The following is a 288,358-nucleotide window of genomic DNA, read 5'->3' on the forward strand; positions in this document are numbered from 1 at the left end:
TGGAGTGAAAAACTTGGAAGAGTCTTGGACTGTGTTCACACTATGTGTCAGGCCTAGAAAGGTCTGTTTCATCTCCCCACTGTACCACCTTACAGTAAACTTCTACCTGTGCTGCAACCTTGGGAGCACAGAGTACTCACTCCACCCAGCTGGGGGCGACACACATATTGTTGTTTGTGATGAAAAGAAGAACACAAGATTGTTGATTTGCTGTGCTTGCCGGAACACTTTGTACATCCCAATCGTACAAACACGTTGAATTATTTATTCATTAAATGTGTATATTACACACTTAAAATAATGATACAGCAGATATTATCAAGTAGCACTAGTTTCTTCCCCTAATTTCAACCACACGTGCCGTTTTGACAACTCAACTCGTTGCTGCTCCATGTTTGCACTGTTACATGACTTGTCATTTCCTGCGTCTGGTGGTGAGTTGCCATTGTAAAATATCCCAACACCACTTTTGACACCTGCTGCCAATGAAGCCTGGGACCATCCACTTCTTCAAGACTTCAGTCCAGTGCTGAAATCTGGTTCCTTTGTGGTCACTTTTGAGGATTTCTGAAGACAAGCTATTTGAAGTGGCTACTGATAAACATGCCATTATATGGACTATGCAATGTCACACTTTAAAGCAGTTGTGAAGCAAAAATGCACCGTGTTGAGTACCAAACCATGTTGGATGTAACATCAAAATAAAGTTATCTCTCTCCTGCGAAATGCGATTGGAGGTCAAATTGGCTCAAGAGATGACTGGCCATCATGTGACTCCAGCCATCAGAGAGATTGATGGACAGATGCGCACAATCATAGCTGAACATTAGCAGGCGGAAAACGATGTGCGAAAATGAAGCACGTGTCTGCACTTTGTTTGCCTGCTCTAAACTCATTAGTCTGTTCTTAATGCTTCTCAGTGCAGATACCATTTAGAAACACATGGTAATAATGATTTGTGTTCAGTGGGAGAGGAGCCCACTTATTCCACATGAGTGTCATAATTGGCACCTTATTGCATTAGAGTGAGAATGCACTGTGTGGTTTCCTGGGTGTCATTTTTGACTAATGGATTCTTAAGAATAGTAATCTAATCGTTGGCATTATTTCATCTCCGCTGCTTTCAGATGGATGGAAGAAGTTTTCGCTGGGAATATCGAGGCGTGATGCGAATTAATCTGTACACCTTGTAAACAGAGCTGGAGAGAGGTCTGTCCGTCCAGAAGGTTGTGCATCCAGGCAACAAGAAACTAACTCCATGCTCAAATACAGAGGCACTGAGAAGTTAGGGTGAACAGTTTTTGACTTTTAGTTTAGCCGTCGTAAAGCTAATGCAAGCCACAAACAATGCTTAAAGCCATTTTGTTCATGTAGAAAGCAGTTTTTGTTTCTCCTTTCGTCCTGGAGTATTCAATTTACCTTTCTTCCTGAAAGGAAAATTCCACAGTCTGGGCTGGGCTGAAGCATCCTCTCTGTTTCCATTTCCACATACCTTGATCCTGGTGTTGTGTCATTAATAGAGGTGGTGTACTGTTTATTTTATTGATCATATGTTTTATCCAGGCTTCAATACAGGGTTCATTCACTGGCATCCACATCCCCTTTATCAAAACAGACCTTTGCTTTGAGGTTTTCATCAGGCAAAAGCAGCCATTATGGTCTCTGACTGGTGAGTTTGTTGAGGAAAAAAAATACTGCCGAGGTTCCCATGACATGCACCGTCCCAATTATGCCCATGGAGACAACAGCGTACGGTCACGCAGTTCACAAATACATGCAGTTGGTTTGGTTTATACAGTACATACATACACACACATATATATATATATATATATATATATATATATATATATATATATATATATATATATATATATATATATATTCAGTTTTATCAGACAACTATTCTTACTTGTCGCTGCGAAAGACACCCACATTTATTGTGGTCTGCTGAACGACAAGATGAAGCAAGATGAAGGAATGTTCAGACCACGGCTGATCAGATGGTCAAATGAGAGCCTGACTAAATGCTGCTCCATTATATTACTCAGAAAACACGCTCATGAATTTTACAATACAACGCAGAAATAGAGAATAAAACAGTCCGCCACACCTTCCCGACATGCCCGCTTCTCCCCCTCGCCCCCGTATCCCCTGGCCCTTTTCCACCACAGACCCCCCCACCCCACCCCCCAAACACACTCACCCACCACCCCTCCACCCTCCAGGGAGAGAAGGCTGACTTGCATTCAGCATCTTTCAGGAAAGCAGAATGAATAAAAGAAAGGAGACGTCCCGTTGACAGTCAATGTCTGTGCTGCCAGGAGCCAAAATAACTGTCAGCAATTGCTAGGGACTGTCCAAAATGCCACAAAGACGACAAAAACAGAAAGAAGAGATTGACAAATAAATTAATAAATAAATGAAATTTGACAAAGAGAAAAAAGAGGGGAAAACGACTGCCACCTTGAGATATGAAGAATTAGAAACCTTTGTGGAAGGGGAAACATGAACACGCATTTCTTTAGAACATGTGCTTATTTCAATGCGTGTGACTCTGCTATTGGTTTACCTAATAATGGAGATTTAAATGCTGGATTTGAGAAACAAAACATTCAAACATTCGTGAGTCCATCCCAGTCATTCATCAATTGAGCACACCAACCTGCGCCGATGGCTTCTGCAGCATCTCACTAATGATCATTAACTGCAAGACATGCAAGCAAACCTTGACCTGTCGCTCCCTTTCCTGGGACTGCATCTTCAACCAGTCTAATGGCGCACGTGGCTAATTTATTGGGCTGGGCTTCGGCATTAGGGGCCTGATCCGTGGAATTAAATAACTAGCGGACCTTCTTCAGTCCCGGACGGTGAGTGTAGGAGGTTGGGAGATAGCGTGATGAATTGCCCACCCCTCCTCTGCCTCTTCCTTGACTTTGAAAAATACTGTCTTGCCGTTTTAGGTCAGCTTCTGACAACTATTAGGCACAGTGAAATAGATAGACTGTGACCTTCTTTTTTTTCCCCTCCTCTCTCTTTCCTCAGACTGTTCGCACTGATATGTTCCTCAGTGTCAGAAGTGCACACATTCAAACCTTATCATCCTCCAAAAAAATAACATGAACGGGATTACTTCTGAAGTATATTCTAAAAAATCACTCTTCTTCCAGCTTTTTGTTTGCGGGACGCACTGTACTAGCTTTACATTGCATTGCTCCTGAATTCTGAGCCTTTCTCAGTTCTTAGAATATTTTCAGGAAGTGCTGTGTTAGGCACAACCATCCTTCTCTAGAAGAACCTCATGAATTCACAGGAATAGGTGGGTGTCAATGGATATTGCTGGTATCATTGCAGAGCCAAGACAAGCAATAACTGATTAAAAATTCAAAATTTGTTCAGTTTTTACTCACAGTTTGGCTTGCATGAATGTGGTCTTTTGGATCAGAGAATTACACCTGGGGAACTATACAAAAATCCGGCTGCAGAGTAGAAACCATAAAGATATTTTGAACTAGACTCTAATGACACAAAGACATGGTAAAGCCAACATTGTTTAAACCTACATGGGTGGAGGCATGAGATGGATTCAAAATGTCTGCAGTAATACTGGTTTGCCAAGGGAGACAAGGTCTTCAAGATCATTGCTATGCATGAATCAGTCAGGGAGGGCTGGGAACCAGCCACTCATTGCTCACTGCACATAATCTGAGGTGTCGCTTTTTAAGGATGCTGCCAACACGAGTTGCCTATCTGATTAATCAGCACTTTTTTTTTGTGGAAAGATTATCTCAGCTCCTGCATGATCCCAGTGCCGACCAAACATTTGCAAAATTATTCTTTTAGAGCGATTTTGCAAAGACCATTGCCATGAAAGACAACTCATTTTGAACGCCGAACGTCACTCGGCACAATAGTAAAGACTGGTGTGTACTCGTAAAACTCCATTTTATTGAGAGCCTAAAATGTCCTAATCCATCGTCACTTTCCCCTGAATATTTACATGGCACTTGCTATTGATCTTACAATGTGACGGAGGTCGAGCCAGCTAATTCCCTTTTTCATTACAGCGAAGCCCCCCAAATTCTCTTAGTAGAGCCGCCTCTTAGGGACATCCAATCTCCTGTCTCTTCCAATGACATGAATATCAGGCGGTGCTGACGGGGCCCGGTGTAAATGTATTAGCCGTGCGCCTGTGCCCCTAGCCCAGCCAGCCATAATTATGTTAGGAACCAATGAGACAGCTGGGAAATCAATATGCTAAGACAGATTGAGTGGAGATGTGTGGCCAGTGGAGTGGGAATAGAGAGGCCTTGCAGCTCCCTGCGGTGCGAAGGGGCTGCAGTCGACGATTAAGACATAGACTTAGCATTTACTGCTAGGATTCACTGCCTGAATCTTGTTAGCATTTAGGGAAAGATCCCAGTGAGCTGACAGTCTTGCTGTTAGATCGAGGCTTCATTCGTTCCTGGAGTGACCTGGCGTCCTTTGAGGTTTGGGCAGGGTAGAGTGCAGGTGTTTTGGAGTTACTCACTGACAAAAGTCCCTTAGTTTGCATTCTCACTAGTGTTTCATTGAAACATTGATTTGAAAGTAATCCAGCGCGACTGGATGGTTGGAAACTAAAGATGCCAATGAGGAGGAATCTATTCTTTCCATCCGTTGGCACGACTGAATCGATTGCTGAAGTCCTTTGATAATGAATGTGTTTAGCCCCATTTTTTCTTGAGAAATAAAAGTAGCCTTTTTAAGAAAATGAAATCTTTCCCATCACCAGTCATTTTCTAGAAGTCAAGGGACACAGATGAAGGCGGCCAGAGATGGGACAGGTGGCCTCAGGGGTGAGTGATTATCCAAATTATGGTGGAGTACTTTGTTCTCTGTTTTCTTTTGTGATCAGTTAATGGAGAATCTGCTGCTGAGACACACGCGGCGTGGCGGGGCAGGAGGTAAAAATTTGGGCTACCTTGAGAGATGTCGAGGATTTTGGGAGAAGGGCAGGGTGAAGTTCCATCTCCCTCCAGCCCCAATCACCGGCCTTAAAGGCACCGTCCCCTAACAATGGGCCCCATCAGTGCAGGGAGTGGAGTCACAAGCATAAGTGCACCCACTAAGTGTGCAATTTCTGCACATACGACCATCCTGACACAATTGCTCTAATTTTCCTCCTTTGAAATTACTGATAAAAGAAGGTAATTGCTAGGCCACAGAATTTCTTACATGATCAGGGCGTGGGGGGGAGGGAGACAAGAAGGAGTGGAAGAGACGGCGAGGAGTGTATGTTTGTGTGTGTGTGTGTGTGTGTGTGTGTGACGTGAGAAAGCCCCGGGGCCTGAGAATGTAGACAAGAGTGTCAGTTTGTGAAAAATCCCAAATTAATACTTGTCGCATCCTCTTCTCCTTGCTCTCCTTGCTGTCCTTGCTGTCCGCCGCCTTCACTTGGGATCTTATTAAGTCGAGGTGATTTGTCCTCACAATGTATGGAAATCACTCAATCAGATCAGACCGCGGAACAGACATTCTAAACATGGTGGCGCTGGCTTTATGTCACACAGACCCCATTTAAATTAGGTGCCACAGTTCTTAGTGCGCCATCCTCGAGAAGCTCTGTTCCAATGCATGACGGCCCGAATGTTTTTTTGTTTTCCCTTTCAGTCAGTCACTCCAGACACATAGAGGGTGCTATGACCTGTTTTTACCCCATAGATTAAATTCCTTGTCATTGTCGTGGTATTTCCGTCGATAGTCTTAAAAATGAACATAAAGTATTGTTGATCGAATGTTAAATAAATATGTTGTATTTGTACTTTGGTTTGACACTGCCAGCCCTACATGGTATTTCACCCAAACTATATTGCCTGCTGCTGCTGAAATGCTAAGATGTGAGGGGAAAAAAGACATAAAGAATATTATGCTAATAAATGCAAATTTTATTTAAAAAAAAAATCAATAAAAGGGACTCAGATTTCCCTCATCTGTACAATGCCTGCAGTCTTTTTAAATCAAATAGGAAGAAAGTGGTTACTGTGAAAACTATCAAAATTACAAAAAAAATAGTGACCAACGATGCCATGTAATAGCTGAAGCGGTGTGAGGCGCTAACAGTTGTACTGGCCAGTTCTATGTAATTCTAAATACTTGACTGTGATAGCTGGACTGCAACCTGTGACACTCCCCACTGTGACCTTGTCCTCTGTAATCAAGCCTCTTTTATCTGATCCCTCACTTCTGCCTCATGTCTGTGTGTGTGTGTGTGTGTGTGTGCGCGCAACACTCGCACCCATCTTATTGGGACACCATGTATTCTGGTCCGTGTCCTCACTTGATTGGAGTTGAGCCACCGAGATAGCGCGAGCGAAGATAGGCCGAGCCAGAAGGAGCGGATTGGATCAGAGAATACTACTTTGCTCGACTGGCTAACAAACTTGGCAGCTCACCTCATCAGCTCTGTGTGTTTTGTGTGGAAGTGCGTGCTTTTGTGCTTGAGTGTGTGTGTGACGTGGTGTGACCGAGTCCTGAGGTGGTGATTCTAAACACAGTCTCTGCCAGTGCCTGGGTAATGTTGGCTAATAGCTTGATCAATACTTATTATGGCCCTATTGGTTCACTAAAGTGAGAACAGAACCTCAGCGCCTCAGTGGAGGGAAAAAAGACGGAGAGGAGAAGAGGTGTCTTCTGGTGATCCAGATGGACAGTCTAACCTCCCTCGTGGGATTTCCTTACTCAGACATCCAATTTTCCCAATGTGATTGACGCCAATTGGATCCAATGGAATAAGGCTAACTCTTTTAGCTCCCCTCAATAAAGCAATATCAGTGATGTTCCCCATTTCTTTTTCAACCTTACCCAAACGAAAAGGTTGTTTGTAAGTAACCCTGGCAGGATTTTGGGGGTCGAGAAGGTCGGCTGGCGAGGAAGACCTGGAGCAGGGAGGAAAATGTTGGAGCCAGAGAAAACAGCGTCATGTCAAAGCTCATAAACGGGACATCGATAAATAGGCAGTTGTGAAAAATAGTCTTTATTCAGCCTTTAGTCTTTATATGCCATAAGATGTTGCTCTTCGTCTTTTGCAACTTGAAGCGAATATCTGATGTTGTACCAGGGCGCTACAGGAGTGGGGAAACTGTCACAGCAGCCAATGGCATTAAAGACACTGACACATACCAAAGACATTAAAGATGCACAACATACATCAGAGACATCCACAAGGTATCAGCATACATAAAAAAAGTCAAGTCCCAAGCTATGAAACAACACAAGACAACAATCAAACACCCATAATATCTAATCAAATAGCATGACTAAATAAATAAATAAGTAACATTTAAGCAGTTATAAGTAAATACATAATACTGAGACAATAATAAATTATGTAAATAAAAAAATGTATAAATAGATAGGCAATAAATAAACAGTCAGTCCCATCAGATTTAACAACCTGACAGCACTGTGCATGTGGAAGGCGAGTTGCGGGCGTGTGCTCGCCATATCAGGGGGAGAGCACGCAAGAGTCTGAGTCTGTGGCGTGGGTTTACCTTCTTGAACTGCCTCTTTCTGTATGATCAATATCATCCCAACACTGCCATAGCAGTGCCAATAAGTAAGTTGAAACTCCTTGTAAATTCTCGATCAAGAGTGTGATGTTAAAATATCTACCTCGTCTTGTGAATGGCTCCCAATATATTCTTCCGATATGTACACCCTTCTTAATCCATACGTCTTACCGTGTTATTTGGGGTTAGAATCAACAAAAGGTTGAGCTGTGCTATTAAGTCAGTATCAGCAATGTTAGAATATCCAGTACTGTACATTGATATTGTTATTTGAGGGATTATCAGGAGTATGTGGCGTTATGAAATTTAAAAAAAAGGAAACTTTCTTCTCTTTCATTTTCATTAACTTAACTGCATATACCCTGCTGAGTTCTGTACCAACAGATTATATGACCATGCATTTAAACTCCCAAGTATCCATTCGATTGGTGTCTATTATTGCAATCCTTTATATATGGACTGTATACTATGGGAAAATGGCATTGTTTTTAACACTCTCTGTGTTTATTAAGTCCAACATTCTATTTGCTGGAGACAATTAACTGAAAAATACCTTCTAAATGCAGCCGTTAATGTAATGTATATGCGTGTGCAGCCATCATTAAATTGGAACACTACAAGGATGGCGTTATTGATTTAGCATGTTATTATGCTCCATTAATGACAGAATGTAAATGGGAAAATTGGAACTGTGAGAGTTCATTCTCGTGCTGAGCGTCTTCGGAAAGAAGACCGCATTTGCTAATGCTACGGAAGGTAATAATTAGACATTTTAAATTCAGTGAGCAACATGACAATTATGCTTATTTTATATCCACGTTTAAATTGCCTTTATTTGCTGAAATGCAATATGCATGAAATTAAAAGTACCCCTCCGCCCCGGTATATTTATATATTTATTTATATACCTATCTTGTGTTTTCCTCAACAGTCCGGCCTTGAAAGGCTGAGAATTTCTATTTCTTAAATTTAAATCCGAGGCTATTCACGACAGCGCAGTGGGGCGATGAGTTAAAATAATGGTTTGCCTTTAGCATCACAGCTGAAACTTCAAAATAACAGAAAACAGAATGTACACAAAAATAGACCAATTGTATTCTTTGGAGTGCAGGGCACACATAGATGGAAAACCACTTACACAATCAAAAAAGCACAAATGTTGTCAAACACCAGGAGGCCATATAAAATAACTCCTCTGTTTTGCTTTGGGCTTCCACAAGAAATAAAAAAAAAAAGTTTGATTCCCTGACAACTCAGGATTTACAGTTTTGATGTTAAAAGCGAACAAAGAAATTCAAATATCCCAGTACTTAAGCTGCGCAGGTCGAAGCTCTGCTGTAACCCAGAATGACTCTGTTCCCACCTCATGGCTCCCGAGAGCCTGACCCTGAACTCAGTCACCTCTGACAGCTCCTCAATATCATCTCCAGCCCCCCAGCCACTGATCCCAGAACAGATATTTCCTTATCCTCCTAATGGTTAAGGTTAGGGAGCTGTTCCAGGGTAATCTGACCCTGAATCTGCGGTGGGAGACGAGTTATTCCTCAGGCGTCTTTGCTGCTTTGCAAACAGAGAAAGGCGAGTCGAGCCAGGGGGCAGTATGTGTCCAACAACCCACCCGATAGCAAGGTTGTTTCCTGTTTGTCAGGCTTCTATCCGCTTGATTTGTGGTTATAATACTATGAAAATAATAACAATAACAACCCCCTTTGTCGATTGAGTTATGCAGATGTACAGATTGTCCTCTTTCAGTGTTCATGATTGAAATTCTGGCGTTGCCAGTGTGTTCGTGAGCGTGTGTCCAACTGTCATGTTCAGTTTGTGTTTGGCTAACCCCGTGCTCTCGACCCTAATAGCAACGTCCATTGGGTGTAGACAGATGCCAATATTCATTGGCAGTTGAATCAAGCCACTTAGATACCATCTGTAAACAAGACTCAGAGGGACTTGAATTAAACTGCAGGCTGAAATCAGCTGGGCTCACCGCAGAGATTACTCCAAGTTCAAAACAGGTTAATGGGCTTTGTGGAAGTGGATAGGTTATATAGATATTGACAGGGATAGTGCAATTGTTTCATTTACCTTGTAGAAGTTAAACGTCTATAAAAGGCCATGTTTAGGTCTGATTTGTTAAGATGATCTATTAACCTGTATCGTCTTATTTAAACAAGCATGTCTTTAAGCAAATGTTAAGTGGGTATTTTTATTAAGGGACAAAGCTTAACAAAGTCGCTACAAATCTTGAGCAATTCATTGCTTTGACTTTAGAGAAAATAACCACAAAAACATAAACCCAAGAGAAGGCCACTAGTGAACTCTCTGTTAAAATAGACGATGCCTTTTCTTGATTTTACGTGATCGGTTTGGAAAGTGTAAACATTATTATTATTATTATTATTATTATTAGCTACTATAAATGTTATAGAGAAGGAAAAAAAATCCTAACCTTAACTCTATCAACACAGTATGATGTTACTACAAGTTGCACATCAATATCTTTATAAAGTTCATCATGATTAGTTGTCATATATGATAACAAACATAAAGAACATGTTCTACAAAGCCCGATACATGCTTTTAAATGTCTTATGAATGTACTAATAATGCATTATACTTTAGACATCTGGGTGAAGTGGGGCCAAACTTGTCACAAAGTATTTAAAAACAACCAGTTTTCTTATTTAAAATGTTAATGACCACAGGAGATCACAGAGAGTTTCATAACTAGATGAATTGCAAACATCATGCAAAACCAGGGACTTACCATTTCATATACAGCAGCCCTTGACAATGCCCAGAAACTATATAACAGCTTTGAAATTGATTTCCAGACTGGCAAGAAGGACTTTTATCTGAAGTGTTTGTTTTTTTGAAAACTTATTAGCTGATTGTTTTGTCACTCATGCAGTCTTGACAAATAAAAGTACCCCATGACTGCATCCCCACCATATGATATAATTACTTTAATTATATATACTATACTGTAATTATGCTATAATTGTACTTGTGCGATTATTTGTGAGTATTAATTGAAAAAAGTGAGAGTTAATTACTATTAATTCATCATAAAATCTCTAATTCATGAGGTATTTCTTTTTGTTTTTAATTCATAAAAAACTATATATATATATATATATATATATATATATATATATATATATATATATATATATATATATATATATATAGTTTTTTTTTTTTTTTTTTTTTTTTTTGTCACTAGAATGTCATTGTGCTGTCACCTGTACCCAGTGTGAAGCAATATCAATATTTAGACTTAATAACAGCAGTAAAGCAAACGTGGAAGATGACGTTGTGACAATGTCGGCTCCAGTACATTCCACATTACCTAATTTGTCAATAGAACGTTCATAGCCTGAATACTGAATATGTCCTGAGCTTCTTTTCCTTTCCCTCTCAATTTCTCTCTCTCATGTCCCCTTCTGCCTTTCGCCACCATGGCACTCTGTTCACCAACGCTGATTCATAATCTATAGCAGTGCCTCGGAGACCAGCAGCTATTGATTTAATGCCTACAGTAATCCAGCGCTGTATCCGCTGCTTGTTAGAGATGCTGGGGCTCGCAGAGGAAGCCAGAAAAAGGACCAGGACTGATGGGGAGATATTTTTGGATCTCTTCTCTGCTACAATGGCAGGGTGTTTTTGGAAGTCGCTTTGCAAAGTGGGAATTCTAAATAACAGGCCTGTATTGATTTTAAGACAAGACCGCGTTCTTTGTAAAAGAAGGAAACAAGAGGGACTGTGGTGCTCGATGTATGCAAGCCAGATTTGGATTTGACTTCCACAACCATGTTTGTCTAAAATGCAGTTGATGACATTCTTGTCCAACAGCGATTGCATGTTGTTTTATGAGGTCACGTGACATGAACTCCTTGGTGTGGGCTGGCACATCTACCGTGTGTTGTAACTTCTGATTCCAATTTCCTCTTTTGTCCACACGACTATATAATGCAGTGGCTTTGGAGTATGAACACAAATTTTCATTCCAGATGACTCACTTTCTTTTTTTTAAAGTAGGGAAAAAAGAAATTAGGTAATATTTAGGTACAGAAATGTGTTTTGATAGAGGACAAAGATATCACTACATATACAGTTGATGTGAGATGTGGTCTTGGGGTGCATTGTTTTCAGTTATCATGGATGTCACGGATATTCATCACCAAAGATTGAGCCTTTGGTCTCCACATACTCATTCTTCATATACTTATTAACGTTCTAAATTATGTGTTCGAACAAGTATAATCGTGCATGAGAGAACTGACTACTTCCTATTATTCCGTAAAGGTAAAAAATGCTTTGAACCAAGGAATGTATTTAAAGAGTGAAAAGTCTGTTCCATGGTCATGTCCCAACTGTATGTTCCTAAAATCTTAGGTGACATTATCACGAGGTGCCACTATCTGCTCCATTGGATATGCTGCAGTCCAAAGTAAAGTAACCTCAACTTACCGATAAAAGGCTCCAACTGCTTATCTCCAGTGGATGTAGGGGGAGCCTTGACTCCTACTGAAGGAAGCGAATGTGTGCCAAACTACTGTAAACACAAAGCTCAGAGCAAATGTTGCTGTAGTGTCCGTCAGTGAAATCTTACTAACAAAAGTGGGAAAAAGTAGTCAGAAGCTTGATTTTAGATAATTCTCCACACCCTCATTGAAGTACATTATTTCCAGACAAGCGATCGCTCTTGACGCTATTTTTTTTCAGTTCTTTTCTTTTCGAAATGATGGACATTACATGTAATTACGAATCGCGCCTTTTAAATGATGTCGTCCATCTTTCATTGACTCTGACCAACACGGCGAAGACGTCCTCTGTTTCTATTATATTACCACTGACCTCAAACACACAATAGTGGAGTTGCTGGTTGGAGTCAGAGTGAGTGACAGCTGCGATGGCGTTCCCCATATTCTAATGGAGGACTAATCATGCATGAAACAAGAATAATAGACAAAGTCCCTTTCAGTTCATTAGACTTCCAGGTAAGGAGATATGCAATTTAGGTTGTATTATCAAATCCCCGTAATTGGGTTTGGCTCGTCCATCACGGCCACGTTGATCATGGGGCCATTCAACGCACATATTTTCCGACGTGACTGGCGTGTCTACGGAGGAGTATTTAAAATGTCCTTTGCATTTATTCCTCTGATGGTAATGACATATGTTTTCGCTATAGATAATGTCCTCTCTGTGCCAGATAGATTTGACATTTACTTGAAGATAAACCATCATCCAGCACGGGCACAAATATATAATAAAATTATTCAACCTACATCTATTAATCAAATGTTATATTTGGTGTGGCATGTAGGTGGTACATTAAAGACTAGTTTATAATACTAATACTACAAGCAACCTGCCACGGAGCTCATGTCACATGACTCAAGTTATCAAAGTTATTTCTTTTGATTCGTGAATTATACCGCCTTAAATATTATAAATACCTTACCTGGGACTCCGGGTTGGAGTTAACTGTAACCTACAACCAATCTCACCTAGGATTGAATGGATAGTAGCATTTCATCAGTTGTTTATCGGTGACATGGAATTTTATTATTATGTTATTACAAATAACATTTTTTTTAGTGACTTGATTGTATGCCATATTTTTGTCGAGTTATTTTTACAGTTTCTGAACTAAGCTGTGTGCATGATGCAGTGTGAAAAGACAATTGCTTAAAAAATGGATCCTCAAAACACCACCACCTACCCATTATCGACATTTCCTGAAAATCTCGTTCAAATCCAAAAGTTCAAGAATTTTCAATTTCTTTTACCTTCTGTCTGACACAGAGATAAATGTAGGCCCCTGGATTAGACGAAGGGAGAACTCTGCCATTAGAACATGTGCACATCACTCTCATGCTTTAATTTAGAGTTTCTTTTTAGCCCGATGATGTTAAGAAATGTATTACAAGCTAGTTTTGGTATTTTCGTAGGATTCAGGGGGTTCCAGAATGCCATCATCTACTGCAGGGGTTCTGAACCTTTTTGATCTCGGGGGCCATCTGTCCCAGAACAAATGGACCCGGGGCCCATTCAAGTAATAGAACTGATTAATTAATCTTGATTTCATTTGTGATCAATAACCATATTTAATCTACTTAGACGTAAACAAGCCAAAACCTTGTGAAATGACATGTAACCATGTGATCAGTGTATAGATATTTATTTGTCATTGAAAAGTCCAACCGGCTGCAGAACCAGGTGCAAGATATATTCATAAAATTTACTAAAGAAAAAAATAAAAAGTAAAAAAATAATGCTGAGAAAATTGGAAAAACGGAATAATATTCTCAATAAAATAAATATAATAAAACTATATCTAAGTATTATGAAAATAAAATAATATATTTCATTTAAACTCCAAAGAAGAGTAAATGAAAGTGGCGATACATGTTAGCTGGCTCAGATTTGCAGCTGTCAAGTCAATTTAGCAACACACTACTGCCTCCGTACATGGCTACTGCATAAAAAGTGACTCGCGGCCCAAAGGTGTAACACAAAAAAACTTCTAGTGGCCCTATAGGAAGCGGTTGCGGCCCAACCATGGGCCCCCGGCCCAATGGTTAATAATCACTGATCTACTGTATGTGAATATTATTAAACACTAAGCCTGTGTATTGGCAGGTATCTTGTGATATGATACATTGGAATACTACTAAGTTTTTCCTCATGGCAAGAGTCCAGTTTTATTTTCAGCTAAATTTTGCACAGAGGAAAGAATCCCTCCTAAACCGACAAAATAACTCCAGCGTACGAAAAGGAAACATCACGTCACAAATGCAGCAGCATATTCAAGTATCCACAGTATTTATTAAATATTGATCTATTGATCTTAAAATATCAAGACCATATCACACAATCAAATATTGCGATGGTTCCGCAAAAATAGCGATCCAATATTGTACAGTCAAGTGTCACGATATTTGAGTGTATCCATATTTTATTACAGCCCTATTGAATAGTATGATGTAATGGCTAGAACTTAACTCATGGGGCCATTCAACGCACATATTTTCCGACGTGACTGGCGTGTCTACGAAGGAGTATTTAAAATGTCCTTTGCATTTATTCCTCTGATGGTAATGACTTTTGTTTTCGCTATAGATAATGTCCTCTCTGTGCCAGATAGATTTGACATTTACTTGAAAATAAACCAGCACGTGGCACAAATATATAAATATCTGTGCTATATAATAAAATTATTAACTTATGGGGCCATTCAACGCACATGTTTCCCAACGTGACTAGAACTTAACTTGTACTTATTTATTCAAGTCTACAGAAATGAAGCTCTCAGACAGCTAATACTACTGTTGTTTTGAACAACGGAAAACATCCAACAGAATCTCCAATGGAGTGCGAGGTTAAAGAAAGGTGTTCCTTCTGCATTCTGTAGGCTCTTACAGGGTTGTACTTATCTCCATCAGGTCCAGACCTTCGCCACAGACAGAGACAAACAGCCTGACCTTCGTTAGCCCCGCCAAATAATTAGCTGACCTTGGCTAATAGGAGCTTGCGCAACACACACACACACACACACACACACAATTTTGTCCATGGTTTGTATGGTCCGCTAATGAAAAGAGCACTGACGCACAAAGCTGATTGCTTTGTTCTGATGAGTTCCGAGCTTAAGTAGTGCTCGTGATTGATGGACGTGCACACAGAGGGTCGGACGAATGAAGACAAAAGACAACTCTCCAAGGAAATTAATAAGCGTGGACTCTGTCATGTATGAACTCAAAACTACAGTTCACAAAACACGCTGCTGAAACAAACCGGTCAGACGGACTTTAACGCTGTTTTGTGTTTTTTCCAGCAGTGACCATATTGACTGTTGTTTCATTGTAGGGTCAGGAAAAGAACTGCAAGCAGAGGAATAGTCAGGTAAACACCATCTGTAGTGGAAAGGCTTGACTGTCCAATGGTGTCCTTGTGTCAGCTTGCCAGTATAATACTGTGCTCATGTAACCTAAATATTCCACTCATAATTCAGCATTTTTTTTTCGGAATATAAATTCCTACACAATACCTAAAACATTCAACGTTTGTTACTGCAATGCTGCACATCCACAGCAACTTTTAAGAAGCCTCTTTTTTTTTTCTCTTCGCCAATGCAGTCGGGCCTTGTCATGTGCTTTATGCACAGTCACATCACCATGACCAATACACTAATCTCCACCATTCTCCTCTGGCTACAATGAGCTGTAGAAGGTTAACTTCACCTTCCAGGGTAAATAGAAAAATGAACCGGAGTGGCCGTCTCACATGAGGCTTTAAACTGCCTTTATTAACTTGGTTGGCTGCTTGCACACTGGGACACGTTGAAATGACCATAGCTCTAAGAGTTATAGAGAGATAACGGACCACAAAACAAGTCAATAATCTGCTGTGGCATGATAATGCCCTGCTAATCCTTAAATTCCAATGTAATACTTTCTCAAAAACTCTATTTTTAATGACATCTACTCTCCGATGAGGACTCTTTAAATGTCGAGGGTGTAATCTGCATCAGCCGTTGATGCTGTCCGACTTGACGTGAGAGAGCTCTTCACAAACAAAGCCACATCCCAGTAGATATCCTCGGCAGACGCTGATAAAACATGTCCAAGAATTGCGAAACAAGACTTTGACATTACAGTGCGAGTCTTGCTTATAGCCGTACTCTCATTCTGTGACAGTTCCAGAAGAAAGTATTTTATTCTGGCAGAAGTCTAAAGACTGTGGTGTGAAATTGCTGCTTTTACAGCCAGATTTGCCTGTCTCCACAATTTCCATCTCACTCCAATCCAATCTAGGAGCATTTGAGCAAATAAAATGATAGTTACCTCATCTTCTGTTGCAAGCTCTCAAAATTACAGGCTTTTGAGGGAAAATCAATACAACACACCAGCTCGGCGGCAGGTATGTGCTGTATGAGAATGCAAACTTTTTTTCCCTTCCCCCTTCATTCCCACCTCCCGCCACCCGCCCATAGGTGCGCTGCATGAGGGGCGGTGAATCTATTCCTCTCCAACAACTGGGGGGGTGATGTTTATAAAACTACTTGTGCTTGCAGCCCGAATGCACGATTGTCTTGTCCGAGACGCTAACCTTTAGCATCTCGCCGCGCTTCAGCGCATCTTACAAAGTTCACTGCAAGAAGAGAGTCTTGACCCTGCGGATGATTTGGAGGACTGAAATACCACTTTCATTTATTATTTATCCCGGCTGGCCGGGGGGAAGGCTAGCTGTGGCACTGTCATACCTGGCTGGCTAATGCAAGAAGTGGCCATCTCACGGCAACCCTGGGGAATCAAAGCCCATTACTGCTTTGAGAGATGGTCTAATGTCCACCGTGAGCACACACGCCAGATCAAAACATTGGGATTAGACGGAGATGTACATACACGCAAACACACACAGCTTGCTCGAGCAATAAATGGAGCTGTGTGACTGCAACGTGGCTCCAACAGCCTTTGTGAAAATGTTCTTTGTTGTGTAATTGTGTATATACAGTGTTTTTTCTCACGATAAATGTATCATCTACATGGACAGGTATGTTAACATATAGTAGGCCTCCATGTCACTGCACCCTATAAAGAAGCAGAGGTAGTCAACTTCCCCCTTTTGAAACTGAAAGAAAAGATTGAATGATTAAAATGAGGGAAAATTACATTACTGTCAAAATAGATCTACGGCAGAATCATGTTAGCATTATTACAACCTTGTTCTCCAATTTTACTTTACTCACTGCTTCAAATTCACACTTTGAAATGATGGACTGGTAATAACTGTTTGTCAAAGGTTCCTATATGCTGAACAGAGAAATGTTATCAGAAGACAGGAACCAGGAAAGAAGATTCAGTAAACTGCTTTTGGATACAATATTAGTTCAATATATGTGTGAACGCTAATAATACACTCTAATATATAACAAATAATGAGGAGACACATGATATGATAAGCTACAACATTCCACACACTTGGTTAAGACTATGCAAATGTTTGCTCTCATCTTTAAACCATATTTTTAAACTATAATATTTTTGCGTAGTATATTGTAGTAGTTATTTTTTCCTTGCTACTTGACAAATATGGCTGGAGTAATGCAGCTGAGTGGAAAATCACCTGCTGTAGATAAATTGACTGCACTTTTACATAAACAAAACACAATGAATCTCAGTTCCAGGAGATTATGAGCTGATATAATTATAAACATAATTATAAATGTATTCAATTTGTGTGAATTGATTCCTTGAAACCTTCACATGCGCTCCACAAGTCAATGTAATGTCCTTTGACTTTGCGTGATTGTGTGCGGATGCATCTTCAGTTCCTGGAGACTTAATGATCCTTCAGATGTGCAGCTGAGCTGTAGCTAATGAAGCGTACGTGTATGAAGTGCCGCTCCCTGCCTTTAAATGGGAGATTCCTATCAATACCATGGATTGGATTAATATTTCAAAGTTAATGTTTTTGTTGAAAAATTTGCCAAACAAACATTAGAGTCGGTTTTACCGCCGCTTGTGCAGGAAGATGCAATTTTCTCAGGCTTAGCCGCTCATCTTTTTAATTATGGACTTAATAGCTTTATGGATTTTTGAAAGATGAATTCTTATTGGCATTTTTATAATTACTGGTCTTCATTGCTTTTTATGAAAATAATCGTCAAGCCTCATTTACTCCAACAACCCTCCGGCCAAGCTAATGTGTTTTAGTGAGGAGGGCAAAGTCAACAACATTTTTCACTCTTTCTTTACTATTTTTTTTGTGAATAAAAACTTTAGAGGTTTAGTGGATGAAAAAAAATACTGTGGTTTATGACGGCCTGGATTTGAAGCTGTCATGCCATCATGATCATTATATATTTATTAATGTATAAAAACAATTAACGTGCCTCATTCATTTACATGCAGTCTTTTTATGACGTCTACGTTGTATATAATTCAAGGTTTCCACTACATATAAATGATGGTGGCGCACTGCCATTAAATTTCACACCACATCCCTGACAAATAAAATGTCTTTTATCTTGTCTGAAATCAAATTAAAGTTTGCTTCACATCAATATTTTGAATGTTGATCGCATCGAAATATGGACTCCGCAGATTTTGGTGAGCACACAGAGACGAGGCTGATCGGAGTTCTAGTTAAAAGTTGCTGTCCAGTCAAGAGGAATAGGCATAGACTGACAGTGTTGATGACGGACGACAAGGTTGGTTGCAGGGCTTCAAAGGAGCAGACTAGTTTGCAAACAGAATGGGTGGACGCCTTGTAGGGGGCAAAACAAAACAGGTTGGCAACATGCGGTTTGCTGGAAATGTCTGCGTGTCGGTGAACAACCCATTTTGAGTGTCAGTTTATGGCTGGGTATGTGTGCGAATTAAGATTGCACAGCATTCACGTTTGTCTGCACCTTTATTGATAGCAGAATCCTGATTTATCATTTTAAATATAAATGAAACTAAACGCCTCAATAGAGCTTGTGTGTGTGTTTTTTTTTTTTTAATGCTTAGGTTAAAAATTTATCTTGCAACAGTATGAACATGTTGAACAGAACTGGCAAAGGTTTCCCTCCTGTGGACTCGAGGCTCAGAGTGCAGCCGCCTTAGACAAACAGTGGCACCGAGCCAGAGGCTGCTAATACGGCTGACAATGAATGTGAGCAAAAATGTATTCATAACTATAGGAATTTGTGGGATAAGGAGCCAGGCAAATTATCTTTTGTAAAATCCTTGCCTACCAATGAGACCACCAATTACCGTTTCATTTATGCTGAGATCCTACAGAGAGGTGAAAGTGAATATTTGGCTGCAACGGGAAAAGATAAATATGCGTTTATTTAGTTCTAGACTGGCTGAACTTGGCCGGTGCTCTTTGTGGTTTCCCTGCACATTCCCACTCCACATTAATATCCAGGGCCGAGTTCAGACACAGGCGGTAACAGTGACATATTAAGAATCACTTTTAATGACTGGAGTCTCCATCTCACTCACTTAGTTCCAAACAAATTCTTGGCTTCCAGTATACTTGTGGTTTGCCCTACAGTGGAGGATCTAACAACTGATAATGTACAAACGTGGCACTGTGAAAACAGAAGTGCTCCTACAGTACATTACAACACAGTTGTGATCACAGCTAGATTCGCTACTGACTGGTTTGCGATAACATCAAGCAGTTCCCACCAAAGTGCCCACTTTCAAACTTTAGCATGGTATTACATGGCTGAGAATCCTTGCATTTGCTTGTGCCCACTTGTGCTTCAAAGTCTCCGTGACAGGACAACAGAGTTCTAATCTCTTTGAAGGGTTTCCCTCTGGACTTCAGTGAAGTCAAAGTAGATCTCTCAAAGCTCAGGTTTGGAACGTGCAAATAAATGTTTACTTCATCCTGTTTACGTTACAAAATGCTACAATGACGTCTTGTCTTATTTCTGGAATTCCAGCATAACAGAATGTCAAGGTCTATATACCAGCGACTCTTCTCTTTGGGATTAACATTTTACAAGAGAACTGTTCCTGAATCCAAAGCACAGATTCTGTGTGTGATTTGGGGCTTAAGCACCCACAGAGAATGTTGAAAGCCCCACCCATGTCCACCCTGTTGGACATGTAGTTTTGAGCTCCCACTAGCATAAACTAATGTCCATGCCTGCATCTCAACATGCAGAAGCAGCGTCTCTCTCTCTCATACTGTATGAGTGAAACTTCCTCTTCAGAATTGGAGTCAGTCTAACACACACACTACCTTTACACCAGTGAAGTATTAAGGACTATAAATGACATAACTATAAATAAATAACTGAATCTATAAATACACACCTAAATGTAAAATGATATTCATTGTAAATAAATGTAAACAAAATGTATAAATGAAATTAATAAATTACATTTGATTTCATTTTTACGAAGAATGATGCTATTTCTGTGTGTGTGTATATATATATATGGCAACAGTTCCACGACTGATCCCTCTCACGTTGCATTGTGTCGAACTTTGTTCGAGCCGCATATGGTGAAAATTTCTCTCGAGGTCCCTTTTTCCTAACATTTGCTACGATTGACTTTTAAAATGTTTCAATGCCCTTTGTGTACAAAATAAAACTGCAGTTCTCCTTTTCCCAAAGGTGGACACCAAAATTGCAGGTTCGGCTTTGACATCCAATAATGTGAAGCAGGCAGCTCCTAATGATCCTGATGATGCTTTTCCATCGATGTGGCCTGTAACAGTCGTATGTCAGCCGCAGATGTGGATATGCTCCACAGATGTTTGCTGCTTCCCAGGCAGTCAGGCTGGCCTCCTCCTGGCTCCTTTGGCTTGTAGAGTGACATAGCAACACACAGTAGCATCTGGAGTTCAGGCTGGATCACACACACAAAAAAAAAAAACAAAAAAAACAGAACTAGTCTGAAACATATATTAATAGTTGTGGATTCATATTTATTACAGCTCTATTAACCCTATTGGCACCAGACATTATTCATTGAAGCATTTAAATTGAATATCACTATTTCGAAAGACTGGAGCGTGAAAATGCTTGAAAAGAATTTTCAGTGTGACCCAAAGTACGGGATGGGAGTATTTTCCCTTGTGTATTTGTTATGACGACATCACATGCTTGCAGTCATTGTGCATGACAGAACTTTTGCAGATGTTTATCTGATCCACTGGAGACGTTCTTCCTCATCTCTAAAGCAACGATCATGATGATTGATTGTTGTGCCCACTACATAATACAGCCTCGCTCAGTGGCGGTTTTCAAACTGTGTAACTGTTTACACTCCATCACTGCAAAAGAAACATGGCCACAAATGTTGTTTGCAGGCGTCCACCATCTGCTTGTGTAGAGTAGTCATCCAGCGACATATTTGCAGCTGGACTTGTTTAAAAGCCATGATGTTGCCCATTGCAGTTTTGCGACTTTAGCTGGCAAAGAGTTAAGATGTACCCATTCACAAAGACACCACTGAAGGGTGATAAATGACATAACTATAAATAAATAACTAAATGTACAAGCACATATCTAAATGTCTAAATGAACAAATGTAAACATGTCAAAATTAATAATTTGAAGAGTGGTGCTATTTCTGTGTATATATGCATATTTATTTAGGCATTTTAACTTCCAATTATTTGTTGTGTTATTACAACATTTATTTATTCATGTATGTATTGTATATATATTTTAGCATTTTCAACATTCTGTATCCAAAATAAATAGACTGGACCAAACCCGGAAGAGATGATAACTCAGCTTTGGCTTCCCTTTTAATTTTAAGGAAAGTTCAACATTATCAGATATTTACTACGTTTGCAGGTTTATCTGTACAGGAACTGTAGAAACAATATTTTGGGGATGACAACGAGAATTTAGCAATTCAAGGGTTGCCAGTAGTTTCATTCTCTTTCAAGTGATTGTCAGAGACGAACACATGGAAGACATCAAAAATACTAGCTGTTATTCAAAACTCACCTCCTCGGTTTCTCCCTCTCTGAAGTTGATTTATACTTGACTGTTTGTCTACATTTCAGCTGGTAGCTGACAGGCCGCTCTGTTCCGAGACAATCAAGTGTCAGCTGGCGAAACAAACCGTTAGCGAGTGTACGACAGAGGAGCTGCGAGCTGAAGCGTACCCGCTCAAATCCATCCCGTCATGTAAATAACTTGTTTCGGTTTGCTTTCAATTAAAGCGGGGGACGTTGTGCCATTGCTGCCTTTGATGGATGAGCTTAGATATTGGAGTGTACTGTTGGATGACAAAATGTTCCCCCACTCCACCTCAACTCCTCTTTCCTATTGATTCTGGTGGCTGTTATTCATCAGGGCAGTGGCCACTGTCAGATCAGCTGCTCCTTCTCCTCACAAAACACATTTTCCACAGTTATTGATAAAGCTATTTGACCTTTTATTCAAATGTGTGTCTGAGTTCCGTGCACGCACATCTGTGTTTTCTTTCTCTCCCCGTCCGCCAGAGGCTTGGAGATGACTGCGGCTCCATGAATAAAGTCAGCCTGTTTTGATTAACACCAAATGAGTGGGTCTATTCTTTGCAGATGTCTATTTCAGCAGTGCTCAGCCCAAATTTCTCACTACAAAAATAAACCTCAAAACTGTTTCGGAGTCAGTAAGGTGAAGTTCTGTCCGGACATGGGGATGCTGAATTCCTGTACATTGTATTTTTATGTACGGGATGACATACACACATGCTCTTTGAATATTTTGGAAATGTTATTCTGGCTTGTCAAGGTGATGACAGGCAGACTTGGCACTAAGGCTAAATGAAAATGTTTGGTTCTTCTGTGGCGGATCAAAGCAGAGAATAATGATTTTAAATGACCCCGGTTTTGTCCCGAATGAAAGTTGAAGTATCCCAGTTGCATTTACATGTGCATTATAAAGACAATTCTGTCTGTATATGATGGGACTTACATGAACACGTAGTTACAACAACACATCCTCCTATGACGGAATGGGCAAGCGGACTTTTTTTGTCTTAAACTGACGGTGGTGTAACATGTTGCGGCTTTCAAATCCGTCGCATATACGCGGGCAATGTGTCTCGTAACAGAAAGACACAGGTTGGTGTATGGTCAACAATCATTTGTGTGTTTTATATATAGCACCGTCAATGATCATGTGTTTCACTCACACTGCTAGATGGAGGAATTTATCTTTAAGAACTGCTGTTTTTAATACACACTTTTCCATCTTCAGTGGTGCATGTAGTTGTCTTTACTTGTTCACTATGTAAAATCAGTCATACAATTTGATTTATATTTTTGAGAAGACAGATGTTTCATTTTGAGCTTAATGCTAGGACAAAAGGTAAAAGAAGATCATAGTTGCAAGGTAGTATGTTAAAACTGTTCCTACAGCAAAATAACAAGTTGTTTTGCTGAACACACTGACCGCCAAAACTGTTGTTTGGTGGTGGTAACTCGAAACACAACAGCAACAAAATGCACTAAGGGTTTACTAACTCCAGAGTGAGTGTTATATTTTACTCAGTCTGGTTGCAAACACCATCTGCTTGTCCTTCATGGCCACAACTCGAAAACTGTGTCATAAAATTTCCGAACTGGCTTTTGAATTTGACCAGTAAAAGACTATTGATGTTTTGCTAAGTGGACTCTTCTGTCCAGATGTGCACTGACCAGCTAAACTTCTGGTTATGGTTAACAGTCTCAATTTTTATGAGCTGGTCAGTGAGCAGACAAATACAACCACATAAACTGAACAGGTTAATCGCTAACAAAGAATATTTATATATCGTAACCATCGCTGATCTTCCACCTACAGCCAGACATATCATCTATGTGGTAGACCTTCTATATTTGTGCTCAAATGCATGATGCAGAATTTTTTGGTGTATGTTATAAGTTTCCATCAAAAGCTCAGGATCCATCTCAACAAGCTATCGCACATTCGACTATATGTCATACATTTTTTTTCTGAATGGAAAATTGTTTTGTTCTTATCAAGAAATTGCAACATCTAGTTCTTGAACTGAAACAAACATGGCATTTATCTTGAAGAACCGCTGTTTTTGATACACACCTTTCCATCTTCAGTGGTGCATCTAGTTGTCTTTACTTATTCATGATGTAAAATCAGTCATGCATGCGATTTATGATATTTTTGTGAAGTCAGATATTTCGTTTTCAGCTTAATGCAAGGACAATATTTGGATTTAAGTATGAACATAAAATACAGATCATAGCGGGTGTCACATCTGCAGCTTTCCTATCTGCTGCTACAGTACAGTTGTCTTTATGCTTTGTTGCTCCAGCTGGGACACATACAGGCAGATGAGGTGTGTTTTGTTTATGTCATTAAACACAGTCTTTTTTATCACGCATCATTTCTAAATCCTATTGAGATTTAAAAAAATAGCTTCTGCAGCCTATGAAATCCATGTTTATGTTTTCTCTTGCTCCTCCATCGATAATTAAGGTTAGATCCCGAAAATGAAAAAGTAATTTCCTTCAGAAACGTCGGATGCAGTTGACATGAAGCTGATCCTTAAAATCGCGCCCCAAGAGGTAAGTGAAAGCTCAGCAGATGCCAATAAAAGTGCTGAACAGAAATCATTCTGGTGAAACAACACAACATGAGCGAGAACAACCCATTGAAGTGAAGAAGTGAGAAACTAGAGACTTAAGGTGACTCTCATCTTCCGATCCAAAGCTTGGGCACTCAAAAAAAAAAAAAAAGAAAAAAGTGGGAATGTAATTTCCAAGACTAGGAACATAAGCCAAGAGTAATCTGGCCTGTAATACCTCCTAGTCCTTAAATAAAAGCCCTCCATTTTAAGTCGTGGACCTCCTTTTTCTCCCTGCCTCCCCACCTTTAATAGGATTTGGTGGAAAATGGCTTTGTGAATCGCTCCTCTCCGTCTTGCTCCAGGAAGAGTGGGCTATCCTCATTGAGAAGTGCTTAATTGCTTTACATGACTGATGATACATCTTGGGAGCAGGGCCTTGAGCAAAGCCACCGCCACAACCGTGCAACAAATAGCTCTTTGGATGAGAGGAGGAGGTGTGCCTCACTGGGCGCTCAATGTTTGTGTAAGACAGTGGTCATTTGTGTGTGTGTGTGTGTGTGTGTTTGAAACAGCGATGAGTTGCTTGCCTGGAGACGATTTTTTTTCAGAAGCGTCATAAACGCGTGGGTGTTTGTGCGTGTGTGCAATGAAAGAAGGTCGCAAGGCAGTGTTCGTCCTATCGACACCCCAGTAACGGTCTAAATTAAAGCTGTGATGAATTGTGGCTGTCAGCACGGCGGCTCTGTGCACCATTCCACTTCTGATGAGGTGGGAATGGGAAGATACCCAATATCATCATCAATATGTAGCGCCATAATTTTGTTTTTGCTGTGTTGGAGACTGTGAAAGCACGACTCATATTTGTTAAGAAAAATCTGAGAATACAGTTTTTGGGTACGAATATGCTTGTGCATTTCTTCGCAGTTATTTCATTTAAAGACCACGCATGAGTCAAATTTCCGTCATTCAATTTAGTTTAAAAAACAAACAAACATAACAATGAAAAAAATGAAGTTTTGAAATATCTAATATGATATTTCATTAATATTGATGGTCCTATACCAATGTTGTAAAGTGACAGAAAATACCCAACAGATATTTTTTTAAATCAAAATAAACAATCATTGAATGGATTTGAAAGGTGCTGCTCTCCCCCTTTAAAATGTCTTTCGATGAAGAAGAGACCTGTTGAAGGATATAAGCAACTGAATTACTTTTTTAGACAGTATACTGCAGTAGACTGCATTACACTTCCATGACAGAAAAAGATTCATGGTTCAATACTTCCAGATTACTTGGGTTCTTTTGTTCTGGATTTCTTGATGCTGTCCGTGTGGTTGCTCAAAGATGCATTTATATATGGTTTGTTACATGTTATTGTCAGTGTGATCAGTTTTAAAGAAAATGTATAACTGGAGATAACAAAAAATGTATTTTTTAATTGATTTTATTCATAGTGATTCCTTGAAGAAAAACTTAAAAGATCATTTCTTTTTTATTTTTTAAAAAGGAATTCAAATAGCAAAAATGGTTTCAGGACAAATGTATAAATATATATAAAAAGAAGGTTCTTTCATCGTATTTTTAACCTCCTGGCCCTTTGCTTTTCACTGCTGAGAAGAAAAGGAGTCAAAATAAAAGCCCAGGCTGAGGTGGTTAGCGGTGTCAGAAAACAGTTAATTATAAAGTTGCTTCTGACAGCGACGCCAGCAGTACTTCTCTAATTTTGCCACACTTGCTGCGACCTGCAGACAATTGATGCTCTTTGAGGTTCAAATGATCCAAGAAACTGGTTGTTTGCTTAAAACACGTTTAATAAGAGAATTGTTACAAATAATAACAATGATAATTTACCCTGGTGATTGTCCACATGCCTGCCTTTTGTCATAGCTCATTTTTTTATATATTGTGGGACAAATCTAATATAAGGAGTGACACATACTGGACAGAACCTCCTTTAGCCTTGAGAATTGCTTCAATTCTTGTGGGCCTGCAAACATTCATCAGAGATTTCGGTCCATATCAATATGATAGTGTCATGCAGTTGTTGAAGATATTTGACTTACTGCCTTTCACTCTGTACCAAACTAGTCTGCCTATTCTTCCCTGACCTCTTGTATTCTACAAGGTATGTTTAACCACACAACTGCCTCGCTTTTATCTGACAAATCCCTCGAAACCCCTGGAAGACCAGTCTGTGGCACTGGTTGAAAAGACCAAACATCCGGGCCACCGAACACTGACACACTTCTCTGATCGAGGTATCCTGAATATGACCGTGCACATACCACACATGGGGGTCCTGGTAAAGGCGCAAAAGCCCCATAAATCTACCAAATAAAGGGGCCATAAGGTCTATTTATTATTTGTGAATACCTGAAATGCTAGACGCTACTGGAGCATAAAAGCTCCTCCTAAACAAAGCGTTTTCAATAAGTGGGGCTTATGTACATTGTCTTACCAATGTTACAAAATATGTTTTATGCAAAAACAAAAGAAGGTGACCACTCTCATTTCATAAAACCTTGAATCACCATTCATCATGCCACTACAGAGGCAAATCAACCACATTTTTCTAAAATATATGTTAGTATTATTGACGCTATGCTTCATCAGGGTGTAGAGCAAAATCATAACACACACATCAGCTGTAATTTCTTTCGGAACTGAATGATGAAGCAGATTATCAGATGTCCGTTGCGACAGATATGGAAGCGTAGACCAGTAGTTGTGGAATCAAAAGACTTGTTTAGTGCTCATTCCACTTCAATCTTGTTCTATTGTTCCCATCTCAATTTGCACGATCTACAATGACACATATTGAAATTATCTGGACAATGACATAGAATCGAAAGGTTCAAAATCAGGCTTGTAGCCATCAATACAGCAAATTTTTTTTAGCATTTCTTGCAGATATGAATGCGTGTCTGTGTTCCACAGCTATGTTACCATGGCAATTGTCGTGGTGACATGTAAATAACACACGATGGTACGTGACCTTCTCTGTACTTGTTTTCTTCCTTCTCAAAATGCACCTTATGGGAGATGAGTAGGTCTTTGGATGAAATGTGAATATTTTTCACGAATCAAATTTGTTGTTGTCATTGTTGTCGTTACTAAATTTCTGAATCCCAATATTCAAGCTTCCTCTGTCTTTTCAACTATGTCACTGATTTCTTTGATTCAAATCTAAATGGCTTTGTTCTGGAAAAAGTAACGTGACCAAAGATCTTGAATTAACATGGACAGTAGATCAAGTCTTTGTCTCCTCGTCTCGTCTCCACCAACTTATTTTAACTTGTAAGTCCTCCGTATTAGTCGTGCGTCACCCCACGGGTGTCTGGTGTCCATGGGGTGACACAGCTCGGAAGGTAGAGTGGCCAGACTGTGAGAAGTTGCCGGTCCCATCCTCACTCCGGCCGTGTTTGCGTTGTTGTGCCCCCAAGCAAAACGCTTGACCCCGGATTGCTCAGGCAGGTCAGATGGTGCCCCGCTTTGGTAGGAGCCATTGGCTATCCATAGACCTCAATGGCATTGGCCTTTTGTTTTGAAGAACTCTACCCTGAATGTGCACTCTCATTATCAATATACGACATATATGTGGTAAAAGGAAAGCTGAGGTTGGGAGTGTCAGGCTGACGCATAAAAGATATGTATTGTTTCCTCTGGATCCTCACCGCACATGTCCATGTACTTTTCACAATATTTTCACATTATAAGTGAATGAATTTCATCTATTCATTGTCCACGATTGGGTCATGGATTGAGCCTCACTGCTCTCAGTGTTAAAAAGGTTTCTACGACGAGCAAGTTGTTCTTACATACAGTAAGAATTAAACTTGTTTTTCAACATGACGAACAGACTAATGGTTCTATGTTCTGTAATGAGTTTGGTCTCAGTCTTGGACTTGACCAAGTTTTTAGTTCCCCTCAAGAACTTGGTCCTCTCTTGCTGAGATCCCGGTATAGTTGGTTTTGTATGTCAAAAGCATAAGCAATGGTTAAAAATTGGCACATTTTGAAGAAGACAGCATGTGGTAGTGTTCGGTAATTCCATGTGTTTTCAGAAAGGTTTTGAAGGCTTCCTCATTCACTTGTTGGGCTCATCACTGTTGACGTTCACATGCCCAGCTCCACTCACAACTAGCTAAAGACAAGGAAATGTAACTTGATAAAGGTAAACATTTGAGCTTGCTCACGTGACTCACGTCACAGAGGCAGCATCTACAAAGAGATATTTACTCCCTTTTCCCTTCCATGCGCCTTTTGCAGGATACCACCAATGGTTGGGTGGTCCAAGCTGCCACTTGGTCTGGTTATGTGTTTATGATCGGTGAGATCTGTTCCTCTGAGTGGCAACCTTTGCCTCCACCTGAGAGAACTCTAACACCGAAGGGGTTAGTCAAAGGCTTGGGGAATCCCTACACCTGCCCGTGACCTCACTCCTTGGGCAACCCCAGAGTAGGGCGTAGTCCCGCCTCTGCCTACGAGTGTGTGTAGGGAAGAGCCCTATCCCGCTGAAAAGGCTCATCTGAAGTTCCTTGCCCCTCACAAAGGTGACAGTCTACATCCCCAGAGTCAGCCTTTGTAGCCGTGCTACAGTCCATTGCCACTGCCACTCATCTGACTTTGTGCCTGGCACCTATGGAGCGAGAGACACTTTATGATTTCATCTAAATCATTTTGTGCATGCAGGTTTTCTTTCTGCGCTCTTTTGGTTCATCCATGTGTGTTCGCATGTGTTATGTTCCTTAGCACTCACTTGTGTATCTGTATTTACAGTATTGTTTTATTAGCACTCCGTATCCTGTTTACCTGGAGAGCCAAAAGCCCAGGGTCCCAACTCCTTAAAAGTCCAAACCAATAGGGGAAGAGGGTGGATGAGTACATCCAAACATATACCACATGTTATCTTACACATACGCATTCAGACATACACACATATCCATGCTACACTCTCTCCACCAGCCGCAGGGCGCCATGGTTACCTTGGAAGTTTAACGTGGACCAGCTGGTGTACTTGGGTTGTGAAATTGCATTGCACTCACTCTGACAGACACACGTACACACACATACACACATTTGTGCGGGATCAAAGGGAGCTGAAGCCCTGCACAGCAGCCCGTCTGCTCCTGCCCTTGGCTAAATGGACGACCAAACATTCCAGGCTGTCCAGCCCAGTAATATCTGGCCTGCAGCCTAATGAAGATGGACTGTGTTTATAATTCTCATGTTTGCTCTGATCACCGACCTTATCCGTTCTATACACAAAACACAGGGATAGAAAACACCCTTTGTTGCTTAATTTCAGCTGAGGAACGATGGGAAAAGGAGCCGAAATATGAGCCCTGTTTTTGTAGACTTTATGGCCCTTCGCATTTTCACACGGGGGAATCACATGATCTCAAACAAAGAAGAAGGCACCACGAGATGTTTTTCTGCCTGCTTGAGACTTTGACACCCGCCTCGCTGCAGCAAATTGGAACGGCTCACTCTCAAATGAGATTTCTGCCCGCTGCACAGGGAGAGAAAAAAAGGTCAGCCATTACAACTATTCTACATGATTCCCAGAGTTATCACTTCTCTGCTTCTCTACCTTCCCTTTAATTAGCTCCTGGGACTTGGATGTGTATGTATGTGTTTGTCTGGAGAGGGTCCATTTATTCTCTTCATCTGAGTCTGGTGTGAAATAGTCATCCCAAACAGCCATTGATGAATTTAGTAACCCAAACAGCCTCTGCGACATTCGCGCTGTGAATTAAAGGTGGCTGTTCCGTTGTAAACAACGGAGGGAAGCACACTCTGTGCTGATATGAGGGGCTCATGTTCTATTTTACGTGTCAATGTTTCACGATTAAACTTTATTCTTGACTTTAAAAATCCACGTCAAGTCCCACGATGCATTGCAACCAATGAATAGCGACAAAAGCCGTGAGAGAAAAATAAATCAAGCTGATATTCATGTTGAACTTCTTTGGGCTGTTGCGTATATCGAAAACCATGCTGCTCACAGACTTAATGCAATGCACTAGCAAAGTACCCCATGTGGCAATTTATCGCACTTCCCCCTTTCCCTCTTACATGGCAACAATCCTCCAACACAGACGCTGTTTAATCAACTCTCAGAGGAAGACATCATTGCATTTAAAATCAAACCTATGGAATCAATACCTTTATTACACTTATAATGACAAAGTGCTTAGACTGAGCTCATGCTGGCAAACAGCCCTGGGGGAAGTTTGCTACAAATAGATTGATACGTAGCTCATTTATGGCTTTGGTTGTATAGATCTTTATTCGTTCAAACCCCCTTGGGTAATGACAGACTTGCCTCTTGTGAAATAAAAGAAACACACTCAGAGATATGGATGCTGTGGAGTCATATTCAGTTCTAGCTTAGTTGCATCCATCACGATTGAAAACGGGGTCCTTTTTTGGACTACAAGTGTAAATGTTTTGTCTGATTGTTTTAGCTTTATGAACTGCTGTTGTTGAGATTTACAGCTGGTCTGCGACTGCACAGTTTTACCTCTTCATTGTAGATGAGGCAATAGATCTGATTCACATGGATGTCGTGAAATCCTGAAAACGCAGTTTGGAGGATACTTTTAGCATCTCTGCGGTTGAGTCATGATAAATAAATAGTCCTTAATACGCAAGCATACATCTTTTTTCCCGTCTTTTATCCAATTGCCCTCCACCGGCTTGTTGAAATTTTCAAGATTAATTGTTGACTTCTTCAATGTCCGCTTCATAAACAGCTTCTCAAGCTTGGCAAAGCACCGTAATCTTTGAGGCTAACTGTGTCGACATGCATTACTGGTGTTTTTTTTTTTTTTGCCTCACTTGCAATTGAATGTAATTTCAAGCCCTTTCCTGCTTGTACAGTCCGCGTAAAATTATTTGGCTTTCAAGTCACTTGAGTGAACAAGGACTTCACTACTCAAAGGAAGTTATCGTCGATGAGTGAAATGAAATTGTTATTTAGCTTGTTTTTTTCACCTAAATAACTTTTGGGGCACGTAACTCACTTTAAGTTAGTAACCGTTTCCCGACTATCAAAATGTAGACTTTCTCGCAATCCCTATATTACAAGGTACAGATCAAATGTTGATACGTATTCCGCTCGGGCTCCTCCTGAACTAACTTCCCCTTTCCTATAATTCATTTATTAGTATGCAGTAATGTGCGCACAAATTGTAAAGGTAATTTCCGGGCATGAGAAAAACTTCTGGCTGATAACTTCTGAGCAGTATTTAACTTGCCTTCATCGCATGACGTCAAGAGATCCTCACTTAAAGTCAATGTGTCAATATCAGCTTTAATGAAGGAGTGGCTTGAAAGCTAACTGCGGAATCACGCTAAGTGTGAATTTCCATTTCTCATGCAGGCTTGGTAATTAAGGTTGCGCTCTCTTATCCTCATCCTCTTATGCTCTTCGCCGGCAGTGTGTGTGCATGACGGTCCGAAAATAAAACAGAGGGGGAAAGAGGGCAGGACAGGGACCCTTATATATTATTGCAGTCACGCTGCCCACGTCTGAAAACATTTCACCGGCAGTGCGAGGGAAATGTAAATCTCAGTTTGCTAGATCTACCACACACGAGCCCACACAGAGGAGAAAGAAAAACCTCATCTCCTCACAGCCTTATACACACATAATGCATTAAAATGGAAAACAGCTTGCACTGGCCTCGGCATTGGAGGGGGCCCTAATATTTGTTTTTCGCTTTCCTGTAGTGTCCTCAATGCAATGACCAAATTTATAATAATCTCTGCCTCAGAGTCCGGCACTGCTTTCTGAATCAGGAATCAGCTCAGCAGTTCCTCCAACCTGGACATGGATGACCGTGGTCTTTGCGCCCGAGTCGTCCGCTGGTTTGCTGTTCTTTAATGTGCTCAATAAGAACCAAGTCAGGGTGGAAAGTTTAAGCTGTGAAATCTGTACAACAAGTATTGTTTTGGTCCTTCTCTAACTGGTTTGGGGAAAGAGTGGTATGTTTCACACTGCTGTTCAGATCAGTTAGCACCAACAGGTCTTTCCAAAAACTTGCTACTTTAAGAATAAGAAATCTGTCTACTAAGACATACATTTCACTTTATTTTAGAGTCATGGAAAGGGACTTCTGAAATGCAATACCAATATATAACACTGTTAAAGCTTGAAAACCTTGTCAGAACCAAATTTCCTGGCATGAAAATGTCCTCATCTGTGTATTGTTTTTTTCAACTGTGTCCCTCAGTGACCCATATGAATCAGCAGAGCAGTTGAGTTTTGCCCATCTTTTTTTTTTTCAGACACTGTATTCTTTTAAAATATTATTTTTCAACCAATTTACATTTCTTTAATCTCCAACCTTTTTATCTTCACTGTTAGCCCAACTGGACATTGAATCCAGTCCTTTGTATTCAAATGAGTTTCTTTCAATTCACCCCTCGCATTTGCTCACTGTCACGACCGCCCTCAATTTCCTAGACAGGGTCGTGTCACCACAGCAGTGATGATAAACATTTCCCTTTGCAATCCCAGCATACATCCATATTCAACATCCACAAACGTGACTCGTCTTGATTAATCAATCGGCTAAAACATTTTTTTTTTTACAACCAAGCCAACCAGGGCTTGGTACCACAGGCTGTGTGCTCTGCATAAATCTGATGAGATAACCCCTCGCGTCTGCTCCTCCTCTTCCTATAGCCTTCCCCCAAAATGCCTAATAGTATTAATGATAATAATAACATGCACGTCCATCCTCCAGCTCATGAATGTCAGGATTGATATTGCCTCAAAGTACCACCTACAATATAAGCCACCATAAAGGGCAAGTGTGCTTCACCCTCTGTCTATATGAATGAAAAAAGAAAAATATGATAAAGTTCTTTCTTTTTTTTACCGCACAGGTTGACTTGCATATTTGGTTGTGATTATAACCCTTCATCTTTTTGTGTGTCTTCCCAGGCAGCATGAATGATGACTTGAAGGAACCGTGACCCTTCACCTCTCCTTTGAATATGAAAGTAGCAGCCCTCTGCTTTAATATCCACATCTAATGACTCGGCCCAGTGAAAGACCATTATCGTAATGACACCACACACACACACACTCACACACACACACTCACAAACACTCTCAACTGTTAGTGGTGACTTTTGGCAATGACTTGAATGTAAAGGTGAAATGGTGGTCTTGGCTTTCTTATTTGAAAACATGCATGTGTTTCCGTTCTGAATAATCTGGTGTGTTTTATCATTTGATATGTGTGTGTGTGCTCACATGTGTTCAGAGTAGGAGGTTGTGGTTTCATTTTACTAATTCAAGGGCAGTTCCTAATCATGCAGAGTGAATACATGTGCACACATTACAGGAACATATGCATTTAGTAGTATGTATCTCGCTCTCACACACACACACAAACGGACGCTAGCATGCTACACCGAAGCAATTTGTAATATTGAATAGGTGACACATTTAGATTTCATAATCTTGATGGTGTCGGCGCAGTCTTTCAGGGTGGTGCTGCTATTGATAAGCTCAATATTGGGCTGTCATCCTGCGCTGCTTAATCTGAGCAGCTGAGACAGAGTGCAAACATCAGTTCCAAGGCCACTGCTGATGACATCACAGCACACAAAGGGAGCTTCGTGGCAAGGCTTTTCCTTGAGTGCGTTCAATATGCCGAAGTAGAAAACATTAGTGAAACCAATAAACGACAGAGAGTGTAGGTTTGAGACAAATCTTGAGATGCATTTATTAGAGGAAGCCGTCTGTGGATTATTTTGCAAAATATGAACACAACACACAGCAGTGTTAAATAACAATAATGCAAGAAATTACTATAACAACAATATAAGATAATAAATCCTAGTCTTTTGAAACCTGAAAAGAATGAGGAGATGATGGATATTGTTATGATCGGTGTTTCCATCCTAACAACAACAACAGAATGAATCAGGCCAGCGACAGATGTTCACACTTACAAAGTGCTGATCAAATGTGACCATAATATCTTCTATTTGCTGAACCGCAAGTTAACAGTTTGCATTTTAGCTTTAAGCTGCACACTTTTACATTTTTCAATTGTGTTCTGTTTTCTATTGGTTTAGTTAAAGTCCACTCGCAATAAGTAGTAGCCATGTACCATGAACACAAAAAATAGAATCATATTTGCTGTTCCAAAAACATTTTAAATCAATATGCCTGTTTGCTCCATGAACAATTTCACATTCTAGCTACACTAGCTTGAATGAAGGACGTCTGCTTGATGTTTAATCTGTTGAACTCTTTCTGTGAAATAGTTTGAATAACTTTACATGAACTTTGTTGGAGCCTTGACAACTTTGCTAGACAACAGTGCAGCAGAAACAGAGCACCACACACAACTACAGAGACATATGCAAAGGCTATTAGCAGATAATGTATTTGTTATGGTACAGTTTTATCATTAATAATACTGCAACAGAAAATAGCACTTATTGCATGTAGCATATTACATCAACATTTACGACAGAAGTGCTATGAGAACTAATTTTCTGACAAATGAATAAAGTATATGCCATACATTGGTAAAAAAAACAAAAAAAAAACAAAACTTAACGACTTAGCAATGGTGTTGAACAGTGGATAGTTCCTCTCAGGCAGCGAAAACACCTCTTTCAACAGCTCTCCAGACACAATTACCCCATGGCGACAATTATGGCAGCACGCCATACCATCATCCCGCGGCACCCTCTCGTAAACATGCGTACGCAGGCCAGCCACTTTATTTCTCTCCCTCCAATTAGAATTTTTAATATCCCGGTCCGCATTAATGGAGATTAATGGTCAATTGCGTTGCGGAGTTCCAACGTCATCTATTATCATCCCAGCCTTGGTCCCAGTCCTCTGTAATTACATCCTCAAAATGCCCTGCGCACCACAAACCCAATACCCAAAGATCAATCAATAATTTTAATTTTTGGATGCCCCCCCCCCCACCGAAGAAGGCTATAATCCGTAGTCCTTGTCATCTGTTTTCGCTCCTTTCTTATCCGTCTCCGTGCGTGTCGATTTCTTTCCAAAGAAAATCAAATTGGCTCAGAAAAAAAATTAGCTGTCCTGGTCCATCGCGGCGTTTGATTCCGTCGTCGTTTCTCCGTTTGTTCGTCTAGTTGTCCCCTTGTTTCTCTGCTGTCTGCTATGTCTTCCCTCCCTCGCCCTGTTTCTGTCTGGCGCTTGGGGGGCGCTTTTCCACTCTTTCCCTTTTCTTTTCATGCAATTAGTATGCAGATATGCATGGGCTGATCCGCAAGTCAAATTGCCTCCCTGTTTCCCCCTCTCTGCAGCGCCATTTGTGGCGGTGATTGCTATTATTCAAATGCGTGTTTGATTTTGGGTCACCCCTGCCCCTCTTCACTATGACTATCAATTTGCGCTCATATGAATGCAGACAGCTTGATAACATGTTTCGTCTTTATCTTCACGTAGCAGAGCGTCGCATAATCTACATGGAGCGTTTGTTTGGCAAAATGAGTCATTTAAAACAAACTTTGTGGACGACGCCCTCCTCGTATGCTACTTTTCTGTGACGTCTGACTGAAATTGGCACTGAAATTTGCTTTTCTGTGCATCCTCCAACATATTTTTGCCCTGCTCTCTCTCTCTTCCGCTCTCTCTCACTCTCTCTCTTCGTGCAAAGCAGGTGCAAGGTGCAAGTTGTCTGCTCAGCACATTTCAATTTGGTCACAACATCCTATATAGCAGCAGTGTGTTTTGTTGTCATAGACAAATGTGAGCAAGCTGTTTTTATCTCTGACCAGAAATCACATTATTACCACAAAACTAGGAACGATGTTTAAGTTAGCTCCTATGTCCTGTTATTGTTTTCCTTTACAAGATCTAAGGTGAGTCAGTATCTGACCTCCACCAGTTTGCTTTAAACAGAGGTCACATTGGTGGCAAGACCTCTATTTGACACTCTGATTTTGCCGTAGGTCTTCACCTGTGAAGCTGTGAATGTCTCATCCAGTCGCCCTGAACATTGGGAATTCCCACCGTCACGTTCCATCGTGCGCTCGCTGCACATGAGCTCATGCTGCAACAAGTGTCAGACAGAAGGTAGGGGGAGGTTTCCCTGCATCGTCATGTCTTGGTATGGTTGGCACCAAGCCAGTTCTGCCATCTGTCTCCTCTCCCCCTTCCCCTCTCTCTCCTCCTCCTCCTCCTCCTCCAAGCCAATCTGCTCTACATTTGCTATCATTACGTGCTTGCCATCCTTATGGCATATCAGAGACAGGCGCCAGGCACCCTTTACCCTTCTCACTCTCTCTCCTCCTCCACACGCCCCTCTTCACGCCCCTATTTCCGCGCCCACTTCGCCACAGAGTCTCTAAAGGGTCCAGGTGGCATCTTGCCGGGTTCTCATCTCGTACGGATGGAAAGCAAAGAAGCACAGTGAAAAAGAAACTAAAGAGCTCTCAAAAAAAACGAGGATATACTCCATTCTGTGTCCTGGTTGGGGGCTGCTCAACTTCCTGTGCCCACATGCTTGTTGTTGTTGATGCTTTCCATGTTTCCGCCTCTTCCTGGATAGCTGCTGCTTTCAGATCTTGAAGTAAGCCTTCTCCAGAGCATGGGATTTTCTTCTCCGCTGTACTTTTGCCAGAAACAAAATGTCCACAAACTGGTGCAGATGCTGCAGTGTTTCTCTCTGCCACCTCATCTGCTGACTGCCTTGAAAGAACTGGGAATGCCATGGGATCTACCAGAGACTCTCTCTCACAGACACCGGCTGGATTTAAAACGCACGTGCTACGTCGGTCATCTGAGGCTCCGGGAAAGTGAATAATCAATTAAGTATTGATTTCATGTAAGATTTTGTAAATTTCAAAGGCAAAGACAAAGAGGGTAGCTTAAGGAGAGCCGCGAGCGAGAGGAGCCGCAAATTAGCCGATACACAGACGGGGAATAAACGAAGGTGAATGAACAAACGAAGCGCCTGTCATTGCTCTATGCCCGCTTTTTTTTCTTCTTTTTTTTACTGTGTTGTTTTTTTTTCTTTATGCAGATCCCGATGAATAAATGAAGACCGTGACAATAGAGATAAAGACATGGCGAATGGGCGGGCAAGGGTTAATGCAAAAGCAGAAGGAGGACAGAGAGAGTTAAAGAGAGAGAGCGAAAGAGAGAGAGAGAGAGAGAGAGAGAGAGAGAGGAGTTGGTAATTAGACGGGCTGCAACACACACCTCATCAGTATGCGGGATATGCAAATTGCCTGGCTGCCTTTTTTTTCTTTTTGTGGTGGAACAGAAGGCACGAGCTGCAGCAAAGAATTAGGAGATATTATTCTGGCCATGGAGAGGCTGATGTATGCAAACAAGGGGGAGATGGGAGGAGGCGAATCAAGAACAGTCTGTAACCACATAGATATACACTGGACTGCAATGCACTCACTCAAATTCGCGCTCACGCCATGGGAGTATCTTCTACACTTGTACAGGAGGTAGCGAAACAGAAAACGACAATCAGACGTTCGCCTTCATTCCCCATTATGCCTATTACGCATATTGATAGGCAGCTTCTTGGATGATAATTACCTTTTGGAATATCGAATCGCGAAACGATCCCCGGAATGAAGGAAGAAGAAGAAAGGAAAAGGGAAAAAAAATAGCAGAGGTATGCAAAGGCGCTAATGATATCTAGGGCGCTGGCTGTGTGTCGTCTGCATGATGACAACAGCCAATTATAATGAACCATTGGCTCACCACCACAGATAAGTAGCAAGGAGAAAGATATGGACGGGGGGGGGGACCGAAAAGAACCTTCCTGTCCCCTTTCTTCTTAATTTGCCGCTGATACTTGCAGAATCTGCGTTGCGCGGATGTACAATAACGATGTGTATTGGATGGAAAAAAAAAAAAAGACAACCCTTTCTTGTATCATCTCTTCAATGAATAGATGGCTGAAGAAAATGAACAAATTCCTCCTTGGATTAACGGCTGCTCAAGCTGGTATTCCATCGCTACGCTGCTCAACTTGGTTCTGGTGGCATGCACTCCCCGTACCAGCCATCGCTCTCAAGAACCAAACACTGTTCGAATACCCACACGTTCAACAAGCACTGATACAAATCATTCTGAGTGCCGCCCTCTCCCCGTCTCATCAGTACAAAATGCCTCCTATCACGGTTTTGCATATTCGCATGCCGCCCCGCCTGTCACAAAGAACTAAACAGCGGTATGCAAAACAGCTTGGTTTTCCCACTTACATGGCAATGAGAGACGGTATGAGAAAGAATGGAAGGCGGGTAAAAAGCTGGCGGGGGGTAGGACATGACAGGGGTGAAAGCACTGGAAGATAGGGACGGCCACAGGGGAGCTTGTTGGCACTAAAAAGGGCACGTGCGGCTATGCCACTCCTACTGCGTGAATACAAAAAGAGGTTGGCGTGGGAAAAACGACGGAGCGGGTCGATAGGGAGGGGGGAACTTGGCGAGATGAGGGCATGTTGGCACTAAGAAGGGGCACGTGTTGCCGAAGACGGATGGGAGGCAATATGGGTGGGCCAATCCCAGTGGGAGGTTTGAGATAAACGGGGGGTTAGAAAGGTCTGCACTGGAGGGTGGTACTGCTAACTGATGAGTGTCTGAGGGAATGGCTTCAGATTGAGGGGTGACCGCATGTAAAGAGGAATGTTGCACTTTTAAAACATTGCACGTGGGCCAAACCTTCTACAACAGACACCTTTCATTGGCTCTCATAGGAATATGCCAGGGGATGTGTCTGCTGGGCAAACCTTGGCAAGAATTACCAGAGATCTGCAGGTGTTGATACGAACTAACGTTATTTTTCCTGTGTCCAAGGTTTTCATTATTATAAGTAGCAAATAATGATAAATAAAGTGAATAAAATTCCATTCTTTCTAGCCATTTGGAAAGTCACTTTGTTTGTTTTCTGGAAAAAAAAAAAGATGCCATTGAACATTTCATCAATTACATTTCAAAACCTGCCCAGAACAATGGATTCCATCATCACATCATGACTCTCCAATTAAAACACAGCTTTTATTTGATCATGCTATTTACTTTGCGTACAACAGCGCCAACAGCATCTGACTCTGAATCTCATGACTCTGTGGATAAACGCAAGAATTTGCAAATTTTGATCAAATTCAACAAAATTATCTGGGAGAAACAGCCTTGTCATGGAAACCAGCAGGATGGCACTCCGCTTAGGTCACTGTACAGGCACTAGTGAGTAGGCATCCAATTTCTCGTGTTCGGCTTAGTGCATCCCCAGGACTCCCTCAGACCTCTGACACACGTCACGTTCTACAAGATAATAAAGACACGTATCGGTACACAAATTCCTGATCAGTAGACCGTACAACTTACCTTTGGTTTTGGCTTAGACAACTACAGCATTTAATTTATTTGTTATTTCTCTGATACGAGGACTCTAGTTCTCATGGTGCCACTACTTTCAGTGCATCAATCACAGTTGGAGGGAACTGATTGTTATCGTAACTAATACCAATACTACCAGCTAAAACACCCACTATGATCAATAATCATTCTGAACTACAAACTCTGACCAAAGCTCTGAACACTGGCCCGTCTTCTAGAGCAGTTCAAAGTCATGGCTGCTCACCTATGCAAAAGAAGTGAGTTCTAATATGGGCATCAGGAAATCCTTTCTTGACCAATATCGGGGAGATTTGTGTGTACAGTAAGGAAAAATCTTACTGTACTTCGCTCAGCTAAATTGATCACCTCTTGACAGGAGTTCTCCGATTCAAAGTTACATTTGATTATTGTCATATTCCAGCCCAGTTAAAGAGACAATGCAAGTTTCACATGTCATCAAATCAAGCACTGTAGCTTTTAGCCGTGGTAAGTGAATCATCAGTGGCAGTATCAAATTACCCTGAAGAGAGACCAAAGGTTACTTAAAGGCCTTTTAGTCATCCGTACTGGCACACCATCTAATTTACAGCAGACTCATTAGAGCAGCATTAAACGCAATTTCCTGCTGACAAATTAAATTTGGCGAAAAAAAATCATTACCGCGGCAATAATAAACAAGTTTAAACAGTAGTTGCTAATAGCAGGAGGAGAAACCTAGAATAGGTCGAAAATAGTATGAGGCAATAGTGAGTCTTCTCTGGCTAGTTGATGACGATGAGTGACTCTCTGTCGAGTCAAAGCTTCTAAAGGGGGCGTCAAGTATGACAGACTAGTACTACTGTAGATAGAGTAAAGAACAAGTGTCAAATGGGAAACTATGGTAGTGTACTAGACACAAAAGAAGCAAAACTCTTCACGCAATAGGAAAAAAAAAACTAATATTTTAAAGCGATTAAAAAAATATATTAATCATATAAACTATGAACGAGGACTGTCTAATGGTAGGAAGTACAACTACATTTGTTTACCACTGCCTTTATTTTAACGGAAAAAGATGGCAAATTGTGTGAGCTAGTCCCATTTGTTCCACATTAGCTGTAATGCTACATCGGTGCAGTAGGGCTATAGGTTTATTGTGAGGATATTTGACTGCAGAATGGTGCATCTTTAAACCTGCATGGCTCAGACTCCACCGCCATGTTGGTTGGCTGTAGATCAAACTCTTGCGTGATCTTGTTGTCTATTACAAGGTGCAGAAGGGGGCAGTCAAACTACAACAAAATACTCCAATAAACTCAAAAATACAACAATGTCCAAGCATTTATTTAATGAATATTGCTGTAGTGGACTATGGTATCTTTAAATATCCCGATATTTGAGTTTATCGACCTGTTTAACATCCGTTTTACCGTGAACTCCAGGGAAGTCTTTTTCTGCAAACTTCATCCATGTTGTCTTCTGTTGTTTAAGCGTAACTGTGTTTGTTTGCCACTGTCAGACTCTCATTAGCCGGATCATTTCTGTTGTAGCCTTTTTGTAAGCAACGCGTTACTGTATTTTCCTTGCGTAAGTGGACAAAAACGTGAATTATTGCTGATCACACTGTACCCAGCATACAGTGTTTCTTTGTGATGCCCTCTGAAGTTCTTATTTCTGTTTCTCTTTAAAGCTTTCCTGTCTGAGGCCTGGACTATGACAGTGGAAATGCAATGTTTCATAACTGTCAGTGTGCAGGGTTGTGTGTAGCCTGGGGTTGCTGTGCTGAACAATAAACTATAATTTGATAGATGAGAAATTACTGCGGTCCATCCACTGCGCAAAGCCCCTCACCTCAGGCAACGCAATACTGTGCCGGATGATGTGTCACATTTCTCTGACAATGAGAGAGATGTGAAATAATTCTTGGAGACTTTGTTAATCATTTCTGCCTTTTTGGATGTGTCATCCCTGTTTGTTTCAAGACGGTATGTGAGCATATGCCATGTCTTGGGCCGTGGATACTAGAGAGGGCTCATGGCTCCTGTGTTGAGTACATTGTAAAGCACGTGCTGATTTATTTTTAAATCACACAGACACTAATACCACCATTCCCCGTGTGAAGTGCCAGTGTATGTACATCAGAGGTGGCTTGTCCACCACCGCTCCCCATAGCGTTTACCATTACCGCATGCATAGCTCTTTCACTGTGGCATAGATTTGCTTGGAGCAGGTCAGAAATTATGTGTTTCCTGTGACACCGTCGCTGAGAACTACTCAGCCCGGCCATTAGTCCCCTTGGAGCATGCTCCTGCGCTGTATCATTTGTGTCAAGCGTGCAGCGCTTATTTGACTGTGCACCACAGCTGAGTGAGTGACAGCAATGTGAATAAACATAATTCTTCCCACAGTAATGTGATGGTTAAGAGTAAATTAGTTTGAGCCACTAATAGTGAACGTGACAGTGACATGCAGAGAGCAGTCCAACAGCTTGCCGAGTCTCCTGGTTTACATGGCGTGGAGAGAAAACGGAATTATTGAGGAATGTCACCACGGTCATGAGGGGTTGCGGCGTGAACTTTTTTGGTCTTCCAGTTCAATTGACAGTTGAGGATGAACACAGGCAGGCAGAGAGGTAGCAAGGGGGTGTTTCACACTGGAGAACTGTACGCAGCCATCGTGCTGACTGTTTAGCAGGTTAAACTTCAGAGATCCTTTGTACTTCAGATCACCAGCGTGTGTGTGTGTGTGGCCCAACTTACTTATCAACCATGCTAACGGATGATAACATAGCAATGCATCTCAGGAGTGCTTTGTTTTTCTGTTTTAAAGCTGAAGCTTTGTTCTGTTATTTAATACACTGTCCAGGTAGTGAAGTCTGATGAAGAGAAGTTCGAATTTCTCTCCCATAGTTGGACTAATCTGTTTACATTTTAACTGTGGTTGTAAGCCGAACTGTCGCAATAACTAAAAAGCAAACAAACAAACAAAAAGTTTTCTGAGCTGCTATGTATGCTATGAGGACTGTAGTGCCGATTTTTTATTTTATTTTATTTTTTTTTTGCTGTCTGATCGGCGTTCATTCTGTCCAATCGGTTAAAAAGACAGTGTTTCACATGTGTTCTAATTCCCTACCAGCACCTTAATTTCCATTTTTGCCAAGCTGTCAAGTGCATCTTTTCATTGCACGGTGTACAAGAAGATATTTTCCAGTTGTATAAAATCTATGGGATTTAGTCTGAATTAAATATGTATTTATACAGCTCATACCAGGCCAATTCTTTTGACCACCGCACACAGCAAGTGTAACTACAGGGGACCGATAGAGAACATGTCTGCACTTAACAAATCCTCATTAAGGTGTGTAGGTCACGATCTACGTCTTATGAATGTGATGACATTCTTGTGACTGTTTGTATGAATGCTTGAATGATGCATGTAAATATACCTATAGACAGATAAGTAGACAAGCGCTCTGCACTTGAGGCAGGATTCAAGCTTCAGCTTCTACTTCACCACCAGCTTCTCTGGACGTCTGGTGACCCTCACATCTCCAGTAGAGTTGGGCTGAGAGCTGTGGTGGAGATCTTACAGACATAAAAGTTGAGATCTGGTCTGCTGCATTGACCATCACCAACCACTGTGCCTTTGAGTCCAGAGGGAAGTTCCTCTCCTTCTCAGACAAATACACAGCTCTTCCTCTTTAAAGACGATAGTTCAATTTAAAAAGTCTGGAGCAAAGCCGTGTTTTTTGCAGCACTTCAGTACTGTGTATGTAAGTGACGTTTCATCTGGTTAACACTGTAGATATGGCAGGTGCCGTGTTATTTACAGCAACAAAACAGGGGCCGGCGTTGACCACAACACACAGCAAGACAACTAACAGGTCAATAATCCGTCCTCTCATCTCTCCTGAACACACCCACTGGTGCACTGTCTTGAATTTACAGTTTAAACATAGATGTGCTCAACTTTGGCACCAGTGCAGTGGTCCCACTGCATTTATTCCCCCACGTTGTGGCAGACGTGTTACTGCTCTGTTTTGTGTCATTGTCCAGCCTGGCTGTAGAAAGTCTGTCATTCTTTGGTTGCGGACAAAAGATGAATTTCTTTCCACTGCACGTTGACCAACAAAACAATCTGGCTTTTTTTTTTAAGTTGTAAGTTGTGTTTTTTATTATTTGCAAGTTCCACACTTCCTTTGTTTCACTTTTGTTGAATGTACTTAATGGAGGTCACTTTAGCTCAAAGCATGAACTACAAAACCTAACAAAAGACTACCTTTATTTGCAGTCTTCTGAAACACACTTGGAATATGGTGCCTGCTGGATTCATGCTTTATTATCCATAATTATTTGCCCTTGTAGAAGCATACAATTTGACCAGGTACGGACAAAAGCAATGTGTTTTTCTTTTCACATTACAGTAAGTGGGTGTCTTGTTGGACAGTGTCGAGGTTGATGGAGGAAACATTTGTTCTTTTGCCTTGTTTTTTTCCCCCCCAAGTTCATTGAAGCTCACATCCTCAGAAGGTGGTGATGTCATGTGAAATGAATGGCTTTTATTCCTCAGTAATTTTTACGATCTTGGCTTGAAACCTTATATGCTAGCCCCTCTCCTATTAAGGATCAGTCCCCCTACCCCCTCTTTTCTTTTAACAAGAGGGATCTGATAGATGTTCACAAAGATGCTTTTTTCTTCCCCCTTTGTTCTGGTCAGTGGGCTCATGCAATGTTTATTAGATTAAAAGTCAGTCTCTGCGACGGGAGAAAAAGGTGGCTGGGAAAAAAAAAGATGCAAAACATAAAGGGAAAGCATATCACGGGCACTGGCATTGCTTTCACTGCTGGTCTTTTTATTACAAATTGAGACCAAATCACTTCATAAGGCGGCGAGGAGGGGAGGGGTAGATTTGTCTGTGATTTAAAGCAGCAGCATGTAGCACCGCATTTATGATCAGAGCTCGCGTCTGTGTCCGACAATTAATGTGACTCCAGTTGGTTTTATGGTCAAATTCAAACAGGGACAGCGTTTGATGATGGAAGACTGCGTGGACATAAATAAGATTATACATATGTGAAATCCATAAAGGGTGACTGAAGGGTTAATACGGAGATGGAAAGAGAAGTTGGTGGTGGAGGGGAGTTGATCTGAATTGTCACAGAGGGTTTTATGTGGGGGTTTGGCCCTGGTGCTTTGAATTTGCTCACATTAATCCAACAACTGATTGTGCTCCAAATGACTCACCCGCGCTTTCTTTGGCACAAAAACAACTCGCTCTCACTAGTTAGGAAAAAAAAACAAACAAGCATTTAATTACATTCAATGAAATGAACCGTTTATCGAACGATGACATCATTCAGCCATCAGCACTTTTCTAAACTTCAACTCGATTGTCCAGTTTCAGGTCTTGCACCAACACCCTGATTCTCCCTTTCAATATTCTTCCACAGCATATACATGTAGTTTACGTTTCCAGTCACAAAACATCTCAGGAGTGTAGTTTAGCCACTGGATTTATACTGAACAAACCAGTACTCACCTCTCAACATCTAATATGAAACCTGTTTTCATGTCCTCACTTTTGTATTGTGACATCGGTGTATCCCTCACACGCCACCCGCTATTTTACCTGAGAAAAAAAAGACAGAGTGATAAAATCCATCCAGTCTCATCCGAAATCTTCTTAATGAACAATGTGACCGGCCAAGTATCTAGTGGGCTTGGAAGGACCTTGTTATGATGGCAGAGAAATTGTATATTTAATGAGCATTTTTTATTACCATGTATTGTACTTATTGGTTGCAGTTCACAAAGGCCTTGTGTGTTGCCTGCAGTAAATGTTCATCTAGTCCAGTCATAATGTATTTCATGTTTTGTGTGTAAGCAATATGGTCAGCACTAGCTCTACTTTTCATCTATATTTTGAGTTGGAGTTATTTATTGTTGCAACTAAATTGAAATAATTTGCTTTTGGTTACGTTCCTTTCCGTGTAAAATTCAGTTCAATATTTTATTTGCTGTATTTCACTAAAAAGCCTGGTGGGTGATAGAAAACAAGTCAAAGAAACTCAAGAGAATGAAGCTAAAGTTTTAAAAAATAGTGATCGTGATTTATCAGGCTCTAAATAAATGAATATTATACAATTTCTAGCAAAAAGAATCACAAAAAATGGGCCAATAACACCTTCACAAAATCACAAGAATACAGGAGTAAGAAGACCAACCTTAATGGGAACTCGATAAAAAGCTCTAAGTAGAAGGTAACAAAAGTTCTCGACACATTCGAGAAGTAAATGTCCATATATAAGGTCCAAAATAAAACGGGCAAAAATGTGCAACATTGCAGGTAAGTGGAGAAAAATCCAGCCCCACAGACCCACAGCTACTGACCTGTCTGTAAGTAGGTGTCGCTATTGAGTGAAATACCTGGCGTTGGTGAAGACAAGCATGGAGGTGAACCTGAACTTTTTTATATTTTATTTTTAATAAAAAGGGTCTATGAAATTGTGCGAAAAGCATATAATATCATATATTTTATCATATCTGATGTTCACCAGATGAATACCACTTTTGGATCGGTAGCTGTGGGGATGAAAACGCGGTGACTATTGTTTAGGAAACCAAAGGAATTGATCTTGTGCATGTCAGCTGATGTCCTTGCGAAGAAGCCATGCCATTTCCCTGCCATTGTAAAGCCAAAACAACAGCAAGTAGACCTTCAAAATCGAGGTCCAGAGGCCAAACATGACACTTTTTTTCTGAAAGTGGCACACCTGGATTGAAGTGTTGCTAACTCAGGACTTGCAGTCAGTGCACAAACATCTGGTTGCTTGAGGCGAATCAAATATACTACTTGCTGTAAATATAGCGCAATTATGCAGAAGTACTGCATGATAACAATGTGAACCTGCATGTCTTACACTGAAAAAAAAAGTATGCATTTGTTGAAGTATTATGGCACTAGAGCTTACAGTCGTATTGAGGTGCATCTTCAAGACTGGACTAAAAGGCCAATAATATAATGTGCATAATAGCATGTCAGTCATGAGTCATCGATCATGTTCATAGTCTTAGCAGAACAAGCAGTACTAGTACTTCAGTGTTATTTATAAACGTGTTCCTCCTGTGTGAGCCACACAATTGGACACAGGAGATGATGTTGTAAAATCAACACCACCCCGCTTCCCTTCCAAAACAACCCTCTCTCTCTCTGTCTGTCTCTAAACATCAGCCATCATCCACCTTTCATCAGGCCAGGCCATTGATCCTCCACCTGGTAGGGGGTCCTTCTCTGTATGCAGCCTAATGTCCTCATTATGTGTCATGCGTGGTCCCACCGCTGATGACTGGCTGATTACCATCTCATTAAAAGAGACATGGCCAGGCAGGGGAGAGAAGGAGCTGTCACACTTTAAGCAGCTCATCAGGCAACAGAAGAAGAAAAAACAACTGCGTCTCGTCTGCTGAAACCTGTAGGCAGAGACGTCTTCCTTATGCCTGATGCCATTGTTTTTAAATGCTAGATTTCACATTTGCAATCGGAGTACAAGTCACATCCGACTTACGACCTGATAGACTTACGGCCAGCAGATGCTTTTTTTTTATTTTTATTCAACGTCTGGCACCGCAGCACGTAGCATCACGTACGACAGTTACGGCAGCACAGTATCCCAGCATCTCACTCTCACACAGCCATCTACCACTAGAGTAGTACTTATAACCCTCGCCTCGGCTATTTTGAATGGCATTCAACTTACATCCAATCCGACTTATGACCGGGTTGGTCGGAACCGATCCCGGTCGTAAGTCGGATGCTACTTGTATAGTATTGTTTTCCCACTTCATATGGCACTCACTTTGTTCCATTCTGTAGCAGACTTGGACTTTGCCCTCCAGTCCATTTTGACAGCTTCAAAAAGGTTTTCTGCTGAACGAAAGCCGGTCCAGCCAGACCCACGAGACCACGTCCCGCCCCATTTGCACCAGCAGCCCCTTCAGTTCCGCCACGTCCACATACGATTTGGACATCATTTGATCTGGAAGGCTGATGAGACATCTTGACTTGTTTGTGGGGGACATAAAACCTGTTGGATATGACCGACTAATAACTGGATTCATTGTCTTAATAAGTGATGTCTCATTGCGATTCCATGGGTCATGAGTCATTGCCATCTTTCTGTTTTCTGTGACAGTGTTTGTGGCCTGCTGGTGTGATCTTTATTCCTGCTCCTCGTGTGTTTGGGGGCCAAGGGGGTGCGCTGGGTGGAAAGAAGACAGAAAGATCCCAAGGTAATCTGAAGCACAAAGGCAATGTCATTATAGACATGGCGGGACATTATTCTAAAATGGCAAGTGATGCAGTGCTCAGACAGTAGATAAGGTGAAGAAAAAATGTGCAGGAAAGAGAAGAGAGTGAACGCTTGAATTTGTCACGGACAGATAAAAACAGACTCGAGCCAGGCTGGAGGACACTGCGATATGGGCTGTTTTTTTTTTTTTTCCTCCTCCTATTTTCTTCTCCCTCCCTTTCACTATACCCTCCTCACTTTCTTTTTTGAGGTTTATCTGACATACGATGAATACAGCAATTTTATCTGAATAGACAAAGGAGCGGTGACATGCAGCTTCACTCTGACGATTGACCTTGAAGGAGATGAAAGAAAGGAAGGGAAAAAAAGAGGAGGAGAAGAGAAAGAGGGGAACGGCCATGGTCTTTGATGCTTCTGTCTGTTTGTTGCAAATCCTGCTTTAATCTCGTTCTCCTTTTTTGTGTAGATTGCAGAGTTGTTTGAAAGAGTAATTTTCACTTAAAATGAATATCAGATTATTTTAGAGGCTGCGGTGGACACATGTCTTTGATAATCTATTGTTGGACTCGACACCATTGTAAGTGACAGGACAAAGAGAGGCTCAAAATCGACACCTTTGTTTATTCATACGAATTTTTGATGAAGTTAGGTTTTGAGAAAGAGTGCAGTTGGTGGATGTATTGATGGACGATAGTTTAGTGGTGGAGCTACATGGTCTTTTTAGCAGATATAGGAGAGAGATTAAAAAATCTGTGTTGATTTTCCTCTGCATGACCCAATGTTGATCCATGAAATCCCAGACTCAATTATTCAATGTCCTTTCTATGCCATGTAGTGCGGCCTGTACTTGGAACCAGAATGTAAAGATTGCTATATTAAAATTAGGCGACTCTATTTGTCTTCTGAGAATCTTTTATCATATTCAAGCAAAACTGGTTTGTCACTGAAATATCCTACGCCACACTGTGATTCCAATTGGGCCCTGAATAATGAAATCTGTTGGAGAAAATATGAATCGATACCCAGCATTAATAGGGTGTGTTGCTGCCACAATTGTTTCATCCGAAAATCATTTTCATTATTTAGTATAAAACCCATGTTCAGGTTCAGTTTATGAGCACAATTCTCCTTCACAAAGCTCCTCATGCAGCTCCAAAAGAGGTTCAACTGTATGCAGCATAAACTTTGGTGTCTTCTGGATGAGGTGAAGTACAACATCGACTTGATGTGACTTTCCAACATGGCCCGCCCTGCTCGCCACCGTGGCCCTTTCATTCCTGGCATGTGATTTGTGCATACTTGTTTTGATCGTATTGTTAAGGGGTCTTGAATTGTTGGTAGATGACATTAAACCTGCTGGATTTGACTACTGACTTAATACATGATGTCTGGTTGCTATTCTGACGATCCTGAGTCATAGCCATCTTTCTGTTTGACACCATTTGTGGCCTGCTGGGGTACAAAACCTTCACTACAGTAAGAATACGACTCATACTAAGTAGAAATAATATAAGGTACTTTGGAAGGGACAGCTTAAAGTGATTTGAAGCACAAAAGACAGCTGAATTGACTTACTGTTACGATTACTATTTTACAAGTTTGTTTTGAGCAATTTTTTTTTTTTTCATTTTTTGGTTCATTTGTTTTCCAGTTCCCAGTCAGTGCTGTTTTCTGCTGAGCCATCTGATCTTGTGCCACTGCTGAGTTCCTTTCACAGACTCCTAAACCGTGCGTCAGATAAGAAGAGTTACAGTACCTAATGTGGACTTTCCATGTGGCCCATGCATTTCTTTACTTTCTCCCCCCCCCCCGATTTTTAATTTCATGCTGTGCAAATCTTCTGGGATTCATATGTACGTTTGCAAATGTACCAGTCACATGATTGCTTCAGCATCAAGGCCTACAACTCTGGAGAACCTTTGATCCCAGGTAGCAGCTGCTGATGTCACCCAGAGTGCATGTGCTGAGGTTAACACTTTTTGGCACACCTAAACTTTGTAGTCTGCAGCTGCACACTGGGCTGGAACAGATTTATATGTGGTCCACAGCTGGCAACCAGCGCTGTGATGGGATGTCACCCGCAGCACAGAGTTGACTTCTGACCAGACCAATTAATGAAATGTTTTCTGACGTTGCCTCGTATGAACATGATTCTGCAGCAGATGTGATGGCCAGAAATGTGTGCGTGAGTGAGCCACATGAAATTTGTGTAAGAAAAAAAAAAAGGAAAAAGCAATTCCTCTGAGCTTGTGTCAGGAAGTGGGTTATTTCTGTAGTTTTGAAAGATAGGGTTTTAAAATTTGACAGCACCATTTAGGTATGTGTAACTCTGCAAGTCATGAGCTGGAGACCTTCCACTTTCCATTCAATTTGTGTTATAAAAGATATAAATGAAACAGGTGGGGAAATGTCTTTTTTTTTGCCTCCTGCTCAACTCAGGGTGGTGCTGTCTGTCTCACCACAACAGGAAGATGCAAAACTTCTATTCTAGATATCTACAGCCTTCAGTAATAATTGCCATTTCTGGAAAAACAGATCGCAGAAGTTTTTTGTTGAGACGCAAATTGCGAAAATTGAAAAGGTAGCACATACAACACCTACTGAGCAAGATCCTGCTGAGGAAGTGGGAAGGTCATTTTGAGTCCAGTTACCTCCTGTTTTTGGTGCAGAACTGCCAAAAATGTGAATGTGTGCTAATCTAGCTAGCCACACTACGGCTAACTACAGGATCACATCAAAACAGTAACCATTTATCACTACAAACATGATCTACGATGTAATAAACACAATAACTAAACAAGAAAATGACTGGCTGTTTCACAAATCGAAAATGTATCAAATGAAATGATTTTTGTAGTTGATGCATTTCAAAGAAAACACACAAATATATATATATATATATATGTGTGTGTGTGTGTGTGTGTGTGTGTGTGTGTGTGTGCGTGTGTGTGCGCATGTATGTATGTGAGTGTGTGTGCTTCTTCCCAAAAAAATCCATATGTGGAGGGAACAATTACTAAACTACAAAAAAAAAAAACCCTGGTATAGAAGCGTATATAAAGAGTGCAGTGTTAAACGTGTCAGTGGTTTGCCTTTGTAACAAGTGAATGCCTCTGCAGACAGTGATCTTTTAATCTGTTAATGTGAAGCCATGAATAATCCCACATCTGGAAGTTTTACTAGTCTGTAATTGCAGAGCTCCTCACAGGGAGCCCCCTGAGCCCCAGCAGAACAAGAATGACCTGCATTCAGCTGCGATAACATTTACTGGGGATGAAATTTGTGTTAATTTCAGATGACTTGCCTTTTCCAAACCAATTTGGTTTTCACTCTGTTTGTTGATGTTATTCCTAATATGACCGTGACGTGCATTTCCACAACAGATGGATTCTTGTTATTCTTTCGTTCATCCGTCTCCTTGTCCACTTCGCTCTCCCTCTCTGTTTCTTGCCGGCGTGCAGGATTTCATCTGGACAGGTGCTTCCTGTCCGGACCTTGACGTAGAATTAACCGCAAGTCCAGATGTGAATGTATGGCCTCAGTGTATGTAGACAGAGAGGAACGAGGCTTCTGCTCAGGTTGGTCAATTTACTGCTCCTCTTTGTTGCTTGAAGATTTGAACAGGAGCAATAAAAACCTGGAAAAAGCATGAATTAAGCAAGTTCATGTCTTCGGGACTTATTCTTATGAATTGTTGGCCACTTGTGGATTGTCTTCAGGTCAGATTTATTCACCCTTTTAACAGCTTATGTGCATATTAAATTCCAATGTGTCATCTTATTCGCTGTTTTTTTTTTTTTTTAACTGAAAAAGACCCAGCAAGACCAGGCCTCTTTTGCTTCCACTACACTGATAATACAAATAGGCAGAAGCCCAGACAAACCAGTCGCACGGTTGATTTATGAAAGAGAGAACTTGAACCAGAGGAAAAAAAAATGTGTTGCTTGTTCAAAACACAGCAGGGCGGGTGAGCAACAAGCATTATAAGCCATACAAGTGAATGCTGACACCTTCAAAACCTTCCCATGTCCTCATGGAATTGCAGGACTCCACTAGAGTATATTCATCTGTTTCTGGTTCCACAGTGATTTTTTTTCCCCCAGAAAATTTCAATGAATTATGTTCAGAACGTTTCAGATTAATCTGCTAACAGATGCAGTCTCTCTCTAGCAAAGGTATCTGCAAAATTGAGAGAGGTAACTTTGCAACTCAAACGCTATGTTCATAGGACCACTGTCATCAGCATAAATGCACGTTCTGAAAACGGTTGATGAAAACACATCTTTCCGAATGAAATGCCCTAATTTTCTTCATTCCGAATTTCATGTTGTTTGGATCGAGAGCGATGGTTTACCATGTACCTACCCGATCTGATCATCTATCTCAGTCTGGACTGAGTTTTGTATCACTGTGTGTGTTTGCTCCATGTGACCAGTAAGTTTACAGTCAAGTCTATTTACAGTCCTCAGGAAGCAACACAGCAGCAAAGCCGAAAAGCTCCACATACAAAACCACTTGCAGCATGTGAGCATTAACTTCCAAATAGCGCTGCAAAATGTGTCACACAAAATACACATCATGAGGGACTATATAATATTGCTAGGTATTGGATGCCGGATTGTTTACGAATCTATATAAGAAGTAGTGTGTCAGAATAGCTCGATTTAAGCTCAGTGACAACTGTTTCCGAAGCAGAAAAAAAAAGATTCTGCCACACTTATGCCGGATCAGTCTATAAGCCGCCGGAGCAGCGGTGCACTCTACATTGGAGAAAGGGGCAACAGCTTGCACAAGCATCACATCTGACCTCATTTGTAAAACTTGAAACTCGGCGATGTTCTGCATGTTCTTCATGACAGAAATATATTTGGACTTCTTGCATCAGACTAATGAACGAGGCACTTTATTGACATTAAAGTGCTCACAGCTCAAGGCTGTGGTGGCGGAGCTCTGGACACGCGAGTAAAAACAACGCATTAAGTGATCTAATGTAATGAAGTCGCCTGTAATTTCATTGGTCTGAAGTGCTTATTTGCCTCATGTCAAATGTTTTAACAGATTTGTGCGTGCAGGATTGTAAGACACACTCGATGTTTGAGAAAATTGAAGGATCTCAAGAGCGGTTTATTTTAATGGAATCTCCTGCTGTGTGTGGAGTTGGCATTAGGGTTACCTTTCTTTTACGTGACATGACGCCCACTGTGTCAGGGAACTCAGCAGAGTCCACTTTAAAATAGTTTAGATTTGGCACCTTATGTGAGAGAATACTTCGCACTTCAAGCCAGTATTGCTGGGTATTTCAGCTCTTGCCTGAAATCAACAGCCGCACAAGTTTGTTTCACGCTAAGCAGCTCTGTATCTCATTTGGCTGCAGTGGATGACTGCAAGATACTGCATGTATGTGCTCCAGAAAAGTGAGGAACATATTAAAAAAAAAAAAAAAATCCAGCTACCTCTGGAGAATCACTCCACAACCTCTTTTTGTGAAATTATCGTTGGAGTATTTAAGGATTTGTCAAGTCAGAGCTAAATGGCGACAGGAAACTGAAAGATAAAGCTGCTAGTCTCTTGACCTAGCTAGGCATAAGTGGCGTAATATAAACGAATGAAAGGCTTTTTCGCGACGCTGAAGTGATTTCTTTCACTAATTGCAGGATTCAATGAAGAGTTCAGCTGTTCAGCTTGTTGTGCATATGAAGCAGGTGAGTGGATCACATCTCCTTGATTGCCATTTCTCTCCTCTCATTCAGTAAGTTGGTCCACTTATCATTCTGAAGCATCGCTTGGAATGTCATGTCGACTTTGTGATTGTGTGGCCTGTTGAAGCACGTGCTGTGTGTTTAACACCAAATGCTAATGTTATATTCTATAAGAGCCAAACTCTTTCCAGGTTAATGGCATTACAACGTGGCCTTCAAGCACACATTAAATGCATGTAAAAAGAGCTTTTGTAGGTTTTCCTTCCGTTGCTGTCTTTGTCCTTGTCTTGAATGGGAACGGATAGAGAGAAAGATAGGGAGAAATGGAAAGGTCATGAGTGATGGATGCTTCGTGTGGGTCTGTCATTCCCAATTACTGAACTTTGCCTTTTAATACGTCGCTTAGATGCATTTCTCATTTCTGCTTCTCTGACTGATGAAGAGCAGGCTTTGACTGGGGGGCACTGTGTGTTTTAAACACCGCTTCACTAGTCATTCGCTATTTACTTCGGATACAATACACTGCTGGCATCCACCGCTGGCAGCGTGCTTCCTCCACCTCAACTTTTGTGTGATTTGTATTCATTCTTGTGTTTGCTTTTCAAACGCACGACTCCCCGGGAAGAAAAACGACGCAAAGACAATTGGATTACACATCAGGAATAACTCTGCTCAGAATGTATTGGTTGAAATGAAACATTGATACTGAAGTGTGCAGAAATGCGCAGTAACAATAAATACGGCTGACAGCATATAGGGACGCACAGTCAATATTATTATGTCAGTGTGGCTATCACTTTTGGATAACACATAATAAGTTTATATTTTGTAAGTAGGTGATGTTCGGCAGGAGCACAAATCATGTCTCTGACTCAGTTTATGTCATTTGTTTTAATATGCGGAGACAGTGCTATGTTTTTTTAATCTGCTGTTGATGCTTGTCTTTTATGTTTTGTTGTCTTTAGTGTCTTTGTGTGTATGATAATCTAACACATATGTTGGTTGTAAATTCTAACCAGAAGGTCTGTGTCAGTTTAAAGTCGTATGTCAATGGATCAGTGTCATTTTATGATGACATCATCGCCGTCAGCCGATCAAAATTGTGAAGTGAGCTCAATTGTTGTTGATTCAATCTGTTTATATTTTCACCAGTGCGTTGAAAAATATGTTCAGTTCTTATTTTATGAATAAAACTTCTTTGTGTGTTCGTACTTGTATTTGCCTTTCATTTTATCTGGTTCTTTTTGAGAAGTTACATTTGTTTATGTTAAGTGATGTTCTTATTCACACAATGTTGAGAATTTAACAGTGTCATGACAGATCAGTTCAAAGTAAAACTGACAAACAAACAAACAAAAAAGTGCTAGCCTGGTCGAGTCTCAAAAAAAAAACAACTAGAAATATGTTTCACCCAAGAGAAAGGCAATCAGTGCACCCCTAGAAATCGATCTTTATTTAGAAGAGCGTTATGAATCTGTAACTTTGTACCTTCTTTCATACTCAATGTGTCACATTAATTCCCAGCTGAAGTGTGAGAATAAAAGGTTGCGGATCTGCGCTGCATGGGAGACTGCTGGTAAAAGCAAGTCGAACTAACTCAATTTTCCTCTTGTCCTTGTGCTCTCATTTTGATCCCTCCGCCCACTGGCTTTATTAAAATCACGTACTATTAATACATCTATTTTCTGCTCGTGAAATCCTCCCTAAGTGTCACGGTAAAGGTGGAGGTGGTTTGTGAGGTCGGTCTGAGAAGAGTTTTACGAGACAAGCTCAGCTGATATATGACTCACTGAGACTCCATTAAAACACTGGGCCTGCGCCATTTGGTAAAATGGAGGTCACTCGCGCTGGGGTCATGGGACATCTATAAAATCAAACTTTTCCTTAATATCTGGTCGTATATCACACCATTTTTACCATTAATCACTGAATCTTCAGGGGAAAAAAAGGAGTTTGCGATAATGTTTTTCTGTTTTTTGTTTTTTTTTTGTGGATGCAAGTATGCAGGTGTTCATCTGAGCAATGGGAGTGAAGAAAGGCTGAGCACTGCAGGAAGCTCCTTATTGATACATGCCCCCAACACTTTTGAGTTTCAACTTCCAATTATTTCTTATTTAATACTTACAACTGGAAAAGCAAAGTATCTCATGCAGACAGTTAGTGCTGGGTACCTGACAAAGAATCACCCATGCTTTTAGTTTGCAGTTTGCAGTTTAAGAAGACAGAAGAAAACACAAACTTTATATTCATCTTTTTAATAATAATTCTATTTATCTATCTATCTGTCTGTCTGTCTGTCTGTCTGTCTGTCTGTCTGTCTGTCTGTCTGTCTGTCCGTCCGTCCGTCCGTCCGTCCGTCCGTCCGTCCGTCCGTCCGTCTATCTATCTATCTATCTATCCATCTATCTATCTATCTATCTATCTATCTATCTATCTATCTATCTATCTATCTATCTATCCATCCATCCATCCATCTTTCTATCTATCTTTCTATCTATCTATGTATCTGTCTGTCTCTGGACAATCAACAGGTGAGGTCAGTTTTATTTCTTCTTCATATGTTCCTTCAGTCTCACCGCCTCTCTACGTGTGGTGTCCACCACTCTCACTTCATTCCTCTCAGCTGGTCACCTAATTAAAGTGGCTCCATGCTGCCTCTTCCTCTCACTAAACTCTTTCACTTTAATTGTCTGTCTCTCACACGTGTTCTCTCTTATCATAAACTTCACTTCAGCTTCTGTTTACCAGCAGTCTCTGCTCTGACTGTTCGCCCACAGGACGATGCCATTTCACGTGCACCCGTCCTTCTTCATCTCTCGCGCTCCGGATTTTACCTTCATGTCTCTTTAAGCCAAAGCGCGTGTCCTGTCTGTCTCCTTGTGGCTCTCTGCTCCCCAGGGCAGCATTTCCAGGCTTCATTTGTTTGAGGGCTTTCTAATCTGGGGACTGGGACAACCTCAGTCCGTCGTGCCCTCGTCAATCATTCACAGAGGAGCATAAAGGGGTGAAGACGAAATAGAGTCAGAAGACTTCAGGTGATGGCGTGATTAGTTAGCTGTCCTCACTTTCGCCACACACCGTCGACATCAGCTTCTTCTCCCACCATATTTCTGTCCTCACCTTCCTCTGCCCTTCCCTCATTGTCTCTATATCGTTTTGTCTCCAGCAGGTTTAGTTTGTTTAACTCAGCAACTGAGTGCTGTGTTCTGAGCAACACTCCTTAGGTCAGACCTGGGCAACGTGCGGCCCGGCGGCCAAATGCGGCCCTTTCACTGTATTTATGTGGCCCTCCTGGAGTCAGAGCAAAACTGACATGTTGTTGTCTCTGACATTTTTGTCTCGTGGAGTATTTCTTGTCCTTTGAAATACATCAGAATTGAAAGTCAATTTTGAAATGTATGAGACATATTGAGAATCTTTAAATCTTTAAAAATGTGCATTCTGTGCATTTGTACAGTGTGAATTCATAATCACACATGGTGTCAACACTAGATTTATATTTTCAATTTTCTCTTGCCCTCCTTTCTTTGGGATAGGTTTTAATTGTCCACCCCTGCCTTATGTTGTTTGTTTTTTTTATTTCAAAATGAGAATTTTTCTCCAAATAGCCAATTTTATGTTCCACTAATTGAAATAAGTGGTTGTTTTTGGTATAATAGTTTACATTTCACTGACCATTTTCACCTCACTTTCATGGTCCTGTCGGCTTAATCGGCCCGTGGTCTTGAGCCCCTGAGATGAGGACCAGGATCATCTGCTCCTTTAATTCCAGAGAGGAAACCAGTTCAAGCAGCAAAAAGTTCAACATTTGGTTTCCAGAGTGACTTTACAAAATGTACAGTTCTGCTTGAAGCCGTCAGAGTGAGACAGGTTGAGCTCTGTCATAGAGTAGAATAGAATAGAATAGCCTTTATTGTCCTTGTACAGTATACAACAAGATTGGTGCAAACAATGTAAAAAGAATATATCAAAACAAGCAAGCAAGCATAAAACAACAAGTAGGTACTAATACATAATATATACACAAGTAGCAGCAGTAAAAAGAGCCTAATAACAGAAAAAAACATCTGACTGAGACTAGAAGTCGACCTGCTCCTTCTCTGAGTACAAAGTAAAAAAAAAACATTTCTTTATAAAGTATATTGATGAGGACACGTTGGTGAAAAGGCTATTGAATCTAATTGTCGTGCATGTTTCGATCCTGTCAAATCATCTTCAGAGGGCTTGTCTTGTAGTCTTCTTCTCTTTTTTTATCGAGATATGTGACCGTTTTCATCAATGTTTTAGGGAGGTCACAATTTTGACTTTTGAATTTTGAACACGCTTGGCAAGCTATTTTCCAAAAAAAAAACCCAACATTTTTTTCTTTATCCTTTATCTTCCCTCAGCCATCCGACTGTCTCCCATCCGTCCATTTGATTGTCTGACCTCAGCCCTGATGGTGGTCCCCTTTGTGGCTGGGGACAAATGAGGATGACCTTTTATTGTAAAAACAGACTCACGCGAGGAGGGATGAAACGGCCAATGTTTAGATTAACAAAAAAGCCAAAGTAAAGGGAGGCCATATCAAACAGAGCGATAGAGAGTGGGGTGTTTTTTGAAGGTCTAATTATTATAGTGGAGCGCTGGCTTCAAACTACCTTGGCTCTGGTCAATAATACAGTCCCCCACCTGGCCGGCAACTATTGATGAACAGTAAGGAGCGCACCTCTTGAACGCACCCGGACCCATCAGTGTGGGTGCATGAATTATAAATGCCATTGCCAGTGGAGACCATAAGAGAGGACCCAGTGTTAGTCCACGTGACGGTCATTGTGGATTTTGATTATTTTTATTCTGGGGGCCCACTAAAGGCCAGAGGAGCGTTGGTGAATATTCTAAAAGGGCACATGGCAGCGATAGGCTTGATAGCCCGGCTTTGATTTCTGACTAATAGATACTTCAAACAGGTTCGGATACCCAAAGATGGGGCCGGGTGGCACCTGTGCTGGAGGACAGGGAGACACTGGAGGGCAGTGGCCGTAGTGCACGCCTTCTCTTTAACTGTCCACATAGCATTCACCACAGGGTTAGGGTTTATATATATATATACATATATATATATATATATGTTACTGAATCAAATGATGGACCCATATATACATTTAAACAACAAAATATTGTTTATTTTGCATCAGTTTGACAATAGCACAATAAATCACGATGGTGGCTATATTCAAGTTTTTATATCACCTTATTTAAACCAAAGCTCTTTTAATGTCTTGAAAATATTTGTAAGACTTTCAATTTTACAAGAATTTCAAGTACATTCAGAGCAGTGGAAAACCTGTCCATTGGGTAATGAAAAACATCCCTGAACAAAAGCAAACAGATGTTTTTGTTTGCTTTTGTTCAGGGATTCCTCCATGTTTGTTGTTGTTGTTATCATCCTAGCTGCCACGTGTCTTGTGCATCAGTGTGATCAGTATATATATATATTCTCTAAAGCCTCTTGTGTGTTCTCTTGTTTCTCCCTGTTCTCACTCATCTGCCAAGTATATTACGGCCTCTCTTTATAAGTTTCGAATTCATGAAGATGACTGGTCGACTTGGGTTTTCACAAACCAATGGAATGAAATGACTCAATGTATTTATGATCAAATGCATCTTATAATGAATGATTGCGTTGTTTCGAGCTCTAATTGTGGTCAGCCTGGCGACGTCCCACTCCATTTTAATATGAAAGATTGGCCCTGGTCGGGTCACACAAAACAGATCAATAGCTCTCAAATAATATATTCAAATTTGACCTGGAAGATGGAGCTTGGACCCTCATTTTGGGATTGATTTTTGTCGCTGGAGGTTTATTTTATTTTATTTTTTTCTTGATAATTTCTGCTAAACAACGCAAATATTTACTGCAGACACAAGTGAAAGAGAATGACTATTGAATTTGGAGGTAAGCATGTGTGTATGATCCAATATCCACTGTGAGAGAGAGGCGGCACACTCAGTAAGGCAATATAAATATGAGCATATTTGTTAGAGGCAGGGTCAATATCATAAGATGGTTATGGTTTGCGCCTGTAAGGCTGCTCAGAGAGATTTAGAAATCGATAATGTGTCTCGTACCGAGCTCATTGTCTGATTACTTTTATGGTTCCTACAGCAACCTGATTAATTCATACTTCAGATCCAATCGGAGAACAACGTTCAGTCTTTCTCTATGGCTTTCACTCTCTCCTGGTGGCTTGGAAATGAGAAGCGTTGGTCACGTAGGATTCAGCTGCTTTACAGTCATATTGTCACGCTGGCTCACCTGGGAGCCGGCAGGTGCTAATACGGTCCCGGAGTGATGACGACTGTGCGGTTTTAGCCAGGAGTTAAGTGTTCAGCTGGGGATTTGGGCTGCCAGCTTTTCACTCTGATGCCTGGCTTCTTCACCTTCGGGCTGCTTCTGAATTCTAACACTTGACTGGTTTTCATGTTCTAATTGGATTTCTCTCCTAATGATTATTTCTGATTGAATAGTTGTCATGGTTTTCTTGGCTTTAAAAGAAAAGAAAAGCTAATAGCTTTTTTTTTTTATTAAGAGTGAAGACATTCAAATTAAGAATAAATTAACTGAGAAATAATGCAATAACTGGTAATAATTCACAGCTGGGAAATTATTCATTTTGGAATTATATCAGAGGGCAGTTGAATGCACAATATTTGTGTACTTTTTTTAAACATACACAAGCTGCTAATGCTAACTAGTGCTGACTATATTCTTATCTTTAATTGAGCTTTTAATGACATTTCAAAACTATAAAATTGACTTTTTATTAGGTTAAATCATGACCCTTAATTCTCTAAAATTGGGTATTATACTAAAACAAACTTGAAAACCTAACATGGAAAAAGATTTTCTTAATTCCTGTAATTTGTCAACTATAAGCTGCTACTTTTTCTCCTTCATCTTATACAAGGATGGGCTGATATATGTATTTTTACGGGCTAAAGAGGATCATGCTGCCAAAGTGTTGAGCATCGTCGCATTAAACCGATGAAATCACAGACCATAAAGTGCTCAAAATGTGCTGTTTTCACTGGCTGAAGACTGGCTGTAGTGTTGGAACGTCACGCGAAAACAGCACATTTTGAGCACTTTAATGTAAATAAAATATGTAAGGAGTTCATGATTTAAGTTCAGACCTTTGCTGAGTTTGTTTCATGAGTCAGTCTCGATGTTGGACACCGTTTCCTTAACTACTTTAGAAGTGATTCTCATGCGTTTTTAAGCCTGGTGCACCACTGACTATTCTACGGAGCAGACAGCACCACTGCACCCACAGTTTATACACCAGTGCGGCTTATGTACTAACAACATATATTTTCCGTCTTAAATTTAGTGGGTGCTGCCAATATACCAGTGCGCTCTATAGCCCGGAAATCACTTTTTTTTTTTCTTTTTCAACTGTTTGTCACTGTAAAGGGTGAGGGACTATGAATTAATCTGAAAGTATGACCTGGAAAGCATGCTGAACTAGACCTCTTGAACTAGAGTACTGTACTTGCTCGCCATAATAATCTGATTTTCCTCTTCTGAAGTGTATTATTTTGATATATAGTCAATGTGATCTAGTTTTAACCAGCACCGTACGCAAAAATATGCATCGCAGTTTCACAATGTCATTTTGACAAAATAATATTTGCAGTTACTGAACGAGGCACGTATCCACCTGAAAATGTATGTTTCTGTCACAGCTGGTGCTGCAAGAGCGTTCTTGCAAAATTGCCATGAAAACTGAAGGGTCTGATGCCCTTGTCCAGGCACTTGATCCCAAAGCTTCACCTTGTACTCACTGTACTTCAGTCATGACGGAAGTGAATGGAACCACCGTCCATGACTACTGTCGTAAAGGAGTTTGGTGGCATTTCTTTTTTTTTTTCATGTAGCAGCATTTGCAGTTACACAAAGATATTTTATCAAGCACATCATACAACGACACACAATCCTCTGTAAGTTCAGACATCTTATTGACTCAACCGACATTGACTTTTCCTTCAGCTTTTAGATCAGACGCGTAGATGGGTCTTCCTCCAGAACACGTTCAGAAGTGCCATGACGGGAGAAGAACATTTGTATTTTGAAGTATGCTCGGCTACTCAGAGGTGTGATGATGATCTCAGAGTCCAGCAGTGGAGTTAAGGGAACAGCAGCTTCCAGCACTGCAGGAGCGTTTCAAAGTCATGTAGAGGACACTCATTAGGCTGCACTCCCAGCAACTTGCTGCTGCCAATTTGAATTCAAATGAGTCTGGGCTTCACCTCACCCTTCTGCACTTTGATCGCTTTACCTTTCTTGAACCACTTCCGATGGTACTGATTAGCCGAAGTACTCCTGCAGTTTTGGTGATGCAATACTCACTGTGACGTCTCACCAGCTCGATAACCCTCACCTAGTTGTTGACCAATGTGAAGTGCCCACTGGAAACCCACTCATTTAAACTTGGCCTGGACTTGGATTCAAACTAGCAACTTTCTTGCTGGAGTCCATTGGATCTTTTGTCCAACGGCAAAACCACTCAACCATCCTCGCAACAAGCTGAAGACGTAGCAGGCAATGTTGTAGGTGATTTTGCTATGGGTCCATCATAACTGTAAGTAGATGTTCCTTTCAAAGTCCTTAAAATGAAATGTTTATTTATTTCTTAAATCAGTCTGCACTAGGACGATGATTTTTCATGTATTATTTTCTATTTGCACACAGAACTTTGATGATTCTCCTGGTGAAAAACACCAGCTTGCCCTTCTCCAGTCAGGCAATCATTTATTTAATGTGTCCTTCTTACAGTATGAAGGACTTTGAGGGTGTTGCGCTCATCGCATCCTGTAGGTTTGCGTTTAAAGTTTTTCTTTGTTGATATTCTTCTACTCAGGTATCGAGGAGCCACGTGTGTGTGTGTGTGTGTGTGTGTGTGTTGGGTTTTGTTATCTTGTGTGTTTTTTGAGTTGGAAGGAAGAAGGAGATATAAGCCTGGATTAGGTTCAGAGGATGTTTTTATCCTTGTAGGGGGTCTATTAAAGGTAAGCGATGGATGCAAGGTGACCCTAGCTAGATCTACACACATATACGCACTCACCCACACACAAACAAACCAACAAATATGCAGCAGTCCTCTGTCAAAAACACACATATGCACTATAGAGTGTACACTCACCTTTATAAGGCCATGATAAAAAAAGAAATACCAAAGATTAAACAAGCAATCAGCACACACTGACACACACCGATACAGGTGTGTTGTGGGATTAAATATTGCTGATGTTGTGAGGAAAAGACACACAGCTCTGCCAAAGCTGCTTCTTCATTGTCACGGAGATAACACTAACAGTATTGACAGTAAAAATCAGACCTTCAATAACTGCTACTTCAGTTTTAATCCAGCTTTTCCTTCGTTTTCCGTTTCCACCTGAGATATGTTTTTTTTTTGTTGTTGTTGTTGGTGTATAGTGTGTGTCTGGGTCCTGTGTGTGTCTTCCTGTCAGTGTCCACTTAATATATCACCAGAAAATGGCCACATGTGCTTCTAATTAATAATGACTGAAGTGGCTTGGTCCTGAAGTCGGGGCGGAGTCCTGAAGGGGGCCTGTTTGCTTGTCTGACAAATGAAAGAAAGATGCCTTTGTCCTGCTAGAATTTGATTCCCCAAACGCCATTGTTAAACCGGGATGTTTTTCTTTTTAAACATTTGCGCTTCACATCAACACGCTTTTTTTTTTTTTTTTTTCCATTGGTGCCTTGTTTTCTCGTCTTGCTTTGTCTCTTCATTCTCATATCTCCAGCTTTGTGTCTGCATCTGTGGTGTTGATTGGATTTGGTCCAAGGAAATGAGATCTGAAGGGTGTCCGTCTGTCTCCTGGTCCTCCACATGACCTCTGGAGTACTCCCACCCCTCTGTCTGCTTGCATGGAGAGAATTAAATGTATTGTGAACTTAGATATGATACAATATTTTAAGAAAGCCTGGCTCTTTTGAAGCAACATGTTGCTTCAAAACATGAAATTTTCTTTTCTTTTTCTAAATATTGGTTTCTGCAGTGAAGAACCGCCGCCGGTGTCCCACCTCAACCGCGGTGAGGAACGGTCTCGCGTCCCAGGGGATCATTCTAAACAACTATTTCTTTCAGGACTGGCAATCAGACAATCTCTGCCTCACACACATTCACGGCATAATGGCAGTAAGTGATTAGCTGCACAGATGAGGGATCATTTTTGTTCATTTTCCGGGAAATGGTGATTGCTCCCAGCATTCATTAGGAAATCGCAGAGGTCAAATGATTCCGAGGCGGCGCCCACTCCTTTAAAAAAGCCACCTTGTATCAGCCAAGAGGAATTAAATGGGGCCACAAATTAGAAGCTCAAAGTCCGACGGACGACTTTGAATCCTTGTCCTTGAGCAGAGACTTTGCGCCACGAATGTCCGGTGCTTGGATGAAATTTGTGGTGCAGGTGTTGTCATGACGATGGACCAAAGACCTTAGCACGATTGTCACTGTGTGTGAATGTATCATTGAAATGTGTAATCCCTGAGCAGCCGGGGAGTTGTGTGTGTGATGGAGAGAGTCAGGCCTCATCACAGCCTCCGCAGGAGACTCCAGTCCAAAATGAGAGAGGCAGACAGAGATGGAGAGACCGAGGGAGTGGAGGGAGGAGGAGAGACACCATACTGACAGCATGAATGATACATCATATGATTGTCTTGGACACAGCTTTTCTCTCCGACTATCTATGCCGCACTCTCCAACCGTCCTCCATTTCACGAGCCCCGGTGAGCTGATTTATTACACCCAACGAAACTGCTGCGGACTAGACTCGCTAAGTTTCCAAACTTCACCTCAAGGGAATATTACAAGAATAGTAACTCCACTTCTCTGGTTTGTTTCTCCATCTTGCCAGCAAATAATTACATCCAAAAAAGAACAAAACAGTGCAACAGATTTCAGAACAGATTGTTCATTTATTTAGCAGTTGAATCACAGTTCATGGCTGCTGAGATAAACTTGTCGCCATCAACCCACACTAGACAACGTGCAAGGCCATTGTTCTCATTGACTAAATGAACAAACAATTTTAGTAGTTAAAAAAAAACACATTAAATTGAGCTCTAGAAAATGTGAAACAACCGTTTAAAAACCTGTGCTGTACTAAAGGCCACCGAATCTCAGACCAAGTCCAGACCATGGGCAGAGCACACAGAGACCAAGTTCAAGATCAAGACTTAGTGGGCACGAGACCTGATTGAGGCCTAGACCATTGAGGGCAGCTAGATCAAGAGCCTGAAACAGAGAACAAAACAAGCTGCTGCTTTATATCAATGGAAGTATTTCAGTTTTTGCTTTATTTTGGAAAAAGATGCTGTACTTTCTTTTGCAGTATACGTAAATACGTAAGCTTCTCTACTGTATATCCCCCCGCGTTGGTCTTGGTCTTGACTCAGTCGCAGACTCTTGGTGTTGGACTTGGTCTTTGTAAATGGACGCTTTGTTCTTGGGCTCGGATTTGTCTCGGGTTAGGTGGTCTCAACTAAAACACTGTTGAAAAGTGATGCTTACCAACTACAAGCTGTCTGCTGAGCACAACTCTGTGTCAAATATGAGATTTGAAAACTTGAGATTTAGCTTCTATGCTTTCAAAAGATGAAACAATAAACATATTAGGTGCTTTTACTGTTCAGCTAAAACAATAAAAGTGAGAAGATTTTTTTTGTTAAAAGAAGTTCATTTGCATCACTGAAATTAAAAGTAAAATGCACTGCACCAATCAAATAATTTCCACATGTGATTTTCACCCAATATTATTAGCCAACATTTATTTTCTCTATAGAATTACATACCATTTTCTAGTAGTTGAAATATCATCACAGCTAAATGGGCTGAGGTCAGAGTAGTGTTACCGATTTCGGTCGCACAATGCCGAAGAAGCCTTGCCTTTATGAGTTATTTTGCCACCATTATTATCTTAGTATTATATAATTTTGTTATTGTCTCTCCTCCTTGGTGGAGGCAGTAAACAATTGCAGCTGTCTATGCATTCAAATCCAAACTCACACACGCACATTTCAAATGAGCTATTTGCATATACGAGCAAGTTAGTGAGTGTGAAATCCTCATGTAAATGCCCATGAAGTCAACTACTAAATCTCAAATTACAAAAATATATCAGGTAAAACACTGAATTAAATGACTATTTCCCCATGATGAAAATATACTGTGTACATCTGCTGAACATGATGACTGTGGAGGTCTGTTTTCTTTGGTGTTCTTCGGATACTAGCACACGCACCAGCAGCTTCAAGGTGCACCAAGTTCACTACTTCTCTTCTTTTCTCTTTCTGCTTTTGAGGTTGTGCGTGTCTGTCAGCTGCTGTGAAAATCAATAGCGAAATCAAATCAATGTGGCATATCAAGACATACTGTATTTAAGGGGATATATATCTGAAATGCACTTTTGTTTTATCCGCTATCAACTTGTCAATATCGATCAATAATCTCTGAAGTGTGAAGGCTTCCCCTTCCTTTTCATTGCCGTCGCTGGACAAGCGAAGGGGCCAGAATAAACACATGTCATCAGTGGGATAACAAGAGAGGTGTGTTTGTGGGATGTAGGTTACTTTTCAAAGGTTTAAAGAGCCAGAGAAAGCTGCCATCTGTGAATTATTGAGGAGGCGAGGGATCGGACGGAGAATATGATTGAGTAGCATTTAGAGTTCAGAAAAGAGAAATGGCTGGTTCACCATGCAGTTGGGTGTGTGTGAATGCGATGGGAAATCTATATACGCTAACCTTTCTTTGTCTGTAGTTTTATTGAAATTGACTGGTCAGAGAGAAGAGAGGTTTCGGGACGTGGAGCGAGCTGTAGCCAGTGAGTCCTGTCTCATGTCTACAGCCATCATTTTGTTGGAGTCATGTAACAGTAGAATCTCAGGTTGCTTAGACGTCCAAGCTTTGCCAAGATGTATTGTATTTTGCATACTGGAATGATATAGGGGAGGGATGGAGACAAGTAGGGGTGGACAACATGGCAAAAATGTCATATCACGATACAATTTCAATTTTTATCATTATTTTACAGGTGTTTATTTTTCTGCTTCAAGTGGCAAAAAAGTATCTTTTTTGATCAAATGAAGATGCGAACTTAACAATTTTGAAAAAAAAAAGTAAAGGTCTAGCAGCGATATTACAGTTTCAGATTTTCACCTATTACAAATTATTAGCCAGGAAATCAATTTTGTCAACTTTATCTGACTTGCCCTGTGTCAAGGTTGGCGTACCGTTCTTACATACAACAATGAGACACACCTGGACGCGCCACAAGTGTAAATGGTTTCTAGTGAGACGACGTGTTAGCTCTGTTAGCGCTGCAATATTTGATGTCGGTCAGACAAGTTGCCCACTTGCTGAGAGTGGGCAACTTGAGAGTGCAGTGTTTTCTTTGAGAGTTTGCGGCGGTGTGTCACCATAGATCTATAGTGTATAGTATATGGCAGAGATGATCTAGCCATTGGATTGAGTTCTATTTGGTTCATTCAGGCATGAAATCGGCCGATTAAAGTAAAATGCACGGCCGATATCGATCCGATATCTTCTACTTGTCACTCAAAAAGTTGTTGAATCATGACACCTGAAAACACCCCACTGAAGTTGTGCACAGCTGCTTTGGCTTAGCGAAAACTAAAGCCTTTGACGGAAAAAATAAAAGTGCAGCATGGCAAAAATAACATATATACACCTTGCTTTATGCACCATCATAAAATCAAAAAGACTTATACATGTCACACAAAGTGAAAATTCAGGATATTTGACTTTATGGATTTGATTGGATGGGTTCTTGACAAAAAAAACATCTTGATACCCGATACAGATGCAGAGCCCTACTTGACACGTGGCGCCAGTTATTGTTGATGTTGTCTATGTGATACCCATGTATCCACTGTGCATGATCCAGGAACGGTCCGAGATGAGCAAGACAACAACGGCTGTCCAGTTTACCATCAAAACTGACTCATCCGTTCCCGCTCCCATTATAAGTGCTTAAACAGCCTTCTCTCAGAATTCAAATGAATGTCACAGCAAACAAACACTATAACACCTAAACCTCTGATCAGTGTGTGAACGGAAATCAAACTTAGGGATCGGAAACACCCTCTGCAGAACCTAAGATAAATAGACTCCCTCACCGGGGGTTTTATAATCGGACAACAACAGTTTCTCTAAATCTGTATGATATTCACTTCGCTTTCAAATAACAAGGTACCAACGACCAACAGCGGTTTTGCGTCCATTTCCTAAATTCGACAATTTGCAGCGTAAATACAATCATCGAAAATGGCAACGTATGGAATCGCAAAGAGGATTAGGCATAAACATCGCCAGTATCTCCGCCCGCCACCCTGTAGAGGGAAGGCAGGTCAGCAAATAGGCTTTTCACATTTCAGACTACACAATGTCACTCCATCTCATTGCGGCATCCATTACGCGCTACCTTGGGAATGAAGAGAGGTCCATGCTGAGAATCAGGGCAGAAAATGGCCGCACACACTCGGAGGGGTAAAATGGCCAGCGTTATTATTCTGCTTGCCCCCCAGGGGGAATTGGCCTGAATATAGATATGCAACATTATAAAACCAGGTTATTATCTGGGTGCAGGGTAACGGCCTCTTGCCTCGACACAAGCACACACATGGCTCAGCACACACACACACACACACACACACATACACAGTGAGCGTATCTTATATCTACTGAGTTGTGGCGCTCACTGCAGTGATAGTCGTGCTTCTGGTGATTGAGGGGCATTAAATTATTGGTGATATTGTTGCCGTTTTCATCATCTGTCTCTCTTTTATTTTTTTGTCGCTGCAGAAAATTAACATCAGGCGTCCACTCTCTGCAGCTCTCTGTCGATGCACATAAAGTCATATTACAGTGCAATGATATTTCCGTTTTCAGTAATGTACAGAGCAGCCTCATATCAGTGCGCTTTATTGGATTACGGGTTTCTTGCTTTAAAACACTCTGTTCCTTTCTGCTTTTTAATGACTTTATGGAATCAATTTCTGCAGATTTTAGAGATATTGGCAAATGAAAGTAGATTACTATCTGATTCCATGGCCATAGCTTTTCCTTATATGTTTTAGCAGTGTCCGCTGTAACATTTGCTTACATGTGGACTTCTTTTATTCAGATTTATTTCAAAGCATTGGACTTGTTTGTCGTGAGTTTTTTTTTTTGAGGCTGCTGATACACTTTTTTGCCTTAAAAATGGCTTCTTCACTTGCTTCTATTTCTGAAATGTCTCCACCACAGAACAGGTGTTTGGTTGGGATCAACCTCAGAAACGTTAGCTGTTGAACACAAGGGTGATGGTTTAGAAAGGAGTGTGGGAGGAAACCAACGTTTAAAAGGAAGACAGCTCGGTGAGATTTGAACATGTACATTGTTTGTCGACAGCTTCGCCTTCTCTCATTCCAACCCCAGTTAGATCGCAGTGGGATGGACACACTCCCACTTGGTATTTTTATCTTTACTCCTAAATTGCTACTGCTCCATCACATATGTTGCAGTTTTCTCTTCCAGTGAAGCCTCTATTTACTACCAAAGGATCTGCGCTTTGGTGGTGTTTCCCATGCTGACATGAAACACTTCCTGTCTGTGTTCAGTCCGAATGTTCCTGTAAACTATCCCAGCTTCTTGCCTTTCAGTGTTCACTTCCCTAAGAGCATCTTACACCGTGTTATGAAGTGCTGGACCGTCTCAGGGGCATCTTTGAATCGTCTGGGCTGTGTCTGGACTGTGTGGCAGACTCAGATCTGATCCTCGGCACCAGTTGCGGCACCGCTTTGATCAGAACACGCGAGCTGTTCTTCACCCGGCATCTCAATTCACTTCCAGAGTTTCTTGATAGTCATATTTCCCATGGAGATCTCATGCTTATCGTCCTCTCCTCGTCCTTCTCTTGGGCTCTTACCTTTCTTCCTGGATCTCCATTGATTATGCCAGCCTTTTTTCGTGGATTTAGCCTCCTTCCTTCAGATACCTTTCATACAATTTAATAGCTCCCTCTCCCTCCACCTCGTGCTATCTGTCTATCTGCCTTCTCCAGGTCTACTCTAATTCCCTCCTTTATTCATGAACCTCACCCTGCTGGGCTTGTTGGCTTGGTGTGTACGTGTGTGTCCGCGCACCACTGTAGAGGCAGACAGTAAATAGGAATATGAATCTTTAAGGGCCTGCTGCTACTGTGGGTGAAATGACATTTCGGGGCAGCAGTGATTTTCCAAGAAGGATGTTGATGAGGCCTGAATTGCTGGAGATCTGTAAGCGTTTGTGTGTTTGTCTTTGTGTGCAACATTGTGTGTACTACAGCATGATGTGGGGCTGCAGGTGCTGAGGGTCGGATAAATATTTAATAATCAATCAATGTATTCGTCTTTAACCTGATATGGAGTCACAAAAAAAGGATCATTATAATGAGCGCTAGAAAATGTGAAACTTGACACTGACGCAGAATTTGAAAAGCCATGCTGGAGTGAAGACCACCCAACCTGAGATCAAGACTGTGGCAAGAGCAGACAGAGATCAAGTTCAAGACCAAGACTTTGTGGGCTCGAGATCAAGGTCATTGAGCGCAGTTCGATGAAGAGCCCGAGACTGAGAACAAAACAAACTGCAAGTTTATATCAATGGAAGCATTTCAGTTTTTGCTTTATTTTGGAAAAAAATACTGTACTTTCTTTTGCAATATGAAATAAATGTGTGTGTCCGTATTAGACCTCAGCTTCTCTATTGTATATCCCCCCCGCGTTGGTCTTGGTCTTGACTCAGTCTCGGTGTTGGACTTGGTCTTTGTAAATGGACGCTTTGTTCTTGGTCTCGAATTTGTCTCGAGTGAGGTGGTCTCAACTAAAACGCTATTAAAAAGTGATGGTTACCAACTACAGGCCGTCTCCTGAGCAAAACTCAGAGTCAAATATCATGAGTTACAGTTTAAAAGACTTCTATGCTTTCGAAAGATGAAACAAAAAACATATTAACTGCTTTAACTGGGTGAGGTCGGAGTAGTGTTACCAAATTCAGTCGCACAATATCAAAGAAGCCTTGCCTTTTTGAGTTTCACTCTGCTCCTCAAAACACGTTCTTCAGGCGGTGCATGTTGTTGTCAGCGCGGTGGTACAGTGATTAGCGCAAAGATGCTACCCTCCCTCCCCCAAGACTGGCCACTGGTCAGGGTGCAGGGCCCGTATGACTTTTTGATGACCAGTACCATGTGTCTCCTGCCCCAAATGTCAGGTTGATTATTCAGCATTGATCATGATGAGTCTGCAATAATTCATTAGTGGTTCTTGGTTGGGATAGCAGCTGCGGGTCAGGGTGGAGGTCAGGGGTCACGTGGGAGGCTCCGCTCAATGAATTAGGAATAAGTGGCCAACCTTGAAACATGTGCATTCAGAAATATGTGACATTTTGAAGCAATTTAAGGCGGAGAGCAGCTGCCAGATGTCATGAAGGGCGAGATGTTTTTAATTGAAATCATGCAGGTTTTATTACTGAAGAGCTTTGATCGTACACATGCATTTCATTTGTCCAACCAGGAGATCAGATTTCTATTTGAAGGAGCTTTACTGTGTATTTTTTTCATCGCTAATATGCAACCAAGACTTTTAATGTTTGTATTTATTGCGCTTGTCTTTAGTGAAAGTGGAAAATGGTCGTCTCATTCACTTTTTTTTTTGTTTCAGAGCAGAAAGGACAGAAGTGGCCGATGAACCATGTCTGTGTTCCGTTTTCATCTGATCAAATGTCAATCACTGAAGCATTTAAAGCGGCGTAATAACAAACCTGTTTGTAATAAGCTGTAAATAAAAACACGCAGTAAGATTTTCCTTTTTCAACACACTCAGTCCTGCTTCTGCTGTGATGTTCTCTTTCAGTTCATATGTTCAGTCTTGTTGTGGACAACATTAAGAGATTTACTCCATCAAAAGGTTTTTATTGGTGTTTTAGTACATTTTTGTAAAATTGAAACAAGGTTATGTCCCAAACAAATCCTGTTGAACATCACGTCTATTCTCTTGATTCTGCTGTCCCTCTTTGCCTCCCTCTTTTTCCTTTTGATCCAAAAGTTGCTTTGAGTTGGATCCTCTGATCTTTTCATTGTGAGGTTGAAATACCGACCACTATCCACTGTGCTGCTTCTATATTTCAGAAAGGATTTTTTTTCATTACTTTGAAGTTTATTTATCAAATGCTTATCATTTAGGAATGTTTTACCCTGAATGCTGTATTTTCATTGACTTTGTAATTGAGCCTCTGAACCCTGTTTGTTCATGTTTTACAAACATGTATTAATTCAAAGTAAAACACGTTTTGTTATGTCAGTAGGAGATGCTTGGAGATTAGACTATCAAAGTCTAAATTTGAACTGAATCACAATCTTTGGTTCAAGCAGTTGGTAGCGGTTATTAAATTTACAGGAGAGAAATGACAACAGAGAATTGTCAGTAAATGAAGACAGAAAATGGCAACGCATCTCGAAATGGAAACCCGGATGTGCAGTACACTGATATTACATTAACAGTCATGAAGAGAAACACTGAAACCAGAAAAATAAAATCCCCAAAAATTCAAAAACATGAAATTGTTCTGAAAAATAAATTGTAGCACATATGTAGATTTACTTTATACAGGTACATCCAAGACTATCTCATATAAACTCATCCACCCTGTGGTTTACGTGACCGGTGATAAACAAGGCTCCGTTACATGAATTTAGCCTGTAAATGATGGAACCACTCAAGGTGTCCCCTCACACATCAAGTGTTTCACCAGTTTACTTTCCATTTTGCTCAGGTATTGTGGTGCTTAACATGACAGTACTGCATGGAGCATGGGAGGTTATTTTGGGTTGTTGATGCTCTCTTTCTCATATCATTTGCTGTATTTGCATCTCAAAGTTAAAGAGTTAATCTTGCATTCTTTGTGTTTATTTTTAAACAGCCCATCCTCATCCTGCCAATCAAGGCTCTGGGACCCAAAGACTTACTTCATAGTCCTGAACTATTTTTACATTATATTCGATTGTGATCTAGATTGAAAGCCTGGAAGGGTCGGAGGGTCACATATTCCTGTTTCATAAACTAATCAAAACTGACAACCCCATCATAAAGGTCCTAGCTATTGCTGACAGATTCAAAAAAAAAAAAAAAAAAAAAAAAAAAAAAGGCGTGCGAAGGTGTTTGTGCAATTTGTGTGCGTTTACTTCATGTGTTTCTCCGGTGTGTGTAGCTAAACGGCGGTACCTGCATCGCTGGGCCGTCTGTCAGCGGCCTCCATCACATTACCATGCAGCCATGACATCCCTCGCTGCCTTTTGAAGCCTCAAATCTGATAGAAACAGAGATAAATCTGATCTCTGATCTTCCTGATGAATATGATAAGACCTGCGGCTGGTTAATAGACCTCGACACATATCGGGGCCTCGGGAGCCGCTGATCCCGGATCAGAGGTGAGAAAGACTGTGGAGGTGTAATAAGAGGCAGTGAGACCTATAGGTGGATGCTGTCCTGGTGAGGAGCATGCAGCTGTGGATGGGTGATAGTCCAAAGCCCTGTGCAAAGCTCCCCTACACCCGCCTGGTGAAGAGGTGGAGGAGAATAGAGACTCGCCTCCGTCTTGGCTCTCTTTCTCATTCTACAAACACATCTCCTTTTGAGTTTCTGGCTCACGTATTCTTGTAAATCTACTTCCTCCGACACACACATACACACTCGCGCGCACATAAAGATCTGGAGGGATATATAGGGGTGTGGTAGAGCTCGTGATGGGGCTCTCCTTTGATGCCCAGTGGGAGATTACTGGGCCAAGACACAGAGATAAAAGTACAACTGAAACACAGGTATCTGCCTTTTTTTTCTGCCTTACAAATGCACCCACATGCACGCACACACACACACACACACATGCATCCATAACACATATTCCGAGCTGCACATGACAGACACCTGTATAAACACCGGAGGATTGAACCGAAAATATCAAAGAAGCTATGTTTCCTCATAATTCCAGCTGAGGACTCTTAAGTTTCAGGAAGGGGGCGAAGGGACTGGGGTTTAATCATTGGTTAGTGTTTTATTTTGCTGAGGGGCTTCTTATTTTTGGTCCGGGTTTATCTGGTTGCAAAACAACTTTTCAGGAAATGCTGATAATGGGACAAGGAACAGATGACTGTGTCTTGTGGGAGTTGCTGAAGTTCCAGATGTTTTGGGAGGATTTGTCATTGTGTCATTGCCTTGTGTGGCTCATAAAATTCTCTTTGCTTATTTCAAATTATGACTATTTTTGTAACTGACTTGACCAAATGGTGCATGCAATGGGTCACTAAAATGATCCCACTATCATGTAACTCTAGGGCCTAAATGTTTTATGTGCTACAGTATTGTTCATTCGGATAAGCCAACTTGGGAAGGGACTGTCATGACTCTGCTCTTATTTTGTCACGTGAGTCCTGTTTTTGTTTTCTCCCTCCATTTCTTCCTGTTCCTGTGGCACACAGCTGGAGCCTTCGGGAGGCGGCGGCTTGGAAGCCACGCTGGAGTCTTCGGGAGGCGGCGGCTTGGAAGCCACGCTGGAGTCTTTGGGAGGCTCCAGCCGTGTGCCACAGGAACAGGAAGAAACGGAGGGAGAAAACAAAAACAGGACTCACGTGACAAAATAAGAGCAGAGTCATGACAGGGACGCCGATATCCAGCCATTAACATCTGGTCACTATTGATACAACCTAGGTCGGCAGTGTTTAGTCAGCGATGATGGCACACCACGGGTAAACAGCCTGTCTGGCCCTCTCACCAGCTCTGCTGTAGGTTTCACAGTAGCATACTTGTGAATGGTCGTCCCCAGTGTCGCTCCATCTCCATGTAGAAGCTACTCACAACCTGCACATGATTCTGCGACCACGAGTGGGAGGGCGACCAGTGATTTATTTCCCCATATCAGGATGAATATGAATTATTTATTTTTGTTTTTGGGGCTGTTTGGCGATTACGATTTGAATGAAAAGAGAAGAAGCTACTTGTTTCGGAGTTGAGCTACTTACTTTAAGGATATATAACTGCATCGATTCAACAAAACAGACATTGAATAAAAGTGTATAAATATTGAAAGAGATACACTTTTTGACATTATTTTACATATTATTTTTTCATCTGCTTTTTTTAGAATGTGGGGGGAATTTAATAAAACTTCAGATTCTAACTTGTATATCCATGCATATTTTTGGGGAATTAATTATGCAATAATTGAAAGTAAAAGCATTTTTTGATAACAAGCTCTTTGAAAAGTGAATCCTTCATCTGTTCAAATGTCACACATCAACGTATTTTTGTCAGGCGACACCAATATCAATTTCAAAGCTACTCCTTTGGGATTGATGTATATATATACTTGCTTTTGTTAAATGATGTGAAATGGCTTTAACTTCTCTACTTAATCCTGCCTTACAACACATATCTGGATTAGAAGTATGATTTTTATTTTTATTTTTATTTTAATGAATGAGCTTTTTGGTAACATGGCTGGGGAACATCCCAGAATTCTTTATTCAAAACTGCTGTGTTGCAGTGTTAGGTCCTTTATCGTGGTGCTGGAGACCTAATATAAACACAAAGTTTCACATATCGACTCCTGCCTGGGCCTCACCCTTATTAACACTTGATCCACACATCAACCCTCACCTGCATACGCACCCACATCTAACAGCCAGTCACTGACACCGGGGTCCCCGCCCCCTGTCTGCCAGTCCTCATTTGTTTCCTGGCCCGCACTTTGTGTGCGCAGCACCAGCACTTGCTACCGGGTGTCTTGTTACTCCTCAGAAGGTCTATTGATTTAACTCTTGCCACAATCTATAACACTATTGTCTTGCCTTAAGTGTCTCATCTGTACAATTCACTGGCAGGAGTCTATACATCAAAACCCCGCCTGCTTAAGGATATCGGTATTCTGCAACATGCTCAGAAATGTTGAATTCATTCTTTTTTTTTATCCCGACTTTAAAACCCTGCACACCCTGAGCCTCCCTTTTAAAAGGACAGCTTCTCACAGCTCTAGCCGAGGAACGCGCTGAGCTATCTTTACTGGAATCAGAATAAAAATGGTTAAATGCCAAGCGAGTATATACATGAATCTGAGGAGATGCGTACATAAAAATCAAAATGTCAAAGCGAAAAAATAGATGCAAAATGACCTCATTGGAAGAAAATAAAGTGACAGCAAGGACTTTTGGCGTTTGAATATGCAAGCCGTGCATGTTTCTGTTGAAGGTTAAAAAGCTCATCACCTGCCAGAGACACAAAGCAGGGCACTTTGTCTCAAAACTGAACGTAGTCTTCTGCTTTGTTGCCTTCTTGCCAGCCTCAGAAATCATGTCTGAGATTACTTTGTCACTCTGGCTTTAGTTACACATGCTTTCGAGTGTGAGAGGGTGCGTTTTGGTGTTCACTTATTACCCGTTGCCATGATAGTGAGGAAGTGATATGCCATGTATGAACATGTATGCTGACGGTCGCTCGGCTCTAAAACCCGTGGAACCCACTCCCACTGACCATCAGAAACATAAACCCTTGCCCAGACTCAAATCCCCAACTAGAAACGTATCTATTCCATCTCACTTGTGTGAACAAAGGTCTAAAAAGTGCTACATAAATAAGGCTATATGATTATTATTATTATCATTATTGAATCGTTCCTCTCCGATTGTAACTCTCCACTTGTTTGTTGTTTTTCTAGTCTGCTTTTCAATTGTTTTCCTGCTCAGTACAGTGTGATTATTTTTATTTATTTATTTATTTTTTATTATTTTATCATTGTTATCATTAAACATTTTGCTGCATAAAGTGCACTGAACATTTTTCTGTTTCTGTCTCATTATTTTATTTATTTATTTTTGTCCATCATACTCATTTCACTTATTGTCCTCCATCATGGATGTTTTGGTCATGACATCACCTTGAATAATGTGGTGCACCTGTAATTGGTGACTGAAAAATGTTTCTTGTGAAATAAAGTTTTTACATGATATACTTGTTATTTACGTGTATTATACGTGTTATTTGAAGCCATTAACTGTTTTTGTCTGCAACTGATTTATCAAAATAAATGTGTCACAGTTGCAGCACCACTAAAATATGAATATAAATGAATACAAAGAGGACCTAATGTGAGCTTTGTGACTCTTCTGTGGTTCTCTTCTTGTTAGTTGGTTCAATTGTGTGTAATTCAGAACCACCATTGAGGAGACGGAAGCGATTCTGCTTTGCTGTCACACTGTCAGAAGCTTCCATCTTCACTGGATCCTTCACTGCAGCAGAATCCTCTTCATCCATCCAAGCAGAAGGTGAGTGAAATACATCAAGTGCGAGTGTGTTGATGATCACCTCGATTCAAGCATCGCCATTTACACTCTTCGTCTTTTCATTGCACTCAAGTTCCCATCTTTTTTCTTTTTTTATTAATTGAAAAGCGCTTTTCTTTGACGCGTCAAGCTCTGTCATCTTCTTTAATTGAGCAGCTTTAATTGATCTGGCAGCGACGTAAAAAGGGAAAAAGGCAAGTGGGAGCTGTAGTGATTTCTCTACCTTTATGAAATGATGAAAACACTCCGCATTCAACTGTCATGTTGCGGTATTCAGAGAAGTATCCTGAAGTGTCTGAGTGCCAAGTGCTTTATTTTATTTCCAATTATGAATCATTCAACGAAACCAATGCCTTTTTTCCAACTGTAATGTTAAACAGAACGATATACTTGGAAGTCTAGCTAGTCAATAGCAGCGCTAGCTGACTGGGGGACGATGGAAAGGATAATATTAATAATAGGATTAATATTTTCATTTTATTTTTGTTTTTTTAAATCACAATGTGGGCTGCCCCTGAACACATCTCTTCTTGAACAACACCATGACAAATCAGTGGCTCAAATGGATTCATTTTTAAACTTCATTGACTGACTTCCACCATAAAAAAAAAAAAAAAATCAATAAATAAATAAAATACACTTAAAACCGTAATATCGGGTGTCTCACTTTGCTCAGCTCCCGGATGCAAAACTGTAAGCCACCGCATGCTTTTATTTGACTTGTTTGTTCATTTTACACCCCTCCACGCATATTTACTCATACAGCGCTGGTGTGTTTGATGTTTTCCCGGAATGAGACGTCAGGTTTATTTTCTTCATCTTGCTGTTGCCTTCATCTTCTTGTCCATCTATTTCAACATCACATTAAGGACCTACAGTCACAGAGGGATCAGGTTGTCACGTCGAGGCCCTCTGTCACTGCGGAGACATCAGCGGCACAATCCACAGGAGGTACATGCACCTCAGCCTAGTTACTGTCGTCGGTCTCGGCAGGACGTGACACGGGCCCAGCAGGAAGGGACGGTGATTAGAGCAGGACTGTGGTATGGAGATGCCATTACACAGTGAACGATCAAACATGTTTCGTTTGAAGCCACAATTATCTGAGCAATGACATTACGGCAATTCCGAGCGTCATTTTACAAGATTCAGAAATGATGTATGATAAAATTATGCCCTTCTACCTTCTGGAAAAACTCTAATGCACATATCATCACAAGTAATGCTTTACATCTCCCGTATCGATCTGGAATATTTTTGCTGGAAATCAAATGTTGTTGTTTGTGGCGCAGACATGAATAAAAACATGAGGGTGATTTTTTTTCTTCTTCCCTCCGAAGCAGAATAATGTACCATCCGCACCCTTTTTCGCCAGAGTTCCATTGCCCTAAAATGAGGCTGGTCAGACTGGGAGTGATGGCGTTCCATGTCAGTAATATGCAATGGCTCCTGATGTGCATGTTTTCCTCATATCTCTTCTGCTCCCGTGTCCCTCCTGCCTCAATTTGGGCTCGACTCTAATGCCCAAATAGTAAAACCAGCCATTCTGGCCAGGCATCATTGTCAGCCCATTACAACGGGAGACGGCCAGCAATGTGAACCTTTATTTAAACAGTAAAATGCACACAGAGGCTTTGTTTTGCAATGCATGTGTTCATCCACGACCGTCTTGTTGTGTAGATATCTGGTCCAGTCTCAGTAGAGTCTGTCACTTTGCTGTGTTCCTATAAAAACTGAGGTGTTTTTCACACCTGTGTTGTAAGGATATTTTTAATTATTTCACGAACATCATTTAATCTTCATAGCTTTGCAGAAAAGAGATAGATAGATAAAGAATGTTGTCCAGAGGAGGCCCAGCCAAAGTATGGGCTGGGTGCCACACATGGCCCTCAGCCAGTATTTATGCGGCCCTCTAGTAGTGTACAATGTTTTTTTTTCTTGATTTTTTTTTATAAATTAATTTAAATGCCAATCTTTAAGCTTTACATTTAATATGAATTAATAAGAATTTATTTTTCTATACTATGCTTCCATTTTAACATCATTTAAATGTATTTTAAGCATGACTCAACAACTAATAATTGTCTTTATAACAGTGTCAGGATTTAATGTGATTCCCCAACTATAGACAAGACACACAAAAGCATCGACACACAATTTATGCAACATTGTTCTGAAAATTCCTCCCTACTCCCTACATCTAAGCTTTCATAGATTCAATTCATATCATGCCTGTTTTTTTTTTTGTTTTTTTTTACACATATATGCTTTGTTCTTTACCAACATGATGGTGACTCATTGACTGTCGTGGCAGTGATGGAGGGAGGAAAACTGATTGTAAAAGTCGCGATTAAGTAATTCCTGTAGATGTTGTCCTTTGAAACCTTGTTAAAAAAGTGGATTTTACTGATGCAGGCATGATGTTACACACACAGCCTCTCCTCACTCCAACCATCTTTTTTATGCCTCATTATTACATCTGTGCATAGTTTCCAGACACATTCTCTCCTATAAGTATGATATTTATTCTTACAGTGAAGTTAAACTGGAAGCTCATCACAGCTGCTCTCTTTCATCCCCGTTTCCTTTGAAAGTAACAATGAGCCCACGCAAAGTAACATTGGTAGCCGGGACTTGATCCTTGCATGATGGCTGTGTTAAGATGGCAGATAAGCAAGCAAATCCCTCCCCAGCGGTGCCTTCAGCTTTGATATGTCGGCCCTCCTCCGTACGGCTGGAGTCATGAATATTTCACACCTTTGTTTGTATTTACTCACACTTTTTATTAGAGGGAATTATGTCTCGGAAATGTCAAGGTTAATTTCCCCGTCTGGGGAAAGAGTGTGGTGAGTGGGTGTGTCCAGCAAGCGGAGGAGAGCTGTCGAAGATTTGTGCCAAATCTGTCTGTGTTTTAATAACCACATCAGACTGGAGAGGTTCCCTTCCTGCAGCTGTGGTCGCTGAAATCATTATCATCCGCAATGAACACACGAACTTTAAGCCGCAGTTCATACTGACTGTATCCTTTGGTGGCAATGTGTCTTCGATGCAGCATAATGAGCAGCATCACAAGAGAAAGAAGAGCTACTGTTTGGGAACTTGTTTACTGCCACAATACAGTTTGCTGGTTTATATAAAAGCTCCCACTGCAAGTCCATGTTTAGATTCTGAATTACGTGTTTAATGTGTTCGTTTTTGTGTTTCATTTTGGTCAGTGTACTTCTTTTATTATTTTCCTTCATTTTTATTCTTCACGTCTCACCATGATGGGGCTGAATTATGCAAGTATCTCATCAGAGGAATGTGAGAAATGAGTATGAAAATAACACGTCTCACCTGAGATTTGTAATTGTGTCGTCTATTCCATCATATATTGTCAATGATTTATGGAATATAGCAAGTTCTTTGAGCTTGACCCCGTCCACTGATGCATTTTAAGTTACTTGTATTATGAATAAAGACTCAATATCCTTGTTGAATCCAGAGTTGCAGAGAGATCCTCACCTCATGGTTGGCTGCTGCAGAATTTTAATTCTCACATAACAAGGTTGGTACATTAAAACTGACATAATTTATACGCCCAACCTTATGGTTGCTGGTTTGAAGGGTGATCTCAAACACTTAAGCCACGATGCCAAATTCAGCTCCAACCTTCTGCCGCATTTTCAGTTTAAACCGGAATGAAGAACTTTTGCAGCGGGTGAGTTTGTGAAGAATTCAGTTCAAACTGTATGAATAAATGAACAGACATGACTTTACCTTGATGTGCACAAACAAACAGTAAAGTGCAGGCTGCTGTTTTATTCCTTGCCCCTGCTTTCACTCCTCTTTCCATCCAAATTATCCTCTTTGCCTGTGTCTGGTGAGACATTTTCCCATCCGCTACAAAGCGGACGTCATGTTCAGAGCTTTTCTACATAAGTGTTTCATGTCGCTGCTTTTTTTTTTTTTTTTTGCTAAAACACACTTGTCTATTCTGTGTGTTCTTGGTCTCATATTTGGGTTTGAGAGAGGAGAGGTAACATTAAAGTGCTATCACTTTCTCTCTCTGTCATTCTCCTCCTTCATACACCATTTGATCTGAAACCTGATATGGCTTTTAGATGTGAATGTGGACACACACTGACACACATGTTATACCTGCATGCAAACACAGGCGCAAACAAGGTGCACACACTCGCCGTCTGACTGACAGATGAACACTGTGTGAGAACACTTGTTCCTGCACACTCAAATGTGTAAAAACACAACCTTAATCTCACTGAGCTTTTATTTTGTGGATTTCCTTCTGCCGAAACATCAAAAGACATCACAGACAAACAACAATATTTCGGCACTCTGTAGTCTACAACGCCATTTTCAAACGCTGCCCCACCCCTGATAACTTGTGGAATCGCTTCAAGGAACAGACGAATCAAACAAACAGATGTAAATTTACAACAAATACCACCTATGGCCAATAAAATATGCATGTAGAAGGATCAGCGCCTTTAAACTGACTACTGTCAGAATTAATAACACGCCGGCGCTCTGTGGAAAAGCCTCCACAGGTGTTTGACTGTCTTCATATTCTATTCTTCTGTTCTGGAGTCGAAGCAGACGTGTTTTGGGGGCATATGTTATTTGGAAAACTTTATAAATGGCCTTGGTTTGTGAATATTGTTGCTATGGTCCTTTCACGTTACTGTATACATGGTGCTTATAAGTTTTAGAAATCCAGGGGTAAAGCAAATACATTAAAAAAAATAAAAAAAATAAATATATATATATATTTCTTTTTTTTTTTTTTCAATCTGTAATTGAAAAAGCAACCTGTGTTTTGTTCTATCCAACTGCTATTTAAAAGACACCAGCCTGGAGGTTAGAATGGTCAACTGGCACCCACAGCCTCTCTCTCTCTCTTCTTATTCTCTAAAACAAACACACGCAGGTGCACACACACACACACACATTCACCTTGGCGCTTTGCTTCAACAAACTGTAAATTCCTCCTCTGTGCCCGAGCTAACCCCTTGCTAAAATCGCCGCCTCTATCTGGTAATGCATGAAAAAACACACATACATAGTTACTAAAGTCACACACCCGAACACACATGCAGTCAAGCTCAAACACACACCAAAAACAATGTGGCTTAGTGGATGGTATCAAATTTAGTGGCCACAGGGATCTGGCGGAGGTCATAAATCTATATCTAACATGTGAGAAAATTCCGACATGAATATCTGGAAGCATGGGGAGACAAAGACAAAGGGAAACAAAGCAGAGCGAGTGGAGAAGCTAAAAGTCAAGGCAAGCTGTGATGTTGCGCAGACAAATAAAACAAACAGAAGGAACAGAATCGCAGTCACAACAACAAAATAAGATAAACAGGCAAGGACTGTGTGAGATACGTCGACACAAAGATAGACAGAGAGATACATGACCCGTCTCCTTCTCTAACAATGGGCGTTCATGTGGTGGCCAGCTTAGCCGGCGAGCCGCTGGAATCAGGAATGTGGAATGTGGGATTTCAGGCTTGGAAGTGATAGCTACTGTCTGTGTGTAATATTTAGGGCCAACGCAGGGAGCCTCTGGCACGCCATGAAACACACATGTTTTTATACGGCTAGTCCATTTGCGTCTCTCACATGCGAGGACGTCCTTTTTTTTTTTTTTGGCGGGGGGTAAGTATCCGGAATGGTTTTCATTTCCCATTGTTGAAGCTAGATTTAGGCCGTGCTTTGTTATTTATTTAGACATGTGCCGCAAATGTTCGAACAAACTTTTAATGCAAAGATTTCACCAGGAAAAGGGCACAACATATAAATAACGGCAGGCAAGTATGTTACTTATTTATTTATTTTTGTTTTATTGAGTTCACATTGTCAGAAAAGTGAATCTGCGGAACATCTTTTAATTACGTTGATCTGCAAAACATTCCTCATTTCGTTTGGTCATATTTTCCATATGATAAAATCAGCATTCAAGGACATCACATTATTGCGCTTACTTTTGTTGTTCTTGTTGCACTGAGTTGTGTAAACATTCTTCTGCTTTGTCTGTGAACACATAAATAACAATAAAACCAGGGATCACGACAAATGCTCGATGGATACAGTGTTGTTTTGCTTGTATTGTATCTTGTGAATAACTTATGCACAATGTGTGTAAAGAAATAAATGTTTTTAAAAATGTATTGTTTTTGTTGTTTTTCTTTATGTGTTGTGCTAGGCAATATCAGGGAAATAAAGGGAAATTGAACAACTATATTTTGGTCTGGCTGTTTCTTTATGTATTTTTTTTAAACTTATTTATTGACTATGTTCATGGATGCTTGACAGCACATTCAGGAAGACTTTCGAAAGCTGACTTCCCCTGACTTCACTACTCAACCTGCAGAAGCCCCACTATGAATAAAATGCTTTAAGAAATGTGCTACAAAATAAAGTGGTAACAATCATTACAAAAATGTCTTCTTCTTGTTATTATATTCCAATAAAAAGAGCACATGGCTGAATGACAAAGGAGTTCCTCGTGGCAAGGCCCAACAGGTTCTCTGGGGTGTCAGCTGAGTGTATCTGTGTTGGCGCTACACAATAGGCGGTCATAATTTTCTGCAAGAATATATTGAAGATGACTTTTTAAAAAGATCTTAAAACATCATTTCATCGTACCTGAATGCATCATCAGACGTCCGTGTTGCGTTGCTGTGTCCAAACTTAGTTGCACAAAGTTTTGCAAACCAGCAGGTCTAATATTCATGAGTTTCCTGCATACTTAAAAAGTTGCGTGTACTCACACATATTGTGCTTATTGTTTTTTTTTTTGGTCTTCGCTCGCCTTCTTCCTTTTCCAGTGCTAACACAGGAGACAGTTGTTGCTGGCTGCCCCAATGCCTGTCATGGCTGTCAGGCCAAATCCCGTGAATTATGGCTCTTCCAGATGTAAGAGATTTCTAAGCTGCCTCCAACGGCCTGCGGTCTGTGGTGAGAGAGAGGGAGAGACAAAAAAGACACAGAGAGATTTGGGTTTATGCAGTGTCATCCGAAAATCCATTTTCCTTTCCTCCGCTGTTCCTCGGCTTTATTATATTTCTGTAATTCATCACAAAGAAACTGCCATTAATTTCAATTACTCTCAGATCAAAATATCGTCTGACATATTACACATTTAAAATTCATTATCCTGCTTACATCTGCAGACGTGTTCATATTTTTTTCAAACAGAGCTTGATATCTGATAGAGGAAGTGAAAGCTAAGTGAAGTGAAATCTGGAGCTTTACTTGTGAACTGTGAGGACACAGAGCTGCTTTATTCTTGTGCTGAAATGAACTGCGATATGCTGATGGTCACCTCTTATATTTCACATTACTGTGACAAAGGAACCAAGCTTTTATGAGTCACAAACAGTTCTTAGTTGTATTGTCATGGTTGATCTTGGCTTTTCAAATGGCCAGAACCAACATGGCAGCCCTGTCATTTTACAGGTAAGATGCATCCATTCCATTCACTCATTGTTTTCTTCCAAATGTCCATTTTGTTTCTTGACATTGACCAATCTGGAACCAACAGTGTGACACTGGAACCAACAGTGTCACACTGTCGACTCAGCATCAATTGTCAATGTAGAAGAATTTTTTTAAAACCTTTATTCATGAGATCATGTTTGATTTCTTGGAACCGTTGGGAACTGCAGTGTTTAAAAATATATGATTTAGACAGCACTGTGCGACATCAATCATTTTGTAGTTTGACATGTTTGGATACTACATAATATTATATGCTCCTCCCTGAAGTTGCTGTACCATCAAAGATGGCAAAATTGCAACTGCAAATTCTGGAAACATAATTCATTATAACTCATGCCATTACTAAGAATCACAAAACTCTAAGTTTAAATATTGTGTATGTACCAGAACGTGTGCCAAATGGCAAAAATGTTTACCCACCATCCCTACTGAAAAATGCCGCTCTTGTTTGGCTAAAATGCTTTGTCAAGTCTGTGACATGCCTCATGGAGCTCTCAGTCTCTACTCCACCCAATTTACCATCTCAGTATGTCTGTGAGGAGGATAGGAAGGGATATAGGCCTATTGTGGTCAGGACCAGACCAACCGAGAGCAGGACATCATTGAGAATGAGGATTATTGATACCAAGACCAAGACATTTAGAGCTCAAGACCAACGAGATCAAGATGTTTGGAGATGGAAACAAGACCAAGACAGCTTGTAAAAGGAGTCTCAGTGGATGCAGGCCCACATTTGATAACCAATCATGTGTCAGCTGAGACAAGCAGCACCCGCTTGTCAGTTAACTGACTCCTTATTGGTCGGGGTATCCTCCTGCCAAGTGGAACTGATAAAAAGAAAAAACATGACAAAACCGAACAAAAAGCCAGAATCCTTCTTATAATGATTCTGCTTACCAATTGTGATAGTTTTCAGTCTTGAGTAGAAATCCTGAGTTGTGGCTGACATTGCAATCGACAGTGGTCTCTTCGAGTGTAGTACTTGGAATGACGGGACTTTGCCTGTTTACTTTATATTTTGCCTCTCGATGTTTACAGTGCAATGCAGCTAAACAGCTGGGATTTTTCAGGTGCATGCTGGGATTTTTAATGCCAAGAATCTTTGTAAGTTGTTTTCATGTCACGAAATCCGCAGTTTGTGTTCCTGCCCTATATTTCTTCTCGACTTTTTGGGACGTTTCAGAAGCACATCTTCAGTAGCAGCCTCAACAGCAAGAAAAGCACCATTATGGTCATTGCATCACAACATAGCTATGATCGAACTTCACCACAACACAAGTTGTGTTGCGAGTCAAATGGTTCCATTATCTTTTTTGTCCCAACGTTGTGGCCTTTAATGCCCTGGTGGCCACCTCCACACTTAGAATTCACCCCAATAATTCCGTTACTTGGTTGGCTCTCACTCTTTGGCTCATTAGTACTTCGTAACTGGACAGTTTATTTTAAATAATGAAAGCATTACACCCTGTGATGTAGCAGTTTAAAAATCAATAGCTGAAACCCTAGCTGGCTCACTTAAGCCCTCTCCCATGGCAAAGGGGATGTCTCGTTCTCCCTCTCTCTTAAATGGTAATTTCATTTGCAGTCACTAAGACCTCACCGATAATTACCGATGCCCTGTGAGAGAAAGGTGAGCGAGCGAGGGGGGGAGGCAGGAGAGGGGTAAGAGGAGCGATGGATTAAGAAAGAGGAGCGAATGCCAGTCATTAGAAAAGCTTTCCTCTCTCCCTCCTTTGATCAGAGTTAAGAACACATTGCCTTCACTCCATCGCTCCCTGACACCAACCCCTGAAAGAGAAAGAGAGGTAAAAGAGAAAGAAAAAAAAAAGGTGAGCGAGGAAGAGACCGAAAATCCCTGAAGTCTTAAATACCAGGCCTTAATTTTGACATTGAACCTTCTCTGTTCTCGGGTTACATTTCCACCCAGTTCCATTTTTTCCCTTCATCTTCATCTCTCAAATGAACTAATCAGAAAGAGCAATATGAAGTGTCCTGCAGGATCCATTTCTCAGGAAGCATATGGCAATGATTGATGGGGAACAACTCCGGCTTCCCCGGGTCATCCTCCTCGCGCACATGTGGGAGCAGCCAATAATTCTCTTAATTTCTCCATCCCTTTCATCCTTCGGAATCCTTCTCTCACAGAACTTGAGAGGTCGCTTCTTAGACTTTCTTTCACTATATTTTACACAGTCCGTCACTTTGGCTGAAATAATGAAGCAATGCAGTTTTCCACTTTTCTTTGACTTAGAAGACAAAAAAAAGATTTTCTCACTTTTTTGCTAACAAAATTTGACATTTGCATAATGCAAACTATTTCAATATGAAAAAAAAAACATTGAAAGAGCCATGATGAAATCACTGTACCATTGTTTGTTGTTTGAATGGAAGCTAAGCTATTTCCGTCAAAAGCAGCCAACCTAATATTTGGGCATCTTATCGTCTCCTCTTGTGGCTTGTAGCTAACAGTCATTTTATGTTGCACAGAAATTCAACCTTCAGTTAAGGATTCAAAACACGTCACAGTTTGACTGACACTCTGGCGACATTAGAGCTCAATGTCTGTTATACAGAGTCATGTGTTACACCCACATCAGGAAAAGAAAACCTTTGGCACTCAAGGTGGTCGCCATTGCTGTGCAGACCTTTATGTGTATTGCGAACCACTGCTTGGCTGAGGCTGGTCAAGTCTTCTCTGGGGTTGCCAGACATGCTTTTTCAATTTCTTCATTGTAGAGGATTTCCTGTGACATGCAACATACTTTGAGTCGCCTCATTTTGACGTACCGTTTTAAAACTTTCTTATAGCGACAATCGACGACTGTACCGTATCCATGTTGTAGACATCTCTTCCTGTTGCTACATTTAGCAAGGTAAACAACATACAAAGTGTAACTCGTACAAGACGTGTGTAGAAGTAATCATGCAAAGTAAAAATGTACTGTATACAAGTGCATGCATTATTTTGACCATGTGTTGTGTAGCAGGGCAGCCTTAGCTACATAGGCCAGGGGTCAGGTGGCACCGTGGTTGAGTCCACTCATGTAGGCTGAATACCAAAACAAGAACACTCAACATTCTCTTGAGTCTTATTTAAATCAGACACCTTTTTAACACCTTATACACCTCAATGTGAAGAAAAAACAGTCAGTAAATGTAGCTAACGGGACACGTCTGCATACAGAGGCTGCGATATACACAATAACAAAGTGCGTTGTGGGTCAGCTGATCGGTCCGCGCACGTTATGTTTTTTCCGGCTTATTTCAGGGGCGTTCGAGTTCTGGATTTTCGTTTGAAATCTGAAGCAAAAAAATCTTGGAATTTTTGTTCGAACTCCGATTTGTTTGAAGTCCGGGACGTTCAAAAACCGAGGTACCACTGTATCAATGACTCCACAGTACATACAAATGATTTCATATATAGAGAGCCCAAGTTTGTGCCCCTTCCTGTCATGCGATGGGACCTAAGATTGACATTGTTAAACACTTACTGCGACCCTGTAGAGCTTGTCCCACACACTGGCTCTGGCTTCACCGACTATCTGCGATGAGAAGTACTACATATCTCACAAAACCTAAAGTAACTTTTGATGCCGGCGGAAAACCAGTGCTCACAGCATTAGAATGTATCTTTCATATTCACAGACATCACATGTCGAATCGTATTTCAAGCCAGATCAGTTAATAAGTTTTATCTCTCCGTTGACTCATATTTCTGACATTCTGACTTATTTTTTGTTAACTTTAGGTCCCATGAGGCAGAAGTAGATGAGCATGGCTTAGGCTCCCCATAACAAAAGTGATTTTTGCTTTTTAATTTACTATTGCAGCGAAAAAAGAGACAAAGATGGACTTTGTCTGGGAGCCTGAAAGCAGGGGAGGGGGAGAGAGTGAAAGAGAGAGGATGGAACATCTGAACCTTTCTGGTAGAAAATGGGCCTTGTTAGCATGTGGAGCGGAATCATCCTTGACTCCACAATAACACGCAGGAACGTGAACTGCTAAATTCATTGGCTCAACGCAACTGTCCTCCTCCTGCATGTGATGATCCCACCGCTGAAATATTCACCACCATTAACATTCCGATGGGTATCATCCCCTTTCAAACGCGATTCTCTCTGCTCTCCAGACCTGTGGGCCGAGGCCGGGAAAGGAGGCCAGGAACTGATACTTATCTGTTCCCATTCGTCACTCCTCCTCCACTCGCTCACGCTGAGGGATCTGAAATGCCATATTGTACATTATGGGATATAATTTTCTTTTAATTAGATGGTTTCATGATACAAAGAGCCGCTGGTTTTACTCACCGCTCGATTCTGTGCTGACATTTCAGTGCAGTTATAACTTTGGTGTACAATATATGACTTTTGAATTCTGCAAAGTTCATTTTAGGTGGTTTACAGCCGCACAAAACAGCTCCTGTTAACAAATGGAATCTTTATCAAGTCTTTAGTTTCCATTTTATTCAGCTTCAGTCCCTCCTGCTAATGAATGCATTTAGCTCATTATGAACTATATATATCCTAATCTATTAGCAACAACCTTCCCTGCTTCTGGGCAATGGAGATGAAATGTTCTGGAATGTAGCCATTAATGATGTGACCGTGCGGCTAAATTGTTTTGCCAATCAAAGCGTGTGTTCTCTTTTACAAGTACAAGCTCTTTCATGTTGTCAAGCCTTGTGTTTCAACTGCTTACAATTAGCCAGGTGTGTGTGTGAGTGTGTGTGAGCGCGGCGTGTCTCATCGTGTGTGATCATGTGAGAGACAGAGCGCTGCACTCTGAGCACAATTAGCCAGGCATTTAGGCCTCTTAATTGGTGACATTCGATCCCCGGCGCTGGCTGATGAACCACTTAGCAGCAGACTTATGGATTAGGACGCAGCAAAGCTTTTCTCTACTCAGATGTAACTAACAGGTGAGGAATTAATGCTCTTAACACCACCTTACAAATGAAGACAGTGGTATCGACTCGCTCAAGGAAACGACTTTCTGTTCCAGCTTGGATTCGCTTGCTTCCCCTTCTACTTTGATGACGCCCTCCATCAGATGTATCGCCATCATGCTACTGTTCATAACCAATAATACGCAATGTCCTGTGATAAATGCCGAACATCAAGTGCTTAAGATAAACTTTATTTTGTCGTGTGTTACGAGTTAGCAGGTCGGTGAAAATGTAAGAATTAAAGATCTTATAAATACAAGTAACATCTGACTTATGACCGGGATCGGTTCCGACTAGCCGGTCGTAAGTCAGATCGGACATTCAAAATAGCCGAGGCGAGGGTTATAGGTGCTACTGTAGTGGTAGATCAATGTGTGAGAGTGAGATGCTGGGATACTGTGCTGCCGTAACTGTCGTAACGACGTGCTGCGGTGTCAGACATTGAATTAAAAAAAAAAAATAGCATCTGCTGGCCGAGGTTGGATGCACAGGTGGACGTAAGTCGAACGGGTCGTAAGTCGGATGTGACTTGTACGCACAATTTTAACTGCATTACAGAACTTTTGATGACTTGAATTGACTCTTTGGGATCTTCTTTTCCATGCTTATATTCTAAAGTAGTTTGGTCTTTAACTACAAAAATGCTGCTTTGTACACGTATAAAAAGATATGTAGCTGGCTGGTATGAAGTCCCCTTTTTCACGTTCAGTCACAGATGATTTCTACATGAACATATCAGCTTTCAAGAAGAGAACTACAGGACACCAGGGGCGCTTCCTAAATCCCTGCTTGTGCATCCTAAATAGCAGGTGCTATTGAGACGTTTACCAAGATTGATTGTCCAATCTAAAACAGGTGTTAGAGACACACCTATTAAAATCAAAGATGGCGGGGTTTGCAGCATGAAGAGACACCAGAGGAGGAAGCCACTCGACACACGGTTTCCTAACCGTTGAAATGTCCTGACAGCTGAAGGGGGATTCTTGGGCAGTGCTGGAGTCGGTAAAAATAAAAAAAACTAAATACCGAATGCATAAATAATGCTGCGCGCGATCTGGACGGTCCAGCGCTCAACACTGTTACACAAACACGTCTTAAAGATAGCAGGTAGACACCATATTAATTGCCATTTCCTCCATGAATTTTCTGCATGTACACACCCCAAATTTCAAGAAAACTACAAATCATTTCACACTGTTCTGGTAACTCACTTTGCACCTGTTTGGGCAAGTGTTTTAGTATATAGAAGCAGTAAATCAGAAGCATAAAGTAGATTCAGCACAAGTATGTAAAAACAATGTGATGAGGCAAAAAAGTGTTTTATGTGTTGTATTGTTATTGCTCGGGATCTGGATCACTTATTAGCATTTATAGCATGACTAGCATATTTGAGGTGCGAAACAGGACATATCCAAACATCCATCCAGCCATCCAATGATAGCTTGAAGCACTGTTCATAAATAAAAATAGCCATTTTTGTGTTGCTTTAGAGAAAGATGGAAATCTGATTTTAACGTCAGATAATATTGATGCAAGTGGCAAGTAAATTGATCATTTTTATGCCTTGATCTTAGGTAGCTCAAACTCCTTCAAGTACAATGAATAATAAGTGCGTATTAAAATATGTATTGCACCTGAAGCAGACTGCACGGTCTGGGCATGTTGTCATACTGAAGCTGCTCCACACAGCCTTGAATTACGTCAGCACCAACAACAGCGTTTCGTAAACAGATCAAAAGAATTTAGAAATCCACACATAAACAAATCCTCTTTCCCTTTCCTCACCACTTGTAAAACACTGCATGTTTGGGGATCTGGTCTGCCTGCCCCCGCTCCCCTCCTCTCTGTAGGTGTGTCACATTTTCGCCACACTTTCCCATCCCCGGGTCACTGTCATGTGTTCAGACCTCGTGAGCGGAGAGATTTTAAACAGGAGAAGACAGCACTTGTCCGTTGGATTAGCGCTCCTACGACGTCACATGCCTTCGTCTACACGCGTCACCTCTTGTCTGGAGGTGCCTGTCGAGGTTTATTAGGAAATGCAAAGAACAGAAGGGGACGAAAAAAAACGGGAAATAGGTGGACAGAAATATGACTCACTCACTTTGATAATGGCAACATGTATTGGATCAGGCATCTGATTCATTTGAAAGCATCCCATCTCTTCCCTTTTTTTGTTAATAACAGTACCATTTGAATTCATTTCTAAGATCAAAAATAAATATTCCTGACCACTCGTCATTATTATTCAACGCACACACACACACAAAAAAAGAAAAACATTCCATCCAACAAAGCAAGTCCAGACGGAGGCGAGGACTGGCCGGCATTTCAAACGCCCCTGAGATTACAGATATTCTAATACCGTGGGACGCCCTGCCGTATTTATTATGGGAATCAGAATTTATGATGAGTAAATTGGACTTCTTCATCTGAGTACCAGGGGGGTTGCAACATGCGGCCGAGATGGCCTGACTTATTGATTACTGGGAGCAGTATGCCCCATTTCAAAGGGAAGGAGAGCCCCTGCCATACAACTTCTGAGAATTAATTTGCCCGGCATGGGCCTTCATGAGAAACACATGTCTGCTGAGACACACACACAAATCACTACATAGACACAAACAGGCACAGAAATACCAAAGCCTGCAGGTAAAAGAATCACACATGAAAAAAAAAGAAAAAAAAGCTACAAATTCATGCTGCTGCCTTTGGACCCCCTCCCTTTTTCCCCTTCACCCTCACACACGCCCCTTTTTTCAAAGATGGAGAACCATATATGCAGCGGTGCAGTGGATTTACCAGCATATTTCATGATGATAAGACTGCGTCACACTTCTGCTTCATTCATTCACTCTGCTACGCGTAAGCCTCTTCAGGTGATTCCAAAGATGGACCACAGGTGAACTCTGAGAACAGCTTTCGCGAACAAGATCCAGATCCACTGTTTACATATTTAATTTGCAACGGTGCACTTTAAATCAGCATTGAATTCAATGTTAAGTAAACAGGACATTTTCATCTGTTTTATATCTGCAGATGATGAAAAGGACGACTTCTCCCGCTGCTCACATGAAGATCGGATTTGTCATCTGAAAAGCACATCCGTTTGTTATCTTTATTTTAACATGGATTTAAAGCATTTCCAGGCCACACCGTTACATTCTTTGTTGGTCCTAGTTTTGGGTCCACTTCATTTTTCAAAATGATTTCAACTACATGTATTTCTGACTTTTACAGGCCGCAGAAATGGACTTGGTGGCCCAAATGTGGCCCCAAGGCCTTCAGTTTGACACGTAAAATTTATGCTAAAAACGCTCTTATGCGACATAAAATTTATTTATTTATTTATTCAAGGTTTTATGTCGTCCTCAAAATGTTCATTTACTCTTTGGGTGTGAATGTTTCCCCCCAACGACCTGATCTAGTGTAACTGCTCTGGACACGGACGCGACTCGGACGTGGTCTTATCAGAAGCTTTCCTTTCAGATGGAGGCACAGCTGAACCATCAGTGGCTCATCCCTGGCATTGTCCACCAGATCGCCCTCTGCACTCAGACACCAGCTCTGATTTCACCGGCAGCACCCGCGCTAATTTATCATAGAGGCCGTGACAGACAACACATCTGTGTGTGTGAATAGATCGTGAGTGAGGAGCAACAAGGGGAGTGGACTGGGGGAAGAGGAAATACGGTCGTGGGGAGGAATCAGATCACACAAACGGGAAGGGTTTTTAAGGGTCATATTTTGTTTGAAGGGCCTCATGCTACTCTTTGCTCGCCCTCTATCCGTGTCCCTCCCACCTCCTTCCTCATAACACGCTGTCAGCAAAGCCCCTGGGCAACTGGACCACTCATTGTCTTCGCCCGTCTCATATTACGGCCGTGTACTGCAGGTGTGATATGGAGACACATTAAGGAGAAAATGGAGAATGTGGACTCGCACATGTGTATGTTGCCAGGTAAAGATTGTGAGTGCTGCAAGTGAGGCTCATGTTCACCTCTTTGGGGGGGAAAAAGCAGGAGAGATTAAACAAACAACAAAAAAAGGTTGTGTCAGGTCTTTTACTAGACGTTTTTTAAATGTTTTTGACAGAATATGGTTTGAACAACTGATCAAGCTTTTTAGCTCCATCCGCACTACAGCTATGTTGGACTGTAACTATCCCTTTGGGCCCCAACAGTGATCCTGAAAATCATTTGCAGCCAGTTGGAGTGAAGGTGACAGAGCATTCAGTATTATTTTAAGAAGCGCAGAGTAACAAAGGTGTGATTTCAAAGTGTGACCTCTGAAGAATTAGTTTCATTTTGGCTCACTGTTGAGCTCGAGATGATTGGTCTGCAGGAGCAGTGCTGGTGTTGCAACCAAAAATCTTCAACTCCGTCTTTTGGTTATTCAAATGCTTCATACATAATAAGTAAATATATATCACATTTAAATATAGAATGTTCTCCGCTGTGATGAAGGCAAAATGCTGTTTTATAAAATCTAAATAAATAATTTGGTGAGTGTGTGATTGTTATTGAAAAAACATACATTGTATTACAGATTGTCAACGTTAAGGATAGAAAGATACGTACTTGAATATATCTATGTACAGACCGGACCAAGACAGACAGGTGATGGACTTGGACTTGAGTTCACATGTACCTTGCTCATAATAAAACCGTGTGTTGTGTGCAGATGTGCGTACATGCTTACACACGTGTGGAGACAGCAGTTTTAACACAGACGCGCAGCTCATGTGTGTGTTCAAGCAAGCATATCTGTTTACTTTTGCTTCCAAAAACCCACTCACATTTGAATGCAGGAGACAGGACACATCTTCCTGCTCTGTGAGCCGCTCGACAGTTCAGTCAGAATATTTTAGTGTACACACACAAACACCCACACACACACACATAAGCCTCCCTGGGGTACCCCCCATATGTGGTGTCTGGGGAGTGCAAAATGGAACTTTTTTAAAAGCCAAAAACACTTCTGCCGAACAAACTAGTCTTGCTTAATAATACCACACCCGTGTTTCTTTCTCCTCTCTCGTGACAGGCCGTCATTTTCTACAAAGTGTGAGAGATTGTCTGCTTTTTAGGGAAAGGTTGAGCTTGTTGTTTCGGTGGCTTGAACACTTGCTCGCTGGCAGACGGTAAAAAGATTATAACAGTTTCAAATCGAAGCGTTGAGGGTGATTTTCAATGTTATTTTGAATAAAATCCGCTTCCGCCAGATGCAAGAGTGACACGCACCTGATTGAATGGATTTTGTGAATCTGTGGAACAAAACAATGCAAATATATACTGTTATTTTTTTTGTTTTAAACATACATGAATATACGTCAACATATTTCTGCCTCTTCAAGCGATGTAAATAATTTTACGGTGGCACACAATGACACACCTACTCCAGGCACACAAGCCATGTGTATACAGACAAACACACGTGCACCTTCTGCTCTTATGAAGATAAATATGGCAGGGGGGTAGATTTTCACCCGCACCCGCTGAACTGGACACACACATTTATCTTTGTTGTATTTGGTGTTTTGGGGTGTGTGTTGTGTGCAACCGCATATTGGGGATCCACTGAGAAGGGTGTGCGCACCTCACTGCCTTTCCAATGTATGGAAATGTATGTGCATTTTTAAAGTAGGGGGGCTAAATTTATTTCTCCCCCCCTGCATGCACCCTTCGCCCCTTACTCTCTCTCCACACCTCATTCCCGAAGCTGATAGACCTATGGAAGCATGATAGATGGAGAAGTGAACGGAAGGGGGGGGGGTCTCTGCATGGATGCATACATGCATGCATGAATGTATATACACCCTGACCCCCCCCCAATCCTCTCGAACGCACGCCATAAACTCACACACACACACAATAGCATGAGTCTGAATGGAGGATTGGGGAGCATACCAAACGTAATCCATAGTTTTACATAATGGGGAGGAGAAAGAGGGGAGAGGAGTGTACTCCTGTAGCCGGGTGATAAAGATAATATGAATCATCTTTCTCGTCCTCTCGGTGTGTACACACACTCACCTAGGGAGATGCTGATATGCTATAGGGGAATATAATGAGATATGAAGAAGGTCTCCCCTGATCAGGAAGAACACATGTGGGTCATGGGTGTGCTTTATGCAATTTTCACAACATATAAGGATTATGGTTTGGCGTATACTGAGGAAATTGCTCCGAGTGCAAGTCGCGTGTGCAAAATGGCAACGCTGTTCGTTTCGACGTATTGCATAAAGGCCACGAGTTAGTCTGCGACATACTGCTCCGCGTGTTTGAGTGGAACGAAGAATATTCTGTGTCATACATGAGTGGTTTATCAGGGATATTTAGTTTCTGTTGTATGGGACTTAGTTGACGCTGCTGGTGATGCTAGTTAATGATCAATGAAGTCATGTTTGGAACAACATGCTATTGCAAGTCACTGAACGAAAAGGATTATAACAGGGGCGCCCCTTCAGATCTACTGTTTTAGACACCTAAAACCTGAACCACTACATGTGTATTTCCATTTTTCCCATTGATCTACTTGTTCTCGCTCATCCTTCACTTCCTACCAACCAACCGTGATACCTGCAGCTAGTGAAGTCCGGAGACAGCCGGGGCCAGACCTGGTCAGGGCGCGGCCAGGGGCCACATGCGTCCTGTTGTGTTCATGTGGCCCTTGTGTGGTGAGAGTGAACGCACAAAACTGGTCAAGTAAAAACGTTCACAGTTCAACTCTGCAACTTTGCTTCAGGACGAAAACATCATTCCCGCCTTTTTTGACCATATTGTTGGTGTGTTAAAAAAAAAAAAAGATTGATGATTCATTTTCTTCTCTTTCAAAATTACATAATATGAAGCTTTAGAGTTTAGAAGTCTCTTTGTCCCATCTCTCTTTTGCCTTGACAGTCCCCCAACCGTCAAAATGGAATCGCCCACACTAGCCCTAGAACTGCTCACTCTTCCTGCAACTGAAACTCAAAGCACCTAGGTTCACTCAAAAATGATGAAGGCTCCTATGGCTGTTGAATGGCATCAGCAGTAAAGCCTTTTGAATTTTGCATTCTGTTAGAAAACTCATCTTAACCGATGACCAAAGTGTTTCTATATAACCACACACACACTCCTATTGACTAAGAAGAGTCTTTTGTAAACTTTGGTGCTTCATCTTTTCCAATATAAAGCATTAAAAACCAAAGGATTATTTAGGATGGTATCTTCACTATACTTACAATTGCTCAGCAGCCTAACATTTATCGTCACATTATCATATATGCCATGTTTTTCTGCCCCAAATGAATATTAATGCGCTCTCTGATTAAAGTTTGTTTGTCGCTGCAGTTAATTAAGCGAGCTAAAGTGCAGCAGAAACTCTGCATACAAACAAAAAAAAAAGTCACTCTTAATTATGCAAGGAAAGTTAATTTCTCGGAATATAATTAAAGCCATTTAAATCATCAGGGACAGAATGAGATCAAAGATGTATATTTGATATCATGCAGATAGCGATTTCAAATGAGCAATGCCTCTTAACTTTATAATGATCTTTTGCTGCGGGAGTCGAGGCACTGACTTCTTTTGTGTTCATTCTGAAATAGTCTCCGAAGAATTAGAGGGAAATTAATTAGAAATAAGTGCAGATCAACATGCAGATTGCATTTCCAATGCAAATACATCTTCCCCCGGTTTTATTTTTGTTGAATTGATTAAATTAACATGAGTATTTTTGACATAAATTGGGGCCATTGGAACAAAGAAAAGTATTTCTTCACTTGAGTTCTGCCACTTTATGAGCATTTTTTTTTTTTTTTTTTTTTTTTTTTTTGAGTGATGGACTCGGTGACTCTGCATGCACCGTCTTCCATCTCTGATCACAGCACACACACACACACACACACACACACACACACACACACACACACACACACACACACACACACACGACAATGTGAACATATAGCAAGAGGCAAATCCTGAGTCTGTCTCAGCACCGATCTTCCTCCCTGTGCGTGTGCGTACTTGAGACAGGGGCCGAGTGGAGGGATCTTTCCTCACCCCGCAAAAAAAAAAAGTGATATATAAAAATGGAATTGTTTCCTCCATATTAGGAATCAAAGCCAGGCTTTATTGTGTCCACCATTTTGATTGCAGCCAGCAGACCTTGAGGAGGCAGGTGCAGCGCGATGAGTGTGTAGGTGTCACTGCATTCCATTCATTATTTTTGCCCTTTTTCCATTCTAGGTCGCATGCTTTTGTTAAAATCCATCGGCAGCTGATAAATGCTTAAAATTCATATGCATGGATGTGTGTGCATCTGCAGGTTGGTGTGCGCTTTTATAGCGCGAGAGAACTGTTGACCTCAGCTGCCGCCTCCCCCCCCACACACACACACACTGCCACCTCCTGTGTTTCTCGACGACCCTTGAACTTGACCGTGGAGGAGAAAGAGGAAGGGAGGTGCGGGGACTGGAGGTGAGAAACAAGCCACACTGATAGATAAAACATACAAGGGGTTTGAGGTTTTGGGGGTGCCAGACGAAGGCTATGTGTGATGCTAGCACACAGCCAGGTGCGCCTCAATTTTTTTTAGTTTATAGGTGTATTATGACAGGTATCACTTGATGCAAATATGCTTTGTTTTTATATTTGTAACTCGCAATCAAACATGTCATATATTTCATTGTTCCTTTTGCATTGAATTAAAGTAGGGCTCGCAAACAAGGTCTGACCTGACAGTGATCTGAAGGCAAAAGAAGAGCAAGAAGTTAAAGAAGAGGGGAAAGTTTGACGTGAGTGAAAGGAGAGAAGAAAAAAAAAGAGTTATAGCAGCAAGACAAGAGTGAGGAGGAGTCCGACGGAGAGGATGGAGAACAGGTGTGGGTGGCGTAGAGGGGAGTTGCAGGGGTGGGGGGTTAGGGTTCATGCTTATCTCGAGGAAAGTTATTGTGTGTGCATGTGCTTGTGTGTGCGTGTGTGTGATTCCATCTAATTGTGAGAAGGTGAGAGGTGAGGTCTAGGCACGCTTCACAAAAATGGGGCAGATCGTCAGACAGTTATAGGCAGCGCTGTAGCGCGTGTGTGTGTGTCTGCATCCTTGCTCTTCCTCTGCGTGCATGTGTGTGTGTGTGTGCACCTATGAGCGTGTGTTTTAATAGCCACAGTCAGAGAGCCTCTGTCAGATGGTCAGCTAATTGGCCATCTTACAAGTACAGCGGAGGCTGCTCGCAAATTGGCAAAAAGGGCAACTGGCTTCAATCTGATTCCAAACTCCTTTCTGTCACGATGCTGTCCATTAAACAACAGCTTAAGTCAGGGGAATGGAACAAAAATAAAGAAACACAAAACACAAAAAAGGAGGGGAAAGCGGCATAATTGTCCTTCAGAGAACCATGTTGCTCGGCTCGACCCAAGCGTGGAGAGAAAATGCAGATCATATTCAGTGTAAATACAAATTTGTGGGGAAAGTTGCTATTAAACCCCAGAGTTTTTTTTTTTCTCTCGCTCTCTACGCTGCTGTGTGTTTCCCAGTTACAGATGCCTCATGTATTTTAATCCAAGTAATGTCCCAACTGGGTTCCAATTAGGAACAGGTTTCCCAACACCCTGAGGGGAAACTGATAATTATGCTGTTGACTATGGCTGGGGCTCTGAGTGTTGTGTGTGTTTGGCTCTCTGGTTTCCAGGGGACACAACACAACTCATGTTAGTCTTTATTTATCGTCCAGCACTATTAACAATGCTGACGTTGTGCGCAGCACTCAACCAATCCTTCTAACTAGACACGAAATACCAAGTCAAACGTCATTTTGATTAAGCCGATCAAATGTCACCTTTGCAAGTCAATGTGAACTCTACAAGACAGTTGTTGTCCAGAGACTGTCCTTAACTAATGCTATTAGCTAGGTCAGTGTTTAGTTTTGCACAAAGGTCTAGTTTTTTTCTAGACAAAACCATGCTTTTGTCTTTGAACTTGAAGCATGTGTGAGGCTCTGGTGTGCTATTTTGAGGGTGACAGGTAACCGTGCCCTAATGTTCATAAAATCCCTGCTCACCGTCTAACCTTGAAAATAGAGAGTGACGCTGATGTAGTGGACAGCGCCGCTCTCACATCTAAACTCAAATGTTGAAAAATGTCCCCTCGGATAAAATGGATGACCCGGCTTCAGAATCAGTCGCTATAAATGCATTGTTTTGCAAGGCTGAGCTGACAAGAAAAAAGGAGAAAATGTTGAATTTGAAAAATCCTGCCAGAGCGGCAGATTAACAGCCAAGTGTGTTTATTTGTTCTTTTTCAAAATGTTTCAGGGGACGTTTGCGCCTCACTGCACTGTATTCTCAGACACTCTGGCTGTTTTCATGTTTCCTCACATATTTCATTTTGATGATATTCACCGTGTTTTTGCTCTATAGTGAAGGTACCCGCTGCGCTAGAAGAGCCAAACTGTTCAGTGACTTTTAATTCTATAGGTGATCATTTCACCTACCTGTCATGAGGACAGCATTTTCATTCATTCACAGAAATAAACAGCCGAGAGAGCTCATGCAACTCAGCTGTAAATGTTTTTAAAACCAAGCTGACACCATGTAAAATTTGAATCCCTTATGTTTTTTAAAATATCTTTCAAACGTCTCCGCAGTCAGGGAGAAGCGGTACTTTATTTTGGTTTGGAGGACGCTTTACCCGTCCTGCTCTGCGTATTCATGAACTGCTATTGTGCTGCCACTATTTCCATATCATGTTCCCTCACAGAAGGGAATTGAATATTGAAGATATTTACAGCGTCTTTCGTAATCTGTGCAGAAGGCCATGCTGAGACACACTGAGTGTGAAGTTATTCTTATCAGACAAGATTTTGGATGGGGGGTGCGGGAGGTTAAAATCCAAGTCCAATTTACAAATCTCAGATAATTTAACACTCCCCTCAGACAAGTTTTACATAGAAATGAAGGGGCCGAGAGCGGCTCATGGAATCTTTTGAGACTGCAAAACGACATAATTGTTTTGCGACCCAATCGGGTGTTATACTACAGATAATATATGGTTATTTCATACAGCCTCCAGACCGTCAAGATGTTTTCAATTTGGCACGGCCTGCGATCATGATATCACAGAGCAAAAAAAAAAAGACGGAGCTCCTAGTCTGGGATGGCCGGAGCAGCAAGAGGGCGATCATTTCGCCAAACTCAAAGCCTTTTTTCCCCCGCTCCCTCACTCTCTCTCCGGGACGAATAATTCCACAGTTGCTGAGGCACTGAAAAAGCAATCTGCGGAATACCCCAGGGTCATGTCTGTGGCCGGATGATTTGTGTGAAATGTCATACATTAAATATAAGTTTAACATTCAGCCCGGTACACTGTAAAACTGCCCTGTCGTTGCCACAGTCCACCATTTCCCTCAGTGCAGGGAGGGTTTGGGTTCACAAAGGAGATGAACACACAAAAAAACACACCCATACGCACACGCACACACACACACACACGCAACACCCCCTGTGTCGGCCCAATCTTAGAAGGAGAACGAAGGAGGGAGTTGCGGACAGCGGGGAGGCCATTCGATCCGCAGCTGCATTTCATTTATGAAAACCAGAACGTAAAATATATATATACATTTTTTTTTTCAATTTCATCTTGTATTTTTGACCCTTTTTTTCTTTTACTTCTGTCAGGCAAAAGTGGGCTGAGGGTTGTGGAGATGGAGACAGGTGGTGGGCTTCATGGAAGGAATACCGACCAACAGTGAGACCTTGTGAAGAGCACTGTCTTCTGATCCACTGATGTTGGAAATCACAGATACAGATTTGCCTACTGAAGTTCTGTTTTTCTTTTTTTTTCCATCTTCGTAGAGTACTGATCATTAAAACTCTTGTCTTTTTTTGCTCATGCTCATCATTTCTCTTTTTTTAATGATGTACTGTTACATTTTAATACTCATATGGATGTTGCTAACACATATTTGTTTCACAATTTGTAACTTTTTTGTATGTATTTTAGTATTAAATTGTATTTTTTCCAACAAGATTTCGTCTCACTTTTTTCTTGACAAAAAAAGATTATTTTTTTATCCTTTCTTTGTAATATTGTTTTTACACAGTATCAAAATTATAAAAAAAATCTCTCAAATTGATTCTCATGTTTCTAAATTATTTCACCAAAAAAAAATAGAAATAGATATTTCTAATTTTCTTATCAGTGAGGATAACACCATTTTTAAATATTCATTCTGTAAATGAACCAAGTTTATGCTTCATATATCAGGCTTTCCCCCCGTGCATGTTCATCTTGACGTATTAAGGTGCTGTGTCTGTATTGGCCTGTTCTCTCTCATTAGATCTTGGATCATTTACGACAAAGAAACATGCTTCACAAATTTCATAGCGATCAGACAAACTGGCTCGCCAATCACAGCAGCCTTCCTTGATAAAATGAATCGCCCCGCTCTGTTCTTGAGGCAAGTGTTGAAATGCAGCCTGAGATTAGACGGCAAAGAAGAAGGTGAGGAAGACGGGGAAAAGGGGTTGTAACTAATTCATAAAGTTTGAGGAAAATAGCAGCTACAGAGAGACGGGAGGCGAGCAAGACAGAGGGGAGAAAAAAGGTGTCTCCAGGGACGTCAGTGAAGCCGTCATGCTGGAGAGAGTGAGGATACTCTGTCCATTCTAGCAGATGAGAAAGAAATGACAGAGCGGGGTGCAAAGAATGTCATCTGGCAGATGGACAACTGATGAGTTTTCTCCCATTTCTCTTTGTCTTTCAGGCTCTTTCTTCCCCTCTCATGCCTTGTTTGTTTGCTCTCGGTAGGAGCTTCTGAAAACTTTCTGGTTGAATCACTGGAATAAGAGACATGTTTGATATGTAAAGGGAGGAACTATAGGCTGGAAAAAGTGGAATTCCTTCGTATTGAAGGAAATCAGCTTCAGCGAGGATTATGAAAATACCCAAAGAGAACCGTCTTTGAAAAAAGTATTTTGACCATTTTCCCTTTTATTGGTCCTTTTCAAGTATCACCGATAACTTACGAAATTATTTTAATGCAAACTTCAGAGTGTGTCTACCTCTTTTGGGGAAACATTTTCTCACAAGAGACTTGCACATGCAACTGCATATGCTAATGTGAACATTTTAGTTTAAATATTTGTCAGATTCAAAACGTAATCAAAACACAAATTTATTTCTTTATTTTTTGCTCTATCCAAATAGTCTTCTTGGGCGCCTATCCATGGTTCTTTTAACAGGTGTCTGGGAAGCACCCTTGTTCGATGACAACATATGCCAACCACATCTGCAACTACTGTGTTGGCCGTCTGCCACAAAACAAGCACAACTCCTCTCTATGTAACTCGTAACCTTGCTGCCATTTTCATCTTGTGATATGACCACTTCAGACTGAGAAATCCCTGCTATAGCATCCACAGCAGAGCTCTAGTGGGTTAGTAGTGGTCGTGGCTGATCCGGTGATAAAGAGAGATAGAGGCTTTTAAAGTCAAAGAAATCTAAACAATGCAACGTGTCCCCACATGTGGATGCAGTGTCAGCCCTGGTGACACAGTTCTTGTCTGTAGATATTCACCTGCCCTCCCGAAACACTCTTATCTACTCGCCACAGTTCAATTTCGTTTTTCGCCCGCTGGTGTTTGGCAAAATTTGCATCAAAAAAAAAAAAAAAGAAATGCATCGCACCCTTTCAACAAATTCCCTTTATTATATCCATGAATTGGCTCTGCATGAGATTTATCAATTTCACCTAGAAGGTGTTGCACTCGCCAGTGCATTTGTAAGCAAGTCGGGACTCTTTGAAGACAAACACAGCATCTTTTAATCTGAACCCCCCCTACCTTTCCTACCCTCCGTCTCCCTTTGCACTCCCCACTTCAAAGCCCAAACTCCAAGATGAAGGTTTGGAAAGTAATGGAAAACAAATTGTTCATTTGTATCTGGGAGGAGACCAGACACTTGAGCAAATTCTCTCTCCTGCATTCTCTATCTGTATCCATGACTCCTTAGTTGTCAGATGGCAGGTTACGGGCGGAACCAGGAACGCGCTGGCAGTTGCAAGACTCAGCTGTCTGCCTCTTCATATGTGCATTTCTTCCCATATTAAGTGAATGCATAAATATTTATTGTGGATCTGTCTCTATGCTGAGGCATGGTGTGACTTTAGAAAAAAAATAACAAAGCTTTGTCAATTCATTAAAATGTTTCTTTAACTGACAAATAATATGAGATTTGATTTTAGTGTGGGATATTTATTTATTTTATGTCTTTTAGTTAGCCATTGAAAATGTACAACAGTTAAACAGTAAAACACTTGCTGTAAATGCTCACTTTATGTGATCAGATCAGAACCGTTGTGAAAGCAGTGTAGTCAAGACTTTCAAGACTGTCAAGTCCAGAGCATACAGAGACCAAGTCCAAGACCAAAGAGGTGGGCGAGACCAACACCGAGAACAAGCAGAATACAGAGGCATAAGATCTATCGGCTCCTGCAACGAGGTTAAGTTTCTGGCATGTGTTTATCTGTCTGCATTCAAAATAACTTGAACAGTTATGGACGAATTTGGATGACATTTTCAGGAAATATGTGAATAGGGATAAGGAGCAAATGATTTTGGGAGTGATCCGATCACAATCTGGATCTATTACTTTTTAAAGCATTCTTTATCATTGCATATTGAGGGATGCTTTTTGTCATGGGGAGATTGTGTTGGGACTGAACTGAAGCTGCCTGTCGAAGATTTGCTTTTCTAGTTTCTCACTGCAAAAGAAACGGTTATCGGGGTTTTTTTTTCAAAATAAATCAATAACTGCAACGCTTCCATTGTTTCTGTTCACTGTTCACAGTTGCTTTCATGTTCTGTGAGGACAAGGTGGCTGGTCCTGATTGTGACGACAGCTTCCCTGCTTTCCCTCGTCTTCACTTGAGCTCTGGATCACATCTGAAACCCATATTTTTGAGTTGTTAGTTCGACCCAGCGTTGCATTCAAGCGTGACACCGCAGGTGGAGACCTGGACACAATCGCTAACGTACAGTACGGCCAGTGAAGAGTGTCAGTGCTGTATATGTTTATCACAGTCATTTGTGTATGTTTGGCTCCTCAGACCCGTGATAATGAAAACGGTTTGACAGGTGAAGGCCAGGCTGCGTCTTCTGAGCCATTTATCCACAGGCAGGCAAATCAAGCCAGCAAATCAGGAACAATGGAGCCCTCAAAGAGGCGAGTTGGGATCAAAGAAGCGCTAACTGGCCATTGCAATCCAATTGAAATGTTCACTTTGCATCTCTCCAAAGGTAATGGATGTGAAGGGTGGGAGGTGAAAAGAAAGGGCTGCCTGCGCACATTTGATGAAAATTATGGAAAGAAAAAAAAAAAAAAGTGGGACAAAAGTGCATGCGACAGTCTCGGCCTTCTCGAGTCATCTCCTGCAGAAGCTTGATAATGTCTCCATGTTATTTTGACTTTGAATCGGCAAAGAGCCATTTCCCCACTCCCTTTTCCTCTCCCTTTGAACCTTCCAATAGTGCCATTATGATGATATATAAGCTGGTGTACGGCGGCCCTCGCGCATGTGGAGGAGGATTGAGGCAGGCTATCTTAAAGTGTCCTCTCTCCCTCATTCCCACACTGTCGCTATCTTCCTCGCTCGATTTTACTCCCTTTGTCTACCCATTACTTCCTCCTTCCATCTCTCCATTTGAATGTGTTGATCACCTGGGGAGATGCCGCATTAATGCTGACGTCCGGTGAAAAGCAGAATCTCCTCTTTATTTATCTGCACTAAAATTCCTCCCAATCTTTCCAGCACATTTCACTCAATCACGCAACTCAGGCCATTCCATTAGCCACACAGGGGCGTTTTACCCCATTGAACACAACACGCCCTGCACTTCTATGAATATAGATTCTCCTAAATTATGTATAATGGGAGTGCTCAGATTTTAGCATTTTTACTAAGAGGTTTTGAGGGTGTATGAGTTGTTTCTGCCGCTTTTTAAGTGCATCTTGAATTCCCAGTGTTTGCGGCAGATTGGTGTTGCTGTATCTCCGGGTTTGTGGATTGTAAATGGAGCATTATGGACGTGAGTGATCATCTGAAGTTTGAAGCAAGTTGGTGCAAAGTTCACTCGGAGCGTGCTGGGATATGATGGGGAAAATGACTGCGCCTCGTCTCCCTGTGAACCCAGTCGCTGTCGCGCCACTGCTGACGTAATGGTGAGGACTAATGAAGTCAACGTGGGATTTGTCGCAGCGCTTCCATCTTTGCTGTTGTGGCTCAGAGCGGTTTGTTTAATTGGACTGTGAGTAATTCTAATTCACGTTTTGGCAGTTGGTGTCCATGTTGCCCAGCATGGGGGCAGCACTGGGCTCAACAAATAGGCGAGCTGTTCTGTAATCTAAACCCAATCAACATCCTCATTACTGACTTTAGGCGGCTGCCACATCAAAAAGAAGGTTCTGTTGCCTTTTTTTTCATCGATTATTTACAGTGACAGGCCGACGAGTCCGATGTTTTAATGCTCTGCAGTTCATCCAAGCAGTGCTTTCAGCAAACATATACACATTTAAGCAAGGTCCTAGCATCACAGTTTCAATGCTCAATACATACATCTATGTATTTTATTATCTTTGAAAGGCTGTTATGTATTATTTGGTTGCACCATGATGTGACTGTTTGATGTATTATGAACACATTTAAATTGGTTTTCATTGGTTGCTGATAATGAATCTTTGAAAGATTCCTTGCTAGAAGAACAGAAAACACCTTTGTGATACAGTGTTTTCTTTTGAACAGCAAAACACAAACAGTGGCAAATGGATTTTTGCCGTTTTTTTTCCAGAAACTGGCATAGATATTGATTTAGAAGTGATTTGATTTGGATGGATTTCAGAAGGCTTTGAATTGTTTCCTATCTCATTTCTATAGTTCCTCAGTTCCTGCGGCTGCTCATGCTCGGTTGCATCCCAAACCCGCTGAAAATAGGAAAATTTCACTTCATTACAGACAAGGTCAAAATGAGTCGCTAAAATGGAGCAGCTTACATGTGAACCAGGTGACAAAAATCAACTACTAGCATTTCTGAACAAAGGTATCGACCCATCCTGTACAACTCTGGGCCATTGTTCCGCATGTCTTCCTAGCTCAAATTTTAAAGACTCCTTCCTGAGCTGAGGCGAGCGGAGACAGGTAACAGCACTATTTTTAACGAAAACTGTAGAAGCTATTGGCTTGCTGTTCTGAGTGAAAAGTCCACTATTTATCAGCTTCAAATATGTACCATGCAACCGTCGGAAGCGTGATTCATGACTCAAACTGAGGACCTTTTTTCTGAGTGTCTGAGTAACAGCAAAATTAACGCTATTACATGAAGACGAAGACTCTTATTTTGCCTGCTATATAATGTGGATGCAATCTCCCTCCCGATGTAGATGCCATCTCCCTTTTGTGTTTGAAGACGGAGCTAAGGAAGAACTAGATTAACAAAGACGCGCATTTTTGAAATAACCTCTCCATCGTTGTCACCTCCAGGTCAGTCGATCCCTTTCATCAGCAACAACATCATCTAGTTTATGACTTTGCTTATCTAACAAACTATGTTTACAGAACGGAATAGAACGCTCACGGTGACCTTTGACCTCTCATTGCCAGCGTTCTGGAGACCGACACCGTGTGTGGAACCTTTGTGTGCCTGACCTGCCGTCTGCGCTGCAGCAGAGTGTCCTTAACAGCTGCCGCAGCTCTGTCAGCAATAAAAGCCATCAAGATAGGGATTCTTGAAAGCGCAACTAAAATGCAATTGCCGCGTCGACTACGGCATGCACATCTGGCCAGCAAATCCTGTAAGGTTGAGAAAAACCTGAGGGAAGTCTGTCTCTCTGTCTGACGGCGAAGTAGCAAATAGCAATATAAAGAGTATCAATAGTATATGATCGAACAAAAGAAGGGCAGTGCTCGATAAACATTGTGTTTTACACAAATGTTTTGTTGTGTTTATGTTTATGTTTATGTTTTTACAAATTGTTTGGCCAAAAGCAGATGATGTATCACTGACACACTCCAGGACTGACAGGTTCGAGTTTCTAAATTGAATAAAATGCTTTGCAAACGTATGCCATGGAAAATTACATCGCAGCTCAGCACAACCTCAAAGAGACACACTGGCTTTTTCTGTCACTTTGTACTCAATACTTGTTCCTAAAAGTAATGGTATTTCGGATGATGAAGTTGAAGTAACTGAGGTGGTGGTGCGATGCTGGTTGTTTATTTGCCCGTCAGTTCATGACATGCGTCAACTGGCCGAGAGCAACATGCAATGATGTACTGTAACCATGGCAATCCACTCTTGGAGTGTGTGTCTATGTGCGAGTGTGTATCGGTGTGTGCACACGTGTGTATATCCATTTGTCTGGTTATCAGTATTGATCTGATCTGTTGTCCTAAAGTATGTTATTGACCAAAAATGGTGTTCGCATCACGTCTAATCTGTTCTCCCTCAGATATAATTCAGCAAACAATTTCGAAACACTTGTTAGTTTTGCTCTAAAATGTGTCTGTGTGCCTCTGCTGGATTCTGATAGATTTCTGACAACCTGATGTTGCGATGAGAGGAGCCAAATATAGTCACTCTTCCAGTAAGAGTAGGATGCTTTTTTTCAGGCAGAAATACACACTTGCTCGCAAATAAACATATACCACTTACTCTTATAGAAACAAACGCGCTCACCAGCACTTGCTATTGATCTGCAGCTCAGTTCGTGCCAGCAGGAAGTACAATCCTGTGTTGATTCGGAGGATTGGCTTTCTACAGATTCACACACCTTAGATGATTGTTTCCAGAATAAATCTACACAATTTGCTCTCAGCCGACTGTTAAAACACATTCTCCCCTTTTTCACGGCCGGCTACAAAGCTGTCGATCTCATATAAGCTCACACATGCTGGAGGATCCCTATGCAACACGCCATGGGTGTCTGGAGCGTCTTTTTGTCAAAATCTTCACAGATTCATTCTTTTTCTCACTCATTCACTAAAATGTAGTGTCAGTAGGATTTTGTACTAAAACCGTGCATTGTATTGATCATTTAGTGAAGAGTGTACTCTGATAACCTGTTGAGTCTATTTCATTTCCGTCTTTGTTTCATCTTGTTTTCATCTTATATGAGGCTAAAGGTAATCTCATATGAGTACAGTGGTACCTCGGTTTTCGAATGTCCCAGACTTCGAACAAATCAAAGTTCGAACAAAAATTTCAAGATTTTTTTGCTTCAGATTTCGAACGAAAATCCAGAACTCGAACGCCCCTGAAAAAAGCCAGAAAAAAACATAGTGTGCGTGGACCAATCAGCTGACCCACGATGCGCTTTGTTATTGTGTATAACGCAGCCTCTGTATGCAGACGTGTCACGTTAGTTACATTTACTGACTGTTTTTCTTCATATTGAGGTGTAAAACCTTTCCTGTCTCCGCACTGGACCGTGGTAGAGTGTCACAGGGGAGGTGCTCGCTCTCCACACCTCCGAGGCTGGAGCGCTCACTCCAGGGTTTGATGTCCTGTTGTGGGCTGGAGCTGGGACAGGGATGAGGCGAGTCTGGGACAGAGCGTTACTTGGTTTATGACTTTGTCACAGCCAAACTGCACAGAAGCGCACATTCAGAGCTGGACACGCACCGGGCACCTCTTCACTTCTGGAGAGACGTCACTCACTCGGCAACCCCTCCCACATGCAGCGGCCACACACATAGAGGAACAGCGCACCTGCAGCAGACACTCTACATTCACTCCTACAAAAGTCTATTTTAAGGCTTGGAACCCATCATTTCTTTTTCCATTCATTGTAATGGGAAAAATCGATTCAGATTTCGAACAACTTGCTTCTCAAACGACCTTCTGGAAGGGACTGTGGTCGAGAACCGAGGTACCACTGTAGTTTGTTTGTAGTTTCTTTACATCTCTGGAATTGTTAAATTGTTCATCATGTTCATGCCCATCCATCCTCTATCCTCACCCGCTTATCTGTCATTGGGTTGCAGAGACAGCAGCTTCAAAAGGTCGAGCCGAACGTCCTTCTGCAACTGCTAAAAGGGAGGCGCCCAGGGGAGGCCCATGAGATGCCCATGAGATGCCCAAACCACCTCAGCAGGCTCCTTTCAATGTGGAGCTGCAGCAGCTCTACTCTGAGTCTCTCATGAGTGACAGAACTCAACCTATCTGTCGGAGGAAACTCTTTTCAGGCGGTTGTATCCAAGTCTCGTTCTTTCTGTTATGGCCCAAAGCTCATGACCATAGATAAGGGCCAGGATGAACTTTAGGCCTTTTGGCTCAGCTCTTCTTAAATGGCTTGTACTGTTTGTTTTCTAAAGCATCATGCTGCATTTGTGATGCAACAAATATTGGACGACGGTTAATGCTAATCACAGTGTTTCTTCTGTACACTGCACATGGGGCCCGTTTTCTTTTTTACAGTGTGGATAGTATCACAATACTTACTACGACGCATCATTTGGTCACTGCTGTATTGTGATACATATTACATGGCCAGATTCATTTGGAGTCACATGTGTCTGAGGCACCAAGTTCAGAAATGTCTCTAGTTGTAATTCAATTGTAAATGTTGGACGTTTACATCAGACTAACCCTCATAATAATTTTACTTTGTTACTCAGAACTAACTGAGCTAGGATCAGACACTTCTATCGGAGGTCTGTGGTGTGTGTCATGTTCGTTCTCATCCCAAATGACTGGGTTCCGCCTTGACCACAATACTCCATCTCAAATCTATTTGTGAAAAGAGAAACTATATTTCATTGTGCGTTTGTATCAAAGGCCACCTAAAGTAAAAAAAAATCTCAAGCAAGCACAAAACTACCAACGGCAGCCTTTTGCATCCTGATACGTCATCCAAGCTCTTTACTTTCCTAAATCAGGCCTGTGTCGTTCAAAAAGAATCAAATTAAGCTGGCCGGAGATGTTTTTTTTTTAGCCCCTTCCTGGCCTTCTGAGAGGTCATAAGTCTAATGTAATTATGGTGCATAACTGTGGTGAAAGAAACCAATGCCAGGAAATTATATGAACATACAAGCTGTAAACTGTAGCTTTCTCTTCGCATAGCGGATTGTTTTTTATGACTAAATCAATATATTTAGAAAAGGCTTGTAAAGCAGCCCAGTTGGTGGCTTTATTTAGGATTGCCTTCAGCTGACCTCTTAGTTCTCAGCCTCTGCCTTCCGTGCACTGGAGCGCTCTGCACAAGACGCAAGTGACATCAAATTCTGTTTTGAGGGGACTGTTTATTCGTTGCTTCTTTTTTATACACAAAGTGTAATCCAAGGAACAATTAATCCAATAGTTTTGAGGTGGGCAAAGTGCGGGCCGGGGACCACACGCGGTCCTTTGTCTTTATTCCTGCGGCCCTCATGGGATACTCTTTTCCGTTGCTTTTTATTTTTGAATTAGATTCTTTTAATGAATTAATGCTCATTCTTACAATATATTCATCCTTTTTAGTAAAACACCTTGTAATAACATCTTCAGTGAACCAGCGCTTCGTCCTGTTCAGGGTTGCGGGGAGTGCTGGAGCCTATCCCAGCGGTCATGGGGCGAGAGGCACAGATACACCCTGGACAGGTCGCCAGTCAGTCACAGCTTGTAATAAACTGCCTTTTAAAAATATTTCTGTTTTCAAGATTCACCCTTAAAGTCATCCATTATTGATGATGTACATTGAGATTCTTGAAATAAAATGAATCAATGAAAAAACAAATAACATGATGTCATGGTGAAACTAGTCTTTTCTATATATCCATAAAAATCAAGTCACAAAACTTGTGGTTTAATTAAGTTCCTATTTTTTTCTGTCCCACTGTCGTTTGGATTGACATCATCAACATTAGTCTCAGGGAAGAATGTGGGCGCTGACGAAATTGAAGTAGCCACCCTGCTATAGTGGATATGCAGGATCCCAACACTGTTGTTACGAGCACAATAGCTGTTTCAGGGTTAATGGGTTGTTTTTAATGCTAGAGTACTTCGAGAGTAAAGATATGCAACTTCTACTTCCTCTTCGTTTTTTTCCCAATTTCTTTTTTTATGAGTGAAAATGCCAATTTCACGGCCAAAAAACAGTCTACACAATGTGATACGATGCAGAGCAGTGCATTAAGCACAGTTAAATGAATGCATGAGTCATTTCTGCTGGCTTTGGTTTTTCAATAATAGGTGGAGTATGTTTACATTGCAAAGAGAAGGCTTAAAAATGAAAGTCCATTGGAGCTTCTCTCCACTTGAAATATTGATGTGTGGCGAATCCAAGCCAATGAACAAACATTTTAAAGCATCCCACTATTTTTTTTTTAAACGGGAAAACATGAAGTCTCTCATTCTCTATCTTAACCCAAGTTTACTTGTGGTAAACATTTCCAGTGTCGCTACTGAAATAAAAGCTTCAGATGTCATAATGTCCATGAACGTAGATGCTGTGCGGTCGTTTTTGGACAGGCTTTTTTTCCAAGACTTTTTTCAAGGGCTAGATTTTGGTTTACAAATATTTCAATCTGTATCATCAAGAAATAAGTCAAAAGCAATATTTCTGTAATGTGTATTCATACTGTTTAACTGGATATTATTTTTTTTTTACTAATTCCAGGTGTTATGTTGTGTTGCATCCATGTAGTGCAATGTTACACAAATGTTTTACACACTGACCATTCACTGAAAAATAATTTCCATTAATGCACATATTCACGTGTTTTCTGAATTTGGATGCCAACGAGGCTATTTGATAGTTCTGAAACAATCTGACTTGAAATGCTAAATAAAAGTGATAAATACTGACTATGTGACCCCAGGCAATGATATCGAATTGCAGTGAATATTTTATTCAAAAATAAATAAATTCAGATCTCAACTAAAACAATGTGTTCATAAAACTTCCCTGAGGACCTGACATCATAAACTCCATATTTGTTTGATGATGACGTTGCTCCATATTCACGCTAAACTGTTGCTGTACTTGCTCAAAGCCACATATAGGGATTGTGTTTTAATCCAGTTCATCCGACATCGTATACAGTCAACGTCCAGATTGTTTGGGTTGAACGGAGCCATTTTCTACCCTCCTGCCATGATTTACTTCCTGCTGTGCATCTAGTTTTCATGTCTTTGACTGAACCAGCATGTCACATCAATATCTGCATTTCCAGTACCTTTTATAAAACTACTCTGCTCTATTAGAAATATGTACATACATTCGCAGTGAGGTTGTTCTGTTATTTCTGGATTTATATTTGCTTCCATTTCCATTCAGCTGCTGAGGGGGCACCGAGACTGAGGTTTATAGCATGTGCATGTGTGTCTCTGCGTGTGTGTGCAGTCCAACATGCTTGCAAATGTGTGTGTCTGGCGGATAGGAATACAACTTCTCGGACATTTAATCTTGCGGGAATTTCACGCTAGTTACCGCTTGTCATCAAACGCTTCTAGCGTAGAACACTGCGGCAATCTTTTATTGGCGGATGTTCGGAACAAATTCACTGTCAGGCCCCCTGGGTGCCCCTCGTACCCTTTAGATAAGCCTGAACTATGTGTGCGTGAAGATGTGTTGGCCTGCGTCCATGCTGGGACGCATAAAACACTTGGGCCGTCCCCTCACTGTTAAAGAAGATCATTTTAATACAAGCGTAATAATACATTAGTGCATGTTGCACGTGTGTGTCCACATTGCTGAATAAATGGCTTTGAAGCGTGAGAAAGTTTTTGCAAAGTTGATGTGAAGACGCCTGAGGTATGTATTTAGCATCATTTTGTATTAGTTACCTTTAAAACCATCATGTGTCACCTCTCAGGTGACCTGGGTTTCTGCTAAGAAAAGAAGAATGGGTTTGTTTGTAAAAAAAATTCAGTGAAGTTAGTCACAGTCACTGAGCATGTTCCTGTCATTGTAAAATGGGATCTACTCTCTAGTGGCTTTGTCATTCAAACCGGAATAGATGGCCGGCAAAGATAAATATAAATGAAACTGGCACGTTCGTTGACTGAGGTGAGTAGTAGCTACACAAAACATTTATCTATCAGGACTGCAACTTTAAGAGATCCATTCAATATAGACAAAAATACTTCATCAAGCCTGTCAAATATGAAATCAAACTCGATCCTCGACTCCACAAACTACGAGGATTGTGATCAAATAAAGAGCAAACATGTGAGACAGGTGTCGAACAGTCCAGATAATCTTTGACAGGTGTAGAACTGCTTCTGCTTGGTCATCGCCACACCGTGCAGTGACCTGGGGAGACGGTGAAGTAGTTGAGCGGGTTGCCAGGTTTTCTATTGCGGTCTCGTGTAGCTTGTTACAACTCCCCGGCACATTTTTTCGACATTTTGAGCAAATATATTCAATAAACGCACATCAGTGCATCCTTACTGCCCAGTCCAGTAGTCTTTCTCTCAAGTACAAACCCAGGCAGTAACTATAAAATAGTTGTTTGCTAGTAGATTACATATCAGTACTTTAAAGTTTATTTTCAAGACATACACCAGGTTTACCCTTCTGCACTTCTTCTACCCGTGAAACATGTTTGTGCATCACCATGCCAAGAATTAGTCTGGAAAATTCCTAATCATGCAGGTAAAATTTCAATGAAAGATGGGATGGTTTCAAGAGGAAAAGCAGAATGTCCCCAGTGCTGTGGATCACTGATGAAGCAGGACAATTTATGTTTTTTCTAGCTAATGTATACTAAAATTAGCCGTCACTCATTAACATTACACTAATAAAGGACATCAAAGGCTGTTCAACAAATAGTCATTTTTGTTCAGCCTGCCACTTGGTCTGTGTTTGGATTTTAGCCCTTGGCAGAGTTGAGTTTGACACACCTGAGCTAAAGCCCATCTGCTACTGTGCCGTGTAACTCGAATACAGTCTTCAGTCTTAGTCAAAAATAACTAAACATTTATGTTGCGCCGTCTGAACGTCTCTGAAAGTCTTATGCGTTTGCTTAGGAACCACCAGCTGCTAGATCCATTACTACGATTTCCAGTGGGTGAGTCCCTCCATCAGCCTTTCACACACACTCATAGACACACACATCTGAGAGCCATACCCAAATAGCTTTTAGCAGGACACATATTTTACACCTGTCCGGGTGACTTTGAAGTTCAGGTGCTTTACTGTTAAACGTGATGCCAGGTTGTCCTTTAATGCGTATCGCAGCCTTAACAACCTCGACACATTTCCCCCTTCCACCTTAAAAAACGGGAAGTTGCGATCTTGATCTCGTATGTTTTTCTCCTTTGTGCCTGACGTTGAAAGCTTCTTGCAATTAAACTTGCAACCAACAACAAAGAGCACGTTTGTCTAATAAAATAATCTGTCTAGCAGCCACGGCGATTTTGACTCTCACCATTGCGACATGCTGTTCAATCAGCTGTTTTTTGAGGACATCATAAATGGCAGGCTGTCTCGGAAATATGTTTGCTTGTTTTACCTGACCCACTTTTACTTACTGCGCGCGTGTGTGTGTGTGTGTTTGTGCGATGTCCCCCTTTGCTCAGAAGGTTGTAAATGTAATCTTAGACACATGTTACTTGGGCTGATGTTTTTCAGATTGATGTCAGTTGCGATTAGCATATCTCCTGCCAAGACACAGGAGTGCTCTTTAGAGCTTGGCCTCCGTTGGGTAAACACAACTGGGCTGCCATTTTGAATGATTGCACAATGATTATTTGATGCAGTGATTTATTTTGAACACAGTAAGTAAACCGAGGCAAGAAATGGATGAGAAATTTGACTGACAAGCTCCAAAACAAAATTCTACCCCAAGACACTCTCTTGACACCCTTTTCAAGCGATGTATCATTACGCCCTGCCCTCTTAAAAACACCAGGTTTTCAATTCTCTCCTGCTTTCACAAGAATATTGGTGCAGTTTAATGTACATTTTCGTGTTTGAAACTGAATTGTGATTTTTGTTTGAATTTGTTATCTAGTTTTAAGAGCTGATGTGGAGTCTTGCCTTTTTTTTTGACTACATAAAGATCACATAGGTATCCCAGCTGTGTTCAAGGTCCTTGTTTTGTGAAAAAAAGGTGGACTACTCTGGCGGTCTGTGGTTCTGCAGCGTCATACGTAACTTGCTATCCTTATAGGCTCTGAGGCTCTTGGGCACTGCATCCTTCATTTATATCCAAATGTGTTTATTTTTCCTGATATCCTGCTGTGATTTATGTACAACAGTGACTGTAACATACTCTGTGGTTATATATATTTATTATATTTTTCCATATTGGTCACAATTTATTTTACTGTACTGTATATATCGATATATGCTTTGTCTTCCCTGTTATTGTTGCCCATTTTACACCTGCCTTGGTTAAATATGATATGTGAAAAGATAGATTTGATTCAAATTTCCTATGTTCATGCTCCCAAAATTAAGAGACAAAACACCCTGAATACACAGTTATCTTCTCTTGAAAGGCAAGTCAGCCATGTTAATGCAGCTATAGTCTTCAATGCCAGACACTGCAATGGTTTCATTTACATTAATCTTGAGCTCTGGAATTCTTTCTCTGATGTAAGACAGCGGGGTGCTCTGCAAGACGAATTTCTTGCCATCTCTGGAGAGCAGACATAGGGATTCTCAACACACCCCTCAGACAATGATGGTGGCGGGAAGGGGGGGCCATATTTTTCCTACTCTCTCCTTCCCGTCTCGCTCCACACCTCCCTGACCCCGCTTCCCCTCCACCTGCCCGGCAGAGTGGGAGAATAAGTGTCGCACCAACAGGGGGTGGCCGTGTCTGAGACCAGTCGAAAGTCTGATAAAAGTAGTTAAAAGAAAGCCAGCCGGGGTGCAGAAGCGGGAGGAGGAGCGAGGGACAACAAGAGTGACTGACCAAATACCTGCTGACAGAACACGGGAGGAAGACAGATGCAGAGAGGCCCAGAGAGAAGATGAGAATATATATGCGGTGGCCAGTGTTGTGAGACAAGGCAGGTTGCTGTCACTTTAAAAATTACTGTAATAAAAGTGACCGTCGGAAGATGGATCTGGTGATTTTGGCTTGCTAATCAGTCATCTGTGAAGAGGACCACAGCCTAGATTCAGCAGCTGCCTGACACCACTTGATTGATGCCTGCACCTGATACAAAAAGGCCCATTAACTGTCCACTATCCAACTGGGAGGAATGACACCAAAATGCTAGGGAATTCAACAACGCACCATACATCGTCTTGAATTTTCATTTCAAGTTAAAACTAAATGTTCACATTCATTATGTTCCTCATAACCAGAACCAAAATTTGGTTCTGCTTTTTATCACCGTGGACCACCGTAGAAAAAATGGGGGGCATCTTACATCCTATTTGGAGGAGACCACTGGTCAGACCGAGGAGCAGGTGGGCACATTACACCTCCATTTGAATCGCAGCTAAATGGTTTGAGGAAAGGAAAGTTTAATGCCCTAATAAAAGAGTGAGCACAGAGACACGATGATGGCGTAAAGCTTGAAAATGAAAAGATGGACGAATAAATAATGCATGGTATAAACGTAATATTCTCTTTTTTAAAACATTTTTGAAGAGGGTTACAAACTTGTTTTTATTGTTCCAAGACTGTGAAAGCTCCTGAAGGCTCTTGTAAAAGGCCATCATCTTGATTTAGATGGTGCATTCGCTTGTATTTTTCTACAGGGCAGAATTGTTGAAAACAGCTTCTTATTGCTTCAGTATATCTTCAGCACAAATATTCTCCATGTTAATGACACATCAGACTTCCTCAATCATGCGTCCTTCCTCGCGACTGTTTTGGCAAACTTGTCTTCAGGAAAGAGGCGCAGTGGATTCCATGTTTGTTATGGCGCAGGAGTGAGAAATGTTTATTATTACGTCTGCGACGATCCCAAATCTCAAATAATCCCTTAATATTTGCCAACTTTGGGTGCACTACAGAAAACATACACTTCAATTAATGTTGTTGAGCATGGCTCTGAAAATCAACGTATATCATAGTCATAGTTTTTGTCGTCACCTGCGGAAATGAGTGGCAGCAGTTCAAATATTTTGGCCCTTAATTATTCACACGCTTCTGTAGTTGATGTGGTTTGGCCCCAAACTCAGACAAAAATGCAAATGCATGTGTTCCAGAAGTGAATGACTTTTTCTTTTTTTTTTTTTGTTTTGCCTCATGACATGTGAGAAATAATGACCCGGCAGCTGAAACTCATATCTCCTCATCTCTCCTTCACACATATATATATCCCCCCCCACTCTCTCTCTCTCTCTCACTCTCTCTCTCCTACACACACACACACACATACACAGAGATTGCCTGCAATAATAATAACCCCTCAGACAACAGCTTCACCCCCACTCTCCCCTCATCCTCACCTAACCCCCCCCCTTACATACAATCAAACAAAGCCTCTTTCTTACCTTGCGCATGACCAATCCTTCCATCTCTCCCCCTTTTTTTTTCCACCACCATCCTATCTCTGCACGCTCTTCCCTTTCAGGAGACCCATCCACACCAAGCAGCCAAACCTTACACTCTACTGAGCGTCCCACAGCCTACAGCGCGCCACTCACACCCCCAATAAATATAGCTCTGGTCTGTCGTTTTTCTCCCATCTATCCCTCTTCTCTTTGCCCCTCTCTCTCTCTTTCCCTCTGTCCTTCCCTCTCCCCTTGCTCCTGGCTGGTGCTGGTGAAATATCAGGGCAAACGGATTCCAGCTTTTTTCTCTGGCTCAGAGGGGTTGTTCTGTGCGATTTGGCCCTGGGGTGCGTTTCAGCACTTCTGATGTGAGAGAGGAGGCGAGAGGAACGGAGAGAGAGAGAAAGGAAGCTTGTGAGGAGCAGAGGAGGATAAAGGAGACACTGGACCTGTTTATGTTGGAGACTTGACCAGTGTTGAACCAGCAACTTCAGGAGTACGTCCATTTTTCGCGTGGTCCAGAACCTTTAGGTCTCGTCGAGCAATCGTGGCGCGTCGCCTTCGTGGCAGGTGGATGGCCTTCTTTGGCTGATGCCGCAGCAGGGAGAAGGCAGCGACCATTTTTAGTAGCCCAAATGTTGTCTGATCGATTCAATGCGTTCTCACATGCTGTTTTTAATATCGCTGTGTAAGATAAGATGTCACTTTATTTCCCCCACCTGTGAGAATCACATGTAAATAGAAGAAATAGAAGGTGAACTTTATTATTTAAATTCAACACTGAGTGAGAGGGTTTGATGAGTGAACTGCAACCAAACACTTTTAACACTACTGTAATTTGAATGAAATATATGAATATTTCTTTTACAGATGATTTCAATAATAAATTTCACAATGCTTTATTTCAGCAATTGCAATCAGTTGTGTTTAATTCAAGTAAAACTTTTTTTGTTAAATGGTTGACAGAAACATGAATTTTAATTAAAATGCCACTGGCTTTTGCCACATAAAATGCTATTCCTGTATAAAATATCATAAAATGATACTTGAGCACACCTGGCTGCACCTCACTCTCATCCAGTCTGGGCTCTGAAAAGACATCACTGCATCTGATTTGAGAATTAGATCATCAACGTCAACGTCCAGTGTGCAGAAAAGATCAATGAAATCTCAGCAAAATAATAACATTGCTATGTTTTGACTTTCACAAGTCACCTTAGAATACACATGAAATGCATTTTAAAAGCGGAAGTGTGTTTCTCCGCTCCACACATGCGGCTTGCATGGCTTCCTGCGGGCACAAGTGTTTATGTTTTCAGAAATCTCATCCCACCATGGACCGTTGAAGGTGCATTTGTGGATTTGTCATTCTCAGCTCAGCTGGACTGATTGTGAATTAAATGTATTTTTAGGCACCTTTTTCCCTCCATCCCTTTGTGAACCCAGTTAGAATTGAGGTCAGGACACACAAACACACACGCACACATGCACACCGACTCACACACACGGAGACCATTTCAGAGAAAGACACATAGCTTTCAGAACAAATCACAGTTGAACCGGCCTGTGCGGAATGATTCTGACATTTTGTTTGGGAGAAATAGCATTTAATTGAAGGGAGGGACGATACGCATGGCAGTTATGCAACCGAGGGAAAATGTCTGCATTTCAACCTAAATTGAAAACACAACAGTGTTTGTGTTTGTGTGCCTGCGTGTGCGCTCATTCTATTTGAGGTTTTTTCATCCCGAGTTCATCCGCAGAGAACAGGTCCCTGTGATTTCGCCTGTTTGCCAACAGTTTGTCGAATAATAGCAGGTGATCTATTGGTGCAAAAATACAATAGGTGTTGACACATCACGCATCATGCGGTTCGCGGACATGACGTACATGAGGCCTGTAACTGTGTTGAAAAAAAAAATTATTGTGAAAGGGGGTGAAAAAAGAGCAAGTCAAATTCACGGTAATTAGTAAGAATTTGTTTCTTTTTAATTTAGATATTGTCATAATTTAACGGCAGATGAACAAAATATTATCTACAAATCAAGCAAAATTCAAATTTAATACACAAAAAAGAGAACTGTTTAATAGGATGCTCACAAGTTCAAAATTTGAACAGAGAAGATGAGACAATAACATTAAAAACAAAATAAACCCACATTTTAATTTGAATAAAGGCGCTAATATTCTGTCATGAGAGGCAGCAATTGCTAACACATTCCAATAGCCACGCCGAAATAATGCTTTATCCTGATTAACTTGAATCTATATTCTCGTCCATGGTGGTTCCCTACGCAAAGGTCAGCTGTAGCGCTTTGTTCGGGTGCCAAAATGACAGCTTACACTCTGCTTTGATGGTCACTCCAAAATGAGGCTTCATAAAGACGCCGTGATAAAGCCAACAAGCATATTTCAGGGTCACTGCACCCCTCTAAAAATGACGCCTCTCGCCGTCTCTCTCGCACACTGACCCCCACCGATCCACTACCGACCCCCCCCTCACTCTCCTATTTCTTTATTCTCTCTTTCGCTCCAAGCGTTGCCAATTTGTCTGAGCCGCATCCACTAATCCGTGCGCATTTACGCATTGGTCAGTGTGCCTCTGGATGACTTGATGGCGTCCACTCAGGACACTGACTGCATGTACAAACTCCCAGCTGACACGCAGGGATGTAAACAATCCCATTTGTAATGTCCTGCAGGTCTGCGTCCAGCTGGACAATGGTTAGTGAGTTCATTTAAACAATGATGCATTAAAGGAATATCTACTGCCTTGATATGACAATATCCTAATCTCAATAGTATCGAGGAAGAACTTGACCTCGGCACTGACTGGACTTCTCTGATGTCCTTCCGCAGGATGTCAAGATGTCAATCTGTTGCCATAGAACTGACTTACTGGGTTATTTGGTGCGTGGAGATGGCCCACTGAGTGTCAGTGGAGAGGAGAGGGGGCATGGATGAATGGATGATGGGCTTGGAAGGTGGAGGGGTGACTGTCCCCTGGAGAGTCGGACAGAGAGGGGGGGCTCCGGCTGATCTAAAAGGACCTCTCGGACCACTAAATTGACATGTTCCAGCTCCTGGGTTGTCATGAAGAAAGCACTCTAATAAGCCATGTGACATCGTGTAGTGGTCTGACTTTCATGAGTCCATTAAACAACAGACTTACAAGTTTATTTCCGCTCCACTTTTGTTGCATGTATAACGAGCGTATTCACCGTAGCAATGATTACAATTGATCCGTTTTTATGTTAATGTGTACGATAATTTTGGACCTTTTTTCTTTCTTTTGGATCCTTCAGAAAAGCAGAGGAAAATAGTACTAAAAATGCGGTTCATTCATTTCCATATTGACACCATACTTGAAATATTATTTTACATAGGTCAGGAAAATCATAAATAAATTATATTAATAAAATTTTATCTAATTAATTAATTAATATACATTTATTTTTTTTATATCTAAATGATGATAATTTTGAATCACCATTTCAGGCTAATTTAGGGGCACACTTAAAACAAACCCAACATGGTTATAAGAATAAGAATAAGAATAAGAATAAGAATTATTAGACTAAAATTGTGTTTTAATGAACAGATGCAAATGAGGCCTTGATGAAAGTGATCGTGTCTCTTTCTTCGATAGATCGCCTCTTTTATTGAGCACGGGTCAGGCAGGTGCTGTTACTGCTCTTTTACAGAAGCTCTGTGGATCTATAAGTGCATATTCCTGAGTGATAATCAATAGAATTTGGCGTTGAACAGCTCTGGAAGTGGATCTGATCGCTGTCTGTTGAAGGGGGCTTGTTCTCAACGACGCCATTTGTGGTCTCTCTCTCTCTTTTTTTTTTTTTTTTTTTTTAATTCTCTGACAGTCCATATATGGAGGACCCTCACTCACTGGACGCGTGTCTATTAAAAGGAGATCAACAATGGGAAAGATCGGAGGAGCAAAGGGCCAAGTGGGAGGAGGGCAGGAGGTGAGGATGGAAGGATGCTGTGGGATGTGCGTGGACACTTATGGCGTCCAGAGACAAAGTATCCTTCCTTCTCCCTCCGTCCTCACCGCGACACTTGCGATGGACGCTTGGACTGCTCTTATGAAATAAACAGGAGGCTGCACCCCGTCACCCCCACCTCGCCTGTGTTTCCTAATCCCCCTCCCCGAAAAAAAAAAAAAAAACCTCATTCACTCCAACAGCTGTGGTCCCATGTAAATTTGACAAGATTGGCACCTGCTTATTCTCCTGCCCACTCTGACTCCATATCACCTTGCATATTTATGCCTTGAAAAATCTGCATAGCTGATGATGATTGTTGGCACTTTACATGACACTGAAATGTGATATTTGAAAGAGACAAGGGGGGCGGGGGTCCGTTCCCCTTGACCCCAGAAATGCAGCCTAATCCCGTGTGGCCCGTTTGATTGGAGCCCCTTGCTGTCTAATTGTTGTCATCAGTACCTGCGCATCTGGAAGCACTTTGGCGGCCCGGTTCCGAAACGTGGCGAATCATCAAAGGGTTCGTCAACGCCATGTAGAATGAATCGCTTTCATTCATCCTAAATGAAGCGAGGATTCTCACTTGGAATCCAACGCATTAATTGATTGTGGATCTGCAGTTGTAAGTGTCCACGTATGGATGGATCCCTGGACTGGAACGTGCCCTGATCTGCTGCCTTTGTTTTCAGTCTTTGCGCTGCAAAATCCCTTTTTCTCTCTCGCCCCCCTCCTCTCCCTGTCTCTTTAAAAGGGGAGCGGAAGAGTGGGCTGATACCGGTCTCATGTTGCGTATGGATTTTCGTTTATATAATCGATCGAAATGTCCCAATACATCGATTTTGGGTTCAGTGTTTTACAAACAAGCGTTTATGGGTCTCGATTTTATGTTAGGGATGATTCTGGGGTGACACGCAACACTACGGTTCCTCATCGCGTGAAATAAATGACACGATCGGTTAATTGCTGCGTGTATAAATATAAGTGTATGGAAAAAGGTGATTTTATAGAACCGCACAATATTGTGTGCTGCCTCTTCTTCTTAATCAAATAAAGTGGTGTAAAACACACGCACCCACACAAACACAGTCTCACACACACACACGAAAGCATTTCCTTCCCTCTGAATTTCTCCTTGAATTATATGCCATCACTGTGTGTGATTGCGGAATATTAAATTAAAGTGGGATAAGTCCGCACCGAGGCGGGCTGCGTCCAATCCGCAACTCATTTCCCCTGTCGGAGCACCGCATCACTGCGCTCCTCTCTTTTCAATGACAATGTGCCAAATCTGGGCATTTTGAAAACACTTTCCATATGCTATTATCGGATCGCTACTGAGCAAGAGAAAGGCAGAAAAAAGAAGACAAACGGAATGCTTTATACCAAAGGTACCAATATTTTTATTTACCTTTTTCTCTGTTTGATGCATGTTGGAGAGGCTTTTTCCATTTTATTCCACATTTAGCTGGCGACGTTTGAATCGGCACAAACTTCTTTTGAACGCTTTTAAAGAACATATGGCTGTTGTTGGGATATTTTGCATTGTTTTGGGACTGAATCGACTTTTGTGTTATTTTCACGCTTTATTTCAGCGATCTTATGTGCGGCTGTTTTCAGAGTTGTGTTGTTATTATGTGGTTTATTTATTTATTTTGGGCTCTTTACAAAGCTGGAGTTGGACAGTGGGTCACTGTGGCAGTGTGTGGGTCAGAGCTGTATGCGTTTTTCCCTCTTTCGTTTTTTACTTTTTGGCACGTGTGTGTTTTCTGAAGTGGCACAGGGGTCAGCCAGGCAACCCCATGAGGGCGCCGACGCACAGGGGTCGAGGAAACAGAGCAGGTGGCTTTAATACAAGAAAGGCGTGTTTATGAAAGAAAAAAATGTATTTATATCATTTTCAAAAATCAAATTGGTGTTCGATTTTCTCACCTGGTGCGTCCATTCGTATGCTCGGGTTATTGATCATTGCTGTCCGTTTAAAAAAAAGAACACTGGCAGCGCTGAATTTCCTGCGGAATTGGATGTTTCAATAACTACCACTGTGGACCTTTTCGCTCCGGGAGCACACAAACACTCGCAAAAAGTGGCGGCCACGCATTTCTGAGAGTTGACAGATAAGGATCTATAATTAATAGCGGATGCTGCTGATATGGAATTGGGGCGAAATATTAGTCGTTTCCTCGGAAAACGAGCCCCGTCCACGAGTGAGATTTTATACAAATAATGCGAGGAGGAAAGGGAGAAAATGGAAACAACCGCGATGGTCCGGGGAATGTCATCCTTCTAAAAGCGTCTGTCTTTTTTATCATAACTTCAATAAATCTAAAGAATCCAATCGCAAAAATAGCTGATGAATCGCGACCGAAATAGCACTATTTGAGCTGTTTCGTATATGTAACAGTCCGGTAAGAGAAAAGGAAAAAATCCGTTGTGGAATCAGAAGGATAAAAAGCAGCAGCGGGTGGACTTGCCTCTCCAAGCCGAGTGTGAAGCGCCTCCCGCGGCTTACAGGCTGCTGAACCCCCCCTGGAGGACACGGAGGAAGCTGCAGCCGCAGTAGGAGACTTGAGTCCGGATGAAAAAAAATGACGTGTCTGGTTCCCTTTGACCCACCCACCCCACGTCTTTGTCATGAGTCTAAACCCAAACAGCCTCGGGTCGGGTTCGGATCTTTTTGGCTTCTTTAAGGATCCACTCGGTGCAAGTCCAAGTCAATGTGGCTGCAAGTAGTTGACTCGCCAGCAAGCAGCAGCAGCAGCAGCAGCAGTCTTATCATCACATCCCAATCCCCGGCTCATGCAGTTCAATTCACCCCCAGCTTCGATTTTTTTTTCTTCTTCCACTCTTGATTTTCTCCCCCGATTGTGACTCTAAAGTCTCCACTTGCCCGAAAAAAAGCCACTGTGCGTGGAAAAAAAAAACACGGTTTGTATTGTATAGGTGCCAAACAGGGCGATGCACTTTGTAAAGAGTAAACGCCTGTGAATGAAGCTTTGAATAGAGAGGGGGATTTTTCTGTGACCCTGTATTGGATTTTGACAGTGTTGAACCCACACAAGGGCCTCAGCTGTCCCCAAAAGGGCACTGATGACTGTGTAGGGTTATTTTGTTTCTCATTTGGTGTCCTTGCAGCAGACCACAAGTGTAATAAACTGCTTTAAAATTGAACGAAACGTGTTCAAATATGCAGTTTGGTAACAAACATACCACACTACTGAAAGTTGTACTCAAATAATTATATTATGTTAAATTACTCACACCTTTTTTTAAATCTCAAATTCAATTGTATTTCAAACCGGAGGTTTCCAAATGCTTAACTGATTTAATGTTATAGAACATGTATAGCCATTTTCTCAAAAATCCAACTCTTATTTTCACTCGAAGAATAACGCATTACAGTTACTGTATAACAAAACCACCTTCACGTGTTGCTCCTCGAGATCATATATGCAACTCTTCAACAACATCACCCCATTTGAAAGCATTTGGTCCAGTATTAACACCTGGAACTTGGACATGTTTAGGACACACACTTCATCATGAGTGTCTGCTATGCTACATGACTAACTTAACCGTTGCTACAGTGTATTTACGGATGCCACTTTTGCAGACACGCTTTCACTTCAATAAGTCATCAATGCCTGATCATTAACAGCTCATAATAGTCACCTTGGTGAGGCACAGCGGAAATATTAAGGGTAAATTAAGTAAGCACTCACTTTGACTTTTAATGTTACATGTCTATAATGCACATAACTCAGCATTTACAAAAACATTGAATCCAAATGAATTCATCTCACAGTGAGAACCGTCAACAATATTTATTTACTTGCTAATTCTAAACACCAATGAAGCTATTCCTGATAATAAGGTGCTATTTTGATATATATAGACAGCAAGGAATGAAATACATTTATATACACCCTGCTTGAATAATGAAATTGCATCACTGATATTATTTGTGGGAGATTGATTTGATAACTTAAAGCTTTTTGTGTACATTTTAATCCTTATCTTTTAACAAACCTGCATACACTGTTCATTTCTCTCAGTTTACTGTATTATCTCACTGAGATATCCAGCCTTCTCTCTGTGTCTTATATTAACACCAGAGATGAGAAATCCAAATAATCAACATGAGACAGCCACCCTCTTAAAATAAATAAATAAATAAATGAATAAATAAAAAAAAGAAAGTTTCTCCTTATGTATACAGTATATCTTTCCACCAGCACCCTGGATGCTTCATATTCACCACTGTTTTGTATCAAACACCCTATGTAAACAGAAGCATATACCTGCACATGTGTATATTTTGGGGACATCAATAAGCCAAAAAGTTTGTATATGGGTCGATAGCGGCCGCCAGGGCTCGGTGTCCGCGTCATTTGCAATGTGGAGACTGTTGATCAACTGACTAATTACACTTTTCTCCTCTTCTCCCTCCCTCTACGTCTCTGCTTTGCTCCCTCCCCTCTCTCCCTCTCTCTCCCTCTCTCTCTCGCTCTCTCTCTCTCTCTCTCTCTCTCTCGCCGGGTGTCTCTCTACCCATTCCCAGAGTGCATATCGGGAAATAGACACACAAAGACATGCGCACTCAACTTAATCAGCCATTTTTTTAAACAGGGCTAAAACGATAATAATTAGCAGAATAAAGACATATCGGATTTTCATTTCCTTTCCTCCGTTTCGCGACCCGCGTCCACGAGAGAAGGCAGCCCAGTCGACACGCCGTGTGGCCGCCACCGGAACCATGAGAAGGGATAGCTGCTCTCAGACCGCTTGACATCTGTGATTTTTTGCTCTATACCCCCCTTTTTTCCCAATATAAAGTTGGAGGATTATTATCATTTTTTTTTATCGTCCAAAATCACGACCCGCTGGATGTGACTGTTTAAAAAACAAACAGAGAGACGGAGTGGAGCTCCGGAGGGGAAGAAAGTAAGTTTTTTTTTTTTCTCCTTTTCACCACCTTTTGCTTTAACTTTTATTGAGTAGTTTGGTGTGTGGAATGTAGTGGTCGGGTATCGATTATCGCTCTGGCCAGCGGATCTTTGACACCGGGACTGTTGAGAGAGCAGGTGCTGGTGGTTTTTTGGAGCAGAGTGGAAAGGCGGATAACATCGGGATGTTGGTGCATCTCCGGCTGCTGTGGAACAAGTCCGTGTCAGGGTCGGGGGCGTCCTCCGCCGGAGAGATCTCGCCGAGATAACTTTTGTTTGGAGACAGCCCTCCGTCAATGCTCCTTCGGATAGCACCGGGTTTTGGGTCTTCGCTGCGCGGATATGGAGCTTCCCCCTCCTTCGAGTCCGCTTCCTCGGTCCGCTTCCACCCTGCGAGTCGAAAGATCCTGTTTGATCTCTCCACTTGTTTCGTCCCCCCCGACACGCTTTCTCGAACTAGAATGGTTTTCGAGCCGTTTTTGTGCTTCACGCGGATCTTTCCGAACACGTTCCGGGCTCCTTCCAAGTGACGAGTCCTCGGACCCTCCATCTGTACAAGTGCAGATCATACACTTATAACATAAGATCTGTGTTTTTTTACTCTTGTGGAGAGGTTTACCTTATACATATGGCGAGTTTACGTTTGTTGTGTCCTGTCGCGCTTTTGGAGAACAAGTCGCACTTTGCCGGGGCGTCCATGCATCGGTAGCCCGGGAGAGTGAACGCTCGCTCGGCGACCGACTGCTCGGCGAGTCGCTCCCGAGGCGGACCACTCTCGGTTCTTTTTTACTTTACAATTCACCCCGTTTGAACATTCTTCTAACACCTAATCCATAGCCTGACCAAAAACGATTGAATTCTAAACGACACTTTTCTTCGATTTTCCATAAAAACGCACTTTTCATCCCGCACCCATTTACTCTTAAAATATGATACTTTCCATTGAAAACGAATTGACATGAAGTCAAAAAGTCGCGATTCATTGTTGAATAGTGAATGAACAGACGCACAGGTATTTTGGCGAGGATGATTTTTACATGTGGACTTGGCACGGATTTGAGACTCGACAGTGACCTGGGGACATCGATCGCATTGGAGGAAAAACAACAACAACAACAAAAAAAAAACCACCTTAAACATCAGGGCCAAGGGGCCAAGTCTATTTTCGACTCGGATAGGGCAAGTGTGTGCTGTAGAGCAAAGACAGTCACCTCTCGAAATAAAATAATGTACATCTCTGCTTTGTAATCAGGATTGCAGTGTATCAATCTCACATTTCCAAATATTAACTTAACATTTAAATAAGATTATAAAAAAAGTAATATTCCACAGCATGCAGATGCTTCATGTCCTGAAGTAGCTTTCATATTTGTTATTTTTAATTATGCTAATTATGTCTAATTGTGCTTGAATGAGCATGTGTCGAAATATCAAAGCAAAAGTGAGCTTCCATGCTTTTATTTTGTTATTCACTGGTCGTTTGGATTGGATCAATTTTATGGATTGATAATTAGATTTGTTCACGCTTGGATCATCCGTCGACACTAAGATGATTTCCCTGCTTTATTATTTGGATTCTGACATTTTATTACAAACATTACAGTCCAGGCTTAAAGATGGATGAGACAGAAACAAAATTGAAAAAAAAAATAGTTGGGTTAATTGCGGTGAGTTTCATCAGTTAATGACAGTATTGTCTCACGCCACAATAACACGTCTGGCAAATGAGATTCATTTTTTTTTTTAATGTTTATGTTTGCAGAAGCACCAGTCCTCCTTGTTTTTGTTTTTCTTCTGAGTCTTATCAAAGAGCGTGTGCGTATACGTCTGCGTGCTGCTTAAGCAGCTTGCAACATTCGCCAGTCGGGGGGGAAAGATGAAGAAAAATAAAACATATAAAGTGTGAGCGATGGGCAGACAGCCCTCGGAGGACAATAGCTGTTGGCTTGAAAATGCTTCTTGATTATTAAAAGCTAATGCATTTGCAGCATTTCAGCCTTCATTAAGGGTGTTCAGGATGGGGGGGCTAGAGGGATGAGAGGGTACAGGGGCGGAGGAGAAGATTGGAGATGGAGAGAGAGCGAGACAGGGGCTGAGTCTGTCCTATAACTCCTGGGCCCGAGACACATGCAGCTAGAAGATTGGCTCGGGCCTCTCCTAGGGGTCGACAATGTGTCATTTCCACCCGGCTAGATTGCCCTCTGCCTATCTGATATTAATGTGCAAATCAATATTTCAGGGATTAAATTTCCCTTCTTCATTTTTTATGGTTTCTACCTCAATAAGTCTCCCGTCTAATAGAGGAGGCTGGATGATTTAGAAGCCTTTGCTACACACACAGAGAAAGAGAGAGAAGCGCTGCATTTTAATGTTCTTCTTCACCGATCCCCATGGGCCTTTAGTAAGGAGGGCTATATTGCTGCTTTACACAGTAAAGACTCCCAATTTAGCTGAAAAAAGCGAGCAGGGGTACATCTGAAACCGGTTGAATACTTAAGACGCTGTGGTAATCCGAGTCGCAGGTATTACTGAAGAGACCCCCATTCTGTTCTGCTAAGACGCGACACGTATCCGAGACGTGCACGGCCAGCCGTCATAGTTCAGCGAACAGTGTCACAATTACTCTTCTGCTCTATTTTTATGCATATACAAGGTTGTCAAGAGCCATCGGGGGATGCACTCTCTTGCTTAATAACATCTGGTGTATGATAGAAACGAATGTGTGTGACACACTGACCTGTGTGCGATTATTGAGGAGAGGAGCAGCGTATTACCATAGTTATAAAGCTCCATCTCATTGAGAGTCAACCAAATGAGCTTGGACCCTTTGACTCCCTATGGACATTCATTAAGGTACACACTGAGGCGTCTGTCAGCTCGTAGGTTTGAGTGTGTGCGCGTGTGTATTTATTTATCCGCTGTCCTGTACCATCTGGTGTGTATACGCGTGTCCAGCAGCAGCAGCAGCAGCAGCAGCAGAGGGTCGATCCCCCTTCAGTCGTTCTCTGATTTGAACCCCCTCAGTCAAGGTTTTGCGCCCGATCCAAGTGGAGAATTTTTAAAATACTCTGGGTTGGGAGTGTCACCGGCAGAAAGAGAAAAAGCAAAAAGAAACAGTGGAAGAGGCACAAAAGCTCTTTAATTGTAGCACGACCGCTTGGCTTCCTCCCCGATTCATGGCCCGTAACAATGTGAAAAGCACAACCGCCTGTCCTCTATTATCAAAACGACAGGCCTACACACACTCTCACTTTCAGCCACTGGGGGGAATCAGGGAGATTTTTTTTTTTTTGTCTTTTGTATCTGTGGCTGGAATAACTGCGATCATTCCGGTCACACATACAATATTTAACACTCCCCTTACATAAATAAAGACGGGCTGAATTAGCAAAGAAAAAAAAAGAAAAAAACTTCTTGTTATCAGCCAAGTTGTCACTTTCGGGCTCTTTCCTTTTCACACTTAAGATTTCATGAGTGGTGTTTTATGCAACCTCTATTATGCAGCCTATTTGAAGCTTGTGTTTTTTGATGCAAAGAGCTTTCTAACAACTGAATATTTTAGGGAAATCAAGGTGTGATGTGCTTTTGCTTTTGTAACAAGTGCGTGAAGGGGCGAAGGTCTGCAGGAGAAGGTCTCCCTTCTCAGGGAAGCCTGTAGGGGGAGAAGCTAAGAAGTGTGCGGCAGCTCAGCATTATCGTCTCAAAGAGAGAGAGAGACAGGGTGGGGGGCTTCCTGTGTCAGCCCTGGGGCACCACTGCTAACACACGCATATACACTTTCTCTCCATCACACACTCGGAGCAAAAGGCGGCGCAGGGTTAAAGACTTGGAACGAGATCAAGCCCCTCCGTAGCTCCCGGGGAGCGTGCTTGTGAATATGCGAGTTTTAGTGTAATTAGCACTTAATTATATTAACATATGCAAATTGTCAAGCGGAGACCTTGTACCGCCAATGGGTATCGGCCGAGATACAAGTGACTCAATTGTACCACCCCGCTTGAAAACAAAAAAAAAGAAGGAGAAGAAGAAGAATGGGTATGTGTAAGGCAGCCAGCCAGCAGCCAGCCCTCAATGCTAGCTGACAACCACCTTGCTCATTTGAATCCCTGGCTGGCCGCTTTGCCAAATTTCATTAGTCGCCATGACGACCTGGTTAATTGTGCTGACTAATGTCCCATGATCTCTTGTCAGTCAGGGAGGGTGTCATCCATCTCTCTCTGAAGGGAGGCCCAACTTTGCAGATAAAAAAAAAAAACCCACCTCACAATGACTTCTGTTTACACGCATCACTGTTTTGTGAGAATTTACATATTCAAAAATCCTCCTCGACTCGACATCTCTGCTTTGTGTGGGTGTGTTTGCATGTGCGCTCGCGCGTCGACAAGATATCGCGCATGTGGCTGCAACGTGTTGGAGGCACCCGCAGTGGTTCAGTTGTGTGTCAGTCTGCTGTGTCACATGTGGGACGCAGAGACGTCTGTGAGCAGGGATTCTCTCTGTGGCGGCATAGCCAAATTTGTTTTTCATTATGGGACAAGACTTTGGCAAAGAGGAAAACAAGCTTGAGAAGCGCTTCTCAGGAAAGTTTTCACTACACGCAATTACAACCCAACATCACTACAGGTTCTCCCCTGTAAACTTTTACTGCCCTTAGCTTCCTGCTAGCAAAGGTGGATTCCGTTTGGGGCTAGTCGGTGCAACTTCTACGTCCCCGCTAATCCTGTTTTTTGACAGGAACGTAAACTGATATAATTGCTTTTCAGAGGTAGGAACGGCAGTTTATACAAGTGTAAAAGCACGGGAAAAGGGATTAGCATTATTTTGCATAATGCCGAGCGGGCGCTGAATGGGGCATTGAACGCTTGACTGGGTGACAGAGATGAAAGGGAGATGAAATGCGCGACTCCTCTACTCGCTACCTCCCCTTCGCTCTTTCTGTCCCTGTCCACTATTGCTGGATTGTGGTGGACCCTCGCACAGCTTGCATGCCAGCAGGTAAATGCAACCATCTGTATGATAATAAATTGTGTGGACTGGCAAAGCTTCCGTGTCCGTCCTGAACTAGATCCCTGCAGCAGTGATGTGTGCAATTACGTTGTGGATGGATCTGGCTCAGGTAGCATTTAGATGGAAGGAAGGGAGCGGCTTTCATGGATCAAATCAAACTACACACGTCTTTAGTTGTCCCTTATTGAGATGTTTGCGGAGGATTTTGTCGGATATCGTCTGAGTGGAGGGAACTTTGGAATTATGAGGCAGGTGTGTTTTATGCGAGTGGCGTGTGAGTGTGTGCGCACATGCTGGCAGCAGGGGGTGGCATACGGGTAGTGACGCAGCTTGAAATTGCCACCGTGACTTCCATATGACCCGGCTCGAGTTTGCTGGTAATTTATGATCAACCGTCATCATTGCTATTGCATCTGGTGTATGGAAATGATCCAGGGTCGAGGGAGGGGCATGAGGCAGGGTGGTGGAGAACATGAACGCCACAAAGGCCAATGTGGCCTGTTTTTGTTGTTTCTCATTGGACAGGATCCTCTCTCTTTGACCTTTTGCACGCCTTCTACTGCCTTTCATATGCTAATGCTGACCAGACTCGAGGAGGAAACATGCAGGAGCCTGAGTGCAGAAGGACAAAGACTCCCTCTCACTTTAGCTGCCTCTTTCTCCATGCTATATCTCCTCTTTTCTTGTATCTTCCCCTCCGCAGCAACTTGACAGACTTGGGCATGAATGAGAGTGAGTGCTCAGAAAAGGTGGGGATCGCCGTCTTCCTGTGACGTAAACCACCTGTGAGGATCAAGTGTGCTGTGGTGACCCTCAGTTGTGTTTTTTGAGTGGCCCTTTTAGGGCTTTCTGGAGAGCTGCGCCACAAGTAGCGTTAAGACAGCACTGCGCGACTTTTCCGCATCTCTTTGTTTGATTTGCCAACTCTGTCCTCATAACAGTGAAGAGACATCTCTAGTGGGGTAAAAGGATACTAATAAAGTTACTGCAAATGTCCCATCCCATAATACTTCAGAGGTCCGCTGTAGTTTGGAGTCTTTGTTATGGGAAGGGGCATGTTATCTGTAGGAAATGTAATTTTTGTCCTCATTAAAATCATTCATTATTGAGCTCGGTTATCTAAATGTTTTTGTTGCTGTTGGTCTTGCGCCAGTCAGGATTGTGTTACCCTTTTTCTCTCTCCCTCTCATGTGTCAATGTCTCTCTTTCTCTCGCTCTCTCATCCCGCCAGACCTTCATCAGTCTCTTTAGGGAAAATTAAAAAAGGGGATTTTTCTCCTCTCTCTCCCTTTTGCTCTGGTCTTTTTCTCAGGCCCTCCTATTTAGCATCAGCCATCTCATGCAGGATATTAGCCCAGGGAAAAAACAACACAGGTCATGGTATTTCATTTGAAATAATATGTTTATTCTTTTCATTTCAAAGTGTGAGAGCGTTCCTAGGGTGGGGAAAGAACCGTTGAGGACGCTATCCGTTTGATCATAGGACCTCGAGGGGAAGCTGAGATCCACCCGTTTAGATACAATAAACTACTGATAAAATAAAGGTTATAGATATTTTCTTCACGCCGCCAGTAACCTGTGTTTTGGTCACACGATACAACCCTAGATTTTGAAAAGCTTTGTAAGTTTACCACTCTAATGTACTTATTATCCTTAAATCTCATACCACGACCCTGGAATTGTCATTTTAATCTTTTTACTAGTCGACTACAGGCAAATGGTTAGGTTATCGCACAATATTACTTCAAAAGGTTTCCTGTACTGACTGTTGCTGGTTCCCAAATGCAAATAAAAATCCTGATAAAGACAGTCTGGAGCTGAAAAGAGCAGCTTTAACATTGAAGTGAGATGTTCATAAATGACTCAGCTTCCCCAGGTTTAAGAATAGACGGACTCAATAGAACTCAAGGTCTCATGATAAATGATGCATTTTCTTCCTCGCTGACCAAAAACAAAGGCAGGGATTGAAGATGCCGTCCTCCAGTGACAGCACCCGCGCAGATTAAACATTAGCCATCAGTGGAAAGAGGAAGTTAGTCTGAAGCGTCACATCGAGCAGATTGAGAGATGAAGAGCCTTTTTTTTGTACGTTGCAATTATTGCGCAGAGTATATTTGGATGTCAGTCATCCATCGTTGATCATGTGCGCTTTTTCTTTGTGCGTATTGTGATTGGCGTCGGGTATTCCTAAAGGAAATTACATGAGGATATCAAGGCCATTGGCAGTGCTCCGTCAGGGAATAAGTGGCTAATTAATAATTCATTACTTGTGGGCTTAAACAAACAGTGTAATGAGAGATGAGACAAATTTACTTGAAGAATTTATCTCTAGCTGGATGAAAACCTCAATTGTTCTGAACATTTCCATCACTACTGCTGCATATAGCCAAAAAAATGCTCCGTGGGAAGCAGAAATTTTGAGAGGTTGGATTATCGCTGCACACAATAAGGTGGTCATGCTAAGTATAAATACATTCACGTCTCAGTTTGCGATGAAGAACAAAGCTTTTCCTTTTCCAGGGTGTTTAAGTCTGATCTAATACAGGCGAGCATGTGTCTCCACAAATCCCTGGAGGAGCTTCTAGCCAACACTATTTCTCTTGAGCTCGACCCCTTTTTTTTGGTACTGGCACCAGCTGTGGAATAATCTTTAATTATTTGCTTTTAAGAGAAGAAAAGAGCTTTTTTTTGATGACAGTTAAGAGGAAGAGCAGAGCAGGCGTAGGAATGTTCTTGTATATGAAAATGTAGGTATTAAGAGGTCCAGCTTTGTCAGTGGTTTCTCAGATGAATCAGCTCCCAGCCACTAGACTAAATAAAGGGGGGATGTATTCGCTGTGGTTCATCCCAGTTTAGATGAGCAGATCGGGAAAGGGGATTGGCTAGAGACCAGAAATTGTCCTGTACAATTACATTGTTCATCATGGGAGTATTCAAGTTGAAAACGTTCATGTCGGCTGCCTCTTCATTAAAATGTGTACTATTAATTAATCGGTTCTGGCTACATATAAGTCGCAAATTATAATGAATATCGGCGTTTACCTTTCAAAATACTATGCTGACTGTCCAAGTGCAGTATTGCAGCAGCTACCAGTTGTGCTTGCACGTGTTTGAACGACGACAAAAAAAAAATATTGCTGACTTTGGAGGTTTTTCTTTCCCCCGTTGACCTCTGTGATCTTACAGTTGTCACGCTGAGGGCAACGCTCACACACGTGTGTAAAGAAACGGAACGGGATTTATCCGGTGTTGATTATTTAACAGTGAGTTTACAGTGGGGTGTTATTTTATGTTTGATTTTAATGTGTTATTGTGTCACTATTCCCTAATAGCTTCATTTCCTAAAGCGAACAGCAGAAGTAATAGGTCCATTTCATCTTGGTTCCCTCTCAGCAGGCTGGCCCCGGATTTGCGTGACATGGTGTTTATTTGATAAAGGAATATTGCGGTGCTAATCTAAAACCACACTAATTACATCTGACAGTTGTTTGTTTGTAGTGAAATCCAATTAAAATGTTCACTTTTCAACTCTATTGCTCATTTCTCCCCCTCCCGTTCTCCTCCTCCACACTATTCTCTTTTCTTTACTCCCACGATAACCAGAAAGAGAGCCCATGATGACATAAATAACAACTGTGCTTTGCTTGTGGTTTTTGTGAGAAGAGGGCAAACTCGCAACAGCTGTCAGAAAATGGGGGTTTGTTTAAAAAGCAAATGGCTTTGGTCTAAAGTTCATTTGGAGACCTCTCTAATTAAATAGAGAACCAAAAGCTTAAGTTAATTTGTAATTCCCTGGGTTCAGAAATTAGACTTGTCACGAGTATTCCACCTTTTTTGCGAAGCCGAAAAAGGTATGTGGGCATTATGTGCTTGCTCTTGTCCCAGTATGCTAGTGTGCATAAATTCTGCCTTCATCGCTTTTTTTTGTTGTTTTCTTTTGCAATTCCCTTGACATTAATGGCCTTTTTGTGGCGTGTCGGAGAAGTGCTCAGGAGATGTTTAAGCAAAGGGGCACATAGCTTGTGGCGTCAGTCGGGATACCTGCCCTATTATTATGTTCATAAAGATAATGACAGGGCTCGGGTCCCGCCAAGTACTGTCTTTCAAAAGCAGCAGGGGATTGAACTTTAAACTTTATTGTTACCCCTGGAAAATAACTGCACTGTTTGGTAACCAGGCCAGAAATCGAGTTGGACGATTAGCAAGGTGTTAGTGTTCTCTTACTAGTCTGCGGCACAATCTAATCACTTGGCTGTAGTACCAGTCTGCGTGGCACAGATCATTTTTTCCAAATAGGGTAATATTTGTGACATTTCCTTGTACTAAAAAAAGGACTAAATTTTCTGGCAACAACTTGCTTGTGCAATCCCTTGCAGTTGGCTCCAGAATCCCATGAAAACTCACTGCTCTTGCCGAAGCTACAACTTTTTTCAGTTGTGAATGCAAAAAAAAAACGATTGTATTTATATGGTTTACATAGTATAACCAGCCTTTTATATTTGCCAGGTGGATGTGAAATGCCTGCGTCAGAGACTGCTCTCTCTGTCTGTCTGAGTGTGTGCTATCCTTGACTGACGTGGACGCTGTTTGCTTAACCTCTTCTGCGCTGAACTACCACAGCCGTGTCAGTTTATGTGTGTGCATGTGTTTGTGCGGGCGAAAGGAGATGAGTGGCAGCAGTTTTTAGATTTCACATCTGAGTTTTTTTTTTGCTCTTCAGAACATAGACTGGCTATTATGATAAGCCTATAATATTCTTCCCTTATTCCTGATCATCTATATCTTTCATTGTTTTGTATTTTAAGGCTGTTGATCTAATAAAAAAATATCATCATTTTGTTCTTAACTAACTTTAACTATGTTTGAAGGTGTGATTTTGATATAATGTTCCTTCAAAATCACGCATTCTCACCAGCGATTTTAAAGTCTGTCTATCCAGACCTAAGAAGGGTCCATGCAGACTGTAGCTCTGCTTAGCTGGGCGGGTGTTAATGTGTGAAGACTGTACCACCGAAAATTATTTTCTTTAGGACGATGAGCCACAGGCTGCGAGACGTGTGATATTTTTGGATTAAAGAGTGATGCACCCCAGTCTCAATGTTGCCATGCAGGTATTGCTCATAGGCATAAAGAAATGCATTGGCAGTGTAAGACTGTCTTGAGAACACATTTAATATTGATTTCTTTTTTAAGGTTGTTTTTACTGATTTAAGTAAAAAATAAATGACAAGGGAGAGTGTCCACCTACTGCTGCCTAACAAAGATGGCATCCACTGTGAGATCTGGTGTAGTTCAGGAAAATGACATTGCTATTCATCTTCAATTTTTGAGAATATTTATGTACCTCTAAACGCCTAGTATTTTAAAAACACTTTTTATCTGGATTATTAATTTCACTTGACAAATAATCCGACCATACCGACCCTCGTCTACGTGCCATATTATTGGCGCGTGAGCTTTGAGCGCGTGTGTGTGTGCGGTTTCATGCTTTAGCCACATCCAAAAGATAAGACCGTGATTTATGTAACAGCTAAGCTCTTTCATATTGTGTATGTGTACCTTGCAAGAGCATGACGAGCAGGCTAGATTAATATTTATTTAGTACAGGCAAATCAAGGATTAAGCAGTCATCATTTTAGCACTAATCCACATCTCTGGTGAGATGCAGAGACAAAGAGAGGCAGATTACTAAACACATAACGCTGCAGAAACACAATTAGTTGGCGACTTGATTTCCCCAGCTGAGTATTAAGCGAGATGGACACCAGTTTGTGCAAACACATGGTCTCAATGTCACTCTCTTGCGAACACACAACTCAATATGATGCTTTTTGCTTGGTCTCAGATACCACAGACTCTCGCCCTCTTTTTCCTTCCAAGGAATCCCTCATTAAAATTAGCAGTGGTTTGTCTGATTCACTCATCTGACGTAAATGTGTCTCATGATCCCGCCACTGTCTGAACGCACATACGCCAACAACGGCACACTGTTTTTACTCTGACACACACACTCCCGCTGATACACATGCATGAGCGATGAATACTTCTTTTTTAGCTACGGCCACGTGGGAGGGGACAGTTCGCTTTTAGTGAGTCCGAGAGTTCTGTGTGTGATTCTGCAAATAACATTTGCTAATTGAGTTAAGCTGCTTTTCTGGAGAGGCAACAAGAAAGATGAAAGACTCAAATGTATGTTTTTCGTTACTTTATTAACAGTCCATGCTGAAACTTACTTAACCTTTAGCACTCTCAGGTGATAACCATGATGTGCAGCGCATGTTTTTCACTGCCCTCATAGTGTTTTTGCTCACTCTTGCCTGGGACCCGTGAAGACATTAGTGACGTGGTGAGAAAAATATTTTTTTCAGACCGGGTCTGGCATCAAAAAGATGATTCCCACCACATATCATTTTTGTGTATTAGGGCTGAAACCTATAACGTTATCATATTGATATTGAGATGTGAGAACGTTCAAGATGTTCATATCAACTATCTCAGTTTTCTGTGCTCGACCCACATTTGAAGCTATGATAGTGGCAAATTTGGTGTTTGCGTTTCTATGTGCAGCTAAGAGCAACTGGCAAAGGTAATTTTCTGCTTGCCATTGATCAACAACATTGACCAGCCACTGGCAATCATCCAACTATCTCCATCATTTTGTATAATGGTAAAAAAACACATGGCTACATAGATAACCTATAGCCATCTAGAATCGTATTGATATCGGGATATGTGGCATGATGTAGAGATATGAAATTTTGTCCCTATTGTTGACCCCTAGTGTATGTTGCTTACATTTCAAACATCACTTGCATCTATGTGTGTTTGGCAAACGATACACAGGACTCAACCTCCAGCCATTGCACTGTTTTTTCTCTCCTGATTCTACACCATTGCTATAGCAACTCTAGCCATATGCTAGAAATATTGTTAATGAAATGGACACGCTAAATATTGGGAACAGCCAGATGTGCTTCCTTGTGTCTGCCAGCTCCATTCGTAAAATTAGCCCGAGAGGAAGAAACATAAACAAGAATAATGTTGCTTTTATGAAGGGATGGATTAGAAATGAGCCAAAAAGATGGGCTTTTAACCATGAGAAGGGGGCAATTATAAGAAGTCATGGGTCTGAAAACCCTGTGTGAAAGCAGCTGAGACAAAAATGAAAAGAAATGAGACAAATATAAAGAATGAACAGACAAGTCGTGCTGCGATGGAGGACAGGGAGAGCACACAGGGAGAATTCCATCCTCAGTTCCCCTTTGCCCTCCCTCCTTACTCTCACCCGACCATTGAATGTTAATGGCTTTTCTGCTTCACCCCCGACACATAGACATGCACACATATATACACGTTTAACACAGCCCCCCCTCCGATCCCCCACCCATGGACACTAGCGCATTGTTTGTGCCACTGACTCTATTCTTTCAAACTTAATTACCTTCTTGCCTTTTGTGGCATCAGGGGCTGAAAGTTTTGTGCCGTGGCAGCGGAGGTCGTCACACATTCTTTGCTGATGCATTCTCTTAATCTGCTGGGTTTTGGGAGGAGGAGGAGTGCTGTCCTATGGTGGATATAGTACCCTCATGTGCAAGCATGCGTGCACGTGCACGGCCATAACAGTCCGGGCATAGACTGCCCTTTGTTTGTGTGGTTCATTTCCAATCAAGTCTAATTAACTTGAGAGTGTTTCCAGATTGCCAGCAAAGAAAAAACTCATGTTTTTGTTGTCTTTGCTGCTCTGAGTGCTCGGTAAGGCAAGAAAACCTGGGTATTAGTTGCCTACATTGCCTTTGATGCCATGGTCAGGGAAGTAGGACGATGTGTCCCAGCAGATAAATCTTGATAGATGCTTGATAAATCTCATGTTTCAATTGATATGTGGTGTCGTGATTTGTCAACACAACGGAAGACCAGCATCGATCCTGACTAGCAATATTGACAAATGTCTTCACAGTAGTAAATTGTTCAAACTAAATAGGAAACCCGACCGTCTGTTTAGCAGTCGCCCTGGAGCACTGCTGAAAGAAGTATTTTCGCTCCTCTGTCTGGAGCTGTAATCTGACCCTCGATCAGATTTTGGGACCCATCTGTAGCTTGAGTGGTGTGACGCTCGTGTTGCAAAGAAAAACAAAAAAGGCAACATGGCCTTCAAGTTTCACGTTCTCTCAGCCTCCAGTCAACTGGGTTTAGCGCATTTGGCCGTTTTTGTTTTCTGTTCACCTGCTGCTGGATATTTCCTGTGCTACTCAGATATTTTCTTTCAGGAACAATTACTTATCAGGTATGAACCTGAAGCGCAGCCAGGTGTAATGTTTCCTGAGTGAGCAATGAGACCAATTTACTTGTCATCAACCTGAGGGATAGGACCTGCATACCTGCTTAAAAACACAAAAAAAAACCTACTTCCATCCTTGTGTTCCTCACATTGTTTTTGACTCCCCTGTCATAAATAAATACATGTGTAATTTGGGTTTTGTCTTCAGCATTTTTGTGGAGCGAGTAATTTGTTGGAACAAGGTTCCTCTGCTAAATGAAGAGGCACCTGATGTAGGTGTCTGAGCCGCACCTTTCAATAATAACATGGTGTCTTTTGTTAATAAAGGCCTTTGCTCTTAAGGGAAACACAGAGGACAGGGCTGTGTGTGTCGGGTGCACCAGGGAGATCTACTATATCTAATGTCTACTATTACACCTCCAGGCAACAAACAAGACTTGCTTTAAACCCTTTAGAAGTAAGAACAACGGAAAAACCTTGGTCACACAAAAGCCATCCCCCTCTCAAGTTTGGCCATTTTCTCCCGCTGTCTTTTTCTCTTAAGACCTAAGACACAAAGTAGCCTGTGATTGTGTGCATGTGTGCTTGCAGCTTTTTGAAGACAGCAGAAAGCGATAATTCCGTTCGTATGTTGCTGTTTTTGTGCGCCATTGGGCCGTTTATGCATGGAAACAAACAAACAGGTCTAATTATACCGGAGTAGGCCTATTCATTGCACTGACAGTGGGAGATAGATGTACAGGCTTTCACAGCACCCTTCGCCTTTGTCTTTGGTTAACGTTTGGTGACATTTTGAAAGGAGATTTGGTGTTGGGCTCCGGGGCCACATGCGGAGAGAAGAGTGACCTTCAAAGGGACCTCAAGGAACAGACATATAACTATAATCTCATGCTGACCAGTCTTTATTGTTTAAAGTTACCAAGCTTTCACAGGTTACCATATGGATTTAAGTCTGGTATTTCTTTAAATGGCTTAAGTCAGTGTAATTCCAGAGGTAAAATATTCACCTACTGATTCTCCTACTTGTAAGGAGCTTGACAATTTGCAGAGGAATCTGAAACAAACAGATACACATGTAAACAAAGGCGACTTTGTGGCGGCGCTGCAATTACAGGTTTGGCAGACTCCTGAGAAAGCACGAAAGTCTGACAGTAGGACAAAGGCGAGGGGAGAGTCTGACATCACCAGGAGCTCTGTGTGTCAGGTCTACCGCTCCCTGGACATGTTTTCATTTGTCGAACACCTCGAACAATGGAATATGCTTATTGTTATGTTTTCTCAGGATTCAGGCTTCCAATACTGTTTATACCTGGTCAACAATTTTAGTCTGAGGAAGAGCCACGCAGATTAAAAAGAAAGGGAAAAGGTCAGACCATAGACCAAAGTTTTGTGTCACAGGGACGGACCGAAAGCAAACGGAGGGAAAGAAAGATGGCGGTGGGGGGAGAAAAACAATAGGCCTCTGAGCTCCACTCTCCCATCAGAACTAACAGTGTCCAAAGCAGACATTCCAAGGCTATTATTTGCCCCTCAGTGGATCTGATCTGCCACTTTAATTACCTGTGCATGTGTGTGTGTGAAAGCAAGGGGATATGCTTAATTAAAAAAACAAAGGTAGGTGCTGCTTAGACCATCACTTTTGTTCTTCTAAAGCAGGGCGTCTGTTTCCCGAGTGCAGAGAAACAACTGCCGCTTTTGTCAGTTTCTATCAGGATGTATCTGTCCATCTAACTTTCTCAATTGCACTGTCTCACAGCGTGGTTGGCTAGCAGAGCGCAGGAAGTAGGAGGGAGGGGACACTGGGGTTGTATGGGTTTAGGTCCAGCAGTAACATGATCTGCTTTAAAAGAAGCAGCAGTGGTCGCTACTGCTGGGAAGGGGGCAAAGCCATTGGAATGGAATGGAACAGTATGAACCAAGACAGTTATCTGCACTACCTCTCGATGCCCAAGGCAAGACGCAAGGTATTTTGTTTTTTGGAGCTGAAAATAAATTGTGGCGGCAATATTGTATTTGATGTATTAGATGGGCTCTTTCTGTAGGTTGTGAGTGAAATGCTTGCACTCGACCTCGTGGCGCCACACCAGTGTTTGGTATGGTGCCATGTGATGTTTGGTTTTTGTTAAAGGCACTTCAAATAATAACATGACAGAGGCAATGGATGTGTACTCTTCAGTAGACATGTCTTGTCAGTGCTGTAGAACCATCGGTCGTTTGGTTTGGTGGTTGACGGACTACGTGTCTTTGATTGGGTAATGTGGTTATGACTGTTTAGTAGACAGAATAATGTGTGTTGTTCCTATATTTGTAGAAAGACCACAAGTCAAAAGCAACATAAACAAGCATTTATCGATGGAGGGTTGGCAGCAAGCCATGACTCCATGACTGTACATGTAAAATATTTAATTTACATTGTTCTTCGCATGTCTGCGAGATGACAGTTAAAATTGTCAATTCATTCTTAAGCAAGGAACCTTGAAGCAAGCTACTATTCTGCATGTGAAAATCTGCCCAGGTCCTATCCCCAAGTTGTTATTGCATACTTAAAGTGATCAGTGATGCATCATTTATGAACTTCAGTGTTTAATATCCAGACAAGGATTCAGTTTGGAGTCATTCCCCAATCAAAATGGCACCTCTGACAAGAAGACGTTCATGTTGCTACTGTGGTGTTTGTGCTCAGACTTTCTGGTTTTGATCAACTTCACCCTCCGGTGTGAAGAAGAAATCCAGTTCACATTATGTACCTTTATTCTTTCCTAATCCAAAATCAGATATTTTATTTTTAAATTCATCATTATTCATCAATTTTAAGCTTATAAATGGATGACTGGATCCATGTCTTACCGTCGACATCTGATTAATGCAGGTGCCTGGTGTTTATCACCCAAAGTGGTTCGTTGTGACTGGAACGTTGCTGGTTCAATCCCAGCCCCAGACTTGCTGGACTCATGTCCCCGGATAAGACGACTAACCTCTGTTTGCTCTCAGTGTCGCCTGAGTGGCTGCTTGTCAGAGGACAAACTGAATTTCCTCACAAAGAGGATCAATAGAGTTCTGCTTTTTCATGTAGGCGACACAGGCATGACAAAAATATGCTTCAAAATTCAAACCGCAGCTTCAAAACAGCCTTTTCTTATTTCACTTATCCCTTTCTGACAATTTTTTGCCAAATGTCACCAGCAGGAACCAAATATTAATTTCCTCCTCATGAATGCTTCTTTAATCTCACATTGAAACACCGAACATTGTTGCGGCACACTGAGAGAAAACATAATTTCTCTCTTTTAATCTATCACTAGTCCCCATGGAATCATCTCTTGGAAATGTCAGATTAGACCTGATTACAGCGTGCGCGCACAAACGCACGCACCCGCAAACATACTCACACATGTTTAATTTCATTCCTCACGCTTTCACAGTCCCTCCCACTGGCTTTGTTTAGCCCTGGATTGTTTCAGATTAATCCTCTAATTGCTTTGTAGCTTTGTTGTTAGGGAGAGAGTGTGTGCAGAAAAGGAGGCAGAATTAAGCAGCAGGTGGAATGGGTTGAAGGTTTACATGGCTCTTTAAAGCTTTCTTTTAATGCCAGCTCATTTACAAGCACGCATCTATTAAGGCTTCGGTACTGTATCAAGACAGCCAAACACAATTATCTTCACTTGGATGATACAGTGTGGAAACATTTCTGATAAAAAGAACTGCCTTTAAGCGTTGTTTATTTACAGCTTTTCATGTTCATTGCGTTGTTGTCGTAATTCTCTCTCAAGTTTCTCAGAGTTCAGCATAGACAGGAGCACAAAACCTGCTTCAGGAATCATGGTGAACTCAAATACAAGACTGAGTCCAGCATTAGTCAATGGGGATTATATAGTGCATTCCTAATCTTGCTTGCCTCATCCACACAGTCTCAACCGTGTCTTCAGGGCATTAATAGGTTAATAGGTGCTGCTTAATTAACAACTCCTGACTGGCGAGAGCATGCCAAGACTGATTTGGCCGACAAGACTCTTCTTAATCTAATCCACTTCTTCTTCCTAAAAAACAGAACTTTGATGTGACTTTTTCCACTGTAATTAGGTATTTTTTCTGAAGTCCAAAATAGTTTGCCGCTACATAACGTTTTCTTTCACTCTTGTTGACATATGTCACATTTTGCTGGTGAAGAATTCTTGTCAATCCTCTTATGTTTTTGCGTGACCTAATGAAGTAAGTACAACTTGGGTCAAATATCCCTGTCTGAACCAAGATGGTCCGTGTTTCAGTTTCAGAATTTCATTTTTTAAAATGTATTCATTTTTGATGAATCACGTTTTGCGGATTGTAGTTTTGACAAAAGATTTAAACTAAGGATTGCATTTTTTTGGTTTGGTCACATTACTGAGTAAGGCTTATTATCCATATCCTCGTAGAATATTGTAGAATTTTTATTATTATTTATTGTAGAATGTTTTGTTTGGTCTTAAACACGTGTAATAACCATTTTATTTGTTTCTGTCTTCCATTTCAGGTCCCTGTTAGGCTGGATGAGATGAGATCCCTATGTAGTGGTCGAAATGGCAACTTGTGACTCTCCCCCTATGGTGTCGTCACGGCAGCAAGAACATGGTGGCCAGAGACTGGACGCTGCTGCTGAGGACAACCCTGTCGTGGCCATGGAGACCACTGTCACCAACAGCAGCAACACCAATAACAACCAATTATCGCCTGTAGCCATTGGAGAGTCGGAAAATGGCATTGGAGAGCCCGTTGTTAGCCTGCTGAGGTTGTCAGCTACCCCCACTACTGTCAGTGTAACCACTGACCCTGTGATTGAACAGAGTCGGAGAGAAAGCTTTACTACCAGTAGCAAAGGGAGTGTTACTGGGACTTTACCAGGAGTAGGTGGAGGAGCTGCTTTGGGTTCGGACTGTTCTGCCCCTGCCACGTCACCTGTGGCACCGGCAAAAGAGATCCCCTGCAACGAATGTTCTAGCTCATTTTCCAGTTTACAAAAATACATGGAGCATCACTGCCCCAATGCCCGCTTGCCTACAACCGGAGGTCATGAAGAGGGTGAGGAGAGGGATACGATGGTGGGTGAGGAGAGTGATGAGGAGGTAGAGCATGACAGAGGTGCTGCAGATGTGGGTGAACTGAACAGCGAAATGGAAGATGAGAGTGATGTGGAGAACCTGTGTGGTGAGATCATCTACCAGCCAGATGGCTCCGCCTTTATCGTGGAGGACACCAAAGAGCAGTGTGGCGACCAGGGAGGGCTCCCTGGGTCTCTCCATTTCAGGGGGCTCCTTTCCTCCCAGCCCTTCAACAATTCCCAGGCTAACAGTGGCCAAGGTGGCCTCAGCCCTGGGGAGGAGCCTCTCGACCAGCCCACTGCACCCATGTCCTTCTACCCCCAGATCATCAACTCCTTCCACATCGCCTCGTCTTTTGGGAATAAATCTCTAGCGGCCGACCACCCCTCCTTCCCAAATACCTCACCTGGGGGGCTGGCGGGCGCTGGTCCCGTGTTGCACAGTTTCCGTGTTTATGACCTCCGCCACAAGAATGACAAAGACTATCTTACGGGGGATGGTGGAGCCAAAAACTCATGTGTGTCCAAAGATGTCCCCAACAATGTGGACTTGTCCAAGTTCGAGGGCTGCGTGTCTGATGGGCGACGAAAGCCTGTTTTGATGTGTTTCCTGTGCAAACTGTCATTTGGCTTCAGCCGTTCCTTTGTGACTCACGCTGTTCACGACCACCGAATGACCCTGAATGAGCAGGAGCAGAAGCTGCTAAGCAATAAGCACGTCTCTGCCATCATCCAGGGCATCGGCAAGGACAAAGAACCTCTTATAAGCTTTCTGGAACCAAAAAAAACCCCCAATTCTGTGCTACCCCATTTTCCCACACCTGCCAACTTTTTCGGGCCAGACACTGGGCTCCGTGGCTTGTGGAATGCCTTCCACACAAGTGGGGAGAATGCAGATTCTCTTCAGGCAGGATTTGCTTTTTTGAAGGGCAGTGCCAGCAGCTCCTCCAATGACCAAACCCCAAGAAACCAAACCATGCCAAAGGCCGAGACCAACCCAAACCTCGGGGGAGGGGCTGGTGCCCACAAAACCTCCAGTGGGATTTCTACTGCTGCCTCTGGTGGCAACCTGGAGGGTCGGAACTCTGAGAGTGACTGTAAGGGCCACAGTAGGGACACATGCACTTTGCAACCCAATGGGCTGGACCTGAGCCAGTACCCGCCCATTAAGCGGGAGCCTGGTGCAGTGAGAGGAGAGAGTCCAGTGCAGGATGAGGACGAATTCTCGAACAGTGGGGGAGTAGAAATGGAGGCTGACGCAGAGGAAGAGCAGACGATGGACGGCAAACAGGCTGACAGCAACAGTAGCAAAGATTTCCCTCTCTTAAACCAAAGTATTTCCCCCCTTTCCAACAGTGTGCTAATGTTTAACAGTAACAGCAAAGGCCCTACGTCCACCTCCTCTTCCTCCTTGCCTGGTTGTGAGAAACTGGATATGGAAAGAAGCCGGCTGTCTGCCACCCTGGCAGCCACCAGGGAGCGGGAAAGCAGCAATGACTCGACAAATGAAACCCAAACAGGTCGTGATGGGTCATCACCGCCCTCCCACCCGCTTGACATGATTTTGTTGCGTCGGGATGATGAGAGTCCAGGACCTCTTCTATCACATACAGGGAATATCAGTACGCCTGGAACGCCAGGTACGCCAGGGACCCCGGGCCCGGGTGAAGGATCACCAGGCAGTGGAGTTGAGTGTCCAAAGTGTGACACTGTCTTGGGGTCCTCGCGGTCTCTTGGGGGGCATATGACGATGATGCATTCCCGTAATTCCTGCAAGACACTGAAGTGCCCCAAGTGTAACTGGCACTACAAGTATCAGCAGACACTGGATGCCCATATGAAGGAAAAGCATCCAGAATCAGGAGGATCATGTGTTTACTGCCGTACAGGACAGCCTCACCCTCGCTTAGCAAGAGGTGAAAGCTACACCTGTGGATACAAGCCTTTCCGCTGTGAGGTCGGTCTGCTCATTCTTTCATCTATATGTATGTCATTCTCCCTTGGAAGCTGCACCCACTCTAACTTCACGCCTAGTTGTGCGCCATTTCCATTGATTTTTCTTCTTTGGTATTACACATATTGCATCTGTTGGAGCGCTCTGGATGACTTAATGGCATGAAAGATATTGGCATGAGAATTGCATTAGTTGTTTGAAATTGTGATTTAGATTTGGGAGGTTCTTCAAAAGGACAAAAAAGGTAATATATTTCCAAATATTTCCCCTACTTAAACTGTGTCTGATTCTTTAGGTATGCAATTACTCAACTACCACCAAAGGCAACCTTAGCATTCATATGCAGTCTGACAAGCATCTAAACAACGTACAAACGCTGCAGAATGGAGGAAGTGAGGCACAATACAACCACAACCATGCCAGCGCGGTGCCCAGTGCGAGCCTTGGAGGAGGCTGCGGTGCGCCCTCGCCATCCAAGCCCAAACAGAAACCCACTTGGCGCTGCGAGGTAATAAAGCAAACAGACCATCATTGTAGCAGTGCAGTAGCAACATAGCAATTGGCTTGCTACACTATGTGCACAATGATGTTATTATTTCACTCTGCGTCACTGGGCCCATTATTTTTGGTGCCTGCGTCATGTGACTCTAATAATTGGGAATCTGGGTGTCTCATGTATTTCAATTTCTTGCTGTTTTCAAAGCAAATTGAAAGCACTTACTGAATATATCGTTGAACTGTGGTCTAACAGGTATGTGACTACGAGACCAATGTGGCACGGAACCTGCGAATCCACATGACCAGTGAGAAGCACATGCACAACATGATGCTGCTACAACAGAACATGAAGCAGATCCAACACAGCCTCCATCTCGGGCTGGCCCCAGCTGAGGCAGAGCTGTACCAGTACTACCTGGCCCAAAACATGGGACTCGCTGGTGTCAAACTGGAGAACCCAGCTGGCGGCAGTGGCCCAGATGCTCAGATGATGATTAACCCATTCCAGCTAGATCCTGCAACAGCCAGTGCTCTTGGATCTGGTCTAGGTGAGTTGAAAGGACTTTTCTGACATATTTTGTCCCACGAAGTCTGCAATGCATGTCTGTCAGTTTGTGATGGTAATCTCGCATATCTGATGTCATCGGGGTATTGTTTTTATCTCTGCGCCTTTTGTTGTTGCCCTCTGTTTTTCCCCTTCCCCTCTCACCTTCCTTTTTCTCTTATGTTCCCTTTTTACCTCACCCCCTCGCTCATCCTCGTCTTTTTTCTCTCCTTCTCTTATCTCGGCTCTCATGTGGTGCCTCTGCCATTGTCTCATTTCTTTGACCCTTCTTTCTGATTAAAAAGTGATTATGAGATGCCACATGAGAATTATTCTTAATCTTTCATTTGTAATTTTCTTAAGTCAGCTTAATCCCCCCCCCCCCAACCACCTCTGCTACCAAACACACCGCCCCACCTTCTCCCATCCTAAAGCGCACACACATGCACAGCAGGAAGTGGATTCCCATAGGAGGGAAAGAGATTTAACAATGACCCTGCCGTGTTACACACACTCACACCCGCACATGAATGCCACACACAACACACATCCATACACCCTCCTATAGTGAGGAGCTCAGATAGCAGATGTACTCTCTGTGAATTACACTTGCATATCACAGGTCTCCATCGCGAGCTCAGCTGTTAATGCGGTGCAAACATGCCTTTCTGGTAAGCATGCACAGAAATGACCATAAAGTTTAGCGTTCATGTATTCAGTTACCACAATCCGGATTGTGCTTTTTTGTTTTCACTACAAGTAACACAGCAGTGTGCGGTGATAAAATGATTTGGACTGCAACACTTCACTCTTAAGCTCCCTGCTATAATACTGTGGCATTGTGGTAAAGACTCTCAGGTTATTTAAATCTCAGATTAATTGGGTGCAAAATAAAATAAATTAAAAATAACCGTCTTGTGTGTTCCAAACATGAAGTCGCTGTAAGCGAGGCACAAGCTTTGAAAGACAATGAAGAGATCAAACAACACAGTTAATTGCATTTCTGTGAATGGCAGATCTGTTTTCCCACTCGGTGCCGGGTGGACCGAAGAAAGCCGTACTGTGTAATACATTCTTTTCAGATCTGTGCGTAACAAAAAGCTCAGTGCCTTAAAACCATTGTGGCACCACTGCTGTGAGCAGTAATTAAAGTTACCTGATGAGCGAGTTAGCAAGTTGAAAAGGATGATTGTAATTGATCCTGATTCAATCCTATTAGGGTTTTTTATAGACAAGACTTTGTAAGGAGCCAAAGTCCTCTGCGAGGCTTTATTTTATCAAATCCCTTTTTGAGAAAGAAGCCTGTGAGAGGAATCACTTCGCCTTGAACACCATTTTTCATTTCATAAAAAGGGGTTTCCTCTCCTTTTAAACGCTCTATTCATTTTAGATAGAAGGATAGCTCTTTGTTTCATTTTTTTTTAAATGTCGGGGTCAATACCAGCTTTTAAAGCCTTTACAATTTAAATTGATGAAACTGATGGGAGGGCCATTGGAAGCACCACTGACGGCTGAAAGTATCTTTCCTTTGCTGTGGTAGTTTTAAGAAGAAAAAACTAAAATGACATGACACTGTCTTCTGTTTATTTTTTTCACAGTGAACAGTGACCTCTCAGCGGAGTTGCGTCTCGCCACTGGTCAACTTATGGCCGATGACCTATCGCTGGTGTCCTCAGGTGCAATGGGTGGCGTCCCTTCGTCGGACCCTTCCCTTGGCTCCTTGTCGCCCCCCATTAGTGACCCCTTGCTGCGTCTGTACCAGTGTGCTGTGTGCAACTGCTACTCCACCGACAGCCTGGAGGCTCTCAACACTCATGTGAACGCAGAGCGCTCTTTGCCCGAAGAGGAGTGGCGCTGTGTGGTCGGCGACGTCTACCAGTGCAAGCTGTGCAGCTACAACACGCAGCTTAAGGCCAACTTTCAGCTGCACTGCAAGACGGACAAGCACATGCAGAAGCACCAGCTGGTGGCCCACATCAAGGAGGGAGGCAAAGCCAACCAGTGGAGATTAAAGTGTGTGGCCATTGGCAACCCTGTGCACCTCAAGTGCAATGCCTGTGACTATTACAGCAATAGTGTGGATAAACTGAGGCTACATGCCACCAACCAGCGGCATGAAGCTTCCATCCGCCTCTACAAGGTAAAAGCATATTTCTGTCATGTTTAAAATGCTGAAATATACCACTATCATCACATACATCAACAAAAGCAAACACCACGTTATTTGTATACAAATTCATTAAAAAGATATTGTGCCCCTTTTTCTTAACTGCAGCCATCAAAAGGCCTTCAATTTCCCATGAGAGCAGAATGACAGCGATAGAAAAGGTCACTGTGTATGTGGGACGATTGCCATCAGATATGCGTGCAGTTCTTGCTATCGCTACTGTTACTCTTAATTATACATAAGTCACATACTGTGGATCGCAGATATTCCAACTTTCCAATTATTTTCAGATGCTTTTGCTACTAATTCATTTAGCTGTAAATAATCTTGGAATGATTCGGGAATTCCTTTTTATGACAACGTTACAGTGGACTGAAATGACTCAACACAAAATGGCAAGATATGAATTGCCATGTATAGTATGACTCTACTGTGGACAACAATTTCTTCTTGTGCTGTTATTTTATCAGACAAACATGTCAAATGTACATAGTTAGCCAGTGACAAAGGGTAGTATATTCAGCTATTTGTCATCGTGACAGCAATATGAATTTCAGATTGAGTTGACATCATTTAAAAATATATCGAAATATTGGCGATCTACCCATCAGGCACTACCACGGACTGTATATATTTTTTGTCACCATATAACCATTGAACATGGGAAGCACAGTTTTTCATCTCAGTAAAGGGCTGCTTGACACTATTCCTTCTCTATGTTCTAATAATTCTGAAATATTTAGAACCTTTCTAATCTGTGACAGAGCAAAGGTGAATTAATTCATCAGACGTTCGCTCAGGAGAAGCTGTTTCATTTCCAAGGCCTTGACCTCTAGAACAGGATCAAGTGCATTACATTAATGAGGATCGTGTTCCGTCTTTACCAAACCCGTGTGTGCATGTGTGTGTGTATTGTATTGGTTTCAGCCAAACAAGTGTGACTTTGCCCTTTTAAGTCTAAAATTAAACCAAAACAAGGCAAACCATGTGATTTAAATTTTATATCGTCATATGACATGTCTTGATTTTTTCCCCTGATTCATGCTTGAAGTGTTTTTGCAAATGCAAAGCAAAGTCATAAATTCTTTGTAAATCTGTGACTAATTCATGTGAAGCTATTTCTGCCATAATTCAAAACAGTGGAAATTGGTAGCAGATTTTTTTTTGGACTCGAACTTGTGAGGTGGCTTAAAGGCAACTCTTTTTTTTTTTTTTACTTTGCACCTTGACACACCTTATGTAATGGCATCTTTCAAAGATACTGGCTAGCTTTGACCTACTTACCTCTGGCAAAAAAGCAGTTTATCCAAGGCTAGTGAAGGTTAAACTCGCACCCACTGTACTCCTATACACCCCTTTACATCATCTGCCCACCCACCTACTGTGCAAGCCTTAACAAATCTGTTTCACAGATGATGCATTTAATGCCTCTGGCAGAAGTCCCACTATTTTACCCTCCGACATGTGGTCAAAAGCATTGGGCGGTAGAGGAGGTAAAAGAAGAAAAAACATTATTTGACCAGAAAAACACCTCTTCTTTCATGTACTGGCAGAGGTGAAAAGCATATGGGGATGAAGGCAGCTTGGCCGAGGCGTACCAAAGATTTCAGAATTGACGACTCTACCATCTGGACTTTTTGGAAACATGATGTATCCTTATGACTTGGGGAACCCGTATGAAGATATAAACAAAAAGCATATTCTGGAGTTTTTATGACTGCTTTGTAGCCCTGATAAAGTACGCCTAAAGGGGAATTTTAAGGGTTTTTTCCCAGACTTTGCAAAAGGCAAATGACATTTGCAGCACAGGGACATCAAGTGCGCTGGGCACAGCAGGTGGGGAAGGAAGTTGAAGACCTTATAAGGAAACGTATGCCTCTGTAGCTTTTGAAAAGATTTCCGTCTGTCCCAAGAGGATAAAATGTCGTCGGTTCGTAAAGTCTTCCATTGTGGAAAATAATTTCCAAACGCTTGCATTAACAATATGCGGTGCTAACGCAGGGGTGGTTATGGTTATGATTCTTATGAACAAATACTGGCCTTAATACACATTCAGACTGAAGTAAATCTGTCAGTGTGTCTCACAAGTGTTGCTGAGGTTTAGTTTATGGAGACTGTGTATACTTTAGTGCATGTGTCCACTGAGCTTTGAGGTTGTGATCCGGCCAGTACCCTTGGGTCATTAGTAGCTGAGAATGTTCATGGTCAATATGCCATAGACCACACACATACTGGTACAACCACTGTCTCATAGGCCGTGGCACCTGTTTTTCAGATGACTGCTGGAATAAATCTCAGAACGTCTTCAGTCATCGTTGCCCCTCCCTTGTCTGTGTGTCTCCCCAGCATTCATAGTAATTTCCATATCTCTGTTTTTCCCCATTTCTCTTTTATCTGTTAGCTGTGCTAACATCCATTGGATACAGGCTCAGAAATTCTGTCCGTCCCTAATTGCAAAATTACATTGATCTCTGTCACAATAATGCCAGTTGACCTTTGTGTCATTGTAGTCTTTAAAAAAAAATCCCTTAATGTTGTCCTTTAAACAAAACAGGATTTGAAAATATGCTTCTCGCACTTCACTCTTTGTTTCCCTCCAACTCTGGTTATGATTTTACACGATGATATTAAACCTACCACTCAGTCTGAGCTATTAACAAGGGTCTACGAATGCCTGTTGTAATTTGAAAATCAAATGGCCCCATATATATGCAGCCCAAATTATCGGATGGTCATTTGGACTTGTGTCATGGGGAAATGGACAGGAGATTGACTGTTATAGATTTACATAAAAGCCATTGTGCCATGCTCCTAGAACAGAAAGGAGAATCTACTTCACATGCATGGCACCATTCAAGAGTCGCTCACTCAGGCAAAAATGTACATTAAGTGCCTCGACATTACTAAGAGGCACGCTTGTTTGTACAGTGACTCCATACAGTAGAGTATACACTCAATTGTAGTCTCCATTATTGAATTTTCCTCTTGAGCCTGTGTCAGCTTGTTCTCCAAACACGCTCTTGATCGTCGGGGACATGTGGCGCGGTCGCACACAGTTTCAAAAAGTTCCCACTCTCCTTGAAAGAAATGTTAACACTTCCTACTAGATGCTGCTTGAGAGTTTTTTTTTTTAATGTAATGGCGAGGGATCTGCTAAGAGTTATGGTCCTCAAACAAACTAATGTGTTTGCTTGCGTTCTGACAGTTTTCTTCTTTAACCAATTCTCTTTCACCCTTCATGTGTGAGTTGCAAAGAGAAGCCAGTCTGTAGATTATTCAAATGGTGTCCTCTTTCACCTGCGTGGAGATTACAATAAGAATCTTTCAGAGATCTAGGGGTGGTGAAGAGTCTAGAGTGAAGGGTGGGAGGAGGCTAATTAAAGAATAAAAGCAGGTGTGTGCCTGCGTGTGTATGTATGTGCTCGCTTGCTTTGTGCGCTTTGAATGGACAGGCTTCGCCCCCTCCCCTCGAGTAATCCTCATAGATATTAATAAGAGTTTCACCCGTGCTCCTGACAGCGGCTAAACCAGATGGTCAGTGCAGTGTAAATGTGTGTGTGTTGGGCCAGAGTGTTTTCCACCTTCAGTGGTTTCTGCTTCCTGCTTTTATGATAATTCGGCTAATGTCGATCAGCATGATTTGAAGGAAATAAATATGACTTCTCTTGGCGTGTGGAGCTGGCCGTAATCTTTCTCTCTTTGTCTTTAAACTTTCCCCACCCTCCTGTGGGCTGTGGGTCACTCGGGTTGGGGCAGTGCAAGGCAGAGCCATTTGTCCATGTGCAGGCGACTGTGAAGCAGCAAGGGCTGACAGGTATGGGAACGATAGCCAGAGGGGGGGAGGGAGGTGAGGATATGAAGTGTGTGCACGAAGGGGGTCATTGTCCATGCCAAAAAAAGGAACATCCTGGGAAGTCAGAACAAAAGGATGTGGAGATCCTGGCCAATAATACGTTTTTACACAATGGAAAGATATAATCAATAATCATTTTTCAACGTTGACATTTTTGACCCGAGATTTCTCGGGATTCTCTTCGACTTTGGGAAGTTGTTTGTCAACTTGTAATGACCCTTGATTGAGTGTCCTCCCCGTCGTTGATATAAAGAGTTTGCAAGCTGCAGCTGAACATTAGGGCCGGCTAGGATTGGACAGCATTCTCATGAATTCGTCAGGAAACTGATATGGACAAAGTTGAACTGAAATACTCTTCAACACCCTACCAAATCAATATCCAATCGATTGGTGTTAATTGTCCCTCCCTTGGAAGGCTCCCAAGTCCCAGTCTTGTGCTCCTTCTCTCTATCTTGCTCCCTCTCACACGCTCTGTCATTATCAGCATGTGGCCTAGTATTCGGCATTTCAGCATTCCAGCTGTAATTGATTTTAACCATTAGGTGCTCAGTGAATAGATAAGTAGTGGGAGATATTCGATTATACGGTGAAAGCCAGAGATGGGGATGAAAAGAGGGTAAGGCGGTTTGAGGGATGTTGCCAGGAAAGCTGGAGAAAGAGGAACTGACCTGTCCTGCTGTCAGTGTCCCTCTGCCACTGGCCTGCTATCCTTGAAGCAGCACAATACTGCTGACCTCCTGCGAGTTCAAGCAGCTTAGTTTCTACGAGGTAATCCCTAATGCTTTGAAATAGACCTGATAGAAAGCCCACTTACTTGTTTGGGATTAATCTGGTTTGGCATGGTTGTGAGTTTTCAGCACATTTAGTTAAATTAACCAAATGTAATTATTATGTGTGCGACTGAAAATGACAAGTGGGCTGCTTTAAAAGTAAATGGTCTTTTAAATTCACTCGGTATCCCTCTGTGATTTGGCCTGCTGTGTGTAATGCGCCACTTTTCCTTTTGTTTTCATTTGGACATGCACAATTCTGCTGGCAACCTTCCTGTTGTATCTGTGCCCTTTAGCGAGAAATGGCATTTTTATCATGTGCAGATGTTGGCGATATTGCTTTTCTGCTGCTCTGAAAATATGATTTTTTTTCTCCCCCCCAGTCTTCTCTCCTGTGCTCCTCATTCGGCCAGGAGTGTAGGTTAGGACAAGGGGAATGGGCGGATAGGGGGGCTGTGAGGGAACAAAGGCAAACATTTGAGTAATCTTCAAAGAGTCCATTGGTATGTTGAGTGGACACTGGTATGCGGACTGTGGCTGAGGCTTTTTCAGGGGAAAACAATATCCTTCCTTTCGATGACTGGGGTCTGGACAAACACTACCAGGCAAGGCATCTTTACCCAACACTGCCAGTGCTATCAGTTTACCCCTGTTCTATTGACCTGATGTAGAAAACAGTGCTCGGTGTTGGCAAAGTGTTTGACAGTGATACAGAATCAATAGTGTTACTCCAATATTACCGAAAAAGTATTGAAAAATACATTTGATTTACATTAATTCAGGCATTAGTATAGTGCTTTAACTGTATCCGTATACAGTACCTTCTCAATTCGCCTGTACGGTAGTACGGTTTGCTTGCCATTGTTCTTCCCTCACTTGTCAGATTTAAAATATTCATATATCAAAGTTAGCATTGTGCATATCTTCAATGTTTAAAGCTGAAGAGGAGTGTTTTTCACGCAACATACTAACTGCTAGCCCAAAGTGTGGCTGCTCTAGCATTCGTGCTTGTGAACAACCTGTATACTGCAAACGCCTAACCCCATCATGACTAGTATTTTCATGTCACAAAGTGGGTTTTGTATCACGAATAGCTCTCACAAATAACAGCGAGGCACATTTTACTGAACATTAAATGTCATATTTAGCGGATCATGTGTGGTGATTTATCTAACAGCTGCCATTTTGTGACAGTTTCAAAATGAACTCCCTTTTGTCCAGAAATCACCAGCCATTTTCTCACGAGGATCCACCCCGGAGATAATTTCTCCCATTTCGCTGTCATTAGCAGGGCCTGCTAGAAAGCTCGCGTTTTGTTCCCTGTACCTTTTGTTTTGTGCTAAGTGAAACCATGCGACAGGGTAGGGGCTAACTGGAAAACAATACTCGCCTTCACAGGCTCAGGAATGTGTAATTAGTGATTTGAACCCGACCACGCTTGTTGAGATTCTACCCTATCATTCTCTCTCTCCATTTCTATCTCTTTTGTTCGTTCTGTTTCTCTCTCTGTCACTGTACACTTCTCTTATTCCTTTTGTCTAACTGTCTCTGATAGACGTTTTAAGCCGAGTCTCCATTATGAACGAAAAGACAAACTTGGCACAAATATCTGCGCTTCCTGAAATCATTTTTCTTCCTTTTTTTTTCTTTTTCCCCACTGACTTGAAGTTTAATGCAAGTGCAAACCACTTTGTTGGCACCTGTCAATCAAAGCAGTCCGGATTCCATCCCGTTTTTCTTCATTATATGTGAAAGATCATCCCCAAAAGCTCATTTCCGTGTCAGAGAAACTGGCCACTGTTGCTGAAGTATTTTACAGTGTCAGTCTTCTCTGGCATGGCTTCGAGGAGAGATGTTCCCATAAACATTTATATGATCCCGATCATATAATCACTGTCCCATTGGAAATAGATAGAGAGGATAATCCTGAGGTCTGGTCAGTCTCACCTGGCAGCACGGGAGACAGGCGGGGGGCTTTTAGGCCCTAATGGGCCAAGGTCAGGCTGGCTAATAGGGAGTAAGTGGCCAAGCCATGCTGTCTGAATCTAATGCTAATGTAAATACTGATCCATTTCCATGTGGGAGGGTGCAGTTGAGCCGGCTTTTAAGACACCTCACATACACACACACAGTTTTGCCATCTCTCAGGAGTTATTTTCAACTGCTGCCTCAACACAGTCGCTGATAAAGTGTGACTAATCTTCATTTCCAAAAGCAGAAAAAAAGCATCATGTAAATGCTTAATGTGTTTTCTTCCCCTTTTTTTGAGCAAGTGTGCATAACTCATGATTGTGTGCGTGTGTGGGGTGGTATTTGTGCTCAAGCTGAGAAAAGGAATAAGAGATAGGGACACCGAAGTGATTTTTCCAAGAGAGGGCCCAGAGGTCAGGAAGCTGTGAACTTCAGATTGACATTTGCCCCTTTACGTCAGACACACTCACATCAGTCCCACAAGTGTGTGCATGTGTGTGTGTGTGTTTGCTGGGCATGCTGGAATGCGCATGTGTGAGAGACATGAAGAAGTGATAGACTGGTGATTAGCAGATTTTTCAGTGGAATTGCATGAAATGTTAGATTTTAAAATAAAAATATTTGCAATATAGCAAGCACTTTTTGCTCTCTGCCTCATGTCGTCACCTCGGAGGATTTGAGGAGTGCCACTACACTGAATGAAAATAAAATAAACTCACCTCACATTGCAGCGTTGAACAACTACAAATATTCTCTACTCATATTCAGAGTGGAAAAACCATGCTGCAATAATATAATGATTTTAAAATGTTAGATTTGTTTTTTTAATTTGATTTATTAACAAACAAAAAGCAATGCTGATCCCTGCTGTTCCATTATTTTGTTGTTAGTTGAAGATGGAGAAGAAGTTTAAGCAATCCTTGACTAAGATGAATAAAAGCCTCAATGATAGTTTCAGCGGTTGCGTTATCTCCTCAGATCACTGTAGGAGCCCTGTGCAAAAGCAACCAATTTGAATTTCGTGTATATCCGTGCAGTCGATTTTATACGTGGCTTTTATTTGCATGTTTGTTTTCGCTCACTCGCAACACTGAAAGGGCGGCTCTCATTATCTGTGGAAGGGTAATGGCACAAACCTGCGCCCAAAACACCTTCTTTTAGCTGCACACTCTGCTGGCAAACTCACTGGCAGTGATCTTGCGTTACATCTATGTCTTTGTGGGGTGGGGGGGTTGGGGGTTTGAGTGGCGGTTAGCGCTAACATGTGTCAGGGAGGTGGTAGCGCTGATGGAATTCTACACTTGGCAGCCTTCCAGGCAGTGCTGGTATGTGTTTAAAATGCTTTCAAGGAACAAAACACGCTTTTGTTGTTTGCTGGGCCAAGTGGGGTTGTTTTTGTCTGCGATGGGCCCCGGGGGCCAAGGGGATCGCACCGGAAGCTTGTGACGATCCAAAAAAGATACCCAACTTTAAAAGCAATGATGAAAGAATATAAACACAGTTTCACTTCCACAATCCGAAGGACGCACATATCTTTGTGTGAGCGTTCTGGCAGCGGACGTGCAGACCTGGAATGTATGTACCAATTCTTTACATATAAAGCATGTACACACACGCTCTGACACTCATGCTTGTTATTAAGACGTTGCTGTAGTGGCTTCTTATTTCCACGATGTGCCCATTAGCTGCCTGTTTTTTTCATTTAATGACAGGAAACAGTCATGTTTTTGCTGAAAACCCTAATTTGTCATTCGGTTTATAGAGGAAGTGGCTACCCGCTGCTTTCGAAATATTTTTTTGTCACGTTTTGACTCCACACATGGTCAGACGGAATAGGCGTGCACCTGATATTCTAAACAGAAAAATACACTTGTGAAGTAAATGATATGCACTGATGCGTAAACAGGCGTACAGAAAGAGCAGCAGCGTACAAATAATTGAAATAGTTATACATGCACGCAGGGAAACCCACACGTTCAAGCACAAAGAGATAAAAGGAGTTTTCAGAAGATGTATTTTGCACTGGCTTATCAAGAATTCAGTTAATGAGACAGCTTTGTCAGCGCACGTAGAACAAATGAATATGAGACAGTTTCGCCGCCGTCCTCGCAAGCGCACACGTTGCAGGAGGAGGTGAGTTGTGTGTGTGGAAATGGTGTTTTGTAAACATCTCATTCTGCATAATGAATGCACACACTCTCAGTCATACTCCCACCACAAGGGAGCTTCCCTTACCTGTCAAGTCGCTCTCCTCCTCTCTTCTCATCTGAGTTAGTTGGTGTGACCTGTGTGACAACGCTGTGGCTGTGAGAAGTGAACAAGCAGTTCCAGTTGTGATCATTTGCATTCTGTTTATGTGGTGCACCTCCTCTACAAATCCTGAGGAGGTGTCTGTGCCATGTTGGGATCCACCCACCCTGCAACACATTAGGTTGAACTGTTGAAAACCACTGAAAGCCAAGATTGTTGGTATTTAAAAAAATAGTCAGATATTCAGGTAACAGTGATTCAATTTGACAGTTTGGTGAATTTATGTTGTTTACTCAGTCATCATTACTGATGTTTTAAACTCCAAACATCCTGGTCCCCCGTGATAAGTGCCCCCCAAACTATCATTAGTAGCCCTGCCATGTTCTGAAAAGACTGGCTCTTACATTCATGCAACACAATGCGACCGCAGGAGAAGTGCAATTGTTTGAATATGCATCGCACAGCCGAGGCCTGGCAGGAGTCAAAGTGTTCCTTTAAAAGTTCATAAATCATGGATGTTCTGGCCTGTGATCACCAGACCGCCAGCATGTCAGGCCAGGGAACGACAGACAAGCCTCTAGTTTGGGTCTTAAACAAACCCTCTGGAATGTGCTGATGGGGGGGAGAATTAATATTAGGCTTAAACATATCTGGCGGACGAGGTTCTCAACCCCCTCAAGTGTTGGTCCAGCTCAGATCCTACAATTGAAAAACATGAACCGTTGAAAGATGTGGTTAATCTTTGGCCTTTAAACTTTCATTTTCTGGATTAAATCTGGAAGTTTTAGCAAACTTTCAGTCTGTGACTGAAACCGATTACTGAATCTGACACCAACCTAACCTATGTATTGTAAGATAACTGACTAAGAAAAGCAAAATTGTAACCACTACTGCACCCTTTTTTGATTGTTATATTGGACAGCGACAGCTTGTGTTAGCATATAACTTAACTTCCCTCAATGTTTTTTGACGCGGCACGTTTCCGTGAGGTCACAGTGGCATGCTCATAAGATGATGCTCAATTACATGAAGTGATTTATATTCAACTCAACTCATAAGAGTTTGTGCGTGTGGTTTCTGGGTTTAGCAGTCCATGTCTCCTGCGAGGGAGGGAGGAAAGAAAAGGAGCAAATAAAGAGCGGCAGAGGGAGAAAGAGCGAGGGAGGCCTCTTTTCACAGAGAAACAAAGATAGCTGTAATTAATGGCCCTGAGCTCTGGACTAGGGGAGCTTTCTTCTGACAACTCCGACTTAATTAAAACTTAAGACTTCTGAAAGGGCCTCTGACTGCGAGGGGACGTCCCACCGTCTCGTGAGAAAAACCTCATAAGATTTCCTACAAAAGAACGAAAGGAGGAAAGATAGGGAGAAAAGATGTGTTAGCAGCTGTAGCTATGTTGCTAATCCCTGTTTGTGTCAAAGAGGGAATAGGGGAAAAGTGTGTGTGGAGGGGCTTAGAAACGCACACCTGCAGCCCACCCACCCCTCTGTCCTCTGCCTAATGGCCCCACCTCACTGCATTTTTGTAACTTTTAATGTGCTGAAACCATGAGACATAGTTGGAAGGGGAGAGAATAATTGTGTTCAACTTGTTATTGTTCCTTAAACTCTTGCGTCAGCTGTCAGAAGCTGATGTTTTAAGAGCATAATATTTGGCCCGCTGCAAACATTGTTGGTTTGTAAGCGTTACCAGGAATTGGTTGCCACTTCATGTCTCTCGGTTTCCTCCTGCAGCTTTCCTCCCCCCAGCTCACCACCTCCTCCTCCCCTCGCAGAGGATCAGATAATAAAAGCTTGGCCTGCTCTTTTGTTTTTGTGCATTGTTCATTAGCCCGGCAGCAACAACACAGGCACACTTGATATGCTCGGCTTGACTGGGTGTATGATTGCAGGGCAAGGTGGGATGGGGATGTATGTAAGGGGAGGGTCTTCGGCGTGTTTGGATGGAGAGGGAGGGGGCGGCTTTGCGCGGCTGCAGAGCCATTAGACGGGCAACTGGAAAATGAAGGCTTGCAGCCGACAGCACACGTTGAATGAAAGACCCCAGCAGTTGCAGACAATGAGGACAGGCAGACAATGTACTCCTTAAAAAGACTCAAATTACATTCTAAACTTGTAGTTGTTGTCTCTCTCTGTGGTTTCATCAGAAACTCATTTATTTAGCTCTTGCATTACCCTCATGTTCGACTGGTTAGTTTAAAAAATGGATTGACAGACGTTCTTGATCTTCCTGAATTGACTTTTTGTTTGCAAACAGAAAATAAAAATGACTCTCTTTTTTCCTCTGCAGCACTTGCACAAGCAGGACAGCGCCTTCAGTCCGGAGTCGTGCGTCTATTACTGCACGCTGTGTGACTACTCCACCAAGGCCCGACTCAACTTGGTGCAGCACGCTCGCTCAGCTCGCCACCAGCAGAACGAAGGACTGAGGAAGCTTCAGCTGCACCAGCAAGGCCTGAGGGACGAGGATGGACTGAGCTTCCATGACCTGTTCCAAGTCAAAGAGTGTCCTTCCAACCAAGGTATGTAGGCTTCTTCCTTCAATGTCTCGTGTCTCGCTCAAATTGGTAATCACATCACACACATTTCAAAGAAGTGTCCTGACTGCCGATGTCAGAATCAGGCGCCAGTGGGCAACCACATTTGCTAAGCAGCCTCGTTGTATCCTCACTCTCATGATCTAATATTTTGATGTTTGCAAGTGGACTTTTGTGTCCGAAAAAGAAGATAAAACTGACATTTGATCATAAATTATTTCACTTACATTTTATTTCTAGTTTTATTTCTTTGTATATAAACCATTAAGGAGCTTTGGACAAACCCCCTAAATATGATTTAGGTATGGTTTACTTTTTTGTTTCTGTGGCCCCTGAGGCACCCTTTACCTAGGTCTGGGGAAGGATGCTAATGCTAAATGCTAAATTTCTCTTTGGTTGAATGAAATTCAATTGTTTCCTAAATGGGACTTGAGTGTATTGATATTAGCAACAATAGAAACATTTCCGTAGATGTTGTGTTGGCACAATGAGACCACACTTTTAAGTAATGACTACAGCGTGATGTCCTTGGAGCGATGAGTGTAGACAAACTTTGTGTCAAAGCCGTCGTGTTTTCCACATTGATCACGTAACTCCTGCTGCGGCAGTTTACTCAGCTTAAGTCAAGTGCAAAGAGTCAAGGTTGGCGGTCAGTTGGGTGATAATATGCAGTTCTGATATGACTTCAATGTGTCCGTGCTGATAGCCACTTGGCGTATCTGTAGTTGGTCGTTTTTCCATGTGCATTTGAAAATGTGCTTTAATTCACAGTGGTCACTTTTCCTTTTTTGCCGTAATTAAAGCCATTCTTCTCTCCTCGTCACACTCCTTCCATCTCTCTTTTTTTTTTTTTTACACCCTCCCTCCCTTCACTTTCTGTCAAACCTTTCTTCCCCACTCTCCACCTCTGCCTCCTGCCTTTGGCCTTCATATCCAGATCACGTCTCCCGATACAGACCCGTCCCTTCCTCCTAATCTCTCCAAAATGAGCATACTGTTCCTATTAGGCTGCCGCACTTATATCTTCAACAAACACACGCACACACACATGCTGTCCCGTGCACGGGGACATCCCAGGCAGGCAGTCAGCTTATGAAATTTCACCTTGGGAGGATCTCGTACAGAAAAGGCTTGTGCACATGTACACACACCAACACGCGTGTATGTACACACATAGGTCCCTCACACACACGTACGCTACGGCTACACAGTCTCTCCCTGGAGTGAGCTTTCATTTCCTTTCTCATGACCAAAGCAATTTGGCTTTCATTTAAGAGTCTCCGTCCTGCCAGCAGCTAATAAGTGTAACAGAACTGTAAAACATTCAGAGACAAAAAAAAAAAAAAAAAAAAGATTAATCGTTTTTCTTTGAGTGGGGGTTGGATGGTTGGTGAGGGGTTGCAGGGTGTAAGGGGAGGGGGCTGCGCTGTAATTTAAACCAGAAGAGCCAGAGTCAGGGTCCATTATTTAGTCATCCTTATGTTAATGCTGCTGGAAGAAAATGAGTGCTTAACTTGTTTTTGCTTTGCTTGACCTGAAGTAGTAAGGGGGGTGTTGAGAGAGAGAGGAGAGAGCCAGGGGCGGGAAGGGGGGGTTATGAATAGCATTCCAGCATTGTATGAGCTTGTACATCCATCTGTGTTTAGAAGTGTTTTGCAAAAAGTACTGTTTATACTGTAGATGTACTTCTAAAACAGATGGACGAGCGGCACTTCTGTGAATCCCACTAGAGAAGGAGAGACCATCTCCCATTCCTGAAACGGTGACCGTTACCAGCACTGGTTTTAATTATGCACGGATCAAAGTTTCAGTGAGATTGGGGTGTATGGCGCTGAGATAAATCATTACTTTCAATATGAACAGCTGACCCCATCTCCACCTCTGCTGCTCCTTTCTTTGCTTTCAGCCGCCTTTCTTCTTATTTTTTTTTTTTTTTCACATCCTCCCACCGCCAGGTTTTAAACCTGTCAAATGCAATATTCACCCTCTGCACCTATTTCAAATGTTCCGCTCTTAAAACACACCGCATTCGTAGCCTGACCGCTGGTTTTATACCACAGCTTTGATGCTACATGGTGAATTTCCATGAGGAAGCCGGTGCAAAGCTTTACCGGACGTTGGCAGCGTCCAACATCTTAAGCCACTTTTCTTGGATGCCCTCCTTTTGCCCACGCCATATAACTTTTAACTGAACAACAGTATTCTTTCACAAGGTACATGGTGAATGTTTCAGAGCCATTTGCTTGTAGAGCTTTACGCTCTTGGCAGGTGTAGGCCGGGAGGACATGATGTAAAAGTCAATGTAGTGAAAAGGAAACTGAAGTGTTGAGCTTTAGGACTACTGCGCACTTTTGCGCAAAGGGATCCTAATAGGTTATTTTTTTGTGTATGTTGACATTCTATTACTGCATGTTGAGTTGGGGTTAGGGTGCCTCTTCAATTTAGTCCGAGCTACATTGATCACACGCCCATGCATATATTTAATTTGACTGAATAAAATCCAGTGGCTGATATAATTAAGTTGGACGGGAATCAAAGAAAATATCCGTAAACGTCTCTCTGTGGTGGGAATGTTCTGGCACCACAGATTTGAGCGCCAGTAGTTATAAATGATGTCAATGTTTGCCCCGACAGAAAAGTCTGTGTAGTCGGCAACATTCTGGGCGATTGTTCACTATACGATGGTGTGTACATGCGTGTGTATGCATGCTATTAGTTTTCTGGGGCTGCAACTCCTGACTCGAGCACTTTCTGTTCATTAGAGACTGGTATGAAAAAGATTAATTTAAGTGCTGACCGGTATCTTTCTCTTAAAGCCCGGGACCTGGCAGTGAGCCAGATAATTATAGGCCCATTTGGGAATAAGAGTTCTAATGCGCTGGACTTTATGTACATGTGAATGGCTTTCATTAAACAATTTTGATGCCGATTTTATGGCCTAATTAAGGATATAGCACGGCAGAGACGCACCACAAGAGTATAGGTGTTTTGACAGCGCTGCTTTATGTGCATGTCAATTGTTGTGTTTGCTGCTGTTGGCTGTGTTCATTACGCACCCCTCTCATTCTCAGGTTTTAAGTCTGTAATTCTTGCGACGCTATACACAATGATCTCGTAATTTACCTGACGTAAACATAACTGCGAGATGAAGAGCGCAGTTGTCTGTATGTAAGTACTCCATCATTTCACGTAGCCGGTCCGACTGACTGTCACAGCTAAACATTTCCGCGGTCCTTCACAGACAAAAAGCCCTGTGTGCCCACGCTGCAGAGATTCTGCGCACAATTACAAGTGTTAAAGACAATTGAGTTTATAAAAATGCCAGTTTCCATCATATGAATTCCCTCTCATACATGAGACTCCTCTGCGGACTTCTCTTTTCTTTGAGGGCTGTCCAGAAGTTGTTAAGAGGAATTTGATTTCTTTTTCTTCCGTCTTTTATGTGCCCTTCTACACTGCTTAATGAAATTATGCTCTCAATAGACCTGTTTAGGAAACTCTCAAGCAGGAGAAGAGAAATAATCATCAGTCATGGGTATTTAATCACAGGATCTTTTGGAGATCAACAGTCTCCCAAGTTTTGCTGCAGTCTTGCGAGTGTTCTGTTTAATCCGCCTCGCTTCAAAAACGTTTAAGTTACAGCAAGTTATGTTGCACACCTACCTATTAATTTGTCTGCGGACTGATTTGTTATAAGCTTAAATATTGCCTCAGATTCTTCAAAATGTAATGTGTATATTCAAATTTTCCATGCAAGTATATCTATCTATCTATCTATCTATCTATCTATATATATATATATATATATATATATATATATATATATATATATATATATATATATATATATATATGTTATATGTAAAACCTTTTACATTTCTGCTAATCCTGCACGGTGTGCATCTATCTATCTATCTATCTATCTATATATATATATATATATATATATATATATATATATATATATATATATATATATATATATATATATGTTATATGTAAAACCTTTTACATTTCTGCTAATCCTGCACGGTGTTTAATGATAAAGAACTCTCTGTCGAGGTGTGTGCATGAATAGCTGTGTTCTTCTATCTCTGCCTCGTCGCCCATTAGTCCTCGTGCTCCATCATGTGTAAAACCCTTCATAAGTCAGTCCATGCAGAAACACTGGCTCCTTTTCTGCATACTTCTTTTCTTCTGCTCGCCCCTCTTTCAAAAAGAGAGATCTTATGGAGGTAATTATTCCTGCGAGGAAGGGCTGTCATCTATCCCTCCACCAGCCTTCACCCACATGTCTCCATCCCATCACCACCACCACACAACATGCATTAAAGAGGCAGGGAGAGGACTATCTTTGTCTGAGTCGCCCTTTTAAACAAAAGACCTTTTCTTACTTGCAGAGGCCGATGATACTTTTATGGCATATATGCCCAGAGCCTTTTGTTTTCTCTGAGTGACAAGGCTCTGGGATACGTTCGGGCCAAATTACTTTAGCCGTGCTAACCACTTTCCTAGCGGCTGTAGGCTAAATTGAAACTAATGGACACTTATTAGGTGTACCCTTGCAAGAGAGAGATGCCTCGTGTGTCTGCGTTTTAAAGGGTTTTGAATAAAATCAGCACATCATTTCAAAAAAGAAACAGTCAAGTGATAAAATTAGTTGCCTTTTTTGTTGTTTTCAATTTAGCACCATTTCAGTTCAGCACCATTAAGGCCTTTTTTTAAAAATGGATCAACTTGAACACATGTATATACAAGAGATGTTTCTATATATATACATTTCCTATTGTTACTGTAAATAAGTGCTGACCTTAAGTTTTTTTTTTTTTCACATCTTCATCAGTCTTTTTTTTTTTTTTCCTCTGCGGGTGGCGGCGATGGTTTCTGCCATTCCAGCGGTTCCTTTTTTTTTTTCCGAAAAAAAGGTCTCTGCTCAGACAGAAGTCTATTTCCAGGATTTGTCTCAGTAATTTGCGGCCATTACATAAACATTCATGGATGGTCGGAGGAGTGAGAGAAAGGATGCTACACACACCCAGAAACCGCAGGAGAGCTCACATCGGTACATCTTTGCTTCTCGAGTCAAAACGCAGGAGGTTGAAGCAACTGATTTGCTCATCAAAGGGCACGTCTTAATTTACTGATTGCAGCTCGGTATCATATGTCAGCCCCCCTGATGTATTTAGACATTACATACCTGGATAGACTTTAATAAGGGGAGCCAGACAATCGTATTCTGTATTGATTTGCCTACATACCTACAGTTCATAAATTACCCGTGACCTTTTCCCAGGTCGTTACTTACATACGCTCAGGTTAATAAACTGATTTAAGCAAAGCAGATCTCTTCTACGCATGGTGAAGAACCTGGAATGGGACTTTATGAGCTGAACTTGGAGTCGACCCGAGATGATACCCCGGAGTATCTTTAAGAAAGGTTATCGTTTTTATTGCTCCGCCATTAGCTGGAGACAATGCACATCATTTTAAATCATCCCTCCAATCCAAACAAGACACGTTTTTATGCGTATATTATTATATTTTTGGAAAGTAGCAATTTAGCCCAAATTTCCCCAAACCATATTCTCTATGGCTCAGGGAGCGAAAGATGTGGTCATTTTTTGAATAATTCCATCCAGGCGAATTATAATTACTCTGTGGTCTGTGTGTGCACGTAAAAAAAAAAGCGAGGCAGCAGGCTGACTTGTGCTTCTGAATAGAAAAAGATCCTCCTTCACCATAAACTATTTTTGAAATGTTGGGGCGGACTGCTGATTGTTTTTCTTTGAATTGAGCTGTTCTTTGGTGGAGGGGTATTACCCGGGCTAAATTGCTCCCTGATGTTTTCCGCCAAGGTTCTGTGCCCACCGCACTGACAGTTATAATTTGCAAAAATTGCGCTGATTATCTGAATTAGCATACTTGACCAATGCCACATTAGTCTTATTTACAATACAAAGCCGTGGGGCTCTGAGGACGCATACTAAATATGACTTAACCCTTTGAAGAGAGGACTGGCGTCACAGTGCCAGGACGTATTCCACGTCGGTGATATCACAAAAGGCTTAGGGCTCTGCTCCATATGGAACTGGAAGCCGCTGGAAACACCACGCTTGTGAAAAAGGAAGTGGCAAAGTCAGCTTCAATGTCCCACAGAACATTGACAGTATTATACCGCGCGGGATTGTTGCGTATCCTGTACTTCTCACCGTCATGCGTTCATTTCACATTTTTTTTCTGTTTTCCCCTGCTGCCTTCAACCTTTCCTCCCCCCTTCTTTACGTTTCACCCCTTTTATTTTAGTCCCCCTCACCTCTATTCTTCTGTATCCCTGATCCCCTCATACACCCTCTGCCCATTGACTCTTAACCACAGATGGACAAAACAATAGGCTGTGTCACACAGCATTAAGACAAACAATCCGATGATGGGGCCTCGGGTTGTGTGGAGCCGGAGCTGCGGTAACCAGGCAATGCACTTGCAGGGTCCAAGCAGCCGCTAATCTGAAAACGCGATCATACAATTCACAGATGGACATTTGTGCTGGCCTATATGCACGGACACACACGCCTACACACAAACCTTGCTGTCTATTGTTAATGAGTTCTGGCCAGGACTTTCTGAATTGTGTGCTATTCCCCACTCGATATTAATGCGGTAAAAAAAGTTATCCCGTGTTGTCGCGCCAAACTTTCTTTTTCTTGAAGTTACGAGACTGGACTCCAAAGGTCTTCTGTCACGACTCTGCGATTGATAATAAGTTCACTCCCAGTACTAATACTAACCATTTGTAGCTTCAAAACCAGCTCCAAAAATCTGATCCTACAACATAAGAGATCCAGTTGTCGTCTCCCCGCTTCATTAATATTGTCAAGAACAAGCACTTGCAGCAACAGTTTCATTCCATCCTTCCTCTCTCTCGTCTCTGTTGCCTTTACCTCATCCATCAGTGGGAGGTATGGAATTGATAGCAGCTATTGATTACCTATAGCCAAGGCTAATCGTCGCTAACTGGAGGAAGCTTTGCAGCTATAGCAGCTGTCACTGGCTTGTCGGCGTTTGTGTGTGTGAGTGGGTTGAGACCCTCCAGGAGTTCAGTGGCAGTAAATGTTGGCTTTGTTTTCCCTCTCAAACGAGTGACTTAGAAAGACAATTGTAATGTCCAGATTATGTATTGCGTCTCCTGTGTGTCAAACCTGTGCGAGACAAGCCAGGTTTCACCTCCCACCTACGTGAATATGACCCGTCTGCCTTCCTTTCCTGCCTTCATCTCCCTAATAGGAAATTTGAGCACAGTGTGCCAGATTAAAGCTGAGAATCAATGCCTTGTGAGCAATCATTTCCAGACAAATCTCTTTCATCTTTTCTCTCCTTTTTTTCCTGAGCTTGTGCACTCTTTCTCTGCCATCTCCCTGCACTAACAGGGGGTCCTATGTCATGACATCCCCTTTTTGCTTTTTATCCCTTCCTAATAACGCTCTGGAAATAGAGAGTGGAAAAGGAATGTGACAGAAGGAGAGGAACGGGTGATGGGAAGAAAGAGAACAGACTCGCGCACAAGAAATGGATAGACTGATAAAAATCCAATGAATGATCCCGGGGTCTTGATTTGTGCTTTGATGTAGATGTCTTTGTGCAAATTAGACAAATATGCCGGCTGCTTTCGTCGTCGCCGAGCTTTTCTGATGACGCCTTCTCCTCCTTTTGCAATTTTCTCACAGGAAGGATGTAGCAAGGAAGGCAAAATGAGTGACAAGGTAATTTAGTTGAATAGTAAACAGCAAAAGATGCAGGTAATGCAGTAAACTGGTTTTCAAATGGGTTTAAGCGTGTTGTGATGATATTAAATGTTGCAGTACACAACACCAGGTAACACATATGCTTTACTGATTTATTTATTTCATTATCATTTATTGAAACAAGCTCCTTTTTTCAAATGGTTGTTATGACACGAAAGCCATTCCAAAACTCTACTAAAAAATAACACATTAACTCAGAGAGATAAAAGTGTAAAAGGTGTGTGCTTTCCCACCAGTATGCTTCAAGTAGTCTCTAATATTGAGGACTGGCAGCTTCCCAATTACATTCTCCTTAGAAAATGTGTTGAAATAAAAAGATGGAAAAAATAGTATTCCAACAAAGTCTTGTATAAGTCGAACCTAAAAAAATATTGGATGGAAGCCAAAATTCTCATTTAAGAAAGAAGAACCAACATTATTTTGTGTGTATCGGGGGCCCTTTTCATTATTATCAGACTGCACTGTACTCTTCTATCATTCTGAATAAGTCATAAGATTTAACCAACCCTTTTTCATATAATAAATTGTGGAATCTTGGTCTTCCATGTAGTGATCCTCTACCATTTAAATAAAAAATGAAAGGCGTGTTCCTTGTGTTATAGTTAGATTATGTCCGAAGCATCATTAATATCGGGTGCATGCATCTCTTAAATGCAGCATCACTGAATTTATTTTAGACTTAAAGCAGAAGCTCTGATGGTATGACATGTTGGGGGATGACACCAACACACACACAAACTCACACCGCACACACACACGTACTCGTACCTTGGCTGGGCTTTTGTTTCAAAAGCAGGTTAATGGGGACTGAGGAAGAGGAGCATTGCAATTTTCTGCTCTTTAGGCGCCAGAGAATTCTCCGCAGTGGTAAGAGAGACCAGACTCTTAGTGTAATAGGCATTTTACACCCTCATCACCTCTTCCACACACTTGCACACACACACACACAAACACGAACACACACTCGCCAGAAAGGTGTGGGAGTGTAATAGTCATTCTATGGTGTGTATTGCCAGTCCCCAGAGTGCCACTAAGTGTTAGACATGCATGGAGTCGGCAATGAGACAATCAGCATGCTGAAATTGAAACCTTGTCTAGAGTCACACAGGAGTGGAGGAAGAGCAGCGCGAAAGGAGGACTGACGAAGAGTAAGTAGGGAAATTTAATAAAAGTGTGTCTAAAAACGGCTGATAATATGGGCGCACGAGTACATGAAGAGAGGAAGATGGAGTTTTGAGGAAATGGGAGCTGATGTTTGTTTAATTGCCTCATAAGTGATGACAAAGATAATTATGTCAAAATGAGGGTTAGTGAGCGGCTGTGTCTGTTTTTTTTTTTTTTTTTTTTAATGTGTCTGTGTGTGTGTGCGTCTCCCTGTTGTACCATGGACTGCAGTCCCCTCCGGCCACATCAACTATAGGACACCATTAAAGCCTTACGGTTTGCGTCATATCGGATCATTCAGCTTAATTAAAAGAAGCACACACACAACAGATCCTCGTCTGAAATCATTTTAATTACTCCGCAACTTCCTGTTTATTAATATCTCCGCTTCATATACCTGAGGACATGAAGATGTTTTTCCCTGTGCTGTGTGTGTTCGCTCCCTTGTCTTCTCATTTAATTGTCTTTTTAATGACAATATTCCACTGTGTGCCAGCTGTATGTAATGAGTCAGGGTGTGTCAAAGTGCAGGCCGGAGCTGTCTGCTTGAGTTAAGCTCTTCCTGTCGATTGCAGGAGCCTCCAGCCTATACACACACACACACACACACACACACACACACACATTCAGATGGCACACACTCATTCATATGTGGTGCACACTGTCAGTGAGACAATATCAATGTGGGAGTTCCTGTATCTGACATGAGATTAAGAGGGCCAAGTGGAGGAATGTCGAAGAACTGCCCTGTTGCATTTGCAAGGAGGAGAAAGGACCATCCTGTCACACGCACGCACACACACACACGCAGACGTCCTGTGCTGTAAGTGAGCAGTAGACTCCCTTGCATTATTCACAGTGGCCGAGTGATCGAAGCCTGGTTCAATAGCACTAAACCGGCACACGCTGGAGAGATTTGTCTTACAAAACCTTGACACACACACTCCAGCACATATGCTCTCACACACATTGATTTTTGGTGGTGGGAATCTCCCAGGCTTTGGACGAAAGGCAGGGGCTTTCCCCACCAGAGCCAGCGCACGCACAACAACGTGCACGCACATGACACCAGCAAAATACTGGGAGTCATCTGCCTTTCAATATACAGTTGAGGATCGTTGGAAATGAGCTCAATAAAACAAAGAACAGGTCTGAATTGGACAATGAATTGGACACCAAACCAATATTTAATTTCGGCTGCCAGAAGCAGCTTATCGACTTCTCGTATTGGTGCAAGAAGTAAGTGCTGAGTTTTAAGAGTTGGAACGTGTGGTGATCTCTGTTTATGTTTGTGTACATAAATCGTAAAATAATTGTAACTGCATAAAAAAAATGCTCCTTCATGAGACTCATTAATACAACGTTGTATTTTTCAAGTCAATACATGACATAGTTTTAGATAATAAAATGTGATGATGCCATCAAGCGACTCTAACAGACCATCAGCTCATGTTTCATATTTTTGCCCCACTTTTTGCATTCACAAGCATAATTTTTCCTTGTGAGGAAGTGAAAAAGTGCTGCCTCTCATACACAGTCTCGTGTGTGTGTGTGAGTGTGTTACTCAAGTCCATTTGATTTGTGGCTTTTCAAACACCCACTTCTTCAGTTCTCCTTGTACCTTTAGAGCAGTGGGGCTGCGCACCGCCCCCAGCTGGTGTTTTTGACACATTAACATCTATTGACAAGTCCACACTAGCATGCCTGTAAACACAGACACACAAACACACGCGCACAACACTGTCCCCTGAAGATGTGTGATCAACCAGGCCCAATCCCTTGTAATCATCTGGAACTCCCCTCTCCCTCTTTCTCTCTCTCGCACACGCATGCACCTTCAATCCTGGGTAATGGTTTGGGGCAGAAGGCTGAAGCAGTCGGCTCCTTTCCCTTTTGCCCCAGTGTCTTAAGCTGCCATTGATTAAATGTTAACTGATATACTCGGCCCTGGCAATCTTGTTAGAGCCGGAGCAGGCAGTGCACGAGACAGACGGTTTAGGACCCGCGCCCTCCTGATCAATAGCACAGATAAAGATTTCATCCATCAATGAGCTCCCAAAACAAAAGGTATCTGATACTTGATGAGGCCCGCGGGGACATGATTTGAACTGGAACACGCTGCTGTGATTGGCTGGAGAGCGCAAAAATGACACCTCTAACACCAACACTAAAAGAGAAAAGTGAACCCATTGAGCTTCTAAGTCAATATTTGATGTTAGCAGTTGATTTAGTAAGTTATCAAACCCCCTTTTCAGTGTTACACATGTGCACAGGTGACAGTTTGGTCTTTTTAGTTCTATTAAATTGGTGTCCACAGTTCTCCTTTTATTCATTATCAGGTAAGAAATTTTGTGTGTTCCTCCATGTGTCGTGAATGACCATAAATATCCAAATATATGTCAGGAAAATAGAATCAAAATATGAAAGATAAAGGAGTCATTTTCACACATTGTCATTGGTGCGCCGGTGAATGAAATGTAATCGCCATAAATTCACACATTCACAGTTACATTGACAGTTAAGTCATGACTTTTCCCAGGCGAAGGTTAATCACTCTGAGTCGGTTCGCTGAGGTGTGCGTGTGGACAGGAATACGCCCTATAGTGTGTGAGTGTGCGGGGCTTTATCTCTCTGTTTATGTGTGTGTTTCCTGAAGTGCATACTGATTTAAATCCTCAGAGTGCGCCAAAGGCACCGCAAAATGTCTGAATCGATGTCTGGGCGACCACCACTGTTAAAGCGTATCAATAATGTCCAACTATCTTCTTTCCTTGTTATTGTCATCGGGCAGTTAGGGAGTCCAAGCTCGGCCACAATTAGGACTTAATTAGAAATCGATGCGAGTCATTTGAATATAGATTTTCTGGCTTTTTTTCTCTTCCAAATTGTTCCCATGCTCCTCCTCACACTGTCGACACTGTTGCAACTTTAGGACGAATCAATGCCGGCCATCCCAGTTCATAAAGAGGTGCTGGTGAAAACATGAAGCCAAAGATTTCCTCGGTAACCTTAAGCACAACCTGTTTCACATCCATTTACACGGAACCAGATTATAAATTATAGTTTTACGTTTTCTCAGGTGCATATTTTACCAGCTGATAACCACTTCAGTTATGACAAATGAGAGGAAAACTTGCTTTAGTATTTCTGCATTGAAGAATGTTTTTTCTTTAAGGAAACGTGATCAACATGTATTTGTTATTTGAGGATAGAATGTAAACTCACTTTCACCATCAGGTGAATCAACTTCTGGAAGTACTTTGATTTGTGTAGATCAATGAAAAGAGCTTTACTTCTGGGGCTTTTGGCCTTTAATTTAGTGGTCACATTTCACCAGCTGTCCTTGTTGTTAAGATGACCTCAGATAAAATGTATATTTTACTTATATATTGTGCAACAGGTTTTTGCCCGCACCAAGTTTTGTCATGTGATGCCGGAGTATTATGGCAGTGACATAGATGTCCCCTGTTGCTTCTTCAAAACAAAGACAAGAGCCGCATGAATACATATTTTCGTCCGATTCTATATATCCGTCCTCCAACGCCGTGTCTAATTTGTTCAGAGGACACTGCTTTGTTTTTCTGCTCGGCCATTTTAAGAGACTGCTAGCTTTTTAAGTGGCTCATCAGGGGCTACAAGTCTAATGCATGGAAACATGGAGCTTTCTGTTTTCTGACGGCTAGCAGAGATAAGGTAGAGATATGGCTGTTGCACTGGCTCAAATCTAAAACAGATCCTGCTCTGGGGGGAAGAGGGGGGTTAAGAAAGAGGAGAGGAAAAGGGAGGGGTAGAGGTAGCAAGAATAAGGGAATATTGTCAATCCTCTAAGTGTCTGGCGGTGCCTCTCTTTCTTTCCCTCTTTCTCTCATTCGTTCTCTTCCCCTCTCTCCCCTTGGTAATCTGATTTATTTGAAGCATATGTGTGCAGCTCCGTCTTTGTCTGCTTCTATTAGAGCCAGTGGGGGCCCATATGACATTGTTTAGCTGGTAATGAAATGGACATTTTTTGCATGTTTTTTAGAAAGTCAGAGGAAAGGCAACACTCCTCGTTTTACCCGTCTTCAAATGCCATCTCCGGGGCAGTGGCCCCCAGGTCTAGGTGTCAGTGTACGAGACGGTCTACTGGTTACATGTAGTCATTTTTTGGAGATGATTCTGAGCAACCTAATGAATATTTGGGTGTGGAGATATTTCTGTTATTATTCCTGGCTCCTATTGAAGAGGTCCTGCTATAGTCCTCAACACATAATAAGGCCCACATGATGTGCACATTTCTGTTTGGCACTAGCTTTTTAAGCAGTCCACTCATTGTCAGTGTGTAAAGTTATGTGGTAATGGCATGTGTGCGCGGACAGGGCTGAGGCCTGCATAAATGACGGAATGTAGTCATAGCGATAGGCATTATTTAACCACATGATACATGGCTAACAAAGATGAGAATTTTTCAATCGTTGTTTATGCCTCTTGACTACTTGTAAATCAAACTAATCTGTCATTTTCAATGTTTCGAGAGAAAGATATTTGCCTCTTTAGTGAGACAGTCAACTCCCATTCCCAAAGTTTACATTTATTTTAACCCAACCTGCAAAGTTACACACCTTTGTGATGGGCATCATCTGGTTTCCGTCATGCTACCATGCTACCGTATTCTAAATCCCGAGTTGAAGTTCAAATCCTTTTGTCCTGCTGACACTACGCCTGTTACTGTCTGTACAATCTCACTCACAAAAACCTATATATCTGTGATGCCCTCATAAACTTCTATTCATGATGAGAATACACAACCAAAACAACTTACTGCCTGCTAAAATATTATTATTTTTGTTCTCTTTAATTCTTTAAGGATTACAGTTTTGTTTTTGCTGCTTATGAAAACAGATGGTTTCTGTGCAGCTAAAATCAGGACAGTAGCAAAATGGGATAAAAATCGGTTTAAAGTGTTATCTTTTCGGTCGCTGCCCGACATAGCACTATTTTAAGCACACGCGCGCGCGCACACACACACACACAGGCTGCCATTTTATTAGATTCTCTGTTTTCTGGCCTCAAATTAGTTCTCGGAAAATAAATAAACCTTTACTACATGACAAGAAACTCCATCTATCCTGCTGGTATCTTTGTTTACCATTCCAGTGATGGACGAAGCGATTGAAGGATAAATGGGAGCACCGAACAACAGATATGGATGGATAGCTGTGTGAAAAGATATCAAGCTAGATGGACAGATGGATAGATAAATGGATGGATAGTTAGACACATGACTGCGGCAGGGAGATGTTGGGCTGATAGACTTGGGCAGGTATGCCGAGAAACAGCTGCTTTCTTCATTAAGTTCATCTATCGATCTCGGACCCTTGCTGTGCGCGAGAGTGCTCGTCTGTGTGTGTGTGTTTGCGGGAGAGAAAAGGAAAGACAGCAACCTCTGTAGATAAGTGCTGGTAATAGAAGAGAATGAATTCTTATCACAGAGATGGGAAGGCCATTAACCCTGAGCTCCTAGTTCCCTCTGTTTCTGTCTCCGCACCGTCGTCCAACAGTCTGAACCTGACAGGGTCATGTTGGAGAGGTTGTGTGATATTTCCACTGTGTTTGCCACTTTCCCCAACGTGTGTGTACGCGCACGCGCGCGCGTGCCTTCAGCAGCAGCCTATCGGCCAGCTGTTTATAATCATGGGCTAGATAAATATTGGACTGAGGAATCATAAAAGACCAAAGAAAACAGAAAATAGGGGAAGGGACGGGGAGAGATGAAACAGACGAGAGGAATCTTCTTTTCAAATTATTCCTAAATCTCTCGGTAAGCTTGTCGTGCCGCCTACTCTATTCACCCACTCAGCCTAAGGTGATTCAAACTGCAGAAATGCAATATGGCTGTTGTGTAAGATGCAGGTGTTTGTGTGCGCGCACACGTGTGGAGGTGTACAGTAGGTGTGCTTGTCTATTGTATAAAGCCAGGTGTTGTTTCACCGCGGAACCTTTTGAAGCTGTACAGTCGCTGCCAAAAAAAGGTTTTGTAGTCGCTAATAAGGAGCATATAAAGTGCATTTTATTGAATTAAACTGCAGAAACTTATCATTACAAACTTATTAAATAAAAATAAAAAAATACTACCCTCATAAAACACAGCAAGACTAGTTGAAACAGTGTTATTTTGTGTGCTTGAAGTAAAAGTGATTACTAAGGTGGGTATCCAAACGGTATCTATCTCATCAATCACATTCATGTGTTCATATGTTATTCGAATGATTTCCTCATTTTTCAACAGTGAAATAGGCGTGTAGCTCGATGCCTGCCAGACAGTGGTGCAGGCGATTCTGTGTAGAAAATAAAATACAATGAGGAGACTCTGGGAAGTTGTAATTGACAACAACAAAGCTCATTTGAAGCCGCTGACACAAGCGTTTTTCTTTCGTACCAAAGTCTTTTTTTCAGCTTATTCTGTCAGTTCAACTTATTGACATTCGCACCAGGAGCATATTAAATGTGACAACGCCATTGTCTGCCTTGTGGAGACAACCTGAAACAATGGATGTATATTTTTTTGCTGGGGTATTAAGTTCTGGTGTGTTTTTAGGCGAATAAATGGTGACTGTGGGTGGATATGAGTGCATAAATGTGTGTGTTAGTGCATTTGCATGTGGGCTGTGATTGTGAAAGAGAAAATGTGTGTTGTGCAGAGTGTGTGCGTGTGCATGTGTGTAAGTTATTCCCAGGCTCAGTGCAGGAGCTGCAGCCCCTCTCTTCTGGCCTGATGTTTAGTATTTTAGACATGCTACATTAACAACATCTGGTTAAGATCTGAATGCTTGTTAAACGCGCTGAAATTTTGGGGGGAAAGGTACGGATTGAACTAAGGGGGGGCGATGGTGGGATGAGGAGGGAGGGCAGGGTAAATAAAGATTTGAGGGTGAGAGAACAGGAGGGAGGGAGATCAGTAAGTCTGTAAGGTTATTACTCTGGCAGTATTACCACTGGCCCTTGACTGTGTGTGCGAGTGTGTGCGCGCTCCCAACTGTGTATATGTGTGTGTGTAGGTCGGTGTTCTGTTTCAAAGCTTTCCCCTCTAAAACCTAGAGGCCAAAGTAGAGCCGCGCGTGCGGCGCAGTAGTGTGACATCACAGGGCCCCGGTTGCAAACTGGTGCACACACTCGCGCAGAAACTCACAGGGGACATGACCGGAATTGTAGGAAGAAATCAACGTCAACATCACTGTTAAGTAAAGGAGACGCAGCAGTCATGGGTGTTACACCAAACATTAGGGCTGGATTACTACAACACGCACCATATCTATTATTAGTGCCTGAACACGATGATGACATGAATTCATAAAGGCCTTATTATTAATTGCATGAACATGGAGATACACCGCTCGTTGAAATGACAGACATACTTGAACGCTGATAGCCTAAGGTTAAGTTAAAGTAGGAAGAGGATTAGAATTTGACCAGTTTAACATTGTGTTATTATTTTGTGGAGATTGCAAGAGATGGACATAACAGGTAGACAAAGAAGACCATCAATGAGGTTCAATAACATGGACAGGAAGATAGGTGTGATGACCAGGGAGGTTGATGAAGGTTGGTTGAGGCAGAGGAGGATGACTTGATGTCCACAGTTCTACATGACAACTCCTGATGGCTAATGCAGAAAAATTAATTCCATACATCAAAGGTGTTTAAGCAAACCAGTTGCCCTGCAACCACAACCCTGAGCTGCACGTTGGGCTGGTACTTCAATGTTGAAGCCAACATACTACCAGCATCATCATTTGTTTTAAAACTTGGCACACTATTTGTCGTAATTTTTATCAGTGATTTTCGAATGTGTCGTCAATATTGATGCTGTGGGGTGTGTCACGATCATGATATTTCAATATATTGATCAAGGTTCTCATTGTGGAGTGTAACAGCACCAATTTTAGTCGTTCAAACCTATGAGTAGTGTAGTTAGACTCAAGTATTTAGTTGGCAGCAATTACAGCGCCAGCGGATGCCCCCCAATCAGGATACACAATAATATGGAAACAACATTCTGCCCTCTCTTCCGTAATGAACAGCATCACAGTTTTAGAAAAAGCAAATTAGCGGGAACCCAGCTCGATAATGAATGCAGGCATTTTGGATACGATCTGTTCGGTCTTTTTTTTTTTTGTTTTCGACGCCCCGCCATGGCGTTGCTCTATGGTTGTGTGCTATATGACTGGGCAGATAATGACCCGGCCTGGTGGTTATGGGCCCTGAGGGGGAGACAGAATGGGGAGCGACTAGTCTCAGAGCAGGTCATTATACAGCAAGAGGGCACACACACACACAGACACACACACCAATGCAACACTGACGCTACCAACACATCCTCCACTGCCTTCATCTTCCATATGCCACCCCGTATTTCAGACATCTCTTTCCCTCTTTCTCCTGTAAGGGTCCTCACTTGCAGAAAAAGTGTGCATGTTTAAAAAAATAAATAAATAAAGTGGACACTTTTTCAAAGGTCAGAATTAAAAGGCGGTCTTATTTGGCTGATCAGCAGTCACCTAATTACTCTCCTTCACCAACGGTTAAATATAGGCCCGTGTTGGTTTCTGGGTAATCAGACCCCAGGTCTGCGGTTGTACCCCAAGCTCACCGAGTGGCTTTAATGTTCCGCCTGATCCACATCAAAGGGAATTTTGCCAGGCTGCCAAACTCGCACACCCTCCGCTGCTGGACCAACTGTGTTCAAGTGTGTTTGTGTGTGCGCTCGCGCAGAAGTAGGGAGGAAGGTGGCTGTGAAAAGTTCTCCATCCTCTGGTAGCGATTAAGTTGATGTTTGAGAGTCGCTGCGTCTCTCTGACACTCGTACACACACTTGCACATGACAGCTCACATGCAAACATATGCAGTCACTGTCTCACTCACTTGATCAATGGCGCACATCCACTCGAACGCGCACAAACACACACACACTTGTGGTGTGTAACTGTCAGGGTCAGGCAGAGGGCAGACACTGTGCTGATGTATTGAGAGTGCTTGTCTGGGAATGTCCTCAGTGTGGAAACACACACCCATGTACACACGCACACGCACATATTCACCACTGATCTAACCGAAAAAAAGGAGTTAAAAAAACACGCTGATGAGGCCCAGATGATCACCCCTCCTTTCATCTTTTGTTTCGCCCTCATTGCTGTCTCTCATTCGCTCTTCATTGTCTCTTCTTCCTTCCTATCTAGTTACAGGTGGGGTGCCCCCTAGAGGTTGGCAAAGTCATATGTTTTGCATCCCAAAGAGGGATTTATTTTTCTGTTTTTTGTTTTTTTTTCTCGAATTGGAATCTTATTATTATTATATAATTTACTTTGATTCATTAAAACTGTTTTTACATATTCCCAAATGTAGTTCCCAGTTTTACCGTTCCTCATGAAATGCTTTAAAATTCACCCAAAGATACACTAATGTTTATTTTCTTGCAGTGCACAAATGCACGTTTTTAACCTTCCATCGATGTGTTTCCATCTGAACATTTCCTCCCTCTTCATTTTCATCTCTATATGTAATTCCATTTGCACCTTTTGCTTTCCCACAGCCACAAATATAGAGAAAAGATAAGCACGTGATGTGATGCTGATAAACCGGCCTTCATCACACACACAAACACACACACACACACACACACGCATAAACACACACATACGCACAAAAGCCCGTTTTTTTCTCAGCTTGAAGGTAGAGTGAATTAAAATACAAGGATGGAAGCTGCAGCTCCAGCAGTGAAAATTGCAATTTCTGCTGCCTGGGCTCTCGTGCCTGACAGGAGATATTTCATCCCCGTTGTCACCAATGTATTAATAAAACATCAGGAGCAGGGTGCAGTGCTCGTCTCCCCCTCTTCGGCACAAACACACACAGACATACACGAGCACAGTGAGTGTTTCTACATGTTCAAAATATATAACATGTATATAAAAAAACAGTAGTAACTGCTTGTTGTATTAAGTGTTAAGTTTAAGTCACTAGTTTTTCATTTCGGTATATGTGTGTATATCTGTGTGTGTGTGTGTGTGTGTGTGTGTGAGCACCTCCTTGTATATACAGGGTTAATCATATCATGCTTCCATGGGGGGTTTGCAGACCCCTGGTGCTCATGATACAATGGCCAAAGTGATTGTATGCAAATGCAAACTGACCTCACTGCACCCTGTGACTGATTTCTTTGAATATGAACGTGTGTGCGCGTGTGTGTGTGTGTTGTAAAATATGGTTATTAAGGCAGTGCAGGATTGATGAGCACAGCCTTTTTTACACACAAGTCTCATTCTCTGGCAGAGTAAGGGGTTTGTGGTGTAAGAGACACCCCTTCACCCCCCCATTTAGACTACATGAAATTTTTAACGTTTTTTTTTTTTCTTCTCTCTGTGTGAATATGATACTGTGTGTATATGATGTGACGCCTGTGTGCAAGTGTTTCTGCTTGACTTTACATTTGTGTGTGCTATTTCTGTTACAGGGGGTTTGTGTGTGCGTGCATGTGTGTGTGTGTTTGTTCCTGGTTATCTGGCCTCTCTCAGACTGCTCAAAATTCATTACAAAGTGACATCAGCCCAGCCGGAGACAAATGATGGCTGGATGAAAGGGAGCGCTGGGGCTCGGCTAGGATTAGTGTTAGCTTGTGCTGGCGACACATATACACACACATACAGACTTGGCAGTGTGCACAGACACACACACACTTTAATCCACTGGCAGAACACTGCAGATACACAGAATTATCAAACAAGGGGCTGAACTCTTCGAGATGGAAGGCTAATCTGCTAATAGTACCAAACCACACGTGTGTATCTATTTCCAGGTTTGGGTGATTTCTAGCTTGGTGAGTGTTGTCACCATCACTGTTTTAACTTGTTAAGAAATCGCAACTATTTTTTGTTACCTTTTAATGCCGTTTAAATCCACCAAAAGTTACAATAGCCACAGATGGGTCAAAAATATTTCGTTTTTAAAGTCATTTCATGACACCGAATTCTGATGAAGCCGATGGCTTCCCTTATCTTTACACCAGAAGCAAAGGCTGATGGTTGGCATTTTTCTCTCTGTGTTGCCACAGAAGACACTGCTGAGGATGGCGAGAGACCCCCTTGCTCCTCCTCCAGATCTTCCTCTCTCAACCACAGTGACCGAGAGTTGATTGACGGCCGAAGACCTGACAGTAAGTCCGCACCAGCACTGGCAAACACGCACGCCACATCTGAGCTGTGACTTTCCCGTCATCGTCCCTCTCCCAGAAAAGCTTGAGATGTGTTTGTGTAACGTGTGAACGCTGGTGACTCGCCTCCATGTGACCTGCTTTAATCGTTCCCATCTGATAGCAGAAAGAGAGAGTGAGCAAGAAAGAAAGGAAAAAAAGAATGAGCGATAGGGACAAAAAAAGAGAGCGGGATAAGTTGAGTGTTGTGGATATTACCAGGCAATGTCCGGGCCCTAGATTATTTTTTAATCAAATCAGTTTGCGTGCTTGTAATTTATAAGCGCCTTGCATTAATCTTTTCTGGTTCTTGTGCCCTCTCCGATGACATATTAATTTTTCATAAGCTGTGGATTAGATGGCGGGGCTGTGTATATGTTTTTCTAATATTGCATCCCTGCAACCCTTAAATTAGTTTTCCCCCAGCACCCTCCTTTAATGTTTTATTCTATCCTATGTTTTTTTGCCGATTCACTCCTGTCCTCCTTTCCTCCTTGTTGTCAAATATGTGACCCTTTCAAATTTCACAACGTTGAGGAGAGTTTACTGTATGAAAATAGTATAACAGAAATACTATAGTTAGCCGTCGTCGGATCTGTTTGGTGTTTTTGTCATGTTCTTTCTTCAGGTGCACAAGTACATAAACACAAACATTGAGCGTTTTCTCCATGATATTGTGAATGTTTGAATCGACTTCATAGAAAATCCCGAAACTCATTTCCTCTCTCCTTGTATCCAACCAGTGATGTTGAAGGTAAAACCTCGAGCACTCTTTTTGAGGTCAAGCTATGCACCTCTCTCTAATAGCACCTCAGCTACATTGGTAAATACAACTCACTTCAAATCAGAGCTGTCATTAAGTGCAGCGCTCAGCACTGCCATCATCGGGCATTACTCCAAATAGGAAACACGGGCAACATGCGACAATGATTTTTGGTGTTTTCATTTTGGAGGGTGAGGTAATCTATCTGCTGGGACGCTGCGGCTCGTGGTGGCCCGGCTTTGTTGGATTTGATTTACCCAAATAAGAATTCATATGGCCTTTTTATGTATGAGATGGAAATCCATAGCTGGGGATGAATATTACATGGGGTCTTGGTGCTGTTTTTTCTTTCCTTTGTCATTGCATGGGGTCCACTGCTGTACCCCACCTCCGCCCTCATCTACGTAGACGCCTTCCCATATCTCCTCCCTACCTCCACCTCCTCCAACTGTACCTAGCTTCATAATGTGAGGCTCAATGAGGCAGAAGGAGAGCTGAGTGTGGCGGGGGCCTATTAGTCTTGCTAGTCATCTATCTTTCAGCTCTATCTCTCTGACAGGACCGTCTGACGGACTGGCGGGGAACCACCGTCCATGCATTTACTGTCGCATATTACCGCCAGCGCCATTTAACACCGTCACACACACATGCAAAAAGGCATTCCACTGCCGCGTGTCTCGGTTCCGCTACTGTTGATCTGGATAGTTCGTGTTCTATTTCGAAAAATCCTTTTGGTACCCGGTATGTGTCCTTCAGGAGTTTTACTACAAGATCAGTCAGGCCATTGTAGGACACCAGCTGCTCATTATGACCAGCAAAAAATACAAAGGAATACCAAATGTTTAAAAAACAATCCGTCATAATTCAATTTCCCCTTGTTTTTCAAACACAGCTCATAAACTATGTAAAATAGTTTGCTCATCAATCATGACCTAACTCAACAAATGAATCATCTGAGTTATTCATCTGTCATATATTGTGTGTTATAAAACAAGAACGGAAAATATCTTAAAATATGATTAAAAATCCAAGTGTCCAAAATAACTGCCGACTTTTTGTAACTGGTTTTCAGGGAAAATCGGGGCGGCAGCTGCTAGTTTGGCCTGGAAATCAGTGGGTTTGCATTTTTCTTTCTGTCTGCCTGCGATACAAAGAGGTTTTTAACAAAGTGAAAACGGCAGAAAAAAAACAGTCTGTTGTTTCAGTTTGTTGTTATGCTAGCGCCTTGTTTTCCCTCTTTGCTCCAGCTTAGTAAGATTTAGCATCATCTTCCGCAGCCCCAAATCTCTGGCAGGCTTGGAAATGTTCAGATCTGCTGCACGCGTGTGTGTCCATATGGAGATCTCCAGGGATGGGATTACAGTGTGACCAAGTGAGCAGTGTGTTTGCGCACTTCATCTCCAAGACGAAGATCCTTTAAACAAAGAGGGGCAGATAGATAGAAGAGGGGAAGAAAGACTAACAGAAAATGGGGTAACCGCGAGGGGGAGGGGTGACATACGACAGAAAAGGGGCTTTTTCGCTCGCTTCATTTATATTGTCTTTTCAAATCCCATGTCACTTTAGATTAATTATAATCCATGTTACATTTTCCATGCAAATGTCCCCAATGTGGATTACTTCCAGATAGCTTTGTGCTGTGCATGTCGATGGCACATTTCGCCACCATGGCTCAGGGGCCCGCTTCTTATAAATAACCCACTAAACAAAGGGCCACGCATGGAAATGAGCCAGGCGGCCTTCGGAAATTACATACATTTACCTGCTTCAAATTAACAGAGAAATAACTCATTGTTTCTCCAGCCAAATGGCATGTCTTATGTTCTGTGAACAGACGAAGGAGGAAACAACAAAAAAATGATCAGATATGATTGTTGCGATTTAGTACTGGAAAGCAAGTGTCCTTAAAGAAGCACTCAGCTTCTATATCTGCTGTGCTCAGTGTCCTGGTTTGGATTGGCCTGATCAAATGTGATTATCCATTTGTGTTCTGTGCAATGTATTATGAATATTTTATATTTTTTCTTTGACTAAATCAACCCATCTTGTAGCTTCTCTTAGATTTCAGTTGTCATCAGATGGATTGAAATTTGTGCTGGCTCCTCTTCTTCTATCTTTTTTGAATGTGTTATTGTGAGAATATATTCAAACAGACATCACTGCCAAGTTCAGCCAACTTGAGACGGCGGCTTGTTTTCTGTCTCAGAAGAAATTAAAATGTATTAATGATATTAGCATGTTTAATTAGAGGCCTGGAGCCCTTTTTTTTGCATTTCTATGTGTTTTCCGAGGTGTCGAGGAAGATTTGTCAAGTGTGACACTGCGTCACTCTTATCAGATGAAGTTGGTAAAGCAAGGGAGGTCATTAAAAACACAAACTAGCAGACAGCTGCTGCTTAACCGTCTCTCCCTTCCTCTTTCTTTCCCCTCTAGCAAGCTCTGGGCTTGTTGAGTGCTTCAGCGGGAGTTTGGGGTTCAGAGTGTGTGGCTGTAATGTTATCAGGTGACCGGGGGTCAGCCTAATGCGTAACCTCAGAGCAGTAGGCCAGTAAATCATGCCGGCCAGCCCTCCCTGGCCCATTTTGGCCGGCTCTCCCTCCAAGATTTACTGCTCCGTAACCTTAGCCAGTCTGCCAGAGTTCAGGACGGCTAAATTGAATACTAAATCCAAGCTGCCGCCACCCAGCCTGCTCCCGCTCAATTGACAGCCCCCCAAGCCCCACACTGCCTCATGTTTGTGGGCTTTTCTCATTTATCATGAAATGAAACGTCAAGAACGGAAAATAATTGTTCGAGTCGGTGAAGTAAAAATGAAAAAAAGAGAGAAAAAAAAACCCTGTTTGATTGCTTTGAAAGTCCAGACATTCTGCTGATGATGTCACTGATATGATACAAATCTGTTTTAGAGACAGAAGAGATGATTGTTTGTGTAAAAATGCAATTTGTTTTCTGCTCTGACTGCCCTCACGCTCTGACCTGGAAGAGCAGATTTTAAAATAGATTGATGTTTTTTAAAAAAAATAGTTGGGATTAGACAATCAGATAAACCTTTACATGTCCTGCTGAGTTTTCCAAAATGACTCTAGCATCGTTGTGGCAATGGTGCTGAGAATAAATGAATTCATTTCATGCTATACTTGTCATGAATACTAGCAATACATGCTAAAGAGGGGCTTGTTTCTGCTGATCCTTAAAACTGTCAGCCAACACAAAACATCAACATCATGAGTACTGTATCTGGTATTTTTTTCCTCCTCATTTTAATAGTTCATTTCAAGAAACTTAATAAAATAGCTCAACAGTCACCTGCTTCGTAAGCATGGGGTGATGTGGAGTAACACTGATTTATTTTAAAATATTTTTACATTTATTGGGCACATAAATCAGCTCCTGTTGACTCCACTGATAATCCTCATCCCTTGTTCAAGCTAGTACATGCAACCGTATTATTTCCTGCCATAAACATGTTTCTTCTTTTTTACCATTTTATAGCAGATTCGAGCACTTTCTTTTCCCTAGTAACAGCACAAGCAGCCGTACGCACCCGTGTCCAGCGCTTCTCCACCTACAATTGTGGATATACGAGGAAACTTAAACACCATTGACAGTCACAAATAAAGATGGGTGGAGTGTGTGCTGCATTCTCCCCCTACGATGCAAAGAAAAGGGTTGAGTGTCATAAATCACCTTTTGATTTATCTAATCAAGCAGGGTCCTGCTGCATGCAGACATTTGTCATCAGAGGAAGGGGGGGTGTAGCGCAAGGTTTATTCGGGCCCCCCGCTTCACTGGTCTGCAGCTGGTGGAGCCCACATTAGGATGGAGGGATGGTGGAAAGGGAGGAAAAAGTCATCATGTGCATGTGATGCAGACCTGCACTGAGCAAGGAGTGTTTAGCTCGAGCACATTTCTATTCTCTTTAAGACGCATTTTGGAGTGAATTATTGCCCTTTTTTCTCCCCTTAAAGTTAGAAGCTATGTGTTTGTCAACCAATTGTATATATGTGTTGCAGGTCAGTACATTTTTGTAGGACACTGGCCAGTTTTAAAATGCAATTCAAAGCCTCAAAACAGCTTTATTATTCAGTCACTGCCGTTTCAAATTCCTAAGTGGCCAAACAGGGAACTGCTGCTCCCTCAACATTCAAGGTTAACCGACTTTTTTTTTTTTCCAATGCCTGAGTGTCATAAGTGTTGATGAAAGCGCTGGGTCGAAGACAGAAGGACAGACGTTGCACGTGCAAGTGCATCTTCATAAACACACAACACAAACAAAACGTTGACGGTAATCAATGCTGATGCCTGAGCTCTTTCCCAGCCGCGTTCGGAATGTGTCTGCAGCTCCTCGTCTGACAATCGCCTCATCTCTTTTTGCGGGGATGTAATTTAGTTGCAAATTGGGGGAAAGATGGAGGCCAAAATTGAAAGTTGAAATTAGAAATGGCCATAATAAATGCAGGGGGAGGGGCGGGCGCTTGAGAAAGGTCAGCGGCGTGTCGGGAGCTTCCATTTTGACCAAGGAGTGTCAGAGGCCTGTCACAGACAGCACGAGACTCATAAACAGTGAAGCTGTGCCGGGGCCATGACTGGCAGTGGAATACAGGATTACCTCGCTATTCTGAGCTCCAGACCAATTCTGGGATGTTCTTGGAAATTCACATAGTGCCCCTGTTTTTCCCCGCTTCCTCCCCCTCTCTTGTCACTTTCTTTGACAGGCCAATATTTCAGGCTCCAGATATAGGGGATTACAAATAAAATAAGTGGAACGCCTACTTAATGCAACAGAATTAAAATGCATGAACAGGCCAGAGGAATTGATATGCGCCCAATACAAACATGAGCCAGGGAATAATATGAAATACAAAATGTTTTTTTCTGCCTCTCCATGTATCAGTGCTTTGATTTCTTTTTTTTTTTTTTTTTTCATTTGTGCATCCAGCGTGAAGTGTTGATTCGCAAGAGTGAGGCTCACATATTGCCTTGAGTGACCAGGCGAGGGAGGGGGGGATGATTGCTTAGGGAGAGCGGGAGGAAGAGAGCAGGACTGAGGGAAAGATGGAGGGAGGAAGAGTTGCTGTGGCTGTGTCTTTGTTTTGCATTGAGTGGGTAAATTGCAGTAGCACGGTCTGTATCTAAGGATGAGGCTAATGAAAGATTTATCACTAGCCGCCGCATTTGCTAAATACAACCAGCGGCTGATCTCCTCGCTCTGAGCTCTGTTGTCAACGTCACACATGCTTACACAAACGCATAGACGCAGATGCGCACAAAAAAAGGGCTCCCACCGTACCACCAGCCGTGACCGCGCTCAGAAAATTTAGCATCTCTTACAGACAGTGAAGTTGTTGAGGCAGCTGGGGAAATGTATATGAACTAATGAAGTGTATAATATTACCATAACATTTAATGTATGTCGTGCTGTGATAATGAGCCTGCCCGAGTTTTCTCCATTTCACATGTCCTCAGGGCAGGAAAAAAAAAAAATGTCAGTGTGTATGAATGTAAATGATGCAGCTCAACTTATCCATGCGTAAGTTGTCTCGCTCTGAAATCATGTAAATGATCACCTATGTTACGTCGAATACTAATGTTGCAGTACTGATTTATGCTATTCGGCGAATTATAGTGGCTCAGCCACTTTGTGTGATAGAGGGATTCGAAAGCGTGAAAACGTGATTTATCAGTTGACTAAAGCAGCTAAGTTATGTGCTAAAACAGATCTATTGTTGGATATTTTCTTATTTTCCTTTTCATTCCTTCTGCAGGAGTGAATGCCACATCCAAAGACGCCTCTGGACCCAATGTGATGGGCAAACACTCTCTTTCACATGATCGCCAGATGGAAAGTCCACCCAAGAGGCCCAAGTCTGCGGAAGGGAAGACCTCCTCCAACGATCTGGTAAATCATCTCCGTGTTTAGTATGTTGATGATTCAACCTTAAAATACAAACTGGAGTCAATTTGCAAAGTCAAATCCAAGGAGTCACTTTGTATTTGTTTTTGATGGAACACTAATAACTCATGAGGCAGGTTCGTCTCACTGAACATTAACCTTCACTGTCACTGTGTGATGAGATAATAGGAAGCAATTCATGAACTGTAAGCAGAAAAACTGCAAAGCTAAGCGTTCGACGATTGCTGGCACCAGCTTCCTATCAAAGGGTTAAACTCAGCCCACCGTTCCCCTCTGACAGACCTTTTTAGTATCAAGCACAGAAGTCAAGCCTTTATGTTCTTAAGTGGAATACCTGCACCAGGGCTCCCCTCCCTCCCCCCACCCCCCCACCCCCCTTTTGCATCTCTTTAAATTATATGTGTTTTTAAATTAGATTATAAAGTATTAGCTCGTCTGGTTGCGGACCCTGTAAGGAGAGAAGACTTTGTCATTTCAGAAATGGATTCTATTAAGACAGGTGGTGCGGAGGCAGCTATGTTAAGAGTACTCCCTGTAATGAGGGCAAGGCATTGCTGGGCAGAGTACACACCTTTGTCATTTGTAATCTTCTGATTAAAAATTCCGCTCCACCGTTCTTTTTTTTTTCGGCTAATAAAATTGCATGAGTTGGAAGACTCAAGTTAATTACCTGAAATGTGGTTTATGAAAAATGGATCGTTATGGCAGGTGAGCATGACGTGAGACAAGTGGGTTGTAAAGAAATTATGTTTGAATTACGCACTTTATTGGGAATGGCAAGGAAGGAAGGATGGAGTTTGGTGATTGATGAAAGAAGGAAGGCTGCTTTCTAGCTTTAACCTTTTGCATTCTGCTCTCTGTTTCCTTCAGGTTCAACAGTGTCCTTATTGCAACTACAGCAGTAAAGATGCTAACCGCATGCAGCTCCATGTGATGTCTCAACATTCCATGCAGCCAGTGATCCGCTGCCCACTGTGCCAGGATGTTCTGAGCAACAAGATTCACCTGCAGCTGCACCTCACTCACCTTCACAGCGTGGCACCAGACTGTGTGGAGAAGCTGATTATGACGGTATGTAACAGTTATCACAACCTATGAAGTATATACGACATAATGTCATGATTTGGCCACATTCATTTTATCCCTGTATCCAAATGGAGTAACACATTTTTCGCTTTAGGTTGTTGGACCTGACGCACCAACACCAAATAACGTAATGCATTCCCAAACTGGACATGACAAAGGACTTTCCACTGCGGATTCGTCCGCTTCCCCCGTTGATGGCTCCGGGAAATCCCAAGGTAAGCCCCGTAGTTTGCTTTGACCAACGCTTTAATGAAACGGTTCTTATTGATGTGACATTAAGTTGTTAAACTACACTCTCTTTGACAGGAAACGCCTTAAAAGATGAGCAAGACAAGAACGAAATGGACCTCCAGAGTGAAGAGCTCAAGCCCCCTAAGGAGGCATCAGAAGCCCCAGACTGGAAAAGAGCCAGTGGATTAGGACAAGACTGCAAGTCACCAGATACTTTGCAGGAGCATATCAGCGAGCTTCAAAAGCTCCAGCAGCAGCAGCAGCAGCTGTCTGTATCTGATCGTCACGTCTACAAGTATCGCTGCAACCACTGCAGTCTCGCCTTCAAGACCATGCAGAAGCTTCAGATACATTCCCAGTATCACGCCATCCGCGCGGCTACGATGTGCAGCCTCTGTCAGCGCAGCTTCAGGACATTCCTGGCCCTCAGGAAACACTTAGAAAATGGACATCCAGAACTAAGTGAAGCTGAGGTGCAGCAACTCATTGGAAATCTCCCAATTAATGGAGACATCACTGAGAGTGAAGCCAGGGCTTTGGAGGAAGCGCAGGCCTTTGAGAATGACTTGGACAAAGATGACGAAATGGATCAGGAAGAGAAGCCCAGCCCAACAGGAAGTGACAGCAGCTCTCTGATGGATGACATGGGGGCAGAACCAAAACGTACTCTGCCATTTAGGAAAGGACCCAACTTTACAATGGAGAAGTTTTTGGACCCATCTCGACCCTACAAGTGCACAGTGTGCAAGGAGTCTTTTACTCAGAAAAATATACTCCTGGTCCACTATAATTCAGTGTCTCATCTTCATAAGTTGAAAAAAGTGCTGCAAGAGGCCTCAAGTCCAGTCCCACAAGAGACAGGAAACAATATCGACAACAAGCCATTTAAATGCAACATTTGCAATGTTGCTTACAGCCAAAGCTCTACACTTGAAATTCACATGAGGTCAGTGCTCCACCAGACCAAAGCCAGAACAGCCAAAACTGAGACGAGTAGCAGCACCAGTATCTCCAGCAGTAGTGGTCCAGCGAAAAGTCCTGCTCCAAGCACACAGGGGAACAGCTCAGACACTGCGAGAAGTGGAACGCCCTCTGCTAACAAAGAAAACAGTACAGACCAAAAAGAAGCCAACAACTCAAAACAAGCGTTAGCTTCTGATCATGTTACAGCACAAACAAATACTCATCAGTCAGCACAGTCCTCAGCCCAATTGCAAATGCAGCTTCAGCATGAGCTCCAGCAGCAAGCGGCTTTCTTTCAGCCACAGTTTCTCAATCCAGCATTCTTTCCCCATTTCCCAATGACTCCAGAGGCATTGCTACAATTTCAGCAGCCACAGTTCCTCTTCCCCTTCTACATCCCAGGCGCAGAGTTTAATCTCAGCCCGGAACTTGCGCTGCATTCAGCAGCAGCCTTTGGAATGCCCGGTCTGACTGGTTCATTTCTAGAAGACTTGAAGCAGCAGATGCAGCAGCAGCATCAGCTGCAGGCCCAGCAGCAGGCTCAACATCAGCAACTGTCTCAGACTCAATCCCAGATCCAGCAGCAGAAGAACCAACAGCTTCTTAACCAAAAAGCCAAGCTGGAATCAACCTCTGTCCCAGTATCTGACATCCAGATGTCAAGAGAGGCTGAAGAGCATTTTGAAAAACATGAAAGCAAGTCCAAGATGGAAAACGGCTGTGATGTCATCATTGATGGGACGAAAGACAACAAAGACATAAAGAAGTCTAAGTTCTCTGAGCCACTAATTCCCCCACCACGCATAGTGTCAGGTGCAAGGGGCAATGCAGCCAAAGCGCTGTTGGAGAATTTTGGATTTGAACTGGTTATCCAGTATAACGAAAATCGACAGAAAAACCAGAAGAAACACAAAGATGGAGGTGAACAAGTGGAAATGAGCACAGACAAACTTGAGTGCGGAATGTGCGGGAAGCTGTTCTCAAATATGCTCATCCTCAAAAGCCACCAGGAGCATGTGCACAGTCAGTTTTTCCCGTATGGTGAGCTTGAGAAATTTGCCCAACAATACAGAGAGGCATACGACAAACTTTATCCAATAAACCCTGCTTCTCCTGAGACCCCACCTCCACCACCACCGCCGCCACCACCTCCTCCGCCACCTGCTCCTACCCAGGTGACAGTATCACAGCCATCTACTCCTACAACAACCAAGTCCCAAACTCCAACGCCTTCTCCTGTTCCTGTGAGTCATCAGACTACACACCAGACAAGTCATCAGGCTGTGCCACCATCAACACCGCAGCCGCAGCCACCTCCCCAACAACCCACTGCCCCTCCAGCGCCCCCTCAAGTGCCACTCCAAGTTCCTTTGGATCTACCGCTATTCCCGCCCTTAATGATGCAGTCTGTTCAGCACCCGGGGTTGCCTCCTCAGCTTGCCCTTCAGTTGCCTACGATGGACTCTCTTTCAACTGACCTTACGCAGCTTTGTCAACAACAACTAGGTCTTGACCCCAATTTTCTTCGGCAGTCCCAGTTCAAGCGTCCGCGCACACGCATCACTGATGACCAGCTGAAAATCCTGCGGGCCAATTTTGACATCAACAATTCCCCGAACGAAGAGCAAATTCAAGAGATGTCCGAAAAGTCTGGCTTGCCCCAAAAAGTCATAAAGCACTGGTTCCGCAACACGCTCTTCAAGGAGAGGCAGCGGAGCAAAGATTCTCCTTACAATTTTAATATCCCGCCCATTACAACCCTCGAGGATATTAGATTGGAGTCTCAGCTTGGTACGCATGAGTACTACAGGTCTGACTCTGCTATCAACAAGAGATCTTCCCGGACGAGATTCACTGATTATCAGTTGAGGGTACTACAAGATTTCTTTGACACGAATGCCTACCCAAAAGATGATGAAATTGAGCAACTTTCAACTGTGCTCAACCTACCGACACGCGTCATCGTTGTGTGGTTTCAAAACGCAAGGCAAAAAGCTCGTAAAAGCTACGAGAATCAGGCTGATGCTAAGGACAGTGAGAAAAAGGAGCTGACCAATGAGCGCTACATAAGAACGAGCAACATGCAGTACCAGTGTAAAAAATGCAACATTGTGTTCCCTCGAATCTTTGATCTGATCACTCACCAGAAGAAACAATGTTACAAAGATGAAGATGAAGAGGGTAATGAAGAAAACTCATGCGAAGACTACATGGATTCTGTGGACCAATGCCAAGCTAAGAGCAGCCATCTGACCTTTGACCCATCCAAGCATCCCCAGGGGACTGCAACAAGCTCTGGCTCAAGCTCCCCAGTCTCCTCCTCTCCTCTTCCCAGCCTGGGCAAAATCTCCCCCAAACCTGAAGCTGAAACCGAACCCAAACAAACCGAGACTGCTCCCTCACCAGTTGTGAAGTCATTGCCAGAACCGAGACCATCAAAAGCTTGTACGCCTCAGCCACCACCTCAGAAAACCCCTCAGCCACAAATGTCACGACCTCATTCCCAACCCCAGGCAGCTGCAGTGCCGTCAAGCCCCCTCTCGCTCGCACTTTCCTCACTGACAAACAGCCTGCCCCACCAAATGCTACAGTATCAATGTGACCAATGTAAGATTGCATTCCCGACCGTGGAACTGTGGCAGGAGCACCAGCACATGCATTTCTTGGCCGCCCAAAACCAGTTTCTTCATTCTCAGTTCCTTGAAAGGCCCATAGATATGCCCTACATGATTTTCGACCCCAACAACCCGCTAATGGCCAGTCAGCTACTGTCTGGAGGTCTCTCCCAAATCCACTCTCAGGGAAGCTCTGGTCTGACATCTGCTGTTGGGTCAGGGTCAATGAAGAGAAAAATGGATGACAAGGACGAAGGTGGAAATGACAAAGATGGAGGAAATAGTGCAGAAGAACAACACAGAGATAAACGCTTAAGAACCACCATCACACCAGAACAGCTTGAGATTCTATACGACAAGTACCTCCTTGATTCCAACCCAACAAGGAAGATGTTGGATCACATCGCGAGAGAGGTTGGTTTGAAAAAAAGAGTCGTACAAGTCTGGTTTCAAAACACTCGAGCTCGAGAGAGAAAGGGACAGTTTAGGGCAATAGGGCCCACCCAGTCCCACAAGAAATGTCCCTTTTGCCGTGCACTGTTCAAGGCGAAATCAGCTCTAGATAGTCACATCAGATCTAGACACTGGCATGAAGCAAAGCAAGCAGGCTTCAGCTTACCACCAAGCCCGATGATGACTCAAGACAATGAAAGAGGTGAAAGCCCAAAGTTCAATTTCTTTGACTTCACCCAGCTGCCTACCAAGACTGAGCCGAACGAGTATGAGCTGCCCACAGCATCTTCAACTCCAGTAAAAACATCTGAGGCGCAGATAAAAAACTTCTTAAGCCCTTCATCCTTAAAAGCTGAAAATTGTGATGAAACTGAAGGGCCTAATGTAAATTCAGCAGAAGCATCTTACGAACTGAGCAAAGTGGACTTCGATGAGACGTCGTCCATTAACACTGCGATCAGCGATGCTACAACTGGAGACGAGGGGAACAACAACGAAGTTGAGAGCTTCACAGCAAATGCGATGGATAAACTCTCTGACTCCAAGCCTAATATGGGGACAAACTCTGATGGTGGAAATGAGAGGTTCCAATTCAGCATGGTCAGTCCGGCTCTGAGCTTCTCTGGGAAAGACTGTGACTCGTACTACAGCTCCAGAGATGATGACATGGACGAGAACAATGACCGGAGTGAGTCATCAAGCCTGGCGGATCCCAGCTCCCCAAGTCCATTTGGTGCAGGTAACCCTTTCAACAAGTCTGCCAAAGGAAGCAGTTCTGGGGACAGGCCGGGCCACAAGCGGTTCAGGACCCAGATGAGTAACTTGCAACTTAAAGTCCTAAAGGCTTGTTTCAGCGACTATCGCACTCCCACAATGCAAGAGTGTGAGATGCTGGGCAATGAAATTGGGCTGCCAAAGCGTGTTGTCCAAGTGTGGTTCCAGAACGCCAGGGCGAAAGAAAAGAAATTCAAGATCAACATTGGAAAGCCATTCATGATCAGTCAAGGCTCACCGGAAGGGCCTCGGCCTGAGTGTACTTTGTGTGGTGTAAAGTACACTGCACGCATGTCCATCCGAGACCATATCTTTTCCAAACAGCACATCACCAAAGTGCAAGAAACCCTGGGGAACCAGGTAGACAGAGAAAAGGACTACCTAGCACCAACCACTGTTCGACAGCTAATGGCACAGCAAGAGCTGGACCGCATGAAGAAAGCTGGTGAGGGACTGGGCCTGCCTGGCCAGCAGCAGCAGAATGCAGTGGACAACAATAATGCACTTCATGGCCTTAGCCTGCCCTCAGGCTACCCAGGGATATCTGGCCTCCCGCCAGTGCTTCTTCCTGGGGTCAATGGGCCATCATCACTTCCTGTTTTTCCACCCAACACACCTGGTGAGTTAGTATGACAAAAAGAAGTTTAATAGACTAGAAGTTTTATGAACTGATCCTTTAATTTTACGGTACCTCTGTTTATTCTAAACCGCTGTGTTGTAAACCACAGTTTTTTTTATTTTGAAATTCTATTTTAAATGGGAAAATGTGGGATTATAGTGCATGCAAAAGGCAGATAATTCCGACAAGATTCTTTTATATGGTGTGTATCTTAATCATGAATTTTGTTTTATGTTTTCTTTTTTGTGTATGTTTTGTATATTTATAATTTAATATATTGGCAAACGGAAGATATTATTGAGCACATGTGACAGTTTTGCTCCATAACAAAATCTGACAACAGAACAAAAAAAAAAAAAAGATGTATGTTTATCTTGTCATGCAAACAAATTTCCATAGTGATTTGGATTTGAGTATAAAATATTGAATATTTCCATATTTATATACCACTGTATTTCAGCTTTAGCGTCTCCCGGTGCTGGCATGCTTGGGTTCCCTACACCAGCCACCCCATCTCCTGCCATGTCTCTCAGCACTACCCCAACCAAGACTCTTCTGCAGACTCCTCCTCCTCCTCCACCTCCTCCTCCTCCTCCTGTCCCCTCCACACCTATGGCAGCAGTAAACCATACAGAGCAGCAAGCTAAAGACCCAGAGAGGGACACCAGTAAGAAACCAGGAGACAAGCCAACTCAGATGAAGGCAAAGTGCAGCGAGAATGAGAGCAGCCAATGTTCAGACACCATCAGCATGGCCAAGAAAAGGGAGAAACAGGCTGCAGGCAAGCCAGGAATTGAAGCTGCTCTGGATAATAACCAACTGCAGGCTCTTCAGAATGCTCTTGCTGCTGGGGATCCCAGTTCGTTCTTAGGAGGGCAGTTCTTGCCCTATTTCCTCCCTGGGTTTCCCAATTGCTTCTCTCCTCAGCTTCCCAGAGGGGTCCAAGCAGGAGGATACTTCCCACCACTTTGTGGAATGGAGAACATGTTTCCATATGGTCCAGCATCTGTCCCGCAAGCTGCCATGGCTGCTGGTCTCTCTCCAACCGCTCTCCTGCAGCAGTATCAACAGTACCAGCAATCGCTGCAAGATTCACTGCAGAAGCAGCAGCAGAAGCAGCTTGAGCAACAGCAGAAGCAGCAGCAGCCACAACAGCAGAAAGCAGCCCCTGTGAAGACAACCACCCCCAGCGCTACCACCAACACCTTTAAACCAAAAGAGGCGATTGACGCTAACGACAAAACCAACACAGGCTCTTCAACCGAAAGCACAAAGGAAGAACCGAAAACAGATACCAAAAGTACCATGGATTTTCCAGATGCTTTTATTGTGCCGTCAGTCAAGCATGAGTTTATATGCAGGAAGTGCCAGATGATTTTTGCTGACGAAGATTCAGTGGTGCGTCATCAAAAGTCCCTCTGTTACTTTGGACATCCTTTTACTGACCTGCAAGAGACGGTGCTTCGGAAGGCAGTCAGTAACTACACTTGTGTTGCCTGCAATGTGGTTGTTATTGGGAATGAAGCACTTGGCCAACATCTTCAGTCGAGCTTGCACAAAGAGAAAACAATCAAACAAGCAATGAGAAATGCCAAAGAGCATACTAGATTATTACCTCACTCTGTCTGCTCCCCTAGTCCTAACACCACATCTACCTCGCAGTCTGCAGCTTCTTCTAATAACACCTTTCCTCATCTCTCTCGCTTGTCCATGAAGTCCTGGCCAAACGTCCTGTTCCAGGCCACCACAGCCCGGAAAGCTGCTTCCTCCTCCCCGTCTGCCTCTCCTCCTCCCCCCCTTTCCTCACCTTCAACGGTTACCTCAACTTCCTGCAGCACCTCAGGGGTTCCAACTTCACTACCCACCGAGAGTTGTTCAGATGAGTCTGACAATGAGCTAAGCCAGAAGCTGGAGGACTTAGATAACGCGTTGGAAGTCAAGGCGAAGCCGGCCTCTGGCCTAGACGCAAACTTCAGTAGTATCAGAATGGATATGTTCAGTGTGTAGGAGTGACAAAAGGATCCCTTGCTTAAAGAAAAAAATAAGACTTTTTAAACTGCAGTTCCAAAGTTTCTCTTAACCCAAAAAATTACAGTACCAAATGATTGACTCAGGATTGTTTTTCCCATATTGATATGCTGGCAAGATATTGATTGATTTTTGTTATGGACAGAACTGTTGCAGATGCTTGACTGAGCTTATATTGTATACAAAAATGGAGTAGGAAAAATCCCACAGGCTCCCTCTGCGGGGCTTGTTTCAAGCCAAAAACTCTCACGATAGCAAATTGCACCTCAGCTGGATTGTTTTCCAAATGCTAGCATGTACTGTATGGGATGACGATCCAGAACCCTCAAAGAGAATCTCTCTTAGTTTAGATAGGTGTAATTCAGTAGCTTTAAATTCTCAGGTCAGAACATACATTTCTCATTTGTTAAAGCAGCAACAAGCCTGGGTACACTTGGCTTATAACCAAAACATGTCAAGCTTTATTGAACGCATTTCCTTGGTGTGTATAGATTACCAAGAGACAATATAACTGTTACAATGGACAATGTGCATATCCTTTCAGTTTTGCCCTAAAAAAGAAAGACCGTACGGTTTTGCCATTTAGGGAATTTAGAATGCAGAAGTAAATGTGTAAGATGCCCCTGTGTTTGCCAGTTTGTATTACAGCAAACTATCTATTTCTCAGCCCCCTTTTTTTCATGTAGTGTATACTAATCTGTGCCAACTCTTACCTTCTCACTTTTACCTCTGCTCACACCCTTTTCTGAAGAGGTAATAACTCTAGTTTTGATAGACTCGGATTATGTGAATATAACATTTTTCATTTGTGAAATGCTGTACTGTTACGGTACCTGCTTGTGTCTGGACTATAGTGCACTTATTTTGTTTTAATTTTGTCTTTACATCATTTGAGTAGGCCATTTGTTAATTTAATAGATATTGTTTTCTGTTTGTTTGTATGTATGTTTGTATTTTAATTATATTATTATTTTTTTTTTTTGTCGACAGCAGCATATTGGTCCATATATGTTACAGGAGTGATGCCTAATAAACTAGAGATCTATTTAACAATTGGTGCATCCAAGAAAGCAGTACTGTATACTTGAAACTGTTCACGTACAAGTTGGTCGCAGAGTTGGAAAAAAAAAAAAAAAGAAAGAAAGAAAGAAATCGGAATGACCATTCACTATTTGTTTTGCTAATATGCTGCTTTAAAGGGGGGCAACAACATTTTTGTTGTATATTAGACCATTTTATGTGCTTAAATCAGTGTTACCAATATGCTGCCATTAAGTGCAGGTTAGATCTGGTCCTCCCATCGATTCTCTGGGCACTTCTGATGATCTACCATTCAAGTTACCATTTTTCCACCACGTGATTTCAACATTGCAAAGTATTACCTTACAAAGTTTGCTGCTACTGTGTTCAATTGTTTTTGCCTGCCATCAATTCTTGCAAACCAGAAAAGAAAAAAACCTGATACATCAATCGCTTTGTTTTGCTTTGCTATTTTGTTTGTTATTTTGCTGTGCAACTGAGAATGTGAAAGCTGTCAAAGGGTGTTCAATTTCTTCTTTTTCTTCTTCACGAATCACTTTCTAATTTGGTAATCGAAACCAACGTGATTCATTCCAAAGTAACAGGCTATTTGTATGAAAGAATAGGCTCTTGTGAACAAAGAAAGCAAAGCTGTTGTACATATTCATAGTTGGCTGTGCATGGTACAAATTTATTAATATGAAGAAATGCAAAAATGTATTGCTTTTGGTATTTCCTATTCTGAGATGAGCAAGTAGCATGTAATGCAACTGTTTGACAGGTTAAATCAGACCATGCTTTGTTATTGTTTCAAACAATGAAACCAAGTTACATTTCCAATTTTTGTTTTATTATTGTAAAGTGTTTTCTTTTCAAAGATTTAAAGCAAACTGTCAGTTTTAATTTTCTGTGTGAGCGTTTTTTTTTGTTTTTTTTTAATGTCATTATTTGGATTTTCAGTGTTTTTTTCTTTTATCCTGAAGACACTTTTCGATTGTGTTTCATAAGAGACATCCTGGCCTCCCAAGGTGCAATTCTGCCATTGTACAAACATGAGCGACTGTCCTGATTCCAAAGGCTTTCACAACTCTGGCTTTTTGCCTTTCCCTACTCTGTGGCTCAGCATTACAAGACTGAACTTCTCTGCTGGCATCACCTGCTAAGATGTTAGCATCAGACAGAACGCTTTCCACACTATGGACTGGTAAATGCTAACAAAACCAACAAAAAGGATGGTCCAACAATATAACTGTACATATATATTGCAACTGCACAGCAGCCAAAAACAAAACAAAAAAAACAAAAAAAAACAAAACAAAAAAAAAAACACAAAAAAAAACAAAAAACATTTTTTTTAAAAATGGATGGATTGTGTCATGTTCATGGGGACAGCCTTCAAAAGGTTGAAATTGGAATTGCTCTTCTTGGATGTCAAAGGGATTTTCATGGCGCAATCATATCCTCCACAGTATGTACTCTTCAACATCTGGGTTACATAGGAAATGCACCCTGAGGTTTTAATAAGAAGAAGCCCCTATGGCTAAAACTTTAAATAAACTAAACCAAAAATGTTATTGATGTTTTATATATAGAGAGTAGTCGCATTAGTTTTTGTTACTGTACTGTTCGAGGTATCAACTGTACCGTACCACGGTAATAACATGGTTTTGAAACCTTTTTTTTTTTTTTTATTTTGTCACAGACCTGTTGTCATAGTTGAAATGACGTTTATTGTAGATGGTATTTGAACAACTTCTGGAAATAGTTCATCAAGTATGTTTGTTGCTCATTGTTGTGATACATTAAAAACTGTATCTGCAAACCACGTTTGTGTCCTCTCATGTCCCTTCACGCACCAGCACAGATTATGTCGACGAAAAAAACAAACCGCAAAAATGCGTCAGCTTGGTCCTCATATAAGAGTATTATCATAGCACACATCTATTGGAAATTTGGAGCAATTTCTCCCAAATATTAGATGGTGTTCACTATACTAAGGCTGAAGTTTATCTGCTATGGAGGAAGTGTAAAAACTTTTTGAAAACTTAATACATAAAATGAGACATCAAACTCTAGTAATGATAATGATGATTATTATTACTAGTAGTAGTACTAGTACTGGTAGTTTTTATTGAGGTAGGTCTATATTATCTGTCATTTAATCAGTTATTAAGCCACTATGCATAGAAAACCCAACAGAATTATTTCAAATGTGTTTCAAACTAGTGAAGAACCAAACTATTTTGCATGCACAGATTTGGTTAAATAATATTGACAATGTCATTTAAAAATATAATCTTAACTTTTTAACTTCTGCTGGAAGTTGGAGCCTATTCCAGGAGTCACCCTGAGCAGGTCACCAGCCTGTCGCAAGGCACATTTTAATAACTCAAATATACAGCCAGATACTCACAGCTGGTTTTGTCTCCAATTCACTTTGCAAAGTTTTTGGTCTGTAGGAGGAAACCAGAGTGTCTGAGCGAATATACAAACAACGCACAGAGGTGATGCTCATTCAATTCAAGTGCTGCTTCGAGTTGGAATGGAACAGTGCGGCCTCTGAGTCCACGAAAAAAAAAATGTTGCTTCAATTCTGAATGACTCTGAAAGTGGTTGTGTCAACATCTACGTGGTCTTGAATTACGCCAAAATCTAGCCTCCCAGTGTACGATCCGTAAATTCCAGAAGCATTTGTGTCAGAACAAAAGAAGCATTTTTTCTTCGCAAATGAACTTTTCTTCCATTAAGAGTATAAATAAGTGGGCGGTAATGGCTGAAAGGGTCTTGAATCTGAATTTATTATTGCGTTGCATATCGGATATATTGAGTATCCAAGCTGTGAGACCCTCAGAAGTCAGCCTTATAAAAGCCATTAATAAGTAGTCATTTGTCTCTTCTATTGCAAAGCGACAATATTAAACGTAATAATACTGATTTGTTTCTAGCCTGTAAAAAACCTTGTGTAAGCACTTTCAATCCTAATTTAACTTACACATGAAGCAAGTCCGTGTAGCTTTGTTGGCATCCAGCCTTTGCTCTACTGTGAAGCATGTTTAACTGCAACACATTACCTCATAAAAATGGAAATTCAAGGTTTCTGCTTCAGCATCTAATGGCTCTTCAGATGGATATGTTGGATGAATGTTCGCAGCTACTGGCTGAGTTAAGCAGCAAAATGGATGCTTGCTGAAGACATGCCACTGTTTTTTTTTTTTTAGATCTTAGGGCAGATGCTATCGCATTAAAAATTGCACCTGAGGAACAGCGCAACACAATACATCACACCCTGCCAGAAAGACGTGTCCGCCACCAGCGTCGGGGTCACGGAGAAAGCCGACATTCACAAGTCGTTAAATCCACCTAATGAAATTTCACAAGGGCAGCAAAAATGAAGGGTGAAGATGAGAATCTTTTCACTCCTGCACAATCTGTTGTGGCCTTTATTGTCTTGCCCAGAACACTTCAGTGTGTCGGCGAAACGGCCCCAACATGTAAACCCCTCAAAAACACCTTTTTTTTTCCCCTCTTCTTCTCCTTCGTCTTACCGCACCCTTCGCCCTTGACGGATGTGTTTGGCTCTCAGCGTGCTGCAGTTGTGCTGAATGGCCCTTTCCTGTTGCTCACCCTTAAAGTGGAGGCGATTGCTGGGGTAGAGCTCCCCCCTGCTATATTATGGGATTGAATTGTGTTTGACCTTTGTGGAGAACAATGGCTGAAGGCCTTTCATTTTTCTGGCCTTCTCTGTGCTTGGAAGACCGGAGCACTTTATCGTTTTCACTGTGGTCTGCCGGCAATTCACACCTGGCATTACAGTGTATTCCGAGGGCAGTTAATGTCCGTTTATATGTCACGTTGACTGAAATTACTGGGAGGGTTGGAGAGAAATATAAAATCCTTTTTGTGATCCAACTGTTGGATGTTTTGTACGTTGATGGTGTGAAAAGGGGGACAGAACTATATAACTGCAAAAACGTGTACCATCAAACACATGAGCACAGATAAAGTGAATCTCACATGACAAGTCACATGTACAAAAGTCTTCATATTTTACTATCTAGTCTTATAATGCATTTTCATCATTACAGTTTTGAAATAAAAAAAACAGTATTTTAAAAGCACAAAACCTGAAATTAGTCGTCGAGTTGCATTTGTCTGAGCAACTGTTGTAATACCATATACACTTCTTAAAAGAAATCTGCTGCAGGATGAGTGAAAACCAAACAGAATGTTCAGAATATAATATACCAAAATGTTTGTTTAAGGCAAATCTTGTTCAATGTCGCTGCTTATTTGAATATTTACAGAGTGCACTTGAGCGACCCATTTTTGAAACCCTCACAAAAAAATCAATTTGGATTCCTAACTGCCACCATGAATGCACATCATCTCAAAAGAACCTGAAAGACAACCTCCGTCTTGCCTAAAAATTTAGTCTTGACTCCCAGGGTCAGAGTAGAAGCAAAAAAGAAATCAAAAACGTCCATCTTCCAAGTCTCCCAAGAAAACAAATCATTTCATTACTATTTATCGACGCCAACATTCATAACTTATATGTATTTTTTTTCCACTTATACAAGAGTTACACGCAGCAAAAGGCACCAAATTCAAGTGTGCATGCAAACATTATGAGGATAAGCCCCAGCATCTCGGCAAAAGGGGCAGCAGCCGCACACGGTCTTGCCCTGAATACGCGGTAAAAGGTTTACTGTATATTCTAAAAGGCGACTTCTGCAACCCATACATCACTCATGACCATTAGGTTCCACCCTCGCTGCGCCGCGCTCCCTCCGAGCCACGGCTTTCCAGATGATACAGTACAGAGGCTGTGGTGGAGGCAGATCTGGCTTTGAATAGCCCGCAGCCAATGGATTTTCTCTGGATAATACAATGTTTGGGACAGAGAGGCAGGGATTAGTCCAGACGGATACATCCACCACCCCCCACATGCCCAATCTAATTAGACTGGAATCAGTTTAAGATGAAAGCAAGCCCTAGCATCACCGCACTAAATACTGGAATTAGTATTCCCCGCATGGGAATTTAATGATGGAGACTGAAAATCCAATCACATTCACTCCCAGTTTAGCCCCTCATGCATTGGGCCTGGACAATGACGAAATGGAAGAACAACAACAATGATTTGTCTGTCAATAGATATTGACCAACATCACATCTGAGGCCACTTGCGTATTGGCATTGCTATGTTGTCACGCTTTAAAGAGGATAAACAGCTTATAATCAGATATTTCGGCTCTTTAGAAGGTTTCTGATGCAAACCTTGGTCTCACCATGACTCCTGCAGGGAAATTAATGGAGACAGAAGCGACAGGCAGAAGACGAAGGCGGCAGTTTCATTTGTCGGAGAGGTTTGTGCCGTCGCCCCCATAACAAGATCCTGGGTCCAGATCTCTTGTGAGACCATGAGTTGACCCTTTTGCCAAAAGAATCGATTCATGATTTTAATACTGCCATTTGCGAGTCTGGTCTTATGAAAGTTTGTGAGTTTCTAATGTTGATTTCCTCTAGTGTCTTTAGCTCAAGTTTAGGGGACTTGACTGAGGTGTGTTGGACTGACCCTGAGAGCTCAACTATTTTTTAAAGATGCTGTAAGCTTCAACTCCCTCGACCAATCACTTTCAAGTGTAATTGAATGAGATGTCCAAGAGCATTATTCTTATCAAACCCAGGTAAAGAACACATTTTCAGACAGACGTTTGCATTGACAGCAAGATCTACCTTCAGTGTTGCTTGTTGATGCGTTCATCATTCAATGGAGGCAAATGTTTGCCCTTAGACATGGCGTTCACTTGGAGGGGCTGGGATGCACTTTTCCACGAGTGTGAGCTCTCAACTGTAGATGTGACTTGGTATTTAATCTGTATTTTAAAATCTGATATGGCCATGCGTTCACACGAGTAGATAGTTTGAGTGACACACATGATACTTTGAGGTGCTCTATACGGTGACCCCAATGAATTTTCAAAGAGAAAGGAGCACCCCTCCATGGCTTTACTCTAACCTTAATCTCTGTCCTTTTTTCTCATGACTTGCAGCCCACAGAAACTGAACTAAACCCTTTAAGTGTCCACCAACCACTGCCTTCTGAGAATGGAAGGACACGCACCTGGGATGCGGAGAAAGATGTCCAGCATCTTAAACAATCATGTCCTGGTTTGGTTCCTTTCCCTTCACTTAAGTCAGCATTTTGGGGAAGGAATTGAAAGAACCAGTGACAAGGTGCAAAAACCACACGCTGGTTTTGTTCGTATGGTGTCAGCTGAGGTGGTCAGGACACAATGAAAATGAAAATTCAAAACAATAATGAGCATATTTCATGGAAATAACTGAGTTCTGTAACTCTTAAATAAGACTTATTAAACATCATCATCATCAACAGTATACAGTAAAACTATGAGTTCAGTCAAGAGGAATTACACAGCTCGCTTCTGGAATTGTTTGGTTCAAAAACTTGGCTAAATGAAATGACATTCATTTGACAAAAAAAACATGTTTCATTGTTCGAATAACCATCTCAAAGCCTCGAGGGTGATGTTGCCCTTGCGATTACCTTTCAAGGCTGGTACACCTACTGATCTGACTCAGTTGCTGAGGGATGGAACGGAATGCTGTGGCTTTATAAGACCAAATAAATGAATTTTGTTGCACATCAAATCACGTTCAAGATACACTGGATAAAGAAAACGATAAAACACACAATAAATTCATTGTTTAGACATAAAAAAAAGGCATCAGTGTAGATATTAAAAGCATCTACGACAGATTGCGGGAGTCACTTCATAATCAGCTTCGATCATCTGAACTCTGATTGCTGCAGAGGAATTGAAGCTGTCAAATTACTGTTATCAGCTAGATGGCATCAGATCCTTTTTACCTCCCATTATCGCTGGGATTTGAGCACGTTCGCACATCTCACAATCGCAAGGAAGATTATCTTGCTTTCTCTTACTGTGATTAATGTGATTTATCCCACAGCTCAAAAGAAACAAAAAGTTGCAGTTTGCAAAAAACAAAAAAAAGTCACAATTCACTACGAATGTAGCATGACAAGGACTTTCAGTGTCACGGTTCTGCTCTCCCAGCTAATTTTCTGTGATAAATAAATAAATAAAACTCATTCAATGTGGCCGTGTTGCCAACAGTAGTTATTCATTTGGTTTGTTTTGAGGTTAATATAGAAGCCAACACCAGACCTGCTATGTTCTTACACCACTTGAATACAGCATTGTTCCCGGCAGTACAAGAGCATATCCAAAATGAGCTTCAACTACAAGTAACATCTGACTTACAACGGCGATCGGGTCCGACCAAACAGTCTTAAGTCAGATTGGGAAAAAGTCAAATGCCATTCAAAATAGCCGAGGCGAGGGTTATAGGTGCTACTGTAGTGGTAGATCACTGTGTGAGAGTGAGACTGTGCTGCCGTAACTGTCGTACGTGATGCCCAGCTGCTATGTGCTGCGGTGCCACACATTGAATAAAAAATGAAAAGTAAGCATCTGCTGGCCGTGGTCGTAAGTACGGGTGGACGTAAGTCGAGCAGGTCGTAAGTCGGATTTTACTTGTGCATTGTTCCGTAACAAAGTCCACTACGTAACAGGGAAGCCTATTTTAAAAACCCTGCTAAACTGAGCCATGTGTGAGCCATATCTCAGTGTCAGCGCAGTGATAAACAGCACACACCCAAAATAACACTTGCACCTGGTCCATCCTCCACCTGCAAGTCATCCACCACAGACTTTGTCCGTCCCTGGTGCACAAATACTCAACGTGAGATCCTATTATGTATTACCCTTTACATTCGAGAGCGGCGGGGAAGGGGCACCTGTTGTGTAAAATTGCATTTCTATTGATAAAAACATAAAGGAAATTCAGGGATAGAATGAGGAAGACAAAAGGTTTGCTACACAAAAGCGTTGCTGTGAGGCCTCAGTCGTCAGGTACATCTGAGAAGCAAGTTGAGGAAATTGAAGGTTGCACAAGTTCACCCGCTGCTGTTATTGCCGGCTGGAGGAGAGTTGCAATCACTGATGCCATCTCTACAAGACAAACATGTATTTAAAGTGAAGAGAAAAAGGGAGGAGGTGTGAGGGAGAACAGGAGGAGGAAAGCCCAGGAGGGACGAGGGAGGAGAGAGACAGACGGGCCAAACGGATCGCAAAAGCCCCGCGTGTCAGCGGTGGAGAAAAAGAAAGAAAGTAGGTGATATCGACAGTAAAACAAGCAAGTGATGGAATTGAAGTGAGAGACGGAAAAAGAAGAAGGGGCGACCTGAGAGAAATCAAACATGGGCTCCGTGCAACAACGGTGTGTCGACAAACGAGCATGTTATGGCAGCCTGCTGGGACTTCCCCAGCAGATCGTTTGTGCTGCTTCCCGATCTGTTCTGAGGAGTGCCGCCGCCCCACATGGGGACGCGTGAAGCCGTCGAGATGGGATTGCTTAAGACAGATGAAACACCATGTTTTTTGATGCCATCTCGAGCGGACAAAAGCCTGATTTCCTGTTTTGCCTGCGACACAAAGGGTGCTGTGTAGTTTGGTGAACGGTTCAAGGCTTTTTTGTTGTCGTGGCTGTAAATAACTAAACATGTGAGATGTGAGGGGACGTTATGAGAGGGGCTGCATCTGCGCGTCTGAAAAATAGGTGGCACATTTTTCTGTTTACCGCATTATTAATGTTCATGCAGTGCGACAAACAAACAGGTCACTCATCAGTTCCGTGCATATGAACATCTGTGATCAAATCCACTGGCAGCTCCCTGTTCTCAAGATACAGTCATTTGGAAATGATACAGTTATCCAAGCTGTATTCAGATGATGGGACGGGGAGAGTTTTAGGGCTATTGAACCACCAATAACTTCTAACAATCCAGAATAGAATCAATTAAGATTAACTGTTTGCTTCGACTGTCAACTCTTCAGTCACATAAAGCATTTACTGACAAGTTTGCTGAACTTAAAGGTCCACTGTTTAAGAATTTCTTCCACCTAGTGTTCTTGCATCATGCAGTTGAAAATACCTGTAACAGCTACAGTGGCCTTCACGTTCCAAAAAGGCCAAGACGCCATTCACACGTAAATCGACCCAGATAGCAACGGGGCTCGGAAGAGTGAGATCACAGAGTTGCAAAGGCATTGTCGGATAATAGATAAACTGTGACTGTGTGTTTACTACTCCGCCGCCAGATCTCTGGACTGTTCATTTGTTGAAGTTCGTCACTGTAACTTTGGTCATGGTGCGAACATGTCACACTTCATTAAAAACCTTGGTTTGGCATTTTGAAAGTGGAGGAAGAGTCAAGGTCTCAGAAGTAGTCCTATATTTTTTGACAAAATGATTTTGACTTTGAAGAGAAAGTCTTGCATGGTGAAGGCTGCGATAGGTTTTTACTTGGTGGCTTGTGACTTTGGGGAAATAAGGGAGCAATTTGAACAGGTTGAGGGGAATATACAGGTGTCTCTCTCTCATTTGTGTATGCTCACACACACACACTTATATACAAAAGCTCATGTGCGCTCGAAAGCTGAAATCATACCATGTGCAACAGAAGAGCGGCTGTGAGAAAACAGAAGCTAAATATAAAGTGACATGATGCATTCCCCAGGTCATTCACAGGCCTTACACCAAATCACAGCACACACTTTGCCATTTATCGCACACACACACACAAGCTTGCTCATGCACACAGATCCGTAGTCTCAAAAAAAGAAAATTATAATAAAGACAAATGCCTTGTCATTTATAGCATCACCAATAAAAAAAAAACAAGGACAGACTCAGACATCAATTTAGCTCAAATTCGGGGCAATCTATATGTATCAACTCGCCGTCCTGTCAGGGACATTTCTAACTGAAAGCCTTTTTAATGTCTAAATGAACATTTTAATGAGCCAGTGTTGCCTCTCCTTCAGACTCTTAAAGAGCTCTCTAAATCATTAAAACTTGCTCCGTCTTTGATTTCGAGGTCATTTGAAGATATAAGGCCTTCTTAAGTGGCCCTCGGACCAGAAGTGGCCTATATGCCAAAGACCGCAAATGAATCTAGCCTAATGCTTTTTAATTTGCATTCATCTTTAAAAACACAGAAGCGCGGTTCCTAAGTTATAATAGGCTGAGATGGCTGTTGCAAGCCCTCTAGTCATTAGCAGTGATGTCGCTCTTTCCAAATCAAGGCCTTCTGATCTTCTTTTAACTCCAGTCCATTAATAGAAATGTGCCGCAGCCTTTTGTCCGTTTGCTGTGTGCCTTGCGTTGTCTGGAATTGTGTGTTTGTGACGGCTCAGATATACCTAAAATGAGCTTCAGTTCCATGATTTGCATTTCATATGGGAGACAGTGGCAGAAGACAGCCCTGCCAATGAGCTCATGTGACATGCCTTTATTTGAACGCAGCATACACTCAGTCAGACAAAAAAAAAAATGAAGTGTCTTGACTGGGAATTGAACCTGGGTGGCCAAAGTGCCCATTTTTAACCATTCTGCTGATACAATTGTATGCTGAGCTTTACTAAGTCTAGATTTCTGTGGGTTTTTTTTCCCCTAGTATTAAAGGGCGAGTGAACAGCAAGCAGTTAATACAAGTGAATGACGAAAACTTGTGTTGGGACTCGATTAAAAAATAATTTTGAAAACTTTATTTATTTATTATTGGTAGATGTTTGATCAGTCATTAATTGTGTTTCAATACAACTAACATCCGATTTACAACCTGCCCAACTTACGTCCACCCATACTTACGACTTCAGCCAGCAGATGCTTTTTTTTTTTTTATTCAATGTCTGGCACCGCAGCACGTAGCAGCCTGGCATCGCGTACGTACTGTTACGGCAGCACAGTATCCCAACATCTCACTCTCACACAGCCATCTACCACTACAGTAGTAGCTATAACCCTCACGTCGGCCATTTTGAATGGCATTCGATTTAGGTCCAATCCGACTTATGACCGATTGGTCGGAACCGATCCCGGTCGTAAGTCGGATGTTACTTGCATTTGATTCCACAATGATCAAATTTAACGTTGAACCTGTACTGAACTGCGTGTGCGTGAAGTGCTCATTTTTTTCTACTTCTCTTATGATATATTATATATATATATATATATTCTCTTATATATATATATAATTTGATGACATCACATTGTATAATGTGGTGGCCCAGAAATCGGTGCATTGAAAAATTTGTCCTGCAAAAGAAAGTTTGTACACGACTGATCTGATATTTGGATTGAGTAATTATTTTTTGTCCAAAATAAATGAATCCAAGCCCAATCCGACAACAAAACATCACCAAAATGTCATCATCTTTATATTATCCCATCATAAACATTTCCCGATCATCAAATTTTCACTTGTTCAGAACTTGCTCCGAGCAAAAAAAAAACATATTCCATGATTTGCTGTGTGTAACCAGTGTGAATGCTACGTCTCTGTCGCCGCTCTTAACTGTTCGTACTTGTTATCTAAGGCATTTTAGACACAGGAAATGTTGTGCTGGGTCAAAGCACAAACGCGTTCAGTATCAATATTTTGGTAGTTGGTCACGGTCAACCAATGCCAAGATACTCAAACTCCACTCTCCACAGAAACCTCCTCTCACTCTCCAGGGGTAACGTAGGCCAACCGAGTAATGTAATCTCTCTCTTTAGTCTGCTCCGAAGCCTCTACCCAGTTGGCCATGGCCGCAACATCTCAGCAGGGATGTGTCTGGGAGGCAGCATGGAAAGGTGTTGGAGCACAAGTCAGTCGGCTCCTCCTGGTGAGTGGAAGCAAGAGCTCTGCGCCAGTCTGGATGACCTCGTGTTGAGGACACGTACTGTGTCCTGGCAACAAACCATGTATAAATCAATTCTAAAGGAGTATTTTCTTTTTACAGATATAAGGTTTGGTGATCTGTTTTGGATGACTCTCATGATTCCTTAAAATTAGCAGACCATTTGGGCCATATATTGTATCTGCATGGAGTAACTAAGATAAGATGGGCAGCAAGAAGTGACCCTCACACCAGTGAAAACAGTGGCTTCTGCATCAAAAAGCAGAGCAGCAATATGCTCCTTCATTCATCCCCATTTCACTCTTTATCAATACCAATACTAAAGACGCTCAAAGCAGCTTTGGTTATCGTCGATCTGTCAGCTCCCTATGTCTACGCCTGTGCGACAACAGATTAACATTTATTTTTCAATTGAAAAGAATGAGACAACGCGTGTTTTTAAATAAATAAAAGCAAGATGGCTTTCTTTTATTTCTCTTCTCATTCCCTGACATACTTTCCTTTTTAATTTAACTTCATGGGGACTTTTCTGTTCCATTTCCTTTCTCCTTCCCAACGTGTGTGTTTGTCTGTGTGCGTGTGTGTGTGTGTGTGTGTTTGAAAAACTGAACATCTCCAGTGAAATTGGTTTTCTGTGGAGAAACTGATGGATCACTCTGCGCTGCTGACGGGAGTAGTGGATTGTTTATGCCATACGGACAAATACATGTATACACACACGTACGCAGACACACACTTCCCACACATATATACACGGGTGAGAGGACAAGGGGAGTGTTTATGCTGAAGCAGAATGAATTTTTATGAGCTGTAGATTGCTGTTTATGGGAAACTACACTTTTAAGATGCAAGAGATGCCGTCTCTATTGTAGCTTCCCTGCAATGAATTACGGTTTTAGAGGCGAAAGCTCCCGCGGAAACTCCTCATTCCCATTATTTCTTCGGCACACACCGATTGCTATTGGCAAAAATGTTATTACTTTTAACATAAAAAGAGATTTAATGTATTGTCTAAGCCATAAGGAACTCAGTATACTTTTGATAAACACATGGCCACTGCTGATTGTGGATCATATATTTGTTTTTAATCAATCCTGCCACAGAGAAACTACCTCTACCTTTTGTCATGGGCTATTCATTCACTTTACTCCCTCATGCTATCATCTCATGGCTTGAATGTATATTGTCAGAAAAATAAGCCTAAGCAATTTTGTCGAACTGCAACAGACATTTTTCAGAGGAATATGTCAGATCAGATTTGTTTTGGTAAAATGCAAGTGACGAGGGAGTCTTGACAACATGACTAAAAAGACGGGTGTCACTTGCAAACATGAAAGTTTAAGGGCTTACCTTTGTTTTTAGATAAATAACACATTCATCTGAGGATGAAAGAACAACTGAGTGAAGCAGGTTTTCATGCCCGCTAAAAGTACATGTATCTATCTGTCTGTCTGTCTGTCTGTCTGTCTGTCTGTCTGTCTGTCTGTCTGTCTGTCCGTCCGTCCGTCCGTCCATCCGTCCGTCCATTTATCTATCTATCTATCTATCTATCTATCTATCTATCTATCTATCTATCTATCTATCTATCTATCTATCTATCTATCTATCTATCTATCTATCTATCTATCATCTATCTATCTATCTATCTATCTATCTATCTTATCTATCTATCTATCTATCTATCTATCTGTCTGTCTGTCTGTCTGTCTGTCTATCTGTCTATCTATCTATCTATCTATCTATCTATCTATCTATCTATCTATCTGTCTGTCTATCTGTCTATATATCTATCTATCTATCTATCTGTCCGTCCATCCATCTGTCTGTCTATCTATCTATCCAGTGCGGATGTGTTCCTTCCCTCACCAGTGAACAAGATCCCAGAATGAAGCGTATGAAATAGCTAAAGACAGAAAATGGACAATTGGCTAAATGATAGACCGAAACTACGGCTAAAAAACGGTCTTTGAAACAGCAAGTTCATCTGCTAATTGATTTACACACAACTATATTTCGTTTATAAGCAACATATCAGGAAATGTTACCGCTCCGTTCTCATTGTTTAATTAGCCGTAATGGATTTCCCTCTCAAGTGGTCAATACGCACGTTTGAGTTTCATACTCTTTAAAGAGCTTTTTCACATTTTGAATCAAAGCCAATTATTGATTTCATAGAAATGGCACATTAGTGAGTTCATTACCGTCATGTTTAACAATGTCTGCCATTAAACAGCTGTTTGACAATATGAGGCCCAAAGGAACCTCAATGGGAGACAAAACTCCAGTCTTTCATTGAATACTGTTACTGTAAACCAAAAATACGGTATGGAGAGAGATGTAAAAAAGATGTGAAAAACTGGAAATGACTAAAAAATGGCACGTACCATGGCAGGTTCAAATAAAATCCTCTAAATAAATTCCTTAAATACCTCACCTGACAATGACAGGACCAGTATTTAACATTTATGCATTCAAATATGCATATGCTTGCTTTCAACATATTCATTTGTGGAAGCAACTTCTATGTATTTCACTGATGTTACACATAAAATTCACGTTTTTGTGTTTTACTTGAGCATGGAAATTAATTCATTTCAATATATGGTTGAAATGAACCGATTCATGCAAACAAAACGTGATTTTATGATAAATATATGGAAGCATAATTCAGCAATGCACAGATGCCAAACATTTAGCATCCTGGCATTTCCATTCATGAGCCATCAGCGCATGTTGGAGGGCTGGATATTCTATTCTGGCATTAAGCTCAGTCCCTCACGTCTTTCTTTCCCTTTCTATCAAGACCATAACTCAAGAGAAGATAGAATAAATGGATTTCACCCGCACGTATGAATGAATGAATATGATTAACGAGTCTTGACTCGGACCTTCTCAAGGACAAAGCGTTACACGTGGGGTTGGTGGTTTTCGGAGCGTGGGGCTCTGTGGCGGGTGAAGCTTTAGAATCGCGGTAAATTGGTGTGTGATTCTCCAGGTGTCACACAAACAGCCCCCCACCCTGCCCCGAGCCTGTTTCCCTCACCTACACAACATTTGAATGCTTGTGACGCGGCGAGGAAATGTGTCTTGTAATTGTGTCGCTATGTCTCGTGCTGATGTCTCGCCGCCTGCTCGCCGGCGAATCGCCAAAAATTACCAAGCGTAGGGCTTCGGGGGCTACCATTAAAATGCAAAATCACCACCGCGGTGTCGTGCGGCGCTCCGCTCTCCGACTCTTTCTCCAAGGCGGCCATCTTAAGACGGAGCGACTATATGTTTGATGGTGTGTATCTGTTTGATTCTTTGTGCGAGCGCGAACGCCCGCACGCACACACCAGCGCTCCTATGTGTTTGATAGAGTGCGGAGTGGAGCTGCGGCGAGAAATGGTGAGATGGCGTGAGGATGGCGGCTGTGTGTGTGTGTGTGAGGGAGAGAGAGCTGGGGGTGATAAATCAGAGCTAGGTAAAGGCTTTTTAATGCAGCGGACCCCTCCACCAGCCTCCATCTTCTGTCAGAGCTCAGTAAAAGATGAGAGCCCCCTGGGGAACGGCACTAGCCCGCAGCGCAGCACGGTTACACCGCAGGTCACTCACACACACATATAAATGCACACGTGGGGGCCAGCGCATGGCCACTGACTAGGCCTTGTGAATGAGTGAATACATGAATAACTGAATCTACTGAATGCATGAATATATAAATACTAAGGCTCCACAGCAGCAGTCCTGTTTATTGATGAACACCCCTCCAAAACCACACGGCAAATAAATGTGTTTTTCAAATGATTTCCAAATGAATTCCTCAATGATTTATGGCCTGTGATATTGCGTTTATAAGGCTGAATTTTTTTTTTATAAGAAAACTGAATGGATATTTGCTTCATTTCTGTCGGTGCTTGGGAGGGTCAGATGGAGTCTTTGTTGATGATGTGCCTTGAGTCTTGAAGCGGCCCCAACGTTCAGGGGCCGGATATGAAAAATATGTGGAATTTGCCAACATCTGACAATACTTAGTCAGCAATATATCTCCTGTCTGATAGAAAATGTGTTCTGAATTGCAGATATACTTACTTCTCTGGCATACCTTTTTAATTTGACTTGGAGGGGAAGCATGCTGAGAGCGGAGATATGAGGCCTGAATGCTGAGAATCAAGCAGCAGTTTTGTGCGCAGACTAAAATACTGTAAGTCCATTTCTCAAGGGACAAAAGCCTGTGAGGGGATGGAATCGACTCAGGAGAGAGTCAAGAAAGTTACAATATTTCAATTAAAAACTGAAAACAATTGTATTATCGATGAAGAATATGTAAGAATCATATTTTTTTTAAAAACAACGAAATATGAGAAGTTGACAAATATGTCGATGGAGCTTTGATACCTTAGAGCACAGTGTCAAACTCAAGGCACAAATCATAAGCTTTTGCTTCCTATTGTTGACGAAAAATGCAGTTATATAAGTGAAAAAGCCAAGTCTGTACTACGACTCGCACAGACCACATACATCAGGGTTTGTGGTTCGACAGGTCTCGAAGGTTCCAAAAATCAGATGGCAGGGAAAATGAAGATCTGAAGATCTAAGCAAGGATTTATGTCTGTCCACTACGGAGACAGACCAGTCTGTGCAATGAGGTGGTGTCGGAGGAGAACCACAGAGGTGCGTCGTACAAAAAAAATATCCCCCCATCATCTAAACAAAGACGCTTATCGCACTCTGTTTTGTTCTACTTGCTCATGAACCACATAATAAAGCTATAACATTGGTCCGTAACTCAAAATTCATAACAATTGAGTCTGATCCCGTGATTCGAATTGTACACCAACAAGCTGTGTGCCATCGTGTTACTGAGTACGTATATTTTAAGACTGTTGTCTCTCAATATATATTTAAATAAATAAATAAACAACGGCTGAAGTCTGAATATCAAGACGCAAATAGGGGTCTTATCTAAGGGCCTGCTTCAGCGTATCGTCGTGTACTGTAGCAGTTGCGTTCAACTCTGTCGACTGAGAAACACTCATACCTACAAGGAAGAACTCACAAGCTTAAAAGCACCAGTTTGCTCCTTCTGTACTCAATTCCAAGAAGGTTAATGTGTGTGCTTGTGTGTGTTTATCGTGCTTTGGTGTGCATCTGTGTCTCGGCGCATCTGTTGGACTGAGCAGGTTAATGCCGGTTGACACATGCGGTTCACTAATCTCCTGGAGGGATCGAGACTTGCAGTAAAACCTTCGCACACAGGTTTCCATGGCAACCACAAAAATTATATATATTTTTTTCCCTTCCCCGGCAAACCTGAAAGATGCTGAAATGCACAAATACATTGTCATTATGCCTGTCAGCTTCATACTTGGCAGGGTTTGCTCCATCTTTTCCTGCTGCTCCCATTGTGCAGCCTGCTGGTTACACATGTCATTTAGAAATTCTTTCTCGTTCCTGCACCTCAAATTATCCTAAACATGCATGACTCTCCTGGGCTTCCTTATTGGAACATCTGTGTCCACTGGTATGTTTTTCATGGATATATTGTCTGTTTTTTTTTTGTTTATCATTCTGTTTAATGGATTTGGACAGGTTTTGTCAGTGCATAAGGACTGAAATGAAATGAAACATGGAGGGGACAAAACAGCAGATGCAAGTGAGAAAACTTCTGGAATTATTATTATTATTATTATACAGAAAAGAAAAATAATTCTGAAAAAGCTAACGGATACCAGCATCTTGACTAAGATTACCGATATAAACCGATATTTCTCCGACAATGAATTGAGGCCACGTCACGTCTCCTGTTATGGAATCAACTCTTACCTAATCTTATTGTGACGCCCCGCTAGATGAGTTCTTCTCATGAACATGTTCGTACAAAAGAACTTAACACATTCAACTCATGCTATGGAAAAGTGCATTTATTTGTAGCATTTTGTCTCAAACCACACATCACTTGACAACACTCTGACAAATATGACAAATTTGAAAACAAAAAAGAACCTGTTCAACTTTCATGGAAAAGTGATCCTTCGCATGAGGCACAAAGAACATCTGAGGAGAGTGACACATACACAAAAAACAGCCTCAGTCTTGAGCCCAGTACAGAATATGTTCAGAAATTATATGTTATGAATATCACAGCAGTAACTGTGCTTGTGCCTAAAACTGCACTCAAGTAAGTAGAGAAACTGTTTTTATGAAGAAATACTGTAGTTCCACTGAGCACTTGAGTCATTTGTCTTTACTTTGAAGTGTTTTTCTTCTCTTTTCATTTTAATATGTATTTTAATATGTATTATCCTTGTGTATGGTACGATCCAGACTATTGTGCAGAGAAGACATTCTGATCTGCCAATTTCACTGCTGCTAAAATGTCCTGAACTTTGACTAGACATATTTAGTGACACAAACACACCAGCAGGTTTCGAACTATGGTCTGGAGGGTCTGAGGTTCAAAACCAATCAGTCTTTTCTTTGTGTAGGTTTGACATGACTGTGTTTTTGAGATATTTGATGCAACACCAGTCGCATTGAGGAGTCATTTACGCCCTAGATTTGGTACAATATTAATGATCTATAAAGGAGGTGTTTTAGGGTTCTGGACTGACGAAAAAAAAAAAAATATGTATATATATATATATTTGTCATGTGCGCTATGAGCTCAGAAAACAATAGAGTGTATGAAAAAGTTTCAAATATGAAAAATTGTAAAGGAGCACAGCACAAATTAATTCATTTAAGCGTCCATCATTTTCAATTTCAATTGAACAGAAACAAAAAAAAACTAATGATGATGAAAGTTGACACGTATTTTACGATTGATGTAGTTAACCTGTAACTGTATATAAAAGTTCCATCCATCCATTGCTTACTGCAGGAGAGGGGCAGCAGCTGGAGCAAAGAAGCCCATGTGGGCACAATGTTCAGGTTTGCTTCCATGACTTGTGCCACTCATTCCTTCCACAGCCTGTGAAACCAGTCGTTCTTCACATATATAATGGGTACGAAGTGTCAATGTGAAGTGTCACCAGCGGTGGAACTCTGGAGTCTGGTGGCAGGACCTTCCTCTACCGTGACCGGAAACTAGTTTTCACGACTGCTATGTCCGCCCCAGCGAAAACGGCAGGCTAAACAGACATGCCATTTGTTCATCGATGATATAAAAGTCTATTTGGAAGGAGTAATGTTGAACAAAAACCTATTTAGCAGCAGAAACAGAACATTGAGGATCACGTCCCACATTGTTCATATCTTCTTGAAGAAAATCAAATAAGCACGTCGTGTCCCGCACGGCATTCCAGAACAAGCAGAAGTTCACATTTGCAGAAGTTATCAGAACTTTCAAAGAGCTCAGCTGGTGCCTTAAGTCACAGGAAATTCCCCGGGACATCTGGTGGGATGTGAGCAGATTATTGCTCATTTAGTCTGTTCTAGACATCAGTGGGACTAAAAAGGAGAGGGCTAAACACAAACAGGCCTGATGTCGGCGGAGCTGACCCCGAGCAGACCGTGATGCACCTGTGTGTAATTCCTCAGTATGCCCTCTGGTCGTTTGTCCAATCCCCTCGCTCCTCCCGCAGCGCAACATCCAATCAGAGTTCAGGCAAGGTGGAGAACGCTTGCTCCTCCGTGAGCCCCTCGAAGCTTTTAGGATCCCAGGAACTGTATGGATGTCTAAGAAAAGCTAATGCGGTTGATATTTGATAATGGTAGCAATTCCAAATATGTCTTCCATTTATCTTTTTAATAAAAACACACCCATCGTGGCTTAGAGCGAAACCTACCGACATCTAGTGTTGCACTGAGAGATTGCATTCAACTGAGCTGCCCATCCAGCTCAGCGCCTGCCGCCACACCCACAGCACTCACCGCGGCTCAAAGGCTTCATGGACACCGCCCTTCTTTATTTGTTATCGTAGCTGTAGGCCACTTTAAAAATATAATTCGAGCAGCTTTTTAGCTACTTCAGGCAACCTTTTCTACGCCGCCCACTTCTTAGTTGTGATGCGCGAGTTTGGACAAACAAAAGGTTCTGTCTTCAGTGAGCAAAGATCCCTTCATGGTCATAAGTTTATCTTGTTAGCAAAAAAACCAAGCAGGATTGCAAACTCAATGGTTTGGCTCTTATCAGCATATGGAGTTGTTGCAGTGCATTATGGGTTTGTGCTTGTCTGAGCGGTTTTTGCTGATCGTAAATTAGTTATAGGCATTTTAAACCATGTCACCATGAGACATGTTTCACTCGAATATTGAAATAACTACTGCATTAAAGTGAACATCTGAAATCCCAAGTTGGAAAGCTTTTATTTCCGCCTTCATCTTCCAGGGTACAAGTCGAAGTAATCAAGACGCCGTACATTATTTTTTCAGTCTTTTCTAACAATCACACATCGGACAAGGAGGGAGCGGCCAGTGAGGACCACACCTTTGTGGGACACCAAGTTGTGGGCCACTCAACTGCATTGTACCGGCTGCAAATGGCTCATGTTTCTATAGCCACCAAAAAACTTTATTCAATGCTCAGCAAAACAATGTTTACCACGATCGTTTTTTTTCTTTCTTTCTAACTTTATTCATTTATCGTCCTTGGACCTATCACTACACTGCACCTATCTGACAGAGAGAGTCGAACCCTTCAAAACATTCCTGGATCCAGATAGAAGCCCGGAACACCATTGTCACTTGGAAGTCGATTGATCTTAGTGATTTGACTGTGTTTTAAAACGTTTTCCATCATCTTTTTTTCTTTTTTGTTCAAATTTTCTACTTTGTGTTTCTACTTGTTGAATAAATGTATGTGTATGTCTTAAGAAACAAAGACATCAGAATCAGAATCAACTTTATTGCCATGGTCAGTGGGGATCCCACCAACTAGGAAAGTGCTTTGGGATAAAATAAAATAAAATAAAATAAAATAAAATAAACCCTTGTGACACATACAATCGATTGGTTATTTAACCAATAAAATCGATTGGTTATTTTAACTGGAATTATTTTATAAGCGATACACAGCAACGGAGCACTACAGCACAGTGTTAAACATTTCTTTATGACAAATGACTTTTTCTTTTTTTTGTTACTGCTCAAGACAGTAGAGCAAAACGATTGGACTCCAGACTGCACCTGATGTAATGCTGCTCCAGCTGAACTTGAACGACGTGAAAAACTTTTTTGTAGTTGAAATGTCATGTGTGTTTGCTCTGTGATCCCTCATATTCCGGAGATCCAGGGAGTAGCTTCTAAATCAGCTGCCAGTTGAACGCGGAACCACAAAAGGCCAAACTCCACATTCTCCAAAAACATTTTTTTTTCGAAGGCATGATATAGATAAAGCCTCAACTCAGTGATAAAAGCTGCAAAAATGACTTCCTTATTTTTGGTGTGATTGATTGTCCCCCTGACCCGACAGACTGTATAGGTGTTTAAGAAGTAGAAGAAGACAAAGATAATTGGACCCGGTGGTATCCAAAGCCCGGCAGGTGTTAAAAGAATTCGAGCAACTGAGGTACTTGCAGCGGCTTCAGTCTTGAACTCAAACACACCTAGGATTTTATTACCTCAGAGGAATTTTGGACCGTTAGGTCTACTGTGTCTGTTATTGAATAGATGAAATACGAGAGATACTTTTATTGACATCTAACAGGGAGCAGTGACCCGGCCAATGGTGGTGTTTTGTAGCACGCAAAACAAATAATGTTAGTTGGACTTCATTTTTAAAAGATTTTCTCAAGGCAAACTGGAGACCGAATTGAAGACTTCCGCGGTCAACAAGGAATTTGTTGAATTTCAAAAGTTAATCTTTTTTTTTTTCTTCTTTTTTTTATAACCAACTTTGCAATAAGTATTTCATAATAGTATCAGCGGGACGCTGGAAATATATCCATAGCTTCTTATATGTCTGTGTACAATATAGAATGTGTGCGATTGTAAAGCAGGTGTACATATTATTTAACTGCCTTTCTGTTTGTATGAAGCAGTTTATATTTTTCAAGGTGAACATTATTGGGGTGCGCAGTTATGTTTCCACATTATTTTTAAATATTATTTTTAGCAGTCATTGTACTGTATATAAATACAATGACTGCTAAAAATAATACTTGAACAGTGAAATAGACATCTGTTTTAACTTAACATTTCAATATGATTATCACAAGATATGAGGGGAAACAGAAACAAGCAGAGGTCAGGAAAGAAATTCAAAAACTTAAAAATGAGTTCAAACTAGAATTAAAATCGTGTGATGATGAACAAAAGTGAAACATCATTTTGAGGTTTTGCTTCATGAGGGCTGCATAAGTGCAGGAAAAGGGCTGCATGTGTCCCTTTTGAACAGGTTGCATTCACACTATTGAATACTTCAAGTTGATTTTAAATGTTATTATTAAGCAAGTGCATTAGTGTTTTAAATACATCGTGTTGTAGTTGAGAATGAGAGTAAACAGAGTAACAGAGTAACAGAGTAAACTGGCTTCATTCTCACCAAAGCAGTAAAGAGACTTGTCAGAGAGGCTTGATATCCTTTTAGCATTTGAAATATCATAGAACGGCTTGTGGCAGTACCTTTTACGGGACTTGCTCGCACCACGTGTTATTTAAGAACAAAATTTCATTGAGATGTGTTGATCTGTTTTTGCAAAGAGGTAGACAGATACGCGCTGACGTTCACATGACCCACTTGTTGGAGTTAGAAAAGGCTTGGTTTGTTGCTTTTTTTAGTTCTTAAAACAATGTTGCAATTTTTCACAACACGTACAAATCACTGCAAAGTTATTGCAAGTCATTTAAAATAATATCCTTGTGATGTTACTTTACATCACAGCAAATTAGTTGTGTTTAAATATGACCTTGACCTTGTTTCCAGAGCTCAACATTCAGGAGAGGAGTGGAACTATGAAGTTGTACAAGTTAGAAGACTTGATCTTGCACAGTGAGTTGGTTTAGTTGAGGTTATAGTTAGAGGCCATTTGTGATATTGTCCTTACACAAAATCAAGACAACAAACCCAGTAAAGGACGAACGGTGCAGTCTCGACAAGTCAGTTACGCCTGATACCCAATCATTCATTCATCCGCCTCTGTTTCATGTGAGAGGCATCAAGGAAATGAAAAGACAGCTACACAAGGGTTAAAAACAGGTTGGCTTTAAACCCCCAACAATCCTCTCCCTTGTTACACGTGAATACGACTATAACACACTCAGCCAGCTGACATCAGCTCACAGCTATTGCGAGGCAAACGTAGTGACAAACCTGTATTTCTCAACTTTACTTTCAAAACACTGCTCAGTTAGAAACACGAACGGACTGAATTTTTACCAGGCTGTTTTAAACCAAAGTCCTTGTTGCAGCTCTGGAAGAATAGGAAGAAGCACAGCGAAAGCTTAAATGATAACATTTTGTCTTCAGAAAAAAAAGTGCATTGTACAATTACTATTATGGTCCGCAAGCCGAGGGCTCTCTTCCAATTAGAGAATACCACAAATGGGCCGTTGAGCAGACAGAAACACAAACAGATCTCCGAAAGGTACAGTTAAGTACGTGGAATTATACACCCCTGTGAAGACGCTCTTACTTTTAAAAACTATTTAATCAGGAAAATCAATGTCTGACATCAAAGCGATGGAGATAAGGGGACGGATGGATAAAGAGGCTCATCAAAGAAGGGGATCTAGTTAGGGATTCAACGCCCTAATTCCCTTTCTCTTAAAGCCTTCGTCAGAGGGGGCACAGGGCCAATTTGCTCCCTAAATGGCTGCGTGTGAATGTGCAGATTGCTTTGCATAGCCGCTGGGAACGCAGGCTTCTTCCACTTCTCCTTCTCCACACGGAGCCTCTGAATTAGACAAGATCCGAAGACAGATAGGCTTAACGCAGCCCCGGCTACCTTCCTTAAATCCACAGCCTTGTTCCAACCTCCAGTTCATTCAATCCCGGGCCTAACTCAATTAATAGACATTAATATACTGTTTCTTCTTTATCTTCCCCGCAGTCGGCGCGGCTCGGGGACTTCAATTAGAGATGCAGCGGAACATCTGCAGAAAAGGACGGGCTTGTAAGTCCGTCGGAATGTTAAGACAATGACACGTCCCGGTGGCATTAGGGTTGATCATATATGCATCCTTAATCCCAAACATCTCCTTAATCTCCCTTCCCGGGACTTGCTGTACACTAATGGAACTGGCTGCATGAAATATTGACAAGTCTCTTTCCCGTCTCCGACTTTATATGCAATGCCATATGATTCATTAGTCAAAACGTCCTTGGTGTGAGAGGAGACCTCAGAGTGTCCGTGAGGTTTTTGCATAACGTGAAACCGACGGTGGTTGGTATTTTGAAGACCACCTAAAGGTGTCGGTAATCCACCGGCCAGCCGCTGCAACGTTAATGAATTAATTCATTCATCCATGCGTTGGAGCCAAGGACGTTTGAGATGAGGCGACTCGGTGGATCCATATCGAAGTCATATTTTTTTGTCAACGTGGAGGGTCCAGAGGTCGATCCCTGTTGACGCGGACACGATTGTCACTTAAACTTAAAGTCTTAAAAGGGCGTCAGGATGCATTTTTAACATCCTCAGAAGCCTCACAAGGACGAACTGTGACGCTTGCACCCTCTTTGCTCCAAAAAAAAAAAAAAAAAAATTAAAAAAAAAATAATTTAATCATCAATGGGTTTCTTTGAGACGGTGGATCCGAGTCGTGCGCTCTGCGCTGGGCCTTCCATCACGCCGGCGGTTCCGATTGATGGGCTTGGCGATCGGCAATTAAGCCATAGTGATCAGGGTGGGGGGGGGGGAAGCCGCCCTCCTCCTCCCTCCCTCCTGCCTCTGCACAGCGCTCCGTCTTCTCTTGTCAGCCTGGAAAGGCGTCACTCAGCTGGGGTGCGTTTGGCCCGGGGCTGGGCTCACTGGTGGAGGTTAACTCCAGCATAAATAAGCATCTTTGGACTCATTACAGGGATTAGAGAGTAATTCGCCTGCGAGGAAGGAGACGACTGCCAGGGTTTTGGTATAGTTTACTACAGTCTTATGGGAGCATGGGCCCTAGAGATTACAGAGAGAGCGAGCGAGAGAGAGAGAGAGAGAGGGATGGAAAGGCAGCAAAAGAGAAAAAGGCCAAGGGAGATGGGAGGCTGGCTGTCAAGTGTGTGTGAGTCAATCCAAGCCCCCGGCTGCCCCCTTGATCTCCAGCATGTTGGGGTGCTGTGAAAATGGATAATGGGAGCTCGACCAGGCCCAATGAGAGAGAAGTGTGCAGATTGTTATAAGTTTCCCTCATCTCTCCCTCTCTCTCTCTCCCCTCCACTTAACTAAATAAACACCCAAGAGGAAGCGCTCAATCAATTTTAATGATGTTGAAATACAATTTACGTACAAAATACACAACAAATGCTAATTTGGCAATGATGAGCGGCGTCAGAAGTTGGCCCCATTATTTATTCAGCTTACTTTCTGCATTTTTCAACAGAACAAATATTCCCATTTCAACAAACACACACATGCGCACGGGCCGACTGAAAGCCAATTTGCAGCATAAATCAACATGTTGGCTCATCAAATATATGCTCTGCCTGCTTCTCAGTAGTCTGTCCAGCGCACCAAAGACAAATAGTTCTGTCCAAAGTCCAGCCGGAGAAACGGACAGGGCAGTGCCGTGTCAATATATGCAGACATACATTAAACAGAGCATGGCCCACGTGTGTTCAGAAAAGACACACGGGACGAAAGCCGACGGCTTTTAATAAGGCGCTGCAAGTAAATAATGCAGTCTGCTGCAATTACAAGACAAAATAAATGAAGGTTTTCCAGCGCATTTTCTCTGCTACGTCCGTTTCCTTTCATTCGTTTCTTCTCCCAACACATCCCACTTTTTTTTTTTTTTTTTCATCCTGCAGGACTAAATCAATGCCTGCCAACCCTTTCCACCCTCATGCTGACCGGCTCTAGCCATCCAGCCTCTGCGTTGCATTTAGGGCAGGTGATGTAAGTATTAGCAATACTGTGACTTTTGATACAGTAGTAGCAGAAAACATGCCGACAGCCAATCGTATGAGGCATAGTTGGCCACTCTCCACAAAATGCACACTCTTTCCAAGTTCCATCCCGAGCCTCACTCGCACTGCAAGTCTCCTTCCCAAACAAAACTGACTGCACCGTAGCCTTCAGTTTCCTTGAGTTTATTATTGGCAACAGGAAGATGAGGAATTCTGCAAATCCGTGCCACAAAAGCTCCCGGTTCATGTACTGGTAGGTTATGTCTCGAGTGACGTTGGGCTTGCTAAAGACGGCTCGACAGCCCACCACGCGCTCCGCCAGAACAGGATGCTGGCCTTTCCTTAAGAAGATGAGGAAGTTGGTGAGGCTCGCAAGCTGGGCTAAAGCAGAAATGACTGTCAGGCTAATGCGGAGAAAACCATGACCTCCAGACACTGGACTTCCTGAAGTCAGTCCAAAGCTGCGAAGGATACTGTGGGAACGTTCCTGGAGCCAGCGGGGACCCGCAGTGTGCAAAGCTAGAGCCAGCTTCTGCCTGGAGGATAGAGGCTTGTAGCCGGCAGATGAAGAGCGGGAGTCATGGTAACACAGGCTGAGAATGGATTGGCCCACTGTGGTGCTGCTGGAACACAGTGTAAACCTCCACACCAGAAGCTGGAGCAGGGCCTTTAGTTCTGGCTCCAGAGGGGTCAAGAGGCCAGGGCGGCAGTTCTGGAAGCACTGGGAGAACTGGGTCCATACCAGTTGTTCAAGGGCCGTGTCGAGTTCAAGGGAATCCAGCTGACTGATGCGCAAGACGGGAACCTGAGGGTCAACACTCGCAGTCTCACTGGCACGTTCAGCATTCCTTTGTTGTTTATTGGCACTTTCCCCACCTACAGAAAGAAGGATAAGACGGAAAAATGACACCATTTAAGTGCGTGGATAGTCAAAGTCAACAGAAATTCTAGACTTCAATGGCGCAGCTATGAAAGGTCTGTGTTATTAATGCAACAAGAGGGGTGTGTGGTTAACGTACTCATGAATATTATAGGAATTTTGAACATTTAAAATATGTGTTACACTTCACATTGCATTTATATTTATGTGTGTATATAATAAGATATATAAGAAATTTGTATTTTTTTAATTATTAAACAATATTGATTTAAAAAAAAAATATTTCTCATCTGTTTGCGATGCACAGGTTTCTACAGTTTAGTTTTTTTTTTTAATTTTTTTAAATTTCCATGACTGTGATAATGGGAAAAAAAAATCAGATACACTGCTGAACCAATTATAAATAATCCACTCATTCCACAAGACCATGGGTGTAATGCCAGTGATGGAAATGACTCCCTCAACGACGCATAATCAGCGACACAATTACAGCAGCATAAAAGGTTAAGTAGAAAATTTTCAATTAACAAAACAGAACTGTTATCACAATTAGGAGCTGCAATCATTAAATCATACAAGAAACATGCAGGAAACACGCTGATATTATCACAGTCGGATGATGCACTCACAATATTGCATTGACTTTGGTTTATTCTGAGCACAGGATTCAGTGAGCAGAGCTGCGATGGTTTCGTGAAATTCACAACCGTGGCTCCTTTGCTCTCGATCTTAATGTTAAACATCATGATTGTCATGTTGATATGTGAAAACATTTGGACATTTATTTGCCTAATCCGAAGACACAACTTAATGCTGTGGAGATCAAGGCCCTGCAGGTGACGCCCGTCTAGCTTGGAGGTTTCTATTCCTTTTTTATATATAGAACTTGAAAATCATTTTTCACATGTAAAACCCATCATTAATGCAACTTTTGAGCTGGGCCATGAAGACGAGCAGGGGGTCTTAGACTCAACTATCTAGTGCATAAACACACAAACAAACACACACAAAAGTACACAAACAGGGCCCCAAGGTTCATGGTGCCTGTCCCCTCTGGAGATAGGGCTGTGTGTACAAATCACATCAGCTGGGATTAGGCTAACGGCACAGTCTCTACTATACCGTAAACATTCGCCAAATGTGGAACCATTTCTTCCCCCCTTTTGAGTTGACTCCATATGGGATCGCAGCGTTGTGCCGTTCTGGCTATTTTGCGCTGCAAATGCAATGAACTGCTCTCAGTTCCCCAGTTTTATCGGCGCTTTCCTCAAATGAAATGCTTAGAAAGTGAGGGACTACCTAACACAAGAGGGAGAGGGCCAGAAAGAGAGCGAGAGACTGAGAGGCCTTTTTTGACATTGGCTTTTGTGTCTCACTGAACAGGATTTGTCATGAGGCTTTAAGAGAGATTTCAACTGGGGGAAATATGGCAGTTTTGACAGAAAGAGAAGAGAGACGATGGTCACTTCAGACGTCTCTCAGAGAGAGAGGTAAAAATATTTTTTTAAGATGCAGCGGCAACGCTGGAGTTTATTGTGGTGGATGTGCGTTTTCGCCATGTTTCAATAGAGCGGGGATGCAACAAAGTTTGGAATTAGCAAATGAATAGAGCGAATTGACGCACTGGTAAGCAGGTGTGACAAATTTACCGCATTTGAAATGCGGCCATGTTTAGAATCGTCGCTTCTGACGGAGACAAGTTTGGATTAAAAAAAAAAAAAAAAAAAGGTTTAGTGAACCAATGAACAAGTTCATTTGTTTTGCATAATCGGAAAGTTTTTCTCGACAGGAGGAAAACTAGCGGCATGTGTGTCAAATATTCATGGATGACAGCGCTAATACAATGTTTAGCTAATCTATCCGTCCATAGAGACACACACACTAGCGCGCACACACACATACAGGTGGTGAAAATCTGTCACAGCAGCGGCAGCACTCTTGGGAGTGCAAACCCGGCAGAGTCCAATATTCCTTTCAAAGCCTTTTATCGAGCAGTTTACAAGTTATGAATGAATATGTTTTATTTGGGGAAACACTGTATTGACAGCCACCTATCAATAGTAATGTGACTATTGTCAAGGGTCTGTCAATATTAATGTAATTATGATGTAGAGGGATCAGAGGGATACCGGAGTCGGGGGCCAAGTTACATCTCCTGCCCACTGCCATATCAATAGCTGGGATTACTATTGACAGCTTCCCTTCAGACCTGCAGCACTTGCCAAATATATAACAAGCAGACACTTCAGTCAATGCCGAGCTGCCTATAAAAATTAAGCATTTGAATTTACAGGGCTTTTACTGTGGAGAGCCGAAAATCCATGCGTCTTATGTAATAGTCAGAAGTCACACACCATATCGGAAGACTGATGGGGTGAAGATTTAAACAGGCTCACAAGTAAGCACATGCAACGGCAGGAAAAAAACTCAATACAAACACATGCTTGGGATCAAATATTAACGTCCAACAAGCACGGGGAAAAATAGGACAGCATTTTGCACCTTCTGCTGTATTCTCATAGAGTTCCAATTTATTCACCTTTTCTGACTTCATGTGATAAAGATGTGTTATGACAAGAAAAATAAATCAATTTGAATGTGACAACACAGGAACAAGTGTGTCTGGGACCCCTTTTTTTTAAGAAACGGAAATACATATTTCAACTTCCATCTTTGTCTTGATTCATAGGTCCACATCACAATGCACTTCCTCTAGTCGCATTCCAATGTGAAAAACAGGGGCAGAGTTAAATCTCAAGATGAATAAATAAATAACTGACATTCCATGAAAGCAGTACTGCAGTGTCATGACAGTGTTTTTAAGACACAAGGTCCCCTCAGTGTTGCCATACTGCAAACAAAGTTTAACCAATGAGTCCAACATTCAACTGCGTAGAGGAAAAACTATTAAAATAGGGACATATTTTACGAACTTGTGGTTGCAAAAAACGTACAAAAAAGTACAAAATTATTTTATTTCAAACATTTTTATAATCCACGACTGACAACTCGAAGGGCACAGAAATGAAAGAAATCCCAATATTACATCAATAAAAAGTAGGAATAGAAACTGAAAGCTCTCAAGCTCGCAAAAAGGTTTGTGATGGGCTAACAGTAGGTGGCAAAGTCAAAAAACTCCAAAATCAACATGGCGACATGGAAGGAGGATTGATAATGTACCTCTTGCACAAAAGGTGGTCACAGCCTGTGATGCTGTAAAATATATCACAACTGGAGAAGGGGGAATTCCCACCATTGCTAAGTCTTCTTCGTGTCCCACTTTTTTTTCATAAATAAACTCTGAAGAAGATAAGTAAAGTGTAAATGAAAGTATCGCTATAAAAACAGCTGGAAAAAAACGGCAAGACAGAAGCGTATCTCTTTATCTAGTGTGTAAGTATATTAAAAAATAAATAAAAAATGGATGCCACCATCTATGGGTCCATCAGAGGTGGTCAGTCGTGAATATCTGCAACCACTACAATCACCTTCTCTTCCATTTAACTTCTTTGTCTTGCTGATGAATTTCCACTCTGCATGCGTCACTGCAAATATGAGCTCATTCGTGTTTGGTTTAGAGCCTCTGTTTTTGAGCCACTGTGTTCGCAAACAAACATACAAACTGATCACATAATCTCTGACATTAAAGGTGGCAGTGGAGTTTTTGTAATTGGTTTGTTTGCAGTGGGAAACTGAAAACACATTAAAATGTAAATAAGATAAATAAGGAGAAAGACAAGGGACAATTTCCATCAAGCTAGAATACGTGATAAATAAGATATTAACTTCTCACCCTGGGCAAGAAATGATTTCAGAACTGCATCACTAACTGACTTCCCGGTGCAGCCACCTCTGCAAGGATGGTTGGATAGTCAGTCGGTTCTCCCACCAACAGAGTGAATGGAGTATTTGAATTCGACTCACTCATTGCTCAAGATGACTTTCAGCTGCAAGAGCGTAACTTGTCTCCTGTCACTTTAGTGCGTACTTTAATTTATGGCCCACAATTAGCGCTTTGCCACTTCATAATCTTGGCTTGAACAAATATGATTCACTTCAGTCAGGCTGATGAAGAAACACCTTCAACTACAGCATCAGACTGAACAAGATCTACAGCAGTTGCTAAAGAGTCTAAAGACTCAGCTACAGCCTCACAGCTCTTTCATCTCAAGAACTACCTGGTGGCAAAACAAACTCATGCAACTGGCCAAAACTCAGTCCAAGTAGCAGGCAAAAGCAAAAGATAATTTACTGAACCTATAAGAAGAAATAAGAACCAGAACAGAACGCTACACCAGATCTGATCTAGTCTCATCTAACTTCCGCTTACTAGAAAATAACCGGTCAAATGGCAATATTTATGCACAGGGACATAGAAAAGCATCATGATTTGCAATGAATTTCATTTTTTCCTCACTATACATATTTAAAGCTGTGATACCTGTTGGCCATTATGACAGCTTTTAAAAACATAAACACATTTCCTTGCATCTGGGAAATCTGTAACTTATCTACTTTGGTTAAACAACAACTACAATCTAACTATAGCAACTGTTAGAGCAGTATTTTAATAAGCACTGTATTATGATCGATATCAGGGTAGACCATTGATTTTTTCGGTGGCCATATTCTGAAGTGGGACTTATGTGAGGGACAGTCAAAACAAAAGATGGAGGAAAAGACTAAGTGGGGAGAAAGAAAAATACATAGTAAATGTTGGAAAAAACAATAATATAGTACAGTGGTACCTCAGTTTTTGAACGTCCTGGACTTTGAACAAAAATTTCGAGATTTTTTTGCTTTGGATTGCGAACGAAAATCCAGAAGTTGAACGCCCTCGAAAACAGCTGGAAAAACATAACATGCGTGGACCGATCAGCTGACCCACGACGCGCTTTTTTATTGTGTATAACGCAGCCTCTGTATGCAGATGTGTCCCTGTTTTTTCTTCTGTAAAACCTTTCCTGTCTTTCCTGGTTTGATGTCCTGTTGTCGGCTGGAGCTGGGACAGGGATGAGGCGAGTCTGGGACAGAGCGTTACTTGGTTTATGACTTTGTCACAGCCAAACTGCACAGAAGCGCACATTCAGAGCTGGACACGCACCGGGCACCTCTTCACTTCTGGAGAGACGTCACTCACTCGGCAACCCCTCCCACATGCAGCGGCCACACACATAGAGGAACAGCGCACCTGCAGCAGACACTCGACATTCACTCCTACAAAAGTCTATTTTAAGGCTTGGAACGCATCATTTCTTTTTCCATTCATTGTAATGGGAAAAATCGATTCAGATTTCGAACAAATCGCTTCTCGAACAGCCGTCTGGAACGGACTGTGGTCGAGGACCGAGGTACCACTGTACTTCATCTAATTTAGATTTTAGGTTATGATCATCAATAGAAATGCATGAATATGTGAAGCTTATCTATCTAGTTCTTTTTTTTCTCCAGCTTCAGAACACATTTTCATGAAAAGGTCCAATCATAAAAAGAAAAAAAACATTACACAAAAAAACAAAAATAAAATTAAATTAAAGAAAAAACATTTCATGTTGGTATTTCCTTTAAGTAGAGGGACGGGAAAAGCGCAGTCAAAAATTTGTTCTATATTGTGTAAAAAATACAGCTCTACAATTAGAGATGCAGGCTACCACAGCCCGCAACTCTAATCTAAAAGGAGCGAAAACTAGAAGGTGGTAGCAGGTATTAGACTGCTGTAGATGTGCAGCAGCGTTAACTCTCTGGTACAGTAGTGATGGGTGGGGGGACCTGGGGAACGCCAGGCAGAAAAATGAGGGGACGGGAAACAACAGATAAGCACAAGTCTGTCCCAAGGAGCTGACCTTGAGACTGACAGTCACAATAAAGGAGGAGGGAACAATCCTAAAGCAAACACGGCTCTGGTAGACTGAGGTCCGGGCAGCCAGGGAATAGACGCAGACAGAGGACGGCTGCACTTTCTTCTTGACCTTGGCTTTGGTATCGTCAGGGGGGATGAGGGTATTCAGGGACTAAACATGGAGGAATGGTGGGAAGGTGGCCTTATTCGAGGGATTTGCATGGATTGCCTCCCCCCCGCCCACGACTCACTTCTTCACTGCCGCTCAGACGGCTATCATTTCATGCTAACTCTGTGGCCAAAAGTCTTGATTTAGCTGCTGGCGTAGTTTTGCGCTCAAATTCCCGAGCACTTAGCTACGGATGTTAATGTAATGCATTTGCTGAAATAATGCATTTACGCTCACTTGACTTCCCGTGATGATTGTAGTGAGAAATAAGCTACACATTGGCAAAGCACGCTGGATTACAACTTAACATTTTCCTCCTCCTGCTCATGTAAATTAATTTGCGTAAAAGCTATGGTGAATAAAGCCCATTCCTCCCAGCGCCCGGCCTCTCTTTCTCTTCCTCCACCACAGCCCCCACTTTATTGGCCGTCTTTCGCCAAGAAGGAGCGCGCGGTTATTAGCCAAGGTCTGCTAATGTCCTCACTATGAAAACGGATGAGAATGTCAGATTTAGAACTTTTAAGAGAATGATGTCATGCAGCAGACCACAGGCATTACAGGGACGCTGAGATTACCCAGGCGGTAACCAGACTAATTGTTATGAGTCGGTTTCATGAAAAATGAATGTGTGCAAATGCACAGCGAGGTCTTTAGGCTGTGTGTATGTGTGTGTCACACACTAATGCTTTATCAAGCCTCTCCTCTCTCCCTAATCACCCAGGACTCCTCCAAGCTATGGGGGCGAGGGCCAAGTCAATTCCAGAGCACGGGAGAAGGAGAGAACTTCACATTTGTTAGGAAAGCACTTCTGGCACACAAGAAATGTGCTCCACTTAATCTAGTTTGCTCAGAAGGTAAATTATTAAAGAGAATTAATTGATTTCACGAGTATGACGGTTGAGTATGCTGCGGCTGTGTCAGTAAAAAGTACATGGCTTTGCAGGAAAAAAACAGAAAAACTCATCAAAGATTTAGGGAACAAAGAGGCACAATGAGAGAAGGGACAGAAGTGGAAGTGGATGAACTAATAAATGAAAGGGAAGTGAAATTGAAAGTGCCCAGACGTGTGCAATTTAATGTGCATTGCTTTAATCAGAAACATTAAGTCTTTATAAAATTACAATTTTCAACATTTATGAGTTTATGAAAGAAGAAAATGTGAAGCCTTTCTCGTTCTGCTTTTTAAAATATGCTAAATGAAATTGCCACAAGATTTCAATAAAATATTAACAAGCATTTGGTTCAATATTTTTTCTAGATTTGATTATTGCCAACAGTTCTTCTCACAAGAGAAACAGACTGAGTTGGGTTTGAAATGACGGCAACCTTGGTGATGATAGTTTTTGAGCCACTAAAGCAAATAAATGTATGAAACGTGTATGCTCCCCATTCAGCATGGAAATGCCATCACAGAGTAAAATCAATGGACTATCTATGGACAGTCTGACGAAACTAGATGGAGCTGATCCAAATGAATTCTATTCTGTTCTATTCTTCATACTACTTTATTGTGCGTGTCAATTCTCTCAATATGAGAATGTCTCCCTTCACAGTACGACCTAAAGGCTTAGTTGTTGCATGTTTTCAATTCTTCCCAGAAATTCAGCTGAAGAACACATGACACAATGACACTACAAGCATTGACTTACAGAAGTGACCAAGAGGGCCTGGCATAGTTCTGTCAAATTACCTACACTGACACCCACTGCATTAGAATACATCGAAACATTAATTTCTATATGAAGCAGCAATCACATGGACAAACCACTTGTAAGAAGCAGTCGAAGCAAAGTGTAAATATTACTCTCAGACTGGCAAATGACTCAGTGATGTTCGAAGTTATACTCAGCAATATGCAGTCATGCAGCACATTACAAACAGGGAAACATATGTTTGCTTGAACTTGTAGGAGAGGTTTGCATTACAACTTGAGCTTCACAAGAATAGGCAATATTTCGACCAGAGTTCTGTTTAGTAGTCCAGCCTCCCTCAAAGCTGTTCTTCTGTTGTTCTCTGCCCTAAATCTTTTTTGGCGATTATTTCACACAAACACAAAGCAAGTGGCACAAAACCTCCTGTATGTTTTTCTATGACCACAGCCATGAAAGCAGTTTCAGGAAGTTGAAACCATTTGTCAATGTTTTGCTGATTGACATTTGCATTACAAGCACCAAGAGCATAATTTTCTTTACACTAAATAATCCACTGACCTCTGATCCAGTCATTTAGACATGCACCTCTACTCTATTTAATTTGTTTATTGGGAAAATGTTAGACGACCGTCTGACGGCACCATGACATCATTGCTTATTTTTACTTACTTAACTAGTAAATCACCTGTTTAAGTTACACGCAGTCACATCTCTTAACGGGGGGAAACGTCGTAAAAAGCTCACAATGTTAGCGACGATTGGAAGAGGAGTTATCACCTGATTTGCCAAAAATCAGTAGCAGGAGAGAATTGACCATCTGAACGAATTATTCAGTGGAATAACCATCATGTGCGGAGCAATATAGTGGCACACACGGGGATAGACATATGTACAGATTTATTTTTTAAAGGAAGATATCATGTTTTCAGGGACACATCGCTTTATAAAGAACAATATAGAGATCGAACACGCCAGAATAAGCACGTTCAGAAGTCATTTCAACCGGCGACTGTAACTAGAATAATGTCTTAAATATTGCGATGAGTCAACTTACTCATTTTCTCCGGTTATTGAGAGGATTTCTCAGGACATCAGACAGTCTAACATATGGACTCGTTTGCAGGAGGTAAACAACATACGCTTCCGGGTTGGAAACCATAGCCCCGCCTATTTAGTTATCCCAACCAATGGTGTATAAAAACGTCATCGCGCACGCCACAAATGTGCAGGGGACCAATCACGTCAAGTAGCGCGTCAGCGATCACATGTCATATGTCGTTTTGTAAAACTCCTTATTGTTATGAATAAACCCACAAACAATTTTTCTTTTTCTTTTTTTTTTTTTTTTTTTATTACAAATGAACACAATGATTTAGAGCAGCAAATGTTTGAGTGTGCGATTGTTTGGCAGCGTTTCAACAACGCCATACTTGTGGAGCGCATTCTCTTATTTTCCCCCGCCTAAAATATTGTTGCGGTCTGCCAAGATTGCACGTTTTTTTTTTTAATCTACTTTAGCGTCTAATAAATTAATCACTTGTTAATTTACGATAAATACTTGGTAATTATGATGTTGTTTAGAACAAACAGTTTATTTGTTCCAAAATTCATTATTATTACAGCATATAATACGCGCTTTTCATATGTTCTAAGTTATGTGTTTATTAAGAGAGACGGTATATGTTGGAGGAAGAGGAAGACTACTGTTGAATTTCATGTCTATAATACAGAAGGACATGACGACGACAGGTGTGAGAAAGGGGGGTGTTCATGATCAGTAAAGGTGGAGGAGGCTGACGTGCTGTGGAACCCCCAATGGGAAATGCAGACAGACAAGAGTCCATGAAAAATAAAAACAAAGACCATCATGTGCCTCAATTTTCAAGCTTTATCTTCGATATGTCACAAATACAAAAAATTGAAATTGAGTTTGGGTTTACAGCTAACAATATTCTGTGACCTGAAATGCAAAATAATGAAAGACAAATGAAATGAACAGGTATCTATTCTCCAAAGAGGATTCAGTTGGACAACCATCACTGCTTTAGTACTTCTACAAAGTAGTTAGAAAAACTGTACTCTAATGTCTTAAAGTGAAGGTCACCCATATATTATCTTTCCAAGGTCACCACCTGTGGATTTTTCAAGACCAGAATGTTCAAAACAATCTTTTTTTTCTGAAAGAAAAGAGTCATGCCATCAACAGGGTTTCAAGGTCTTATGTTACATCCTTTGTCTTTAGGTTACATCCATCCAGCGGAAAGCAAAGAACATCCTGTCCACTCTGACACAGCCATCAGAGTCTGACCTCTGTTTGGTCAGACAAATGACAGGAGGAAGCGCAGGGGTGCTTTCATAAAGCCACAGCACTTGTAACAGGTGGCAAATTGCATTAGGTGTCCATCTGAGCGGCCGAGATCAGGGACAGTGGTCCACACTCATATTTAAAAAACGAGAGTTTTCTAATCATCAGGATTGTCATGTGACATCATTTAGCCGGAAAATTTCGCCCGTAAGAGCCGAGTTGCGCATCAGAGGAAGTGTAACAAGGTTTTAGAGATGGGCTTCGGTCAGCTGTGCTCATTCTAGGTCCTGCGTAACAAGGTTAGATGTTTGGGAGACAGAAGCTGCCTAGTCCTAAAGGTTGATGGGGACAATAAATCACAAAGCTCGTCCACTGGAAACAGGGCAGCCATTCGTCCCACAATTCTTCCATTGTAACTATGACATGTCCAATTAGTGTGGCAAAATTCAAGTTCAAGATATTTTCAGATTTGATTAATCCATTCACATATGACGTAACCATTGTGTTCTTCAAAGGTACAGCTAAACAAGTTTGTCTTCCAGTACAAGATAAACAACAAGTTAGAGTAACTTGCGTTAGGCAGACTATTTACTTTACTTTAATCTGACTTCTTAAAAAATAAAAAAGCTGTAGACACTGTCGAAGTCTTTATTTATTTACCGACATGTGTGGGATGAAGATCAGTGCTGAGGATTGGCTCAGGAACAGCAGAATAACCCAGGTGTAGAATTCACCAGTAAAAGTTTAAATACAACAGAGAAAAAATAGACATAGTTGGATGTCCAATAATGTACTTACAGCATCGGTGGTACTCACACCGACTGCTCTGTTAAACCGTGGTGGAAAATAAGAAGTACACTCTCTGTACCAAAAGAATTCAAATCCACCACCCAATGCAGAAGTTTTCCCTCCACAGAATGGACCATTTTCCTAGCACATACTGTAAAACCCATGAACCAATACCCTTATCTGATACCTTTGAGCTACGTCAGCGCACACATCCCAAGCAATATTTAAAGTTCTATTACTTATGAACTCCAGCGAAAGTCACGGGAGCAAGCAGAGAACTTTACCACCTTTGTGTCCTACGACGACCAGAACTATAGTCCTTACTAGGCAGAGAAAACGGTGATGCACAGATCTCTCTGTTTCACTGGAAAGTGGCTGCCAGTGATGAGCTCCATTGTATCCCCTCCCGTTATAACCACATGCACCTTTGGTTAAGAAACGGAAAGCTACACATGGAAGAATGAAAGGAAGTATAAAGTATAAAACACAATAAAGGCGGATCCTAAATAGTTTCCTACTAATGTACAAAACAACCATGCTTTGTTTCCATTCTTAAAATGAAGAGAAGATCAAACCTGTCAGCTTAAACATTTGTGTAGATGGATGCATAGATAGATAGATGATGGAAGGACGGACGGACAGATAGATAGATCCGGAATTGTCTACTCTTTTCTTGGTTGATTGACGGAGTGCAACATCCACAATAACACTCAGCCCACTCCCAAGGTCGAGTTTTACCCAAGCCCATGTGACCTTTATTATAATAATGAAAGAAAATGGTTTATTTTGCTGTTTATGCGCTGCAACTTTGAATCATGTTTTCCTGGACGAACACAGTTGAAATGTCGCACACAAAGGAGTTGAACTGAGGCATTTTCCTGATGGCACAAACACAAGGTGAGATTGAAAGACATTGTTGTAGTCTTGCTCTGACCTTGCTTCTTTTACTATTCGCCCTTTTAACTGGCTTTTGCTTGGAAAGAAAGTAATCTGTGGACTCTTGTATATCAATGTTATACATTTGTGTCGAAGGTCGAGAGGGAAGTTATTGTCTCCTCACTGCTTCATTTATATGTATTCATTTTTTCATGTTTTGACATATTCATTTGAGATAAGTGCTTCATTTCAGTGGGTCAAAGCTTGTGTGACACTCAAAACCTCTCCACATGATCCACCCCTCTCAAATACTTTTCGTTTCAGATCTTGTCCTAGTCACTCCCAGTGACAACCTGAGCATCTTCACTTCTGCTCCTTCAAATAAAATGAGTAATAATACCTTTAAAATAAAGGACAGTCACCAATCTGGAACAGAACAAAGCACTGTTTCTTACTCAACGTGCACAGCGATGTATAACTTGGACACATGGAATTTGCTCATATTATTATTAAATATGAGCATGCTTCAGTTGCTGTTGAGTACTGTCCATTACAAAGACACAAATGAGCCATAGGAATACTACTCGTTTTCTGATTCATCGTGGTCCCAGATTTCTATTGTCACCCATCACTGACGGGTCTTTTCATCTCCATTTATGTTTGCCTTTATGTTTTCTGAGACTGGATTGGTAAACAAATACAACTGAATGGACTTACTCACTCAACAGTCTATTACAATGGTCAGAGGACAAGAGTGTGTTTCTTCTCTGATGCTCATAATGTGAAATCCAATCAAACGAAGAGCATTTAGAGCTACTTATGGACCTTTCCAACATCTAAACGATGCAATGAGGCCAGTAATGGGAGTCCGTCTGACGTCTGATTGAATCGCAGTGTATGGTCTTGTTGACGTACAATCGGCTTTAACAGTAATGGACTGTAAACAGTTTGTTTTGTGGTTGCTGTATCACGTCTTGGGTTCTCTTTTATTGGGGTAATTGGTTTGTCGTGAGAATGCCATTTATAAGTAGCCGATCGTCACCAAAGAAAACGTGAGCACTTGCATAAAAATCATACAAAACACAGTTTAAAAAACAACATGGATCAACAGGTTTATGCATTTTTGTTCATGTGGTATGCAGTATTTTTGCACCAATTTTCGACAAGCTGTCCTTGCCGAACTACTGTACAGCCTCCTTGTCTGTCCAGTTAAGCAGAGACCAACACACAAATTCCAAAAATCCATTTCATTACTGCATATGCAGTTGTAACACATCACCGAAACGTACTGCCATGCACAACACAGTTGTGATATTTGTCAACGTTGTTCAGCTAATCCCTATAAAAACTTGCATTTCTTTGTACACTTTGAGGACCTGGTATTCAGATATAACTGTACATTTTTGCCATTCAGCATTATAGTACTTTGTTTTTAAAAACATTGACCTATTACCCTCATTTAGGGACAATGCCTCCACCGTATTGTAAACATACACTATAGCAACATACCAGCCAGAGTGTGGTCAAGCTTTCAGGGATGTCAGCAAAAGATTTATGCCGCAACTCCAAAAAAAGCTTCTTATGTCAAGTACGTACAATAACATGTCTAGCTTCATGAGGCATGAACTTCAATAAAGGTTGTGGTACAGAAAATATCCACAACAAGGACTATATTTACTACAAATAAGTAAACAAATGAGTAAATGTAGGAGGAAAAATACGTTACTAAAGTAATTTAAGAATCCCAAATAGCTAGAAGAAAATAAAAATCTGCCTGAAGGTTCAGGTCCTATGAGTTTAAAATGTATGATTTACTAAACAAGACAGCATTTGTGATCTTTCATGATGCCCTGGAGTCTCCTCCCAGTAGGACATGTCCTGGGCATCATCACCAGGTGTTGCCCAAGGGGTCCCCTAAAATGATACCCTAGCCATCTTGAATATCTTTTCTCCATGTGTGAGAACACTGCTACTACCTCTTCTTACAGTCACTGGTCGAAGCAGCATAGATGAGGACCTTTCCTTTTGACTCAGCTCTTCCTGGTAGCCAGAAAGCAAGTGCTGTCCTGCCAGAGTCCAACTGGCACAGGAAATGAATCCGATTTACTACCTTGAGGGGCACTGGTCTAACTGAAGACCAAGTACTCTCTAAGTAGTCCCAGGTACCCCATATTTCCTGAGTACCTCCCACAGGATATCCAGAGAGTTAGGACACAAAAACCTAACTGCTCTTCTGGAATCCAGGGTTTGACTACCAGAGGATGGAAGGTCCTTTGTAGTACCCCTGAATAGACTGTTTTGGAAAGGCTGAGAAGTGTAATCGGACCAGACTTTCTGCTCTCAGGTCGGGTGCAGTGGCGATTGGTCACTAGTTCAGAGCAACTGTGGTCAAGGGTGGAGGGTTTGAGGGTCAGATACTCGACTGACACTTTGAATATCATTCCCATCTAGAATTATTAGGTATTGACTCATGTAAAAAAAAAACTGTCTTCTTTAAAAGGAAAAACTGTGACAAGATATTGTTCCAGTAAAGTGTAGCCTGGTTTTGTATGACACAGTGCATTATTATTATTTGAAGAATGGAAGCTGATCTAATTGCTTTTGCCAGAGGCAACAGATTTGCCTCTCTTGATGTTATTTCTGTTCTTCCTCTTCTTCCAAGGCTCACTCACTGGGTGCTTTCTGGACTCAACTTAATCATAATATTATTATTAATGTTTACTTTTATTATGCATTCTCTGTGTCTTTGTGATAATTCTGCGTCGGTATTTTCTCTGTTCGGTTTTAATTCCTCCATGATGGCCTCTTGCCTGCAAAGCAGTTTCAGAGGCCTAGCAGGGATCAATGTAGATCAGAAGGGATCATTTGGATCTTTGGCGCTCTCTTTGATCCACTCATCTCTTCATATCAGCATTCCCACACAAATTATAACCATACCAGGCAAAGAGAGTGCAAGCTCAGACAAAGCTGTAAATATACACACGCAGTATTCTAAATTGGAGTTTACAATTTGCATCTGAGGCAAGAGCAAGATAAGACTCTTTTCCTTATTTAACCCATGACTCAGACTGGGGAGACAAATGACAACTTAGAATGGTTTGTAATGGGGAAATTCCACGGACGTACACAAGAAAAAAACAGCCTCTGAACTGGGTGACCTTTATCCATCTTGCGACCTGACGCGGCGCCCGCAGTTCTTAGCCGGAGACAGGAGTGAGAACAATCCGGAGAAAAAGAGCAACAGAGGTCACGAGGTCGCGATGGTTAACTATGCTAATGTTGTTGTTAATGAATTAGCTGCGAGTGATAATTGATCGGTTTCATTACCATATTAACTCCGCTGCACCTAGCAGTCCCGCACGTTCACCATCCCGGCGGAGTAATGGATGCCCCGCTTGATCCCGGGAATAATGAACTAATTAGCTTAATTAAAATCAATATAGGTGCCAATAACACGCAAGACATTTCAGCGATAGTGTCTCCAGCCATGAGGGAGGGAGCTTGCAAATGAGAGGAACGGCGGGAACAAACCGGCGTGGAGCCACGACGGAGGTAAGAGAAAGGCAGGGGGAGACACAAAGAGAGGATGAGGTCATCCACAGTAAGGTGTGAGAGGTAGAGATGAAGAGAAAGTGTGCGGGGTGAAGTCGCCAGTGACGGTAAAACGTACAAATGAGTGTGTACGGGGGACAAAGACAAGGGAGCTGGTGATAAATAATATCAAAGGAAAAGAGGAGGAAATAAAGGAGAGGCGAAAGAGAGCAGCAGAGAGAGGTTCCTAATGCTGATTTATGGGAGCGTGACGGTCTTTAGCTTGAATAAATGGCTTGGAGGAGTGGCTGCAGCATTACTCCCTGTACAGGATACTAAGTGCATTGTAAGGTCAGCCATAAGGCCAAACTTACATATGTAGTGCTCTGCCCTCATAAACCTTTGTTAATCTATCAGCCGCCCAACGGCAGCCGAACTAGTTCATCTGGAATGCGACCACTGTGGCTGGCTAATGTCTATGTTAAATATTTGGAGGACTTTCTTGTATTTTAGAAGCAGCTGTTTGGCAGGTTTTCTATGTGGTGATGAAGAAATGGGGATTTACATGTTGATGAATAACAATAAACAGTAAAAACTATTAAAAAAAACCTGTTTAGGCAAAAACTTTTTTCAAAGACACGTCCCACCTGAGGTGAATCTAACTGTTCTTTTTATTGTGACTGAGGTGTCATTTTTCTAAGCACCTGTTATGATAAAGGTGCACTTGCTTTCCTCCCATTCTAATCCTTGTGAAATTATGGGTTAGCCATTCCAAAATAAGTTTATTGTCAGGGTGGTAACAAGGTGGCTAAGTCTGTTCGTCCCCTTGACATAACAAAACTTTTTTTTTTCTTTCTGAATATATGTATGGTCAGTAAATGTTTTGATAAATCGCTGTTCAAACAAACAAACAAAAACAAACGTTTAACCTAAGAGGTTTCCCATCTACTATACATGATGCAGTGGTGAGGATGAAAGAGCAAATACATTTTTATCACCTTTTTATCTAGAAACTTTGGCTCCTCCAAGGGCTCGAGACTAGTCTTTCTAATTGCCAGAGTATGTAACCATTACGGGGTGGTATGTATAACCACGCACTAGACGAATCACAGTTTTTATTGAAGAAACTGTTATTCTTGGTTTATTGTTTTTAAAGCAGATTTTGGCGGCGTCAGTGGACTAAAGCGGACGTTCTTTGGCCTGCAGGAAGACTGCATTTCCTATGAGCTCCAGCAAGTGTAGGGCGTTGTAAAAGCCTGTTCTTCAGAAATTTCTTAGTCCAGCGACTCTGTGAAGGATGAACAGCGATAGGATATTGAATTTATTTGTGGCAAAACAATTTCATGTAACAATGTTGAACATTTGGTTGAAAAAGTAATAGATTTTTTTTAAATAATAGAATTTTAAATGTATATGTTTGGCGCTAATTCTATTTCCAGACGTGTCATGTACTTGGTAAAATGACCCAAAAGTTTAGGATTTAAAGGACAATTAAAAAAAAAAAGTATTTATTGATTCTGAGCGCTTCAGGCATCGGTTCTCATGGAATGACTCAGGTGAAATTATGATATCAAAGAAATATTGATGCAGTAAGCATTTCCCAAAGCAGATGCCAGTTGAGAGGAAATGAGAATATATATATATATATATATATATATATATATATAATTTCTAGCATTGCACATGTATTTGTCACTCCAGGTTTAGGAAACATGCTAACTTTATGTTTTGTTTTGTTTTTTTGTGGTGGTTATCAAACTTTGAAAACTTCGATTGCAGGAACGGTCATGCAACAGTCTATTGTGTTTTTTTGTTTTATTTCTCATCCTTCTGTTGTCCTACCGCTACATAAAAGAAACGGAGTGGAAAATTGAATGATTGTATAAATGGATAGGTATTATCAGATAGAAAGAAAACTTGAGGGCCAAGTGGATAAGACAGGAGAAGACAAGACAGAGTGATGTGGCGGGATGTTGGCAACAAAAGAAATACAAACACAAACAGAGGGAACAGTGAATGACCATGCTGTGTTTTTACCTTTAAAATACTATTCAAGCAGACTATGCTTTCACTCTGCAGTATGTTCCTGTCTCTTAAATGCAGACATTGAATCTGTGTGATTACATGCTGCATCCTCTCTCGGTGGCAAGGATTGGACATTTCTCTACTTTGTGACTGCCACAGAAACATCTGCACTCGTCTACTACACGTGCTATTTGTTTCTTTTTTAACTGAATGAAAATGTTTTGCAACGTCTTCTTCCCTCTCAGTGGAACATTTGTGCTCTCATAAACAAATACTTATTTTCATTTCAATTTATTTTACGTTTTTCAGTATAGGCATGATTGATATTCAGATGTATTGCTACTATGACTGTGGAACATCTCGCCTTCCAATATTATTATATAGGAACAGGAGTCAATATACGTTGTGGAAGGAAGCCAATGGAACTAAAAATATTGAAAAACATGAGTGATATCTGTAACACACACACAATCTGTACATTGCATAATCAAAAATGTTATTCTATATATATAATAAGCAGCCAAAAATGACTGGCTGTTTTGTCTGTATCGTTTTGTGATGTTTTTAATATTAGACAGAGATTAAAAAAAAAAAAAAAATCAACTTGCAACGCCAAGTGTGGACCGCGAAAGTTCTTCTAAAGGGGAAAAACAACAATCCAGAGAAACTGAATTCATCAATTACTCTGACTTAAGCACCAATTTGGACTGTGGGAGGAAACCGGAGTGCCTGACAGAAACCCCGAACATACATGCAGGATGAACAAGATCAGCCTCATGCCGTCTTGCTTTGAGGCTGCAGCACTGACCATGTTGCAGTGTTGTGCTACATGCTTTTTTTTTTTAATCTCTATCTTTGTTTGGTCTGGCCATTGACATAATGCCTTCCCCAGCATCTCATCCTTAACTCAACCATCCAGAACAACTTGCTAACCTAAACCAGGACACTGACCCAAACTTTATTCCACTTATAATGACCCAGTTATTTTGATGTCTCCAACCTCAAATTGAGGCTCAGATTTGTGGGGTCCAGCCAAATGGTCCCCACAGAGGCATAAGGTCCTCACAAGGATAGTGTTTTGTCAAGAATTGATTTGTCCTGTATATTGTATAGAGGGAGGGGTTACATAATGTAAATATCCATCGTTTTCGATACTTTACTGCAATTGCTGAGAGTCAATTCCTGTATATCACTCATTGTTGTACTGGCCATTAAAGCAGTTTCGGATTCTGGTTCTGAGGATCGACCAGACACACACACACGCGTGATCCCAAATAAGACCCTGTTCCGGACAGTGGGTCAGCTGCCTGTAAATTACAGGCGCCACTCCGCCATACATGCTTAATCAGCTAATGTTTTTTTATTCCTTATTATTAATTTGCTTCGGTTTGTGATTTATCTATAGCAGCCTCCATCACACCGATATTCTGTCTCCTTTACAGTTCAGAGCAAGAGGGGAAGCAAGGAGGCCATTGGCTTATTCGTGTACTTAGGGGATTGCATCTGTAATGAATTGACTGGCTGTTTAGGCATACACAACACAAGCTACGACTCGCCTTAATAATGGAAGCAGGTCGTAACTCCTTCCAACCCAAGGGTATAAGGTATGCACGCACAGTCACACACACACACACACACATATATTTATGCAGGCCCCCTAAATTAGCCGCTGACCTCTACGTGCACCGGGTCTTCTCTTTTTGTTAGAGGAGAATAAATTAAATTGTGTCATTTGAGTGCCACGATTTTTCATACTTGCAGAGTATATTGCCATTGATTTTATCTAGAAATTGTAAAAAATTAAAGTAAAGAATTATTTCACAGAAAATTGAGATGGAGGGTAATATACATTTTATCTGAGCCTACAATGTGTGTTTATGAACGTAGCTCACAAAAACTAAAACATGAAGAAGATACATACTCATCATATGTATTGGTTCTGGTATGAATATGTTTAGTAAACAGACAAAAATTGCTTGGTCAGCTGCTTTTACACTCCTAATTGCAGAGGTCGCCTAAAAAAGGTGACCTAAAAAAAAGTTGAGGCTTTTTAGCATTAAGTTTTGAGCTACCTGTGAGCCTTGGAGGTTTGCCAGTGTCTGTAAACATCATTAAATATTCACATCACATTTTAATGGATGGAATCTCATATTTCTGTTGCGCTCTGAGCTGCGCTCTGATGCCTTTATCTGCGTTTTGTATTTATATTTTATTACATTTATTTCAACCGGTGAATGCACAGTAACACGTCACTCGAGACGCGTACCGCAGACCTGTTATTGCTAGTATTTGAATAATTTAAATACGCACAGAACACACACACAGCCACTTTCCAACAGTCAGTTATGTGTTGACCAGTGAGTCATTGCTGTCGATATCGATTTCCTTTGAGTGACCCCGTCACCACGGCGATAAAACGGCCAATATTTCAACCGGAGTTCTTCCTTCAGTCCACCTCTTCCTCAAATATTTGCATTATTGTCAACAGTGAGCACAAACCGTCATCTTTTGTAGCTTCCTTGTTTGTATTAGTTTTAAATCCGTATCATATTGAGGTCATTCATGTATTTTTAACCAATACTATGACACTAACATTTCAGGTATTTTTTTTATTAAATATAATCCTAATAATTAAAATAATGCTTTACATTTGTATCCATGGACCTTCATACCTTCTTTATTTGTGTTCATATGCATACAAATGATATTGTCCAAATAAAATATGATATCTCTTCCAAGAGCACTTGGAAATGTTTAAGCCTTATTTTTATTTATTATTATCATTATCTTTATTATGAATGATAATAATAGTACAAAATGTATTGGCCTGTTTTCAGTTTATTTAAATTGTCTTAAAGTGTTATAAAAATGTGTGTCATTTCCAAACTTTACTGATAGTCCACTGAAGTATAAGTAATTGTGATAACTATCTTTTCTTTTTTCTCCTTTGTCTTTCAGCATTAACCTTCTGGGATTGCGTCGGCAAGTCAGTCTCGTCCACCTTAACCAATGTGGTGCATCCATCCTAGTCACACCAATCCACATCACCTTGAACTTAAATGACCTAACCTGACCTCATGAACGTCATCATCTGCAAACGTCACCGCATCCATTGTCCCTCTGATAAACTCATTTCTAATGATATTCTTCTCACTCACTCACTCAAACCTCAGCATCTTCAACTCCACTTCTTATGTTTGCAATGAATAAAATAATTCAGCTAAACAAAGCTAAGACCCATTTAAATTGAAGTTGAACAACTTCAAACTGCAAAATACATGCAAGATCAAAGGTCTAACATTACAGTTATTTATGTGGAGTATCAAATTGTCACTACAGACAGGTCGCAGGGGCAGTAGCTAGAGCAAAGAGGCCTAGACTTTCTCCAGGTCTAATGGCGGATTACCGAGGCATTTCCTATGCAACTGAGTGACCCATTCTTTCCTAGGTGTCCTTGGTTCGCCGCCACCTCTCCTCACAGTTGGACAGGGAGGGAATGTACTCCAAGGCACCTCAACTCTTTTCTCCTGATGGGGAGGAGCGGCCATGGACTTTGAGTCTCTCCCATATGACTGAGCTCCTCTTGTCTTAAAGGGTGAGGCCAAACAGTCCATGGAGAAAAGTGATCTCAGCTGCTTGTATCCTCAGTATCAGTGACCCATGCGATTGGCATTCTCTTCCTTCAGTCCAAATACAATAAAGTTTACTTGCGACTTGATGCTGCATACATAATGAATAAATAAATAAGATGATATGATAAGAAAGTTTGTGTCCTTCAGTTAGCCTCCTTTTCTTGGTTGTCCTTGAATTTGTTTTCCTTTAAACCTCTGGGTTTTAGGATTTACCACTACGTTTTCCTGAAATGCGCCTGTATCTTGGTTTGTAGCCTTTAAAAATAATCAAAGCTTTTATCACGCATCTAATGGCACTTCTTAACGGCTGCCAATAATACTTTAATGATGGCTGCCATTGCAGCTGGAGCACTTCCAAATGACATTTTTGAGGAAAATATAAATAGTTTTCAGTGTGTTTTAGACATACACCTGCTCTCCTTTCAGTTTTGTCATGGTGCTGTGAACATCACCTCAGATTTCCTTTTTCTTTCTGTCAAACCTCCCAATAAAGTGACTCACTGTTGTATCAGCTTTAAGCAATTGTTTGCTACATGTACTGACATGTAGTTTCATGACATTTTTGTTCACAAATCCTTCAAATAATGCTTGGAATATTCCGGGGAAAGAATGGAGCACTTTCCTGCTGGATGAACTTGAGTGGCTTCTGTGGCCCTCGGTGTGATGTGAATATCTGTCAAACAGTTTCAACTTATAAAAGTTAACTCTGGAATCATGTTACTAATGATACATAATGACACATGGAAACAAGAAAGGCCTGGGGGACTCTGTCTCTCCTCAGGGAGGATGAGCTCTTCAGGGAGTCAGTGCAACGCTGCTGTCCCCTCGGCAAATCCCCATTTGATATCTCCTATCTTGCAGCGTTCCCAGGCCCCAAAGACATTCTGTGTTTCCACATTAAGAAAGTAAAGTAGAGGATAGGTGACAAACTCCTCTGGTATGAAAGGTCTCCAAGGTTAATTCACAAAAACTTGTCTGAGTGCCCTACAAAATATGCTGAGAATTATAGAATTAAAAAGCGAAACATGCAGAGTTTGGTCCGTAAACCAGCGTGAGAGGAGAAAACCCATGTTTAACCCTATGTTTACCTCTCGCTAACTAACTTACCAAGGTAGTGCATGAAGAGTTAGGGCTGATCAAACAAAAACGCCAACATCAGAACCTAGATGTTCTCCAGATATGAGTGAACTGTATGAGGTGCACAGAAAAACTTTTATCAAAAGTAGTCTCCTGCATTTTAAGCATGCACCAAACTTTGATATGGAGCAATATCAAATGCCACTTTCACACTTACATCAAGTCCCGGAAATCAACTGAAACTACCCAGATTTAACCTAAGACCAGTTTTCTAAACATGAATATCACGGATAGATGTGACAGCTTGGTGACAGACGTGCATCATAAAGATATGAATGCGGCACGATATTTTCATTCTACCTCAATACAATACATACATACGTCCATCTGTCTGTTAACCACAGTTCAGGTCGCAGGACACACACACACCATTCACACACACACACACACACACACACACACACACACACACACACACACACACACACACACACACACACACACACCCAGGGGGAATTTTAGAGTGTCCAGTTAACCGAGTGAGCATGTCTTTGGGCTGTGGGAGGAAACCAGAGTACCTGGAGAAGACCCACACACACGTAGGGAGAACATGCAAACGCCACCCTGAAATGTCCAGAGCTGGATTCATATCCCTCACTCACATCAATTGACTCTTGGACATGACCTATATGTTTGAGTGTAACTCAAAACTACTATTAATATTCAGGCTGTGTATTAGCAGGTATCTTGCGATACAATACTATCCCGATACAGGAGAGGTGATACGATACATTGCGATACTGTTTCAACACTTTACTTCTAATATTTAATATAAAACAAACAAAACTTTCTTTCTTTGTTGATGAAAAATATATATCCATTTGGCAGTAGGTCTAATTTAAATATAAGCTTAATGGCAATATTTGTAATATTTCATTGGGGTATGCCAAACATACTTTGCCACAGCACTTGTTTTGTGTGATGTCACGAAATACTGCACAGGATGGTTCTCAAATAGAAAAATAGAGCCTTTAATGACTGCACATTTTCAGAAACTGTCAATATGAATAGCGGAAAACATCCACATATGCACTGAAGTAACCAGTCAGAAGTGTGACAGCCTGTCGTGCAGCCAATTACGGAGAGCAGCCGAGGCAGAAGCAGTGGTCTGGCACGATGTGGCACAATGGAGTTGGTGGCTGCTCTTGGTTTGTTTCCCGGAGATGCAAAAAGTCACTGAGGGGAATGATGGATCCTGCATTAGCGAGAACTCGCTGTCAGAGACTCAGGGATTTGCATCCCACCTTGAGCATTTTAAATGGCTCTACATATTATCATAAAAAATGAAATAAATGAAATGAGTAAATCAGGCCTCATGAAATGAAATGACAGGCGGGTTGAAACAGCGGGTGAGTGTGTGTATGTTTCTTGCCACCAGCGTCAACATAAAACACATCAGATTGAAGCCACCCTCCAGGGTAGCATCACTCAGCCAGGTGTGTGTGTGTGCGTGTGTCTGTTGGTGCGCGCTGATACCTAAGTCTTTTATCTAATTTCCCATTTCCTCTAGTTTTTTGTTTATCTACAGATTTATTTTTATATTTCTGTTCAGATGCAGTAAGAACACATGCGTTCACAACCACACACACTGATCTATCGATGTATTGATGTGTGAGTGAGTGGCTGTCATTTTTTTTCTCCGTTTTACTCCAATTTTTTTTAAGACTATTTCCCTAAGTGCAGTCTCCAAGAGAGTGTGTTTATTCCAAGTAACTTGAGAACTGTTTCCCATTGCCAGAACACCCAATGTGTTTGCTAAGTTTGCTATTAAAAAAAAAAGAAAGACAAATCCTGACAGAAAAATCCTGATGGCAGATAAGGAAGGAGAAAAAATAATTTAACTAGGTGATTTGTTCTTGAGATTCTGACTTTTTAAAGTGGAATTATCTCATCTTTTTTCCCCAAAGATTCTATGTTTGAACTAAAATTCGGGGGAAAGGTGCAGAAGTATAATTAATAATTCCAACCGTAACATACTAAGGCACTTAAATGTTTTTTTTTATTTACAAAAGTGATGTTTCAGCTTTCTTTAAGCGAGTGCCTCACTCAATCACGAGGAAAACAAAGAACTGATCACAAATGTCCAACACTGAAGCGTTTGATGCAGCTTAAATGAATCTGTTTGTTAATAAAAAAACAGGCTAAAGTGTCCTGGTGAGACGTTTGTTGGGGCATTTCAACACATTAGCTAGTGGCACGGCGAAACCACGTGGCACCACCAAATCTCCAGAGTGAGACACAGCTTGTGGAGCGCTGTCACTCCGCTCCTGATGAGTCCAGATGTTCTCTTTCTTCCACTGTTCACATTCGCTCTGCCTCATTCTTGTCATGGGCGCCATAAGGTTCACAGTTTTCTTCATTCAATACGACATTATCGCTGTTTTAGTATCTGGCAAAATCATTATTTTCATTCAGCAACAGCAGCTCCAGTGAAGAGATTCAAGAGATTCTGACATCAAATTTCAGATCCATCTATGAACAACCTCTTTGATTGTGCATGAGTGGTTCTCAACAAATCCTGGAATGCAGCCCATGTCTCTCAAATGGTCCTCAGTGGGTTTGCAGGCCACATACTGCAGACGTCCTACACCTACTCGCACATACCATCTGAGATTCTTACATTTTCAACAATTCTAAATTAAGAAGTCTTCAGTACAAATCCTATGAAGTACTCAGCAGTACAGCATTCATTGGTGACAAACCTGTTGCTACTGGTGCTACGTGTGTTGCCCTGTTACTTTTCATTGTGCAACAAAAACAGCTTTTTTTCCCACCTTCTACCCCTCTATTTTGTTCTCCGGACAGGTTGAGGATATGTCTCTTTTTCTCTCTATTGACTTTCCCAGGTCGGCCTCCTTTACTTCTATTAGGTTGAAGCTGAGGGATCAATACTCCGGCCTCATAGGCTGCCGTGCTGACATGCCGAGCCAGGCCATACGCACCATAACATTTCAGAGGGAGAGAGTGGGAAATAACTGCTTTTAAAATTATCTATTTACTAAATTAATTCGATAAATGTTTAAATCAGTTTTTCATTATGATGTTTATTCTAGGAAAAAAACTATATTTAAATGCTGTCAGTGGTAAAAATCTTATTCTAACAGAAGGGTGGAATTTCCTATTTTTGTTTTTGAAAAGAGCATTTTGAGGTGTATTACATTACAGGCCATTTAGCAGAATGTTTTGTTCAAAGCCACCAATGCCAGTGTAAAGGAATCAAAACAAGTGACTAGTTTTAGCTTAGTCACACAATAAGGTGATCAATGTGAGCTGAAATGTGAATATGAATAAATGAATGAATGAACTCAAGCAGAGCAAATTATCATAGGTCACGACAAAACGACAGCCGCTAAAAGCAACGTACAGATTTAACAACTTCAACAGTAGATACAAAAGGTCCAAATTGACTGAGAATAAGAATAAATTCACCACAGTGTCAAGGTAGTGAAAGCATGTTAAACAGAGAGGACTTGATAGTTCAGAGTTTGGCAGCAGCTGGAGGTGACTGACAGTGTAGATGCGATCAGTCAGGTTGATTCTGTCGCTGGTTCGATCGCAGCTCTGAATGTGACTGCCTGGTCATCCTTGAGCAAGACAGCCCCTTCAGCCCCTGCTGGCTACTGATGGTTGAAGCTGGATGGGTTGTGTGACAGCCTCCTTCCATGGGTGACTTCCTTTAAAACAAGGGTCTCAAACCGGGCCGAGGGTGGTGCAGATATTTGTTTCAACCAGGTGCCTGAAGACTGCCAGTCCGGCGCTGCTTGTTTGTGAGTGGTTCACCATTGAGTGCTGGTTTGGTTGGAACAAAAAGCTGTATCCACAGCAGCCCCTTGGTGGATCAGTTTGAGACCCCCGGTGTGCTGGGAAAGCAGTGCCACATAAGTGAAAGCCATTTATGCATTCAACTGACCTAATCGAGCAGCGACTCCACTCTTCAATATAAAATCTTTCCACCTGCTGTCTTGTCAGGGTGGTGCCTTCTGACAAACTATCTCACTGCTTCACCTTTACATATGTCATACTCCAAGCATCATTCGGATGAAGCTCACTTAAAGAAAACAGAACTTTTTATTCTATTCACAATTTCTTTCTTATGTTGGCTGCAGGTTGCTGCAGATTCTCTTCATTTTTCAGGCATTAGCTTTGTTTAACACGAACCAGAAGCATGGCACCACCTCAGAGCTCTGGTGAAGTCCATCTCTGCTGCGGAGTGAGCACAACAACCCGATTGCTGCCGCCTTTCATAATTAATAATTACCAATTCATAATGCAACGACTGACCTAATATTGAAATCTCAACTCAGCACATCTAATGACTAAATCAATCAATCAATGAATCATACATGTCCAAATCAATAAATCCCCATTCAGATGCTTTCAAGTCTGTCAAACAGGGAGACGCAACATCGGCTCCTCTCTTTTCTTCCCCTGCTGTTCTCCCAGCTGGTGAGTTGTGACATCTGCAGTGCTGCGACATGGATAAGCAGCTGCCAGAGATGGTGGCGGTGGTGGGGGTGGGGGGGAGAGGGAGCGGGGAGGGAGGGTTTATGGGAGAGATGGAAAGCCATGGAGGACAATGCAGGGAAGAAGCAGAAAGGTGGGGGTACTGGAGAAACATATGAGGCTTCCTGCAACAGTTAGGTGTGTGGCACACCACGATGTGTGTGTGTGTGAGCCTGTGTTTGTGGGCGTGTGTGGGGATGGCAGCGTGCCAGGCTCTGCCATCTGGCTGCTTGACAGTCCTCCTCTCATTAACAAGGAGGTTAATTGCTGTGGCAGCACCCAGGATGTGTCAAACATCACCCCGGGGACACGGAAGCAACAGACATCCGACATGTTTGCAGCCGCTTGTGCACAAATGTGTGTGTGTTTTTTCAATATGGCAGCGCAATCCGTAAAAAAAAAACGTTGTCTCATCGTAATATGGTTAAGTGCAAACTGCTGTAATTGACCCCGGCGTGTGAAGAGGGACACACGGGGGACCCAAGGTGCTTCCCGTGCACGTGTCTGTTGTGCACATATGCAGAATACATGCATGTTTATATTGGTCTTATAAATAATGCCTTGTTGCTGTAATGATGTAGAAAGAATTAGGTTTACAGAGCCAATGACTATTGCCCTGAGGGCTCTCTCTGTCTCACACACACACACACAGGGTGGCGATTTGCATGTTACTACTGAATATTCATGGGTAATTTTGTTAGCCTTGCTTAATAGCCCTGAGTGACGGATTGAGAAATCGAAAGGCTGCTCTCAAAACACACTTACAACAACCCTTAAATATATTAGTCCTCGATAGACACCCCTTTGTTCATCTGATGTGACTGTGCCGTTTGTCAAACAGTCACAACGTGTACGTGATGTACACACTGATGTTTGTATGTATAGTGTTGTGGGCACCTCTCAGAGCCAAAATGCGTTCCCTAGCCTCTCACCCGGAACCCAACCCTCTGAAACAAATGGATGGTCTAAACAAGACATATAATAAACTTGTTTTGAAGTCCTCAGTTTGAGGCTTAGATTTGTGGGGTCTGGCCAAACGGCTCCTGCAAAGACCTAAGGTCCGTAAGGATATGTCCCCACAGGTAAGGAGAAACCACACACATGCATACACAGTCATGTTCCTATGTTTTGTGCAGACCGTAAACCTAACCATCCAAAACAATCAGAATCAGAAAACTTTATTAATCCCAAGGGAAATTGTGTCCGTAACATGCTCTGTACACAACACATCACAATCAATTAAAAAAGAAATAATATGATAAAGTGTCAAACGTGCCAAAGAATCCATCATTGTCATTTTTCAGGGGTGAATTGTACGTTTTTATTTAAAACAAAACAAAACAAAAATAAAAAAGCAAACGGCTAAACTTAACCAGGACGTGAACCAAACTTACACCCAATGATAATGACCCGGTTATTTAGAATTGTATCCTCAAATTGAGGCTCAGACGTTTGGGGACTTGCAAAATGTCCCCAGAAATCCATAAAGTCACCACCAGTAGGTGTTTTTTTTCCAGAAATGTATCCCCATAAGTGTAGCTATACACAGACCACACCTCCACACACACAAAATCAAGTGGAAATAAAACAAATATCTTTTGTTAGATTCTGGTTTATACATTTTATTATTATTATTATTATACACCAGCGTTTGTGCTATTTGTAGTACAGAATAAAGGTGACAAACTAAAGCACACCAACAGCTGCTAAAAAAGATGGAAAAGCCTCCTGCTCTGGCACACACTCTGTGGGGTTCCTGTGCCATGCCCCAGGAGGGGCTTCATAGAAGGGTTTTGTCATTCTTTTCATGCTTTTCTTATAATTATTCTTAGTCATTTTCTAACAGTGTTTTTAGTGATTTCAATCCTTACATTTATTGATAATGGAAACTCTGAATAAAGTGATCGTATCAAACAAAAGAACATGTAGTCTCAAACTGTTGCAAAAACTACCATGTTTTAATCTCACTGCAGCACACGTCTTTTTAAGACTCTAATCAAAAGTTTTCTTTTTTCTGTTTTTTTTTTTTTTCTGCCATTCCTCTGTGGATTTTTTTTTTTCTGAAGTGAAGTGAAGGATTTAACTCTCAACGCTCCTGATACACTCACATGTCACTTTTGTCACATCTTGCGCTTCCTTTGCTGCTTGATGTGGATGTGGAGACACGTTTGATCAAATGTGAGTTTAACATTTTTAATCTGCAAGTTTCATCAGAATAACTCGTCTCGTGAGGCTGGTAAATATTAAATTGTGCATGCCTGTGCGTGCGCTGGTGTTTTCTGTGTGAGTAGGTATGAGAACAGCGGGGTGCAGTGTGATCAGGTTTCTCTTTTCTCTTCCTGCCATTGTGGGTTTGTGGCAGCTGTCACCAGTGACTCAGAAAGTGTCAGGGCAAAGGTATTCATGGCTCGAAACCACACAACAATTCAGATATTTTCATTATATTTTCCAGTCAAACTGATCAACTTAATCTAAGTAAATCCTTTGTCCCACAGATAGTATACCTGTTCACTTCTCAATCTCAAAGATCTGTCCTCTGGCTCTCTGACAAACTCATCATCGATTCATTGAGATCAAGTCAGGCCAAATGGAAGGAGCAGAAAAGTGAACATGAATGAAGCCAGAGTAAGAGGAATGCAGATGCAGATCATAGTAACAAAGCCTGAATAACCAATACCAACAGACAGAGGAGGCAGTGACAGCGGCACACGGCTTTAACCCTCAGATTTCAAACATGTATAACTGCTATCATTCGTAATGACCTCTCCAATTCAGTAAATACATTTATGTGAGATCCAGACTTAGTTCCCATTTTTGAATGTCCGTTGATGTCCCAGGAGGAGCTTAGTCACCCAAGAGAGACTCAGGGTAGAACTGCCACGCCTCCACATTGAGATGCCTTGGCCACCTTTTAAAGGATGGAGCCTCCCAGAGGAGGTCCTTGGCACGAGACTCAGGATATGATCACCTCTGTACAGCCCCACAAGAAGAGCAGAAAAGGGTGTTCTTGAGAGGAAAGTCCTGCCCCTTGACCTAACCTTGGACAAGCCACAGAGGAAAGTTGAACGGATCTACTGTCTATGTCAGGGGGGCAGACTTTGCCCCCATTGATCAAGTTGTGGGCCGAAAACATACTCATTGAACAGAAAAAAAGTAACTTAAACACAAGCTATAACCTATGTCGAATTATTGAAGGCTAACTTAAGCACAAGGCTGGTAATGTGGCGAGCTTCCAAACAAAAAATGTCTACCTCCACCACTGACTCACAACACAGGAAACAATATAGAGTTTCTTGTTAAAGCTCAAACATTCATTGATTCATCAAACATTTCATCTTTCCCTCCTTTCATCAGATTCTCATACCTGTATCAATTTTAGGAATTTTCTAGATGAATACCTGACATCTACAGTAAAACTTCATTTTGTGAGTCTGTCTTGAAGACTGCTCTTTGGAGGTGGTGACGTCAACTTCTAATATGTCGTGAGCGGAGCTTTTTTAATTATATTTATTTAATATTTCTAGCGCTTGTGGGTCGCACAAAATGACTTGTTGGGCCAGATCTGGACCCCTGGCCTGAGTCTGTCCAGGCACACAAGCAACAGAGGTGGTGCCAGAACCATAAACATCATGCAAAATTATATGAAATATAGAAGCTAAGAGATGACCCTGCCCCTGTAGATTGTAAAATTCTATATATTCATGATTGTAAATGAACACTGACGTCTGACGGCTGCATGTTGATGCATGCTGAAATATGACTGGAAGAGCAGCTAAGTTTGTTTTCTTCTCCTTGTTATTGTTTAGAATCCTCCCTGAGAGAGAAGTCTCCTTTTTTACGATATTGGTTTGGCAGCTGCACTCAAAGTTCTCCATGTGCAGCCAGGTTTAACAGGAAGCCAGGGTGTGTGTGATGAATTACCCGCATATCTCAGTGCGCTGGGTAACAAACACAGCGGTGCTGGCCTGGATTAAAAGGGAGGGATTTTTATGGCCTTCCTACACCTCCTTACAGGGTGTCACTAAATTATACCTACTGCTGTTTTACTGTCCTCTGTGGCTTATGGTTAAGGCACATGTAAACACACTCGCACACAAAGAAACACATAGATTTTAGGGGGACTTCTTTAAACAGTTGCCTTAAAACCAACAAACAAAAAACTACTCATAAGTGAAGCTTCACAAGTGTTTATCAAACCGCACTAAACATTTTCACTCAGTGTAGCATCAACATTACCGCGCACACACACACACTTCCAAAGGCACATAAAGCTGCGTTGTGGTCAACCTTCTCCTGTTTATTGTGTGTGTTATTTTGGCTTGTTGCTGTTTGTTTACGCACTCTCTAAGTTGACTCATTTTCACCGTTGCTGATTGTCGGTTTGTGTGATTACAGAACTTTGGAGGAGCAAGCTGGAGCTTGTTCTGCTAATTATATTTTCAACAAACACAATAATGTGTTTTCATTCAGGCTTTGTTTCTTTTTAAATAGCACGTCTGCCCTGCAGATGCTCAACAAAGCTGGTTCACACACAGAAAAACTCAAATGCCGTGACACCCACATTCAGTTCCTCCCATAGCATAGTGACAATACTTTCTTTTACTGTTGTCTTTTCTTATGACGCTTCAATGGTGCAACATCTGGTTTGACGTCCGTATGGTTTAATCCCAAAGATGCTCGTGTGGCGTGTGTAAAGTGTGTCAGCAACATGGAAAAAACTGCCCAGCAAACACGTGTCACAGATTAAGTTTAAGGACAAACATATTTGTGAGTGCATAAACACGTCAATTAAATTGTGCGCTTGAGTTGGCAGCTACATTCACAAGTTTCAGACCTCAACTTGACCTTCATTGGCCATTTGTATTGTGCAAAACAAGAGGATCAAAACTATAGTATTTTAGATATTTGTGGAAAATGGAATAGTTGAGAATCATTATTAATCTAAAAACTCACGCTGGAATATGATGTTCTACGAGATGGTTCTGGGTTCAATTCCAGGCAGAGGCCCTTTTTGTGAGGAGGTGATTGTTGGGTTCTTCTAGGGCAGACCTGGGTAAAGTGTGGCCCGGGGGCCAAATGCGGCCCTGTGACTGTGTTTCTGCAGCCCTCCTGGACACACAGTAAAAAAATAGATTGAAAAATACATTGAATGTGTTGTAAATGAAATTTGTATCCCATTTAGTTCCCCCCTCCATCGTCTCCTTTCTTTGGGCTTGACAGCCCCTCACCACAGTGACAGCATATATTGTGGCCCCTCACAAAAAGGAGTTGCTCTCTGCACTCTGGCTTCCTCCAGCCATTCCAAAGCTGGTTCAGTGGTAAGTTGGTGACTCCTAATACATGCTGGTATGAGTGTTTGTTTGTCTGTCGGAGTCCAATCACAGCCAATGACATCGACTCTATGACTCCACTATACAGGATTGTGCACAAAATCATGACATTTGAATGAGCTAAGCGGAAGAAGTTGGATTGAATCAGTTCAAAATAGAATTATTGACATTGGAACACAGCTACAGCCATTTTCTAAAAGCTAAGCAAACAGGAAGCATTTTCCATGCTTTAATCAAGGTGTTTATTTATCATATTTTATTCAGTTCTTGCTGCTTTATATTTCATGCATTTGATGTAATTCGGATATATTTGGTACATGAAGTTTACAGTTGTAATGTCAGTATGAAATATGTAAAATAGTTTCAATTTGTAAAGCACAGTTCCAGAATAAAAAGAAATATTACAATTACAATTTGAATAACAATCTTAGTTCAGGTGCCATCTCTGTTCAAATTCCTGGAATTAAATGGAAATTGGAGATACACTGGAGGACACTATAGATGAATGATTTTCCTTGTCAGGAATAAATGTTAACCTTCTGTCAAAGAAAGAATCGCAGACACAAAGACGGAAAGAGAAGTTACCATAAAAGTTGAAATGATGTTCCTCCAGTGAGGCAACCACAATGACCCTCTGCATTTCAAAGTATTTCCAATTGCTAAATTAATGTACCATTCTAAAGAAGTTTCCTCCATACCATAGTACTGTATTATCTCACCCAAAATCATCTTCATCATTTCTATATACTTTCTGTTTAATTGGATTGTTTAAAACATTAAAATCTATGTCCAACAGCACTATATCTTTTTCCTTTTCTTCCATGCAGCTCACAGAGCGAAAAGAGATCTGCTGAGGAAAGAGAGATAAAAAGCAAATTCTCAAAGATGAACACAGACATGCAAAGAAAAGGAGTTTCTTAAAGTGGCTGTGGAGGGGAGATGAGCTCAACAGGAAAGTGTAGATAAGTGGAGGGACAAGTTGGCCGCCGGGATGAAGGCCTGCTCAGGCAATTAACAAGTGCACTCTGAAGGCAAACGATTTTGAGCCAGAGGTTAGTTACAAGTGAAGCGACTATCACATAACTTCATGTTGGAGGGAATATGTTGCCTAGATTGCAGGCCCTCAGAGACCAAAACAAGGATTCAAAATGACTTGCTGACAAATGCCATGACCATTGTTATTGTTACACCTTGGTGTGAGAGTACAGTTGTCAGCCACTCCCTGGTCAGTCAATGGTTTTGATTTACCAGTTGATCTATGCACCCACCCACACTTCTGGTCACAAGCTTTTCACCCGCACGCTTCTCCACCATGTGTCTGAACGATCAGAGGAACCACTGCTCCTTCACAGTGAGAAAAGCAAGTTGAGAAAGGTCAGGTCGACTGGATGTCTCCCAGGTGAGACGTTCCATCCCTGCCAGCGAGCGAGGCGGACGCAAGGCAGAAATGACTGGAGAGACTGTGTCTCATTTGGCTGAGACAGTTCACGGTATCATGCCGTACAGGACTTCTGGGGACCACGAGTCAACCAGAGAAAATCAATGGCCTGACCCTTAAGGCAAATTTCTCCAAGAGAAATTGTGTTTGATGTGTATGTGGATTACAGATCTCAGACAAATGGAACATTTTCAAGTGGACTGAGTGACGCCAAAGTCTGCTTTCCATGTTGTATGTTGACGTGTCAAACTGGTGACAGAAGTCTATAAGTCATATCGACACACACTATTGATCACTGCAAAAGAAATTGTCATTTGCATTCATGAACTCATTGGAACAAACAAGCAGTTTTCACATTTCTCGTGGTCTTGGTCTCACCTCCAACGAGTCTTGGACTTGGTCTCTGTTGCTCTTGTCTCAGTCTTGACTTGCTAGGTGGCCTCGACTACAACACTAGCATTTAGATTGGTGTGGTTGAGATTGTTAGGGTTAGCTATAATATGGCTCTCCTTTCCAGTGTGTCCTTTTAAAACATCATATGCGAAAGAAAAACATTTGACGTCAATGCATCATGCGACTAGTAAAAGCTGAAAGAGAAGCTAAAAATCATAGCGAACCTTACAGTGTTCTTTGATTCCATTTGTGAGTCAGTCTTGGTTCTAGTCTAAATATTTGCTCACATGACCTGAATAAAAGGCCCAATCAAAAGGCAGGGTTTAATAAATTAACTGTGCATTCATTTGCATCATGATTTCCAACACTGCAGATTTCTTCCACTCAAAGGTTCAAGGATAGCTATGACTTCATCAGCAGTAAAGCAACTTAGGCTAGGAATGGAGAAATTCTCCATCAGAAAGAGAACACATAAGATGCCCCCTGATGTTTTCACTCTAAAAATCAATACGGCTAACAAAAAAGGTGACCGTTGGTTCACAAATTTCATGACGTTGTGGATGTTTACCTAAAACAAAAGTGTGTGACGCGAGCACTTTAAGAGGAGAAGGGTGGGAAAAAAACAAAAAAAAAAAACGACAACAAAACACTTCACCTTAATTCAGACCTCAGACACTCTGTCCTCTCTTCCACCTCATCAACCCCCTCCCCCTTCCCTCCATCCTGCTGCCATCTCTCCGCAACCGCTCCAAATTAATCTGCAAAATATTGATTTGAGGAGCAAGGGGGTTTTGAGGGGGGGGGGCACGCGATTGCGGCCGCATATTAATACGAACGGGCCGCTCTTCATCTCTCCTCTATACTTTAAGATCCTCATATCTTCATAATTGATTAATGTTCCTTTGTGAAGTGGGAATGAATAATACATTAGTGGGCCTGCTGCAGCCTCAGGCTGATGAGAAAATGTTTAATTTCAGTAAATGTAGCGCTCCCTCACTCTTTCTAGCTCTTATTTTCCCTTTGTGGTTATTTGTGAGTTTTCACTTGTTCCACTGTTGTTGATTTGCTCTTTTTCATGTTTACTGTCGCCATGTTAACCATCGAAAAAAGCAAAAATAAGAGGCATTAAATCCAGCCCCTGGACATTTTCTCATGCACTACAGAAGAATGTGGCGCCATCATTCGCTGACACTTTATCTATCAGCAATCCGTGCTGAGCGCGATGGAGGCCTCGGCGCTTTGGAAGCCGGCGCGACTCACGTTGCCGCGGCTCATCTGGTTAAACATGCTAATTGTGCTGACGATAATGAGGAGGGATTTAAGCGCACGGCGTGCGTTGGTTGGCACCTGATGGCGAGCATCTGTTGGCGAGAAGAACCGACAAATGACTAATTGAATTTGCGCACGACACCCACTTCATGCTCGGCTTCCTTTTCACTTGAACCCGTGCCAGTGATGAAGAGGATATTTACATATGCAAAGCCCCGTCTGCACAAACAAATTGAATAAATAACACTCATCTATTAACAAGGGCCCTAATTAGTTATGGTAATTTGCCTTGATCACCCAATTAACCTCGCCGAGCGCGACGGATGGGGGTTTCTTGATGTGCTTTTCTGCTCATACGCTCAAGAGCATATCAGAGGTGCTTAACAAGCGCATTTGCTTAATTCCTTTTCACTGACTGTTGTGTTTTTCTCACGTCTTCATTGTTCTCCTTTGAATATGAGCTAATAGCCGAACTTGTCAAAGGAGCCAAGTGGCACTGAAAACGGATACAGTGTTGCCACAGCTACTTTGAAAAAGTAATCTGATTACTCCCTCAAAAAGTAACTTAGTTACTTTACCGATTACTTGAATTTAAAAGCAACTGAGATGGATTACAAGTTACTTGTCAAGTTGCATTTGACAGCTCTCGTCGCCTGAACAATATCTTTTATGTCAATTTTGAGGTTGGAGATCTTGGGGGTCCAGCGTTTTTCCATGTTTGGGGTCTTTTTTTTTTTAGCACAATCTCAGTGATATGAATGTTCAGTCAATATTTTACTTTGACACACTCGAACCCATTGGAGCGAAAAGCACGCACAAAAAGCAACAAGAACGAAAATGAAAAACAAAACAAAGTGATCTATTGTCATTCATATAATAAAATGTAGGGAATGCCCCATTATTTTTATTATTATTTTACTTTTTTGCTTTTTTTTTAACTACAAGTTTATTAACTTACAGTGTGTCATGTCTCCTATTGGCCATCTGGAGGCAGTAGTTGCACTTAAGTTCCTGGCCACTACGCTGCATCGCGGCGGAGGATCATTCTATTTCTGACTTTCGAGATAAAATGCAGTACATCACAAGTGTTGTTTAACTTGACCTATAAAGAGGATTTTTAAAAAACTGGTACATAGTTTTTTGGGTCCGCACTCGACACGTTTACGAGGCTACTTTGCTCCCTTTAACCTGTGATTTCTGCACGTTGGTGGACTCTGCAGGTTTAATACCGTCATCTATAGCAGACAATGATTCAAAGTAGTGGCTGTATTTTCAGCTAGAAACGTGCATCTCTCTCCTCACGCCTGTTATTTATTGCCGTGTAGCCGGCAGCTTGACACGTGAGCTGCTGAGTGTCTGGTGACTGGTATGTCCTGCACATGACGTCATGCCCGAAGACGTGAACGGTATTTCGCTTCCCAACAATGGCAACAATAGTAACTTTAATTTGATGACTTTATTTGAAATAGATTACTCGTAACTGAAAAAGTAACGTGTTGGTGTCATCACTGTTCGGGTAAACAGTGTTTCATGAATGCACATAAGAAGTATTTCTTGCCACATTCTTCCTAGAGTGCCTACTGTCAGTATGGTTCACACGGACATGTATATTTTTACAGCTATTATGGCGGTTTAAACAGAGTGTGTATTTGTTCAGAGAATGTCTGCCTGTTCCATTAGTTTATGTCCTTGGAAATACAATTTGGCCTCAAGTTTCTCTCCGTTTATTTTAAACCTTCAGTCAGCATCCCCCTCCTAATAGTGAGCCGTGTTTCCTCTTGTTTAACTTCACCACTCATTATCCAGGCCATGTGGAAGAGACAGTATTTAGAGGAGCGAGGGAGACAAGGCTTTGGTGAGGAAGAGGGAGGGAGGAAATGAATGAGTGGAACTGAGAGAGGAAGACAAAAGCAAAATGAATCAGTGACAAAAATGGAAAACATAAATGGTGTAAGAGGCTGACCTTCAGCTTTTTCTGCTGCTAATTGACTGTGATAAGAATGAGTTAATGTAATACTTTGGACAAGGCTGTATTTTATCTTTGGAATTAATGTTCAACATATGGAAATCTCTCAATCTAAATGCTGCCTTACATGGCCATCAATGCCCTGAAAATATGAGCATTTTATGTTTATACAGATGCATTTCTGAAGCCAAAACATCGCTGTAAAACCTTCACATCAATGCAGCGTTTAGTTAACACGTCCTTCAACCCTGTTTTTGTGCATTGTCTTCTCCCCCATCAATGACCATTAACTTTGAAAACTTTGAAAAAAAGTAATTTTCATCTAAGTGTACGGAGGCATCATTCATGGGCGCTTGGAGCATATTACATAGGCTCATCTACTTTACTTGTGACACTGCTTTAGAACACTGTAAAAGTACAGTGGTCCCTCTGTTCCCTCTGTTCCCAGAAGGCTGTTTGAGAAGCGATTTGTTCGAAATCGGAATCGATTTTTCCCATTACAATAAATGGAAAAAGAAATGATGGGTTCCAAGCCTTAAAATAGGCTTTTGTAGGAGTGAATGTAGAGTGTCTGCTGCAGGTGCGCTGTTCCTCTATGTGTGTGGCCGCTGCATGTGGGAGGGGTTGCTGAGTGAGTGACGTCTCTCCAGAAATGAAGAGGTGCCCGGTGTGTGTCCAGCTCTGAATGTGCGCTTCTGTGCAGTTTGGCTGTGACACAGTAATAAACCAAGTTACACTCTGTCCCAGACTCTCCTCATCCCTGTCCCAGCTCCAGCCCACAACAGGACATCAAACCTCCAGCCTCGGAGGTGTGGAGAGCGAGCACCTCCCCTGTGACACTCTACCACGGTCCAGTGCGGAGACAGGAAAGGTTTTACACCTCAATATGAAGAAAAACAGTCAGTAAATGTAACTAACGTGACACGTCTGCATACAGAGGCTGCGTTGTACACCATAGCAAAGCGCGTCGTGGGTCAGCTGATCGGTCCGCGCACATTATGTTTTTTCCGGCTTTTTTCTGGGCCGTTTGAACCAAAAAAATCTCGAAATTTTTGTTTGAACTCCAATTTGTTCGAAGCCCGGGACGTTCGAAAACTGAGATGCCGCTGTATTAAATATATAACAGATGACCATTGTAAACAAGCGAAGATACTTGCAATAAACCATAGTAGAAGACAAAGTACGCTGAAGAAACCAGACAGGGATGAGGCAGAAAACAAGGAGAACAGATGAAGCCCCAGTGTTCAGAAACCCAAGAGGAAAGAGGCTCTGTGGGTGTAACAGGATTTATACAGACTGTTAGATCAACTGATCCTACTTGAAAGCAGGTGTATATGACTGATCAATTAACAGTCTGGTAATCTTCCTTCACTTGAAGAAAATGAATGAAAATGGAGTGATCATCCAACATTATTAAATAAAGTATATCTGTGTCTCCTAAGGCAGACGTACATAAAGAAACGCTGAATTCATCATGTCCTTGAAGACATGGGTGAGTCGTTGGAAGACACCAATTGGTTTAACTCGATCAAACATGTATATTTTTGAGCAAGAAATGGATATTAATAAAACCTAAAATATTGCTGTTGACATCGCCGTCAGTTCTGTTGGTGTAACATTTATTATTTAATCTGACGTCACTATGAGTAGTCACCACGCACCAAATGAACTCGCCGAGCCAATCGGGTATTTTTGCCGGAGGTTTTTGTATTTTTTTGTCTCTAACAGCTGCAAGTTATTTCCAGATTGTAGTTCAATTCATGGTCAATCTGCGTTCAAGAGGCACAGTAGCAACACCAGCGTTCAACGGAGCTGGTCCTCCTAGAGACAGAGGATGGAGGTTCATCATGCAGGAAGAGAGACATGGTACTGGAGGACATCTCCAAATATGGAACAAATCACGACATACAATGGTGCCATGAGACATATTGTATATTCACCTAAAATACAGAATGATTCCATATTTTTAGGAGAAACACTGACTAATAATTTGAATCTCAATCCAAAACTATTGAAAAGGTTTATTGCAGATTCCCGATATTTTGACCCATCCTGGACAACTACCGCTCCGATGTGTTGACTCTGGACCGCTTTAGTTAAACAGGTGCAGAATTCGATTTTGCTGTATACAGAGTCGAACATAGGTGTTTCAAAACCCCACCTCGTAAGTTGTTCGAACAATATTCCTATTGATCAGTCAAGTATTGACAATTGAACTGAAAGGACTGAAGAAGTCAGGGTGCCACAGTGCTTTATCAAGCTACTGCCTTCATCCACCGAATCTCTTCAAGAAAGCGTGGTCAATACCAGCTACTGACTAGGGGAGATCTAGTAGCTATGCTATGATCATCAGCATGAGAGCAACCACCGGTTCAACAACACTCCTCCAAATGTCATGACGTCAGCAAAAAACTGTCTAACAATGTCTGTTGCCATATATTTGAAATATCAGAGTGACTTCTTAGCTAATGCAATATTTGACTCTCTGGCGGGCAGAGATGCTACCAAGGATATCGGATGCTAAGGTTAGTTCATGCTCACATCTGCTGAGTCATCTCCTCTGTGTCCTTGGCTTATTAACTGATTTAAGACTGATTAGATCAACCGTGCACATGAGCGCACGCGCATGTTGGACGGGATACGGGCTTAACACACCAAATTTGCATATCAAAATGAAATTGCTTGACCAGTGAAAACTAGATTATTTCAAAATGTTTACATCAAGGTGTAGATAAAACGATGAGTGTGCAGATTTTTAATGCACCTTGCAGCATTAAAAGCCATTTACGACATTAGCTTAAGCTCATGTTATGCAAACACATTTAGGGAGTCAGAAGCACTTATAATGGGAACACGTGATGTCCAGTTTCTTTCTCCCGCGCCGCTGTGATTTGACTTCAAGAGATCTTCGGCATCCGTATTGATTTTACACTCAATATGATGAAGTATTAGTGATGTTAAATGTCTATACCATCTGCATATTTATATGCCTCAGCCTTGAAATGATGACAGCCTCAATATTTCTCCAAATACGTTATAGCGCAGTAACAGGACTTGTTTAAAACACCTTGCAATGGTCTTACAAGATGGTCGCAGGTTTGAATCGCGCCTGACGTTGGTGGGGTTTGAACTGGGTTTTGTTTGTCTGGAAGAATTTCTGCTTGGGCTTGTTTGGGTTTTCTCAGAACGCTCCACCGGAGACTGGAAACTGGCCATAAATGTGAGGTGTCCATACAGAACCCAGTGATTGACGGGCAGCCAGCCTGTCTTTTTCCCTGTGGGCCACGCTCCAGCCCACACAATGGTGTTAAGGGAACATGGAGAAGATGCCACAGAATGTACAAATGTATCACTCTCATCATGACTTCAATGTAGATGTCACTTAGAGTACCTTATGTAGCTAGGTGCCTTCTCGGAGCCGCCATGAGTAAACCATATGATCAGTGGAAATGCAATTCACACCAAGCTCCACTTGAAAATAGTCACCATTCGACACTTTCGGACTGAGAAAGTGTTTAACTGACATAGGCTTTACTACAGCATTAAGGTCAGTTCCAACATGGGCACTATGATTTGGAGCTTTAAACAGTTCAGTCCAAAGAGATGATGGAACTTGTATGTCAAAATTGCAATTGCAATTGAATTGAATTATATATATATATATATATATATTGTAAATGGAAAATAATGCAAGACATGCCAACATCATAGCATCAAAAGAATACTCTTTACAGTATATGCAAAGTACCAAACAACTTTGAAGGTGTCGAAGAAAGTCAGCTGTCTTCACTTACTGAATAAAGAGTATGCGTCAACAACGCACAAGGTGTTGTGTACAGTTTTGAATGTTGTTTTAGGGTCATCGGTAAATTCTTTGAAATATTTGAGAACAGATGGGGAGGCAGAGAAAATCATTTTGTGTTCTTAAATCCTTTTCCGAATTCATTTAAGATGCCTTCTATTAAACCTTGGAGCAGTCTGAGATGAGAGAGGACCAATCCCCTGAACAAAATGGTTAGGGATGCTACCAAACACCCACTGTCTTCTTCCGAGAACACGTTCTATTATTACATTTCAGAGTTCATTTCTGCCGTGAGCACTTTTTTTTATCCGCTAATATTACTCAAGTCATATTAAATAATGAATTTAGTAAACATGAAATACAAAAAAAGGATGTTTGCTCAAGCCAGTGCCTTAAACTGTGTTTGCGTGTGACAGTTTCCTCTTGAGATGTTCATTTCTCTCCTCCATGTTGTTGTCAGGCTTCCACCAGCAGTGTCTGCACCAGGGAGACGAAGACATATTGGTGTTAATGAAAAACCCTCCTAAACTCTCCTCCCCACATGAATGTTTAAACATGCTTGTCATAACATTCATTCGCTCACACATGACAGCTAGCATCTGCAGCTGCCTTGCTCGCCCTCAATATTTTATCATACCATCTACCCCAGCCCTGCACCAGCACAATGGCTGTGTGTTAGCAAACTGAATTATAATGACTCAAAAACATGCTGTGTTCGGGCCCAGGGCTGGCGCGGGCCATACATAATGGATCCAGCGACATCACAGAACTGGTAATAGAGCAATTAGTCAGGAACACGTTGGATGAAGATTAACACGTTTAGCATGCAAAGGTGAAGAAAAAAACTTTATGTTGTGGTACAAGGTGACAAACAATAGTTTAGAAATACAGAATATGTATATAAAAAAGTCTGCCTTAGTTGAACAAAAAAGGTACAATTGAGTCATTCTGTTATTGCGCAGGTGAGCAACTGTGAACTTGTTGATTTCGACAGAAGTGCTTCACCATGGTAACAGTTGGAAAACTCTTGATCCCGTCATCTCTCCCTGTCATTCCACCCTTTGGACTTGCACCTAAAATGCCAGAACTCCAGAAACGCCCACATACACACACACAACAGATTAGAAATCACTTGTATGTAAGAAACCGTGCCGGTCGGGTCTGAAATCAGTCAGCAAAAAAGCTGCAACATTTTAAGAGCAGAAAGGTTTTAGGTTTTCACTCAGGTATTTTTGGAAACGCGGAAAAGTGTCCACGTATATTTGTGTGAACTCACACCCACTTAAAGCTCTTAACTGTGTTGCCGGCTTGACATTGTGTGGTGGGCGAAGGGACCGAGGCACCGAGCATCAGGGTAGAGAGGCTTCTCATAGATGCTGAATGCAGAATCAAATGAATATTAATGCGGAACCAATTACCTTAGGGAAATGTTGTCTGTAGGTTAGCTTTGCTAATGCACGTGTCTCACCTTTAGCGGAATGAAAGCAGTGGGGGTAAAGCCTGGAGGGCGGACAGAGCAGATGTATTCATTTTTCCTCCTAACAAGCTTGTCTAGCCAGCTGAAATGGAATTGTCCAGCAGCTACCAATCCTTAAACCGTTTAAAGTGTCCAGAAAGTGATTTAAAAATGGATGAATCCTCGCATAAACTGTTTATTCAAGGATTCCAATTTTTGCCACTCATTTATAATTAATTGAAAACCTTGAAAAAAGTGTGAATGAGAATTCAAGTGCAATGTGATCGAGTTGTGTATGTAGCGTTGCTTTATGTTTATACACCACAGTTGCAAGCAAACATTGGAGTGATGCGTTTTGCTTTGATAAAATTCATACAGTCTACAGCATCTGTTACAACAGTGTCTCAATATCATAGCTGTAAATAATGAGTTCATTGTTCATAAAAAAAATCTGATTTGCATAAGTGAGTAGAGCACTTACAGCCACTAAGCTCCTTTTAAATCAGTGTTAAAGCCCAGATAATAGACCCCTCTGACCAATTGATTGGCTTTCATATGTTTACAGCTCACTTTAATTGCCTCAAAATTACCATTTATCAGGCACGTTTGTCCCACTTCGCATGCGTGCACGCCTGCGTGTGTGTGCGTGTGTGTGCGTGTGTGAGCGCGCGGGCCTGTCCATCGACAAAAAAAGCATATTGATTTATCAGCTCCAGGATTTGTCCCGTTCACCGTACATAAAACCACTGCCTACGTGCCGCTCAAAATGGGAAATGGCCCCATCGATTCCCTTAAGTTGGAGCCCAAATGCTAAAGATTTTTGGATAAGCTTTCTCATTACTTAAGCTGAAATCAATAGGGGAGAGCATGGGTCTAATGAATGAACGGGCCACAGATCAGATGGGGTGTGCTCATCCCTGGCCTGTCCTGGTCGATCAGCCTGCACCAGCGTGTGTGAGCGTGTGAGAAAAGAGTGCGCAACAGCAACAACTTGACTTTAAAACATCGCTTACCTCTCGCTTTGCCACTCACAAGAAAGATAACAAAGTTAATGTCCTGTGTCGACGTCAATCATTCGGTCTTGTTTCATCACCTGCGCCCCGAAGCTTCAAAAAGTTTTGAGTCATAACGGTAGATATTTTGTTTTAAATAGTGTCTTTATCTGTCTAACAGGAAAACTATTCTATAATATAAATAAGGACTGCTATTGTGTGGCAAGTTTCATAATGGCTTTCAGAATCATCATCCACTTTCATCCACAGGGGTATAGGGTAAATGTATTTTAAGAGTAGCAGAAGGCAATAAAACAACACCATATTCCATCACTTTATTCTCTTGTGTGCAGATAATTGTAAGTAAATTCCAATAATTTTCCATCACCAGAAAGTCTCCTCCATCTCGAGACAATAACGTGGTTATAAAAAAGCTGAGAATGTTCAAAGAATACAAATTATATATATATATATATATATATATATATATATATATATATATATATATATATATATATATATAGAGAGAGAGAGAGAGAGAGAGAGAGAGAGAGTTTCAACTTATATTTATAAATATAGAGTTAAAAATATATATATTTTAGAATTTGACAGTTTGACAAAATATTTATGTCTAAACTTTTTATTTCTGCATGTTAGGCAGGCTAAATGCTGATTTTTTTTTATTTTTTTTATTGATTTACACATTCACAAACATGATGCTAAACTTGGATATTTTTGTCATTGGATTATGAAAATGATCCCAAAACTAAACATGAATGCAAATGCGATTAAATTCGCTTGTACTCACATTCTTTGCAAACCTTCAATTCGATCACTGGAACACAATAAAAATCCATCATCCGGCAACTTTTGCCTTCAAAACCGCCAATCTCCCTTAAGGGATGTGTTAATTTATCTTATATTTCGGTCTGATCAAGGACTAACAGGATAAAAAACATGTAATATCAAAATAATGCAATGATCACTGGGGAATACCCAGGGGTGGAAAATTAGAAATCAAATTACCCTGTATGCCATATCTTCAAATACATTTTAGATTAAACATCTGGGCGTTGGTACGCAGCGAAAACAACCACAAACCTTCTGGCCAACTTTTTTTTTTTTTTGTTTTAATCTTTCGGGTTTTTCCGCTTTTCATTCTTTCCACTCCTTTGCAAAAAGGATTTGATACTCACGAGTGTATCTCTAGAAAGTTGTCTTTGGCCAAGTGAGCAAACGCTGCTCTTGAAGAATACATTATCCAGACATCTGTGAAGAATTCCACTTTGTGGTTTGGCCGGCTGGTGGAATTAACTATGTTAATGAGCTACAGTGGATATCGCAGGCAGTTGTCATTTCAGCTGATTAAATCTGCCAGTGTCAGCAGTTAAGCTGAGAACCCTGCAGACTTCTCACATGAATAATACAGTTAAACTGATATATACCATCAAAATTATTGGCTTAAAGTTGGAAACTCATTCTCTTTTTACTTAAAAGTTTCATATCATAATGCTCCACTGTGGTCATGAAAAGAACCACCAAGTGGCACGTTCAACTGGAAGAGGTTGTTGCTCTTCAGGTCAAAGCAGGTGCCTGAAGAAGCAATAACTATCAATGGGAATGAAACAAATACAGTTATACATACAGTGGAATGATCTTATATGACATATATATATATATATATATATATATATATATATATATTGGTTGCCAGTGTACACCACTGGACTGAATGAAACCCTGTACAGCAAGTAATACTTCCGTTAGTATCACTGATGAGAATTACAAGTATTGAAAGTATAGACTTGTATATTTTCCCTGTCCTCCTATTGTCCCCTTTTTCATGTAAAAGAGCTGAAAAATCTACAGCTACAGAAGAAAATATGTAGTTCAGTCTTGGTAACCACTTCAATAAATAAATAAGTAAAGATCACACATAAATGCGTCACTGTTGACATCGGCGTGTGGGTTGTGATCTACTACAGTCAAACTACTTCAATAAATACTTCCCTTAAGGCTTGATAGCTTGTCAGAATAAATATTCCATTCATTCTTGCTTCCAGAAGGTAGCAAGTTCAATTCCCGGGTTGACTACTTTTCTGTGTCCGGGTTCTCCGGTTTCCTCCCGCAGCCCAAAGACATGCTCACTAGGTGAACTGGACACTCTAAAATTGACCCTAAGTGCGTGTGAACGGTGTGTGTGTGTGTACACTGCGATGGCGACCAGTCCAGGGTGTATTCCCGCCTCTCGCCCGATGACCACTGGGATCAGCTCCAGCGGTACCTGCAAGTCTGAAGGGGAATAAGCACAGCATTCTCCACCTGCAACACTACCTTCAGCTTAATTCTGCATTTCTGAAACAGGACTGCTTATGTTACATGGATGCTAAAACACAACTAATTCACAGTACTCTATCACCAGTAGTATTGCGACCAACCCCAAGTTAAGGATATTTGACACGTAGTGATGGACCATTTATTTTTAAATGAAGGTAATTTGTATCCGGACTCACTCATCCAGACACAATTAGAAACAAGTATCGCAGGAACGTCGAATGTGGAGTGGTTTGGTGAAAAAGTTCAGGAGGCCAGACTCAGATAGTTAGAACAAGAGGTGAATGAAGAGGTGTAGGAGTTAGGGGTGTCAGTGCTGACGGCAGGAGAAATACTGTAAATGTTTCAGCGCCAAAATATCACTGTCAAGTCCCGGACAAATGATGCCACAATGACTGTGTCTCAAATGAACTCAGGCATTGACAAACTACATTCCAACAGCAAGGTGGAAATGATCCATTGATTCTTCACCAAATGACCTGGCACCACAGATTCTCTGACAAAGGCAGGTTATATGGAATCAAAGACAATTTTTTTCTCTGTATTTCTTACAAATTCAACTTTTAGTTTCCACATAAATGAGATCTATCTTGACTGAGAGTCACATACGCGCATGAGATTCTTATAATCACTCCGTAAAAGCAGCTATTTATGCAAGTCATCAGAAAAAAAAAGAACACACTGGGAAACTCAAACCTCACTAATCACACTAACCCAAAAATAAATAAATAAATAGACGTCCCTTCCTGTCACGATCCTGGAAGGAGTCCCCATTCTTCAGCTCATAAATATGGAAGGCCAAAGATTATGAGATTCACTGACAAAAAGGGAATCAAAATCCATTGTAACGTGTCCTTTTCCCCATGTAAAGTTTGGATTAAATGTCACACATTAGCATGTGAACTTTTAAATGAGCTTGTTTGCTCTCTGTGGTGTGGGCCATGTAAATACTCTTCTGAGTATAGAACGGAGATAGTTGAAGCAGGGTGGGGGGCTAATGGCAATTGGGATGGGTAGACCTTTTTTTTTTTTCTTTTCTTTTTTTGGGCCACCAATTAGCGCCCAGTTGGGGACTTGAGTACTGTCTGTCTGGTGCAGTGGTGAAGTGGCAGATGGCAGCGCATCCTGATGCTCGACACTCCTGGTGATATTCCGGGAATGTCTCTGACTGGCACACTTGAAATGTAATGATTGACATGCATTACCTAGTGGATAACTATAGGCCTCAAAAGAACTGTGAAAATACTGAAGCACATTCACCTCTTACATCCTTTTGTTTCATATAATAAGAGCATTTCATTTCCTCATGTTCATGTGAAACCATAGCACCGCTGCCTGAAATGCTTGATAGAAACCAAACACAATTCCCTTTCCCTTCATTTTTCATCGACTGCGACTCCCTTTGTTTTAGATGTGACCCTGCTTATTTATTGTTATAATTTCCTCTCTGTGTCTGTAAAACACATTAAAATCATAATGCAATCTTTGCTAACCCGGGAGCAACATTATTGTTCCATTATATTCACCGAACAACAGCCCCTCAGCCTCTTTATCAATCCAATATCTCATAATGTGTGCCCTGCCTGGTCATTTTGAATATAAAAAGATATCACAGCGTTATTGTGCCATATTTCCTATGTTTAGTGTTAATCTCTTGTTCTGTCAAGAATCAGACAAATCCAATACAACATTTGATTAGTTGTATTTTTGTGCCTTTTTTTTGTGCTCATAGTCTCCAGGTGATATTGGACGTGTTATATAGCATGTACAGAGCTGCTGTTATGTCTGAGGATAAAAATGATTTAAGGCGTGCTCAGCACAGAGTTTTCATTGACTGCCTTTAATTTGACTGTGAAGGTGGGCTTTATTACTCTCCTGATCTGTATCACGGTGAGTTTTCATCCTGTCGGGTTGATTAAAACAAGCAACCTTTCAATTGCGTGCAGTGTCATTAAAAACGAATCATCATTTGGTGTCAAACTCTTTGGAGCATTCGCGTTTTATTGTTCAAGGGCAAACTATTTTGGGCTGTAATTAAACCTGTAACCCATTGACTAGAGAATAGGCAGACTTGTTACGGAGTCACCGACATGGCTGTGGGACTACGCATGAATATGCCGTACGAAATGATCATAAAGTGTATATTGCGTACAAAGTTGATTCTTTTGAATTAGAACATAAAACTGAATTTGAATTCAGCGCAAAGCAATAGCCTAAAATGTACCTTGATGCTATCACCAAAGTAAGATCCCGTCGATGTGTCCGGACTGGTGCTACTGAGCGTGTAAGCCTGTTCCCCCCAAAAGATGTTGAGCGTCATAAGATATGGGTGAAGCAACTTAAAACAACGAGGGGCAAGTGGCAACCATCGCCGTTGTCTGTACTCTGCAGCCATATTTTTTTCCTCAAAGTTTGCACAGAGGTGCAGAGAGAGAAAAACGTACTTTGCGTATAACATTCCGGAAAGGGGTATAGAGCGTGACACGGGATCCGGGGGAACGTGACGGATGGCGAGACCTCTCCTCGCTGAATATTGGATGTCAGTGGCTATTTATGACTACACACATAGGTATCCTCCTTAGTGATCATAATGAAAGTCACGTGACAAAAACTGCACAGCAGTTTGGTGGTCTACTGTGAATATCAATCGACTCGTTGTTACACGGAGAATGAATGGAGCACCATCCAATAGCTCACCTTAACCCCAAACTGTGTTTTTTTTTTTTTTTTTTTTTTACATGTCGCGCTATAATGGGCCAGGAATGTATTCAGTTGAAAACCTCCTGCGTCATCATGCAACGCAAAAGACCGTCTTTGTCTTTGGTATAGGACGCTAAACTATATAGACTAATATAGCAGTGGAGTGGAGTGAAGATGTGTTGCCCAGTTATGGTCGAACATTGCACTTATCTGCATTACAGTATAATGTATGACAGTTTTCAGAAACTACTTTTTATGTAATTCTTTTTGTATACACACAATGGAAACTTCTTACTTATTACTCTACTTAGTAAACCTTTAAGTTTGGATTTACAATGGGATGCAACAAATCAATCACTGTGTCTGCTGTAAAAGTTAACATTGGTTCTCAAGACTTCACAGCCATTTGACTGATTTATAGTTCATTGACTGACAAACAGCAAGTGACACACCAAGACAACAGGACCTGAAGTAAATGCCAGCATCTTAACAGAGCTGAAACACTCACATCTGAGGGAAGCCGTCAGACTCATTTAAATGCAGAAGCGCACACATGGAATCATCCAGTAGTACAAAGGGATCACAAGTTGTTCAGACTGTTGACTGAGATTAACAGAACAGTGTGACACGTGGCAGCACGACCATGCAGGAGAACACACAACATTACACGGTGTAGTTTAATAAACCTGCATATTGGTATGTGCAAATTTCCCCTCAATTTACTACAGTGTTACAGTACAGTGATCTCTGCACAAGTAAAATTGTCAGCAATGGGATTATATGTAAAAAAAGTAAACTTTAACTTTGGGTATTATGAAAAAACGGATGATATGGGAGATATTCTGTGTAGAGCAACTTCAATATTTACATGTGTTAAACAAGTCTTTGAAGGTATTTGAAGATAGATTTGAAAAAAGTGGTGTCGTTTCTGATGTTTGATTTTGACATTTAAAAATAAATAAATAAAATAAAGAGAGCTTCAGTCGCATTTGAGGTTGGAGGAAGGAAGTAAAGAGGAAGTTACTTACTAAGTTACTAGGACGTACTGTTTCATACTGCTGTTTCTATAATTCATAATGGTTATCATGGTATGTATCCTGTGTGCACACTTCTTTTCCTTCTATTGGACGCAGGTACACAAAGAATTTCACCATGCGTTGTACCCCGTATAACTGTATGTGTGACAAATAAACCTCTTGAATCTTCAGATGCTTGACATGGGGTTGGTGGAACTACACTGAGGGGGGAACACTTAAATATTGAATCTTCTAATTCCACACGTTACATTTCTAATATGCTCCTCATCAGCTGGACTTTTTGATACGTCTGATCATGTCCATGATTTTCTCCATAACTTCTGAAATTAAAGTCTATCCAGAAGCTCTTTAGCAGTCAATAAGATGGGTAAACAGACAAGACGCTCACATCAAACTCCCTCAAAACAGTGGTCCAAGTGCAAGACGCAGGGAACTCAACACGCATTCACTCTGACAAACCTGACTTCTGATCAAAAGCTACAGCGCCGTAATCATGTTTGTGCCACTGAATTCTTTAACCTTTCAGTGACCCCGCTGAATGCCAGCGGCCCAATCACAGCACCTAATTGAATCAGCTCAGTGCTGCCCCCACCCACCCCGCGGCCCCCCCACCGCCACCTCCGACGGCTGAAAAAATAAAATTGCAGGTGAAAAATGAATCCAACAGTTGCAGCTCAGAAGGGGGGAGGTGGATTGAGGTGTTGATAGGAAGGGGCTCTCATTGCAGGTTTATAAATTACAAAGATGCGCTCAAAAACACACATCCAGACACACAGTTGCACCTTTTTTTTTTTTTTTTCTCCTTCACTCCCGCCAGAGAACAGGGAGTGGGAAGTGACGGAGCAAGCGAGGTAGAGAGAGATAGAGGTTGAGAGCAGGTTTCTCATTACCCTCTCTGCCCATTCGGATGATATTCCTATAAGATAATCTGATTTATTTGCAATTTTCCTTTAAGCGGCTTAGTGTTTACCTCCAAGATTAATATTTCTCTCTGTTATTAATATCAGACTGTAATTAGGAATGATGTGCCTTGTTCCATGGCCGCCAGGCAGCGAGCCGGACGGATCTGTTGTTGTGACTCCATTTCACAGCACCAAAAAAAATATACGGAAATACAAAGAAAGGCTTTGGCTTAAGACGTTTCGGAGTCATAAAAAAAAATGGAGGAGACTTTTACTGTGTCTGGAGAGGTGGAACACCAAAGGCAGACGTGTGGATATATTGCATAGGTTTATATGACTGTGTGTGTGTTCAGGTGTGTGTTTTGGTGTCCCCTCTGATTGATAAAGTGTCTGTGTTGGCTGCAGATTGCTCTGGCTGATTGCTTCTGAGGGCTCCAGCTGATTTATAATCAGAGCAGGATGAGGGATTGGGCTTTGGATTGCTTATCTGTTTAGCCCCATCACAACATAAAGTGACAAATTATTATGTTGAAGACACACACCTGCACAAACATGTATGAGGACACATGAGAACACAGCCATCGCTTTATTAGACAAAGGCTCTGGGTAAATACAAAAGCTTTGCACGTGGACAATATAAGGTCTTCATTATAGACACATACATTTTTTAACTGAATCAATAATAATTCTTTTGTAGATGAAACGAAGTAAAGTTTCATTGACAAGCTGGATCAAATACATGCCACATTTGTGGATGTGTATTTTTATACGTGGCTAACAGCGTTTAGCATCCAGTCTTTGACGGTATTTGAGGTATATGGAGACAGGCTTGGAAAAAGTGGCGCCGTCTGTGTCAAACAAGATCAAAAATGTATATTTTTTACCCTCCTTCATTTCCTGTGGACGTTTATGATGTTTGATTTTGACAAAAATAAAGAGCTTCAGTCACATTTGTAGTAGGAAGAAGAAAGTAAAGAGGAAGTTTGTATACTAATAGATGCTTGACATGGTGTTGGTGGAACTACACTGAGAGGGGAAACCAAAGGAGAACAGTTAAATATTGAATCTTCTAATTCAACATGGTACATTTATGATATGCTCATCATCACCTGGACTTTTTGATATGTCACATCATGATTTTCTACATAACATCTGAAGTTACAATCTATCCAGGAGCTCAGCAATGAGCTTTTCTTTTCTATATATTTGTACAAGCTCATGTTTTATTCAGGTTTGAAAATAAAGGTTTGCTGTGAATATTAAACTTCCGAGCAGGTTTCTGAACTCCGAGGTGGACAAGTCATAAAGTGCTATGGGAAACCCTGATAGAGAGAAGTAAAAGAGGAAGATGGATGAATATAAAGCTTCTGTAATATATAAGCTCAAGGAAAATCCATTTTTGGTTTTTAAGATGAGAAAAGCAAATGCATTGGTGTGGTTGAACCAGAGTCTGACATGCTAACACACAAAGGTGTAGTTTGCCCTTGAGCAATGTGACAGTTCTGACTGTGTGTTTGTTGCATCTTTCTATCTTACCTGTCCATCTGATTATCTACTTTCTCTCTTTTCGGCACTTTCTTCTAAATGCGACGTGACGGGATGACAAAAGGAATGCAAAAAAAGAAAATTAAAGATGACATAGCAAACACATTTCCCCACACACAGAAAGCAGATAATTAAACAGAAAAGCCAGCGCTTGTGGGGACAGAGAAGATTTAACTGTGGCATTGGTCTGTTTGTGTCTGTTGGCATTGTGTTGGTTATTCAAATACTCATCCTGGTCAATGTGTGGCCCTGGGTCTCGTCTGGCCTTTGTCACGTCTTCCATTCATGTTGCATCTACTCTTGGCTTTTGTGCATGAATAACACTGAGGGGAGATGGACAATAAAAAACAACTGGGTTGCTAAAATGTCTCAATGCCAGGCACAAGCTCAGAAGCCAAATAGCACACACCAAGTCATTTTAATAATGACTAGAAACATATTTCCTAATAAAAAAAAAATTAAACTCATGTCAAGTATATACAGTATATAATGCAGAGATTAATAAAACCAAAAAAAAAAAAACAAAACTGTAACAATCATCATTTAAATAAGTGTGAGTCAAACATTGTTACAAATGGTTGCAATACAAAACATTAAGAGGATTCATTGTAGCCACAACTAATGTTTCCATATTTTACATAAACCAAGGCTGGTGTGCACTGGAAATCTGCTTCCTGTATATTACATGTAAACTGTACGAGATGCATTTAGGGATTAATCTCCTCTCTTCTGATTGGCTCGTCCTAATTCAATTGTATATCTTAAAGGAACTCTTTGTCTCAGGAGTGGAATAAAGTGTAAATAAATGTGAGTTGTTAGTTACATTTAATATACACTATGTATCAAGTGGTGTTTAATATTTATGCGGACAATGAATGGGCGTATGTGTTTGTGTGTGGCAACTGTGTTGCTCAAAGTTAAATGGGTCATCTATCATGAGTATATGTGACTAGGACACTTGTCTCTGCCACACTGGTCTGTGCGTTTGTTCGTGAGGTATGTGGTGCAAGGGCATTGTGTGTGCCTTTGCTTTATCCCCCGAACACTCCCTCGCGTGTGTGTGTGTGTGTTCATGTGTGTATGGAGTGGCTGCTTGTCTTAGCCTGCACCATGATTAATGGTGTACATTGGGCTGTTCAGCCATGCATGTTTCTTGGTTTATCGTTTTATGCTGTCGCCAATTAAAGCTCCATAACTTGACTGATGGCCTCACGCTTGCGTCCATCAATAGAGGCCATCAGCGGCCGTCCACGTCCAAGATATGGAAGCCACCTACTTCCCGATATCCTCTTGTGTCAGAACCCTTTGGCGAATCTGTGGTGGTGAATATTTACGTGTCTGTGTTTGCGCACACTCAGCAAAAAAATATTGATCCTAAGTGATCGGACCAATAATCATGTTAATGAGGGTTTAGGGAAACTGGAAGAGCCTGTCATCATTTCAAAGCGGTTCAAATGAAAGTCACCAACGGCTCTTATGTGATGCCTAGCAAGCGACACAACTTTTGTGTTTGTTGACATTCCTTCACGACTTCACGACAGCCCGGATAAACCGAATTATTGCGCTAGTCTGGCTAAGTTCTGGCTTTTAAAATGCATGACTAAGCTAAGCATGTAGCCCAGTAGCTCCACTATGACTGGTCGGGTGATGTGCGGCTGTGTGAGCTTCAGTGACACAGCGTAAGTAACCAAACTCCTAGACTAACGGTCTCATGACGTCCAATAACTACGGAATCGAGAAGTAGCAAGTAGCAGTACGTGTATCCCTGGTCTTATCCGATGCCTGCAGTGAAAACATGACAAACCCAAATTCAGCTGTGTTTTGAAAATTTCGACAGCGTGTCCAAAGGGACGTGGTTCTCACCTGCACTAGAAGGCTGACTTGAATCATAAATAATAAAGTGCACAGTTGTTCATTCCACTTTCCGTCGTTCAGAGTTTGAACACCCATGGTTCAACTCACTAGCAGTGTTGTAAGTGGATTTTCATTGACACTCATGGGAAATTACATGTAATGTAGTGTATGCAATGGTATGGCTCACATACATTGTAAAATTGACAAAGGTCATTTTTTATTTCAAACTGTTTTTCTGTTTCCTGTACCTTTATTCATGACATTCAATTCAATCAATGAATCCAAATATCACCATTTTGTACGAGTATTGTACGTATATATGTATGAAGTAACCATGATGTTTGTGCGTCTATACGATCTGTACCAAGGCCCCTGGCCAGGCACCAGGGGATTCATACATCTGGACAAACAAACTCGCTGATGTTTTCTAGCATGCACGCTTCTCATATAGCTGTAATGGCATTTGTCTGATCATACTGTCAGCAAACAGCACCCAGCTGAGTAGGTTAGCATCTTACCTTATACCCCATCTCTCAGCCTTCATCCTCGTGCACTTCCCTTTTTTTTATTACCCCATTTTTCCAAATCATTGCGCGCTTTCTTCCGTATTCTGGCCGACTTTCCCAGCCCTGGTATGGTCATCTAACAAGACAAAAATGTGAACGAGGGACAACATAAAACCAAACGGGAGATGTTTACGTTTTACCTGAGAGGAAGACAATGATTGGGCAGAGTTGGGCAGGGAAGAACACCTTTACACACATTCTCACTGCCAAGTTCATCTTATTTTGATGCTGACGTGACAGCTCAGGAAACTGAATTGTCTCTTAGTTGAACTAAGCCATCTGGATAATTCACTGAATAGCCGATAAAGCCTGGACCTACTTTGGGACAGCAACACCTATTAGTACTGCCAATACTGGCTCAAGGCCCATTTGTGCTCCCTTTACGTACAAAATTGTACCCATGCATTTCAAACAATGTTATTGTCACTGATCACATACAGTATTTCCACGTGTTCTTTGCGTTGGTATTGCTGTTCTCCAATATATCCACCAGCGGGAGCAGCCCACAGTCAAAGGTTCATGACAACGACAAACTCCAAAACAAACGTGGCGCCTGTAGATAAATATATTGCGACTGGAGGACAGAGAATTTACGGCATAGTTATTTATTCGTGTGTGATGAGAGCTACGTATCGTGTGGTAACAGTCACATTGCCCCCACAGTTTTCAGTGGTACTGCTCCGTGTGGTCTGTATCCGTAAAATTCGTGGAGACGAGAAGGACAAAATGTACGCAGTGCACGGAGAGAAGGCTTTGTTCGTATCCGGATTCATATGTAACATTGAGGATAAATGTCTGACTAATGTGTTCATGGAAACGTGGTCACTGACACATTGCTTATGGTGAACAGAATGACAAAACACTGGGCAAATTCAGAGTTGTTCCTTCATGTTTTCCAGCCAACACCACAGAAACCCAGTCATATGAGAATTCCTGGTGCCAAATGGGAAGAACCTATTTACTTACTTGTACATTATTGTAACTATAATTATACACATTACTGAGAACATATTTTACTTATCCTCCAAACCAATAAAAAGATAAATTGCGTACAAATCATTTGCAAGTAGAGGAAAAAAAGCAAGCACCAGTGGCAATAACCATATTGTAGTGAAACTGGTTGCCATTTGACTGGTAAACACAGCAACATATCAAGATGGGACATTTCACTGCAAATAATTTATGTGATTCAATATTCCTACCAGATGTGCTGGTAATGATTCAGCCATGCATAGTGTACACTTGGACACACAGGCAGCAAATGAGAAAAAGATAGCGTTAATAATAACTCACATCAGGTTTACCTAACGTATATATGCTGCTACAAACATGTCACTGCCTTCTGACGTTGTCAGGAAAAATGAACTGCGGTTATCGAGAAATTAAAAAAGCTGATGATTTAATATTCTGTGCAGGCTAAACAGAGTTGGGGGATGGGAATAGAGGCAGACATATAGATGGGGGAGGTGTGAGCGTGATAAAGAAGGAGGAAATTAATCAGTGGTATCATGGTTGCTGGTGTTTCGCTAAGCTCTGACTTCTTTATTCAGCCTATATGACTGAGGAACGTTGCTCCAACACTAAACCAAACCCTTCACACATGGTCAAACAAATGCTCTCTATATATAAATATCTGCAGTGAGCCTCAATACTAGCTGGAGGATAGTGAATCATTTTGAGAACAAAAAAAAAAAATGAAATGTTGCAGGTCCATTCTTGTATAGTTCTTGCTCTAGTGTTGCTAGTTTTTGCTTGTTGCTCCCAACTTCTTGTTCTTGTTAAAGGTGTGTTCATTAGTTTTCTTTTCTGTTCCTGCTGAGGTGTGTTCACTCCAAACACGGTTTGGCAAAACTCATTGCGCCACTCACACTCAAAAGGTCTCTCAAGTCTAATAAAAAAGGTAGGAAAATCTGCTCTGCCACTTGTTTCCACTCTTTCCCGACCCAGATGTACAACACGTACAATGCATTCACGTAAACTCAACCTACTACACATTACGCAAGTTCTAGTAAAAGCTTAACAGTTTTCTAATAAGATGAAATTAAACATATACGTATTAACTGTTTTTTTAGGGGCTTTTCATGCTGCGGATTCTGTCTCGGGTTGCCTGAGTCTGATTCACCCCCTGCTGTGCAGCCTCGCACCTCTGTGCCTCAAGTGATGCCGCTTTTTCTCTTCTCAGCAGGCGACGCTGTATGCAAAATAGCTACAACTCCCCCAACGTCTCAAGGAAGTTGTCACCAACCAGGCAACGCAAGCCCAAAGATATTTACGACTGTCGGCTTGACCACCTTATTTCTGACACTCTAGGAGTCATTGTCACCGCAGATATTAACTTATGACAGAATGTGGCGTTTCACACCCAAAAGTAAACATGAAAGAGAGTTACCATGTTTATTTTACAAGAAAACAGCGGAAACAAAGCTGTCAGCATCTTTCCTCCTCCTTGTTCTCCTTGCCAAAACAGTTGCGCAGCTGCAGGATCACAGTAGTGAACACAGTTAGATCCCAACATTATTCATTGAAGTAAATCTGTCTGTCAATAAAATCAGACGTTTATCAGCCTAATAAAGACGAAAACACATGAGTTATCAAACACTCGCACACATTGCGAGTCCTGGACTGCTGCGCTGCTCAATGACAGTTCGCCAGCATCAGTGCCCAGCAGCTGCGGGTGCACACCTCAGTGTGCTGGGAGTTTGCAAAGTTGGTTTTGAATGACGTCGACGGTGATGAGAAGCCTTTACTGCTCTGCATTTATCATGTTTGAGTGGAGTCGCGCTGTATGCATAGTTTCCGGCATCTGAGCACCGAGTCGCCTGAGGCGTGGCACAGCTCTCCAGCCGGAATCAAGTCCGCGGCCAGAACCTCGTTCGCTTGTGTTCAGATGGACTTTTGAGCCGAACGCACTTTGTCTCGAGACAGAGTCAGCAAAAGCTCCATTCATTCCTTCTCGTCCTTCGATCTGTCACAGTATGAAAGCATAGAGTAGTAATATGCCAGCATCCGCTACTATCGGTATCAGTTTTGCTTCACTTCTTGTCATTATTTAATTCTCGGTCTCTGTTCACGTCAGAGTATGCACCTCGTAGCATGCGTCATAGATTCTGATAGGGTGTCAGCTCTACCAAAAGTGGGTCGACTCACATCCCGTCTGCATCTGTGACCAATGGTGGTCAGTGACACTGTCACCACTGCGTGATGGTAGCGAATTGGCACGGATGCCTACACACTGTGGACAGCTACAGTGAGGAAGCACGCCATTCCTAAAGAGAAACATCAGCTATCAGACGTATCCCACTGAACATCAGTGGGCAATGGTGATTCCCACATGTCAGACACCATTAAAAACCACACAGCACTCTTTTTGCATATCATAATGCTTCTGGTCAAATGCCAAGTGTTTTCCAAATGACGAGCCAAGTGGAGCAGATGCATTCACACCTGTCGGCTCTGAGCCTGTCTGTGAGGGCGCTTGAGATAGAGGCAGCTGTGATGTCTGCACCTGCTTAATTGAATTAGCCTTGTTAATTTATTCACTGCAGAAAAAAAGCATGTCATCAACATGCTCATTACAGCAATTAGTTAATTAATTGTCTGTAGAGCGGCTTCTACTCAACAAGCGTCTTCATTATCTGATGCCTGCCGTCTGTTTGATCACTGAGAGGGAGCCGATAATGCAGCGCCGCCGCTCTGTGCTGGCTCTGCGCGTGTGGTCGTGCGAGCACTTGACTGGTCCTCAAATGTCACCTTTGCCTGACGCCGACGGGCGTGTGTGTATGAGCGTGCATGTATAAATGTGTATGATAGGTACGTGATATTTATGTATGATATGCTTTAGAATATATGGGCCAATATCGGTGCATATTGCAGTGAAAGGTTACGTGGGGGCTGCTGTCATTCCCACAGGTAAAGACAGAGAAGTCCTCCGAGCCACTTTCTAATCTCTCTTTTATTAGAAGTTAATATCTCGCCTGCTCTTTCTCACTCCACACTCCCACCTGCTTAGAAATGGCCCAGCTCCATCTTTTTAATTCTATTATATTAGCCACCCTCTCTTTCTCTCTCTCGCTTCTTTTCTCCCTCCCCGTGCCCACAGCTGACATTTCTCTGTCTCTTTTACCCGCACTGTCACTTCCTCTCCCAGTCGCTCTTCCTTTTGTCCTCAAATGTTCCATTTTTGCTCATAATCCTAGATTGCAGGGAGACTTTGGCCAATCAGGGATTTGTGCGAGACACCGCTCTTTTTTTTTCAGTTAGCAAAAACACCTGATGAGAGCGAATGGGAGTTAAAAAAAGAAGCAGGATATATATATATATAGACGGAGGAGAAAGGAGCGAGGCGGAGGGCACTGGATGAGGGGAGCACCCCGGGGGCGAGGCGTTGATTGCCAAAGTAATGAGACTTGATCAGATTGAGGTTTCTCTCTCAATAGGGTTCTGCTAATATGAGTCGGAGGCTTAAGCACTCATTTCAAATAAAATCACAAATGTGATATTCTTCACAGACTTCCGGCTGAGGTCCCACACCTCACCACTGGAGAATTAAGGCTTCACACAGACCACATGGGAACTTTTAATCATCTTCATCTGTGGCAGATTTGAAGATGAGAAAAAAAAAAAAAAACGCTGTATTAATTATGCAGCCATAATATAAAGTTCTCAGGACCTGAGCTGTAAAGACCTCGGGCTACAGGACGGACTCGGACAGACTTCCATCGCTTTCACTGGCACTCCATTAAAACCTGGTATGAGATCATGATAATGCTGCCGCCATGTCAATGAATGCAACAACTAAAATTCCCAAGGCCACTCTTACAACTTGGACACCTATTGGAACCATTTTAACTTCGCAAATGAATCCAAACAGAATTCTCCTCTAATTCTGTCGCACGAACAATAATCCACTGCTGAATTATTAAAAACATATGAATTAAGGAAAAGCAGCTGACATTTTAAACCTAGATTCACTCTCCATTGCTGCTGCCAGCGAGCAACATTCACACCCGGCTGCATCAGCAATTATAGCATTAACTACTTTATTCTTCTATTATTTAACAAAGCACCTTCATAGATTCTTGCGTTTCTCCTCTTAATCATTTTTTCCTGTTTCGCCTTTTACTGTGCTGCATAGTTGATGTATATTTAAAATTTAACATGTGCCTGACCTACTTAATATTCCAACCTTGGCATGGCACCTGCACTGAAAAGTTCCGAGTCCAGGACCATCAGATAAGGTGTATTTACGTTGGGTTTTTCCATTTTTTTGTGTGCCTTTTCTTCCAGTTGCTGTCAAAGGCAATGGTCACCTTGCTGACTTTTGACATGAGATGTTTAAGGTTCACTATCGTGCTTGTCCTTTCTTTAAGCAAGATGAAACCTCACCCTAATATAGACTTAAGTGGAATAATGTACATCCATTACACAGTAACTGACAATCAAAAATAACAATATTTATATATTGTTTATTAATTTGTAATAATACATCGGCAACAGTTTGCTGAGTGTGTCATCCTACAGACCTCACCATTATTGACAAGAGCGTATTCATGTAACCCACAAAGGATCATGGTCCCACACTGTAAAATAATGCTACTAATAAATGAGGCCACTGAAGGGCTTCATATGGCGACTTTTTGACCATGGCTTACTGTTGGGTCCCGACTTGAGAAAAAGGAAAATGGCTAAACGGTTGGGCACATCTTTAGCGTGAACTTATTAAAGTTAAGTCGCCATGAGGAGTTCCAAAATCAGGTGGCTGCTATGGATGGGTGATAGCTTATCCGCCAAATACAACCCCTACGAAGAGAATTCTGCATGTCATGGTGAATTCGATAAACACATCGCACACTCACTGCGTGCTCTTCACCTCCGCGCTGTTTGACAGCCGCCGGTGTTGTGGAGAGTTTGGTGGACTGTGGCTCACGATCGTCATTTTAAATGTGTCTAGACTGGTCCATTGTTAAAGTCAACTGTTAAGAGACATGAGACGCAGCAGAGAGACGGTACAATTTCACCCCTAAATAAAACTGGCAGAGCAGTCTGTCAGACACGATTGGGTTCGACGAGAGATGTGAAACATGAAATATCTCATCTCTATACTTAGTTAACTGTTATATTCAAGCATAAACAAATGATGTTGGAGACAAAGTTTCATCAAAAGACAAGAGACTGTCGTGTGTCCAACACATGTAATGTAATGAAAATGTATACATTGTGGTAATAATTAACGAAGAAATGATGACAAAAAGTATCATGATTTTTTTTTTCCCTCCATATCGCCCATCACTAGTGGCTGCAGCTGGTTGGTGGATGGAGGTCATCAGGACAAACCACAGGTACCTGGGAGAATGGATCGCTGTAACAAACAGGCCCGCGCCGTAACACTAATCTTTGTCTTCGAAGATGAAGATGTGCTTTTGTCTTTCTTTAAGTCCTCGATTCAAAGACTTAGTGGATTAGAAGTTTGTTTCATTATAGACGCTATAAAAGCACTGGCGATTGAACGTTTGAAACAGGTAAGGCGTCGCAGACATAGCGCACGGCCATTTTTGTAGTCCCTTTTGAAGAGTCTGCGATTTTGTTAACTTGAGGTAAAACTGTTGTTTTTATGTGAAACTACTGTATTTGTATGACAACTGAGAAAAGAATATGCAATGGCGCACAACAGAGAATGGAACTGGATGACCAAGTCTCAATGCCCTTGGATTTAACTGTCAGTTTTTGATGCAGCCCTATAAATAAATAAATAATAAAAGGAAAAAAAAACATAATTGTAGTTGTTGTCATTGCCTGTAGGTGAGAGCCACTGGAGTGGTCGAGAAGAAGCAAGTTCTTTTTGTCTTCATTTATTCCTGCTACTTTATTATAACCTCATTTAAGTCGTAACTAAAATGCCCATTAAAGACTGCACCAGAAATGTCAGAATTTCAGGCTTTGATATCTTCAATTACATTATGCAACAACAGTTAAAACTTGACAGCAGAAGTTTATCTTGAGAAGGATTATCATAGAGTTGTCCTGCCTTCTCCTGAGCATTTGCCTTCTCATAGCTCAGAGTTCTTTAACCAGTCGAGTACCTTAAACTTAAGCTTTTACGGTTTAACTCTCCTCCTCATCTATTGGCTTGACTGAAAGCGTGCAGGAATAATAATACATTGTTCTTTGATATACACAATGCAAAGTGAACGCAGTATGAGTTTTAATGAAGTGCGATATCATAGGTGTCAGTATCACAAACAGCAGCAGCCTTTTACCAAATCTAAGATCCCACTCTGGTGTAGTTAATTCCAAGACCTCTTTTCAGAGAGAACTTTTTCGCCCACTTTTCTCATTTGTTTTACTCAAGTCTACTCAACTTAGAGTCATATTTTCATCAAACTAATTTTATGTAGCAATTGTCACACTTAAACTCGCAGGATCCCCAGATGAAAGAGTCATTTTAATTCACTCTTGTAATACCTACTGCCCCATTGCTAATAATTGTTACTATCCATTAGCCACGCTGCAGATGAGTTCACCTCATAAAAGAGTCACTTTGGTTCAGTTACTGTGCGTTATATCATTGTCTTCAGATACACTTTCTTTTTTTCTCCCTTTTTATCTATAAATAATCAGGTACTGTACCCACCCAAACCTTTAGTTTATTGGATTTTAACTTCCAGGGACACACTATTAATGGTGTTGGACAGAATACAGTGAGATTTAAAAGTTGAATGCATCCAAATAAAGTCTTCATTCCTCTATCTGATCACATGGTCCTTTAAATTTCCCTCGTGAGGTGCAGCAACAGTAATGTGGGTTCTCATTCAGCCAGGTCACTGTAAACTTGGATGCTGTTCTTGGCTTTGTATCAGGGCGACTTGAAAGGGGCCCTGTCGTCTCTTTTGGTCCACCACACATCACACAAATTCATATAGTTTATTCAGTCTCAATAGTAAAGTGGAGTGCTGCCTCAGCTACTGTAGGAAAATGCAGATTTGAAGGACGGCATTTTTCTATCATTTTTCATCATTTTTTAGCTTCTTTTGTTGTCTGATTTCAATAAAAAAAAAATCAAGAAATTGTAATGGGCCAAAAAACTAAAATTTCGATGGCATTCCAAATCACAAAAATACGGAGCACTGGAAGTGACATGCATGACTTTATTTTTTTTTGCCCAAGATAACAATTATCTCGAGATAATTTTTATCTCAAGATACAATCATAAATGTCAGCGCCTGCGTAGCTGCCTCTCTGGCAAATGCATTTTGTATACGTCCTCCTGTAACCACTCTGTCTCCCATGGCTTTGTGACTGTTTGTCAATGTTGTCAGTCACTGTCTGCAAGTCTGTGCGCTTTTAGCACTCTGATCAAGTGCCTTCTACTCAAAACAATACCACATGTGGCATGCATGACTTTTTTTTTTATCCCGAGATAAAAATGATCTTGAGATTCAAAATATCTCGAGATACGAATTGTCTCAAGATAACTATTATCTCGCAAGAAAAAAAATAAACTCATGATGCCACATGTGGTATCATATTGAGTAGAAGGCACTTGACCAGAGTGCTAAAAGCGCACAGACTTTGCCGTCTGCAATATTCTGACTTGTAGACGGAGCGGCTGGTGTCCTGGTGCAGCAACAACAACCTGGAGCTCAACGCCCAGAAGACAGTGGAGATGGTTATAGACTTCAGGAGAGTAACAGTTTCTCTGTCCCCTCTCATGTTGGCTGGTTTACCCATTCCTATTGTGGACTCCTTCTGCTTCCTGGGAACCACCATCACTGAGGACCTCAAATGGGAGCCGACCATCAGGTCCCTCATCAGGAAGGCCCAGCAGAGAATGTTCTTTCTGAGGCAGCTACGAAAACTACGACTGCCGACGAAGTTGCTGGTGGAGTTCTACACGGC

At 41.8% G+C, this 288,358-nt stretch overlaps 2 protein-coding genes and 1 long non-coding RNA gene across 5 annotated transcripts; 1 reads left to right on the forward strand and 2 right to left on the reverse strand.

Moving 5' to 3' along the window:
• Nucleotides 1-83,263: 83,263 nt before the first annotated feature.
• On the reverse strand, nucleotides 83,264-118,435 carry LOC128756389 (uncharacterized). Its single transcript, XR_008414226.1, has 3 exons — nucleotides 118,276-118,435; nucleotides 84,057-84,363; nucleotides 83,264-83,441 (listed from the first exon to the last, which is right to left on the reverse strand). It is a non-coding gene; the product is annotated as an uncharacterized LOC128756389 (long non-coding RNA).
• Nucleotides 118,436-123,453: 5,018 nt separating this feature from the next.
• On the forward strand, nucleotides 123,454-200,596 carry zfhx4 (zinc finger homeobox 4). 3 transcript variants are annotated; one of them, XM_053860675.1, is made up of 12 exons: nucleotides 123,454-123,667; nucleotides 145,018-147,538; nucleotides 147,831-148,043; nucleotides 148,287-148,581; nucleotides 150,176-150,717; nucleotides 161,878-162,109; nucleotides 182,171-182,272; nucleotides 188,837-188,970; nucleotides 189,856-190,056; nucleotides 190,166-190,286; nucleotides 190,378-195,726; nucleotides 196,187-200,596. In XM_053860675.1, exons 2-12 carry the CDS (start codon nucleotides 145,064-145,066, stop codon nucleotides 197,731-197,733), a joined length of 11,211 nt encoding a protein of 3,736 aa, XP_053716650.1. In that variant the 5' UTR covers nucleotides 123,454-123,667; nucleotides 145,018-145,063; the 3' UTR covers nucleotides 197,734-200,596. The 3 variants fall into 3 exon arrangements, with proteins under 3 accessions (XP_053716650.1, XP_053716649.1, XP_053716651.1); XM_053860674.1 differs by lacking the exon at nucleotides 123,454-123,667 and adding an exon at nucleotides 126,821-127,220; XM_053860676.1 differs by lacking the exons at nucleotides 123,454-123,667; nucleotides 182,171-182,272 and adding an exon at nucleotides 126,821-127,220.
• A 22,757-nt stretch (nucleotides 200,597-223,353) lies between these two features.
• On the reverse strand, nucleotides 223,354-234,240 carry pex2 (peroxisomal biogenesis factor 2). Its single transcript, XM_053859972.1, has 2 exons — nucleotides 234,136-234,240; nucleotides 223,354-225,417 (listed from the first exon to the last, which is right to left on the reverse strand). The coding sequence occupies exons 1-2, from the start codon at nucleotides 234,137-234,139 to the stop codon at nucleotides 224,450-224,452; spliced, it is 972 nt and encodes a 323-aa protein (XP_053715947.1). The 5' UTR covers nucleotides 234,140-234,240; the 3' UTR covers nucleotides 223,354-224,449.
• Between the last annotated feature and the right edge of the window lie 54,118 nt (nucleotides 234,241-288,358).

This window comes from Synchiropus splendidus, chromosome 3 (genome assembly GCF_027744825.2).
Source record: "Synchiropus splendidus isolate RoL2022-P1 chromosome 3, RoL_Sspl_1.0, whole genome shotgun sequence".
NCBI classification, from domain to species: Eukaryota; Metazoa; Chordata; class Actinopteri; order Syngnathiformes; family Callionymidae; genus Synchiropus; species Synchiropus splendidus.

Coding starts and splice junctions, on each gene's coding strand:
- zfhx4 (XM_053860675.1), top strand. CDS start 145,064: ATGGCAACTTGTGACTCTCCCCCTATGGTGTCGTCACGGCAGCAAGAA. Junction 162,110..182,170: donor AGAGTGTCCTTCCAACCAAG/GTATGTAGGCTT, acceptor GTGTTGCCACAG/AAGACACTGCTGAGGATGGC. Junction 190,057..190,165: donor TGGAGAAGCTGATTATGACG/GTATGTAACAGT, acceptor TTTTCGCTTTAG/GTTGTTGGACCTGACGCACC.